Below are 233,495 nucleotides of genomic sequence, written 5' to 3'. Positions count from 1 at the left end.
GCAGGGCTCGAACTCATGGACCCTGAGATCATGACCTGAGCCGAAGTCGACTGCTCAACCGACTGAGCCACCCAGGTGCCCCTAAAAACTTTTAACTTGATAAACGAACAATGTCTTGCAATATGAGTAGTATGTGATGCCAAACATCACATGATCACAACTGAGCCAATGGTTTTTCTGTCTCTATGGGTTGTGGATGATCATCTCCCATGCTCCAAGGCTCTGTCTCAGGCCACGGTGTTTAGCAGAAATCAGTGATTTTTCAGAGTGTTGGAAGGTGCCCAGAACTGGCACTAGTGTATTTTTTGTCACTTTAAAGTGGACAGTCCTTTGCTTCTCCATACAAGAGTAAACTTAGGAATGCTTGGCTTCATTCTAGGTCATTGAATAGCTTCCTTGTTAAAGTTGCACAAAAAGAAAAAGATTCCATCGAGCCAATAGATAGCAGTGATTCTGTTAGTGATTGTGACATAACCTTCTCTTGTCTCCCTCATACCAGCCACAAAGGTTTTCAAAGGTAAGTGCAGGTTAATTTGTTTATTTTTCTCTATATTTTGTATTTTATTTATTATTTTGTATTAAATTACAGTATTATAATGATTTTTATATGGATGTTTTTGGGTTGTGGAACTAATCATCTGAGTTTCCATTATTTCTTATGGGGAAATTCGCTTTGATATACAAGTGCTTTGGATCACAAGCATGTTTCTGGAACGAATTATGCTCGCAAACCAAGGTTCTACTGTATTTGAGGAAGTAATGGAAGTGTATTTTCCATTGATTAAAAAAAAAAACAAAAACCATGAACCTTTGGATTTATGTATTATCAAGTTACCAGCAAGATTTTTTTCTTTTTTTTTAATGTTTTTTTTTATTTATTGGGTGGGGGTCGGCGGGCAGATAGAGAAGGAGAGAGAGAATCCCAAGCAGGCTTCGGATGTTAGCTCAGGTCCTGATGTGGGGCTCAATCCCACAAACTGTGAGATCATGACCTGAGCTGAAATCAAGAGTCAGACACTTAACCGACTGAGCCCCCCAGGCGCCCTAGAAATGAACCCAATTCTTAACCTCTCCCTGTATTTATACCCTTTGCAGTATGACTTTGGCTCTCTTTCCAGGAAAAGCCCTTGAATTTGGGCTGGCTTTTTGACCTGCTTCGGCCATTTGAATGTGACGGAAATGATGGTGTGCCAGATCCAAGATTAGGCTCAAGAGGCCTTGTGTGATTCCTCTCTCTCTCTCAATCTTTCTCCCAAAATCCTGCCGCTGCAACAAAGACAAGCCTAGATAGCCTCCCAGAAGGATAAGAGACTCCATGGATAGGGATAGTCCAGATAAGACCATCCCATCGTGAACCAACCAATAGCTCACCTGCCCTCTGTAGATACACTCATGATCTCAGCAAAGATCAGCAGAGCTCAGCCTAGATGAGCAGAATTGCCCAGCAGACCTGTAGATTTGTGAGAAATGAGTGGTGTTTTCTCAAGACACTAAATTTTGTGGTGTTTTGTTACATGACAATTGGTAACTGACACAGAAATTGGGACGTATGGGATGCCTGGGTGGCTCAGTCAGGTAAGCCTCCAACTCTTGACTTCAGCTCAAGTCATGGGATCAAGCCCCTCATCAAGCTCTGTGCTGGGTGTGGAGCCTGCTTAAGATTCTCTCTCTCCTTCTGCCCCTCCCTCCCACCTCTCTCTCTCTCTCTCTCTCTCTCTCTCTCTCTCTCTCTCAAAAAAAAAAAAAAAATTGTAAACGTAGGATGTTGCCACACTAAATGTGTGCTATTGGCTTTACAATTAAGAAGGAAGCAAAAGCAAAGATTGGAAAAGTGGTAAGGAAACCATAAAAAGCTAAAAACAATACGGTGTCCCATGTTGTGTATTTTCAAAACATTTGGGTAAAATTCTTGTGTTTAGTAACTTACAAGATAGAAAATATGTCTCATATACGTTAGACTCAAGAAAGATCATTTCGAGGCCGAATATTCAAAGTGTCAGTTGGTTACCCTTAACTGCATGTGACAGGGTTCAGCAAGAAAGAGATGAGCTAAGGAAAGAAGCCGCCAGTTTGCAAGCAGCATTGGAAGGAATCTAGAAGGACCAGAACTTGCAGTCTTAAAGACAGACTCAGTCCTGCTTTCCAGCTGTGATTGCTGTCTGTATAACAGGGGAAGTTTGAAAAATGCTGCCAGATCCTAGTTCGCACTTTCGTCGATGCCCCCCAAGCCCTGCCCATGACTTTTGCATCGTACTGCCTATTCCTGAGAGATGCTCTCTTCAGGCTCCTGTTTCACTTTTTTTCTTTTTTTAAGTGACTCCCTTTCTAATTGTTAAGTAACCTATGACTACATGCATTTGAGAAGCACTTTTGATGAGCACTCAGTGTAATTTTCACCTCTGACTGCTCAGCGTTCTGCTGAAAAGTTTTCATACTTGCTCAAACCAGTAGGGTGGGACCACAGTGAACCCTGCAGACCAGCTGCATTATGCAACTTCACGCCTTGCCTCCGGAGGACAAGGTGGGACTTCAGGGCGATGTGAATGAAGGTGCCGGGGGATGCAGAGATGATGCCATGCCATGAACTACAGGGTGCCCTTACCTCTGTAAACAAGAACGTCTTTGAAACCACACTGCTTGCCCAATCCCTTGAATATATCCAAGCTTTTGTCCACGGGGGCATCACCAGATGGTGTATTGCCAAATTTCCTCTTTCATTTATCGATAAAGATGATACATTTTTGTGTTCATATTTTAGCAATCATATGTCAATATAAACAATGCCTGTCTCAGGAAACATAACGTAGTGAATGAGAGCATGAGTCTGCAGTTGATTCTGGCCCGCAGTTGCCACCCTCTAACACGCTGACTCTGGACTTGGTGATTATCACACTTTAGTATTGTCCTGTGTTTGCATTTCTCCTGGACACTGAGCTCCTTCAGAATGAGATCCGTTGTCGGTCATCTTTTCAGTGTCTTAGAGGGGGCCTGGCATATAGCAGGCCCATAATGACATTTTGTTGAGTCAAATTTAATTTTAGCCTCCTTCCATCACTGTGGTCTTCCCCAGGAATCACAGGCACAATTTTCTGAGAGCTATGTGCAAGGACTGGTGAGCAGAATTTCCAAGGCTGGAGCACGGGCTCTGTGGCTCAGCACACACAGTTTTATTTCCACTTGGTAAGAACGAAATGCGGTCGTATGCGTCAAGAACTGCGAGCGGTCCGAGATGTTACCTGGCTCACACGCTAACAAGTGGGCTTGTTACGGTGTTACTGCTGCTAGAAGACACGAGCTTCCTAGTTCAGAGACAAAGGACTTTGTCTCACGGCACAGTGAGATGCAGGAGTCGAGTGTATTTGTGTCAGTTCTTCTTGTCCCCAAGTCCCACAGGGGCGATGCAAGTGAATGGCTGCACTCTCAGGAGTATACTTCTCAGGAGAAGAAGCTTGACCTTAGGGAAACAATTGTTTTTTTTTTTCTTATTATTTAAAAAATATTTTATTATTTTTTTTATTAAAAAATTGTAGGGCACCTGGGTGGCTCAGCATTAAGCATCTGACTTTAGCTCAGGTCATGATCTCACGGTTCTTGAGTTCGAGTCCCAGACGAGCCCAAGCCCTGCATCGGGTAAGCCCCGCTTCTCTCTCTCTCCCTCTCTCTCTCTCTGCCATCATTCACTTGCACCCTACTCTCTCTCTCTCAAAAAATAAAAAATAAAAAATTGTAATTGTGGTAAAATATATGTAACATAAAATGTGCCCCTGAACATTTGTGCCCTTTATTGGGAAAAGGGTCTTTGCAGATAAAATTAACTTAGGGAGCTCAAGACGAGATCATCCTGGATTACCCAGGTGGGTCCTAAATCCCGTGACAGGTCCTTTTAAGCGTGAAGCAGAGGGAGATTAGACAGAAGAGGAAGACACGGGCACCCAGGAGAGAAGGCCATGTGAAGATGGGGGCAGAGATGGGGATTATACAATCCCATGCCTAGGAATGCTATGCCATGGGAATACCAGAAGCTGGAAGAGGCTAGGAAGGATTCTCCCCCAGAGCCTTCAGAAGGAGTATGGCTCTGGTGACACCTTGAGTTTGGACTTCTGCCCTCTAGAACCAGGAGAGAATAAACTTGTGTTGTTTTAGGCCACCAGATAAGTTTGTAGTGATTTGTTATGGCATCCCCCAGGAAACAAATACATCACACTTAGCAGGTATGAGTTTCCTGGAGGAGATGGGCTTTGAGATGAATTTTGAATAAAAGGAAGAATTCTTGAATCTCGGGTAGACAGCAGGAGCCTCTGATGACATATTGAAGGGGAAAGACGGAAACCACATGCCTTGTGTGTAATTGGCAGGGAAAGGATCTGAGAAGTGATATAATTAGGATAATTTGATAAAGAGTCTTGAAATCAAATGTGAATAAATGGAATCCACCGCAGAAGCACCCACCAATTATGTTGTCAAAGATACAGGTGGGGGAAATGGATGTAACTACAATATCTTGAACTTCTTATGAGGAACAGCATCTGGAGGCGAAACTGCCAGTTACTCTGACTTGTTTCACATGAGAAACGACCCCAGTCTGTCCCAGAGACTCTGCAATAGACGAAAAAACAAAAACAAAACAAAACATAAAAACCAAGCACACACTTTTAAATAAACAACAACAAAAATCCCCCAACATTTCAATTTCAGCAATAAGCCGGTGACAGGAACGAATGCAAGATTGTTCCGAGGTGCCGTGCCTGAGGGAGAGTGACAATGGACAATCAGATGATCCAGGGGAAATGTGTTAGATGCTTAAATGTAGTTACCCAGCTTTCTTATAAATACAGTGAGGCACAATTGCATTTTAAATTAATTCCTAGCATGTCAGCCTTTGCATTTTTTAATGTTTACTTTTACTTGGCACGTCAAATTGATTTTTTCTTTTTTCACAACAAATATCCAACAACTTTCAGGAGGATAAAATCCCAGGTAAGCAGTGTTTTCTGTGGTTAACGAGTATTTATGGAGTATTTCCTCCGTGGGTGATGGGGAGGGTGAAACAAATGTGTGTTTGCTGGACGCCAGGGATAGAGGCAGAGACTTTCTTAGATATTATTTCACATTATCTCTACAACAGCTCTGTCATGTAGGGATGATTCCTATTTTCCATTTAGGAATCTGAGCCTCACAGAGGTTATGTAACTTATCCAAAATAGTGTCTTAGCAAATTCTTCTAGCACTCACAGCACTGGTGCGGTTGTCTGCTTGTGAGAGCAGATACTTGCGTCCACAATGCACCACCCTCTACCTGTCATCAGCATCCACTTGCTCCTGTGACACTGTAAATGGCAACTACTCACCCTTGCCAGAAGCGGCACTATGACTCCTTTTATCATTGAGACATCAAGATGCCCCCTGCGGGCCCAGGGGAGACCTGAACGAGTGACATATTCATGGAGCTGATTCAACTACCGTGAAGCCACTTGACAGAGGGGAAGGATGGGAAAAGCCTGGTCTTCGTGGGGTCACAGACCCTCTGAGCTCCAGGATCTCCACCTGCCAGCCTCTTGTCAGGGAAGAAAAAGAATCTCTTAGGGTTTCGGGTTCCTTGTATTGGAATATCCTGTTACTTGCAGCTGAAAGCATTCCATCCCATATGGGCAGGCCAGGCTTGTCCCTGGATGCCTGTGATGGGGTTTTGGAGGGATGGGGGTTCAGAGCTGATGGCCAAGAAAGAATTGTTGAAGACGTCTTTGGTGCAAAAAGTGTGATTTTTATTCCAGCACTGGGACAGGACCCGGGGGCAGGAAAGGGTGTACTGGGGGTGCAAGAGTGACTGGTTATATACTAATGGAGTTGGGGGAGACAGAGGCAAAAGACAGGCCTCCAGGAGGACGTTGATATGCTAAAGAGGACTCTTAAGATACCTGAGGCCTTGCTATTGTCAAGCTAAGGTTGTTCTCCCGCTAGTTAGTAAGGCATTAACATCAGGACGGTAGGGGGTTCCTGGAGAAATGTTCTCTGAACTTCCCTCAAGTATTTGTCAGTGGGCTGCTGGTTATAAGGAAATTTAATTTTACCTGCTTTTTCCTTCTTGCCTCTGTTCTCACATCACTATGGAGGGGAAGGTGATATTAGGGGCTCCAGGAAACAGAGTCTTATAGGTTTCTGGAGATTAGGCTATTGATAAGATTGCCTTTTTCTTTTCTTCTTTTTTTAAATATTTATTTATTTTGGGGAGAAGGCAAGCAGGGGAGGGGTAGAGAGAGAGGGAGACGGAGAATCCCAAGCAGGCTCCGCGCCGACCACAGTGAGTCTGATGCAGGGCTTGAGCTCACAAACTGTGAGATCATGCAGGACCTGGGCTGAGGTCAGACGCTCAACCGAATGAGCCACCCAGGGGCCCCAGACTGGCTTTATCTTGTAATTGGCTAAGATATCTGTAAACTGATGGAGACTCCTGGCCTGCACCACTGTGATCCCTATCAGTTAACCACTGGTTTTTTCTTTCCTTTGTTTTTGGGCAGCCAGGCGTGCCAGAGGACTGTCACGCCTATCCCACCAGTGAGGGGAGGTGCTAGCTTGTGCCCGGTCCTCAGCCAGGTTCATGGTCCCTCATCACCTGGATGCTCACCACCCACTGGAAGGGAGAGGGCCCTGCCCACAGCTCACTGCCTGGGAGACCAGGGCAGCTGCCTCCGGAGGGCAGGACCGTCAAGACACCTGCATGAACACATCCTTCAAAAGGGGGGTTGAAAATCAAATTAGATTCTCTTTTGGGAATTTGAACTGGAGATTTAGGAAGATTTTTTTTTTTTTCTTCATTTAGCACAGGGTGGAAAAGTAAAAAAAAAAAAAAAAAAAAAAAAAAACAAACAAACAGAAAGAAAGAAAGAAAGAAAAGAAAAAAAAACCCAGAGCCTAAGAGAAAAGCTGAGTCATGTCAAAGTGGACTCCAGTGAATACCCACCCATCCGTAAATTTCCAACCCCTCTTGGAGGGTAGGATAAGCGGAGGTGAGAGGTGGTGGGGGGCCAGTTGTCCTAGGTTACTACGTGTTCTATAGAAAAAGCTTGAGGGCGCCTGGGTGGCGCAGTCGGTTAAGCATCCGACTTCAGCCAGGTCACGATCTCGCGGTCCGTGAGTTCCAGCCCCGCGTCGGGCTCTGGGCTGATGGCTCAGAGCCTGGAGCCTGTTTCCGATTCTGTGTCTCCCTCTCTCTCTGCCCCTCCCCCGTTCATGCTCTGTCTCTCTCTGTCCCAAAAATAAATAAATGTTAAAAAAAAAAAAAAAATTAAAAAAAAAAAGAAAAAGCTTGAATCCTCAGCCCTGCCTCCACTGAAGGTATAATGATCCCCTGTTTTCAATTTCATTTATAGTTTCTGGGGAGAATTGGTGGAGGGGAGAGGAGGCTAAGCGAGCCCATGCTGAGAGTACTGTTTAAGGTAGGTTAGCGCTGCTGTTTGCTCCCTAAGCTTGAAAGGCTTAGGAAAGCAGACCTTGGATTCTTGGAAAACACCTGAGCTTTACTTGATGCTGAGGTTCGTGCAACCCCAGGCCAGGGACTCGGGGAACTCAGAGCAGCCTCAGGCTTCCCCTCCACTGACACGACCACACCCTCTTCTTGCCCCACTCTCAGGACCTCATTTCACCCAGATCGCCTCCTCCGAGTCCCCATCTCCATATACAGCCATATGGGATGTTGAGGCTTCGATATATGAATATTGGCTTCACCATAGGAATGTATGGTCGCTATGGGGGGAGACACATCTCAGTCAGTCCTGAGGGCCTAGAAAGTGGTAGCTACGTCTGACTCAACTTCTAATCCTCCCCAGGAGAACACAGTGCTGACATAACACAGTGTCAATAATTGCCAGTTCAGGGAAGTCATAAATGAGATGACAGAGCTAGGATTTTAACTCGGGCCTTCTAAGCACCAAAGCTGGGCTTTGCAGCTGGACACCATGGGGAGTTGGAGGAAGAATAAGACTTCGCTGGCCCTCTGGGAACTTCAACTTATCATGGTGGCAAGCCATCCAACTGAAATAGACTACGTCATAAAGCATCATGCCATGGTGGGTGGGCTGGCTGGGAGGTACAGAAGAGGTTCCAGAAAGGGAGGAACATGAGTTGTCCTAAGAGGCTGGTTTGCTTCAGGACTTTGGGGAGTAGAGGGCAGGGAAAGGAAAGGCTCTCCAGTCAGAAAATCTTGGTATCTGAGACCTGAGATCAAGGTCTGAGAGTCCACATGATGGTCCCGGAGGCAGTGAGGTGACCAGTTGGCCTAGAAGAGAAGTGTAGGAGGGAGAGGACAGCAGGATGAAACCTGGAGAGCTCTGGAGGATTCTGAATGAGAGGGTGACTTCTCAAAGTCTAATGTAACCTCTCAGGTCACCTGGTTGGCTCGGTCGGTAGACCATGTAACTCTTGATCTCGGGGTTGTGAGTTCAAGCCCCACATTGGACATGACGCTTACCTAAAATAAATAAATAAACAAACAAATAAATAAAATAAAATAAAATAAACTCTCCACTCAGGACATTGGGTCTGACATTTTAACCAACCATATAAAAGTTACTAGAAAGGGTGCCTGGCTGGCTCAGTTGGTGGAGCATGTAACTCTTGATCTTGGAGTTGTGAGTTCAAGCCCCATGTTAGGTAAAGAGATTACTTAAAAATAAAATCTTTTTTTTTTTTTTTAAAAGAAAGTTACTAGCAAATGTAATCCTTTCCTCAGTAAAATAAATTATTTCATGGCTATAATAATTAATGGTGAAGAGTTTAGGAAATACATTTTTTCATGGATTATTGATGTTTGCAGAAGATGCTACCATTAAAATTTTTTTTAATGTTTATTTTTGAGAGAGAGAGAGAGAGAGAGAGAGAGAGAGAGAGAGAGAGAGAATGAGTGGGGGAGGGACAGAGAGAGGGGCAGACACAGAATCCAAAGCAGGCTCCAGGCTCTGAGCTGTCAGCACAGAGACCGACACTGGGCTCAAACCCATGCACTGTGAGATCATGACCTGAGCCAAAGTCAGATGCTTAACTGACTGAGCCACCCAGGTGCCCCAAGATGCTACCATTTTAAAGTCAGAAGTGCATCCGATATTCATGATGAAATTCTAAGTGAATTCTTTATAGGACTAGGTATATCTTTTCATATATTTTTCAACCAGTGTATCAGATTGTATAACACTTGCAGTCATGCTTCATGCTTTAATTTGTACTTCATTTTTCTAAAATTATTTATTGTCTGGTACAAGGGAACTCAAGGAAATCTTTTAGAGATCAAACCCAACACCAAAACTTTTGTATATTTACTTTTCAGAGCTTTGGGGAGAAAACTCTAAAAATACTGTATTTTTCAAAACAGAATAACATGGCAGGTCGCATGTAGTTGAACATAGCAACTGAAAACCACATCAACTCTTGGGAAAATATTCAGATGGCATGATAACAAGAACTATTCTCTAAATGTTAAGAAATTCGAAGCCTGAAGGCCATTATGCTCCCACCCTCCACTATCGCCAATGGGTCATCATATCTGTCCCCAGACACCACTCCTTGGGTCAGCCTATGCAGACAGTGATGTTTGAAAATTATTGCAGAAACATTTAGAGTCTTTAATACAAATTTAAGTAAGCCAGAAGCTCTTGGGAAGTGTGGCCATTTGAGAAAGCTCCTTCTTATATGGTTATGTGTATGTCTGTGACTCCTTTTAGTGGTGAAACATGAAGAGAAGTCAGCTTTTTAATTTTACGTTGCTTTCAGATCATCCTTTTGGATGACGTCACACAACTTTCCACGCTTAGTGAATTGGTTGGTACATTTGTTGTATTTAGTCTTTCAATCTTTGTATGCATACCATCACCCCAACTGTGTCTGAGCATATTTGGGGCTTAGGAGAATAATTATTGAGACCATAAGAGTCAAGCTACATTTCCTTCAATGTGAAGTTTAACAGTGGATTTTGGATCGAATGTTCTACATCCCACTATTTTACATCAAGCCTTTTCTTGCTGTCATTCTTCAAGTCACCATATAGTTGCCCTGCCAGCCTCTGCCCTTAGCTTCTTCCTTGGATAATGTACAAAGAAATGATGACAGGTGTCACTTTTTAGAGATTTTTCAGGGACCAGATCTCCCTGGAGGGCAAATACAGTGTGAAAAGTAAGGGAAATATTTCATTTTCAGAAACACCAAATAAAAGCTGTGCTGCCTAGTTAACAAAAGGTTTACAACCTATTGGAAATATGTAGGAACCCCTCCCTCGACAAAATGGAGTCCCAAACCCTTAGACACTTTACTTCCTGGCTCTTCCCCTCTCCATTTTGCCAGCTTACTTTTCACGGGCTTTGCAATGAGCACGTGCCAAAGAACTGAAAGTCTGCATCACCTCAGGGAATGCACATTTGCTCCAATCAGGCTTACATGGCCTTACATGGGCATAGGCGACTTCCTGGTAAGGCCGAACCTCTGTAGTACGCAGCCAATGAGGAATCAGAGGAGGGACTTCACGCTAGGAGATTAATTACCTGCTGTAACCGCTCTGAATGTGTCTGTCCACCAGACACCCCCTCTTGCAAGAACATTCATTAAAGCCTCTCTTCACTGTGCTCAGAGTCTCTGCGTCCCTCCTTTGATGGGTCAAGTGGGTTTATTTCTCACATATAGCATAACAGAAAGTAAAGAAAGGTGAAACTGACTGTGGAGGGGCGCCTGGGTTACTCAGTTGGTTGAATGCCTGGCTCTTGATTTCAGCTCAGGTCATGATCCCAGGGTCATGGGATGAAGCCCTGCATCAAGCTCCTTGCTGGGTGTCGAGCCTGCTTGAGGATCTCCTTCTCCCTCTCCTCCTGCCCCTCCCCACTGCTCATGCCCACTCTCTCTATCAAAAAAAAAAAATAATAATGAATAAAATAAATTTTAAAAATTTATTTATAATTTAAAAAAAAAAAGATGTTGACCATGGTGAAGCTCAGGTTTTGTTTGGCTCTCCTGTGGGTTCTTCCACTGTGGCCTAGAGCCTTTGATTGTTCAGGCTCTTAGCAGAGGAGGAACAGGCTGGTACTTCCAGACTCCTGCTGTTGCTTTCAGCACAGACGAGCCTGACCGAAGGGATGAAGGAAAGCTGAATTTCTAGTTCCCTTTCAACTTCTGGCTAAGCCATCCTTCATTCTTGGGTAAGAGTAAGGATCCTGAGTGGATGAGTGGAGAAGAAAGTATGGGCTCCGTTTACTGCCTGCCTCCTGCCTGAGCATTCATGCTTCCTCACCAGGGCCTGCCTCTGACTTGACACCTTGATCTGGACTGTGGAGTCAGGTTCATTTAATTCCTGGCTCTGAACTCCTGGCTTCTTGGTGTATCCTCGTCTGGCATCTTGCATCTGGCTTCAATCCTGGGTTTCAGAACCTGACGCTGCTTCCTTGCTTCTGCTCTTCTAGCCTAGATGCATCCCCCCTGCTGTTTTGCATTCTCCAGCTTGCTTTCTGACAGGACAGGCCAGGGAACATCGCTGGGTCCTCAGCTGGCCGTGCAACTGGCTACTGGACATGTCCCAGCAAATACAGTTCTCTCTTAGGTGCAGGCTCCTCGGGTCTTCCCTGTGAGTCACCGCGCAAGTGACTGTACTTGGTCATGGGCTGTACGTACAAGGTCTCAAATGAGCCCTTGGTGGGGATTTATTATTTAAAAAAAATTTTTTTTGACATTTACAAAATTTCATTAAATTGTTTTTTAATGTTTATTTATTTTTGAGAGAGAGAGAGAGAGAGAGAGAGAACCTGAGCAGGGGAGGAGCAGAGAGAGAGGGAGACACAGAATCCGAGGCAGGCTCCAGGCCCTGAGCTGTCAGCACAGAGCCCGACGTGGGGCTCGTACCCACGAGCGGTGAGATCATGACCTGAGCCGAAGTCAGTTGCTTAACCAACTGAGCCACCCAGGCACCCCTGCGGCCCATCTTTGAGGGGATTTAGAGGCCCAGCATTATCGGCAGAAGCCTGGGCAGAGAGCAGGTGTCCAGGAAGTGGTAGAACGCCTGCAGCTCGCCTGGTGGCAACAGCTGTGAAGGCCGTGTTCTGTTTCCAGGTCGGCATGAAGTGTTATAAACGACGGCTCTCCTTGTTTGCGCCCCCTGGTCTATGTTGATGTGAAGAAGGGACCCCCTTGAGCCTGCCTTGGCCCCTTCCCACCCCTGGCATCCTAGATTTCCATCTTTGGATTCCATCAGAGACAGTATACCACTCACCCCAACCCCCAAATCTCAAGGGTCCCCGAAGATGTTTATTTCCGCTCAGATTTACAAAATAATGCCCTCCACCTGCCTAGGGTCCCCATGCTCCCTCTCCACCCCATGTGATGCGACAAGCAGGACAAGATCTAACCTGTCCTGATCTCTAAGTCTTTCTATGTGACTCACTGTAGCTGCGAATCTCAGGGCCTGACTTGCCTGCCCCACCCCATCATGCCCCAGGGGCAGCGTTCAAAGAGGGAGCTGGGGAATGTTTCAATACCTCTTGGAAGTCAGTTACTTTAGAATGCACCTCTCTGCTCCCACGGGTGCCCTGAGGGAATTCTGTTCCCTGCTGCTGCTGACAGGATGGGTCTACACACGGGGTTGTCTCCATCAACCCCTCCCCTGGAATGTTAGCCTGCCCCCAGAAGAAGTTCTGCCACCTCATGGACAGAAGTGCTCCTTCCTTGATTTCCCCCTCCTGACGCAAAGCGGTAGCCTACCCACTGTGGTCTTGTTTCTCTCAATCCTCACGGTCATTTTATTTCAGAGATCTTACGGACCTTTATTCCTATGTGGTGTTGTTGTTGCTGCTGTTTTCACAGCTAACAGACCCGTCTGTTGGGTCTGTTTAAATACCACAGAGAAGGGATTGGGGTGTGAGTTTTCTCATATGGCCTTAGCACCTTATGTAGATGGGACCATTCCCCAGGAAGGCAATTTTGCCAAGCCGAAGGTACCAGGTCCTACTAGACCTTTCTCTCAAGTCAGTGGATGCTGCTTGTCTTACATTGATTCAACTGAAGTGATTCTTCTAAGAACTGAGAGCATCTGACTGAGTCTCTACCTTTAATCGTTGCAAGTAAGTAGGATATCTAAGGGGCAGTTTCTGCTTCTACAAACCTTTGGCTCTAATGCCTTTCCTTCTGCTGATTACCAGGAAAGGACTGTCAGTGTCATCTTTTGTGTCCACGAGCTCTGTGTTCCTACATCTGATTTTCAGTTCCTCTTTCTTTTACAAGCTAGAGGGTGATCTTCATGTCTGCCTATGAAGATAAACCCTTGGCGCAGCGGATAGAGAGGCTGGAAGAAGGTTTACTTACGTCAGAATTTTCTGAATTACCTGTTGTACTGATAGCCTAAATCACAGCCCATTTTCTTTTGCAGTAGCTGTGACAGTGTGACCCATCACCCAGCACATTCTGCACTCCCCTACTGTGGCGTCTCTCAGACTTGTGATGCATCGGGGTGACTTCTGGGGGGCTCCCGTGAATAATTTACAGGCCTCCAATCACTTCTCCCTCATACACCAAGCGACTGAATCAAACGAAGCGTTCTTCAGCACCAGGCTTTAGAAAAAGAAAAAGCCTATTTAAGCGTATATGAACAAAAGGAAAAGATACAAATTGCAAATGAAAACATAGGCACTTTTAATTTCATAACCCTTGGTCCCACGGTAGGATGTCCTCAAAGGCTGGACATTTTCCCTCACGAGGGATTTGGTGAGAAAAGGATACAGAAATACCAATGACTGTCTTAAGCCAGGACTTGGCTGACCCTGAGCCTCCACTCAGTGGTGTTTTTGGTTCTTACAGAAGGTCAAAATTCATCGGAATAAGCCAGACATCGCTGCAGGCAGCCCTGCATGGGCTCAGCCCTCCTACAGAACTCTTCTCACGTCCTAGGTCCTCCAGCCCATCTTTTTGGTCCTTCATCCCCAAGGCTATTACAGCAGACAGGAATGGCCTGTCTTTTATTGCCCCATATCATTTTTACATAGGAGCGCAATGCCGATGGATACCAGACCTCGGTCCATTTCTCTGTTCATGTTGGGCTGACTGGTTTGCTCTACAGAATGCCTTAAAACGTCTGTCTCTGAGCTCTGTGCCTCAGCACGGCTGTAACAACGTACAACAGGGAAAGCCCCAACCCACAGGAAAACTGCTTCACCTTTCATGGTCCTAACAAGGTGAGAGGATCACCAACATAACTTCAAGTTGTGCTTTGACACTATGACTGCTGGTGTGAGGGAGCGTTGTGGACAGAAACCTGTTGTGATTATTCTGTTACCACAGGCCTTTCTTCGCTGCCCACTGAGAAATGACGCTAAAGATTGAATGATATCACGTGAACTAAAACATGATACACAATTATTAGAGGGTCTCTCCTCCGGTACTTCAGCCCCTAAGGATGTAGATATATGTGAGAGGAATCATTAGAAAATCTGGAAAGTTAAAGATGGGCTACATCGAACTCTTATTCAACAGCAAAATATTGCTTAACGGAACTCACCCGCCTTCTCCAATAAAGAAGGGGACGGAGACTAGTTAATGCAAATTCACTTTAAAAATAGCAACATATAATTTATGCATAGATATTTTCAGCCATCACTCCCCCAAATATCTTTGCTGCTGAATGCTTCCGCTAGGTTGTGCCAGGGAATCCATATGTTGGGCAAAGAGCAGGGGAAGAAATTCACCAGGTAGATCAAGTTCCTGATGTGTTATCTCTGAAGGCCCCCAAATGATTCTATCTTTAAAGGACAGCCGTTTGTAGAGGGTTGGCCGGCCATCACCGCCTGTCACAGCTGCAGACGCCTCTACCCGGACAGCGAAACCTCCCTCAGTCCAGTCTTTCATTAAGTCTGCCAATGAGGAGACTGAACCACGTGACCTCCGAGGGGCTTCTGCTCCTTGTTCTGTGATGACATTAAACCATCCGATGAGGGGCGCCTGGGTGGCGCAGTCAGTTAAGTGTCCGACTTCAGCCAGGTCACGATCTCGCGGTCCGGGAGTTCCAGCCCCGCGTCAGGCTCTGGGCTGATGGCTCAGAGCCTGGAGCCTGTTTCCGATTCTGTGTCTCCCTCCCTCTCTGCCCCTCCCCCGTTCATGCTCTGTCTCTCTCTGTCCCAAAAATAAATAAACGTTGAAAAAAAAAAATTAAAAAAAAAAAAAACCATCCGATGAGCTCTAGAAATGGCCTTCTCTCTCTGCATGTTTTTCTCCCGTTCCTGAGTTACAGCGTTCAGGTCCTCTCGAGGTCAATTTTTTAAATCCCTTAAATGGCTCAGTATTAGCAACTCCTGTTCTCCCTGATCCTTACCTCGAGAGCCAACGTACACGTCTTGCTGCTACCCCAGAAGACACAGAGTCCAGGCGGGCTACTTCTGTTCTGGGTACGAGCCCCTCTCTGCATGCAGGGCAACACCCACCTCTGGTTTCGTTTTTGTTAAATTTTTTTTTCTATGTTTACTTGTTTTTGAGAGAGAGACAGAACGTGAGTTGAGGAGGGGCAGAGGGAGAGGGAGACACAGAATCCGAAGCAGGCTCCAGGCTCTGAGCTGTCAGCACAGAGCCCGATGCAGGGCTTGAACCCACCAACTGTGAGATCATGACCTAGGCCGAAGTCAAATGCCTAACCCACTGAGCCACCCAGGCGTCCCCATTTTTTTTTTTTGTTTTTTTTTTTTAATGTTTATTTATTTTTGAGAGATAGTGTGACTGGGGGAGGGGCAGAGAGAGAGGGGTACAGAGGATCCAAAGCAGGCTCTGTGCTGACAGTAGAGAGACCGATGCGAGGCTTTAACTCACAAACCACGAGATCATGACCTGAGCCAGAGTAGAACGCTCAACCGACTAAGTCACCCAGGTGCCCCCACCCTCCTGTGTTTTGATGCCCCCACTTCCTCCTTCTACCCAGTTCTCTCCTTCTGGTACTATTAGTATTATTATTTTTCATTTTCATTTTTATTTTTAACTATAACAACACAACTACTAGCTAAGAACAGATCCTTGTGGCCAGTGCCTAGGACAACAGTTTTCAAACATTATTACTGGTTTTTAAAAGGGAAATCATTTTAGAAAAAGTAATTACACGAGTCCCATAATACACAAATCAGCAAAGATCAGAAGATCCTATCTTGACTTCCTACCTCACGGAACCCCAGAACACTTTAGAATTATCTAAAAACCAATTGCTTAGGATACTGAAGACATAGAAATTATGGGAAAAAATAAGCATCAGCAAAAAACATTCTACCTGCTTCCTTAGCTGTTACAAATGTACGACAATAGGAAATAAGACCAAATTAGGCACTTTTGAGACAGCTATTTTCGGGGTACCTGGGTGGCTCCATTGGTTGAGCATCTAACTTTTTTAAAAAAAAATTTCTTTAATGTTTATTTATTTTAGAGACAGAGCACAAGTGGGGGATGGGCAGAGAGAGCCAGAGACAGAATCTTAAGCAGGCTGTCAGCACAGAGCCTGACACGGGACTCGAACCCATGAACCATGAGATCATGACTTGAGCTCAATTCGAACACTTAACCAACTGAGCCACCTGGGTACCCTGAGCATCTAACTCTTGATTTCACCTCAGGTCATGATCCCACAGTTGTGAGCCTGAGCTCCGAATTGGACTCCAGGCTTAGCATGGAGCCTGCTTAAGATATTCTCTCTCTCTCTCTCTCTCTCTCTCTCTCTCTCTTCCCGCCCCTCCCCTCCCCTCCCTGCTCCCCTGCTTGTGCTTGTGTACACTCTCTTTTTCTCTTAATAAAATAAAATAAAATAAAATAAAATAAAATAAAATAAAATAAAATAAAAATGAAAAGAGAGCTTTGTTAGGGGGATCTTTCATTTTCCCATTCATATTAGGAGGCATTATGACCCAGGCCAACCAAATAAAGAAAAAACATACTGAGAGCAGGAAGCCAAAGACTGTGAGTCAAACAAAACTATCTCTTTACCAGAACTAGATCCAGTTAAAAGAAAGATGAACAGGAGATGGTCAACATCATAGCATGAGGTGGCAGTTACAGAAATTCTACTTAAAGTATAACAAGAATATAGTCAATGTCATGGGCTTATACCCAAAGCCCGATAGCCCTCAGATAGGGAACTGTCTTTCTTCTAGTTCCACTTCATCCATTCTTAGCCTTTGGTTAATGACCATGCTTCTGCCTAGGCTTCTGCCCCCAGGAAAATTCAGAATAATGAGTTAGGATGGGGAGGGACAGCTACTCTGTTCCCTGATGTTATGCTGCAACCATCCGTGCAAGGAGAGTCATTGTCTCTGTTTGGCAGACAGAATCATGCCTCCCTAAACCCTGCTTGTCTCTCCTGCAAGATTTTCCTCAGCTGACCTGAAGTAAGAGTTTGGCTTTTTCAACCATATCAGACTCCACATTTTGAAACCCGCCGATCTCTTAAATTTCAGGCTCTATTAAGACATTTACTAACATTTTATTTTAGCAAAATAATATTTTCTTTCTCTAAAGCCTAAGCACATCTCTTTCTTGTGGAATCTTACGGAAGGCTACAATAAGCAATCAAGACACTCCAACGTGTTGAATTTTTCTACCAAATCTCGTGTAAAGATCTTGGTAAGCACATCTTCTGAACTCTAATTTATGATTGCCATTACATAAAATGGCATTGTTCTCATTGTTTTCCACTCAACTTACTTCACTTAGTCAAGATCACATTTTAGGGTCTGTTACTTATAATTCCCCTCTTCATGGAACCAAATTTTACAGATCAGGATACAGCACAAAACACAATTCGAACAGACTTAAATAATGAAATGAACTCACTAAAGCACATTTCAAAAGTCCGATGGCATTGGAAGGCTTTGGGGTTGGTTTGATCCAGACTCCCATTCAGTTTCTCTGTGATGCTTTTGGCTTGCCCTCCGTCTTTCTGTCAGGTGCATTCCCTGCCTTTCTTCCTGATAGCAAAAGGACCCTAGCAGTTTCAGCCTTCACTGTACAGAAAGAGAATATTTATTTTTCCTCCAATGGCTGCACAAAAGCCTTTAATTTCACTTTAATTAGACCAACTTAGACCATGTGCTCATTCCTCAACCACTCACTGGGCAAGGAGGATGTGTTTATGCTCACTGTCTTGGCCAGTCAGGGCCCACTTCTGCAGTCAGTCCTACCCAAGCTGCTCAGCTGCTACATCATAGTGTCAGGGACGGATGGAGGCTGAAAGGCCACCTGGACCACGGGCACCATACCCTTTGGAGAACCTGTGGATTAATCAACGGCAGGGATAGTGTGGTGTTCTGAAAACATGTCTGCTAGTAGGCCACTTCTGCAGCCTATGGATTGGGTGGAACGAGAGGGCTGTTTCTAGAAAGGGGTTCCTGGCAGGCAAACCCAGGGCTGTCTACTACACCAAGAAAAACCCCCACAATTGTCTCACTTGTCTTAAAGAACACCTTAAATTGCCTTGTCTGCCAACTACTTAGGTACAGTAAAGCCTTGGATTGCAAGTAACTTGTTCTGTGAGTGTTCTGCAAGACGAGCAAATATTTCTAATAAATTTTAACTTGATAAACGAGTGATGTCTTGTAACACGAGGCGTACCTGATGCTGAATGTCACATGATCACAACTGAGCCAATGGTTCTTCTCTCTCTCTCACTGCGGGATTGTGGGTGATCATCTCCCAGGCTTGGATGCTCGGTCTCAGGTCTTGATGTTTGGCAGAAATCAGTGATTTTTCAGAATGTTAGAAGGTGCCCAGCATGAGCGTGGTTTTTTTTTTTTTGTCACTTCAAAGCACCTATGCACAGTCCTTTGCTTTTCCATACAAGATGAAACTTAGGAATGCTTTGCTTCATTCTAGTCAGTCTGCCTGCGGATATAGACCCTTCCCTCTGCTGCCTTATTGCCAGTTACATGAAATACAGTATATGACCAGAGTTTATTAATACTGTCAACATCTGTGCAAGTGTATACAATGGCCCCCATGCAGAAAAAGGTTGAAAAGAAAGGCGCTAAGAAGAGGGAGATGATTATGGTGGAAGTTAAGGAAATCATCGAGAAGTACAAGTGAGGGATGCGAGTGGCCGAAATTGCAAGATTTTATAAGTCTATGTCTGCCTCTCATCTGTAGAGCGGGAAGAGAAAAAGGCGAAGGAATCCCTCACTTCAAGTGAGATTAGGGAGATGTGTAAAATGTGGGAAACAGTGCAAAATTTTGTAGAAAACACCACCACCGAATGAGCTGGTAGCAATGGGAGCAATGAATCTGTTTAAGGACAATGAGATGTCACATTTCCGCGAAATCCTCGAAAGGAGACAAAAGCAAGTGTCATTGGATAGGTTCCTTGTTACGAAAAGAAAAAGATTCCATTGAACCAATAGATAGCAGTGATTCCGTTAGTGATAGTGAAAATTGTCCTACACGATAACCCTCCTCTCATCTCTCTCACACCAGCCACGAAGGTTTTCAAAGGTAAGTGCAGGTTCATTTGTTTATTTCTCTTTATACTTCGTATTTTGTTCATGATTTTGTATTATATTACTGTATTGTAATCATTTTTATATGAATACTTTTGGGCTGTGGAAGGAAGCATCTGAGTTTCTATTATTTCTTATGGAGAAATTCACTTTGATATCCGAGCACTTTGAATTACAAGCATGTTTCTGTAACAAATTACGCTCGCAAACCAAGGTTTTCCTGTACTTATTATGGCCATAGAAAAATACTTCCTGGGAAGAAAACAATCTGTTAAATAGCACAAAAAAAACCCTAAATCTTGGAATTTGAAAACTCATAAATTGGTGAAAATGTCAGTCTGTTGCCTGCTGGCTGATTATTTCTTTGGTTGCCCATCACATCTTAGTGCCAAATATTTCCTTGCTATTGTGACAGGTGTGGATCTCAGGCTACAAACTTACAGAAGGCACATCCAAATGGATTTCATTATTTTTGAGATGTGAGTCTGAGACCCCAGGCACCTGGATTAGCAGGATATTCACTCTTAGGCATTATTGGACCATCTCCCCACCATGGGTCTTAATTGGCACCAGTGCACTTGGTAGTGTCTTTCCTCGAAGCTTGTGCTGGACAATTGTGATCCAGGTCTATATGGCTCCTCTCTGTCCAGTGGCTCTACGGTCCCCGAGTCTTGCTAGGGTAGGGGTATCTTGGGTGAGACTGGCCACTTGTTGCCCAGGGCCCAGCATCCTTCCACATACACGAGCCATCTCTGTCTCACTACGCATTTTCAGTCTTCCTCGGCCCTTCTGTTTATTGTCAATCTTTTTGTCCCTAAAAATATAATTCTTCCTCCCTACAACTGCCAAGAGCACTCTTAACACAAACTCTTTAAATTAGCAGATGTTTTTACACAGGATGGGAACCCAGGTGTTCCAAAGAAATGGAATAGATTCTACTACGTGCTTGGAGGAGAATGAAGGAGAAACTATAGGAGGGAACCAGGTTTAAGTTACTAAACTTGTTGCATAATCAGACGCAACTTAAACCTGGTTTTCTCTCCCGCTGTCCTTTGTTGGGGGCAGGGGGAAGTTCCCTCTGTCCATCCGTCAAAAACTGTCAAGTTGGTGACATATCTGGTCACTCTCAAGGAGCAAGAGTCAACAGTCTTGACAAGATGCATTTCAATTCATCAGTCAGAATGCTCAGCCCTGTAAATGAGCAAAACTTCTAGTTTTAGCCTTCAGTCTTTTCTCTTCTTCTCGATGGGGCTGGCCATAATGCAGAACACGTGGCCAGAGAGAGGGGAGGGTTGTGGTCAGTGCCCCTCCTCTGTGACTCCAGCCTCTCTGCCCACAGTGGCCTTGGCCCCCTCCCCAGGGTCTGGCCCTGTGCGTGGAGTTCACAGCACTGTTTTGTCCAAAGAAATCTTCCCAAATGCTCCCGCTGTCTCTCATGACCCTTTTGTAAGTGGGCTAAGTGTTGTGGGACCAGTTCCCGGACATTTCCTTTTTAAGTTTCTGCCCACGATGCTCTGCTACCCCAGCATCAGCTTCTGGGGAAGTCCTTTCACTGATTCACCCGACGCATTCTTTACAAGACAACTCATTCTCAAGAGACCGAAGGCTGAACTTTGGGGAGTAGTAGCCCCTCTCCTCCCTGAAGCCTCGCACTCTGCCATGTGTGGCTGCAACACTGCTTAGCAAAAGGGGTCCCTGCCCTGTGCTGTGTGGTCACTTCCACAGAGAGGCAGCCGATGTGCCACTTTAAATAAGCCCACAGTCTCGTTTTCTCTAACAGTCGGAATTTGTCCTTCGAAGACGCTTGCTCTGATCACAACTTTAAGATCCCCGGCGGTTTTAAAGGAGAGGCATGTGACCGCACCTAAGAACGCATCAACTCTTCCCACAGTCTTCTGGGAAGGGCCTCAGACCCGCATGGAACCTATACTCTTTCCCTTTCGTTTTTCTGGGGGGAATCAGCCTGACAGCCATTCTCCAGGTGTCAAAGGCTGACATCCTTTCTTTCTACTTGCACCGTTAATTTCTCAAGTATGTGTATTTGTTTCCCCAGCAAAATTGTAAGTTTATCTGGAGACTCAAGGCTGAGAGCCCTCCATCCCATGGGGAAGGAACGGGCTCTTTCTGGATCACAGCGATGTTACAGATAGAGTGGTTGGAGGGCCTGCCATAGAAGCAAATGCTGTGGCTCGGGGTGGGGGGTGGGGGCTATTGTCCCTGGACTGGTCAGGAGTTCCACAACCTGCAGTAAAAAATGTGAATTTCTCGTTCATACTCCTTTTAAACAATTTAAAAACGTTCATATTGGGGCTGCTTACGCTTGGAAGGACTGAGTCACGTGGGACCACCACCCTGTCATTATCTCAGTGATCAGCACAGGAGGGTGTGAGTGGATGACAGATGTGTAATGGCTTCATCAGTAGATTCACACATGGAAACAATTGGAGTGACTTTCTCAAAGGAAACAGATAAGGGGTAATCACACTTGTGAGCAATCTCAACGACAATGCGCTGACTTAATCCACCAAGGGTTTCTGGAATCCAGGATTCCTAGGGCAGGTCAGTGTTACAGGCCTCAGAGGACGGAGGGAGAAAAAACATTGAGTCATACAAAGGCATTTCTCTAATTATTGCAAAGGTTATTCTCAAATGGAAAAAAAAAAAAAAAAAAGAACACTGTTACTATGGTATTCCTGAAAATTGAGAGCTTGTGACTCACAACTGATGTCATCATCTGACAGCTAATGTCCCGGAGGCTAGAGTTAAATAGAAACATTTTCGTGAAAGGATTCCTACCATTTACTTAATTAACACATCCACCACCTTACATATTCATCTTTTTGTGCATGTATGAGAACATTTAAGTTCTGCTCCGTTAGCCAATTGCAATTATGTAGCACAGTATTATCCACTATAGTCAACCTGCGTTCCAGAAGATCCTCAGACTTTATGCGTCCTATAGCTAAAGTTTGTACCCTTTTCCAACCCTCTCACCTTTCCCCCTTCCCCAGTCCCATCGCTTTCTTCTTTTTTTTAATGTCTACTTATTTTTGAGAGGGAGAGACAGAGTGCAAGCGGAGGAAGGGCAGAGAGAGAGAGGGAAACACAGAATCCGAAGCAGGCTCCAGGCTCTGAGCTGTCAGCGCAGAGCCCCGATGCATGGCTCAAAGTCATGAACTGTGAGATCATTAACCTGAGCTGAAGTCAGATGCTTAACTGACCCAGGCGCTCCTACTCTCTGTTTGTATTAATCTGACTTTTTAAAACCAGATTCCACATATAAGTGATGCCAGCAGCATTTGCCTTTGTCTGGGTACTTTAGTTAGCATGATGCCCTCAAGGTCCATCTATATTGCTGCAAAGGGCAGGATTGAAGTTTTTTTTTTTTTCATTCAAGTAAAATAAATAATTAAGCTATAGTTGAAAAATTCAAGATGTTATGGGGTAGTCAGTTTACCTCCACATCTAGTTGATGAGGGATTGTGGGGCAGGCTGAGGGCAAAGTACAAGCTGCACCCGCCCCGCCCCGTCCCTCCCCCCACCCCCCCACTTCAGACATGTGTGATATTCCTCGGACACTCCAGGCTACCCCAAAACAGGAAAGGACAAAAGACTCTCCACCAGTTTACCAGAAAAAGGCAAATCCCATCAATGGCCCAAGGGCCAGGAACTCCCTACTATCTTAATGCTTTGGTGGAGGCAGAACCACCTTAGCTTGACAATAGCTAGGCTTCCAGGAAGTCTTTAGCACGTGAGAGCCTCTTTGGAAACTCCCACTTGACTTTATCTCCCCCCCCCCACCCCACTCCATCAAATGGTCACCCCCCACACCTGCAGCGCAGCTCACTCATCCTGCCCATGGGTCCTGTCCCCGAGCTTTAATATAATCTTTTTGCACCAAAGACGTCTTCAAGAATTCTTTCTTGCCCGTCAGCTCTGAACCCCACGAACACCACCATCACCCTGAAACTTCATCATTGTGGGTACATCTGTTTGGAGTCTTGGTCACAGAGAATAAACACGCAGAGAAACATAATTTGGGAGCTGGATAGCTGAGTCCTGGCAAATAAGCTGACCTCATCCTAACCTTGGCCTCTCTTCTCTGGTCTGGAAAAACTCTTTCACTTGACTTTCTAAACTGAGTGCAAGCCTCACCTCCTCCTTGGACCTTCCCAGGCCAACTCTTCAGGCTCTCTGTATCATCTCAACCCTGACCTATTTTACCTTTGAATTTTGGTTGTTATTCTGGGCTTGTCTTGGCCGAAGAGGCATCTATTTCTTTAATGTTTATTCATTTTTGAGAGAGAGAGAGAGAGACAGAGTGAGAGTGGGGAAGGGACAGAGAGAGAGGGAGACACAGAATCTGAAGCAGGCTCCAGGCTCCGAGTTGTCAGCACAGAGCCTGACGAGGGGCTTGAACCCACGAACCATGAGATCAGGGCCTGAGCCGAAGTCAGACGCTTAACCGACTGAGCCACCCAGGCGGCCCAAGAGGCATTTATTTCTAAATTGACATTTGGTATAGGAGGGTCAGTCAGGTGAGTTGGGTGTAGGTTTATTTTATGTGCTCTGGGCTTACAGTATGGGTGCATGTTAAGGCAACGTGCAATCGTAAAGTCACAAATGGATTTGTCCCTGAGCCTGCCAAGGTCTTAGAAGGTTTGATGTAGGGACTAAAAGTAAGATGCTGAGTTAGTGAGGAAATAAAAAAAGGAGGTGGGGAAGATTTTTTAAATTTTTTTTTTTTTTAACGTTTTTATTTATTTTTGGGAGGGGCAGAGAGAGAGGGAGACACAGAATCGGAAACAGGCTCCAGGCTCCGAGCCATCAGCCCAGAGCCTGACGCGGGGCTCGAACTCACGGACCGCGAGATCTGTGACCTGGCTGAAGTCGACGCTTAACCGACTGCGCCACCCAGGCGCCCCGGGAAGATTTTTTAAATGAATTAAAAAGTTATGTCAATGCAAAAACATGGGATATAAAAGACAAGTAAATTCATTTAAAACTCTATTCTGTCAGACAGTTCTGATCTCAGCTCTGATGACAAACTTGGCTCCCACCCCCTCCTTAAGATCAAAGGCAGAGATTGTGTCACCAGGATGATTTTGATTACCATTCACACAATTCATGATTCTTACATACTTTCCTATCTCCAATGGGAAAATGCTATAATACAGAGGCAGGGGGAGCTAGGAATGCTCTAGTTCTCATTTAAAGAAGGAGCATCTAAAACGCAACAGAATGAGGAGTGCTTGGGTGGCTCATGATCTCACAGTCTTGGGTTTGAGTCCCACGTCGGGCTCTGTGCCGACAGCTTGGAGCCTGGAGCCTGCTTCGGATTCTGCGTCTCCCTCTCTTTCTGTCCCTCCTCCACTCATGCTCTGTCTTCCTCTCTCAAAAATAAATAAACATTAAAATGCAGCAGAATGAGAATTTGTCTTGTCATGGTGCCTCATGATTGCTATGGTGGTGACTTATGAGTGTAATAATTGGGTAGGATTGTTGGAGAAGTGAATGAAGTAGGCCAAAGATGGCGGATGGGACTAAAACAAGCTCTGGTCTCTAGCTTGGAGACCCCTTCTCCGGGTTCTTCTTCCTTTGTTTGCTGGGCACGCGAAAACCCCCACAGATATGGAAGCTGACGACTATAAGTTAGCCTCCCCACTTGCATTCAGGGCTCAGATCTTTGGAGAAAGGGTCTCCTCTGAGCCTGCCGGTGTTAAATAAATCTCCGTCCACCAAGATCTCCGAGTGCCGCTTGGTTTTTCCGATGGCGCTCCAGCCTAGTTCCGTAACAGAGCCACTCAGGTGCCCCTGGAATATTTTAAATAATGGAGGGAAGGGGTGAATAATAAAGTGAAAGGAATGAAAGTGATTCCAGGTGAGGCTTGGAAGCAACTGGAACCGCAGTCCTGAACGTAGCAGGGCTCTTCTCTCAGCCCTTCTCTCTGCGTGTCAAGTTCACGTGATCTTATTGTGGCCTGGCTACCTTTGGCAAAGTGGGGATGTCATTGGAAAGTTAGTGGGGGGCTCAAGTAGTTAAAGGAATGTGACTATTAACAGCTTCAGCGGCTCATATATGTTGTTCTACCACTGGCCTTACTTTTTGTAGCCCCAGTGAAAAAAAAAAAAAAGGGCAGAGGAGGATTCTGATTGGCTGCTACGTTGATCAATCACTGTGAATGTGGACCAATCACTATACTTCCCTAGTAGACACAGGGCGTTGGGTTCCACCCTGTATACTGGGCATCATTTGCAAAGAAGAAAGGGATTATTAACCAGAAAGAGGCAGAGAAAATACTTCTAAACACACAAGAGATGTCATTTTGGTACTACGTCTAAGAATGTAAAGGAAAAAGGATATCGAGAGAACTTAGCAAACAGCTTTTCATCTGCCAAATAATTTGTTTTATAAAGAGAGGAAACACCGAAAGTCACTACATGGTTCAGTAACATTGTTTTCATAATTTTAAAATAAATTCATCTGGTGGCTAGTGTTTCTTATCAGCTCTTATATGCACTGCCTCTCTTCTCCTTTACATACACACACGCACACACACCATTGTGCAAGTCTCTGCCTACAAAATAATTGAAAGATGACGTTTCTGTTTCTAGAAGCAATGACATTTCCTCTTTGCGTCCTGACGTTCTACTTCAGTGAGCTAAAATTCTACTTGAATAGCCCATATTATTGATGCATCATGCACGTCTCTGCAAGTATACTTGCTTTTTCCAACCATAAGATTTTCCTGAAGGTCCAAGCGTTATTCTGTTGGCCCTGTGAAGTTCAGACAGTGCGCTTTATTGTTAACACAGAACAAGGAGTGAGGACAGCTCTCTGTACATTAAAGGACCGCAGAGGCTCGCACAAAACGTTTCACTGCCGTTCATGGAGACACCCTCGGCTGTTCATTGGTCGATACTGTCTCATTCCCATGCTGACTGGAAAGGAGCTAGCATCAGTATTAGAGAACAGCAACCTTTTTCAAAAACAACCTCTGTAAGTGTCTCTGGCCAAGAATCCTCTCCGCTCTGTGGCACTCCTCTGAAGATGTCCCTCTCGGGCTTTTCTTTCACCCTCCAACCTGGACAAAAGGCAAACTTCCTCTACAATCCTCCGCTCTCACTCAAGAAAAGGAAACTCTGTCTTTCCGGCCTTGTTTAAAAAGGAAAAATGTAACTGATCTCCAGGGCAATTTGAGCTATTCTCTAATTCCAAGTGGTTGTGTTATATTTGTCATCTTTTTGCCCCCTTTTGTGTGTCTCCTGATAACAAACATGAAATTTTCGGGGCACCTGGGTGGCTCAGTGGGTTAAGCGTCCGACTTTGGCTCAGGTCACGATTTCATGGTTTGTGAGTTTGAGGCCCGCTTCGGGTGAGACCCATTTCTCTCTCTCTCTCCCTTTCTCTCTCTCTGTCTCTGTCTCTCTCTCTGCCCCTTGTGGGATTCTCTCTCTCTCTCTCTCTGCCTCTTGCTCACTTGTGCCTTCTCTAAAAAAAAACAAAAAAAAAAAAACAAAAAAAAAACAAAAAAAAAAACCTTAAAAAATAAATTTAAAAAACATGAAAATTTCCACCACTGGGTAGTTGATCTCTCTTAACCAAATTTCCTTCCTTGCCTGGCCTTTAAGGAGCGACTAACACCACAGGACTCCAAAATTTCCCACCTTCGGGAGGAGGGATTGAGTTTTCTTTCTAAGGTGCACGCAGGATCATTGAAGACCTCAGTAACCACCCCCACGCTTCTTAAAAGAATGTATATAGTTGTTTTAACTCTTTATCAAATTGCTAGCATGCTGGGAGACATAGTGTTTTGCTTTCCTAAGAAAGTAACACTTTGGGGGCACCTGGGTGGCTCAGTCAGTTAAGCATCTAACTTCGGCCCAGGTCATGACCTCTCAGTTGTGGGTTCGAGCCCCACGTCAGGTTCTGTGCCGACAGCTCAGAGCCTGGAGCCTGCTTTAGATTCTGTGTCTCCCTCCCTCTGCCCCTCACTGCTCACACTCTATCTCTCTCAAAAATAAATAAACAATAAAAAAAAATTTTTTAAAGTAAGTAACACTTTTCCATAAGCACTGCAGAATGGTTACATGAGATGATCCACACGAAGTGCTTGGAACCTGCTTCTAAGCAGAGGAAGTACTAAGTGTCACCGCTGTTTATCCCTGGAATTAAGCTCTGTGAGGCAGCTGCGTGTCATGGGGGGAATACCGCACTTCTGAGTAAATCATCTGGGTGTCTGTTCAAATCCTGGGTCTTTACCACCGTTTGGGCAACCCACTCAATTTCAGTATCTTTGGATATCAAAGTGGGTTAATATCACCTGCTTTAGTCATGACAGGGGAGTTGTGAGAATCAAAAGAGAATGCATTAGGGACGTCATCTATAAACACGAAACCCTTATTTTTACACCCTGTGTTCTGTGGTTCAGTTCCCTCCTACAATTCTAAAATTAGTATTATGTTTTCTTAATGTTTATTTTTGAGAGAGAGAGAAACAGCGTGTGAGCGGGGGAGGGGCAGAGAGAAAGAGGGAGAGACAGAACCCGAAGCAGGCTCCAGGCTCCAAGCTGTCAGTGCAGAGCCCGACGCAGGGCTCGAACTCAGGAGCGGTGAGATCATGGCCTGAGCCGAAGTTGGACGCCCGACCGACTGAGCCCCCCGGGCTCCCCAACCCTTGTACAATTCTGACCCCAATTCTGATGTGTTTGGGTTTCCAGTACCACAAAGAAATTCTCCACCACCAGCTGGGTGTCCTACAATTTGACTCAGTTCTGACACTATCTACCTGGAGACAGCCTCAGGTTCTACAGGTTCAGGGCTCAGTCCCACGTGACTGTCACCCTACCCCCCCCCACTTCAGATGCCAATCACAAGTCCCAAATTGTCCCCTGTGCTTCTGACCCACTGGCTATAGATCAGAGGTTTCCATGACCCCAACCTCACATGCCATTAATTTGCCAGAGAGGTTCAGAGACCTTGGAGAAACATTTTGCTTACTAGTTTAGTATAAAAGGATGTAACTCAGGAAGAACCAGATGTGTAGGACAAGGTATGGGGGCAGGGAAGGGAGTGGAGCTTCTATGCTCTCTGAGCGGACCGCTCTCCCCCAATCTCCACGGGTTTACCAACCCAGACACTCTCCGAATCCCATCCTTTTGGGTTTTTATGGAGGCTTCCTGACATAGACACAGTTGATTAAATCACCGACTGCTGGCAATCAATTCAACCTCCAGCCCCTCCCTCGTCCTCTGAGGCGGGAGGGGGGTTGGGGGGGAGATTGAAGCTCCTACTTTCTAGTCGCATGGTTGGGTCTCCGTGCAATCAGCCGCCATCCTTAGGAGCAGTCCAAGAGTCACTTCCTGAACAAACTCAGGCTGAAAGGACTTGTTATGAATACCAAGATACCTTAATCGCTCTTACCACTTAAGAAATAACAGGGGTTGGGGCGCCTGGGTGGCGCAGTCGGTTAAGCGTCCGACTTCGGCCAGGTCATGATCTCGCGGTCCGGGAGTTCGAGCCCCGCGTCAGGCTCTGGGCTGATGGCTCGGAGCCTGGAGCCTGTTTCCGATTCTGTGTCTCCCTCTCTCTCTGCCCCTCCCCCGTTCATGCTCTGTCTCTCTCTGTCCCAAAAATAAATAAACGTTGAAAAAAAAAAAATTAAAAAAGAAATAACAGGGGTTTTAGGAGCTCTGCCAGGAAGAAGGACAAAGTCCACGTATATACTTCTTACTTTAAATGACAATATCACACCTTGTCATCTGGCTGGCAAATCTCCCTTAGTGATGAAGTCCCTTATTTGTGCTAGTTTGAGTTCGGTTTCTGTCATTTGCAACCACAAGAACAGGTCTGGGACACACTTGGCATCTGAGAAGTCTTTATACCCGTAGTTATTTTATCCTGATAGCAAAAACAAGGTTTCTGGATCAGAGGCAGGCTATTTACTTTAAAAAATATCTTTACACGCTGCCCCATCTCACCCCTTGGGGCAATGCAGAGGGCAAGTGTCAGATTGCACATATAAAGGGGATCCATGCTATAAAAGAGGACCCCCAAATTATAAATTTTGGTGCTTCATAGGATCTACTGCATAGCTGCCTCCTCCCTTTCAGTGAAGAGAAACCTTAACTTTTTTTTTATTAAAAATATTTTTTTTAATATTTACTTTTGAGAGAGATTTATTTTGAGAGAGAGAGCATGTGCATGTGAGCAAGCAGGGTAGGGCAGAGAGAGAGAGGAAGACACAGAATCTGAAGCAGGCTCCAGGCTCCACACTGTCAGCACAGAACGCAATGTGGGGCTCAGACTCACAAACCGTAAGATCATGACCCGACGCTTAACCGACTGAGCCACCCAGGCGCCCCAGAAACCTTAACTTCTTTTATTATTATTATTATTTTTTTTAATTTTTTTTTTAACATTTATTCATTTTTGAGACAGAGAGAGACAGAGCATGAACAGGGGAGGGGCACAGAGAGAGGGAGACACAGAATCTGAAACAGGCTCCAGGCTCTGAGCGGTCAACACAGAGCCCGACGTGGGGCTCGAACTCACGGACCGTGAGATCATGACCTGAGCCGAAGTCGGACGCTCAACCGACCGAGCCACCCAGGCGCCCCGAAACCTTAACTTCTTAATGGAAACAAATCTTGGGAGAGAAGGGGAAGAAGGTCCCTATGTGTTACAACACAGGTAAATGAACATAAATGAATGGCAAAGAAGTGGCTCGAGGGGAGATACACCCGTATCTCAGAGATTTCTCTGAAGTAATTCACTATCTCTGTCTTCCGAGGAATAGTTACACTCATCCTTAAACCTAGGACACCGGTAAATTTTACTCGGAAAGCCCTGGCCAGCTGGACACGTGAAATATTCATTGTTTCCTGATAGCAGGCGGAATTGATAGGACTTGGTGCCTGGATTTGGGTGGTGAGGTTGACCCTGAGGTTTCTGGCTGGGGAAACTGTACGGTAAAACCATGACAGTGGGGTAGCAGATTTGGAGGAAACTGGGAAAACTGGGCTGTTTTGAGGGGGGTAGGCAGAGAGGCTCACGGGGTGATGCATGGTGACTCCATCTTGGGACAAGTTGAGTCGGAGATGCTTGAGGGCCATCTGGATGGAGATGCCCCGTCAGCAGCCGGGCTGATCAACAGCAGGTTTGGGCTGCAGACACAGTGGTGGTCCAGTGATGGGAGTCCTTGGCCGTGGGTGTGGTAACAAGGGGAATGTGTAGTGTGTGAGCAGGACAGAGGACAGAACCCAGGGTTGGTCGACATCTGGGGTTTCTTTAATGTTTATTTATTTCTGAGAGACAGAGAGAGAGAGAGAGACAGAGAGAGACAGAGAGACGGAGAGAGAGGAAGCAGACCCCAGGCTGTGCATTGTCAGCACAGAGCCCGACGCAGGGCTCAAACCTACGAACTGTAAGATCATGACCCGAGCCAAGGTTGGACGCTTAACAGACTGAGTCCCCCGGGCGCCCCAGCATGTGGATTGTCAACAAACGGTGTGAAGAATTCAGAGCAGGGCCCTGGTCGCCATGTATTGGGCACATGCCGCTCAGCGTGGGGACTGTTATTGAACATGTCTGCCCTCCCCCACCGCGAATCTAGGGCAGGGCGGCTGACCTACCCTAGAAATGAAGGGGAGACCCGTCATTCCCTGAAGTACAGAACAGGAGCTGCTCTCACACTGTGAAGTATCTTCAGAATTTCTAAAGCAGTGGTTGGTAAGCCTATGTTATCAGCGTCAGCCGGGGGAAGCGTTTTCAAAGAAACACCAGCACCAGGTGTTACCTGCAGAGATTCTGAGTCCCGTTCGGCTGCGGTGGGGCCTGAATATGTCAGTACTTTTTCCTGCTCTCAGCTGATCCCAATGTGCATCTGAATTGGATTTCCACTGTTCGGAAGTTCCAAGCACACGATCTTCCTACAAGAGCAACTTAATGAAGGAATGGAGAGGCTGCTGACATGCATCACAATGGAGTTCATCTTTGTGGCCAGTAGCGAATAAACTATGGTTACGGGGCACCTGTCCCAACCTTATTGCCTTGTAAGCAGTGTGCTCATACGTATTTCTAGACCGATAGGTAAGGAGGTGGTATCTTCACTGAGCCCCCTGGGTAATGTCAGACACCTGGAAAACCATCCTCCTCGCACAAAAGGGAGAGATCACCCAGCTGAAACTTTCGGAAAGTGCAAAGCATGGCAAAGAAGAGATCGGGCTGTTTTGTCTACCACTGTCCTAAAAAGAGGCTGAGAAGCAGCTGATACAATTAAAAAAATGATCATTGTTCCACGTAGCCACTGGATTAGGGGACTACAAGACTCCCAGAATAATTATTTTACTGCAATTTACAGTTTATAAGGAACTTTAATATTTGTTGGCTCATTTCAATGCAACCCACCCAGAGAGGTAAGCAGGGAAGATAACACTGTTCCCCTTCTACAGCTGTAGAAGTCAGTCACCTGTCTGATCCCAGGGCCGGGTCTGACCCCCAGGTGCTCTGAGTCCAAGTCAGGATTCTTCCCACAGCCTTAAAGTTTTTTTCTTTTTGATAATAATAATAATTTAAAAAAATGTATTCATCTTTGAGAGAGACAGAGAGAGAGACAGAGCACAAGTGGGGAGGAGCAGAGAGAAAGGGAGACAGAATCTGAAGCAGGCTCCAGGCTCTGAGCTGTCAGCACAGAGCCCGGCACGGGGCTCAAACTCACGGACCGTGAGACCATGACCCGAGCCGAAGTCGGATGCTCAAACGACTGAGCCACCCAAGTGCCCCCAGCCCTAAAGTTTTAATGATTAGCATGGCTGACAATGTCTTTTACTCTGATGATTAAATATTCATCATACACAGAAGGTGAACAGATGGCAGAGTGCAGAAGAGCTGGCCAGAAAGAGCAGGGGATCGAGAGGGGGCCTGATGAGAGGGGTGCACACAGGGACCAGGAGTCAGGAGATGGCACCCTGTCCCATGCTCTGGCCTGAATGTTTGTGTCCTCCCCCAAATGCACGTGTTGGAATCCTAACGCCCAAGGTAATGGCACCAGGAGGTAGAGCCTTGAGAGGTGGCTGGGTCATGAGAGGACAGCCCTCCCGAATGGGATTGGTGCCCTTATAACAGACCTCACAGAGCTCCCTCCAAGGGCCCTCACGTGACCCTGTTGGGGCCCTGATCTCAGACTTCCGGTTACCAACCTATGTGTTTTTGTCACAGCAACTAAGACGCCCCATGTGGTCACTCACGGTGTGGAGTGGTCATCTCATCACGGTTGGCTCCCATCTCCTCCCGCGCGAGGTCATCAAGGCTCTCTCATGTTCCACGTCCCCCCGTGCGCCCCTTCCTGTTCATCCTGCAGGAGGGTAAAAGGTCTTACAGGAATTATTAGCCGGTTCTCAGGTGCCAGAACACCAGCACCAACGGGCTCGCAATCTCTGTTAAGAATGACAAAGACATCTACCAGGGGTTTTGGTGTTTATATCCACAGCTTTGAAAATACGGTTTTCAGGGGGGAAAAGAAGAGGCTGCGATTACTTTACCTAAAGAGCTCTGCTGAATCTCTCCCACATCTGCTACGTCGACCGTTCCTTCTCCTTTTCCATGGATCCTGAAAACCATCAAGTTCCCTTGGACGGGTCTTCCAGGATGTCAAGTGTTGTCATAAAAGTCCCAAAACATCACTGCGACTTGCTTTAATTATAGTGTCAAAATAGCCAACAAGAAATCATGGAAGATGCACAAACGTCCAGTTGAAAATTAAGTCCTGGGGATGTACTACCAGCATGGTGACCGCAGTTAATATGGTACAGCATATCTCAAAGTTGCCGAGAGAGTAGATTTTAAAACTTCTCATCACAAGAAAAAGTATCCTGTAACTGTGTGTGGTGATGGATGTGAACTCGATTAATGTTGTGATCATTTCACAATATATACAGATATTGAATCATGCTGTGCAACGGGTATAATGTTCTATGTCAGTTATACCTCAAAAAAAAACTAAAACAAAAAAAACGCAATTTCAAAATAGTTGAAAACTCATCACAAGTCCTATCTATAGCTATACTCATTTTTAATCCCCATGTCCCTCCAATACAGAGGTCAGCAAGAACAAAATTTATAAAAGGATAAACAGGCGCCTGGGTGGCTCAGTCGGTTAAGTATCCGACTTCAGCTCGGGTCACGATCTCACAGTCTGTGGGCTCGAGCCCCACGTCGGGCTCTGTGCTGACAGCTCGGAGCCTGGAGCCTGTTTTGGACTCTATGTCTCCCTCTCTCTCTCTCTCTCCTCCTCCCCCACTTGTGCGTGCTCTCTCTCAAAATAAATAAAGGTTAAAAAAACTTTTTAATAAAATAAACTCCACTAATCCCGGGTGCCTGGGTGGCTCACTGGGTCAAGTGTGACTCTTGATTTCAGCTCAGGTCACGATCTCACGGTCATGAGATTAAGCCCCGTGTCAGGCTCTTCACTCTCCCTCTCTCTCTGCCCGTCCCCTGCTTGTGCTCTCTCTCTTTCTCTCAAAAACAAATAAACATTTAAAAAATAATAATAATAAAAAATTAAAAAATAAAAGCAAAAGAGGCTAACCGCAAGAAATCTTACACAGTTTATCACACTTGTTCGGCTGGTTATTTATTTATTTATTTTTTTTAAATTTTTTTTTTTTCAACATTTATTTATTTTTGGGACAGAGAGAGACAGAGCATGAACGGGGGAGGGGCAGAGAGAGAGGGAGACACAGAATCGGAAACAGGCTCCAGGCTCTGAGCCATCAGCCCAGAGCCTGACGCGGGGCTCGAACTCACGGACCACGAGATCGTGACCTGGCTGAAGTCGGACGCTTAACCGACTGCGCCACCCAGGCGCCCCTCGGCTGGTTATTTTTAGGTTTTATGGTCTATTTCCTTTTTGATTCTGGTCTATTTTCTGGGTGTTCTGCCTCACTGTTCTAGCATTTATCTGTGCTAGCTTACACGAAATAAAGTTCTGAGGCACCGGGTCTGTTACTTAAGTGGTGTTGCATATTCCCTTGCATGGGGTAGGGCATGCTCTTTCATAAATTCCTCCCAAGTCCTGCAGCCAGACCTGCCCCAGAAGGAATGTGGTCCTTTTTCCAGCAAACACTACCCATGTTGCACTAAGTTAGACCAGAGCCTGGAAAGCAATTGCACCTAGATTTTCTTTTGTCCTAAGTAGAGGTTTCCAGATGAACTTCAAAAAGCTAGGGACCAGGTGATGGCATCAGGCAGACCTTTGAGAGGTGCCTCGAAATGTCAGGACTTTTGCGAGTCAGTTGTTAGAGCCGTTCTTAAAAAGCATATTCAAGTTTACAAATAATTTAATTAAGAAAATAAACTATATACATAATTTAATTAAAAATAAAGAAAAAGGTACTAATTACTTAAAGTGCATCGTGTCCTGATTATTTACTGCAGTCCATTCCTGTTATCGGTGGTAGTCATGTTCTGTAAAGTTGCCTTGAACTCAGATTTTGTGAGTCCTGTGTCAGAACCACTGTAATCAGGGGAAATACAGGGTTACGTTCCTGAAAGCGTCTGGTCACGTTTTCATCAGCCGATCAAAACATCACCTTCATGGGTGTTTCCGTTCAAAGACATCTTCTTTAATACACGTTGTTGACACATTAACATTGAACTCCCAGCAAACAGCCCTCTGACTATTGCCTGAACAACGCTTATCTGATACATGTATTCTCATGCTTCTCATTGCTCTGCGTGTCTGTGAATGACCACAAGAGCATATGAGGATTGATTTCAGGGTTACAAATAAGTTTTAGCAAGTGGGCAGATTTGCAAATATGGAATCCCCAAATGATGAGGATCAACTGTATATGTGACGATGCTCTTGGGGTCATTTCCCTGTATTGTACCTTTTTGGTGGAAATATAACTCTGCTACTGTGTACCCCTTCCCAAGTCCTGAGAGTGGTGATGTCACTCTATTGTTTGAAATTGGCCACGTGGGAGCATTTACACCATGGGAACTGGCAAATGTTCCCAAGAGAGGGTTGACTTGCTGACTGTCTAGATTTAAAGAAAGACATGGGGAGATATTAATAATGCAGATTAAACTTAAAATGGTACCATGTCTGGAACCATTACATTGAGAATAGCACAGAAAATTGAGGGAATACCTTCCCAGTAGTCAAACACTATTATGTGCTTCAGCAAAGAAGTCACTCGGTGATCGATGAAGTGATCGAGTGAAGTCCTGACATGTGTATGACATGTGTCTTCCTCCTTCGTTTCATGTTAATCATTAATGTAAAAAAAAAAAAATCAACAGATGTTCACGTCAGAACTATACCCTTTTGTCAACTGCAACAGGCTGGCTATGACAAAAATCAACAAAAGCGTTCTGTGGCTATCAAGTGTCAAACAGAATTTACAATTACGTATTTTATTACGATGTGCAAGTTGTGTCCCATACATCCTTTATCAGGAACACTTATGACTTTAAACTCATTCTTTCCAGAGGGCTGGTTGTTTAAGAAGCATCCCACTGATTCTAGCTGAGTGGCCTCACTTACTTAACCCCCAAGCCTCAATTTATTTAGAGGTAAAACAAAGAAGGAACATCACTTCCTCCCAAGATTTTGAGAACTGAATGCACGATTGTTTCTGATATGGTTTCTAGCATAGAGACTCAACAAACGTCCGTCCCCATCTCCTCACCTTGTCTGGAGGGCAGAACCAGTGTCCGAGCCATTCCTGTGGACACACACCCACGCCACGTTCCCAGAGCTGGCCCTGGACAGCCGTCTGTCTGGTCTCCTCAACAGGCAGATGAAAGCTCACCACTAGGTGGCATAAGCAAGGTGCCTTTGCTGGCTTTAGTTCTTCAGACAATACAATTGGTTCCTAATAATGAGATGTGTTTTATTACTCTTACCAGGCTAGAAAGAACATAAATGAAATGTTTAAATCCATAGTCACTGTGCTCTGTCTAGACAGTTCCAGTCTGGTAATCAGTACAGGTGCCCCGAGCAAAAAACATTATCCTCTGAGCCTCTTTTCAGACAAGGGTAAAACGAGTTAAGAGTCACCTCTGGCAGAACCAGTTTTCTTCTGGCAAACCCACCCACTGCCTTGTCCTCCTAGGCACATAATGTGACCACTGCTGGCTGCTGCATACTTTCCATAACCAGGGCCAACCCAGGTATGTCCTGCCTAATAAAGCGGCAGAAAAGCCCCTCTCCCTCCAAACGTGTTACCTACTTTTCACAGGTAATACACATGGTAAATGAGGCTTTTCTGGAAACTGATGCTTTAAAAAGACGATTGCATTGGCAGCAAACTTCGGCAGGGCTGGAGAGGGCCGAGAGTCTCCCAGTCATCTATGTCTGCCCTGGGGTATTTCTTGGAGAGCCACTTACTTTTCCTTTGGGAGGCAATTGACAACTGGCCTTTATTAGTGAAGTCTGCATGGGCTCACCTGCCACCTACTGGTGAGAATGTTTACCGTCAACGTAACTGTCCCTCATTGTGAAACCACAGACTCCCATTTATGTATTTATTATTATTTTATTATTACTTAAGTTTATCTATTTAAGAGGCAGAGGGGTGGAGAGAGAATCTCAAGCAGGCACCGCGCTATCAGCCCAGAGCCCGATGTGCGGTGTGATCTCACAAATCCGGAGATCAGGACCTGAGCCGAAATTGACAGTCTGGCGCTTAACCAACTGAGCCACCTAGGTGCCCCAGACTCCCATCCATTTAAATGCCCCAACGCTTCAGGGAATTTCAACTTTTTTTTCCCCTTGAAAAGCAAAATGTATCAACATTTGAGAATTAAAGTGATAAAAATCAACTTGATTGGTTCTCTGTCCACATGGAATTCACAAATAAGATTTTGTAATGAAGCTGTTACTGAATACATAGCTAGCTTACTGTGTTCTCTGCTCCGCTCTGCTCTGATGTCTCCATTACTGATTGTGACTAATAGTTTCACGCAGCTGGGATGGTTCTAGTCATTTTAATGAAACTTTTTGTAGCGATTCCAAGTGGATCAATGCTGAACATCAAAGAACACATGAGTTTTTTGTAATGTGCAGACATTTCTCCCTATCTGAAACACAACAGAATGTCGCCTTGTGTTCTTGAATAAACTAAATAAACACAAGGTGGGATTTAACCTCGGTGTAAATTCCTAGGTGTCTACTCCGGAGTCTTTGAACAGAAGTCCAACAACCAGCATACCAGACTGCCGAGGAACAAAGAGCAAATTCGTAATAGCGACTCCGAAACAAATAGTGGCTCAGAGTGAATGAAAAGGACCACAAGATAGTTTGTTTTTTTTTTCTTCAGCATTTATTTTGAATTTTCATTTTTGGATAACCAAGCAGCTCTTTAAGGAGAATGCACAGAAGAGTCATTCTGGCACTTTTGGATAGTACATACGATTTCTGTAATAGTCACATTCACTTGCTCAGTCCATACTCTGTGTCTGGTGAGCAAGGTCAGCCCATAGGATTCCCGAGTTAATACATAACCGTATATACAAACAGCCAATGAAACCATAATGGTGGCTAGTGGCCAAAGGGACGGAGGAGGGCAGGGGATCTCTAAAGTGTCCTCTAGTCTACCTTAGCTCAACAGAATTCACGTCACACATGGGCACTAGAGAGAACACTGCGTTGAAATGAGAATTCGGAGCAGAAACGGGCATTTGGCAGCATGCAGCTTAAAGAAAAGGGATATCATTTAATAACTTTATAAAATCCAGGCAGTTCAATGAAAGGAGTTAAGGAAAAAAACAAAACAACAACAACAAGAAGAAAAGGTGAGGGGACTGCTGTTGTCACTGTAAAAAAGGCACTTGGAGTTAATGGGACCAGAATTGAAGGGCTCTCAGCTGATAAAAAACTTCAGTACGATTTCATTAAAAGGCTTGTTTAAGAGATGACACTCAGGAGTTCGCGAAAAGAGACACCGAAATAAACCGTCGAGAAGCAGAACAGATGAAAACCAACAAATAAAATCTTTCACAACCAAGTTGTGTGTGTGTGTGTGTGTGTGTGTGTGTGTGTGTGTGTGTGTGTGTGTTTTCTAAAGCAAACCCGAAACGAAAGCTAACCAAAGCAAAAACACCTAAGCAAACCAAGAGCACGAAGCAGCGGTGCATAGCTTTCCTTTGAGATACGCATACCTCGAGACACTAAGTGCTACGCTAATTTCCCAATAATAACGTCACAGGAGCATTATCGTGATAAAATGGATTCAAGCAATGTGAAAAGAGTCTCATCTGTTCCTAGAATCTGAGGGAGAACTGAGGTTATCAGCAGAGCTGAGCGACATCACTCGTGGTTTCTCAGTGTCCTGGGATGGGGGGTGGGGGTGGGGGGAGGGGGGGGGAGGCGCGTCCCAGACGCAGGAGCCACATTCAGACACTCCTGTTCAGCCATCTCCCTGGCGGTGAGGCGTCCACGAACATCATCCGGTAACTTTAATTCCGTTCTAACATGTACACAGTGAACCGTGATGCAGCTTAAGTCCGCTTCCACGGCTGCCGCTGCTCCACCTCCTCCACGAACAAGTAAACGCTTCCCTAAGAAAAGAATTTTTGGCAATTTTTATTATGTTCCGCAGACGGGTGGCGCTGTGACAGCTCACTTCATGTTAAACGCCATCAGGGGTCTCTCTTCCCGCTTCTGCCAGGGGCTCTTCTTGTCCTCTCCTTGGTCCTCCTCGTCTTCCTCTTCGTCGTCCTCCTGGGCCGATCTCCTCTGCTCCGGGCTGGCTAGCGGCTCCGGGGGGACGTCCGAAGTTCGTTTTGTCGTCTCCTCCTGCAGGCTGGGCAGCTGGCCGCCGCTTCTCCGGCCGGAGCCATCCAACAAGCAGCGCAGGGCACTGTCCTCGGGGGTACAGACGGTGGTGCCGCACTCGCTGCCGCTTTGGTCCATGTCGTCCAGGTACACGAGCTGCGTGTAGGAGGTGCTGTCCGCGGCCCGCGGCTCTTTCTGCGGATGCTCCTGGACGGCCGGGTGGTTCTGTGCGAGGGACAAGGGGTCTCCTCTTCCCTTCCGGGCAGATTTTGGTTCATTCATATCCACGCCAGAATCCAAACTGGCATCATTGCTTCCGTTCCTTCCGGCTCTTTGGAGATCAATGTAGGAATGTCTAACGTGCGCATTGGACCTGCCGTCCAGGGAGACGAACCACGCCCGGGGGTGTGGGAGCGGCTTCCCACCCCCAAGTTCCATCAGAGCCTTCTCAGTCAGGAGCTGGACCTCGCTGTTCATCTGAGCCAAGGCCGCATCGTTCAGGGAGGCCGGGATGGAGAGGGACTCTGACATGGACGCGCCTTGCGGGGTCCACTCCCGGGCGCCTGCATCCTGCAAGTGCTGCTGGGAGATGGCCTGGCAGGACAGAGGCTGCGCTTGGATCTGGGAGGAGGGGTGCGGGAAGATCCCCGCGTGAGGGCTGGAGAGCTCAGCCTGCAGTCTTTCGATCTCCAGCTGCTGGTCGGCTGGAACGACCAGGGGCTGGCCCACATAGGAGTGGTCCCCGGGGAGTTTCATATAGTGCGCGGGGATGACCAAGGCAGGTAATACCTTTCTGTAAACGCTGTCGTTGACCTGGTCAACGGAACTACAGCAGATCAACTGGCCGGGCCGCGGAAAGGACGTGGGTCTCTCCAGGTGGTCCACTGACCGGGACATCATACACTCAGTAGGCCTGCGGTCCAGCAGCTGTTCCTTTTCGGGAGATGAAGGCGTGGGGTACATGTGTTCCTGAATGGTGAGTTTGCTTCCCGTGGAAATATGGTTAGCGGAGGCCTGGCTGTCTCTGTCTTGCTTTTCAAACAGGGGCTGCGAGAGCATGGCATTGTAGCTCCTCCTGTACTCGCTGTTGCCAGGGGACTCACGGCCTTCTCTTTCCACAGGTTTCCTGGACTTTAAGGGGAAAATCTCCACGGACTTACGATACTCTTTTCCCAATGTCCCACTTGGTGTCAGGTTATCGAAGGAGATTTGGCTTTTGTCCTCTTCCTTGTGGGAGAGAAGTTCCTCCCGCGAGCTGAACTCTTGCGAGGTGCTGTAGGAAAGCTTTAGCATGGGGGTGTGCATGTCTGCTTCTCCGTTGGAAGACATCATTTCTAAATGGACCCCGCTCATCAGCTCCTTCGGCCCAGGGGCGTCTGGGCGGCCGTGGCCGGTGACAGAGAGCGGGCCGGGGAATTCTGACTCCCGACGTGAAAACAGCAAGTTGATGTGAGACATGGAAGTTGACTGATCTCTTTTGGAGCTCTCGAGGGCCGTCGGAAGTTGGAGTTTTCTGTGGTGCTGACGAGGTTTCAAGCATTTCCGCCTGCGATCAAAGATAAAAATCCAAACCCAACGGTTAAAGATTCTCATAGTGGTAGAAGGTTCCAAGCAAGATCCTAATTCTCAATTTCCACAGGAAGAAACAAAACAACTACTCAGCAGCCAGAAGCCTTCTCACCCCACACCCGCAGCCTTATTTTGATTCAGAGCAGCGCAATCTGCAGATTTCACCTTCAGGGTTTTAGACGTACAGCCGAGTTATTCGTTCAAAAGCGGTTACCCAAGAGTCGACAGCAAACATTCTCACAAACCGAAAAGACGAGGCATCAAAATAAAGAATTTTAGTTCTGCTTTGTCCTTGAGAATATTGTCTCTTAATCAGTGTTTAGGAATATTCTGAACGAATCATGACAACCGTCAAACTTAAAAAAAAGAAGGAAATAAGAACTCCCCTTGTGAGCAACCTCATAAACAGCATGCCCCCCACATCCTGTTCATTTGTTTGCAACTTTAAGGACAAATGTTTTAGTTCTTAGAGATTTTTTTCATGAGAAAAAAAGGACCTTGATTCAGAAAAAGAAAAAAAAAAGACCTCAATATCAATGCCTGCACAAGAAATTCCAAATTAAAAAAGATATTGCCAAAAAGGTAAAACTTTACCTGCAATAATATAAAAGGAGACACAGCAGAACCAAAAGTATGAAAGCCATCCCTCCTAAAATGGCCAAAAGAAACACCGTGTGATACGTGGTAATGTCCTGTGTGGCAACGGGACCTAGAAGGTCAGAAAAGGGCATTTTAGATTGCAGAAAACCTTGAAGGGATAAGAGGGATAATTAGCTGAGAGCGTATGTTCTTCCTCTTCCTGGCTGGGGTGCGGAGCAGGGGCCAGAGGCAAACACCCTTTGGATGAGGTGCTTACAGATCACTGTAATTTCTCTCAATGACAAGGGATTACCACGACCGTCACCGTCACCGGAGCAGCTGTGGCCGGGAGCAGCGTGAACACCCAAACACTCCATGTGGTGCTAAGGGTCCCTCCTTAGCCCAGAAGAGAGCTGCACTTGCAGCAGGTTCAGCATTCTAAATACATGATCTTTTAATACAAGAAAATGGATGCATGATAACATAATGAGAGAGACTCTTAGACGAGAGATGGCTTGAGTATCTGGGGATTTTATACTGCAGGAGAAAAAAAAAAACCCCACAAGATTTTATTCTCACTTTCCCTGGATAATTATTACTATGTGGAGAGCCCTTTGCTTAAATGAACAGTTAAAAATATGATATAAAATCGGCTATAAAAAAAAAGTCCACAGCTTATTATGGTCTTTCAAGTGTTTCTAAAACGCCTTCCATTTGTAAAAATAAAGTCTTCCTCTACAATGCCTCTTCAAAATTGCTAACCGTATGTGGCCACAGACCTCCTTCAGAATTTACAAAGTATCAGAGATAAATATATTTTCTTTTTAATTTAAAGAAATTAATATAATTTCTTTAATATTTCAATGTTAAGAATCCCAAGGCAAAGTTTATGTTCAATACTAATAAGAATCTATCTTAATGCACTGACAACAGATCGACAGCAACAACAAAAATCTCCCCTATTTATAACATTTGGGGACATACTAGTGTCCAAGCATCGAAGGAAGGGGTGTGGTTTTATGTTATGTCAGATTAGCATGGTTATAATTACTACATACCACAGGTACCCATTTACTTACTGATTCTCGATATCTTAAGGGACAGATTTCTTCAAAAATCTTTGGAAGCAGACCACTTAAGAGCTAGATAAACCCAAAGAGGTTTACTAATTTTTGAAAATTGTGACATGACTTAAGCTGAAAAAGCTAACACCATTCTCTGCCAAACATAATTCACTTCAGTGGGGGAGTGTGGAGTTAATATGCCCCAAAGTTGGAAAAACAATTGACAACTGTATACTCCATTCATCATTCAGAGAAACCATTTTTTTTTTTTTTTTTTTTTACCCAGAGACAACCCCCATGGACCTAGGCAATGCCTTGGCAGGAATCACCAAAAATCCGGGGTACACATAAAAATCATTTCCAAATAATTCAAGTTCTGTCCTTTAAGTACTTAAAATGTTATTATCTTAACTTCTGCCAATGGAACACTCTATAAAATTTACAGCTGTACTCAATTTCTTTCTTAACTGGAGAATGAAAGAAAAAACCCTAACTATTTTCTTGTTGGTTTTGGGCTCATGAAGGCACAGCATCTTTGTAATTTGTTTTAATAAAGGGGATGGCTGTAAGGTTACTAATATATGTGTCTGTACATTAAATGCCATCAGGGCTCTGTCATATATGCTCTTTATAAATTTTTGTCTCTTCCTTCACTGCTCGGAAGGGTTGGCAGACCTATACCAAGCCGTTCTTTCTCCCCTCTTTACAAAGCATCTATTAATCTGTGGCATGATGGGCAAACTGAGAATCACAGTTGTCTGAAAGATATCTAAATTTTTTGTAATGTTTATTAATTTTTGACAGAGACAGAATGCGAGAGGGGGAGGGACAGAGAGAGAGGGAGACACAGAATCCGAAGCAGGCTCCAGGCTCTGAGCTGTCAGCACAGAACCTGACGTGGGGCTTGAGCCCACGAACCGTGAGATCATGACCTGAGCCAAGTCGGTGCTCAACCGACTGAGCCACCCATGTGCCCCCGAAATATATCTAAAATGAAAGTTAACTGTAATGTATGGGCTTTATGGCCTCTACTTGGGTACTTCAGGAATTTCTTTTCTTTCCTTCTTTACTCTTACTCATATTCTAGATATTTGTGATTTGGAGCCCGGGGCATTTTTGTACCTGGTTCGTGCCTATATTACTACAAGAACGCTATCACAAAGGGAAACACAGAATTCCCTTTGTGAAATGGGAAATCAACATTTTCTCAGTCTGGGGCCAATTTCTCAGCACCTCCATCAAATCCGCTACTATGGGAATGTGAGTGTCATTCCAGTGACAATTCCACTGCTAAAATATCTTGGACTCCCATTTTGGAACTGCCTTCATGATGAGAGACAGCTTTTAATCATAGCATATTTCTGACCTGGCTCAATTACCTACTTTACTCACCAGACTAGGATGTGCATGACTTTTAGAAGCGTCTAACAAGAATCAAAGGGACCCTTGGAGCATAAAGATTTGCCACCAATGAAAACGTTTCACTAATGAAGGCAGTCCCAGTGATACAGATTCTAAAGGCATTTTGAGTGACAGAAGCCATGACTGGAAAGAATTCTCTGAAGACGACTATTTTAAGAAACAATTCTAGAATGTTCCTTGGGATAAATTAGGGCATATAGGTTAAAACTTTTTTTTAAGTCATGCTTTAAAAAGTGTGAGTTAATTCACGTATCCTAAGTAGAGATGATTATTGTTTTAGACACAAAGCAAACTGGTTTGTTTCTGAACCTTCAGGAAAGGCCAAAACAAGCTTTTTGCCCCAAGAAAGCTCCAGTGGTGACTGTGTTAGCCTGTCTACGGAGTGCCCTTCCCCACATGTTCTCTTACAACAGGCCACAGCTGTTTCAGGAATTAGGGAGGAGATCTAAACCGCCCCCATGGGCTTTAGATTAGGAATTCCCTATGGCAGCTGTCTGAGCAAAACAGATACAAGACAGGAGTATGTTCTGTGCATTATTGTTATCCTAGACGGGAGAGTCGCAACCAGAACTCCCCCACCCCCACACAATACCTTAGTTTCATCATTTGATTTTCAGACTTTTAACCATTTTTTTTTTTTAAGTAATCTCTACACCCAACGTGGGGCTCGAACTCATGGCCCTCAGATCAAGAGTCACATGCTCTACCCATTGAGCTGGCCAGGTGCCCCTTTCTACCATTTTTGAGTAAGATGAGGTCTCGCTGCTGAAGTAATTTTCCAAAGCATACTTAGCCTGAACCCTCAAAGAACTCAACGCCCATCATCGCAGGCGCTGGCTTCGTGTTACCTGGGTTGGGAGGAGACATGGCTGCCACCCAGTACCCCAGCTGAGGGGCAATGTACGTCCACGTCCGCTGGCTACCTTCCTGGTGCACGAGGCCCAGACCACTCTTCAGCCACGTTCCTGTGGGGTGCAGAAAAAACTTGAGCTGGACACACACTACACCCCTATTTAGGGCTTACACATATTGTACCTTAAATGTCATCTTTGTAACACAGTAGGTAGCCAAGACGGTCCAGATGTCATCTAGGGACTGCATACACCTTTCCATAGATTCTTTTCAACTTCTTTCAGGGGTGAGGAAAACTTTGATTTTTTTCTTGCTTTTCTGATTAATTTATTTTCAACCACTTTCTCAAACATCCCTGCTTCCAAACTCAGATAATTCTACCCAAAAGCTTTGGAGTTTAGAAGTAGAAGAAAGGTAGCAAGGTAAGCGTTGGGAGGAGTGGAAAGAAGGCGGTGGGGAGAAATCCAGAACCGTTTCTACTCTTCTTTCTCAAGCCAATAAGCAAATTTCCTATCCCAGATTATACACTTGGTTGCATCAGAATTACTTAGGAAAGTTTAAAAAAATATATAGACTTCTTGGTCTTATTTTTGCAAACTCTAGCTTAGTAAACCTGGCTTAGGTGAGTATTTTAAAAAGTTTCCAGTTGCTTCTGATGCTGGGAAACACCCGATACGTCCAGGTCTGAACTGTCTTTCAGTTATTAATTGGTAGTTAACGTTAATGAGCACCTCTTACGTACAGGCTGGTCACAGCAGATGCGTCTTATACACATTATAATTCTCACAGCACCGCCACAGAGTAGGACTCGTTTTCTTTTTGGACAAGGACTGGGGAGGTACGGAACTCTTCTAAGGGCCCTCAGGGGTAGAGAGCAGAGCAGGAGCAGACCTACGCCTGTCTCTCTGTCCTCAGGGCAGGATCTGATCTACCCTGTTGCATTCTTCTATAAACTGTCCCAACAGTTCGTGACGTTTCACTTAAGTTTTCCAGACACAGACCTGTTGCCTGGCCCACTCTCCGAGCGCCTTGCTTTGAGGCCCGTGATGGCGGCTGGCAGCAGAAGACAAATGGAGAGTGCTGGCCAGGTCCCCCAGCAGGACAGGCACCCGCCCAGCCCACCAGTGTAGACACCTCAGTCAAATTGCTTCGCAGGGCTCCTCCTGCCTCGAGGCCCACGCACTCCGCCGCTCGGCCTGCTCCCATAATCCCCACTACCTGAAATGGCCTTGTGTGTAACTGTGTCCACTCGAGGCCTAAATGCACCAACCGTGCACCAACCATTCTCCCCTCTGGTCCCCAAACCCTTGCCCTTCCCGTGCACACACGTCACTGAGGTGGCAACAGTGGATTGTTCTCCGTTGAAGAAGGAAACAATATTTGGCGGTGCTTCTACGGCCTACCAGTTGCCATAGCAACACTGAAATGCAGTGGGTGGAAAGGAGCCGGTGGCAAAGCCTCCAATCTTGCTCACCTCCTCCACTGCTCAGACGTCAAACAAAGGAGGAAGAAGGGAGAGGCTAGGCGTCAGAAGGCGCCTTGCACTGTCTGACCTTCCCAAGCGACAGGCTGCATCACGGCTGGAGATGATTTCCATTCCCATTAGACAAGAGGAATACAAATGGGAAAGTTTCTAAAGTGAGTGTGAGGATAAGGATGCCCAGTTCTGATTCATTTGCTGAAGAACACCCAGCCCAGAGATGATTTAGTTACTTAGAGCATCGCTCCGTTCTACAGAGCGTTACAAACAAAACCAAAGGCCCAAAATGGTGTCACTTAGGGGAAGGCCCCCAGTCGGTACACCGAGACTGGATACCCAAACTAACTGCAGTTTCAATTGCACAGCACGTAACCTTTAACCAGACAAAATGAATTTCCTGGTCAGTACCAGGGAATTTACTAATTGACCCCTTCTGTTCCCCTTCGGAGGGCAACCTTGCCCAAACAATGCATTCCTTGCTAGTAAAATCCATTCTTCTTTTATTTATGCCCTTCTCCCTGCTTTTAAAAAAGTTTTTTTTAATGTTTATTATTTTTGAGAGAGAGAGAGAGAGAGACAGAGCATGAGTGGGGTAGGGGCAGAGAGAAAGGGAGACACAGAAACAGAAGCAGGCTCAGCTGTCAGCACAGAGCCTGACGTGGGGCTTGAACCCACAGACTGTGAGATCATGATCTGAGCTGAAGTCGGAGGCTTCACCGACTGAGCCGCCCAGGCGCCCCCGCCCCTCTCCCTGCTTTTAAAAACCTTTCTCTTGTTTAGCTCAGCAGACCTCCCCTCTACTTGCTAGATGGGATGCTGCCTGATTCATGAATCATTTAATAAAGTCAATTAGGTATTCAAATTTACTCTGCTGAATTTTGTTTTTTAACAAGAGCTGCTGAGGAAATGGAAAACATAGGACATTTGACACATTCAGCTAAAGACTTTCCCTATTTGGTAAGAAAGCTTCTCTGAAGGTAGAGCCGGCTGTTGGTGACCAGTTCCGGTTTTCCGCTTGGGGATCCCACGCTGCTGGGCCCCTGCCCTGACTTCCACACCCCACCCCACTCCCCTGGCTGTCCCCACAACACGGCCCCGCCAGGATCTCCACCTCAGCCAGGAGGTGGCGTGCACTCTTTGGTCTGCGGTTTTCCCCAGGTGGGGTTCTTGAGTCACTGCTGCTCTTCAGATGGAGTGGATACCACGTCAGGCTGAAGGGACCCACGTGGAAGGACCTGAAGCTCACGGGTCCTGATTGCTGCTCCTTCAAACCGCCTAACTCGACTGCGAAGTTGCTTCTGCCTTCTCCAACACAAGCACATCAACTGCAGAAACGCTTCTAAAATCCCTTCGAGCTATACCCCACCCCCGGTCCAGCCCGGAGGGCCCCGGCCCGGCAGCGGTGGTGGTGACGATGGCCACAGCCAGCAAGGCCGGTGACTGGAGAACATGCTTTGGGAGCACAGGGAGGGTAGAGAAGGCTTCTGGATGAGTCAAGTTTCGAAGAATTGGCAGCTGGGGGTAGGGGTGAGGAGGGCAGCAGGAGGAGGAGGAGGAGGAAACAGTGTGCAGGAAGGCACACAGGGTAGTGGGCTTGGAAGATGCTTTGGATGGGGTGCAGGTGGGGGTTGGGTTGGCGGGGCATAAGGGATGGGCTGGAAAGGAGTTTGCTGTCTGCCCGGGAAGGGCTGGGAAGGGCTTCTAGGGCCATTAAAAATGGTACAGAGGTTTCTCAAAAAGTTAACAATAGAACTACTCTAAGATCCAGTAGTTGCACTACTGGGATATTTACTCCCCAAACAGAAAAACATTATTTCAAATGATACACACACCCCTGTTTATTGCAGCATTATTTACAACAGGCAAGGTGTGGAAGCAGCCCAACTGTCCATCAACAGATGAATGGATAAAGAGGAAGTGATACATACACAATGGAATATTACTCAGCCATAAAAAAGACTGAAATCTTGCCATTTGCAACAACGTGGATGGAGCCAGACAGTATCATGCTAAGTGAAATAAGGCAGTCCGAAAAAGACAAATATCATATGATTTTACTCACATGTGGAATTGAAGAACCAAAACAAATGAACAAAGGAAAAAAGAGAGGAAGAGACAAACCATGAAACAGATTCTTTTTTTCTTCCTCATTTTATTTTAGAGAGAGAGAGCGAGAGAGCGCATGAACAGGGGAGAGGGACAGAGGGGGAGAGAGAGAGAGACTCTTAAGAGCCTCCACACGGAGTGCAGAGCCAGACACAGGGCTCGATCTCATGACGCTGGGATCATGACCTGAGCAAAATCAAGAATCAGACGCTCAACTGAGCCACCCAGGCGCCCCAAGAAACAGACTCTTACATAGAGAATAAACTGCTGGTTACCAGAGGGGAGGTGGGTCGGGGGATGGGTTAAATAGGTAATGGGGATTAAGGAGTGCACTTGTCATGATGGGCACTGGGTGACGTATGGAAGTGCTGAATCGCCATATCGTACACCAGAAACGAATGTGACACTGTGTGTTAACTAACTGGAATTAACATAAAGAACTTAATAAAAAAGAAGAAAGAAATGGAGGCCACTGGGCCCTGTAAATGGAGGCACGGTGTGGTCAGAACTCTCCTCCCCACCCGCCCCTCCCCCATCCCCGCAGCCCCTGAGCTCCTCAAACACCAGCACGCAGTATGCACTTCACCCAAGTCCGTGGCTTTGCTGGCAACTGCGGCTCTAATCTCACAAGGTCTTTCTTCCTTTCAACACTTATTTGTATTTGAGAGGAGGGGGAGGGGCGGTGAGAGGAAGACAGAGGATCCAAGCAGACTCCTCCCTGTAAGCACGGAGCCCGAGGCGGGGCTCGAACTCATGAACCGTGAGATCATGAGCCGAAATCAAGAGTCGGACGCTTAACTGACTGAGCCACCCAGGCGCCCCTCACACGGTTTTTCTCTCTTCCAGAAATCTACCCATCTTTCAAGATTCAAGTCACGTCATGTGCTTATCCCGAGTCCCTCCGGAACTCAAGGATCTTCCTTGTCCTCGTCCTCCTGGGACACGTGTCACTGCATCTCTTTTCCAAATCACACGTTGCCTCAGTCACCAACATCTGGCCTCCTCTGTCAGACCGTAGCCTCCGTGAGTTTGGGCCTGGGTCCTATATTCCTTTTGTCTTCTCAGCACCAAGAAATCTCCTTGGCGTACCAGCTGAATAGTACTCGAGAACGAGTGAAAAACCCAGCAGGCAACCCAAAAAGTCGTGTCGGATGACCTTCTGTGAAAAGCTGGGTGTGGTCATCAGGAAAGAGATCCTTACAGAAGTGTGCTGAAATTCAAACGTAAGGGAACAAAGCCAGCAGGGAAAGAGGCATTTATTTTGGCCTACGTTGCCTGCAAAACGTACACGTCTTCAGTGACTAAAGGGTGACACTATCTCAGGACTCAACAATCATGCTGTTATTGGCAAAAGCCATTTCCAAGCTTTCTGTGTTTGGTGGGAGGAAGTCAGCGGTGGGGAATAGAATTACCGAGCTGTGCACTGGAGCATATGCTTCTCGTTAGGGTGAGATCCTGGTGCCGCGGAATGAGGGTGACCTCCCCACCTGAGAAGCCAACACACATGGGAAGAGATTCTTGTGCTCGCCGGCCGGGAGCCGGGGATACCGGACGGCAGAGCAAACAGACCTCTGTGAAGTCTCTTCTGTTCCATGAGGCCATGGGAGCTCAGCACCTGCGACCAGGGTGCCAAGGGTGGGGATCCCGCCAGTCTGGGCGGGGGGTCTCAGGCGCTGCTCAGACAGAACCGGAGGGCCTGGGTTGCTCCTGCGGTGTGGACAGAGGAAAGCTCCAGCTGCCTGATCTCCAGCCTGCCCACCTGCCTCCTGGATGGGGCAGCGTCTGTGGTCCGGACACAGAGAAGCCTCTAATGTCCCAAAAGCAGCCCAGCACGGCTGCTTCCTTAGACCCACTTCACGCCTCTGCTTCTCTTTCTCCTATTCCTTCCAGCCCCTTCCCACCACTTCCCATGGAGGCCTTGCTAGACTCAGGATCCTCTTCACAAGCGGGCAGTTGAGACAGCCGCTGGGACATGCACCGGGTCAAGGCGGGTCACCTGGTGAAGGTGTGCAGGCAGGCACCTGGGATTTCTCCCGTCCCACCCCACTGGCCCAGCCAGGCAGCCACCTGCTCCACACACAGCTGCTAATGCACCGAGCAGCTGGCCAGCTGTTAAGTGGGTCTGTTGGGAGCAGGCTGGCAGCTCTGGGCGCCTCTCTGCTGTGACTGAGGTCTGTGGCACGTCAATCACTGGGGACTCTGTGGGTGAAACTTATATAGTAACCCCTCTGGCATCACCAAGGAACGAAATTCTGCATTACTGAAACTTCTAGGTCGGTAGTTTTCAAATAGTTTTCTAAAGTATTTGAACTCTCTCCCTTTGATGAAATCTTATGCAGAAATTTATATATAAAAGATGGAAGATAAGCTTTCTGCATGAAGATGAAGAGAACACCACCCCTCCCCCTTCCCTCCCCCCCCCGACACTGCCCACCGTGGCAACCCCAGGACATCTCCTGAACAGGGCCTGGAAGTTCTTCTTCTATACAACTTGGGTTTCATTTCCCAAAATTTGAAATCAAAGTTTTACAAATAGTCTAAAAAAGTACCATTTACTCCTGCCTTATAAAATTGAATATAAGGGGCACCTGGGTGGCTCAGTTGGTTAAGTGTCCGACCTTTAATTTCAGCTCAGGTTGGGATCTCACAGTTCGTGAGATGGAGCCCTGCATTGGGCTCTCGCTGACAATGCGGAGCCTGCTTAGGATTCTCTGTCTCCCCCTTTCTCTGCCCCTCCCCCCCAAATAAATAAATACATTTTAATTGCCAGCTTATGCTATAATATGTATTTGTAGCGGAACATTAAATACATCATTCAATAGGCAATTTCAAAAAATAAAATAAAATTGAATACAATTTTGATTTTTCACAATAACTCAGGGCCATGATCACGATCAACTACAATGCTAGCTTCTCAAATATTGATGCCCCATCCGAATTTGGCTCAGGTCATGATCTCATGGTTTGTGAGTTCGAGTCCCGTGTCAGACACTGTGCTGACAGCTCAGAGCCTGGAGCCTGCTTCAGATTCTGTGTCTCCCTCTGCCCCTCCCCTGCTTGCACTCTGTCTCTCTCTCTCACAAATAAACATTAAATTAAAAAAAATATATCATGCCCTTAGGTCCCAGCTGAGGACTGTACCTGTTTGCTCCTACATTAGATACACCCTCCCATGTTGTCTCTCCCTCCCTCCTGGTTCCTCCTTCCTTTCCTTCTTCCCTCCCTTCCTAAATGCTATCAGTGTTTCTGTTATCAGATCTTCTCCCTCACCATCAAGACCCCCAACATCTATACTGGGGCGGTCTCCTATCCAGAACTACATGACCCACCTTAGTAAAATCGTATCCGAGTAACATCCACAGGCAGTTTGAGGGACTGGGGAACAGAAGCAATTATCCAACAGTGGTGTTCTAATCCAAGTTCAGTATTTCTTTCCTTCGACACTACACCCTCAGATCAGTTTTTGTCTGAATTATCATTTTCTAGAATTAAACCTTGCACAATAGAAAAGATTTAGAGATATTTTCAGGAATAAATACTTTGTTGAAAAGTCATTCTAATCTTTAAAAAATGAGTTCATTATGTATTCAGCTGGCAAGGTTCACTGCGCGTAAAGCACGGTGAGTTCTTAATTTGGAAGCTATGCTTAACCACAAAGATTATTACACACAGTTATCGACAGGCAGAAAAAGACATGCCTTCCGCTCGTCTGTAAGATCTGATGGGCTCTCTTAGCAATCACCCAGGGTGCCTTCTTGCTATGTTCCCAAGCAGTAATGAAATCAGTCTTTATTTGCAAAATATAAAGAAAAGTGAGTTAAAGGGTGCCTGCCTGGGTGGCTCAGTTGGTTGAACGTCTGACTCTCGATTTCGGCTCAGGTCATGATTTCACGAGCCCCCACGTCGTGAGGAGCCTGCTTGGGATTTTCTCTCTCCCTTTCTCTCTGCCCCTCCCCTATGCATATGTGTGCCTATGCTCTCTCTCTCTCTCTCTCTCTCTCTCTCTCTCTCTCTCAAAATAAATAATTATTAAAAAAAAGGCAAGTGAGTTAAAAAGTATAACAAATGGCTATCAAAAGGGAAAAGAACCCTGAAACACGAGAAAAGGGCTCAAACCACGTCTTGTTTGAATACAACCTGTAGGGCTCAGACTTCCCTCTCTCCCCTTGCCTGCTATGTGTACTGTCCTCTGCCCGCAAGTCCCTATTCTAGCAGCCATGCTAACTCATCTCAGCGTTTGGAAACAAGCATTAAGCCCTGATATTAGGAGCGCTACTGATTTTGCAAAGGAAACTGCAAATGAAAGCCCACAACTTCACTAGTTACGAGTTGAAGCCGGCACCTTGCGCATTAGGCAGTGCACAGGGACACAAGTCATTGCACTTACGGTGAGGTACTGTCACCGCGTCAGACCTCGGAACCCAGGGCAGAAGAAAAGCCAGGCATATAAAGGGCCAACTGATCACACGGACAGCTTCTCCAGCGTAACATAACCCTGAATGTGAATTCTAGCTCTGCCACCGCGTGAACTTGGGCATCCCGAGGACGGCACAGCAGTGGGGCCTGAAGGGCGCTGGCGAGACCTTTCAGCCCTGGGAGCGATCCTGGGGCTGTTTCACGTGGCTTTCGTCGTGGAAACGAGAAACGGCTCATCAGTCACGTATTTGTAGCTGGGTGTTCTACTTCGTGCAATTGCACGAATATGTCAATTGACATATTCTAATTGATCTGTGTCTCTTGAAAGAGACCGGAGTGAATTCTATCGGGTCTGTAAGCTGGCACTCGTGAAGAAATCCCACAGTCCCTCCGAAAACCCACCTCAGAGAAGTTCTATTGGTCAAAAGGTGAGTATTGAGTATCCACGCTGCCAAATAGCTATTTATACTCTTCCACCTACATTTTCACCATGAGATATCTGGGAACATTTATGGTGAGAGGTGAGACACACCTATGTGTGACACAAGCGTGAATTTCCTGGTAGGAACACATGGCCGTCTTGCCCCTCAGCTGCTGGCCGCGGCCAGTAATCATCTCACTTGAGCTGTGGTAGCTCTTCCACAGTCTTCAGCATGGTGGGGGCACTGGCTCTTCTCAGAAGAATCTTCTTTTTCTTTCTTCCTTTTTTTTTTTTTGAGAACAATTTCTTAAGAAGTAGGTACCTTTCAGATCCCTAGCAAGTGCCGCTGCTTATTGCTAGTTTTTTTTTTTTTTTTTTTTTAATTTTTAGAGAGAGAGAACATGCAAGGGGCGGGGGGAAGAAGGGCAAAGGAAGAGGGAGAGAGAATCTTAAGCAGGCTCCGCATTCAGTGTGGAGCCCGATGTGGGGCTCGATTCCACAACCCTGGGATCATGACCTGAGCCGGAATCAAGAGTCAGATGCTCAACTGACTGAGCCACCCAGGCGCCCCTTTATTGCCAGTTTTGATCACAGGGTCTTTCCTGATCCCCGAATATGCTGGATTTCTCTAGAATCCAAATCCCTTACTTTTCAGGGCTTTAGTTTGCATTATCTAAGGCTATCACCTCTACCATACTTTTCTACGTATAGCATAGAAGTATCAAGGTCAAACATCTACTTTGCTGCATGCTTTTACAAAACTATGACAGGATCACTCACTAAAGTCAGAATGTGTAACTCCATCGGCCCTAAGTCACATTTACCAGTGGAGTAGAAACTTTGATGATATTGTGGAGTAGCCTTCTCATTTTTTCCCAAATTCAAGCCCATGCCTTTGAGTAGCTATGTTTCCTTCTTTGGGATTATTTTTCCATGAAGTTTGTGAGGGGGATACAGTCCTCATTAAAAATTTTTTTTTTTCAACGTTTATTTATTTTTGGGACAGAGAGAGACACAGCATGAACGGGGGAGGGGCAGAGAGAGAGGGAGACACAGAATCGGAAACAGGCTCCAGGCTCTGAGCCATCAGCCCAGAGCCCGACGCGGGGCTTGAACTCACGGAGCGCGAGATCGTGACCTGGCTGAAGTCGGACGCTTAACCAACTGCGCCACCCAGGCGCCCCGATACAGTCCTCATTAATTACACAGCAAAGTATTTACCTGGTGTCAATTATCCAACTGTTCTTGTTGAAAGCAATCAAACTGAAGAGCAAAAGTTATGTACAGATGGTTGGATTCTTACGGCTTCAGGCAAGTACATTTCAGGACTGATTTAAATAAGAATAAAATTAAAGGCAACTCACTATAACCAAAGACCTTCTGTTTGAAGCATAAAGACAGAGAGATATGCTGAATTATTAGAAATTAAAACAAGAAATGAGTCTGTATTCAGCTACAGCATGTTCCCTGGGTATTTTTAGGGTAATTTTTGAGAAGTAGATTCTTAAAAATAACTCTAAGCAACTGATTCTTCTTTTTTCCTTTAAGCTTTAGCTGGGCTATCAGAAGACTTACAGAACTGAGTTTTTAGAAAAGAGCAGTAATGGGAAGCCATAAAGATTCTGGCAAAGTTATAGAAAGTTCTATGCCTTAAATAGGTAGCCAGAAGTATTAGGATACATAATAGCATTAATAAAACTTAATGAGAGAATTTTGGATTTATAACAGGTATGTATAAATTCCTAGAAAGTAGCTATTTCTATTCTGATCCTCTGTATCAGAGTATAGGCTAATTAGGCCCAGATGGAGAGAAATTTTGTTCATTATCCACTACATCCAACATCCATCTTGCAATTATATGTCAGAAGGGATTGGGTTGGGGGAGCTGACCAGGACGTAGAAGGCACAGCCACTAATCCCTAGCATTAGAAAAGTCACTCAAAACGAACGAGAGCATAACAGAGAAGTTTACAAACATCTTCACAGATGCGGCAAGGTGTTCCCAAGCAGGGCTTGCTAAAGAGCCTGTTACATCGGAAGCCTTGTTAAAATGCAGGTTCTGACTCAGTGGGTCTGCGGTTCTAACATGCTCCCCGTCTGCAGACCACGCTTGGAGTAGCAAAGCTCTAAATCATGATTCTTTCAAGGAAACCCCCGATGGCGTTTCCCATGATGTTGCCATGGTGCGTCACCTGGGCAGCCCGTGTTTAAAGCCACTTCAGAAATATTTCTACACATTTAAAAAATAATCTAGTCACTTGTCAGACTACCGGCCAGAGTGCCAGTTGGCAAATTCAAACGCCTACAAGATGCTGTCTTGTCCTTGCCTGAAGAGGCAATGCCACTCACGGAACCGGCTGCTAATGTGGCCAAATTGATTCCGACCTCAAGACCTTTGCGTTTTTTCTGCCCAGAATGTTGCCCCCCGCCCCAAGATATTTCCATTAGGCTCCTAGATGTCTACAGGATCTCAGCTCAAATGTCACTGCTCCAAAGGCTCTGACCAGCAATCATCCTCTCTGACATCACCCTACTGAACAGTCTTACGGTACTTAGGTCGTATGAAGCAAACTGGCTCACTGTCTCCATTTAGAACAAAAGCTTCATAACCATAGAGACCTTCCCTTGCTTGGTACGTCATTGCCTTATTCCAAGGGCCTGGAGCAGAGTAAGTATGGCACAAAGAAGATGTTCAATAGATATTTGCTAAAATGAATGGACTGCTCAATCTTGAAAAAAAGAGAAGCCAAGGAAACAACTCCATGGGAAATCTTTCAGTTTTAAATGTTGGCAGTAAATTAAAACACAGCAAACAAACAACTGCCCCCAAACCGACTGTACGGGCCAAATCAAACACACCTGGGAACAGGGTGTTTTGCATTCCCAGATTTAGTCCGTTATTCTAGCAAGCCACATCAAGTCTTGGCATGGAAGCAGGATTGCACAAAAAGCTGATACACTAGAAAAGGAAGGGATCTGAAGTCCGAAGGAAATCATGTTCTGCGTCTCTCCTTCTGCGCTCCCTGGGATGCTGTGCATGGGCTGAGTGTGCTGAGTTTTGGCTTCTTTCTTATTAAGAAAGCTGGTAGCTCCCCACCTCCCGGGCTGCTTTGAGAAAGCGATGCAAAACGTTGCCTCAGGGCAATACCTGCTTTGTTAATGGATACGCTCAGCTAAGAATGAGTGGGAGAAGAAAAGGCTTTCCCCAGATGATCCTATGTTTCTTCCCCGTCAATTGAGGCCCACTTCAAACTGCACACTTGAAATGACTGGGCCTGCCATGTACAACTCCATCTACACGTCGTACCACAGAGCGAGCAAGGTGCTTCTGCAGACACCTCTAATGACGCGTATCCTGTGTAGGCTGGGTTTGTTCTATGCGTGCGTTCTGTGTATGCGTGTGCACGTGTGTAAATACAAACAACTTTAAATATTAAAAAATTTTTTTGATGTTTACTTATTTTTGAGAGAGCGAGAGAGACACAGCACAAACAGGGGAGGGGCAGAGAGAGAGGGAGACACAGAATCAGAAGCAGGTTCCAGGCTCTGAGCTGTCAGCACAGAGCCCGACATGGGGCTCGAACTCACGAGCTGTGAGATCATGACCTGAGCCGCAGTCTGATGCTTACCTGACTGAGCCACTCAGGCGCCCCGATACAAACAATTTTAACAGGGTGATTCAAGATAAGGGACAAAAAGAATCAACATAGTAAGGACATCATCTATGCCTGGTGACGTGCTAGGTGCTTTATGGACATAACCGCTTTTCAGTCTTCTACAACCTTGAAAGGTGGGTATTCTAGAACTTATATCTGAGGCTGCAGACATTAGGCTCAGAGAAGCGAGTGATTTTCCCAAGGACAGGCTCACCCCTAACGTTTGCAGAACTCAAGACAGGAGTATAAATGGATGTCCATTACAACATATCTAAATATTTAAAAGTTACGGAGCAAGTGATTATGTGGTTAAATAAACGTGTCCTACCTCCCCAACTGTAACTTTATAGGACCTAAAGGCTAGGGCTGAAGGTAGAATTCTTCAGTGCTTTAAAGAGTACATGCTGGAACAAAGAGCACGAGGAGAGTTGGTCTGCGGCCTATACCCCTTCCCAACTCACACCCTGCCTCATGACCATGGATGTGGACTCCCAACTCCATGTCCAAGCTCATGCCCCAGCCAGAAGGCACTCCTTGGCCAACCCTCTGGCCTGAGGGTATGCACATGGCACGTGTAGATGGGCGGAGAGGTCTGTCCCTGGGAGAAGGGCATAGAGCAGAGTGCCTGGAAATCAGCTTAGGCTGTGTGGGCAGGAAACCCTGGGATCTAGGCTACCTGGAGGGTGTCCTAGAAAGAGGTCTCAGATTCCAGGTGGCCACATCCTTTTGGGTCAGTAGATACCCTATCCCATGGGGAGAGGGCACAGGTGGATGGGGGCCAGAATGAGGTCCTCTAAAGTGGGCAGGGGGGTGCTTACAGCAGCCATCCCTCTTGCTCAGTCCAAGGGTGGTACTTCCCAAGGGGCAGAGCCACAAGAAGTAGAATTTTATTCTAAAAGGTAAAATGACCTAGCTAAAAGGTGTTCTCAGGAATGCACATATTTCCAAGATTAAATCTGTGGCATGCTGAGGAAGCTTTGCCTACATACCAGGTCTCGATTATCTTTCCTTCTGATGACTTCCAGACCTGATCAAGGTACACAATTAATATAGAAGGAGGAAAAAAAAAATCATATGCAATGTGTTCAACTTGTTTAAAAAGTCATTATGTGTTGGGGGGCACCTGGGTGGGCTCACTTGGTTATGCATCCAACTCTTGATTTCGGCTCCGGTCATGATCTCACGGTTTGTGAGTTTGAGCCTTGCGTTGAGCTCTGTGCTGGCAGTGTGGAGCTTGCTTGGGATTCTCTCTCTCCTCTCTCTCTGGCCCTCCCCCAGCTTGTGCCTGAGCATGCTCTCTCTCTCTCTCTCTCTCTCAATCTCTCTCAAAATAAATAAATAAACTTAAAAAAATTATGTGTTAAACATATCCTAATATAACAGTAAAGCTCATATAGAAGTATGAAACCAAAACAAGCTTATAAAACAAATAGAAGCAGGCTGTAAAATTTCAAAATAAAATTAAGATAAAAACAGCAATTTAATGTAGTACCTGATGACCGAAGGGCACTTATCACTTGCAACATGAACATGACAGCGTAGGGTGAGGCTTCTTTTGAGCGTTGGTGTGCCTACGATTCGACTCTCCTGCCACCTTTTTCTAGCTGAACTTGCCAAGAAATTTTCCTCTTTCAACATACTTTGAAATTACTTTTCCTTAATATGGTGGGGTCCTTGATGTACGACAGCTGCCCCGGTTCAGTTTTCTCTCCATGATTCTATCCTACCCAACAGTCTATTCATAAGTGTGCATCCAGGCAATGAGAGTATCCGATGGCTTTAAATTCTGTACCGAATCCTGATGACACAGAGTATTTTTCATGTTACGTCGTATAAGATTATCATCAAAACCCAAGCCTCAGATTTTAAAATCCTTGTGGACAATTCCCATTCCCCAAGAGAAGCTCTCTGGGCCAACAGGTTCTAGTTTGAAAAACCTGGAATCTTACTCAGGAAAGCCTGGACATTGGGATCTTCGTCCATCCCAAGCCCTCCTCCTCGGTGTCCTCACCTGTGAAGTGGGGACAACATGAGCTGCCGTCAAGACCCAGGGCGTGGTGCTGCAAGAAGGAAGAGCAGGGCTGGGCTGAAGTTCAGGCACCAGGCAGCGGGCCGCCTTGCTCCCGGGCAAACACTTGCCCGGCACACCAGGGGACTTATTCTTGCTTTGCTCACACTAAAGGCATTACCTATCCTGGACTGTAAGAGTTATTTGGAGATAGGGAAACAGCAATGCCCTTCAAATCATGGAACAACTGGTGGAAACGGGAAACGAGGTACCAGCCAATCAGGTTGGATACCTGCGGCCTGCCAGCTACACGCTGCCTTGGCTGAGAGTGGAGATTGAAGGTGCTAGGACTTCACTGTACCTGTCCTTCTTTCTTCTATCATGCTTCGCCCAAGATGCACAAACTAAATATGGGCCCCATGACAGCAGTGATGATTATAATCATAATGGCGAAAGTGCATAGAGCTCTTTGCTGAGTACTAGTTGCTGTTTCCATTTCATGGGCTGTTAAAGGATTTGCTCAACATCACAGCTAGTAACTTAGTTGGTTACTAGGAGGAACCAGTGTCCAAGTCCAAGCTGTCTCAACTGCTGGCTTCATGCTGCCTATATCCTGTTGACTCCTGATAGATGCCAGACTACCAATGTAGTCTTCTATCAAAAATACCTTTCCCTTTGGGGTGCCTCGGTGGCTCAGTTGGTCGAGCATCCGACTCTTGGTTTTGGCTCAGGTTACGATCTCACGGTTCGTGGGACTGAGCCCCACATCAGCCTCTGTGCTGACAGTGTGGAGGCTGCTTCGGATTTGCTCTCTCTGCCCCGCCCCTGCTCATGCACACATTCTCTCAAAATAAATAAACTAAAAAAAACACACACACCTTTTCCTTTAATTATCCATTTCAGTGGAGATAACTGAAAACAGAAGACATTTTAAAATTATTTGGTTTGGGGGCGCCTGGGTGGCTCAGTCGGTTAGGCATCTGAATTCGACTCAGGTCATGATCTTGAGGTTCTCAAGTTCAAGCCCTGCATTGGGCTCTGTACTGACAGCTCAGAGCCTGGAACCTGCTTTGGATTCTGTGTCTCCCTCTCTCTGCCCCTCCCCTGCTTGTACTCTCTCTCTCTCTCAAAAATAAACATTACAATTAATTTTTATTATTATTTGGTTTTGAAGTAAATTATGGCAGCTCCACCTTCCTCTTCTTCACCTAGGCTGATCTTAGAATGAGCATGTTAGATGCCATGGCTTAAAACTCAGGCCAAGAGGCAGCAAAGCACGGGGGCTCCAAGGTTTCTAGGTGTTCGGGAAGCCGGCAGGAGGATACAAATTTGCCCCAGATAATCCACAATGTGAATATTCCCTAAGTGGTAATGAGAAGTCGACGGTAAGACACATTTCCTTTCTAGGGGAACATACTGATCTATACCACACTCTAAGACCACAAAGTGGGCAACTGTCATTTGTAAAGCTTGCCAAAAACTGTTTCAGTTAAACGCAAGCATGGAAGGTTCTAGTTCTGTATATAAAATGACACTTTAGGGAGATTAAGTTTGTAAGAATAGTATTTTAAAACAAATATGGTCCCCGAACCACAACTACAATATGGTTAATGTTAACGTGATGGCATTATTTTCTGAAAATTCTCATTTCCGGGCTAGAGGGTGGTGACAAACACAAAAGGCTTAATGATTCCTAGGAATGGACTGATATCACACGAATGTTTTTTTTTTTTTTTTTTAGTTGCTAGGCAACATTGAAAAACAAATGGCCATGTTCTGAGATCACTGTGTATCCGTTCTCCCCACGGGCAACTGTGCGCATGTTCCTCGGTCTGACAGCACTCCCTTCGGACGACAGGACCAGGGCATTGTTCCCATCCCTTCCTATTCCCCCAAAAATCGATGAAGTGGAAAAACATCCAGATCTATATTTTAAATCAAGCCCCGCCTTCAGGGTGGGCTGGCTGTGACTTACCTAAATGGACTAGTTCAAAGAGCGCAGCATTAGCAGTAACGTTCGCCATCTGAAGCGGAGACAAATCCGCTATAGGCCAGTTATGAGTGGGATCCTGAGTGCCTGATACATACACACCATACATGATCAGAGGCGGTTTGGTAACTGCCATTTCTATAGCAACCCACACACACTCTGCAGGCCGTGTTTTGGGAAGGCAGTTAAAACTGGATTCTACAACGTAGCTCTGCTTAGAAGATGCTTTTATTTCTGTCGTCTCATTAGAATGAGCGTATTCAAAGCCAGTAACCCAAGTTACCATTAAATAGCAGAAACTCATTACCTACAGGATCCGGAATGTTGATTTCTGTGCCAGTCAATGTCAGTCGGTCACTTGAAATCCAAACCACTGACCTGGTTTGCATGTTCAGAAGTGACCATTCCCCAGGGCAACAAGTCAGATCACGGTCTGACAACCCGGAACATGGGACAGCCATCTGCTGTCCCACTTATAGGCGAGAGAGTAAATGCCTGCAAAAGCGAGCTGACATAATCATCTCCCATTGCCCAGAAAGCCTCCGCTAAGATGCATTCACCATGACCAATGACACTTTGTTTGCCAGACCGGCGAAGGAAAACTGCTTTCTTCCAAGGACAAAGTGCGCCCCAGCACATATGGATGAGAACGCGTGTCTGTCCACGTTAGCCCGTCCCCCTGACACCGGCATTGTTCTACTTTCCAACAGAAAGTCAGAAGATCATAAGCGAAGGAAATCCGCTAATTCCTCCAAAGAAAGACTTAGGCTCACTACACAGTCCTCCCTTGCAACACAATCAAGTGCATTTTAACACGACATGTTCAGTTGCTGCATGTAAATGCAGTCAAGGTATAATTCTAGCATATCGCAAGTTGCACTTCTAAAAAAGACCATTTGTATGGAGAGCGCATATAACAATGGCCCAGTTCATACTGCTCTGACTGACTAAACAAAATCCAACTTTACTTATGCTCTAAGACAGTGCTGATCTATTAGGTCACCCTCTGATGAACTGTGTGGGTTGAAGCATGGAGATGCTAATGTTCATGGAAAAATTTTTGCCTGTTCCAAAAGGGAGGGGGAAAAAAAAAAGGCAATTGCAGCCATTAAAAAAATAAAAAGAAGGCCACAGTGATAAATGGTGGCACCAAACACTGACGGCACTCTAATAATGGTGTTTGAAAGGGAGCACTGATTGGTCTTTGTCCTAAGAGTAAACTAAGTTATCTGGCAGTCCTGGATTGGAGTATTTGAGTTAGTGTCAAAATGCAGATGTATTTTTCAAATAGAAGTCCCACGGGACTAAAAACAACTTCATCTTTCTTTACGGAGTTTGAAGTCTTGCCCTATAACGAGCTGTTACCACTCTGAGCATCCATACGCCCTCCTGGCAAAATGCTGGAGGGCTACCCGGACAGCAGCAAGTACTGTGGCCACACCGGTCACCCCACTTTGGCCCTGCAGAGCGTAGAATCTACTTGCATTTTTTAAAAATTTTTTAACGTTTATTTATTTTTGAGAGAGAGAGTGAGCGAGTGAGCATGAGCAGGGGAGGGGCAGAGGGAGAGAGGAGACACAGAATCTGAAGCAGGCTTCAGGCTCTCAGCTGTCAGCACAGAGCCCGACGTGGGGCTCGAACTCACGAACTGTGAGATCATGACCTGAGCTGAAGTCGGACGCTTAACTGACCTAACTGCCCAGGCGCCCTGAATCTACTTGCATTCTAACACTAAAATGGTAAGAGCTTCCCTGTTAATGCCTTTTAGATCAAGGAATCACAACAGTCTTCTGTGTAAATCAGACAAGTAAGTATTTTCAGTTTGTGGGGACATCCAGTCTCTGTCACAACTACTCAACCCCCCAGTGTAATGAGATAGCACTCGTGCAGACCATACAGAAACGGGTATGCTTATTCTCCAGTATCTTAGTCTCTTTGGGCTGCTATAAAAAAATAACAAACTGAGTGGCTTATGAGTTAGAGATATTCATGGCTCACAGCTCTGGAGGCTGGGAAGTCCAAGATCAAGGTGCTGTAAGAATCAATGTCTCCTGAAACCCTGCTTCCTGGTTCAAAGATGGCGTCTTCTTGCTGTGTCCTTACAGGTTGGAAGGGATGAGGGAACTCTCTGGGGTCTCTTTTATAAGCACATTAATCCCATTCATGAGGGTTCCACCCTCATGATCTAATCACCCCCTTTTAAAGGCTCCACTTCCAAACACACTGCAGTTTAGGATTTTGACATATGAATTTTGGGGAGGGGGAATACAAACATTCTGTCCATAGCATCCAATAAAACTTTATTGAGGGTTGTTTACATTTGAATTTCATGTAATTTTCATGTGTCATGAGATACTTTCCTTCTTTAGATTCTTTCTTCAATCATCTAAAAATGTAAAAACCATTCTTAGCTTTGCAACATGTTGTCTGCCGGCCCTGATTTGGGTGAACAATTCTTTTTTTTTTTTTTTTTAAATTTTTTTTAATGTTTGTTTATTTTTGAGAGAGAGACAGAGTGCAAGCAAGGGAGGGGCAGAGAGAGAGGGAGACAGAGAATCTGAAGCAGGCTCCAGGCTCTGAGCTGTCAGCACAGAGCCCGACGCGGGCCTCGAACTCACAAACTGTGAGATCATGACCTGAGCCGAAGTCGGACGCTTAACTGACTCAGCCACCCAGGCGCCCCAATTATTTGTAATGGATTCACAGATTGCTGTATGTGGCTGTTTGACTGTTTGGAACTACAGTTACTTTGATTTACTTCAAAAGTAGATAATTTAAAGTGCTAAAATGGTTTGGAGTGATTCTTGTGTTTGAATTAATCATAAGTAGCTGCTAATTAGTAAGTAGTGTTAGATGCTTAAGATGTGTTCCTACTTTTTTCCTGATCTGGTAATACAGTCTTGGAACTTTTTATTTAACCAAGATAACTTAATTTCTTAAAAAAATTTTTTTTAACGTTTATTCATTTCTGAGAGACAGAGACAGACCGCTAGAGGGGGAGAGGCAGAGGGAGAGGGAGATATAGAACTCAAAGCAGGCTCCAGGCTCTGAGCTGTCAGCACAGAGCCTGACGAGGGGCTCGAACTCATAAGCCGTGAGATTGTGACCTGAGCCGAAGTTGGGTGCTTAACTGACTGAGCTACCCAGGCGTCCAGAGATAACTTAGTTTCTACTTAAAGAATGATATTATTGACTAAATACAACAAAATAAAAACCTTAATAGTAAAGGAAAAAACAGTAGAAAAAACAACAACCTTATGAAATATGTAGCTTCTCCTGAGTTGAGGAAGTTGAAGAAAACATGGTTTCTTTGAAATGTCCATCCAATCTTAAGGTTTTCAGAAAATATATTTTGATTCATTTGATTATTTTTGAATGACTATCCAAATGTTGGCTTTTCTGTGTACACATACAATCTGTTATAATCAGGAATTTGGCAGTTAAGCTTTTTGCAGTAGATGCTAGGTTAAAAAGATCATTTAGACATGAACAGACACTTCTCCAAGGAAGACATCCAGATGGCCAACCGACACATGAAAAAATGCTCAACACCACTCATCATCGGGGAAATACAAATCAAAACCACAATGAGATACCACCTTACCCCGGTCAGAATGGCTAACATTAACAACTCCGTCAACAACAGAGGTTGGCGAGGATGCAGAGAAAGAGGATCTCTTTTGCACTGCTGGTGGCAATGCAAGCTGGTGCAGCCACTCTGGAAAACAATATGGAGGTTCCTCAAAAAACTAAGAATAGAACTACCCTATGGCCCAGCAATTGCACTACTAGGCATTTATCCATGGGATACAGGTGTGCTGTTTCGAAGGGACACATGCACCCCCTTGTTTATAGCAGCACTATCAACAATAGCCAAAGTATGGAAAGAGCCCAAATGCCCATTGATGGATGAATGGATAAAGAAAATATGGTATGTATATGTGTATATATATATGTGTATATATATATGTGTATATATATATATGTATATACACACACACACACACACACACACACACACACACACACACACACACACAATGGAGTATTACTCGGCAATCAAAAAGAATGAAATCTTGTTATTGGCAACTACATGGATGGAACCGGAGGGTATTATGCTAAGTGAAATTAGTCAGAGAAAGACAAAAATCATGACTTCACTCATAGGAGGACTTTAAGAGACAAAACAGATGAACATAAGGGAAGGGAAACAAAAATAATATAAAATAGGGAGGGGGACAAAACAGAAGAGACTTATAAATATGGAGAACAAACTAAGGGTTATGGGAGGGGGGATGGGCTAAATGGGTAAGGGGCATTAAGGAATCTACTCCTGAAATCATTGTTTCACTATATGCTAACTAATTTGGATGTAAATTTTAAAAAATAAAAAATAAAATGAAAAAAAAAAAAAAAAAGGAAACCGATCAATTACCCAACAAGAATTCCCAATGGCAGAAGGCTCAATGCTGTGGGGATTATTCGCAGAAACCGGATATCTTACATCTCAGAGGCTGCATAACAATGCGCATTTCTTCGTTTTCATGGACTCCTGTAATCGTATTAATTTCCTGTTGCTCCTGTAATAAATGACCACAGCCTTGGGGGCTTAAAACAACACAACTGTATTCTCTTACAGTTCTGAAAGTCAAGTCTGAAGTCAGTTTCACTGAGCTGAAGGCAAGGTGTCAGAAGGGCGGGCTCCATCTAGGGGCTCTGAGGGGAAAAACCTGTTTCCTTGGCTTATGGCCCCTTCCTCCGTATTCAAAGTACGTTGCTCTAATCTCTGCTTCCACTATCACGTTCCCATGTCCTCTAGTTCTGATTCCTCCTGGCTCCCTCAGAAGGACCAGTGATCACAGTGTCTCTCTCTCACTATGTATGTATACCATTGTTGTCTATGTATATAGCCATCTTTCTCTTTTTAAATAAGTTATTCTACCTCTCTTTTTTTAAAGTTTATTTATTTTGTGCGAGAGAGAAAGTGCAAGTGGGGGAGGGGTGGAGAGACAGAGGGACAGAGAAAGAATCCCAAGTAGGCTCTGCACTGTCAGCACAGAGCCCAAAGCAGGGCTTGAATTCATGAACTGTGAGATCATGACCTGAGCCGAAGTTGGACGCTTAACCGACTGAGTCACCCAGGCGCCCCAGTCATCTTTTTTTTTTTTTTTTAAGAAGTTATCCTACCTCTTTTTCTTAAGTTTATTTATTTTGAGAGACAGAGAGAGGAAAAAAGTGCAGGTGAGGTAGGGGCGGAGAGAGAGGGGGAGAGAGAGAATTCCAAGCAGGCTCCGCACTGTCAGCACAGAGCCCGACGTGGGGCTCGAACTCATAAGATTGTGACCCGAGCCGAAGTGGGATGCTTAATCGACTGAGGCCCCCAGGCGCCCCTGTATGTAGTCATCTCAAGTACAAATGTTGTATCAGAGTCTACTAAACTGCCCTGATAACCAAGAAACTACAAGGCCCCATCCCCATGCATTTCTAGTGTCACTGCAATATGCACACTGTAACTGAGAGGGGGCTACGTTACTGTTTAGGGGACGGACAGAGGGACTGCAAAACTGAGATCCTGCTCATGGGATGTGAGAAGTTACACCGTCACAGCAAAGCACAGCCAGGGGGAGGGTGAACAGTCTGGCGGGGGAGCAACGGTGGGCGTGTAGAAGACGGCGCTCGAAGTGAGGCCGAGTGACCGGCAGGGCTGGCTCTGATGACACCGTTGAGCCGCTGTGCCGGGAGGAGGGCGGACTGCTTCACCGTGAGTAGCTGAGAGACCATCTCACGAGGGGAAGTGATCCGTGCTTTCAAAGTTTCTTCTGATGTTTATTTTTGAGGGAACACAAGTGGGGGCGGGGCAGGGTGAGAGGGGGACAGAGGATCCAAAGCAGGCCCTGTGTTGACAGGCTGACAGCAGTGAGCCCGATGTGGGGCTCGAGTTCACGAACCGCGAGATCATGGCCGGAACCGAAGTTGGGATGCTCAACCGAATGAGCCCCCCAGGCGCCCCTAAAAGATAACCAGCGATACACAAGAGCTAGTGGAGGGAAGCAGAGGCGGAAGGCAGGCAGACTCTTGCTGGAATAGGTCAAAGAAGTGGGAAGAGTCTGAACCAAGGCGGAAGTGACACAGAGAAGGAGGGGAGAGGGGAAGGTTGAGAAACGCTGATGTGACAGCAACAGGACTTTGGAAGGGACCACACATGGCTGCAGGCAGAGAGGTGAAGCAAAAGAATAAAGTGGGGATAACTCCGAGGTTTCTACTTCGATGGTCTGGTGCGTGATACCCTTAATCAAGAGAGGAAACGCAGGAACGAAGAGGTTTAAATGCTGGAGTGAGGGCAGTGGATGTGCTCGATTTGAGGCATGTCGGACCTGAGTGTCCTAAGGCACATCCATCAGCCAATGTCTAATGGAAGGTCGGGAACAGACAGCAGAGAACAGACTTGGGTGCACAGGGGGCTGTGGAAGTGTGTGAAGTGATGAGATGCCCCAGCAAGTGATACGAGGTAAGCTGGGAGCTGGGCGTAGGGCGGAGGCCAGCGGCCAGCAGACGAGGACGACCCAGGGGGACACTGAGTCAGACAGCCAACAGAGGAGAGCCCTTCACAGAGGAACAGAAGCCACCAAACGCTGCAGAGACACTGAAGGAAGTCACCTGCCTTGTCACGCAGCTGCTGGTGACCTCAGTGACATTTGTTTCCAGAGAGTGGGCAGCAGAAGCGGGACTGCGGCGGGTTGAGGAAGCCGCATGTGGAGAACAATCCTTTGAGAGATCTGGGCTAAGGGGAAATCTGGGAAAGCGGTTTGGGAGGCATGGCCCGTGAAAGCCTACAGAACGGGAAGCCTTCTGCTGACTTTATAAACCCTTAGGGAGTCCTTGCTATGTCCCAGGCACTGTACTATACTTCTCACAGACATTAACTCATTTAGTCCTTGGAGTGGTTCATTTTTTGTGTCAGCTCAGCTAGGCCATGGTCTCAAGATACTCGGTCAAACACGTATGGAAGTTGCCGTGAAGGCATTTTTAAAATGAGATTAACATAAAAAAAATAAAATGCGATTAACATACAAATCAGGAGGCTGAGTGAAGCAGATTACTCTTCATAAGGTGGGCGGGCCTCATCTAGTAAGTTGAAGGCACTAAGAAAAAGACTGAGCTCCCTTGAGGAAGAGATTCTGCCAGCAGACTACCTTCGGGCTCAAACTGCAACATCAACTCTTCTCTGGGTCTCCAGCCTGCTGGCCCACCCTGCAGATTTTGGACTTGTCCGCCTCCACAAATCTAGTAGCCCCTGCCTTGAAATAAATCCCTCTCGTTCCTTTTTTTGGGGTACACACACATATCCTATTGGTTCTGTTTCTCTGGAGAACTCTGACTGATACACTCTTTGTAACAACATGAGGTACTATTATTACCAACCCCATGTCACAGTTGAGGCAACTATGGCCCAGAGATGTGAAGTAACTCGCCCCAGGGGCACACAGCCAGTGGGTAGCTGAGCTGGAATCCCAATCCAGGGTGTCCCCAGAGCCCTGGCTCTTAAGCACATGCCATGCTGCTGCTCCCGGGCACATTTGGGGCCAACTGGGAGGTCCAGGGAGAGAAGCAGAATATAAAAGGGAATAGGAGCCCCGACAAAAGCATGTCTTGCACAAATGAGAAAACAGGCACGGTGATTCGCTCCAGGCGGGACCTACAGCTTTACAAGGAGCAGAACCAGGCTTTCAGGAGACGGAATACAAGCTGTCTCCCTTCTGCTTGCTACTTTCTCCTGTGTTCTTCTGAGATTCTCTCAGTCACACCCCTCCCGATCTGTCTTCTCCTGGGAGGCGCAGGGCTCCTTACGACCTGACCTTCATCACAGAGCCTCAAAAAGTCACTACACTGTGGAGAACACACATCAGCGGTTAGCACGTCTGTCCCAGTGCAGGATATGTTACTGCAGTGGCACCACCCATTCCTCAACATCAAGTTTAGTACATCTGGGAAAATCAGTGAATTCCACACAAATAATTATGGCGCCTGTTAGTAGTTATTTGGAAAGCAAAGCAAAACGAAACAAAACCCCACCAAACCCTGAATACCGAACGGGCGTTTATTTTCAAATATAAATTCCCAGAACTCTAATTTGACTACTCAAGGCAAGAGGTTATCTTTGAAAACACATTTGATATCAACCACCGACCCCTGCTAAGAACCGAAGGGGTACAGGAATGCAGGTGGTGTGAAAATCTAAGCACACGAGCGCGTGTGCCCATCACGTCGTGATGATCGTCAAATGTGAAACTTCCCAGAGAAAAATGTGAAAACATGTATTAAAAGCTTTAGAATTTTGTACTTATTTACTTATTTATTGAATTTGAGAAGCGGGGGGAGAGGGACAGAGGGAAAGAGAGAGAATTCCAAGCAGGCTACACCCTCGGCACAGAGCCTGACGTGGGGCTCGATTCCATGACCCTGGGATCGTGACCTGAGCCAAAACCGAGTCAGATGCTCAACTGACCAAACCAGCCAGGGACCCCTGGCACTCCTAGAATTTTATACACGTTAAAAAAATTTTTTTAAGTATGTTCTGTGTCCAACATGGAGCTTGAACTCACCACCCTGAGATCAAGAGTTGTATGCTCCACCCGACTGAGCCACCCAGGTGCCCCGTCCCCATGTATGTTTTTAATCCAACAGCTCCACCTCCTCTAAAATATTATCCTGTGGAAATAATCATGGCCGTGCCTAAAGATTTAGCTACAAAGATATTTATCACAGCACCGGTAAGAATAGTAATGTTTTCTCCAATTACAGGGTAGGAAGCAACCAAAGTATGACACATCCATATAATGAAATGCTATGCAATCATCAATTTTGACATTGCAGAGTAACAGCTGATGCCACGGAAAGATGTTTATGATATACAAGCGATTCTTAAAAGCAAGTTATAGAGGAGTACCTAGCATATAATCTCGTTTCTGTTAAAAATCTATTTTGTGGAAGCCAGCCTTTCTGAGAGGACCCCAGTGATCCCCACCTCCCGGTGTCTACACGCCTGTGCCGTCTGCCCCACACAGTACCAGCGTCGGGCTCCATGACCAACGGTGCACGGAAAGAAGCGATGGTTTGTCATTTTCACACGAGGCCATAGAAGACTGTTGACTTCTGCTTTGCCCACTTGTGTTTCTGTATTTTTATTTTATTTTGTTTTTCCTCTGGGTCATTGGCTCCAGTGAAAGCAAGTGCCCATGTTGTGGGCCGCCCTATGGAGAGACCCACATGGCAAGGAACTGAGGGCTCTGGCCAGCAGCTAGTGAGGAGCTAAGGCCTGCAAAACACCCGTGAGTGAGACTGGACGTGCAGTCACTAGCAACGCACCCCCCCCCCCCCGCCCTCCAGACGGCTACCTTGTTGGAGAACCCGACCCAGAACCACCCAGCTAGTTGTGTCTGGATTCCTGACCTCTCGACATGTGACGCAGGAGATGTGCACGGTTGTTGAAAGCTGCTACGTTTTAGGGCAATTTGTTAAGCAGCAATAGATACCGAACACGCGTGTGCATGGCGAAATGACCAGAAGGATATAATCCCAAATGCTATTTGTGGTTTTTCTCTAGGTGGTGGCATTGTGGGTAATTTTTATTTTCTCTTCTGGTGTGTTGTTGGCAGTGTTTTTCCTTTTTCATGAAACAGAAAACCACGAGGGATCAGAGAACCTAGAGCATAAAATGATAAAGATCAGGGGAGCCAATTTTAGCTCTAATAACCTTTAAAGATTCAAGTAAACTGACTTAAATGTACACACAGAAACAAAAACAAAAAACCCTCCCAAGAGGTGCCTGCCTGGCACAGTGGAGTGTAAGCTTCACCTACCAGAAACCATGCGATACGCTGTGGGCAGCAGAATTCGGTAACTTCAAGGAAAGGAGACTTGCACAGATATCTTAAAAGGAAAAATCAAACAGGAATGAAGTCACCTGCGAGCCAATCACTGGAGTCTTGCTTACCCAGCTTCTGGTCAAATCGCCACGCCGCGACATAGGCATTGTGCCTCAGACTGCTCTGGGTGGCCAGGGGCACGGTGACATAAATGGGGCCGTCCACCAGCACTGGCGTTCCATCACTGCTGAGCAAGTGGACACTGACGGCCGTGACTGGGGTCAGGTCATACCTGGTGCCGTTTCCTGGAAGCAAGAGGGAGTATCCATCACGTGCACAGAAGGGCCCTATGTGGGGCTGCCGCAAACGTTTGCCAGAAAATAGCAACAGCTAACCATTCACTGAGTACCTGCTATGTGCCAGGGACTAGACGCAGCACTTTACATGTATAAAATCCTCACCACTTTGTATGTACAGATACCTCACCACGGCTCCATAAGGTAAGTAAAATCCACACTTTACGCACAAAGAAACCGGCCCAGAGAGGGTAGAAACGGGAACTGGCCCCAAGGGCATGGTGGGATCTGGGATCGAAGCTCTCAGGTTTGCTGCCTCTAACTACTGAGCCTTGCTTTCAGAAAGGGCCTCGAAAGGAAGAGACCCCTCTGTGGTGTCAGAGGAGGGTAAGTGTAGAAATCCCTGAAATCAACCCCTGCACAAAGTGAGACCCACACACGTTAATGACTCGGCAGATCGCCATAATGAAACCAAATGTTTTACATTAGAGGCTGCTTTCAAAAAGAAGGGGGGGGCGGTGTTTTCAAGGAGTGCCTCAAAATATTAACTTACTTGTACTCAAAGCACCCTACTGAAAGCTCGGCCTTGAAAGATTTAGGAGTTAATTTTAGGTGCCACTGTTATTTTGATCTGTTTAAAAGGAATTTAACATGCCAATTATTCTACATCAGGGGCCTTTTCTCTAAGCCAAGCCTTTAACGACTGCCTACTTTATAGATAAATTAGGGACTGCTGAGGACAGCGATATTATATTTATATACTTAAGCGATCCATCGTAGAGCAATTTTTCTGCAGTGAAATATAATCTCACACAAAATGTTTACGTCGTAATTTTAAATCTTGAGCACAATGACAAACGCACAGTGATAAAAAAATTTAAGCTCCATTAGAATATAATCTATAGGATTTCTTATTAAGCTGCTTACATAGGTTATCTACCCATCAACTACCTGAGCTACTGCAAACCACCACTTAGGACTAGATGTAAACGTTTAGAGCAACTGTAGTGACTTTTAGAGTTTTCAACACAAGTGATGGCCAAACCCTTTGTAGAGCAAATTATATATAGGTCACAACAGCACTACCTTCTACGATTTATGGCCATCTGTTTGTCATTGAAGGGACGGGCACAGTAATAGGAATTTCATCAAAAGGTCCATGTTGGAATCACAGGCTCAAGTTCTGAAATCTTTTAGTCTGGCCTTTTCTTTTTAGGGCCCAGAAAGCCAAAACCCAGAATTTACCATATTTCTGGTCAAAATATCTGCTGGGATGAGACCTAAAGCAGTGCCTAGTGTCCAAAGGGGACGTGGAGGCAAAACCGGGTCTACAGTGTAGCTCCCCAGGTTCTGTTAGACCCTCTGGATGGGACAGAACTGCAAGCAAAGAGAAATTAAGTAACTTACTAGACTCTGTATAAACAACTTATCGATAACGGTTTCAAACCCGAAGTGCTGCTTTCAGCAAACCCGAGGCAGGAGAGGGAAGCAGCAGGGAGGGCAGGAACGCCTTCCAGACTCATCATCCAGCCTTTCCTCCCACTTAACTCTGCCTCCTGATCCCCATTCATCACCTTTCAATCCTCCCTTCCTATTTTCTTGCACATTCCTGGCCCACGGAGCCGGGGTTCCAGTCCCAGAGGCACCACTAGCTGTATCTGTGGCCTCAGGCAGGCTACTTTGCTCCTCTGGGATTTGTTTTCCTTATCTGCGTTATCTGGACTAGATGCTTTACCTAGGACTTGAGGGAAAGAAACAGGCTCAGCTCTAAATATTCAGAAGTAATCACAGCATCGCACAAAAGGGCTTATCAATTTAAAGTTACATACGTTAGGTTCTGGAGATTTAATGTTCTTTGAAAAGTTCTCTGTTCAAAGACCCAGCAGGCAGCTGTACCTGCTTTCTCAGTGCTCCGCTCAATGCCCACTCCTATCCCACGCCTTCCAAAATACCCTCCCTTGTATCCTCCCACTTTCTTTATTCTGGAACGATCCATACTTTGAAGGATTCCATTGTTTCTGTTCCAGCCCTTGTTACAAGACTGCAACTCTACAGGAAACACTGAGTTCTGTATACAGTGAGGACTTTCCTTCTTGTTCCCTCTTGATGTTACCAGGCTCCTGTCACGTCTGAATAAAGACAGGTGTCAGGCAAAGGCAGCAGGGGGAGGGGGCAGCACCACTGGACCAAGCTTAGCAGGCCCCGGACTCATCCCTTCTAATATGAGGGGTTTCGCTCAAATAGCATCTCGGGTTCTGCCTGGCTTTGCATCCTGCTACCAACTTCGCTGGGTGTTAGTCCTTCTAACTTCTAACTAACTGACACCTCCCTGTCTTCCTAGAGTTACTAGCGGAAGTTGTTTCTTGAGAACCGCTTGGGAATGTCAGAACCGTTGTGTGCAAGAAATCTCTTATCAACCAGAGTGGGGACTGTGATTCTCTCAAGGTGCAGTGTCTGTGGCCTGTGCAAGGAGGCTGCCCCGTGTGACGCCAGGACACTATGGAGCAGGTGGACGTGGCTGGACAACGGGGAAGTGGCCCAAATCTCCCCGCGGCCGGGTTTCTCTATTGACGACTCTGGAAACCCCCTCTGAACCGGACAGCATCCTCTGAACGAGGACACTCTGGGGAGACCAGCCTGCAGAACGTTCTCCAATCCTGTCTGTGGGCTCCACGCACTTTTGCTGGACTCTCGTGACGACCTGCCACCTTACCCTGGCGTGCGTGGGCCAGGCCCTCACGCAAAGCCGTAATCTCTTAGATGCATTTTATCAAACAGGAGGGAGGCAGGCAAGCAATCGTGGGGAAGAAGAGAGGCTGTGCACGATGTGAAACTGGACACAGGCACCTGGCTGATGAGATGTCGGGGTGCTAAGCGGACCCCACGTGCCCACGCCCTCCTGGGCTGTGAGCCAGCACACCGCCTTTCCCGGCGGGGCTCAGGCAAGGTCTGATTCTTCCCACATCAAGTATTAGTTATTTCAGTGGGAAAGAGGGTGCACGTAACCTTCTAAGGCCTTCTTTCTTCCCCCCCTTGAAATAACAGTCATTTTAAAATAAAACAAACTCCTCTAAAATCAATAGTCCTATGTCTCTGTGTTCTTCTCCCTTGCCCATCGTCTCGGATTTCATAATTTATTCAAGAGCTCTTGGAAACGGGGCACAGAAAAATTAGTGAGCTCTGAGGAATGAGGTCGCCCCCTCCAAGTTAGGGTTTTATGCTTGTGCATCATTTACTGGAGAGAATGGGTACAGGTCTCAAATCGTACATTTTCCTGTTCCCTGAAATGCTACTTTCTCCCAGGCCTGTAAGTCAACATTCTCTCCCAGTAATACTTACTCAGAGTGGCTACCACCCATTTTTATCTGATGGCCAATTACAGATGCATTAATTGCACCTTCATACAAAAATTAAAGTATGAAGAAACATTTCTGAAGGCAGGTTCCACAGACGGACAGGTGCCACAAAGGCGAGCAACAAATCACCAGGTCATCTTGATCGGTCCCCAGAAATCTGTCAGCATTCTACAGAACGGATCAGATGCTGCAGGTGTAAAAAGCTTTTTCAGAAGGACCCAAGATCCGCTTAGGCAAAGCCCTGGACAGTTCAGTGAAATTCAATAGAAGCGTTTCTGGGAAATGCAGTCACCTCCTCACCTAGCAGGATTTAACCCAGAACAGCCTCTGGTTTTCACGTCAGAAGTGTGGGGAAAACAAAAGGGGATACAAGAAATGATTCAGGACTTCAGAGTCTGCTGCTTTCCATTCACTAGGACTAGGGGCCATGTTAGTGCCCAGTGCACTGTTGGCTGAGAACCAGTCTTTTACTGACAAGGAATTATTACATATTCTCCAGCTGGTGGTTTTTGGTGTCTCTGATTTTTTTTAGCTCTGTGTATCATGCGGGCATAGGGTGACATTGACGGAGCTCACGCAGAGGTCTGTCAGGAGAGGATTCAAGTCAACTTCAAAGCCTGGCCACTGTTTGTCAAGTCCAGGCAGAGGGAACAGCACGGAGGATGGGCAGAGGTGAGAACACGCTGGATGTGTACAGACGGAGGCGAGCAGAGGCTCCCATTCCGAAATGCTCCCGATCCTAGAAATGGCAGCCCCCTCGTCCCCACTCTCGGCACCAGACCAGTGCCACCTCCCCTCCCCACTGTGACACGTGGGTGGGCGGGCTGCATCCTGCAGGCTCCAGGGGTCAGTGGGGACGAGGGGCAGAGAGCCCCTCACTCGGACCTTACCCTTGGAAAAACACGAACACAACAATTTCAGTGGAAAGCACGTCTCTGAAGTCTACCAGAGGGGAGCTCAGAAGGTACAGGAGGCAGAATGACTGAAGGAGACAAAGTCATGAAAATACACCGCAGCGGTGTAGACCGGATTCCTTAACTAACACAGTTTCAGCACACTTGAACTTCCCGGCTTCGGTTCTTTCATTTGGTACGAATCCTCCCCGCCCCACGGAAAAATCCAAACACGGAAGCCCCAGCTGAGCAGGGGAGAGACTCAGATTACCTGTTCCGTTCCCGTCTAGTCCTCGCAAGTAGGGAAAGCTGTCCACCTCGGACGGGGAGCTGGCGGCAGTGAGGAAAGCCGTCAGGTCACTGTAGCTGGTGTTCTCCGGCAACCGCAGAGCTCTCCTCTGGAAGTGAACGCGAGGCTGTGGCCGGGCACCTGCAGAAATGGACTTCTGAGTTACCTCCCGAAGGGGCAGTAAATCTAAGGAAACCAGGAAGTGCTTCTCCACGTTTTGGCACGCCTCCTCCCCCCCTCCCCCCCCCCCCCCCCCCCCGCGGCTCCTCCCCTCCCCCATTCACGGCAGGGCGCAGAGATGTGACAACATGCTATTATGGGGACAGGAATAATAGCCCATTGTCACATTTGTTTTGACACAGGATGTTATTTGGGTTTTTAACAAAAAGCTTTCCTAAGTCCCATTTGTGAGCAAGCTTTTCACTGCCCAGCGTGTGCCTATGGATGGGGGTAACGTTTTGGGAAAGGAAGTCCACATGAGGGAAAGGAGTAGATGACAATTCATCTCTTTACATAAACAAAGCAAGAGATACCCTTTGATCCCGTTATGCACGCCTCCTTCATCTGGCAAAATCTGGCTTAACTCCACACACCACACAGCAGCAGAGCAAAGGGAATTAAGTGTGCAGCCTGTACAAGAATTACTAACAAGAGCCCAACAGTACCGAACCCCCTTCGGTGGAAGCTGCCACGTGCTATCCGGGCTCTGCCTGCAGGGTGCACAGCTTATGTCGAGAATTTTGGGATGAGACACCCCTGAGTGGAGTGGAGGTGCTGTGCCTCCGTCACACCCAGCTCCTGGGTGCAGAAGGACGGGGTGGCCCCACTCAGAAGGCTACCCTGTGACAGCATCTGCAGTTCGACTGTGCTCCACACGCTGTTTTGATCGCAAAGCCTGAACCCGTGTTCACCTAATGGCTCTGGTGACAGTCTCAAGATGTCAAGGTGCTAAGTCGTCCTTAAGGTGCAAAAACATCCTTAAGACAAAAAGTAACCGAAGTGGGAATGATAGCACCTTACCAATGAAAGTGCACACTCGTGCGGATTGAAAGAGTGATTCCTCAAAAGCAGTGATCCGCCTTGGTGCTCGGGTCACTGCATAGCCTGCCCAGGGCTTGAGGTTTCCCCCATGGTCGGCTGGGGGCTCCCCCCGCCACAGTCCACGGCTGTCAGGCACCACAGCCCTGCCCTGAGTGGACAGTCTTTATGCCGACTCCAGGGTTCCTTTTAACCCTGGGTCAGAAACTTTCCAGTGGGGAATAAGCTTATCCGAAAGGGTTCTAGCATAAGGGGGTTTTAGAGCTCAAAGGATCAACTAGTCCACATCTCTCTTCTACAAGTGAGGCCACAGAAGCCCAACGGATGTGAAGTCCCGGGGAGGCGGGCTGGCGCGTGCACAACCAAGGTGGCCGAGAGCCAGATGCTCTCCATACCTCCTGAACATCACTGGTTACAGGTCTCGGATGACTGGTGTGCACTCCATGAAACACAAGCCCCGCTCTAGGGCCCACGGGAGCCAGAGGCCCAAAGCCATGACTCCTCTGTCTTCAGTCACCTCCGCTGAAGGTAACTGGACCCACATGCAGTGCTGTTTCAACCACCATTGCCTCTCTGTACCCCTACAACCTGTGGCGAGGCACCAGCATCCAAGTATCTGTCTCTGTTCACTCCCAGCTCTGCTCAGTCTGGTCTCTTCCTTTGATTTCACAGAAGACTGATGTCTTCCGCCTGTCACCTCCTTGGTATGCACAGAGTGCCGACACCTCGCGTCCCCCAGGAGCACCCCACGCCCAGCAAGGAGCACTCTGCTTCCCTGATCTCCTCCACCCCCCCCCCCCCCGCACCCCGCTGCGCTCAGAGATGGAGAGTCAAAGGCAACGCTTCTTTTCTCGTCTCTTCACCCCCAACTACAGAACATCATTCGCTGCTCCTATCGTGTGGTTTTCAATGGGAGTGAACCTTCTGAGACCTTTACTTCCCTTTCTCCACTGTCCTTCAGCTAAACAATGCTGCCGGCTGCCTGCCTGGGTTTCACGCGGTGGGGGAAACAAAGAACTTGCAAATACGCAGAGAAGGGTGTCTCAAGTGTGACAGGGCAAAGAGAGACTTGTCTTCATGAGGGCTGAGGAAGAGCAGGGTGAGATCCACATGCAGCTTTCCAGGCCTCGGGAATAGCCGCTGTAAGATGGGAAGGCTGAGATTTTTGCAAAGGCTCCTCCGGCTGGAAGGAAGAGAAATCTCCTCAAGCTAGACCAAGGGAAGAGGGTGGCTGCTGAAAGGTGAAGGGGGAATCAGACTGATGCCCTCATGGGGACTGGCTGGAACTTGGGAGACTCCAGACCCCAGTGCACCCCAGCTCTCAGGGGCCACTGGCTGTCTCTCCTGCCCGCCCTTCCCGTCTCCCTTCCTCTCTCCCTCACCCCTCCCTCTAACAGGCACGCAGCCTTCTCATGTTCTCTGGCATATCTTGCCTTTCAGTGGGAGATGCGTCTCAGTCCCCTCCCCACCTCTCCTCCCCACCCTCCCCACCTCTCCTCCCCACCCTCCCCTTCCTTTTTTGTGCCAAAGAACTTGGTCACTGGCCAGACATCTGGGGTCTATCTGCTGTGGCTGCCAGGTGGGGGGCACAGACGGGTGATGCCTGGGGAAGGTTTACTAGAAGGGGGTGTGGCCTGTCCAGCCGATTGGACACACGCTGTGACCAGCATGACACGGACACCTGTCTGCTGAGGGACCGAACACACTTCCCGACACAGAGCAAAGGCCAGACCTCTGCCTGCTGACATGACCAAAGAAATACGGGAGGAGAGAGTTATGTTAAGGGTCGAAGTTACTCTAAGCCTCGGTGTAAATGAAATACAAAGTGTCTGCGTGGGGTTGGGGGAGCGGTCATGACCTCAGGCCCATCTTCCTGTATTAGCGCTGCTAGATTTCTGTAATTCCAGGACGCGGTGTGATGGGCTGGAGACAGGGGAGGGACAGAAGGGGATGGGACTGGCTAGGTCTTCTCCGGATGCCTCTCCCACATTCTCTGCAATAGTGGTTTTTCAAACTTTCTCTGTTCTTCTCAAACTCTGTGTGATATTCTGTGGACGCTCCCGGCTACCCAAGAACAAAGGAAAGGGGCTTAAGTGCCTGCCACTGTAATATGGGAAACTAAGGCAAATGGAAAATTAAATTCCCTTACTGCCTACAGCCCACTGACAAGTCCTTGAGACCGGCACAGTGACCTCCCTCTAGGAGCTCAGCTGCCTCGAGGATGACACTTTGCTGGGGGCAAAAGAGAACCTTAGTTTAACACCATCCCAACCTCCAGGATGCTATAAGTCAACTTCCTTTATCTCAACTGCCCCAAGCTGCATGCTGGCAATCATGCCCCAAGCTTATGGGCCCCTGATAAACATCTGTAGGGTCTCAAGACTGAGGTTTTATAAATGGTAATAAATGATATTTCCCTAGCAACAGCTGGCCCCTCAAGGTCCTGGAAACCTTGCTTCCAAAATTCCTCGGAGACTTACTCTATCCCTGACCCCCTCGCAACCTGAGGGTATATAATCAGTTACCTGTCACAACCCCAGTGCAGCTCTTCCTGCCCATGGGTCCTGTTCTGTGCTTTAATAAAATCACCTTTTTCGCACCAAAGACGTCTTCAAGAATTCTTTCTTGGTGGCCGGCTCCGGACCACCCCACTGTCACCCTAAAACTTGATCATGTGTTACCAAAACTGCTGGGGCCACCCCTCCTGTCTTCCCTCTTCTCTTGTCCCTTCTGTCCCCCGTCTCCTCCACAGTCAGCCCAAGCCTCTAGCCTACCTTCTGCGTGTCATACAGCAAGACTTGCACAGCCAACTAATCTTGCCTCCGTCCATCATTTTCTCTACAGGCTTTTCCTCCACAACCAACAAATACACCCGTCTCTTCCTCATCTAGAAAAATAACACCGAAACATGACCTTAATGCCGTTACCCCCAAAAGCGAAGGCCTCCTCTCCCTCCACCCAACGCCCAGCGATCTGGCTTTTACTTACAACACACGCTGCGCTCGTTAATGTCAATGGACAACTGTATAATCTGTGAACCCGTGACCACTTCTCAGCCTTCCTCCTCGCTGACCTCTTCACAATGGTCAACACTGTTCGTCGCCCCCGCCCAGGAACCCCTCCTGCTTGGCATTCGTGCTCCTGGGCTCTGGTCTCTCCAGAGTCAGCCGGCTTTTTCCTCTGCAAGTGCTTTTTTTTTTTTTTTTTTTTTTAAATCTCCTCCCACCTCCGGATGAAACAGTTCCTAAGGGGCTGCCTTCAGCTGCCTCCGTAGTAGTTTCTGGGCTCTCTCCTCACTGACTCCCCTCCACGGTGGCCTTCCTGTCCGCCCCATTTCTGCATTTCCTCTGCCTTCCAGACACCTCCACCTGGATGCCCCACAGGCGCATCAACACCATCACTTACTTCCTCTTCCATCTAACACCCCCTACCCCATTCTGCCCAACACCTAGCTTTGCTTCCAGGACGCCATCATTTTCCCTTTCTATTATTCTGTGCATTCATTCCCTGCCAGGACTGGCCAGTCTCCTTCCCAACATTTCCAGCATCGTCGTCTCCTCCTTCTCTGCCCCCACCTTGCATTACCCTGCCTTACCCCTTGCCTTAACTGTGCTCCAGCCTGGCCACCTTTTTCCCACTTCGTTTACAGATACAACCCTTCTCAGCCCAGAGACCTTCAACGGATCTCCACCACTTGGTAAATTAATGATGGCAGCGACAATTACAGAGCAATACAGACCCCAATTACTATGCTTCTCGTCCTGTGACAGGTAGAGTTCAGTGCTTTAGAATGTACATAGTTCTTCCATACACATTATTTCACTTACTGTTTACAACAGTCCTGTGAAGGAAGAACCCTCTCTGCTTTCCGAGTGAGGCTAAGTGACTTGTCCACAGGCATCTCGTTAGTAAGAGACAGAAAGGAATTCTTGCAGTCCTGGCTTCTGTTCCCCTCCTAGTTCACCACGCCTACCTCGGAAGAGATGCTGGACTTCCTGACAATTGGCTCTCACCTTCTGGCCACGTGGGACTGCCTGGCTGTGTGCTTCCACACGTGCTCATGTCTCTTCTCCACAGTCTCTACCTGCATGTCCCACGCGTCATCCAAGATGTGCCCTACAGGCCACCTCTTCTGTGGAGACGTTCTTGATCACACCCCAACCTCTAAACGCTACGTGTATCTTTCTCCAGCACTGATCTCACTGTGCCCTGGATTAGGTTTTTTTTTTAATGTTTTATTTTTATTTTTGAAGGAGAGAGAGAGACAGAGCGTGAGCACGGGAGGGGCAGAGAGAGAGGGAAACAGAATCCAAAGCAGGCTCCAGGCTCTGCCGTCAGCACAGAGCCCGACGCGGGGCTCGCACCCACAAACTGTGAGATCATGACGTGGGCCGAAGTCGGACGCTTAACCGACTGAGCCACCCAGGCGCCCCTAATTAGGTTTATCCGTGAAGGTGTACATCTCCCTAAGTAGAGCCACCATGACAACAGAACATGGAGCAGTGGAGTCACTCAATCGACACTTCAGTCTTTCTTCTACCACCTTCTAGTTGAGTGACCTTGGGCTTCAGGTTGTTTAACTTTCAAATGGGTATGAATGACGCCCATCTCATAATGTGGTTGCTGTGATGCCTAGATCACAACACACACATATATGATGCCCAGTGGTGCCTCCGGGTGCGTAACAGGTGCAGGATGAACATTAATTTCCCGCCTCCCCTCCCCTGCAGACCTGTCCTGTTCGGAGGAGGATGCAGACGCGGGTAGAAGCTGAAGGAGGAAGGTGGGTTATTAAGGGCTTCTCTAAAGTCTGGGGTTTTGGGAGCTGAGGGAGAGTGGGAGGAGAACTACAGAGGGAGGGAGGCGTGAAGAGGAGATAAGAGGTGGGGACCCTGTGCTCGAGGAGGGGCTCCTGGTGGGGGAGGGACCACAGCAGGCACATCAGGAGGGTCAGAGAAAAGTCACCACGCCATCCTCCCCTGGTGGCCTCTCTTCTGGGTGCAAGGTCATTGCCAGGAGGAGGGGTAGGGAGGTGGGCGGGGCATGGGCGAGGTGGGCGGGGCATGGGCGAGGTGGGCGGGGCTTCCAGCAGTGCCCTAGGAACCAGGAGGGAGCCGGTGCTGAGAGTGTGGCCATGAGCAGTGGCGCATCTTCATGACACCTTCTTATAGACGTCCTCACATACAGAGTCGACGAGATGCCCCACTTGTGAGACAGCATGAAGGTCTGCTGGACGCTGTGGGAGCCAGAGCCGCAGGCCAACTGCCGGTCTTGTCCCCAGATTCCAACACCACCATCATTACCGTCCACGCCTGATCATTAATCATCTTGAGATTTAAACGTTAGAAACATCACCGATCCTATCCCCACAGGCTTCTGTGTGAATGTGCTCCTCGGAAAAGTACACGACACACTCAAAGGAAATAATTCTTTAAAAAAAAATTTTTTTTAATGTTTATTTTTGAGAGAGACACGGCACAAGTGGGGGAGGGGCAGAGAGAGAGGGAGACACAGAATCCGAAGCAGGCTCCAGGCTCTGAGCTGTCAGCACAGAGCCCGATGCGGGGCTGGAACCCACGAACCATGAGATCATGACCTGAGCGGAAGTCAAATGCTTAATGGACTGAGCCCCTCAAAGAAAATAATTCCTATAAAATAATCTGTAAGTGTTCTCTCTTGTCATTCACTTCCCATCTCATTGCAAAGTCTGAATGCAATTTGCAAGCATTTCTGTGACAAGGAGCACATTTTCAGACAGTCTATGGTGCAGAAAACTCTAGAGTTAACCAATTACTAAGTTGGCCCTTCCCCTTCACCACATTGTTATCGTGAGACTGCTCCAGGCTCTCTTTATAAAACAATGTCACCAATAAAACACAATCACTTGCCTTACTTTTTAAATGAAAGTCACTGCTAAGGACTGTTCCATTGAAAATGTGCATGTATTATGCACTTCCTGTGTCTGAAGCTAGTCTGATGACAGAATAGTGTTTGGGTGTGTATGGTCAGAATTTAAAGACCATACCTACAGAGAAGAAAACAAGTGGGCGGTCTTTTTATTTTTCTAGGAAACCTTTCATTTCCCATGAGTTTATTCTACTTTACTTGGGTGCAAACAAAACAACAAAACAAAACAAAACGTCAACTGAAGCATGAAGCGTCCAACTAATGAGAACAGCGGGGCTCCTTCCCTCCTCTCCTGTTTTCATCTCCACCTAGTGACCTTCATTCTTCCAAAGCTTTTACTTTAGTGTCACATAAAGCCAAACAATGGGCATCATCACCCAGGGCTATGCACGTAACATGTTTGAACTGTCATCGTGCTACCTGCCTTTTCTCAGGAGCGTTTGCCACATTATAACATCCGAGCGATACACTAAAATCCAAAGGCTTCTAGTACTTACATTTCTGATCAAGTAAGAACTGATTTTTTTTCTTCTCTGAATCCACCAAAGAATAAATAAATCAACACACCTACACTAGACCAGTCTGAGAAAAATTGAATGTAGCTTTTGTAAATTCAGTTTTATATTAATTTTATAGAACAGAACTGCAAAGACCAAAAATTATCTACATATGGCTTTCCTTCCAACTGGTAAGAAAACATGAAACAACATCATGCAGTATTATTGTCCTGTCTCAACTCTGCCATGGCAAGGAAAAATACAAGGAACAATGATTAAACTCATGAACCAGGAAAAGTTAAAAAAAAAATTAACAAAATTGCTGTCCTTTTAAAAAGCTGGAATGCAAAAAAGATTTTAGAAAGGGAGAGATGGTTCCCAGTTTTTGGTTATACACAGGAGGGAATGCGAGTGAATACATTAAATGTAACAAAAACTTCCTGAATGATTAATACCCTTATGGTAGGACCATGCTTCTTACTCCTTAGAGAAAGAGCTCTTCAAGTTCTCTTACTGCGTGTGTGCATATGTGTGTGTGTGTGTGTGTGTGTGTGTGTGTGTGTGTGTGTGTGTGCGCCTGTGTGAGCTGCAATTTTCTTAGAAGCCACAACAAAGGAAATAATTGATCAGGGTGCAGACAACCTACGTAGGAAGTGCAAAAAGCACTGGTTATTTAGACTTGAAAAAATTTTATTTATTCAATCGTTCAGTGACTTGTTCATTGAATACCTATCATATGGCAAGTGTAGGGCCAGTGCCTGGCGGGTTTTAAGGTGAAGATGACAAACTTCTTGCCTTCATGTTTCAAATTTTTAGTTGGGGAGATAAGGTATACTACCAAATACGGTAGAAAGGGAGGTATCATAATAAGATACACACACCCCAGCTGGAGGGTTTTAATCCACCCTCTGGTTACTGATAAGGACCTGAGGGGCCATAAGGGATACAGGGATGTGTCAGAATACAAGGATGGGAGCCAGAGGGCATGGAAGCTGCCTGGGCTCAGGGCACCTGTGGGCAAAATGGCAAGAGTCTGTAGATTTCACGTGAATGCAGTGCCACTGACCATGACTCCACTAATCCCCAGTCAGCTTCTCTCTGACCTGCCACCACCTGGCTCCCTTCTCTTACTCACACTTTCTCTTTTCTTCTTCTTCTTCTTTTTTAAGCTTATTTAGTTTTGAGAGAGAGCAAGTGAGCATGAGCAGGGGAGAGGCAGAGAGAGAGGGAGAGAGAAAATCCCAAGTAGGCTCCCTGCTGTCAGCACAGAGCCTGATGCAGGGCTCAAACTCACAATCCATGAGATCATGACCTGAGCTGAAATCAAGAGATGGACGCTTAACTGACTGAGCCATCCAGGAACCCGACCTTCTCTTCTCTTCTCTTCTGCCCTGAGCCCGTAGGTGGCCTGGAATGGTCACAGACCCACTGCGCCTCATAACTACTCAGCTGAGATTCTCACCTCTTCTGGTTCTTAGCTGGATCTCAGTAAAAGGAAGAGAACGAAGAACTGATGGCTCCAGATTTTCTCTTCTGGCTGGATCCCAGCCCCTGGCCACACTGTGGACTGGTTACCCCTGAGTCAGGGGTCACATGATATAAGCTCCTTGGCAGCCAAGGTTGGAGGGCAAGGCACCTGCATGAACCACATCTCCAGGGAAGATGCAGAAAAGACCCGAAGGAGGTGGCCCTGAAGCTGCTCTTGATGGCCAAGAAGGGCTCGAAGACAGATTCGGAGACAGAGTGGGACACCCCAGATGGAAAACACAAAAGGAAATTCAGGCTAGAAAACGATCCCTGAAGGAGAAGTACGTGTGGAAGGGAGGTTGAGGCCAGGTCACAAGGTCGGTATGTGTTGTGTTAAGGAGACTGGGTTTTATTCTAGGGCAAAAGTGGGGGTGGGGTGGAAATTGAGGGGTGTGAAATAACTGGAGCTCTGCCCCCAGAAGAGTCCCCTGGCAGTTCAGGGCAAGGTGTACTAGGAGGGAGACACAAGATGGAGGAAGTCTGGTTAATCGCAGGTCCAGCTCCAATCTCAACTCCAAGACTAGAGACAAGAACACCAGCTGGGGGATACTGCCTGGTCCAAGAGAGACTGACCAGGGCCTGGATCAGTGCAGCGGCTGTGGCAACACGTGTGGGCAGCAGAGATGATGCAAGTGTGTGTAAGCACAGAACACTCTGAAATCACTCAGGGTACGAGGCCCCGGCGTGTTGTAACCGTTTGACCCACGGAGCGTAAGAAGGGGAGATGAAGGTCATACACAAGAGGAGAAGGTGACTCCTTACAGACAGCATGTGACACAGATGCTGAGACCCTTCAAGAGCCCCCTCACAGTCACCAGAAGAGACAATCAGGTCTCGGGGCTGGCGGGGCATAGTGAGGAGTGGAGCAGGCAGTGACAGGTGGTCTGAGAGCCACGGTGGGGTAAAGTGTGGCCACAGCAACAGACCCTGTGGGCTTCAGAGTGAGCCCTTATCACAAACACCTTGCTGAGGGTAGAGTGGCTCCCAGGGAGAGAGGGGCCGAGAAGGGGTCACACGTGTGGTGCAATGGGTGTCAAAGGTGCCTGGGCAGGACAAGAGAGGTCCACAATGAGAACTGTAGGGTCTAAGAAGTATGCATGGGGGGGGGGTTGGGGTGCAGAGAGCCTGTTCACGGGAACATGTATCCAGATACTACAATCTTGACCCCTTCTTACCAATACTCCCCTTCCAGGTAACTACATAGCCACCGAGGCTCAGGGCCAGGGGACTGTCCAGCCCTGAGGCTAAGCATTTGGGAGTTTATTCCAAGTACACAGGGAAAACCACTGAAGAGTGGAAGCAAGGTGACCTGGTCGCTTTAGCAGTGCGAAGACCGGATTATGGGTCGGTAAGGGCGGAAGCAGACAGCCAATTAAAAACCTACCGCAGCTCTCCAGGGGGAAACGGAGTCTTGGATTCATGTGGTGGTGACCCAGATGGAGAGAAACACCTGTGCCAGAGAACCAGGCTGTGGGGACAGAGGAGTCAGGGATAGTTCCTAGGGTCTGGCTTGACCACTTAAGTACCATGTTTGTACCATGTACGGAGACAGAAAGTTGGACACACCCATTAAATCTGAGATGCCTAGTGGACATCCAAGCGGAGATGTCAAATAAGCAGCCAGCTCTGGGTCTCCCTCTCGGCGAGTCTGGGCGGGAGGTGAGAGACTGGGCGTTATCTGTGTCTACACAGCATTAAAGCATGGGCCCATGAGACCTTGTGGGGAGGGTAGTGGGAAGGAGAAATGTAGGCCCAGACAGTCACTGGAGTGTCCACAAGTGACCAAGAGGAGAAAGAAAATCAAGGCATGGTGTTATGGAAGATAGGAGAGTCTCCAGAAAGAGCGACCAGAGTCATCCCTGTTGGGTGCCGTGGAGAGTCCAGGGGAAGGCACAGAGAAATGTCCTCAGGCCCGGCCACGCAGGGCTTGTAAGAGACTCTGACAAAGCAGTCTGAATGGAGCAACGAGGCAGGAGAGCCACTTGCAGGGTGCTGAACAGGGAAAGAAAGGCGAGGAAGCAGGAAGGAAGGGCGTGCAGACGTCCTTCTGGAAGACAGCAGAGACCCAGGGCGGTGGCCAGAGACAGACACGGTTGTGGAAGCATTAGAGATGCATTATTTTAACATCTGCCCGCTACCGATGAGGAGAAAATGGTGAGGAAAAACTTCTGGAATCCCTAAGGAAGAGAGGAGATGAGATGCTGAGCACAAACAGAAGGACTCACACGTAAGGGAAGAGGGACACTCCTTCCAGTGCAACGAGGGACAATGAGCAGGTCTGTGGGTTTGCTGGGGGCCGGGGGGGGGTGGCGGTGAGGGTTCTCAGCTTCTCAGTGAAGTAGGCAGAGATGTGAGGAGAGGAGATAGAGGATGGGAGTGTGAGTGAACACACAGGAAGCCAGCAGGTGGGGAAGAGGGTGTGAAAATCATCTTGGAGACTCACGAAACAAACGACTAAGTGGCCCCAGGACCGATGCCCATTTGAGGTCTGTGGTCGTGAAACGAACGTGCAACCAGTCGGGGCAACCACCGGTGAGGCTTCCTCCAGCCACGTGCAGCTGTGGGGTGGCCACAAGCGGCTCAGGTCAACCGGAGTCAGGAGTTATTCGGTCAAAGATGGCAGAAGGGGAGGGGAGCAGCTCTGCAGGGAGTGTCTGCAAGGAGACGATTCCAACGAAGGGCCATGGTTCGTAGGCTGGGCAGGGAGGCAATCCGTGGGTAAGGACACGGTGAGTCAGGGCTCTGGAGCTCTCAGTGGTGTGCGAACCACTGCCACAGGGTGAGAGGAGGGAGTGCAGGGGCTGAGTTCGGAGGTGGTGCATTTGATTTGCTGGAATGATGAGGCCTAAGGCAGGACTGCAGAAGTGGGTGACCGATGTGGGACAGAAAAGACCCTGGGAGTGCAAGAGCAGCTGGGGCACCAGGGGGCATCCTCTAGAGGGAGGCAGGGTAGAGGGGGGCACCCCTGGGGTGGACGAGCAGCTGGGACCAGGGGGCATCCTCCATATGGAGGCTCACATTCCCAAGAAACAATTCTAGGAGCATCGTGAACCTGGGAACTAGGAGCTCGTATCATCAGTCCAGGAGGAAAAGCTGACCCAGACACTGGTGGAGTGGTCCAGCTGGCCTCCAAGGATCCTCAAGGAAGGAAGGAAGGAGAAAGGAGACAAGTAATGTGAGCACAGCCCCCACCTGAGAAGGCTGCAGGGAAGGCTGTGTCTCAGGGACATTTCAGACCAGGAAGGGGGGCAGTGCTCGGAGAAGAGGTAGAAGGCTGTTCTCTGCAGCCATACTGGTGCCCAGAGGACACAGGGTGAGGGCTGGGGAAGGCAGTAGGGAGTTGGGCTCTATTGGACAAGGTCCCTTTCTGGTCTGTACCCCGCAGCCTGGCTCTTCTCCATTTATTTATTTACCGTTTACTTTTATTTTATTTACTTATTTTGAGAGTGAGGAAGCGCAAGCAGGGAGGGGCAGAGAGAGAGAGAGAGGAGAGAGAGAGAGAGAGAGAGAGAGAGAGAGAGAGAGAGAGAATCACAAGCAGGCTCAGTGCTGTCAGCACAGAGCCCGATGCAGGGCTCAAACTCACAAACTGTGAGATCATGACCTGAGCTGAAATCAAAAGTCGGACGCTTAACCGACTGAGCCACCTAGGTGCCTCTCCTCTCCATCTCTCAAAGCCCACTGGCAGGTCCACACCGCAGAAGTCCAGCAGCCTGGCTACTTGAGAACTTTCTAGCAAAGGGTGTGTTGTGGACCAACATCTCAGGAAAAGGATGAGCAATTCACCGGAAGCAGAAGAAAAGTGGAACAAAGAATGAGTACAGCTAGTAAGAGAGGAAATGAAGACTAACTCTGAGGAAAAGGTAGGGGAGGGGCCAATTAAGAGAAAGAGCAGGTGATGAAAATTATGGTGGCTGTGGCCTTTAGAACAACGTGTAAAATATGACATGGGTCAGTTGTGTTTTTTTTTTTAGAGTGCAGAGTGTCCAAATATATTTTCTTGAGGAACACCATAATCCATTAGCTACTACCAAAGATCCCTATAAGTTAAACTTTTTTTTTTTTAAGTGTATTTATTTTGAGAGAGAGCATGAGAGCAGGGGAGGGGCAGAGAGAGGGAGAGAGAATCTAAGGCAGGCTCTGCACTGTTAGAGCAGAGCCTGACACGGGCCTTAAATTCACCAACAGTGAGATCATGACCTGAGCCGAAATCAAGGGTCTGACACTTAACCAACTGAGCCACCCAGGTGCCCCGGTGGTCAGTTTTTTAAATTAAAAAATCAAAACACGCAAGGCTGCGAAAGATAAAAATGGGTCTTTTTCAGATTTATTTAAATCCAAGTGAGTTCTATAGCATAATACTGGTTTTGGGAGTACAATTTAGTGATTCACCACATCACTTACCCAATGCTCATCCCAACAAGTGTCCTCAATGTCCATCACCCATTTAGCCATCCCCCCACCAACCTCCCCTCCAGCAACCCTCAGTTTGTTCTCTATATTCAAGAGTCTCTTGGGGTGCCTGGGGGCTCAGCTGGTTAAGCATCCGACTTCGGCTCAGGTCATGATCTCACAGTTCGTGAGTTTGAGCCCCGCGTTGGGCTCTGTGCTGACAGCTCAGAGCCTGGAGCCTGCTTTGGATTCCATCTCTCTCTCTCTCTGCCCCTCCCTGGCTCATGCTCTGTCTCTCTCTCTCTTTCTCAAAAATCAATAAAAATGAAAAAGACTCTCTTATGGTTTGTCTCCCTCTCTGTGAAAAGATGGGTCTTAAGGCATATCTAAAAAGAAAACAATATACAGCTGCCGTGACAGCATTTAATTGCTCTGTGCCAGTCCCCTGCCACAGGGGCACATGGCACAGCAAAAACAGCCCCGATTAGAAGAAGCGGGGTCCCAACCGGGCTGGGTCTGAGGAAACGCAAAGTGTGTGCCCGTCCTCTGGAAATGCAGAGTGGGTACCAAACTCCAAGGCTTCAGGAAGCCTGGTTCAGGTGCTTCGTAGTTTCCATTTGATATTTGAAGAGCTGAAGTCAGCTCTAAATTATACTCAGAACATCCTAATCAACAGACGTAATCTTGACGTAAATGGGTGATCACAGCCTGTCTGTACCCAGGACATTAATTACAAGCTTTCACCTCTTGCTATCATCTTCCACTGGGCTGCATTCTGATGAAGACCAAAATTGTGATAAAGATCATTTCAGTCTTTATCAGAATGTAGTCCAGTCGAAATGAGAGCAGGACACTAACGATTCCTTTCTTAGTGAAGAACATGAGAAGGAAGCATAATCATTCCCTCATTTCGAGAAAACCCTAGTCACCACCCACCCCCCCCATGTTCACTGCAGCATCATTTACAAGAGCCAAGGTGTGGAAGCAACCTAAGTGTCCATCAGTGGATAAATGGATGCAGAAAAGTGATCTACAGTGGAATATTATTCAGTCAGAAAAAAGAAGGAAATTCTGCCATTTGTGACAACATGGTTGAACCTGGAGGGCATTATGCAAAGTGACACAAGCCAGACAGAGAAGCACAGACACTGCATGGTCTCCCTTCTACGTGGAATCTAAAAAAGCCGAACTCATAGAAACAGAACAGATCGGTGGCTGCCGGAGGTGGGATGTTAGGGGAAAATGGGTGAAGGGTCTCAAGAGGTACAAATTTCCAGTTATAAGATAAATAAGTCCTGGGGATGTCATGTACCGCATGGTCACTATAGTTAATAACACTGTAGTGTATATTTGAAAGTTACTGAGAGGGTAGATCTTAAAAGTTCTCGTCACAAGAAAAAAAGATTTGTAGCTACACGTGGTGACGGGTGTTAACTAGGCTTACAGTGTCGATCATTTTGCAATATACACATAATTCGAATTATTACGCTGTATGCCTAAAAGGAATACAGTGTTATATGTTGATTATAACGGCTGCATGATCACTTCTGCAGGGTCTCCACAGCCACTCAAAAAAGGAATAAATGGGGTCACCTCATTTGCAAATGGCACCGGAATGTGGTGAGGTAGAGAATGATTTGTGTCAAATGGTATTAAAATGAAGTAAACAAAAAAATTAATCCGATGGAACGTTGAGAGCCAGGAAATAGCGCTCTCTAGCCCATGCTTTAGAGAAAGAAACTGACTTTGGCACAAATACGTTGGACATCAGCGTTCTTTCCAATTCTAACCCCACCACCAACTCAGGGAAATCCCTCTCAAGTCTTCCATACTAGTTTCTCTGCAAGAGAAGTTAGAAGGTATAAGGGCACACTCTGATGCACAACCACATACCAGAGGGGTTAAGACAAGGAGGGACAAGACAGAGAAAAATGCCACTCTTGAAGGCTATGAACACTTCTTCCTTTGTTTTTTGAGGGGGGGGGGGATTTTGTTTTATTGTGTTAAAAAGCACATACTATTTAATTTACCATCTTATCCATTTTTAAGTTTGAGAGTGTGAAGTACATTATTGTGCAACAGATCTCCAGATCCTTTTCACTGCGCAAGACTGAAACTCTACCTCCTTGAATATTTATGAACCTTTGCTCAGTGACGCTCAGACGGGGTCCCGCGCTCTGAACTCATGAGGTGAATATTCTCAGCTTTGGAGAAGAAAGAGAGATGTGGTATGGACAGAGTGGTGAAGCCCTCTCTTTTCTCTCACCCAGTTAAAGGCTGGCCTTAAAACAAACAGGATCACAGCCAGGGGAGAGTTTAACCGAAATTCAAGTGTGTGTTTGTGCACTCATAGGACAACATGCATAGTATCCAGCTCTGGGTAAATTTACTGCCATCACCATCTGAAAAGAAGCTGTCTTATAACAGGATTTTAGTGGCTGGCCCAAAAGTTAGTCACTTTTCTTTTTCAATATTCAACATACCTTGGAATCCTGAGACTATTTGGACAACATCTTCATACACCATTAGAGTCGCAGATCGTTCTGGAAGCAGGCCCAGGCTCAGTGAAGAAAATACTGCAGGAATAAAAATGGACATAAGGGAATTCTGACATTTAAATCAAAATGCCCACTCCAATTTTTGGGGACTCTGCATTCTTGCTATTCTGATTTCAAATCAGTCAACAATACGGATTTTTAGTATTGTGACATAATAAGAAATACATACTTGATTTCTGCTCCTGGTTCCTGACACAGAGCTCCTAAATCCCTTATAATTTCCTGGGTGGTAGGAGCATCTTTTGTTCTAATGACGCGAGTCTGGGTGGGCTCCTGGATGGGGGTTGGTCACCAGAAAGACCAAGCTGTAATTAGAAACTTGGAACTTTCAGCCCCACCTCTCCATCCTCTAGGGAGAGGAGAGGGGCTAGATATTAAGTTCATAATCAATCATGCCTACATGGTGAAGCCTCCGTGAAAATTCCAAAAGTACAGGGTTTGGGGAGTTTCCATATGCGTATAGTGTACGCATCTACGTGCCAGGAGGGTGGCACGGCTCAACTCCACGGGGACAGAAGCTGTCAGCCATGCTCAGGACCCTTCCAGACCTCATCTGTACACCTCTTCATCTGGCAGTTCCTCTGTATCCTTTATGATATCCCTTAGGATAAACTGGCCAATGTAAATAAATGTTTCCCTGAGTTCTGTGAGCCATTATAGCAAATTACTGAACCCGAGAAGGGATTGTAGACACCCCTGATCCATAGCCAGTTGCCAGAAGCACAGGCGACACCATGGGAGTTGTGTCTGAAGCTGGGGGACTGGTGGGGGACAGTCTTTTGGGTCTGAGACCTTAACCTGTAGGGTCTGCACTAGCTCTGGGTAGTTAAGGTTAGAACTGAACTGAATTGTAGGACACCCAGGTGGCATCCAGAGTCGGAGAACTGCTTGGTTTGAGAAAAAGCCCCATTCATTTGGTGTCAGAGTGTCGTGAGTAGAGAGAAAGGAAACTTTTTTTTTTTTCATTTAAGTCTGATTAGCAAGAGGCTTTCCAATTGCCATGGGAATACTGCAATCTCCAATATAAAAACTGCTTATGCTACGATGGTCAACTAGTTTTTATTCACCAGAATTTTTTAGTAAAGATTCTGAATCTCCTCACATATCCATTAAAGTTTATTTATTTATTTTGAGAGGTGGGGAGGGGCAGAGAGAGAGAGAAGGAGAGAGAGAATCCCGAGCAGGTTTGGTGCTGTTAGTGCAGAGCCCGACACGGGGCTTGAACCCACGAACCGCGAGATCATGACCTGAGCTGAAGTCGGACGCTTAACCGACCGAGCCACCCAGGCGCCCCTTCACATTAGGAGTATATTAAATTACACATTATATGAATGGAAAATATATAAAGTTAGGTATTAACTTTAAAAAAATACTTTAAAAATATGTGCTTAGGTTAACATATGCCATGTGGTAGGAGAACATTACTCCCTATTCTGGTAAGTAATAAGATGAGAGAACTTGTGCCATTTTAAAAATTCTTGCTTAAGGACCTGGACTTCTAACTACAAAATTCACAAAGCCTGTAAGTTTCTGGATAGAATATGAATCCAAGAGAAAAAAATAAATGTATTATGGAATAATAATACTCATTAAGGTCACTGAACCCTTAGTAACATGTCAGACATTATTCTAAGGGCTTTAATTTTGGTAATTTATTTAAATCTCAACCCTGTAAAATAGATATTATTTTTCTTAAAAAATTTTTTTATTTATGGGGGGTGGGAGGGAGGGGAGGGTGGGTGATGGGTATTGAGGAGGGCACCTTTTGGGATGAGCACTGGGTGTTGTATGGAAACCAATTTGACAATAAATTTCATATATTGAAAATAAAAAATAAAAAAAAAATTTATTTAGTGTTTGTTTATTTTTGAGAGAGACACAGCACAAGCGGGGGAGGGGCAGAGAAAGAGGGAGACACAGAATCCGAAGCAGGCTCCAGATTGTGAGCTGTCAGCACAGAGACTGATGTGGGGCTCAAACTCACGAACTGCCAGATCATGACTTGAGCTGAAGTCAGATGCTTAACCAACTGAGCCACCCAGGCACCCCTATGAAATAGATATTAACTCGTCCATTTGACAGGTAAGGAAACAGGTTTATAGAGAAGGAATTAACTTGTGCAAGATCCCACAGCTGGTAAATACTGAGCGCAGGACTGGAACTCTGGAGTCTGTCCTCCACTGCTATGCGACACAGACTCAAATTCAGAGACCCCTGCCCTGGACTTTATCCAGTCCAAGTTTAAAGATGAGGAAAGTAAGGTCTAGAGAGGTAAAGTGAGTTTCTGGGAAATTATCAGGGACCAGAAACATCAAGTGCTAAGAATATCCATTATTTAGCACCTCTGGCTCTTAATAGTGCCAGGGGGGACCAGTGAGCTGACCCTGGACATGATCTCTCTTTTTATATACCCTCTACAGTCAACTTATCTAGCTGTCGTTTTATATGAGGTCCAGTGCTGGACACGGACAACAGATCAATGCTGGAGGTAGTCCCTACCTGCAAGGTTCTACATTTGAAGAGAACTGGGACACAGAAGCAGCTGCACAATGAGTGGAAGCTGGCCGGTGCCATGAGCAACAATAAGGATGCACCTGGGAGGGGGGTGCCTGGGGGGGCGCCTGGGTGGCTCAGTCGGTTGGGCAACTGACTTCAGCTCAGGTCATGATCTCGAGCATGGTGAGTTCAAGTCCCATTTGTGGCTCTGTGCTGACAGTTTCAGATCCTCTGTCCCCCTCTCTCTCTGCCCCTCCCCCACTGATGCTCTCTCTCAAGAATAAATAAAACATTAAAAAAAATAGAATGCATCTTGGTGCTGTGGAGACAATCTGGTGGTTTCTCAAAATATCACACAAAGAGTTACCATATGACCCAGCAATTCCACTCGTAGGTATAGACCCAAGAGAACTGAGAATATATGTTCGCATAAGAACTTACACATGAACGTTCATGGCAGCATGAGTGATAACAGCCAACAAGCGGAAACACCCCCAAATCCGCCAACCGATAAACAGGATAAATAAATGTGGTCCATCCATATAATGGAACATTATTCATCCATGAAAAGGAAAAATGTACTGATTCATGCTACAACACAGATGGACCATAAAAACATTATGTGAAGTGAAAGATCCCAGACGCGTGGCGCCTAGGTAGCTCAGCTGGTTGAGCGTCCCGACTGTTGATTGTGGCTCAGGTCATGTGCTCATGGTTCAGGGCACCAAGCTCTATATGGCACTTTGTGCTGATAGTGCGGAGCTTGATTGGGATTCTCTCTCTCCCTCTCTCCACCCCTCCCTTACTCATGCATGCGCTCTCTCTCTCAAAATAAATAAATAAACGTTTAAAAGAAATAAAGATGCCAGACACAAAAGGCTACATATTGTAGAGATACATTTATCTTCCATGTTCAGAATAGGCCAACCATAGAGACAGAGAGATCAGTGGTTGCCAGGGCCTGGGCGGAGTGGGTAACAGTGAGTCACCTGTAATGGGTCTGGGCTTTTTTTTCAGGGGTACAGAAAATATTCTGGGATTAGTCAGTGGTGTTGGTTGTATCATCTTGTGAACTGCACACTTCAAAATGGTGAATTTCATGGTATATGAATTATGACTTAAAATTCAAAAACAAAAAAAAAGTAAGAAATTAAAGAATTCATCTTAGGGGTTCAAAGTTGGGAGAAAAATCCACACCAGGTTGGGGGATGGGAGACCAGGGAATGCGTATGAGCCAGGACTAAAGTGGGGAGTCCTAATTCGGGTAAATCCTCTGCAACCACTTCAAAGGTACACTTGACCTTCTTTAACAATGACCCCTTTGGCCAATGGCACTGGGTACCTAATGGCCCAGAAGAAAGGGTCATTGCCGTGATGCTGCCTGCATGGGCCGCCCTGTCCCATTGGAGAGTTCACGCACATCCTGAGGGGTATGTCCTGGGCCCTGCGGTCTCTCAAGATGTGCGTGACCATTGTGGGGTGTTCTGTAAACACTTCTAACCTGAAACATTTGGTACTTCCATACATAAGGCATCTGCTCCAGCAACCTTTCTCAAACCTTATTTTCTGGAGGACAGAAAAACGGTCTCTTATAGCTGAGTGTGCTGCGTGGCAAGAGGGACACCACAGGGGCCTCCTGGAGCAGGAAGGAAGGGACGGCCCACCTCAAATCAACCGAGTGCCCCGGAGGGTAGGAGGTGGCAGAACGACTCTTGGACCCCCATTATAGAAGAGATGCTGACTGATGTCTGGGGGTTCTTATCACACCAGGTAGATGTTTGGTTTTTGGTAAGTAGAGAGAGAGGAACATCTAACTCTACCTGGAAGAGTCAGGAAGACTTCATGGAGCAGAAAACAGCCAGGAAGACATTAAGACGTGGTTGCCAGGAAAACATCAGTAAAGGAATAACAGTGTGGACAAACACAGAGTGGGCAAAATGTCAGATTCAAAAGGAGTCACAAGGAGAGTTGACAAACTGCCTAGGTGTCTAGACCATGAGATGTGTAAGGGAGACGCAGCTAGGGGAGGAGGGTCTAAACTTTATCCCGAGGACAGCAAATTGACACAATTCTACATATGCATGTATGTAAATATATATATGTAATGTATACATATATATGTATATATACACACACATATACATATCTGCATGTACAAATTTTTAAGACACGAATGCTCGGTAACATAGAGGGTCATTTGAGGGGGCAAATGAACTGGGTCTGAGGTCTGGTGAAGCAACGGCTATGGAGATGGAAATAATTCAGATGTGGGCTTACAGTCTTTAGTTGATGGACTCATTTTATACAGGTGAATTTGTTTCACCTGCTTGCCAAGGTAAAGGGTGCTCTCCTTATGCTGGGCTCCCCCCCTCCAATCTACACCTCCTTCCTTGAAAGCGCAAAACCAACACATTCTCCAGGAACCATTGTCAAGGATGAAAAAAGAAATCCATTCCAAAATCTCTCAAGGGTGCACATGCAAACAAAACCAGGAGGCTTCCTACTTTTCTCTATTCCTTGTCCAGTTATCTGCAATATCGACAGTGTTCTCTTTTTACATTAAAAAAACATTTATTTATTTACTATTTTAGAGAGAGAGAGAGCACACACACACAGGGGAGAAGGGCAGAGGGGGAGAGAGAGAGAACCTCAAGCAGGCTCCATGCTCAGTGCAGAGTCTGATGCGGGCCTTGATCCCACAGCCCTGGGATCATGACCTAAGCCGAAATCAAGAGTCGGATACTCAATGGACTGAGCCACCCAGGTACCCTCAACAGTGCTCTCTTGACCTCCAAAAGCATGCATGACAACAAAAGTTTACTCTGCTCTCACAATGGACAAGTCCAAGGTTTGGTCAGCTTTTCTGTCAGATTCTAGTTAAGAGTATCTTTATTATGTTAATGAGGCAAACAGAGAAAATAATCAAAGACATGGTGGGTCCTTGAAAATTATTTAGTCTAATCAATATAGTTTTAGAAATAAGGAACGTGGACTCAGAAAGCCATTGACGGGCCCCCAAAGCCATGATGGGCTCCCATATGTGAGGCAGCTGGGGGTGGGTGGGGCAGGAACCCAGGTGTCATGCCTAGTTCCCATCTCTTCCAATTAAACCTCATAATTCCCATTATTTCACTCATGTAAGAATATGGAGATTATAGGGGCGCCTGGGTGGCGCAGTCGGTTAAGCGTCCGACTTCAGCCAGGTCACGATCTCGCGGTCCGGGAGTTCGAGCCCCGCGTCAGGCTCTGGGCTGATGGCTCAGAGCCTGGAGCCCGTTTCCGATTCTGTGTCTCCCTCTCTCTCTGCCCCTCCCCCGTTCATGCTCTGTCTCTCTCTGTCCCAAAAATAAAATAAATAAGCGTTGAAAAAAAAATTTAAAAAAAAAAAAAAAATATGGAGATTATAGAAATCGTTGCTTTTTCTCCAAGAATCATATTAACAAAGTCAAAACAAATGCAATTAAAGTCTGATCATGTTAACAAAGTCAAAACAAATGTAATTAACGTACATTGAATGTTCATTATTTGTGGATTTGGGGTTTGCGAATGTGCCTACTTGATAAAATTCATTTGTGACCCCCCAAATCAATCCTCATGATGCTTTCTTTTTAATTTTTTTAAACTTTTTTATGTTTGTTTATTTTTGAGAGAGAAAGAGAGAGAACTTGAGCAGGGGAGAGGCAGAGAGAGAGGGAGACAGAGGATTCCAAGCGGGCTCTGTGCTGACAGCAGACAGCCCGACGTGGGGCTCGAACTCACAAACCACGAGATCACGACCTGAGCCAAAGTCGGAGGCTTAACTGACTGAGCCACCCAGGCGCCCTCATGATGCTTTCTCCGTGCAAGTACAGAGGGGTCAAAAATTTGAGTCTTGGATGCACACATTCTCAGCTGAGGTCGGACAAGGCAACACTCCGCTTTTTCCTTTCAGCTCTCATACTGTAAGCGTCCTCTGCTGATCTATTTAGTGCCAAGTTTTTCACATTCCTGTGCTTCTTTTCAGGATTTTGCTGTTTAAAACGGCCCCCAGGCACAGCGCTGACGTGCTGTCTAGTGTTCCTGACTGTAGGAAGGCTGGGAGGTGCTCATGGGAAAAATATATGTTAGATAAGCTTTGTTCAAGCATGAGTTATGGAGCTGTTGGCCAGGAGTTCCATGTTTATGAACCAACAGTACATATTAAATAACGTGTCTTTAAACACCCCCGAACGCACATAAACCAAGGTGATATATTGCTCAGCTGATGAAAATGTTATGACAGGAGGCTCACAGGACCCTAACCCTGAATTTTCCCTAGAGGCAATGGCTCAGTATCGACTAACCCAGTGCCCGTGTGACTTTACAGAACAAACTGCTGTTACTCTGTGCAGCCCCTCTCCCAGCAAAGGTTGAGCTGTGGTGTCTGGATACCATTTAACCTTCCCTTGTTTCCAGTGATTTCTCAGTGTGAAAAATGGAGGTGGTCAAACACTTTCTTCATATATTATCCAGTAAAGACCATCTTCCTATTTTGGGGGCTTTCTCTGGGTTCTGTCCCAGGCCTGCTCCCCATACTTCGGGGAGGTCACGGTTCCGACCTCCATGATGCTGGTGACCCCCAAACCACACCTCTACCTCCAAACCCCTTGAGCGCCCTCAAATCATTTCAAACTAAAGGCTGAATGCCCTTGTGTCCAAGAGGCAGCCCAAATCCAATCTCCCCTGCACTGAACTCATCAACTATGACCCCAACATTCATTCCTTCCCTCCCATCTCCCCCTCCCCCACCATCACCTGCACCTACCTCTGCCTGAGCCCCAAGCCAGGGGAGTGTCACTACATCAATTGAGTCAACTTTAAGGAAGCACAGAGTGGTGGGTTTCTCAACCCCATTGACCATCTGTTCTATCTGTTCCGTCACCAGCTAGAAACGCGAGATCCAACTTACAATTCTGTTTTGTCCTTTCCCTTAACTCTCTCCCATCTGTTCTCAGAGGCTTTCTGCATTTTGCCTGCTAAATATTTCTTTAAAGGTTTATCCCCCTTTCTCTAAGATTTTTCCAAATGATCTATCTCCTCAGTTGTATCTATATCAAATAGCTGTGAGCTGCTTTCCGTAGCTCACAAAGAAGTGGTCCCCGACTTTAGTGAACGCTTTTATCTCTAAGTATCTGGGGGTGGGGAGTTACTTGTTAAAATGCAGACTTTTGGATCAATGTCCCCAGACTGAATGGGTGAGTCCTGGAACCTGTGTGTTTTTGACAGCACCTTCTGATACTAATATCACCCTCCGGACTCAGCTTCCCTCCTGCCCCCTCCAGGAAGTCTTCATTCCCTCACCTAGGATGACCAGTCCTCCCCCAGGATGCCCTACACACATATACACACAAACATCTCCTTAGATGGGAATGGCTTCTGTGGCTGACTACATAACTCTCAAACTAAGTCATAAACTCCGTAGGGGCAAGTTCTGTGTCTTTAGATCTATATCCTCAGTGGCCAGGGGAGTTCCATGGCACATAGTAGGTACTTAATAAATGTAAACTCAACTACAGAGAACTTTGTGTATGAGGGCAGATGCCAGGGCTGTATGAGATGTGTCCCCAGAGGCAATGGGGACCCTGATGGAGTGTGCGTCCAGTGGTGTGGTGGCACAGAGATGAGCACTGACATTGGTATTTTGCCAGTCACTGTGCTATTTATTGAGCCTCTACTGTGTTTTAGGCACTGTAAGGTAGTTTACATATGTTAGCTGCTTTTTAAAAAAATGTTTATTTTTGAGATAGAGAGTGCCGGTGGGGGTGGGGCAGAGAGAGAGGGAGACAGAGGATCTGAAGCATCCGCGATGGCAGCAGCGAGCCCGAAGCAGGGCTCGAACTCATGAACCGTGAGATCATGACCTGAGCCGAAGCTGGACGCTCAGCTGACTGAGCCACACAGGTGCCCCCTGTTTTGTGCAACTCCTTGAAGCTCCCCTCTACTTGCTGGATGAATGCTGCCTGACTGATGAATCACTTAATAAAGCCAAACAGACCTTCAAGTTTACTTGGCTGACTTCTGTTTTTTAACAACTGTTTTCCCTGAGTTCTGTGAGCCGCTCCAGCCAATCAGTCAAACCCGAGGAGGGGCTGGGGAACCTCTGAGCTACAGGTCAGAAGCACAGGTGACATCTTGGGACTTATGACTGGCATCTGAAGTGGGACAGTCACGTGGGACTGAGCCCTTCACCTGTGGGATCTGATGCTGTCTCCAGGTAGACAGAGTCAGAACTGAGCTCAACCGTAGGACGCCCAGTGGGCATCTGAGAATCTGAGAACTGCTTGATGTATGGAAAATCCGCCACACAGCTGGTGATCAGAAGTGCTGGACGTGAGCGAGAGCATTGAGGAAACACAGAGGAGTGTGTTTTCCCTTAGCAGGTGAGAAGGAGGAAAAGAGAACAATCACCCCCTGCCTCTTTGGCCAGCGTGGCTCTTGGGCCCCTTGAAGCTCCCTTCCAGAACACTGCCCCAATGTCATCCTGTCAGTTATCATCAACAAGGTATACAACAGGACGCTGGGGAAATGCGGAGAAACTCTACGGTTTTCGATTCCATTGTGTGTGTAAATTGAGTGAGAGCTCCCACCTCCTTCATACAGGACCCTACTTTTCCTTCCCATCAGAGGACCAAAAAGTAAAGCAGAGACTAAACCCCTATTTTCTTTCTTTCTTTTTTTTATTTTTGGCAGTAGAGGGCAATCATTTTCTTTCTTTCTTTCTTTCTTTTCTTTCTTTCTTTCTTTCTTTCTTTTTCTTTCTTTCCTTCCCTCCTTCCTTCCTCCTTTTTCTTTCTTTCTTTCTTTCTTTCTTTCTTTCTTTCTTTCTTTCTAATATAATTTATTGTCAAGTTGGCTAATATACAGTGCGTAAAGTGTGCTCTTGGTTTTTGGGGTAGATTCCCGTGGTTTATCGCTTACGTACAACACCCAGTGCTCATCCCAACAAGTGCCCCCTCAGTGCCCATCACCCATTTTCCCCTCTCCCCCACTCCCCCATCAACCCTCAGTTTGTCCTCTGTATTTAAGAGTCTCTGACGTCAACCCCTATTTTCAAAATGGCTTTTGTGCCTGACTCCTGCATGAGCCCGGACCACAAGTTCTGCTTCGCAGAAAGGCCGGGACAACCTTACCAGGTAATCGGATTGGCTTCCACGGGGCAGAGTTTGGCACATAGGCATGCTTCGTGGCGGTGACGATCAGCTGACTGCCCAGCTTATACTGGAACTTGATGAAAGCGACGCCATCCGTGCCCGAGGTGCCAGAGGCAATGGAGACCTGGTTGGTGAAAATCTCGATAAGCGCATCTGGGACGGGCTGGTGGGTGCTGGCATCACTGACGTGGACTTTCAGTGTAACCTCTGGAATAAGGAAAAGGCAACAAAGAACAACTGCTATTTACCTGGGCCACCTCGACAACGATCCTGCCCTCGCTGGGGAGTGTGGAAGGTGGGCTGCACTCGGAAAATCTAGATCGACATCCACAATATGAGTCCTTGTAACCAGGGAACACTTTCTTGGTAGAGATCCTTTGTTACTTTCCATGATTTCCTCCCTCCCCGCCCCGCCAATGCAAGTCACAGACTGCCTTCCTCTTTGCTCCTCCCTGCTCACACCAACAAATCACTGAGAGAAAAATCCTATCCCTTTAAGACATTGCGTGACAAACACAATACTCTTTCCATCCTTCCCAGTGTTGCTGGCAAACAGGGCTCAAACAGGGCTGGGGCTGCTACAGAAGGACCCTGCGGTCTGAAAGAGCTGCACCCAGAGTCTTCAACAATCCTGCTGAACGTGGACGGGAGCCACCCAGGATCGCTGTGCTGGCGGGCAAGAAGACTAGACGGAAAAGCACTCCAAAGTGTCTTAAACAGGAGGGCCTGAAGAATGGGAAAGGAGAAACTTACAAGCAGAAAAAAATAAGAAGTAAACATTTGAAAAGATAGAGGAACTTGAGTTAGCAATACTGGCAAACCCAGATCATGAACGAGGTGGGGGGGTATCCAGATCCAGACTCCCTTTAAAAACCTAAAATGGAATGATTTTCATTCATTCATGCAAGAGAGGTTTGTTGAGCCGCGACTCTGTGCCTAGCACTGTAATTGTGCAAGTCACAGTGGTGAATAAAAGTGAGTAGACAAGCAAGTGCTATGACGTGTGGTACAGGCACAAAGGGGGGCACTGCTGGAACAGCATGTGCAAAGGCTCAGAGGCAAGATAAAAACCATGCTTTCTGGAGAAACATGAATAGGTTCTGCAAGATGACAGATAGCGTGAGGGGCATGAGGCCCAGTAAGAGATAAGTTTGGAGAGGCGAGTAGGGGCCAGACCACTCAGGGCTTCAGAAGGGACGTAAAAGGCTCACTCTTGACCCCAAGGGCAATGAGAAGTCACAAAGGTTTTTAAACAGGGGAGTGGGAATTAAATTTGGTTTAGAAACATCAGACTCTAGGTAAACGACGCATCGGGGAAGAGGCAGGACTGGAGACGGAGTGTGCAGTTAAGGGGCCTCCGTAATAACCCAGGAGGAGACGAGGTGGGCTGCATCGATTACAAGACACCAGCACAGTACTCCAGAAGAATCAGAGGTGAATCCTGCTCCAGGGAACCCTTTATGCCTGGGTGTGTAATGAGTGGCTGGTGCTCGGTGACATAAGTCCACTGACACACACACAGCCCCTCCCTGCCACACATTTTGAGCTGCCTCAGACCTGAAAGCCCTATCGAAGCCTTGGGATAAAGAGGTGGGGGCAAGGACGAGGAAGGACTCTCCGGGTGTGCAGGGAGGCTCATGTGTGCAGGACCACGGCAGTCGGGCTCAGTGGCCTGCCGGACGCCGAGGGGGAGGGAGTCGCTTCTGAGCTGGCCCTGTGTGGGAACTGCCCCCGGGGCATACACTCCAGAGCTCCACTGCAGTTTCCCGTGCCAGGTTAGAATCTCAGCTCCACCCGGTTCTGGCCATGAGACCCCGGGCAAGGTACTTATCCTCACCAGGTCTGTTTCTTCCCCTGTAAAGCGGAGGTGAGAGCAACACATATGTCAACACAGAGGTGGAAGCATTCAGCGTGACACCGGGCGGAGCAAGTGTAAACACAGCAGTTACCATTACGTTATTCCCATCACTGTGCTTGAAAGCACTCGGTCACAGTGTCCAGTGGGGGCCGGGCCGGGGCACAGAGAAGGGAGCTGGAGGGGAGAAAGGGATAAAACAAAGTGCAGGGCTGAGGCATCCTTCTCAGGGGGTGGTAACTTTACACCCAAAGCCCTACCTCCGCTGTGGCAACCAAACTGAGAAGAACGTCTTTTGGTTCAAGGACCTCTGCCTTGGTAGTTTGCCAAACAATCTTATGATACCAAAGGGACCTTCTGAATTCAGTTAACCACCATTTTTTTTCACGGAATAACTTAACATATTTCTTGACTAGATGACCACAAAGAACAGCTAGAGAATACCGGGCCTACGTATTAGAGATCTCTCAAGGGGTGCCTGGGTGGCTCAGTCAGCTAAGCGTCCACCTTCAGCTCAGGTCACGATCTCACGGTTCCTGAGATCAAGCCCCGAATCGGGCTCTCCGCTGACAGCTCAGAGCCTGGGGCCTGCTTCGGATTCTGTCTCTTTCTCTTCCTCTCTGCTCCTCCTCCGTTTGTGTTCTGTCTCTCCCTCAAACATAAACATTAAAAAAAGTAATCTCTCGAAACCTAGTAGACAGGAAAAGATAAATGCTACAGAAACTGAACTTGGCTACTTGATCTAGGGAGAGAACTAATGTCCAAAGAGGGATAAAATCAACATCATGGAAAACCAGGATAGGACATCGCAAAATATGCTGAGTTAATCCCCTCCAATCTTACCAGTTATCTGAATGCAGGATGTTCGGGATGTATGACACACACGTGTTTTCTTATTTAACTCAACTCCTTAGGTCCCCAGGTGGCATGCGAAGTTATAATGTAAATTAACTCTGCTTTCATTAATACTCACAGAGCAGAAATCCCCCGGAACAGGGCGAGTGGAAGGGTGGCTTTGTAGGGCGGCAGTGACGATTTCTGGAACTTTATGGTCATGAAACATTTACTAACAATTGGGATTACAAGGTTTCTGCTCTCTCTTCACTGTTGGCTGCTTCACAAGAGCAGATAAGAGTTGGACAAAGCTAACCAACTCATGAATCAACAGAGGAGGGAGTTTTACTATAATCGACGTCTTCGATTCTACGATTGGAATTTCTTCCAATTTAGAGAAGCCTACTTTATGTTCTGCAATTATCTACTTTGAAAGAGATCATTTAGTTGCTACTTTTGGTGTGACAGGATGAGGGGAAATGTTAGTATGGTTGGGTGATTATTACAGACTACTGGGGTATCATTTTTCTAGAGTAACATCTGGCATTAGGTTATCCATTCAACAGCAAACAAAATTGTTCCCACCAACGGAGTGATCTTAGGGACTAGGTGAGGCACTATTTACTGAAACTATTCTCATTTTGCAAGTTAAAAGAAGAAACTATAAAGGGCCCAAACCTAACTATGTATTAAGATGAACTCTGTTATCTCCGTTGGCCAGTGGGAGCTTATGGATCCTGCCGAGCTACCCGATTACTAAACTGGAAGGCCTTTTAGGAGGGGTTGTATAAGATCAGGTGGGAAGGACACACAGGAAGCACCCAGGGAAAGGTGCAGGCAGGGGAGCAAATGCCCTGAGGTGAGAACGGCCTGGCTGCTGGAACCGAATAAAAACCAGCGTGGAGGGAAATGCTGGTGTGCAGCCAGCCACCTCCTAACACTGCACCGTCCGAGGCGGGGCCACCAGCCACATGTGGGCATCTAAATTCAAGTTTCAACGAACCCAAATAAAACTCAATCCGAAATTGAGCTGCTGGGTCACACCAGGCACATTTCAAGTACTCTCTGGCCCCAGGTGGGCAGGGGGAATGCCACACTGGCTGGCACAGACAGAGCATTTCCAGCATCACAGATGGTTCTACTGGACGGTACTGATCATGCAGTATAGTCTCAATCTGAGCAAAGACCTGAAGGCACCTGAATGGTTCGACGAAGAAAATATATCTGAGCGTGACTCTGGAGCAGCCCCTTGAATGCTCTTGGGTTTGACCTGCACTTGAAGTCCTTACAGTGACTTAAAAGGCTCTGTGTTCTCTATCCTGCCCCCCAAGATCTCCCAGCCCTCATTTCCTACGTGGCCCCCCATTCAAGGAACAACAAGGAGGCTAGGGTTCTGGGAGCATGCTTTGTGCTGAATGTTTCTATGCTTGGTATACTCTTCCCCAACACCCTTCTGTGCATCTGGCTCCCTCACGTCCTCGTCAGCTTAGTCTGCTTACATGTCACCTCTTGAACGAGGCCTTTACCGACCACCACTTATTTTTTCTAACTTTTAATATGGAAATTTTAGAACAGTATAGAGAACAATATAGAAAAATATAACAGTATTGAGGAAACCCTCTGCACTGATTAAGTTTCGAACACCAACTTTCTACCATTCTTGTTTTATCTATTCTCCCAACTCAATTTTTTCCTTTCTTTTCTTTTTCTGCTCAAACATTCTGAAGCAGGGGTGTCTGGGTGGCTCAGTTGGTTAAGCGTCCGACTTCGGCTCAGGTCATGATCTCGCGGTCCGTGAGTTCGAGCCCCGTGTTGGGCTCTGCACTGACAGCTCAGAGCCTGGAGCCTGCCTGGGATTCTGTGCCTTCCTCTCTCTCTGCCCCTCCCCTGCTCAGCCTCTCAAAAATAATAATAAAAACAAACATTAAAAGCAAAAAACCAACATTCTGAAGCAAATCCCAGTTGCATTAGGTCACATTATTTCCCCGTAAATATTTCAGTTTACCACAGATAAGGGCTTTAAAAGTAACCAAAATGCCATTATCATACCCAATTCATATAACAACCTCTTTGTATCACCTTATACTCAGCAAATATTCAGGTTTCTCTGCTTGCCTCAAGCAATTTTTTTTTTAACAATTCCTACCTTTGTATCTAAATTTTTTTTCTTAACATTTATTTATTGCTGAGAGACAGAGACAGAGCATGAGCAGGGGAGGGGCAGAGAAGGAGGGAGACACAGAATCTGAAGCAGGCTCCAGGCTCTGAGCTGTCAACACAGAGCTCGACTCAGGGCTCATTCCCATGAGCCATGAGATCATGATCTGAGCCGAAGTTGGACGCTGAACCAACTGAGCCACCCAAGCGCCCCATGACTGTATTTTTTAAAAAATATATCATCCATCCTCTGTACTTTTTTTTTTTTACGTTTGTTTATTTTTGAGAGACAGAGAGAGACAGAGCATGAGCAGGAGAGGGGCAGACAAGGAGGGAGACATAGAATCTGAAGCAGGCTCCAGGCTCTGAGCTGTCAGCACAGAGCCCGACGCTGGGCTCAAACCCACGAACCTGGAGATCATGACCTGAGCCAAAGTTGGACGCTTTACCAACTGAGCCACCCAGGTGCCCCTCCTACCGTTCTATCTAAAACCCCGATCCCAACCCCACCCTGTGCTTCTGATACTGTCCTGCTTTGCTTTTTCTTTTATGCATGACACTCGGCAATTCTATCACGTTTCTATAACTTATGTGCTTATTAACTGCCTGACTCTTCCAGAATGCCAGCTTTGAGAGAGCTATGTTGTCTGTTTCTTCTCTTCTTGTTCAATCATGTGTTCCATGTCTGGCACACAGTAGGCAACCAGTATGTATGCTGAATGAGTCAGTAACACTGACAGACATTTCCAGATATCATCTGGTACACGGATTAAATATCCCTGGTTTTTTGTTGTTGTTGTTGGCTGTTATTCCATTTATTTCCTAGTCATTACTGCTTTAAACAGACACTACCGACATTCATTTGAAAAACATTAATTCAGACAGCTAATGCGCTGCAATAATCAGAAAATATTTACTGATCAGCAACTGTATGTGTAGCAGGTATTAGGCACTGTCAGAGATTAAAAATAGAAGAAAAAAGAGACGGCTTCTGTTTTTAAGAAGTTTAGAGTTTTGGGGGCTGTGGGGGAGGTCAGGCCAACCCATGTGCCAGAGAGCAAAAAGGACGAAGCTGGGTAAGGCAGAGGAAAAAATATAGCAAAGAAGAGACCAATAAGGTCTGGAGTTGACAAACAAAAACAGCGAGGACAGACCCAAAAGCTCTGTGGAGGCAGAGGTGACGTAGGGGTGACAGGAGAGGACTTACGAGGGGGTGCCTGTGAGCGTTCTGTTAACTGGATCAGAGAACGCTGGCTGTGTAAAGTCCTGCACGAATACTGGCCCTGATGATTACGGTTTATCGAGTTCAATGAGGGATGCTTCTGGAAGAGACGAGAACTGAAGGGAGGCTGGTGGGATGCGTAGTGTGGGGAAGACAAAGGCATCTCCTGAACAGCCTTCTCTACTTGACTATGTTCCCACATCACACATTCAGCCAAAGGCAGATGCCAGAAACTTGGTTTCCCAGCCTCCCTGGTGCTAAGGAGAGACACTTGGGCTCTGCTAATCTGATGTCCTCATGCTGGGTTCTGATTTAGAAGACAGCAATGTAAAAACGCAGGTGCTTTTTCTGGCCAGAGGAGGGTGCCTGTGGGTTGGGGCCAGCAGTGGAAGCCGCCCTGTCTCAGTGCAGGAGGGGGACAGGGCATCCTGGGCTCAGTCTTGCCATCTGGCTTAGGCACTGTTCTGGCTGCCCAGCCTGGTCCTCCCAGAACTTCTGTGAGTTACCTACATGCTTTAATGATGTCTTGTCTAGTTAAACCAGCTAGAGTGGTTCGTGGTGTTTGCACTCCTCAAGTTCTGCACTATCCTAGCAGGACGCTGTACAGCTGAGGGCTATCTCCTTGGGAGGCACCCGCTAGGGTCTCCTCCCGCCCTCTGGCCCAACTTCTCAGTATCTGTGATGGTTAATTTTATGTGTCTACCTCACTGGGCCATGGGGTGCCCAGGTATTTGGTCAGCAATATTCTGAGTGTTTCTGGGTGAGATTAACATTTAAATCAGACTGTGTAAAACAGATTTGCTTTCCTTAACGTGAGTGGGCCTCACCCAATCAGTCAAAGGCCTGAATAGAACAAAAAGGCTGACCCTCCCCCAACTTCCTCTTACCTTTGGACTGGGACACTAGCTTTTCCTGCTTTCTGACTTGAACTGAAATACAGGTTTTTTTTTTTTTTTTTTTTTTTTCTGCGCCTAAAGTCTGCCAGGCTTTGGACTGAAACCACCCCTTGGCTCTTCTGGGTCTCCAGCTTGCTGAATCATGCTGCAGATCCCGGGACTTGTCAGCCTCCATACTATAGTTCCGTCAGCCTCCATGAGTCAGTTCTGTTATAATAAATCTCGTTCTACATAAACATACATCCTATTGGTGCTGTCTCTCTGGAGCACGCTGACCAACATAACACCCATCCTGTGTTCCAATTCCGTCCGCTCGTGGTGGGCGGGCCCCCGGAATGTGTGCCCAGGACTCTCCTCGCTACATATTCTTACTCAGCAATTCATTTCAGGATCAGGAATTCAGTCACCGCCTCTGGAGCATTCTTCTCAAAATTTCATCAGCCAGTGAAAGAATCAAGAAGGAAGCAACAAGCACTCGGGCATTCTCCCTCCGCCATGATTCAGAGCTCCTTTGCTCTTGGCAAACGTGCAGTTTGGCTCTGCGGGCACAAGCCAGTCCATGTGAAGTAGAACAGAGAGCATCTGCTTTGTGGGTAGAAAATGAAACATTATCTTTTAGTCATTTCCTTTCTTCTGCCACAGATTTAGAACTAAATGCAACAAGCCTGTTTCAAATTGTTGGCCTCAGAGAAGCCACCAGTTAAGTGGCGAGTTCAGAGCAAACGTATCTGAACGGAGGCAGAGGAAGGGAACGTATCTGGAGGCAGAGGAAGGGAAGACGGTCACACTTTGCAGAGGGACAGAGGGAACCCCCATCATTTTATTACCATGCTGCCCACAAACACCGAGGGGCCTTGTTTTTCTCTCTCCTCCTTCTTCAAATACTTTATACCCCGAGTTATTTCCCTACAAACTACAGAACACATTATTTTATAATCTCTCACCCAAACTCCAAAGCCAACATCTCAACATCTCTCTTACGGTCATGTGCTAACGCGGACTGCTCCAGATTGCAAAGCCCTTTGCGGTTTTCACTGGGGACGGGGCTGGGAGGCTGCTTTCACCTGCTCTTTGAACGGCCTCTGCGATGTAACCCAACAAACTCTGGCTTCATCTCGGACGGGAAAGTGGAGTGCGGGGACACCGTCTTTTGTTTTGTTTTTGTTTCTGTGAAGTTTTTGGCTCCCTCTGGCTGTTCTTCATTCCCTTTCATATCCCCTCAAATTGGTCTTTATTCTGGGATTTTAATTTTTTCTTTCCTTTTGGGTTTTAGAGCTGTTGGTTTCCACGGCAACCCCCAGCCGGCTGGGAACACAGCGTTTGCCAGGCTGGCCTTGGGGCCCTGCAGACAGGAGTCCTTTTCCGCTGGCAGACCAAGCAAGGGTTTCCCTCCCAAGTTGCCTGGAGCTCCAGTGGCTGCTTCACGCCGGGCCAAGCGGTGGGAGAATCCTCTCATTCGCCTCCGGCACTATGATTAGATTTAACCCAAATTCAGGGGGAGTTCATGGTTTTTCATGTCTCACGTGAAACAGTAAGACATGACTCGATCATTTGAAAACAATTTCCAAATGGGATGCTAGTTTTAAAATGTTACTGGACCTCTGCTCTAAGAGATTCTGCCCCATGTTACTTGTACTGACATTTTTACGGTATTGGTAGAGTCGCAGAGTTTCCCTGCCTTTATGCAGCTATTTACAGGCATGTCCTAAGACGCTGGGCCTGCTGAGAGGCAATTATCTACTTTATTTCTTTTATAATTACGAAAGGTGTATTTTACTTTGTAATCAGGCAAAATTAGAATGCGCTTTGTGCGAGCGTTACACTAGAGTTTTCTTGTGTTTTCTCCAGGTTCACATAGTGCATATGCATCTTATCATTCAGTTTTATTTGCTCTCAAAATTTAATTAATCATGTCCTTCAAGCAAATTATATATGTGTGTTTTAGAGATCTATATGTTATACTATATATTGTATAACATATCCTATATAACCTATATATTAACATATGCTATATTAGTTATACATAATGATATGTTAACATATGCTTTGCGTTACATGTAAATAACATGTTATACATTACTTATAATATATAGGTCAATAAACATCTGCTACAACTGTTCAATTTTAGCTGCACTTCAAACATTTGGTAAATCTCGTGTGTGCTTAGTTACAAAAGTCATGTTCAGTTTGGTGTTCTTCTGCAAAGACCAACATTTCTGTCTTCAGGAGGAGAAAGGACAATGTAGGTATACTCGAGAGGGACAAATACGCTGGGCCCTAGTCCCTCCTGGTCCACCTGTCAGCAGCCATTCTGTACTTAAGACACCTGTGGCTCTGGTCGATGCTATCGGGAGTGCCCTGAAACCTCTCTATTAATCTGTGGTCACAATATCTGACAGCCACCCCCACTTTGGGAGGTTTTCCTTGTAAATGTGTCCCTTGATTTTCAGTGGAGGATTACAATCTCTGTATTTCCATTTGAATCTCTATTCACTTGAAAAAGCATATGAGAGGTAAGTTTGCTGCTGCAGACCCTGGGAAGTCAGCATCCCATTTTGGGCCTTTTTCTGTCTTATGATCTCTGGATCGTAACTGGCTCGTCTCTGAACTTCGTGAAAGGACAGCTACATGGTAGACTGAACAGTTACAGCTTCCCTTTGGAATAGAGAGAGATCTCCCCAGGCATCCAATGGGTACTGTTTCCATGAGCGGCTGCCTACCTCTGCAGGCATGTGCTTTGAGTTTATTTCTCATCACAGTCTTGACAGGCTCTGCATACAGCACGTTCTCTCACCTCCCCCCATCACTTGTCTGTCCCTCTCACTTATGTTACTTCTGTCTTGGCAAAGCTGTCAAGGGCCATAAATCAGTGGATTCCTCCCCCCCCCCCCATAAGAAATATGCATGAGGGCCAAACCTACGATCATCCCATTAACAACACCTTCTACCCAACATCACCAAGTTGCTGAGAATGTTGACATACACAATAAACATTCACAAAGAAGCTATGATATAGAGAATACTGATGTATACATGCATGACATTGACTTTTCGCCCCACCTGAAACACTCTGTAATGGAAGTAGAAAATGTAATCCTCAAATACCAACAACCTACTGCAACATACTGGATAAGGATCCTGTTAAGTCTATCCATTTAGTGATAAGTTAAATGGCAGAACTAATTCTCTGTTATTGCACCTGGGACAAAACGAAGCTTTCTGGGGCTGGTTCCATATGTGGATTATGCTATGAAAGCAACCATAAAGTGATTACGTTCTTGCAACTAATCAAAAGGTTATTTGGGTAAACATCCCAGGATAATCCGGAAACTATTGCTGGATTGACCTGATTCAACTGAACAACTTACATCACAACCAAGTACTCTCAAGCAAAATCATTTCAGAATTTTCCTATGATCCCGCCTAAACAAGTTACCTGACAATAGCCTAAGCTGACACAGTCCCAGTCCTCATACGTGGTAACAGGAGTCACTGAGACGTAGCTTTAAAGTACTATGGGAAGGCAGGATTAGTTATCTTGGGGGAGAATTCTCCAAAAAAATTCACACCAGTTTAAAATGAAAGATGCGGGGTGCCTGGGTGGCGCAGTCGGTTAAGCGTCCGACTTCAGCCAGGTCACGATCTCGCGGTCCGTGAGTTCGAGCCCCGCGTCGGGCTCTGGGCTGATGGCTCGGAGCCTGGAGCCTGTTTCCGATTCTGTGTCTCCCTCTCTCTCTGCCCCTCCCCCGTTCATGCTCTGTCTCTCTCTGTCCCAAAAATAAATAAAAAACGTTGAAAAAAAATTTAAAAAAAATAAAAAAAAATAAAATGAAAGATGCTTCGACTGTTCAGAAGAAATATGGATTGAAGCAGTTACTGAACATCAAAATGGCGTTAAATATAGCTTTAAAAAACGCTGTGGGTCCAACTCTAGAGATCTTTTCCATAGACATCAGTGCACATGTAAAAACCTAACAATAGCCTCATTTTAGTTAGATACGGAAAGCATGTGATGACTCTCACATGGAAATGTAAATATGGTAAATGCACGTATAAGGGCACAAAGCATCCTTCCGAACTGAATGAGAGAATTACGACGATGTGACACGGTGGTTAACAGGAGGGCCCACCAAGTGTTTGTAAAGAAATCACTGTAAGAAACCACTGTAAGAGGCTTCCGTTCTGTTAGTGTTTTAAAAATTCACAAAGGCACAAAGTCCCCTCGGGAGAGTTTGGAAGAATCTGCGAACTGTGAAGTTAATGAGCAATATTAAGCATGTCTATAAAATTAACATACACACCTTAGCCAAGCTTTAAAGATCTGCTGGAAGATGCTAGTGGATGGTTGCCAAGGGAACCTGGTGGAGGAAAAACTGTGTGTGTGTGTGTGTGTGTGTGTGTGTGTGTGCGCGCGCGCGCGCGCGTGTGTTTCCAGATCTCCTTTTATCTATGGGTACTCATTTTTCATACTTTTTGTCTAGGGCTAGGTCATGGGCAACAGGACATGACATTTATTTTGAATAAAGAAGCCTACAGATGTTTATTGTTAAAAAAAATTTTCTTTTAGTAAGTCATTTCTTTCTCTAGGCAAAGAACAGCCAGAAAGTGCTAAGTGGGAGCTAGTAGTGAGGAAGCAGAGTCATTAATTACTTAAAAAAAATTTTTTTTAATGTTTATTTATTTATTTATTTATTAAAAAAAATTTTTTTTTCAACGTTTATTTATTTTTGGGACAGAGAGAGACAGAGCATGAACGGGGGAGGGGCAGAGAGAGAGGGAGACACAGAATCGGAAACAGGCTCCAGGCTCTGAGCCATCAGCCCAGAGCCCGACGCGGGGCTTGAACTCCCGGACCGGGAGATCGTGACCTGGCTGAAGTCGGACGCTTAACCGACTGCGCCACCCAGGCGCCCCTAATGTTTATTTATTTTTGAGAGAGAGACACAGCATGAGCGAGGGAGGGGCAGAGAGAGACACACACACAGAATGTGAAGCAGGTTCCAGGCTCTGAGCTGTCAGCGCAGAGCCTGATGCAGGGCTCACGCCCACAAACCGTGAGATCATGACCTGAGCTGAAGTCGGATGCTTAACCGACTGAGCCACCCAGGCGCCCCTAATTACTTTTAGAACTGAAAAAAATAAAGGGCAAAATATGGAAGCTGAAGTGGCTTCTGGAAGGCTGTGAATAGCCCAAGTGTGTGAGGCTCTGGCACTTGAACTTTTATGAAAGAAAGATAAAGGTCCTTGAAGCAGCTGAGTTTAGTCAACACAGTGATTAAATTACACATGTGTGCTTATCTTTCCGAGGAAATGGAGATAGTTAACAAGCTACAGTGAACCTATTATTAAAATGTTCTTTTCTGTTTCAGAACTAAGCTTAAATATCTTAGGGCACTTGAAGGTCCTTGATACGAAAGTCCCCAGAACTAGTACGGAATGTGTACACAATGCAGGTCTCATGGCCCCAGTGACCAAGGCTGCCTTCAGCCTCCTTGACCTCCATCTCTTCATTCATAAAGCAGGGATGCCAAATGCCTTGAAGACTTGTGGGATTCCCTGAAGGACCAGCGGTGATGTCCGTAAGGCGGCTGCAAGCACGAGGTTATTCCTTGCTTTCCTGTCCAATTCCTCTAAGTTTATCTGGTGGAACAAAATCTCAATGCCTCCCCAGCCTCCACCTCTAAAAGTCTCTCAAGGAAAGAGAAATAAAAAAGGGAAGATAGCATGCTCTTCAGAGCACAGGGCTGAGGACTCTGATGACCTGGAAGATTCTCATCTCCCTACTTATTCCTTAATGCTCTTAATTAGTTTTCTCATCTGTAATAAAGGAGGTTACACTGCCCCCCCTACCATGATCAGCTCATGGAGCCATAGTGAGGAAGTAAAGGGCTTAGTATTTAACACAGCACGCAGTGTGGGGTTTAATAACTGTTTGCTACTTTGGTGATTGTTTCCCAACATCTAACTCTTTTTTTTTTTAAGTTTTATTTATTTATTTTGAGAGAGACAGAGATAGCACACAAGCAGGGGAAGGGCAGAGAGAGAGGGAGAGAGGGAATTCCAAGCAGGCTCTGCACTGTCAGTGTGGATCCCGATGCAAGGCTGGAATTCATGAACCATGAGATCATGACCTGAGCTGAAAACAAGAGTTGGGTGCTTCACCAACTGAGCCACTCCGGGGCCCCCAACACCTAACTCTTAAATGAGGATCATCAACATCTTTAGACAGTTGACAAAAGACTTCCTGAGAAGGTTCATGGAAGATTCTTCCTCCTCTTTCACACCCATCCCTGACAAGTCCCAAGGACACAAGGAACTGTCACTGAGAGGAGAGAGCTCTACATGGGTCTCTTGTATTTGTGAACATCTTATAAGACACAAAATATTCTACTCTTTGTCCTGAACTATCTCCTCAAGGATGCTTAGTGAACAGCCATGCAAGATAGACATGTCTCCCTCTAAGCAAATGCAAACAGGCTCTTTAGGTTCCCTAAACTTCTGTAATGCAACCCACTGCATGTGGTATCATCTGGTCCTCTCTGCACTGCCCTATGGGAGACAGGGCTCGGGAAACGGGCAAGAACACTGATCCTCTGGCTGTTGCGGCCGCTGTGAGTAATAAATAGTCCTTCATCTCTGACCCACAAGTATTGCGTCTTCTACCTGGATCTATCAAGCCACGGGAGGCTGCCTTATTAGCTTACAAGTAGGGCAGAATACAGACCCTTTGCCGTTCTGGACAGCCTCTCAGGAGCCCAAGGAAGTCCGGGATTTGGGAAGGCACTGAGGCAGGAAAGAAATGTGTGAGGGCCCCAGGAGAATCAGAGGAAAAAACAAGAGACAAGACACTCCCAAGTTTTGGGTAATGCCTTTTGGCTTATGAAGGTTCTTTAACATGTGAAAATGTACATTTGCTTAGTGAAATACTATTTCTGCTTATCACGTGTTTGAATAAATTCTGTACTAATGAGACAGCACCATGCGCTGTGTTCACTCCTACATATTACAGAAACTTACCATGTTCATGTTCTGATGAACACCAATATTAACGAAATCCAATTTACAGGGGTTGTCTAAGAAATTTTAAACTTTTCACAGCCAACTTAAATTTCCTGCTTCATCTGACAGTGGGAGGGGGGTTGGGGGTTGGGGTGGCACGGGACTGTTCAGAACAACAAAGTACTGGTCCTTGTGATTTTTTCCCACAGTAAGAACCAACATTTTCCACCCAGTTTAAGTTTATAGAATCATTCTTAGTTTGTGCCAAGTGGATTAACATTTCACTTTCTAGCCTTCATAGCTCATATACTGGCATCAATGTCAATAAAGGGATTTTATTTTCCACTCTTGCCTCGAAAAAGTAGGAGTTCCACACTCTTCTTCATTGCCAGCTCAACTACGAATTCTGCAATATAAAATGGAGATTTATTTTTTCCAAGCGTCAGTACAGAAGGTCTGCCATATTTTGTCTTATACTTGGAAGTCGATGCCATTATTAGTTCTCCTTCACAAAGGCAATATTAAATGTCACCTGTCAAATGGGTCACACACGTATATTCACTGAATAATCACTTGGCTCAGATCAAGAATTCAGAAGTTACTGGAGTGGCAGGGCCAATGATTATATCTCCCCAAGAGAGCCCATTGGCCAAAGGAGTCAGGAATACAGGCAGGAAAGGCCACGTATGAAGCAGGTTGGAGCTTCAGGGGGGCCCACTGCCGGCCGGCCTTCCCTGCCCGTTAGCCAGGGATGGAGTTCTGGCTAGTGCACCTCCCCACCGGGAATCTGGACTGAAAGATCTTGGGGATGGGGAAGAAGCAGCAGGAAGTGTCAGAGGCTTCATTCCCACAAAGAAGAAAGGGAGGGCTCTTGGCTGTGCTGTAATCTTTAATGCTCCACTTTCCAGAGGAGAATTGAGGTTCTCATGCAAGGTTCCATGGCTAGCGTGTAACTGAGATGGGGCTGTACGGATGAGTAGGGATATTAACCTTTGACATTTTTTTAAAGTTTATCTATTTTGAGAGAGATGGAGACAGCGTGAGTGGGGGGCGGGGGCGCAGAGAGAGAGGGAGAGAGAGAGAATCCCAAGCAGGCTCCCGGCTGCCAGCGCAGAGCCCGACGGCGGGACTTGAACTCATGAAACCATGAGATCATGACCTGAGCCGATACCAAGAGTCAGATGCTTCATGGACTGAGCCACCCAGGTGCCCCAGGCTTTGACATTTTAATTAAGGTTTTGCTGGTCCGGCAGGGCCTACCTGTCCCAGGGCTAGCTAATTCCTAGAGAGAGAAAACTACTGTCTGTGAGCACTGGCTCATGAGCACGCCTTCATATGTAAATGAACCCATCCAGAGCTCACATCCCCAGCCACCTCCTTTATGGGGCTCTCACATTTCAGGTCACTGTCCACCTGCCTTAGTGACCTCGTGGCCAGATACCAAACGACTAGAGAGAGCCAACCTCCCCTGAGCCCACTGATGTTACTCAAACTAGCCTATCCTGGCCCTGCCCTTTCTGCTTCCTCTGCCTTATCCATTCTTTTCCAAGAAAACCACAGAAAGGCTCTTGTCCACATTTCCCCTCACTCTCTCTGAGTGTTGACCCCCTGTGAACCCCAACAATGCCAAGCCATGCCCCTTCCTCCTGGGGATGTGAAGATAACACAAATTCTCTTTTCTTTTAGAGAGAGAGAGTGAGTGCACAAGCAGGGGAGAGCGGCAGAGAGAGAGAGAGAGAGAGAGAGAGAGAGAGAATCTAAAGCAGGCTCCAGGCTGTCAGCACAGAACCTGACGGGCTCGAACTTGCGAGTCGTGAGATCATGACCTGAGCCGAAGTCGGACACTCAACTGACTGAGCCACCAAGATGCCCCTGTTTTTCTGGCTACAGACAAGCCATGAACAGAGTGGTAGTATAGAACTAGTTATGCTAGAACAAGTTACACTTGCCAGGAGGAAGAACTTTGTAGAAGTCTCGGCTGCATGAAGAAACAGTACGTTCCTGATCACAGTACAAATTTAAGTGGTGAGAGGAGACACTGACTTGTCAGGAAGGCGGGACACAGGACTCCGTATTGGCCCGGATGAAGCTCTACATTACCTCCCAGACCCTGACAGGTGTCACCTGAATCAGGGCCATGAGTGAGAAATTACAGACTTTCAACAGCAGAAGATCGCTGGGGACTTCAGTAGAAGAGTGACTCTTACAATGATACACAAGATGGACTGCCACAAAGGGAGACCAGGGGCGCAAGGGATAATGAGGAGTTTCCAGTTGAAGGCCAGTCCCCAAGACCACAGAGAGAGGCTTGCTGGTGTGTACATGCATGTGTGCAGAGACGGGAAGATGGGTAAACTTGAATAAGAATCGACTTCCTCTCAACACCGGGGAGGAGACCCCTGGGCAGAGGTTCTTAGTGGAAAGGGCACCAAAGTACCCCGCGGGAAGGGTCTGACAGCATGGCTATTAACCTGCAGAAAAATCTCTAGGAAGGTCACAGTCCCACAGAAAGGAGACAGCTGCATCATGGGGCATCACTTTCGTGTGCAATGTGACGTATCTTGCTGGGGCTGGTCCCTATCTCCACACACCGATGCAAATCATTTGATTCAAAATGATTTTAAGTTATGGATTTCAGTTTAGGTATTCCACAAGCCTCCAACAGGTAAGGTATTTTTGGTTCTCCTTTGAAAAAGGTCACCCTAAAATAATGAAATCATGCAGAGGACAAATGTTTAAATCATCCTGTCAGCAAGATGAGTAAATTCAGAGTATTTAAGTTAGCTGTTTTAGAACAAGATGTTCTTTTGAAGTTGACTTTGAAGACCGTCCGATTTGGGGTAAAGACTCCCAAGGGGTACCCCCACATGGAAATGAGGGCAGTGGGAGAAACTGCATCCCAAACACAACAATCTGCACACAAACAGAACCAGCAATTACTTTGGATTCCATTCCTTTGCTCAATTAGGTCATAGCCACTTTCTCACTGGATCTAAATTCAGCAAACATCCATCATGGCCAACACTTCTGCCAAAACAAGCTTCCCAGAACAAGGCTTTTCATCATGCCACAGTAGTTTTGGAGTGAATTTTGGGATCCTTTCAGGGCTTTGGGTTGTGACAGTTTGAGGGTGCAGACTTGAACTTGGATGCAGGGCACTGTGGACACAGTCTCTGTTGAGTGACCTCATTTCCTGCTTCCAAGTGCTGACCTCGCAGCATAAGGATGACACCACCCACATATCCTCAACAGGGCAAATACTTTGGCCTATTTTTCAGGAAGCTGCGAAGTAACACAAATCCAACAACTTTCCACTCACTTGCGCTGTGCGATTAGATGCCATATACATGGGCCACGAGGGCTGAACCCACCCCCTGGGTAAAGCACACACCGGATCCTAAAAAGCTTGAGCCAAGAGGCCATACCCAGGATTATAGGGTTAGGATTTCATTGTAAAGTAGACAGTGAGTTGAGAAAGACCCCCAAACAATAACATTCATCACCACAATAACAGGAATATATTCTTCCAATTCTGTGACTCTTCTTTTCCAAAACCACCCAGTGAGTATTTAGAGCTTATTTAGGAGCATGGAGGCAATGTGGGGAAATGAAAAGTTTTAATTAGAAAAGATTAAACATTTGTGTCTCTCTCATGCTGTCCATATTCAGGCATTAATCTTTCAAAATCACTGGTTGTTCTACAGACAACCCAAACACCATACACTGTCCTCCGTGTCCAAGTATACAATCTGGGTACGCAGGATTTACTCGGGAAGGGTATGTACTATAATCAGCCAGAAAGGAAAACTGTCACCTCACTGTGAAAGTTCATTAAGGCTCCGGGAAGGTTCTAAAGAGACAGTCTTATAAATAAACATCTGCTAACATTTAGTTTTTAAAAGTGGAAAGTTAGTTTCTAAAGATAGGGAACAGCTTACACATGTTATCTTGACACAGTCCATCTTGATCACTATTTCCATAAAGAACTCCTCCAGGTTTTCAACTTAAAAACAAACGTAATCTTAACATGAGCAACTCCTCCTTGTTGCAAAGCTGGTCCTATTTCAAACTTTCGATATCCCATCTTCTGGCTCATCTCTTGTTATGATGTAATTTGTAAATGAGAAATTAATGAACGTAGATAACTTAACCACGAATGCAATACAAATTAGGGGTGAGCAGAAACCCAGTGTATCTCATTTTCTAACGCACCTGTTTGCTGAAATAACCGATATGCAAGTAAACCGGACGTGTGCTCACAGCTCACAATTTAAAAGCCATCTGAAGCAAACTACTGTATCCACAGTCTTGTCTGCCAACTGCCCATGTTTACAATGAGATACTCAAGAGCATGTAATTTAAATCCACAAAGGAAACAAAATATTTGGAGGTGACGAATCTCGCTTCTAAAGACTTGCTCTAGGACTTGAAAGAAATCTGCAAATTTTCTAAGCCTTTATTAATTAAAACCACAGCAAAATGCTAGTATTTTACGGTAACAAACTTTTGATCATCAGTAAATTATTTCTGCTTTAATGACACAGTAGACCTTCAATGAGGAAGAAAGAATGTTAAAGGTGTGTTTCATTTCTAAACTCTAATCTCTCACTTTGGCAGGTCTCTGGGACTTGTTAGTAAGCAACAGACAGTTATTTTGGGTCTAGGAACCCCCCAGCCTGACAATAAGACAGTGGAGCTTCACTAGCCAATTGTACTTGATGTTGAATTTTCTTTCTGACCTAGAACCCCCGAATGTATAAAAGAACGATCAGTTTCCAACTTCTGACACCTTGCCTGCATGGGGGGCAGGTGCAGATTGAGGCAAAGAGTTTGGTGAGGGAAGAATTTAGTGGGAAAGAGTAATACTAAGTTGATTAAAACAAACAAACAAACAAACAAACAAACAAACAAACAAACATTGTATAGGAGCACCTGGGTGGTTCAGTTGGTTAAGTGTCCGACTTTGGCTCAGGTCATAATCTCATGGCTTGTGAGTTTGAGCTCTCTTCTGTGAGCACAGAGCCTGCATTGGATTCTCTGTCCCCCTCTTTCTCATGCTTTCCCTTGCTCACTCTCTCTCTCTCTCAAAAATAAATAAACACTGCAAAAAAAACCCTTCTATATGTACAGGATATTAGTTTCCAAAAAACTATCAAATAGGTTCTATTATTTGATCTTAGAAGTAATCCCATGATATAGAACAGGCAATGTCTACGATTTATAGTAAAGGGAAGCGTGACCTAAAATGTTTAAAAATGCCCTAAAAATGGCAGTTGAGAGGCAAAAGGGTCTGGTCTTTGGACAGCAGTGCGGTGTGCTGTGACCCGCTCCAGCTCTGCAGAGAAGCAGACTCTGTCAGCCACAGCCCTATACTGAAAACTGTCCCCAACTGGCCTGTTTCCAAAACAAAACTTTCTTCTTGTAGAAGATCTGTAGGATCTAAGCATTGATCCTCCGGAGATTTACTCCCTCCCTCTCCACCTCCCTGTGCCTGGAAAGCAGGATGCCTTTACCATCAGGACAAGGGTGGGTAGACAAGTCCCTAAGGAGCAGTAGAGCCCAGAAGCACTGGGCACAGGAGGCCCGAGGGTTGCAGGAAGGGAGGGCTGGAGGGAGGACCCCCTGACATACTTCTGTTGGAAGCCTTGTCTCTGCTTTTCATGGAGTTACAGCTCACTTGGTTCTCCCCATTCCTCCCAATAATACGTGTTTCCAACTGTTGCCTTCCTTTCCAAAAATGGGCCACTCTGTGGAAGCATTTCTGTAGAAGTCTGAGCATGCTTTTGCATTTTTATAAGCACCATATGGGATATGTGCAGGCTTTCTGCAGCACAGGTATAACCTCAATGCATCGTTTCAAAATTTTCCATTTGCATTTAACATGTCAACACATTGGAATGGAGGGAGAAGGGAGAAAGAAAATTGAACCCATATTCCCTTTTAATTATTTTGGACCCATGGCTGCACAAGCAGGTAACGGCATATAAAGTCTCCAGTCTGCATGAAGTAGCCTTTGCCTTCTCTGTGCAAAGGCTTTTGTTGCCTCCTTTAAATAGATGTGATCTCCCTCTAACCATTAAAAATGAGTAGTAAATATGGCTTAATCTCCACTCATTCTGGGACTTCCCTTAACTAAGTTCTAAAACTGTTGTGGCAGGGCACAGACTGAAATCTAGGCTCACATCTGCTAAGTCTGGTGCACTTTCTGTCACACCAAACAAACGCCTGCCATTCAAGCCCCAGACACTGCCTTTCAGATCTGACCAGATCAGAAGGTCACCAATAAAAGGAGAGCCCCCTGCTTATAAAAGCGTACTTGAAAGAAAACCGGGAAAGAAAGCTTGCTCCAAGTTTCAAAGCAGCAGGCAAAAAATGCAGGTGATGCTCTTACGGACGCGTCACCCTCACCCCAAAGCTCTCACTGCCACCTTGCTTGCTGAGCTACAAAACTAGTCCGCTCTTATGTAGGGGAGGTATTGAATCTTTTTTGGTCTGAGAACCCCTTCCTTAAAACACTCTGCTGAAGCAATGAACACATGGGTTCCGCTCTGGTTGGAGCCAGCGGGGCGAGGCTGGGGAGAGCGACTGACCCGGAGCTCTACCTTCCCAGAGGCGCCCCCTGGCCCTCCACGCCTGGATGCTGAGCCACCCAGGCAGAGGTCCGCACAAGTGCCCGCTGCAAGTTGAAATGGTACTTTAAAAAAAAAAAAAATGGCACCAGAATGTATATCAACTACTGTTCTGAGTTCAGCACTTTTCCATTTTCGAGGGAGAGGTTCTTGACGAAGGAGCAGAGCACTGATTTCACTCTGGCGTGGGCTCTGGAGCTTCCCACATGCCAGGGACAGAGCGCGGGTCCAGGGAATTGGCCCCAGGGAGTCCTGGAGTCTAACGGCACTTGATTAGAATGTGTCTCTTCCTCTGTGGACACGCGTTTGGTGTTCCTGCCAGGAACAGCAGGAAGATCTCCCCCTCACTGCTTTGCAGCACCACTTTCTCTTCTTCCCAGGTCTCGGCAGCTAGAGAACGGGGGGCCAGGAGATGCCAGCAGCATCAGGAGCGAGAGCTCCAGCACCCGTGGCTGAAATGCGCCTAGCATGTCCCTGCCTGGGCAGCAGCCCATTCCATGACTGCATAGCCCCGGAGAGGAGAAAATTCTCCCTTGTCCTGACCTAAGATTTTCCTCTCTGTAACTTCTCTCTCCTCACCACCCTACTGAGGGCCTTGAGAGTCAAAGATTAACACTCAGCCTCTCTCCTGAGGACCCAGCCTAGCAAGAATCTGGAGATAACAACATCCACACCGTAGACTGCCCCTAAACCAATCAGGTACACTTTCACAAATGTCTATTATAATAAAGGAACTGACCATTTTAATTTTTTAAATGTGTATTTGTTTTTGAGGGGGAGAGTGAGCGAGCAGGGGAGGGGCAGAGAGAGGGAGACAGAATCCTAAGCAGGCCCCGTGCTGTCAGCACAGAGCCTGACTTGAGGCTTGATCCCCACAAACAGTGAGATCATGACCTGAGCCGAAATCAGGAGCCCGACGCTTAACTGCCTGAGCCCCCCAGGTGCCCCAGAAACTGACCATCTTTAAAACACCGGAGACCTGGGCACTCGTAGATTTAACTTTTGTGCTTTTGCCTATTTCCAAAGTCCTTTAAAAATAAAGCACATACACACCAAAAGAAAAATTAAGGTGCATAAATAAACACTTCAAGGGTATAGAAACATATAGCCCTTCTGGGCGGAGAACTCCATTCACTATTCACATTGTTATCCTGAATTTGGAAAAAAATAAAATTGTTATGTATTATGGAAGCCACCTCAGATCTGCAGGTGTATGTGATCTGAGAAAAGCAAGCCCCCACGTTCCTCAAAGAGGGCGACTCATGTCCTGCCAGAACAGAGCAGAACTTCATTGAGTCCACACTCCGAGCAAACAGGAACCGCTCCTGTCCCATATCCTTGGTCCACGGGCTGAACGCAACCAACGCGGCGGTGGGGAGGGGCAGGGGGATCGGACTCCTCCTCCATTAGCTTTCCCGACATCTTCCCTGTCATGCTGGCAGATATTTCCTGTTGACAATGTGCTTCCCTGATCAGACCCAGAGAAGCCAGCTTCCAGTGCCAAAACCGATGATGTGGAGGGGTGGGATGCCAAGAGTCTGATCATACGGTATATGGTAGGGCAAACCGCCACCCTATGATTGGAAAGGATTTCAAAACAGGAGGCCACATACAATGGTATAAAAACATAGGCCTGAATGCCTGCCATCATCTTTACTCATATCTTGACATTATCAGTGAAAAAAACCAAAGAGAAGAGAAATTCACTTGGCCTGGTTTACAATTCTTTAATTTAGGGGCGCCTGTGTGGCTCAGTTGGCTGGGCGTCCGACTTCAGCTCAGGTCATAATCTCCCAGCTCATGGGTTTGCGCCCTATGTCGGGCTCTGTGCTGACAGCTCAGAGCCTGGAGCCTGCTTCCGATTCTGTGTCTCCCCCTCTCTCTGTCCCTCTGGTACTCATGCTCTCTCTCTCTCAAAAATAAATATTAAAAAAATAATAAAAAAAAGAATTCTTTAATTTAGCTGATTACCTGAATGTTCAGTTTTTAAAACACACAGACCTGGGCACTTGCAGATTTTAACATTTGTAGGTTTGCCTATTTGCAAATCCTTTTAAGGCCGGCAATGTGGGGAAAACCGTAATTCATCTGGGGTGTCGGCCCATCTGGCTGACTACCCAACACCACAGGCTTAACGTAGCAGGGAGTTCTCTGTGTGTTGAGTGAGTTCTTCTGGGGGAAGAGTTCAAGGAACTCTGGCATTCCTCCTGGTCCCTGGGGCAGATCGAGGCCGTTTCATCCCAACCCCACAGAGAGGGAGCAAGGCCCCCAATGGCCCACCTTCCCACGAGCTTGGGGGAAGGGAAGGAAGCACCTGGTCCCATGCTCTCTCCTCCCTAAGGATCCCAGGTGACACGGGACAGAAGCAACCTGCCACGACCGCCCCGCCCCCAGGCCCACATGGCCGCAGCAGCGGGAAAGAGGCTGAAGCAGCTCCATCTGGGCCCGTGGATTGGCCTCACCTTTCCTCATATCATAATGGTACGTTCTTAGACTTTAGTTCGGAATGAGAGAAAGAGGTCACGCTTAAGCCTTTTTCTTTTAGAAACTGACTTGATGGGGGCACCTGGGTGGCTCCATTGGTTAAGCCTTTGACTTCAGCTCAGCTCATGATCTCACACTCTGTGAGTTCGAGCCCCATGTTGGGCTCTGTGCTGACAGCTCAGAGCCTGGAGACTGCTTCGGATTCTGTGTCTCTCTCTGCCCTTCCTCCACTTATGCTCTGTCTCTCAAAAGTAAATAAAACGTTAAAAAAATGAATAAAAATTGACTTGACAGAGGTATAATTTAGATGCAAAAAGGCCATTCGTCTTAAGTGTGCAGCTGGTTGAATTCTCACAAATGTACCCATGGAGCCACCACCACTGTGCCTGTAGATATAGAACGTTTCCATTACCTGCCCAAGTTCCCTCATCTTCCAGCCCGTTCTGATCACTGGATCCATCTAACAAAGAGGGGCAGAAAGGGCTTCTACTCTGCAGCTACTAGCTGTGTGTCTGGGCGAGTTATCTAATCTCTCTCTGTCTCACTTTCTCCATCTGCAAAATGGGGACAACAGCAGTACCTAAGACAGTGTACTTGGTGTGTGAAGCATACAGTGGGGTAAGTGCAGAGCACGGAGATTCGGGTCTGGCACCCGGCTAGCCTTCCACACGTCAGCTGGTAGTCTGTCATCATCATCATCATCATTATAAGAAATGGCTGAGCTGCCTTCCCGGTGACTGAATTTCTCTACCACCCAGAGGGTGCATGCGACGGAGCCATGGGGAAATCTCCCGTGAAGACCACATTATCCCATGATTCTAATAGACCTGGTACATCTGTAAACACAGATTTATTCACAAAGGTCTCAGGAAACACTCCTCTCCACTGAAAGGTTCTAACTAATCAGGATTGCTGAGCCCTTGAGCCCACTGGCAACCCATCCCTATCTCCCTGGGACAAATCTGTGTCTTCCTTATTCCCAAGGCCTTAAGGAGGGCTGATGTCCTTTTTTGTGGCGACAAGTAGGGGCTGGAGAGGGCTGAGGTTTAGTGTAAGGTAGGAAATTAATATAGAAAAAAAATAAAGAAGCACACACACACAAAAACCAAAAAACAACCAAACTCCCTCTCCCAGAGGCAACAAGGTCTGACATTCTGACATACCTCCTCTCAGGTTCCTGTGTTGGTTTGGATTTTCTGCCACTTTTTCCTTACATAGCAAGATGGTTATATTACATGAGCATTTTTTACATTTTTTACTTACATTTAGCATACAGACATCTTCTCCCTTGTCCCTAAAAACGTATGTTAAAGATTACATATCACTCCCCTGTAGGGATATGTCGTATAATTATCCCCTATTTTGGACCTGTCTGTTGCTTCCGGTTTTTGACTGTAACTAATGCTACGAGGACTCTGGTGCATCATCTACTAGCATTCCTTGGTTTATTGAGAAGCTGTACTTTCTGTTTAGGCCGTCTGGGCTGTGTCTGGACCACAGGCATCCTCCTGGAGGGTGGCTTTCTTTCTCGTTCTCCGTGTGCTGGAAGGACACACTTTGGTGTCCTTCCGACCGTGAATTTACTTCACGTTAAGCAAAGGGTTTCTAGTGGCCCTACTCTTACAAGAGAGCATCTCTGTCGTGGTGCACTGCGTTTGGCTCCCCTAATTCCGAGAAGCCATCCCAGCTTTTAGGACCAGCCTTCCAGAAGCTGACTTAGTGACTGATACAGGAGGGAAACTCCACCCACATGGGCCCTTTTTACTCTTAAGACACAGTAACTTGCTTTTCCAATCCTCAACAAGGGCGAAGGTTTAAGCAGAATCACGGAAAGAGCTACATCTGTCCGGTACCGCTTTTTTTTACCAATCTGACTGGCAAAAATGGCAAAGTTTGATGACACGCTGTGTTGGCGTAACTGTGTCAAAATGGCCACTGAACACTCATTCCTGGTGGAAACGTGGATTAGCACAACCCCTCCGAGGGCAGTCTGGCAACATCCATCCAAGTCACAAGTGCATGTACTTTTCGACAGGCAATTCTACTTTTTATTTCATAGACACACTCGTGTATTCTCTGACACGATGTAAAAGAAATGAGGGTCTGCCCATATGGGTCCTGAAGCAGGTTTGGGTGACACAAACATCCAACCAACATCTGAAATCCTTGGGGTCTAGCGGGAATGTTGTCTAAACAGATACCTGCTGGGGGAGCTGGCGAAGAATCAGAAGGTGTTGACAGTTGTGTAGGGCAGAAAAACAGGCCCTTAAGGTTCAAGGATGCGGACAGAGGACAAAATGCAGCGTGTGGACAAAGAAAGGTGTGGAGATGGGGCCTGACAGGCAGGGCCGGGAAGGCCTGAGCGGGGGCCGCAAGGACTATCTGGAGACAGACGGCAAAGTGAAACCGTGTGGCCAGGGAGGTGGCCGCAGTCAGCAACAGAGGATCCTAATGCCATCGACAAGGTCTGGTTCTCCTGTAAGCCAATGGTCACTAAAGGGAAACATGAAAACCACTTCCATACATTTCAATCTAAAAAAAAGAAACCCGGTCGTAGTAACGGTTTATACAGAGACATACGACATCATTTATAAGTAAATACACACAGGTCAAGGGCACATGCTCCATTTTACTGCCAGGGGTATATAATCAAGGAGGTGCGCAAGCCAATGATATCAGTGGTGGGGCACTGGAACTTTCCAGGAAGTGACATGATTATACTGGTTGTTAGGGAGGATGCTGGGAGCTGGGGACTCCTCCCCGGGAATGCCCAGAGCAAATGAGTCTGGAAGAGGAAAAGGATCAGGAGGAGCTGGGGCTCAGCTTGGCCCTCCTGGGATGAGAGCAGCTACTCATATCGGTGACCAAGTCCCACAGCCACATGGAGAAGGGTCAAGAAACTGAGTGCCTATCTCTGGGTAGCAGGATGAAACAGAGAGAAGGCAGTTAACTCCAGCCTCTTGCAGAGAAATCCACTCACCTTCTTCCATGCAGCCCGTGTCACCCAAGATGCTCCCCCTTGGGCCCTAGGGGATGGGAATTTCTGGTCAAGTGCCCTTTCAAGCGCTGAAACTGGTTTCTCCCAGGGGCTGCAGAATGTCAACTTGGTCAGTTATGCTTAGTAGTTTTGAGGCATATGCAGTCTTACTGTTCCTGTGGAAGAGTGTGCTGAGTTTTATTTCCTTCAGATCCTTTGATGTGCTTAACATCTTAATCCTTTTCCCATCTCTTTGAGACTCTCCGGGGATCTGCATGTGGCTGATGTGTGAGCACAGCACCCTGGACCATACCAGGGGTGCAGAAACCCCAACTATTTGGGGATCATGCCTGTACTGTCTCTATTGCTCAAGCTGAAGCAGTCCCAAACCATACCTGGGAATGGCGTGACATCTGATTTTGTCAGCCACAAGAGGGAAATTCAGAAGCCTCTCAGTGGTTCATGAAGGGTAAAGGCTTCAGAGGAAACAAAGGGAGAGAAACACAAATCACGTGGTCTTCGGCGAGACATCTGCTCCTCCCTGCGCTTTGCTGTCACAAAGACCATCAAGGTGTTCAGAGAACAACCAGGAGGGGTGACATGTGGCATCATGTCTGGGCTCAGGAGGACAGTGAAGAGACATCTGGAAGTACAGCACAAGTGCTCATTTCCACATCCAAGCCTGTGGATGGCATATACATAGAGCGGAGTCACAGAATCTCTGTCTCTCTTTCCTCTCACCTGTTCATTCCAACAGGAAGCCCGTGGTCACTGCCAGAGTAAAGAGACACGTCCCTCCTCCCTCATGAAAAATTAAGACACGGCCAGGGATTTTGGCCACACATGGGGAAGAAATCTTTTTTTAAAAAGTAGAGTGGGAGTGGAGAAAACCAACCAAAGCAAAAACAATCCCTTAATCCACACGCTCAAGGCAGGCACAGGACAGGTACAACAATTTTTAATAACACTCTTCACCATCTGTAGCCTTTTAATTAAAGAAATGAAAACAGCAGGTGAAAATACTTCACTTTTTATATTAGGCCATTTTAGACCATACAGCAATTACGCCCGTAAGAAATCGTCATCTGCTAGTCCCAGCTAAGTAGTTAGAATACAATGATACACGTGGGATGTACTGAAAATGATCACTGAAAGTTATGAAGTGTGCAGGCAATTCAGCCAATGTCTAATGAACTTGTCTAAATCAAACAGTTTCTAGATAATGTATGTGAAAAGTGAGTTTAACGGTGGTGGTGTGTGAGCAGAGTTTTTTGTTTTTTTTTTTAAATGGTTGTTTATTTTTGAGACAGAGAGAGACAGAGCATGAATGAGGGAGGGTCAGAGAGAGAGGGAGACACAGAATCTGAAGCAGGCTCCGGGCTCTGAGCTGTCAGCACAGAGCCCGACGCGGGGCTCAAACTCACGGACTGTGAGATCGTGACCTGAGCCGAAGTCGGCCGCTCAACCGACTGAGCCACCCAGGAGCCCCTGTGAGCAGAGTTTTTTGTTGATGTTGGCATTCAAAGCCACATCGCTGTCGGCATCGCGATGATTTATTTTACATTTAATAATTTTGTGGCCACCATACAAAAGAATTTCCTTACATGTTCAAGTTTGCTATTTTGCAAAGGTAATCCAGATAATATATACCCTTTTTAAATACTCAAAATATAATACTAAATGCTTTCAATAAATGATAAGGTAACTCATACAATTTTCCTGTATGACAGTTTCTGCTTGGGAAAAGGAGGGTGATCTGGAACTCCGGAGGAATCCCAGCTGTGATTTTTTTTTTTTTAATTTTTTTTTTTCAACGTTTATTTATTTTTGGGACAGAGAGAGACAGAGCATGAAGGGGGGAGGGGCAGAGAGAGAGGGAGTCACAGAATCGGAAGCAGGCTCCAGGCTCCGAGCCATCAGCCCAGAGCCCGACGCGGGGCTCGAACTCACGGACCGCGAGATCGTGACCTGGCTGAAGTCGGACGCTTAACCGACTGCGCCACCCAGGCGCCCCCCGGCTGTGATTTTTAATGAAAATAAACCCTCACTTGTGTCCAGGCATCTTAAGACACAAACTCTTCACTCAGTTCCTAAAAGGGCACTTCTCCGTGTCACCTTAACTAATGCTGCACACTGAGAAAGCCACGGTTTCAGCCTCGAGCCTTTAGAAGCTAGGTTTGTTTTAAAATTTTTCCCCACTAAAACTATAACCCAGTTTCACAGTCAAATAGTTGTATAATTTTATACAACTTTCACTTAAAATACTTTTTTGGGGCAACCATGAAACCACAAAGGGAAAGCCAAACACAAACATTTTGCATTTCTCTAAGTCTAAAATCTCAATATAGTCAAATACCAGCATTCCCAGCCAGAAACCTACTTTAACGAAAACCGAGAGAGAGAGAGAAAAAAGTTGATGCTTCAAAATCTGAATGGTTTGTACTTCAAGTCAAAAAGAAAGATCATGTTGACTGTGTTTTGTATCATTATGAGCTCATAAAACTACACAGACTCAGTCTCACTGTAAGATGAAATGTTTAGAACAGAAGTTGACCAGATAGTTGTTTCCAGCTCCATAGTTATGCAAGGAATACATAGAACTCTGATTTTTATCTTACATTATTTATCATATAGTGGAGAAACAAATAGTAGATATTGTTGTTGACCCCGAGCCAACACAGCTATATATGTTTATGTGCCATGGTGCAAAATTTTGCAGGAACTAAAAACTCTAGTGGTTATAATTCCTTTCCCATGAACACTAACTGCTTCTCTTTATGCTCCAGTGGTAACCTCAGGCCTGATACAAGCATGGGTTGTTAGATCTTTTAAAACCTTCGCAGAGATTAGAAGGCTGCAGAAAAATACCACTGGGGGTTAAAGAGAGCTTTCTGAAATTGTTCTAAATGGACAAATAATGCTTTGCTTTCTTTGACAGCTGTTCAATAACTGAATACATCTGGAGAGAGAGAGAGTCAGCTGCCAAGAGATTTCTATTTGGTTCGCTACCAGGTTTTCTTTTCCAGAATGCTTTCCAACACTCAGACTAGTCTTATTTAAGAGCATTAGAGAAAAAAGATGATTCTTCTTTTAATTTTTTTTTTGCATCACGTTCCACCCCTGTTAGATAACATAAACTGTGGATTTAAAGGAGATAGCTTTGAGGTGAAAGCTATTCCACACACCTGACTTTTCCCTGGTGGAGATATGGCTGATTCCCTTTAAGTTACCGCCAATAGGAGGCAGCACTCATTCAAATGCGCTGATCCTTAGTTGACACTGTTAATCCCTGTTACCCAAACTGTTTAATAGAAACTATTAATGTTTCAAATGAGAAGCATGAGGATGACAGAGCTCTTCCAGGAGTAGCAAATAAGCTGCCCAGTAAGCAGTCTCATGGACTGGGGTCATCCTGGGAAATACGTGTCAGTGTCCAGGTCTGGTCTACAGCCCTGGCGGAGACCCCGAGCCCAGAGGGACTCACCTTTACCAGGCTGACAGACTGAAGTATGGAAACAGAATGCCAAAGTCTTCCTTTGCAGTAGGAAGTACTACTACCTCTCTATAAGATGGCAATACTCTCATTGGGTGAGTGGTACCTTCTCTCCCCTGAAAGCTAGGCCAGCCCAAGAAACCAACTTAGTTTGTTTTAAGTTTATGTATTCATTTTGAGGGGCGCCTGGGTGGCGCAGTCGGTTAAGCGTCCGACTTCAGCCAGGTCACGATCTCGCGGTCCGGGAGTTCAGCCCCGCGTCAGGCTCTGGGCTGATGGCTCAGAGCCTGGAGCCTGTTTCGGATTCTGTGTCTCCCTCTCTCTCTGCCCCTCCCCCGTTCATGCTCTGTCTCTCTCTGTCCCAAAAATAAATAAACGTTGGAAAAAAAAAAATTTTTAAAAGTTTATGTATTCATTTTGAGAGACACAGAGACAGCACAAGTGGCGGAGGGGCAGAGAGAGAGAGGGGGAGAGACAAGAGAATACCAGGAAGGTCCTCACTCCCAGTGAAGAGCCTGATTGTGGGGCTTGAACCCACGGAGCCGTGAGATCGTGACCTGAGCTGAACCCAAGAGTTGGACGCTCAACCAACTGAGCCACCCAGGTGCCCAAGAAGCCAACTTATAATCATAAATTCATTTGGTGGGCCATAGAGAATTAGAAAAAAGAGAGCAAACCATAGGATTCAGATGCATAACAGTATCAGGCTAAAATAACCCAAAGCATATACCTCCACAATCAATATAATCTTGTGAAAGGAACCACAGTATCTTCTACCCTACATGTTGTGATTTTACTTAAAGTAAGTGGGGGATAATATTGTTGGGAGAAAAGAACACGGTATTAGGATTCCAGTGTGATTCAGCATCTTGTCTAGTTTCAACAATTATAAAAATCTTTAAACACAGTGCAAACTTTCTTCCTTCCTTCCTTCCTTCCTTCCTCCCTCCCTTCCTCCCTCCCTTCCTCCCTTCCTCCCTCCCTCCCTTCCTTCCTCTTTCTTTCCTCCCCCCCTCTTTCCTTCCTCTCTACTTCTCTTCCTCCCTTCCTTCCTTTCTTCCTTTCTGTAGGCTCACGCCCAATGTGGGGCCTGAACTCATGACCCTGGGACCAAGAGTCCTATGCTTGGGGCACCTGAGTGGCTCGTTGGTTAAGCCTTCTACTCTTGGTTTTGGCTTAGGTCATGTTCTGACAGTTCATGAGTTCGAGCCCTGCATCAGGCTCTGTGCTGACATTGCGGGGCCTGCTTGGGATTCTCTCTCTCCTCTCTCTCTGTCCTTACTCCACTTGCGCTGTCTCTCTCCCAAAATAAATACTTAAAAAAAGAAAAAAAAAAGAGTCCTATGCTCTACTGACTGAGCCAGCCAGGCACCCCCAGTGCAAACACTTTAAAACCAGTATCTATCTACTTGCCAGGAAAAGTTTCTACGTTCAGTGCCACTAAAAATACACCATGGTGAAAAAATCCACAGAGAGCGGAACCCAATTCAAAGTGGGGCATCCAAAACGACAGGGCCGGTGGTTAATCAGTTTTCCAAGAGTGCCACCACATAACTTTTAGTCAGAATTCTTGAAATCATAAGTAGGTGGCCAGTGAAATGAGTGACTGCAAGATAAACCTGAGCCCTAATCTCCACCCCAAAATGTGCAATATTCGAAATGGAAACTGGCATACATCACGTCTGATTGGATTAACAGGGAGTTTAACGCCCAGGCAGCGACTTGGCTCATGCCCAACTGACACCCCACTCCTTCTCTTCTCCATCCCTTCTTCAGGGAAGATGAAGTTATTTAAGTAGAGAGGCAGTCCACGTAAGCAGGCACGGGAGACCATCCCCGTGCAGCCCAGATCCTCCCCCAGTCCTCCAAGGGTACATTAAAAAACTTTTTTCTAATGTTTTTTTTTTAAATTTTTTTTAATGTTTATTTATTTTTGAGAGAGACAGAGACAGAATGCGAGTAGGTTAGGGGCAGTGAGAGAGGGAGACACAGAATGGGAAACAGGCTCCAGGCTCCGAGCTGTCAGCACAGAGCCCGACGCGGGGCTCGAACCCACCAGCCCTGAGATCAGGACTTGAGCCAAAGTCGGATGCTCAACCGACTGAGCCACCCAGGCGCCCCAAATGTTTATTTATTTTTGAGAGAGAGACAGAGACAGAGACAGAGAATGAGTGGGGAAGGGAAGAGAGGGGAAGACACAGAAGTCGAAGCAGGCTCCAGGCTCTGAGGTCTCAGCACAGAGCCTGATGCGGGGCTTGAACTCACGAACCGCGAGATTGTGACCTGAGCTGAAGCTGGACACTTAACCGACTGAACCACCCAGGCGCCAATCTGAGGATACATTTTTTAAGAGGTTCACCTTCTTATCCTCCTTGGGGGAAACATTCTTTATATATCGTCATCAAATGTATTTTATTCCCAGGGCATAACATAATGCTAATATTCCACATTTAATCGTATCTCTGGCAATCACCATCTCTGCCGGGCGCTGAAACATTTCGGGCGGCCTCATGCACTATCCGTCTATCACACACGCCCGGCTCGGACTCACTGCTTGTTTCCAGTGGTGGTTTGACTCACACACATCTACCCGCGGAATGGCAAAGAGGTCTCCTAGCAACGATCTGAACATCTACTTAACCGCCAGTGTCTCTTCAAGCCTCAGATGCAAGGCTGAGGGAAAAGAGCCCACGAAAACACACACACACACACACACACACACACACACACACACACACACACACACACACAAAACCGAACCAGCCCATCCGCATCCGTGCTGTCATGATAGGAAGCACGATTTCGTCACGGGTTTAATAACAAATCGCAGGCAGAGCAACCTGGGCCAAATAGAGGCCCTCCCACTTTTAGTCACTCTCTGAGCAGAAGCATCTGTACTGATGCCTCCCCCCCCCCCCCCCGCCCCCAGCACCTGTTCCCTGTATCCGAGGACCCAGAACAAAATGGAAGAGCCACGAAAGCGCTAAGACCGGAGACACGGCAGCGGCACAGCACACACAGGGGCTGATGACCCGTAAGTGGCAGGAGCAAGCCGGGTACATCTGAGTAACAGGTGCTCTCCTCCCCTGTCCTCCTTCTCCGATGCAGTCCCGCGTCACCTTTCTTGCAAAGTCTATACACAGAGGGCACGGTCGGCGATTTCCGGTTTCATTTTAACCGCAGAGAGAACCTGAAGAGTTCACACCTGAAAAGCAACCCGCCGCCGAATCCTTCCGGCCCCTGACGACCTTCCACTCTTATAGCTGTTATTCCATCCACACCTTTCTTCAGTGGCTGGCCTTAGCCGAATCTTTCCAGAGCTTCAGTCTCACAGAGAGGGAACTTTCCTTCTGCGCTTCTGTGGCTAATGGAATCTTTAATTAAAATCAGCTACCGGCCAGCAAGAACTGGCGATGCCAATGGGAGAGAGGACGTCTCTAAACAAGCCCTCGGCATCCAGGGCAGGGCTGTGTGGCAGGCTCGGGGGGTCCGCCGGCCGTGCATCTGCTAACCGTGCACCCGCTGGCCCTGCACCCACCAGCCGTGCACGGCACCAAGCCCGCGTTCCACGTGTGGGCGCAGGTGACCCGGCCAGCCTGGAGTGCTCAGGCACCCAGCTCCGCCTCCAGGTAAGCGGAGGACAACCACCTGCTTCCTAAGGTAAATGCCTCTTTCTTTCAAGAGGTCTTACCAGCTTGCCTTTCTGCTCCAGACTTGTCCGTGGGGGCAGCAGTTAACTGGGCTTGTGCATCTCAGCTGCATTTTGTGGCTCACAGACCCAGCCAGCCTCATCCCGGCTCCTCTCTTGTACCCCATCCTTCCAACTCCACTTCACACCCCTGACTGTCCCCGGCATGTGGCTGTGCCTTCGCCCCAGCCCTTCTCCCGGCCTCTCCTCTCAGCTCTGTCCACCCAAACCCCACCACCCGTCCAGGCCTGGCTCAGTTCCATCTTCTCTGCCCCCTGCCTCCAGGCCCTTCTGCCCCTGACACTGTGCACCTCAGGCACTTCTGATCTATGCGCGGGTTCTACCCACTTGACTCCTGGTAGTTACGGATCATTAGACAGATGTGTAACGTGCTATGCCTCTAACTCTCCTCCAGTCTGCTTCTGTTCTGCTGGGACTCTGGGTTTCTTAAAACTTGCTGTGTTCTCTGGCAGAATTAATTTCTAGTTTTATTTTTTTTAAGGTTTATTTTGAGAGAGAGAGAGAGAGAGAGAGAGAGAGAGAGAGAGAGGGAGAGAGAGGGAGGGGCAGAGAGAGAGGGAGACACAGAATCCAAAGCAGGCTCCAGGCTCCGAGCCATCAGCACAGAGCCCGATGTGGGGCTCGAACTCACAAACCGTGAGATCATGACCTGAGCCGAAGTCAGACGCTTAACCGACTGAGCCACCCAGGTGCCCAAGCTTTTTTTTTTTTTTTATGTTTATTTATCTTTGAGGGAGAGAGAGAGAGGCAGAGTATGAGCAGGGGAGGGGCAGAGAGAGAGGGAGACACAGAATCTGAAGCAGGTTCCAGGCTCCAAGCTATTTAGCACAGAGCCCGATTGGGGCTCCAACCCATGAACTGCAAGATCATGACCTGAGCTGAAATCAAGTCAGATGCTTAACTGACTGAGCCACCCAGGCAGCCCCAGAATTAGGCTTTAAGACTTGCGAAACCTCAGAACTCAGAACCTATTTCTTTGTCTCCAAACCACATGCTCACCTTCCCTCCTGACTAGGCCAAAATGCCACCTCTGGGGGAACAGCAGGGGCGGATGCGGCATGTGACGACCGAGGGTAAGTGCTGTTTTACTCTGACCCACTTGAAGATGAGTCCTAAAAGGTAAAGAGAAATTGCTTGGACAATCCCATCATTCTCTCTTCTCATATTCAGTTTTAAACCATTATTACCTCAGACTCCTACTTATAAACTATGTTTCTGTCTTCAACCTCATGCAGATGAAGCACATCCAGGTCACATCGTTCCTGTAAGCAATCTGAGGACACCCAGGATGAGGAAATCTACGATGAACTGTTCAGTAAAAGAAAGAATCGCCTTCCACTCTAAGTGTCCTCTGATTTATCAGTTGCAAAAGTTTAGATTCTTCTATTTCATGTTCTGTGAATAACCTTGTATATATCGACTGGAGTCCTGTGTCTTCCCCCCTGCCTCTCCTGTAACCCACTACTGTGTTCACAGTTGGTTTGTTGAAATAGTCTCAGTGAGTAATTAAAAATAAGTCTCACATGGCTACCTCTGGTGGGAGTGACAGCTTCTAGCTCTTCTTGGTTTTTGGGGGCAGGAGGACACAGCCACACCTGGTGGTTTTTCACCACGAAAATGTGGCAACAATGTATTCGAAATGATTAACTATCTCCCTCTTCCCTCCAGTACCCATCAAAAATCCATACGAGCTCTAAATTTCAGATGAAGCGTTCCCCTGAAACACAAAATTAACGGAGATCAAATCACTAGGAAGTGGTGTAGAGTGCTGGTCAAAAACTCTGGAACCAGAAGAGATGGGTTTAGTTCCCAGCTTTGCTCCTTGCTAGCTAAGTAGTTGGAGGCCGCTACCAATCTGTCCCAGACCACTTACCTCACAGGTGTTAGGGGAATATCAAGTCCAAGCACACACAACGCTTAGAACAGAGCCTGCCATGTGCTGAGTGCTTCCCAGCTCTTAGCTACTATTATTATTTCTACGAGGATAGCAAAGATTACTTAATTGGACATTGTATCTTTCTCAGTAGGGAAACTTGTCTCGTTGCTTAAATCTATCAGTACTTTCATAACCTCTAAGAAAAAATCTTTTTAAAAATAAATTTTACAGGGGCGCCTGGGTGGCGCAGTCGGTTAAGCGTCCGACTTCAGCCAGGTCACGATCTCGCGGTCCGTGAGTTCGAGCCCCGCGTCGGGCTCTGGGCTGATGGCTCAGAGCCTGGAGCCTGCTTTGGATTCTGTGTCTCCCTCTCTCTCTGCCCCTCGCCCGTTCATGCTCTGTCTCTCTCTGTCCCAAAAATAAATAAACGTTGAAAAAAAAATTAAAAAAAAAAAAATAAATAAATTTTACATTACAGTAAAACCTTTGATGGGGATTAACTTGTTCTGCGAGTGTTCCACAAGACAAGCAGACATTTCTAGTAAACTTTAACTTGATAAACGAGCGATGTCTTGCAATACAAGTAGTTGGTGATGACAAATGTCACATGATCGCAATGAGCCAATGGTTCTCTCTCTCTCTCTCTCACTGCAGGATTGTGGGTGATTGTCTCCCATGCTTGGATGCTCCGTCTCAGGCCGCAGTGTCTGGCAGAAATCAGTGATTTTTCAGAACACTGGAAGGTGCCCACAACTGGCAGTAGTGTGTTTTTTTGTCACTCCAAAGCACCGATGGACAGTCCTTTGCTTTTCTATACAAGAGGAGGCTTAGGAATGCTTTGCTTCATTCTAGGTCAGGCTGCGTGCAGATACACACCCTTTCCTGTGCTGCCTTATTGCCAGTTACATTAAATATGGTATATGACAAGTTTATTAGTACTGTAGTCAACAACCGTGAGAGCATATACAATGGCCCCCATGCAGAAAAAGGTTGAAAAGAAAGGCACTAAGAAGAAGGAGATGATTATGGTGGAAGTTAAGAAGGAAATCATCGAGAAGCACGATTGAGGGATGCGAGTGGCCGAAATTTCAAGGTTTTATAAGAAGTCTACATCTGTATCTCGTCTGCAGAGGAGGAGGACAAAAGATGGAGGAATCCCTCGGGGCGCCTGGGTGGCGCAGTCGGTTAAGCGTCCGACTTCAGCCAGGTCACGATCTCGCGGACCGTGAGTTCGAGCCCTGCGTCAGGCTCTGGGCTGATGGCTCGGAGCCTGGAGCCTGTTTCCAATTCTGTGTCTCCCTCTCTCTCTGCCCCTCCCCCGTTCATGCTCTGTCTCTCTCTGTCCCAAAAATAAATAAAAACGTTGCAAAAAAAAAATTAAAAAAAAAAAAAAAGATGGAGGAATCCCTCGCTTCAAATGAGATTAGGGAAAGGTGTAAAATGTGGGAAACGGTGCAAATTTTGTAGAAAAGCACCACCCGAATGAGGTTCTAGCAGCACAAACGATGAATCTGTTTAATGACAACGCAATGTCACGTTTCCACGAAATCCTCAAAAGGAGGCAAAAGCAAGTGTCATTGGACAGGTTCCTTGTTAAAGTTGCGCGAAAAGAAAAAGATTCCATTGAGCTAGTAGATAGCAGTGATTCCGTTAGTGATAGTGAAAGTTGTCCTACACGATAACCCTCTGCTCTCTTGTCTCCCTCACAATAGCCATGAAGGTTTTCAAAGGTAAGTGCAGGTGGTTGATTTTTCTTTATATTTTGTATTTTCTTTATGATTTTGTATTATAGTACAGTACTGTAATCACTTTTATATGAATGTTTTTGGGTTGTGGAATGAATCATCTGAGTTTCTATTACTTTTTACGGGGAAAATCGCTTTGATATATGAGTGCTTTGGATTACAAACCTGTTTCCGGAACGAATTATGCTCGCAAACCAAGGTTTTACCGTATTGGTTTTCATCAGAAACTGGGATATTCTGAACAGGAGTAGGCAGGTGCCCTGAAGTGTAATGCTCTAAGCATGGGAACGGCGATACCCCGTGAGAACGGCTGGAGCTGCCCCTCTTCACACCCCACCCGCTCCCGGATCAGAATTAGCCTGAGCTCCGGTCTTCTTGGGCTGTGGCAGGATAGGAGTCTGGCTGCCTCTGCTGGGTCAAGGTGATCACTCTTCCTTCATCGGCTGCCTTGATTTCCTCACCGATTTTTGTCTCCAATCCCTACCCAGCCCCGGGGATTTGGCAACCTGTTGTTCAAACAGCTCAGGCCTTGGCAAGAGTCTCCATATGCGGTTCTAGCATCTAGCGAAGCTGACATCCCCAGGGCAGAAGTGCACTTGGCCTCTGACTTATCAGGGTGGAGATCAGAAACCACATGTCCTTGCAGCTCAGGAAATATTCAAAACAACCTTGTAAAGAGGACAAAATTCACAAAGAACCTGTGGCTCAGAGGTTAAGTAATCCGCTCTCGGTCACACACTAAATAGGGAGCCCTGGCAAAGCCACGGCAGCAGCAAGTCCCCGTGGTTGTGGCCGTGGCCCAGATTCTGCTACAACCGCAGGTGAAAGGAAACCCTTAAGCATGACGTGGGCAGAAAGGCTGAGAATCTGGTTGGAGGGCACAGAGCAATGTAAAAAACCAAGTGCAGTGTGTGTGTGTGTGTGTGTGTGTGTGTGTGTGTGTGTGTGTGTGTGTGGCGCGCACGCGCACACACGTGTATTTTTTACAGACACTCATTTCTGAGTTTAAAATACATATACTAACTTGAGCTAATAATGAAGAGTTTATCAACAGGAATCCTGACCAACTATCCGTAATGAATAGGTAAGGAATGCAGGGACACCTCTGTTGACTGGGAGTCCCCAACATCCTGTGGAGATTCTATTTGGCTCCAGGGCTGAGACCCATGATCCGGATTATGGCAACTGGCAGAGCCCATTTCCCTTCTCCTCCCCCACGATTCCTGTCCTGGGCACATGACCTGAGCAGAAGCAGTAAGCACGAATGACAGAGCTTCTTCTGGAGATGCTGGGGACAGTGGTGCAGAGGGTGCTATGACCCACCAGAAGCCATATGCAGGATCCCAAGGGGAGATCCTTAGACTCAGGTTGACACCAAGAACAGCAAAGCAGGTGGAGAAAAGAAACCAGGACGTTCAGCGGCATTGCTAAGCCAGATCAGTATCTGCCGGCCCCAGCACTGAGCCTTTTGGTTTTCTAGTTTCAGAAACTGATCCTCCGTTTATTGCTGAAGCCAGCCTTAAGTTGTGCTTCTTTCTTTTTAATGTTTATTTATTTTTGAGAGAGGGAGGAATGGAGGGAGGGAGGGAGGGAGAGAGAGAGAGAGAACAAGCAGAGGAGGGGCAGAGAGAGAGGGGGACAGAGGATCCAAAGCGGGCTCCATGCTGACAGCACAACGCCCCGTGCGGGGCTTGAACTCGCGAACCTGGAGATCATGACCTAAGCCAAAGCTGAACGCTCAATCGACTGAGCCACCCAGGCACCCTTGAGTTGTGTTTCTTTTTACTTGTAACCTGAAGAAGTCCTGTTGCAGGAGGCATTTAAGAAAAGCATTTTCTTTACTGCATAGGACAGCACCGCAAGTGGCTGAACACTGACGAGTGGTTTAATTTGCTTGGTGAATATTTTCCTCCTCCGAGACAGCTGATACCAACAATAAGCTTCGGTCTATTCCGGACTGAATTATTTCACTATAATCGTCAAGATCACGATTCCCTAATACTTTTACAGTTATGCAAAACCATCTTCAAGAGCGACGGAAGGGCAAAAGGGAATGAAAGAGGACAAAGGAGAAAGGCATCTATGTATATAGTGAAGGGGAGAGACACGACAGATATTCAGATTCCAGAGATTAGCACGAAGGCTTCTTTCAGCCATTATTAATCAGATCACCCTAAACAGTAAACAAAAGCAGGCTACCAATCAAAAGGTTTTTAGTAAATTCCTTCTGGCACGCATGTGAATGCCACCCACAGGCAGTCTTTTATGAACCTTCTCCACCACTGTCCCAGAAGCACTCATTAAGAAGAACCGCGTTGGCATGCGAAGCCTCTATAGCATGCTCGCACACGCATGATCTCAATGGAACGTGGCACCATCCCTGGCGCCCGGGAGGTGTGGTCAGCCCTGTGCTGCAAGTGAGGGAACGGAGGTCTGCAAAAGTTGAGCACGTTCCTCAAGTTCACAGGAATAAAAAGCCAGGAGATGGAAGATTCTGGTCTTCTAACTCAAATCCAAAGGACTTTCCACCATGGCTATCACCCTGTTCTTCCAAGTTCTACAAGGATCTTCTGCCTATCACAATGGGCAGGCAGACACCAGAGAAATCTTTGTACACCGTATAAGAGAAAAGGACAATCTAAGAATGGAATGAGCAACATCTTAATATATTTTTTTAATTAAAAATTTTTTTCTTAATGTTTATTTTGTTTATTTCGAGCATGCTCGAGTGGGGGACAGGCAGAGAGGGTGACAGAGGATCTGAAGTGGGCTCAGAGCTGACAGCATAGAGCCGTATGTAGGGCTTGAACTCATGAGCTGCAAAATCATGACCTGAGCCAAAGTCCGAGTCTTAACCAACTGAGCCACCCAGGTGCCCCTAAATATTTCAAGTTAGCTCTAGAGACACACTCCACCACACTCCCAGCTTCTACAACCATTTCTTACCCACTTCGGGCACAAAGCTTTGGTTGGAAATTACTGGGAATATCCCATGCGCAAAAACCAAATATATGCTCCTATGTGCTGAAAACAGCACTGATTTTATATTTTTAAAAAACACAATTAAGACTTAAGAACTCAAGTGTAATTATCCAGAAAACTTAAAAACTAGTACTAGCATTTAGAGACATTTGTAACGTTTATTTATTTTTGAGACAGAGAGAGAGAGACAGAGCATGAACGGGGGAGGGGCAAAGAGAGAGGGAGACACAGAATTGGAAGCAGGCTCCAGGCTCTGAGCCATCAGCCCAGAGCCCGACGCGGGGCTCGAACTCACGGACCGCGAGATCGTGACCTGGCTGAAGTCGGACGCTTAACCGACTGCGCCACCCAGGTGCCCCTGAAGCATTTTTTTTTTTTAATTTTTTTTTCAACATTTATTTATTTTTGGGACAGAGAGAGACAGAGCATGAACGGGGGGGGGGGGCAGAGAGAGAGGGAGACACAGAATCAGAAACAGGCTCCAGGCTCTGAGCCATCAGCCCAGAGCCCGACTCAGGGCTCGAACTCACGGACCGCGAGATCGTGACCTGAGTTGAAGTCGGACGCCCGACTGACTGAGCCACCCAGGCGCCCTGAGGCATTTGTATTTTAAACTCGCCTTCTTAGAGACATAACCAAGCATCGATCTGGTATTTTCCTTTCTAGGGCATGAGAAATAATATTTAGTTTACCTGGAATTTCCTCAAAGTCAGTGATGCCCAGCAGTTCCTCTTTTACTCCTCCTCTCTTTTAAGCCAGAGTTTTTATACTTCCCAATGCCAGTTTGCCTCCAGCAGAGGTAGGGCCACATTCTTCCACAGAAAGGCAGATTCTGATATGAGGGCTGCTTGTGCCAGGCTCTCTTTTGCATGATATATACGTAAATGGTTTTCCAATCTTACCGTGTGGAAGTGGTGATTCAAGTATAACACCTTCATGAGCTAGACGGGACTTACCAACCTGAAATAACTAGTGTCATTAACAAACTCATCAATGTAGGCTTTCGAACACAAATCAAGTCCCAGGGACTCAGGGCCCAGGCTTGCAGAAGGTCCAGAGCATTCCAGCTGCTCTATTCACTTATCCTCTACGATCTGACACCGTCTGTTCCCTCCTCCTGATCTCCTTTACAAGTCTCCTCAAAGTTCATCTGAGGAACAGATCAGCTTAGAGCAATGAATTTCAGCTAATTTGCCTGGGTCTGGGTCTAGGTAGGAAGGAACAGTTTGGAATCACTTTGCGATCTTGGGGCACTTACAGTAAGAAAAAGTGAACAGGATCTATTAAGGGGTATCCTAACAAGCTGATCAACAACTCCCCCCCCACCTTGCTCAACACCCCCAGCACAGAGCTGAGCACAGAGCTCATGCACATATAGCAGCTTTCACTTTATCGTCACTGACGCCACGAGATAGGCTGTGTGTCACCATCTAACGTTGCTCCCAGCAGCCCCCAGCTGCTCTTCTTACCGCCCCTAACCCCACACTAGGGTCCTGGGGACATCTGTCCATTCACAGTGTCACTCTGGGGCTCTCTGCTCCTGGGGTCTGGGATCAGGGGCCACTCATGCTTTTAAAACTCTCTCCCCTATAGCTTCTCAACCTCCTGGTCACTGTTTCCCTGCTCCCTGGGGATCCATTTCAACGTTCAAGGTGTCAACATCAGCCTTCCCACCGGAATCACTAGCCCAGTTTTCAGATGTGCCTCTGGAGCATCCAAAGACCTTGTCCCACAGAATTCCTCCTCCCAGACCTACAGCTCCTGATTTTCCTTTGTGTTCCCAATCCTAAACGTGACAGTACAGACGAACTCACCCAGATGTTACAACTCTGTTTTTCTGGCTTCAGCGAAACTAAGGTTTCTCTTTACAGAGCCTTTTTGAGGAGTGGTTTAACAGCAATAAGGTTCTTTGGCAGCCCCTCGTCTTTTTAATGAGAAATAGAGCTCTAGAAAAATGGAAAATGTCCTCTGACCTTGGATTTTAGAAGTTGGTCCCGTGATCAAAGAGGAGACACGATCACCTCCTGGCTCGCCACTTACTGGCTAATAAATACTCCTGGCATCAAGGCTGCTCTAGGAATCAGAAGATTGGGGCAGGCATCTCTTAAACCTTAAATAACTGATTTACAAAAAGTTCAATCTATGAAACATTTGGTGGTTGACTACCACAGCAAATAACCTTACTTTCATTTATTCTCTGTTGGAACAGCTCACTAAATTTAACAAAATGCCACAGCGCATTTATAGAACATTCAAGACACGCACACGTGCGCACACATACACACAGGAGAATATTACTCAGCCATGAAAAAGAATGAAATCTTGCCATCTGCAACATGGATGGACCTTGAGAGTATAATGCTAAATGAAATAAGTCAGAGAAAGACAAATACCACATGATCTCTTTTATACATGGAATCTAAAATATAAACAAACAGGGGCACCTGGGTGGCTCAGTCAGCTGAGTGTCCCATTTTGGCTCAGGTCATGATCTTGCGGTTCGTGGGTTCGAGCCCTGCATTGGGCTCTGTGCTGACAGCTCAGAGCCTGGAGCCTGCTTCGGATTCTGTGTCTCCCTCTCTCTCTGCCCCTCCCCTGTTCACCCTCTGTTTCTGTCTCTCTCAAGAAAACTAAACATTAAAAATTAAAAAATAAAAATAAAAACAAAAAGCCCAAACAAAACAAGCTCATACATACTGAGAAGAGATTGGTAACTTCAGGAGGCAGCAGGGGTGGGATGGGAGAAATGGGTGAAGGGGCTCAAAAGGGAAAAAGAAAAAAATTTTGAGAGAATAAACTTACATTAAAAAATGCTGCGGTAAGAAATCTATTTGCTTAATGGAAAGGGTTTTTTGTTTTTGGTTGCCAAAAAACCAAAAATCATGATCTTAAAGTACCTCATCAGGGTTTTCAAACAGAAGGAAAACAAAACTTGGGCCAAAGGAGATAATTAAATTTTAAAAGCCATTTAACATTTACAAGATGTATATATACCTATAGAGCACTAATGTTGAGATTTGAAACATAAAATGCTAAACTTGTTTGAATCACAACTTGAAAGTACAATACTTTTATCTTTGTTTCCATCAAGGTGGCGTAAAAGCATGTACATGGAGATGCATTGCTTTGTTTTCCTCTGATACAGACTAAAAAGTGAACGAGAAAGTGGGAATAAATTCCCAAGATTGGTAATAAAGGTTAGGTTCATTTTTATCTTCTACTAGACTCAAGTTTCTGACTCATTTAACCTTCTACTATTTAGAAGTGTCCTTAGATTCTTACTCAACAACTGGGGACTTAATACAGCGTCTGGTGTCAGAGGTCCTTCTGAGTGACCACTGTGAAATCTGTCATTTATACCTGAGTCCACAATGCAGTATCCTCAGGGAGGAGGGAGCAGTAATGAAAAGGATGTTATTCAGAGCACAGTACCCTCATAAAACGGAGCTGAGAGAGAGGGAAGCCTACAGGGTTCAAGGCCACCATCTGTCACCCAGGTTGACTGGGGTCACTGGTTTTTCTCTATATCCCTCCTGAGGCAAGGCTGGGCTGAGCAATACCCAGAAGGACAGACACACACACACACACACACAAATAAGAAAGGGAAAGGAGCACCAAATAGGGCAGTTTTATCCATGAAATAGATCTGCCTTCCACACGCAAGAGGGAAAAGCTTTTGACCTGATACTTGAAAATCAGCAGTGGCCAGTGTCGGGGTTGTGGGGCAGGTAATACGTGGAGTTCTCAAGAGTGCACAGCTATGTGCAGAGACATTCTCTGTGGACCGAAAAAACTTGAGCCCAATGTATTCTTTGATTTTAAGGTGTAGCTTTACTGCTCCACTTAATATTTCGTAAACGGGGATGTGTTTTATAATCAGTGTGGGCCTATGATATGGTAGTGTGTGGGCAGAATGAAGGAAATCCTGTATGTTCCCTGCTGTTATTTTCAGCCCTATGGAAAAAGGGTTTCAGGTACTAAAATGGGATTAAATGTGAATGGTTAGGACACTCACATGACCAACATATTTTCTCTACCAAATGATACTGTGTAATGCTTGGGTGTGTGTGTGTGTGGGGGGGCTATAAACCATTTTGATAGGAAACAGGCTCTCAGATTCAAGGATTTAGGGGTCACTGTCCGGTACTAAATTTTCTAAACATGGTGGAGACTGACCGGACCGCATCTACTTTCCCACTCTTGACAATGCACTTGAGCTCTGGTCGTGGTTCTGTCTGAATGGACCATGTTGTCTTCCCCAGGGACAAGCTGAGACCGACTGCTCTAAAGGTCTATGCCCAACACCCATGGGCCAGGTGGGAAACTAATGCTGGAAATAAAAGCCCCCCAATTCTGACATTTCTTTAAGAAGATAACGCTTTCAAACCCTCAGCTAGCTACCCTGAGCTCTGAAATCCTGGGGTTCTCAAATCAGTGCTGAACAATCTGAGGAGGGGTGCTCCACAGGTCTAGGTCTGGGTGCCAGGACCACAGCTGGGTTTCAAAGTGTTAGATTCAGAGACAACCTGCCAGCAGTGGGCTTGGCGAGACTTCTCGAAGCTTTGGTTTCTCCAAAGAGAGAAACCGTATGGCTGTGTGCTATAGACTGATCTGTGTCATCCTCACCTTCTTATGTTGAAGCCCTAACCTCCAACGTGACTGTATTTTTGAGTTAGGGACTTTAAAAGGTGACTAAGGTTCAATGGGGTCCTAAGGGTGGGGTCCTATTCCAATAGGATTGGTGGTTTTATAAGAAAAGGAAGGCAGTAGGGGAGCCTGAGTGGCTCAGTTGCTTAAGCCTCCGACTTCGGCTCAGGTCATGATCTCACGGTTCCTGGGTTCGAACCCTGCGGGCTCTGTGCTGACAGCTCGAGCCTGCAGCCCGCTTCAGATTCTGTCTCCCTCAATCTCTGCCTCTCCCCCACTCTCACTGTGCGTGTGTGTCTCTCTCTCTCTCAAAAATAAACAAACATTTAAAAAATTAGAAAAGAAAAGGGAGGCAGACACAAACACTTTGGAAACAGCTTCATTTATGATCAGGTTTGCTCCAGGTAGACCTATCTCTGAGAAAGTTTCAAAGCCCTGTCTTGGAGGAAAGGCACCCATTCATGGTTAAGTCTAAGGGTTTGGGGGCCGGATCTGTGTTCGAGACCCAGTTCTGCCACTTGGAGTCATGCAATCCCAAGAAAGGGCTTCCCACCTGGGGAAGTCTTCCCTTTTTCACATGTAGAGCTGGGATAAGACAGCAGCATCAGTTAAGGAGGCTTTTGGCTGCGAACACTGGAACACTAGGCTAGCAGTGGCTTCAACAAGCAGGGGTTTACATTTCCCAAAGAACAGGAAGTCTGGAGGCAGCAGGGGCCCGCCAGGCTTAGCTGCTCGGCAGTGTTGTCCAAAACTGGGGTTCCTTCCAGAGGTACAACCCTCAGCGGGTTGGCTTTTTGTCACTTCCTAGTCAAAAGTGTCATCACTGGAGCACGGGCTGTCACAACAGTGTCCAAGTAGAAAAGAAGGAAACGGGCCACAGGGTTCCCTCTAACCCCCGTGCCTTCCACTTATCAGGAAGCAAAAGCAGACAGGGACATGCTGTCACACCCCAGAATGGGGTCCTGCACTAGGGTGACCCCAGCCCTGAGGATGAGCCCACGTACTCTGACACCTGAGCAAAACCAGGGTTCTGCCAGCAAAAAGAGGGGTAGTGTAGACTTTTATTAGTGTTTAGAGAGAAAAGTTACATGAAGTATACTTAACACAGTGAAGTGTGGGCCATTAACAAATTATCAATTAACACTGATTTATTAATAAACTAATACATTGTCACCTTTCACTAGAACCCAGAGTTACCTGATAAACTCTATTTCCCTCAGGGAGACTACTTGATGAAATCTCTATACAGAAACATTCAGGTCTGTGTGTCAAGGAGCCACAGCAGAAATTCTTGGAAGATGAATTCTTAAGGGAAAAAATGTAAGCAAATGATATTTTACCTGTAGCCTCATACTAAACCTGAAACTTGTCTGATGTTCTTTTTCTTTTTTTTTTTTTTTAGTGTTTATTTTTGAAGGAGAGAGAGACAGAGAGAGAGAGTGGGAGAGTGTCAGAGAGAGAGAGGGAGACACAGAATTCAAAACAGGCTCCAGGCTGTGAGCTGTCAGCACAGAACCCGACTTGGGGCTCGAACTCACAAACCGTGAGATCATGGCCTGAGCTGAAATCAGATGCTCAGCCAAGCCACCCAGGCGCCCCAAAATATGGAACACTTCACAAATTTGTGTATCATCCTGGTGCAGGGGCCATGCTAATCTTCTCTGTATCGTTCCAATTTTAGTATATGTGCTCCTGAAGCGAGTACAAAGTGTTCTTAAACTATAGTTCATACCACTGAATCCTCTGGGATCTGAACAAGGTATTCACGGAGTATCTTTAGTGTAAATACACTGAAGGCCTTTGGAAAAGAGGGGAAGAAAAACCCTCTTTCAAGATTGTTATGGCTCACTTACCATGGTTTCAAATAAACTTCTACTTAAAAGACAACATGCTTTTTTTTTTTAGCAGGCAGACTATATAAAAAGTCCAATTAAACGTCTTCATGGAAACACTCATTTTGCAATTAACTCTGAGGTCTGATTCAGATGCCTGTGACCTGATCGTGAAAGCTTAGGGGCTATAGAGGGGCCCCTGGCTGGCTCAGTCGGTTGAGCGTCTGACTTCGGCTCAGGTCATGATCTCATGGCTCGTGAGTTTGAGCCCTGCATAGCTCAGAGCCTGAAGTCTGCTTTGGATTCTGTGTCCCTCTCTCTCTCTGCCCCTCCTCCCAAGAATAAGTAAAACATTAAAAAAAAATAAAAAAATAAAGAGCTATAGGAACTAAGTGTTCATGCCTGGATCTCCCATATGCAAAAAATAGATTTTGTACAGGGGGAAATGCTAATAGTTCTGTAATCCTAAAACTGGTAGGTACCCTTCCCACCACCAGCCAAATGTCATCTTGTTCCCATTCAGACCTGGAACTGCTGGGGAGAACAGTCACTATTTTGCATGCTCTTTCCCAATACGTATAAAAATAAACAATACTTCTGATACGATGTCAGACTGAAAAATGAATGCCAACTAATAAAGGAAATAGCAATTAGCAAAGTCATTCATTATGGTTCTGCTTTTGCCTCTGTTGCTTGTTTATGCCCATAAAACAATAAATTCACAATAGTAACCTAATATTTTATATACATTTTCCCTGAAATCAAAGTAAAAGAGATCGAGGACATCTGTGACGAATATATTCTGCTAGTATTAAGAGTCCCTAAATTCGATTATGGTATATGGCATATATTTTCTCCCATAAAACTTGTATTTTCAGCTAATAGGCATCACCTTCTAAAACCACCTTACTTCTATCTTCAGCACCAACAGTTACCTTCCTCCTTGGGGATTATTTTATTTTTTTAAGACATATGTGATTTTAGATCAGTTTTAGATTTACGGAAAAATTGCAAAGACAGTAGAGATAGTTCCCATATAGCTTTTACCCAGCATCTTGTAGCAAAATCTGGTACATTTGTTATAATTAATTAACCAATGCTGACACATTGTCATTAACCGAAGCTCCTCCTTTATTCAGATTCCTTAGTTGCCCCCTAATGTCCCTTTCCTGATCCAGGCCCCCATCCAGGGAGTCGCATCACATCTAGTTGTCAAATTTCCTTAGGCTCCTCTTGGCTGTGACAGTGTCTCAGACATTCCTAGTTCTTGATGACCTGGGCACAGTTTTGAGGGTACTGCTGGGTATTTTGTAGAATGTCCCCCAGTTTGGGTTTGTGAAGTGTTTTCTCACGGTTAGACTGAGATTAAGGGTGTAAGGAGGAAGACCCCAGAAGGAAAGTGTCATTCTTGTCACATCAAGGGTACTATCAACACGGCTACTGATGTTGACCTTTGTCACCTGCCTGTTTGTTCAGTTCCTCCTAACGAAACAAATAATCGTAGAATTACTTTCTCCTTTCCACAACCCATACGTGAGGGGCTGGAGGTTTTGTGACCTTGACAGCAGAAGACTGACCTCACTTATTTAGGTTCTTCTGTATAAGGGATGTGTCTCCTCCACTCCCTTGCTCGCTCGCTCACTCATTCAATCGTTCATTCATTTGTTCCTAGCTGTATGGACTCCTGGATACTCAAGAGTTAATTTTTAGGAAGAGGCAGGAGGGCATCTGGGTGGCTCAGTCAGTTGAACCTCAGACTTTGGCTCATGTCAGGATCTCACAGTTCATGAGTTTAAGCCCCACATCGGGCTCTGTGCTGACAGCTCGGAGCCTGAAGCCTGCTTCAGATTCTGTGTCTCCCTCTATCTCTGTTCTTCCCCCACTCACACACTCTCTCTCTCTTTCTCTCAAAAATAAATAAACATTAAAAAAAAATAAAAGGAAGAGGCAGGAAGGGATTTTGTTGTATTTGAGCACGTGCAAAGGCCGGGGAGGACGGGCCGCTGTGCGCACAGAGCTGCTGGCCTCCCTCATGCTGACCAGACTCCCGTCACACACCAGACTGATGGCCCACAACAGTGAACTTTCTGCCACAGTAACATTACAGAGTCCTACATGTTGCAGAACTCTGGACTCTGTCTGAGCAACCAAACTGCAAACGCTGAACCCACCATATGCCAGAAGCCCTGCTGCCCATGTCAGTGCCCATCCTGGCCCTCGTCCTCAGCTCCCACAGTCAAGCAACTGGCAAAGTCCAGGCACGATGCTCGTAAACACCCTGAGTCGGCATCCTATCAGGAGAATGGCTGGGACCTACAGCCCACCCTACAGCCTCTTGCACAGACTTGTGTGCACGGTGGGGTACACGGTACATGGGCTTTCACTCAAGACCGTGAATTTAGGAGAAACAATCCTGCAGGTCTTGATAGTGAGTATATATAGATAGTGGGAACTGAGCGGCGAGGGGCACATTATGTATGAAACACAGCAGGTGATGTCATGGAGGTTGCACAAAGTGCTAAGGGACCCTACAGAGAAGTCATACAAGGAGATGACAGCTGATATGGGGCCAGAAAAACAAGCAAGAGTCTGAGATGGGGAAGGGGGAAGGGTGGATCTAATTTGTAATCATTTATCAGTATTTTCTTTTTTTTTTTTTTTATAAATTTTTTAATGTTTGTTTATTTTTGAGGGGCGGGGGGAGAGGGAGAGAGGGAGCAGGGGAGAGGCAGAGAGAGAGGGAGACACAGAATCTGAAACAGGCTCCAGGCTCCATGCTTTCAGCACAGAGCCCAACATGGGGCTCGAACTCACGAATCGTGAGATCATGGCCTGAGCCGAAGTGGGATGCTCAACTGACTGAGCCTCCCAGGTGCCCTGAGTCTAATGCTTTTAAGTTTGCTTATGCCAGTGGGTGACGAACTCTGCAGGTGGCAGAACATCTAGGTGTGGGAGTGGAATCTGCACAGAGTCGTAGGTACATCAAACCTGAAGTAAGTTTATAATTCGGGGTAAGGGAGGACTCATCTTATCAAAGGTTCTCTCACTGAGATAAACAGCATGGACTAGAAACATTTTCAACTATAATATTTTCTAGTGCAACCTGGAAAAAGCCCCAAATGTTCCATTTTGGGTATTAAAACACCTCTGCTTGGCTCACAGAAAGTCCTACTTGAGAACCACTGGTCCAGGTGACTGATGAGTGTAACACGTTCTGTTTTCAGCAGACCGAAGGCTACACTTAGAAGCCATTCTCCAAATCAGTACAAAACCCACATTAGCAAAAAGAGGCTTCACAAGGCACATTTTGAAAACTTTATTTAATAGTTTCCTTCGTTTTTCCCCAATTGCTGGTAACACCCACTATCCTATTTTTAGCTCCACTGTACATTAATGAAGATCTATGATAAGATACATGTAATTACTTGTGAGTTAAATGGGAAGACTCTGCTCATAGTAAAAAAAAAAAAAAAAAAAAAAAAAAAATCGACCTGCCTTCAAAGCAACAGGAAGAAAGAATCAAGGGGGGAAAGTGATACCATGGCAACACGGCTTTCAGAAAGACAAGCTCTGCACACCTTGTCAGCTACTCCACAGAGCTGGAGACAACCCGGGACATACCTGTGCTTCTGAGGATGCCCATGAGATCCTCAGGCACATCACAGAGGCAAAGGGACCCTTATGCACAAAGAGTCAGACGCCGCTGCCCCGCCCCAAACAGGGGGAGGTCCACATAAACAATAACAGTAACGACAACAACAATAATAACATAACGGACGGCTTCTATCTCCGTCTGACTTCTGAGTCTGCCACGCTCAAAATACTGCTCGGATTAACCCCGTGATGTCAGCATCGGGACCACAGGGACTATGTCTGGGATTTGTAGGCCCGTCCCCAGAGGTCCTGATCTGTGAGGCAGGGCCCAGGATTTGCATATTTAACTAGCATCCCGAGATTCAGATGCAGGAGGTCCTCAAGGACACTCAGAGGCACAGTGATGCGGGGTGCAAGCCACAGGCGGTCTGCTGACCAAACCAGCCCACTTTACCCCGGGAGTCACCCCTCAAGACTTTTATCATCAATCCTTCGTTCTGTGCAGTGTGTCGATGTAACTGTAGTGGCGTTAACCTGGGACGGTTAAAGTGATGAATGGAAAGTCGAGTATAATTAAATGCCAGCACTGACTGTTACGAGCTTGTCGCACGCAGAATGGCAGAGCCAGGCTGCCGATTTAGACTCTTTGCCAGTCAGGGTGCCTCCTAATTAGTTCTGCAACCGTATCCCGTTGCTAAAAGTCTTGAGGGGTGATGACAAATGGCAATAAACATGACTACAGCTCCCAGAAAATTTTAACCCCAATTTGAGGGACTCCAGGATGCCAAGTCTGACCCTCTCCAGTCCTATTTATATATGATTTTTAAAATGCATTCGGGGGGCACCTGGGTGGCTTGGTCGGTTAAGCGTCTGACTTCAGCTCAGGTCATGATCTCATAGTTTGTGAGTTCGAGCCCCACGTCGGGCTCTGTGCTGACCGCTCAGAGCCTGGAGCCTGTTTCAGATTCTGTGTCTCCCTCTCTCTCTGCCCCTCCCCTGTTCGTGCTCTGTCTCTCTCTGTCTCAAAAATAAATGTTAAAAAAAAAAAATTAAAATGCATTCGGCACACACATGACTTTCTGACCACTTGGGCCATTACATGAACAGCTTAGAAACCCAACCTTAGAGTCATGGCCCAGCATTAAATCTGCCTTGTGTTTACTCCGTAAGCAGAGGTTCTGTCCCTTAACTGCACGTTGACACTTGGGGAATACTTCAAGACAAGCACAAAGATGAAAGTCAGCATGTCTCAACTCTGGCTGACACAGAATCAGAGGGGGGGGGGCCTTGGGAAAACTACCCATATTCAGGCCCCCCTAGACTTCGAACTTAGAGTCTCTGGGGTGAATCCTGCTGATGCTCCTGGGTAATTATAACGTCCAGCCAAGGTTGAGCCCCACTGGGAATGCTTGTTCCTCTCAAGACCGTGAGCATCCTGGAGGGGGACACGGTTTCTCCCTCTCTGCCTTTCAAACCAATACGTAATAAATTATCGCTGAGCTAAACTGAATATATTTGCATATCGGACTGTTTCCACGTCTGTAGCGGGCAAGCAGCCTCAAGGACCGAAGACTGGGTTCACATCTGTGACCTCACCTTCCCAACCAAGCAACATTGGCACAGCTGGTCCCACACCTCCAGGCTGAAAGACGTGCCTGTCACTGTTCCTCCCGCTTAATGAGGGCTGAGAAGGGCTTCAGAGGTGGGGCTGCGATTACAGTCGGCAAAGGCAGGAGCCTTCACCAAATATGAGGACGTCCCTCGGAAAGTCACCATGACTGAACGGAGAGCTAAAAGACGGTTAATCCCAACAAGTGCCTTCTGCTGGCAGTAAGGGTTGCCAGATTTAGTGACCTCAAATGTAGGATGTCCCGTTACGCTTGAGTTTCAGATGACCAACAAATAATTTTTAGTGTAATTATGTTCCATGCACGATTTGGGCACACTTACACTAAAAATCTATTCACTGTGTGTCTGAAATGCCACTCAACTGGGTGTCCTTAGTTTATCTGCAGCTCCAGTGCTAATGGTCCCAAAGTCAATTTGTGTGAGTTTGTTTTGGGAAGAAGGAATGGTGGCATTACAAGATAAAAACATCTGAAAACGCTGTGTTTTGTTTCCCAACAAATGCTTTGGTAGTCCCAGGCATAGGGGCTGTCTAGAATAAGATATAAGCAGAACATCCCTCTCAGTGACTTTTCAAAGAACGGGGTTCTTCAGCTCCGAACAAAGGACACAGCAGAAGAGAAACTTTCGTTGTGGGCCGCAGCTGAGCAAATTTATCAAACAAAGGAAGCATTCAACTCACACTCTGTACCACGCTCACACACGAAAATTCAACAAACTGGATGCAGAAACCAGAAACAGTGATGCAATTTTATCTGGCTCATCTTGTGATTATGAAGTTCTCTTTCCTGTTTTCGCTCCTGAGAGAGGTGGAGGAAAGGCACAGTGGAAAGAGGAGAAAACTGGCCTTGCCGGATTTGCTCTTTCAGCAAAGCCACTGAGGACCAGATGGGAGGCAGTTCCGGCCTCAAGGAGAGATGGACGGACTGCCCATGTGTACCACACAACTGCTCAGTACCAGGCGGGGAGGGTTTTCTGCTGTGCCCTCAGCACCTAGAACAGTGCCAGGAATACGGAGCCATTCAATAAATATTTGTTGAATGAATAGCAAAGGTATGCACACAGACTCGGGAAGGGAAAGGGGGAGCCAGAGATGGCCCCCGAAGGGGAGGATGCCTGAGGCTTTAGGAAGAGCAAAGATGAGTCAGTACAAAGCACTCGGGCAAGGGGTGGGTGGGGGCGGGTGGGTCCGAAGGCGCAGCACAGCGAGCGTGTTGGACAACCACGAATGAAGACCCCTGGCCAGTAAAGCCCAGGTGGTGCTGGGGGGGGGGGGGGAAGGGGGGAGGACTGCCCTGGGGGCGGCCGGGGGAGATCTGGGGGTCCATCAGCTGACAGCTGGAAACGGGCCCCAGTGTAGAGCAGATGCTCTGAGGGGTTCAGGGCTGGAGCCCAAGGTCACAGCTTTCTCTGAAGAGGAAGAGGAGGAAAGGGGAGACCCGATGGGGACTGAGGAAGGGCAGCCCAGGCAGGAGACCAGCCAGGAGACGCCTCTGCCATGGAAGCTGGGGCCGCATGTCATGGAGACAAAGTACTGGTGTCAGAGGAGAGCGGGCCGGGGAATGAGCGCTGGCTGTGGCAAAAGGGGTCCCTGAGGAGTGGGGGGGATGGGGGATGGGCAGCAGAGGGTTACAGGGTGAATGTGGGGGTGAGCAAGTGGGGACACTGAGCGTAGACCGCAGCATTCCTGGCAGCGGAATGGAAGAAATCGTACACGGGGGCTCTGGAGTCCGGGGGGGGGGGGGGGGCTGTTTCACAGGTATGTCCCTCCTCATTGGGGGAAAGGCCTCCAGATCTGCTGAAGATGAGAGACAGAGCCACAGGCTGGGACGTGCTGACTGCACAGCTCCGGGCTCAAAGCCGGAATGCGATGGGCCAGGCCCCGGGGGTTTTCTCAACCTCCTCCCCCTCCAACTCCCTCCAGGAACCTGGTTTGCTGCCGACAAGCCTGGCCCAGTCGAGCCTAGAGCTCACTCCTGAGCACCCAGGCTCTCATCTGGACACGTGGTGCTTCTTCTGGAGGCAAGGAGGTGAACGTTTCAAGAGGAAAAGGACAGGGGCACCCAACTCTACCTCCTACTTTTAAAAGCACAGAACAGAAATACATACAACCCTCGTGAGGTGGAATGTCAACACGGATCATCATTTTACCGGCCCCCTGAAGGTCTTCTGGGACTTCTGGGACTCTGCAGCCAAGAATCTCCAGGGAGATAAATTACAAAAAAGCCACTTAGGAATTTCGTTGTCTCAGCAGGGCCTCACCCACCTTCCACACAGGGACGGAGAAGAAAACACGGCTGGGGCGGCAGGCACAGCCTGCTGCTGGTATCTGAGTGTGGTGCAAAAGCCATGTCTTTCGAATAAAGTGACTCAGAAGTCTAGTCATTAGTTAGCCCTTAAAAAAAACAAAAAAAAAACCAAAAAAAAACAACTACGGGTGAGGGGTGCCTGGGTGGCTCAGTCGGTTGAGCATCCGACTTCGGCTCAAGTCACGATCTCACTGTCTGTGAGTTCGAGCCCCACGTCGGGCTCTGTGCTGACAGCTCAAAGTCTGGAACCTGCTTCGGATTCTGTCTCTCCCTCTCTCAAAAATAAGCATTAAAAAAAAAAATTATGGGGAAAAAAGGGACTCTATATCTGAGTAACAGTGGTCAGCTATTCTTTATTTAAACAAGCCCAAACAGCAGGCAATAAGTGACTTATTCCAGATGCAATCCACACAAAACTAAAGATCATATACTAACATAAAACCGATAAAAATGTGCAAGCTTTACTGTTTATAACAGCCGTACTCCATTTAAAAAGAAGGTACAGCTACAGAAGCCTGGGTGGCTCAGTTGGCTAAGCATCCAACTTTTTTGGTTTCGGCTCAGGTCATGATCTCTCATGGTTCGTGGGTTTGAGCCTTGAATCAGGCTCTGTGCTGACAGGGCAGAGCCTGCTTGGGATCCGGTCTCCCTCTCTCTGTCTGCCCCTTCCTCACTTGTGCTCTCTAGCTCAGAGTAAGTAAATAAATTTTAAAAATTATTAAAAAGAAGGTATAAAAAGATAGTTCAGTGTCAAGTATAAACAAAACCGGAATGGTATCAGTGTTTCTATTGCCCTGAAATAGTTTTTACTGGCTTAAAACTATATGCAGCATGGCTGGAGACGGGCTGCAAGCAAATTAAAGATAATCAAACCAAAAGTCACTCAGAGCTATGCAGGGTTTTCATTACACAGTTAGTACATGATGAATGAATACTTTAATTGTATGAATGAAGTAACCGAGTGGGAATTCTTACCTAAAAAAAGGCCCGCAATTCCTTCTAAGTCACGAGTGATGTGGGTTCCGCCCCAACACCTGAACATATTGAACCAGCTACCTCTCTTGAACGTAGGCTTTGAATAAGGTGAGAATACATTTTCTAGGTAGCTTTCTTAAACTGCAAGGCTAAAAATCTGAGGAAGAAGTAGCCAGATTCAATCGATGGCTTCCTGGGTCTGCTTTTGCCTGTATCTAAATATTAGGACAGGACGGGCAGTGAACAACCTCACCAATTCAAGTGCGGTCCAGCGACCAGCAGCATGGTAAGAGTTACAACATCTTAGGGGCCACACTAGACCCACTGACCCGGAATCTGACAAGACCAGCAAGTGATTCGTATCTGCTTTCAAATTTGGGAAGCAGTGGTGAGAACTGGCTTTCTGTTTTGGCTCCCCATCCCAAAGGTTCCACGGAGCCCGGGCAAGTAGCCTCAGAAAGTTATCAAGTACTACTTTCATTATATTGCGTTTCACTTTATAACTTCTTTCAATTTTATTTCACCTTTGCTCTGAGTCATAAAGCTGTCTGCCTTTTCTTTATCCATTAGCCTTAATTCTTCAAAGTAATTTGGCTTCATGCTAGCACCTAAAACAGTGTCAATTTTAAATTATGTACAGTAATAGGCTAGGAGGAAATGGAAAATATTTCCCAAGTTCAATTTTAGATAGGATTATATAATTTTTTTGTTTTCTCTTTCCTCTTTCCCTCTCTTTGTGTGTGTGTGTGTGTGTGTGTGTGACAATTGCAATGGGCTTATTAGCAAACCTGTTGGGTTTCACAGCAAGCTAGGAAGTCACTTAGAGCACTACCTAGAAAAATGACATGTAATTAGAAACAGAAGGAGCTGGGGCCGGTGCGGTACACAGCACAGAACAAGGCCATATGCACACAGCTCACACTAAAGACAGTGTTCTACAACAGGCCTAGGTATGCGTTTCCATCTGAAACAGCAGTCCCACTCACTGAAGAGTTAACTGCATCCACGAAATTGTAAACTGGAGCAGTGGGGATTGTGAGTCTATTTTATACTGTCTGACAAGTAACAGGACAGGATTAATAAATATCCATGAATGAGAGAGCGAATAGCACTTAAACTGTACGTTCTCCCTACCACACTCTGCCCCTTCCCTTTCAATTCCTGCGAAAGTAAAGAGAATCCAATGAACCTTCCAGCCATTCCTGAAGCCATTCAAGAAGCCACTCCCCACATGGAGACGCCTCTACCATGGCTTCCATGAGGACTGCTGGAGGAGCCTTCTCTGGGCACTAGGTCCCTCGCACCCCATCCCAACAAGAATCAGCATCAGCTTCCTTATCTCAAACATTTTTAGTACCTGAAAAGAGACGCAGTGCAATGTTCAATAACCCCATGTAAACTAACTAAAATCTGGGTGTAAGCGGTGATGTTCAACAATTTTCAAAGTCTCTTCCGCTGCTAAAGTTGCCATTAAAGAGTTTGAACTTTCCATATCCTTTTGGCTGCTGTGGTGGGGCACTTTCCCTTAACTCCACTGGAAGAGCAGAACAAGAGTGAAGAAAAGAAAGTAGGGGCACCTGGGTGGCTTAGTCAGGTAAGTGTCCAACTCTTGATTTCAGCTCAACTTATGATCTCACAGTTCGTGAGATCAAGATCCACGGTGACAGCACAGAGCCTGCTTGGAATTCTCTCTCTCTGCGCCCGCTCCCCTCTGAAAAATAAATGAATAAACTTAAAGAAAAAAAAAAGAAAGTAGGAGCACTTGGGTGGCTCGGTCTGTTGAGCATCTGACTTTGGCTCAGGTCATGATCTCATGGTTTTTTGGGTTTGAGCCCCATGTCAGGCTCCATGCTGACAGCATGGAGCCTGCTTGGGACCCTCTCTCTCCCTCTTTCTCTGCCCCTCCCCTGCTTGTGCTCTCTCTCTCTCTCTCTCTCAAAAATAAACAAACTTTGGGGCGCCTGGGTGGCACAGTCGGTTAGGCGTCCGACTTCAGCCAGGTCACGATCTCGCGGTCCGTGAGTTCGAGCCCCGCGTCGGGCTCTGGGCTGATGGCTCAGAGCCTGGAGCCTGTTTCCGATTCTGTGTCTCCCTCTCTCTCTGCCCCTCCCCCGTTCATGCTCTGTCTCTCTCTGTCCCAAAAATAAATAAACGTTGAAAAAAAAAATTAAAAAAAAAAAAAATAAACAAACTTAAAAAAAGACAGTAAAGGAGCTCAGTAACAAAGGCGACTAACTGTGTCCTCAATAAATTCCATGAGATTAGCAGGGCCTAGAGTTGAGACGAGTGATACTGAGAAAACCAGTCCCTTTGATGTTGGGATATCTGGCTGAAGACTGACCAACCGTGCAGAATCAACGAGAAAAGGGGATGTGCAATAATTCAGGTGAGGAAGATAGATGAGACAAGCCGCCCGGCTCACAGACCTAGAAGAATACCCACTACTCATTATGCCCCTGCAGGAAGCAGGAGACAGGAGTTTACCAGCAGCTCAGCAACGCCACTGTCATTTTGCCAAAAAAAAAAAAAAAAAAAAAAAAAAGAAAAGTCTTTTTCAAACGCTTTATAAACTACAAAAAAGCTACAATTCATATGGATGGTGGCATGGCCCTGGGAGTGCCTTCCTCCCCTTCTCTGTGTGGTTTCTAGCCTTCAAACCCCACCTCACAAGCCACTTTCCTGGGAAGCCTCCCTGACTACCCAGTTAGTTATTTCCTCCTCCGCATCCCTCTATGCTCTGCTCCTCCCTATAGTGGTTTGTTTATCTGTGCTTCTCCCATAGGAGCTCGAGTTCCTGAAAAGTGGGGGCTTAATTATCTTTGGGTCCCCAGAGCATGGAACCATAAGAAGTGACTGATAATGCCCACTTTCATTATTAAATGTGTGAGCTCTACTTGGTAGGGAGCATGACGGCTGCCCAGAAACTGGGTGGCTCAGACTGGAGAATCCCTGAGCAGAAATCATGACTGAAACAGTGAGTGTGAGTGTCTAAAGCAACCGAGAGAGACACTCTAAGAGAACAGAGGAGGAGCATGTATGTGGGATTATCATCTCCATGCTGTACCAGTGCATGACTTCAAGCCACGCTCCCCCACCCACATGCACAGAAAGGAATAATCTCTTTCCTGATACCTCTCAGGATTATGAGGAGTAAAAAGATAACGGACCTGAAAGCACTTGAAAATCTGCCATTTAAGAAATTAGTATTATCAACCTTCCGGCAGTGAAAGGTAAGGACAGCAGAGACTCTTTGCTGGGTACATGGATGGGTGGATGGGTGGATGGGTGGATGGATAAAGAGTGGTTCATCTGCCATGAAGCAGCTAAGAGGAAAAGAAGTTTAAGAAGTATCTAACTTGCCAGGCCTTTCTCTCATGTAAACGTCTCCTTAAGGATTCTGAATTTAGAAATGGGTAGATATGGGGGCGCCTAGGTGGCTCAGTTGGTTAAGCATCTGACTTCGGCTCAGGTCATGATCTCACAGTTCATGGGTTCGAGCCCCCCGTCAGGCTCTGTGCTGACAGCTCAGAGCCTGGAGCCTGCTTCGGATTCTGTGTCTCCCTCTCTCTGCCCCTCCCCTGCTCATGCTCTTTGTCTCAAAAACAAATAAACATTAAAAACAAAACAAACAGGGGCGCCTGGGTGGCGCAGTCGGTTAAGCGTCCGACTTCAGCCAGGTCACGATCTCGCGGTCCGTGAGTTCGAGCCCCGCGTCGGGCTCTGGGCTGATGGCTCGGAGCCTGTTTCCGATTCTGTGTCTCCCTCTCTCTCTGCCCCTCCCCCGTTCATGCTCTGTCTCTCTCTGTCCCAAAAATAAATAAACGTTGAAAAAAAAATTAAAAAAAAAAAAAACAAAACAAACAAATGGGAAGATATAAGCAGGGAATAGTTCCACCTTAATTAACATGTTATCTAATTAGTGCACATAAAAAAATATCCTAGTCTGAAAGCCATTAACTCCTTTCTCTTGTTTACTTAGCATTTATGTATTACTTTTACGTGTACTGATTTAGAATGTCTCAGTTTAATATTTAATGCAACATCTAATAGGTTTCCATTAAGACACTGAAATCTTTATAGGCAATGATTTTATTTTTAAATTTGAAAAGGCAAATGAGGTTCAAGATGGTAAAAAAAACAAAACAAACCTGTTTCAAACAGTAGTGGGGAAAGAACACAATGGGAGACTTCTATCAATGTTACCTCTAACTCAAAATCTACGTTGCGGCACAAGAATCAAAACACAAAGTGGCGTTAAAAGTCATTTTAACGGTTTGTGCTGCCAAGAGGTGAGCGAGCTGAATTAAAGGATCACTTTCTAAGGTTAATTTCACTAGGCAGTCTTTAAGTTTACAGTAAAGGAAAAAACGCACCCACGAAACTGTGCACTGAGTATATGCCCCATGTGCCAAGTGAAATAGTTTTGGAAGGAGAGACCTAATTTTGCCACAGCCGTACTGGTGACATTTGGACAAGCGGTGGACCGAGGGGGCTCTGCACAGACAGCCTGGAGAGCCAAGCTACGTTTTAAAAGGGCTCCCTGTGCTCGCAGATGGGCTGTAAACTTGACCAGACTGCAGATACTGTCCTCCACCCTCACCAGTTGAATGCATTAACTTTTCTATTCCTTTCCCATATGCTTTATCGCACATTCAAAAACATGGACAGCAGATGGTAGGTAACAAAGAAAGAGATCAATCACCCAAGCAAAAATTGAAAAACCTTGTTCTAAAAGAGACATCTAAAAGCCACTTACCTCCAACCTCCCATTAGATGGGAATATTTTAATCGAGTGACATCAAACGCAAGTAACTTCTTTTAGGTCATCCTTGAGCAGATACCGCCTTTTCGTACTGCGATATTTGCAATAATGGACTTGCATTTATCTAATGCTATTGTGCTTTCCTAACTTGGAATAACCACAGACTTCCTTAATATCAAAAACATAATAGAAGGGGCCAGCAGCTCCCAGAGAACAACTTTCTATCACAGTAAACACTGAATAAACGCAGGGCTCTGAGATTCCATACTCAGGAATCAGGGGAAACAAATGTATCTCATGAGTACGGAAACAAGAAAACGTTCTAAGTTTGGAAAAAACTTCTCTTTTTATGAAATCTCTATTTTAATTTAAACAGAGGGGCTATTTATGCCACTAATTCTATCTGTCTGTACAGAAGTTCACAGAAACCAGACAAAGGGCTTGAGGAGAGAAGCTTTACTAACAAGGCAACAGTATATACAGCGGGGAAACCGGACACAGGTCTCACTGTTCTTTGCACGGATATAGTTTCTAAAAGGCAGGCGGCTCAGAAACAGACTAAAAGTTAGAAGAGGCCACATGAGGGAAGAAACAGAAATGAAAAATAGAGGACCTGACTCAAACACCCACTTTTTCCCTAATCCCAGACGTGGATCTCTGGAATAGCCCAGCCCCACAAAATCTGCAGGTAGACATGCACATTCCCTTGAAGTGTCAAATGTATATTTGTATAGGTTAATGGCATAAGCAAAGGATAGAAGGAAACGATGCTATCTTGTCTAAATTTCCAAAGGATATACCCAGTCATTAGGGGAGCTTCTTCAATCTCAAGGAATTTCATTTTCTCCCATAGCTCTCTTGGTATGTTCAACTCTGATTCAAAGTTTTTCTGGCTTTTGTGAATGAATACATTTGGAACTATACTATCTTAACTGATTAAAAGAGGCTATTAGAATATTCAAAGTATTCTAATGTTGAGGAGCTGACTCAATACACTACTGACTTAAAAGGGTTATTAACAAAGTATCCCAAGAAACCTCCTAGAAGCTGCCTGGCCATGAAGAGATCCTGGCACTTCTTTGAGTGTACGGATTCTTACACATAAATGGCATATACATTTGGTTTCCTTTAAAGAGAATAAGTATCGAAACAGTCCTGTATAATCTCTAGTCCTATATTAACCTATCTAACCTGAGCAGTATGTAAATGTTAGACTCTGGAAGGGTTACTTTTCTTTTTCTCTCTCATTCCTTCTCTATCCTGACACACACACACATACACATCCTCACGTACACAGATGCACAGGCATGTACCACGGCTTACTTGGTAGGTATGTGATAACGTGGTTCTACCCGATCAGATGGGATATTCAGTGAGGAGGTAATGTGGTCATGTGATAGACTTTAATTATCAAAGAAAAATTAAAGCCTGCATAAATAAAACATGGTTGAGAATAAAAATAAACATAATGGCGAAACAGTTCTGATTTCTAAAAGTGCTCTAACACTCCTCAAAAACTAAAGCCTGGAAAACTGTAGCTGGAAAATGAAATGTATGCACTGCATTGTTAATGTATCGATCTAGCCACCTAATGTATATTTTAGCCCACCAAAATGGCTAAAACTAAAGAAACCAACACCACCAAATGATGGTGAGAATGTGGTGCAACAGTAATTCTCACACATTTTTGGTGGGAGTATAGAAAAATATGATGGAAAAACATCTCGCAGTTTCTTGAGAAACTAAACATTCACCTACCTATAACCCAGAAATGTTGGTTTCTTCCCAAGAACAATGAAACCATGCCCAAAGAACGAACAAATGTATAAAAATGTTCACAGCAACGATATAACAACCAAAAGCCAGAAAGGACTTGTGTGTCTATCCAGAGGAGAATGGATAAACTGTAAGATATTCACCCAATGGAATACTATTCATGACAAATAATGAAGCCAGAGTATGGAATGTATGATTCCATTCATGTGAAAGTTCTACAACAGGCAAAAAAGTAACCTATGGTGGAAAAAATCTGAAAGGTGCTTGCCCCCAAGCAGCAGAGGCAGGGATTTACTGGAGGGGGTACTGGGGGAACTTTCTGGAATGATGGTAATATTCTGTATCAAGATGGGACTTGGGTTCGCACAGATATACACATGTCATCACTTAAGACTGGTGTATTTCCTTGTATGTAAATTTTCCTCTGGGAAAAAATGGAATACTGAATCCTAATTAATGATATGCCTGCCGTTGTACTCGGAGGAAAGTGCGTATGTTTGACACGTACTTTAAAATACATCAGTAAAGGGGCTCCCGGGTGGCTCCGTTGGTTAAATGTCTGACTTCGGCTCAGGTCATGAGCTCACCATTCCTGAGTTCAAGCCCAGCCCTGGGCTCTATGCAGATAGCTTGGAGCCTGGAGCCTGCTTTGGATTCTGTGTCTCCCTCTCTCTCTGCCCCTTCCCGCTCAAACTGTGTCTCTCTCAAAAATAAAGAAACATTAAAAAAAATTTTTTTTAAAAAGAAAGAAAATGCATCAAAAAATAAGACAGATTAATGGATAGGAAGATGAACTGATAGGTAATAAAGCAAGAATAGTAAAATGGTAACTGTAGAATCTAAGTGGTGAGTATGGGTATTCACTGTAAAATTCTTTCCATTTTTTTTTTTTTTTTGTATGGCCAAATATGCTCATGAAATAAGTTGGAAAAAAAATCGATTACAGTGCCATAATTAGCATCATTTAAAACTTTATTTTCAGGATCATTGTATAAGCCAAGACGAATGAATAAAGTCTTTTCAAAGAGTGAAAAGGATTAAAATTCTGCAAGTAAATTCAAATGCCAAATAAACACCGGTATTTCACACTTACTTCAGAGTGAGTAAAGCCCTCACGTGGTGCCATAAGGAGAGCTAGGGCATCCCATCATACGTTACGGATCCAAACAAACCTGCAGGACTATTTTACAAACAACCACATCCTTCCCTACCTCCAACTCTCCAATTGTTGGGTCCTAACAAGTTTCTCTTGTTATATAAACAGTCTTGCCAAAAACTAATGGGCTCTGAACACAAGCCAGGAGATTCCCCCAAGCCCAGCTGGGTGTTACCCCAAATCCCACCCTGCTCGACTGGACCTCCCTCAAGAGCTCAGGAGAGGTACTCGTGGGAGCTTCCTATCGCTTCTACACATCTGGACCCCACACAACACGAAGCACAGAGCTCGGCTCTTAGGAGCCGCTCAGAAAATGACCATTCGAGGTTGCTTTCCATGGTTCAAAGGCTAACAGGGACCACACAAGGGAGGTGATTTGTCTTTTCCGCATAAAAACGACCAGACCTATTAAGAGTCCCTTATTTATGCTGGTAAAATGCCACAGGATCAAAATTATGAGAAATTATAATTTAATCCTCCAAATCTTGTGATAGCACAGTCTGAGGGCAGGGGGCAGGCTGCCTACGGTCACACAGTGGCCTCTGCCAGTTACTGTATATTTACGTCTCACGGGAACGATATGAAGATTAAAGAAGATAATCCATCCAGGTACTTAGCATCATGTCTGGCAGGTGGTAAGCACCCAGTGCACGTTAGCTAATTGCCATTATTATTCTTCACGTTTCTGTGAAGGAAGCAGAGAGTGTCTGCCACTATTTCACAGATTTAACATTAAATATAAGAGATCCCATAAATATTTACCATTCAGTGAACTCAGTAAATCACAGTTATTGAAACAAACTTCACTTTCAAGTTCTCAGAGACAAAACAGGAAAACTCAGGACGACTTTAAACATGGCATTTGGGATCCCACAAGCTGTCTTAGGACTTCCTTGTGTACCAGTCCATGTCAGAGTTGTAAGGTCCTGGCGCAGGAAAGGACAGAAGAGACACTCGTCCAGAGCTATCCTCGGGACTCGCCAAGGGAAGGCGCTCCACTGTCCTCCCTCCCACGCTCACTGACCTCGACGGCAGGGAAATCTGCCTCCCCATCCCCTCTGCCCGGTGACCCCTCGTCTACATTCTGGCTACACCAGGCAGGAGCCCCCAAAAGGCATCTGTACCCTCACCCCTGGAACCTGCGGATACGTTAGGTCAAGTGGCAAAAGAGACTACAGGGGCGATTAAGGTTATGGACTTTCCCGGATTATCCGGTGGGCTCAACTAATCGCATGGGCCCCTTTCAAAGGCAGAGAGGTCAATCTGGCTGTGGTCCAAGAGATGCAGCAGCAGGAGAAATCGGAGAGAGATCTGAGGTGTGAAAAGCTGCCCAGGTGCTGTCGCTGCGGCTGAGCAACGGAAGGGGCAAGGGGACAAGGACTGCAGGCAGCCTCAAGGGGCAAGGAAAGAGGAGCCTCGCCTGGTATCCACCCGCAAGGGGCTGCATTCTGACTACCACCTGAATTCGTGTGCAAGCAAATTCCTCCCCGGAGCCTGCACAGTGGACCGTGGTGCAAAGGACGCAGAGCACAACCCCACTCGGGCACTACAGGGGCGAAGAGGGGGAGCGGGCACCTCATCCACTGAGGCAGAGCTCCCGGTGACGGCTTGGATAGAGTGGCTCACCTTAGGGACTGAGTTCAGCTCTGTCAAAATTACACTAAAAATCACATTAGAGGGGCGCCCAGGTGGCTCTGTCGGTTGAGTGTCCGACTTCGGCTCAGGTCACGATCTCGCGGTCCGTGAGTTCGAGCCCCGCGTTGGGCTCTGTGCTGATGGCTCAGAGCCTGGAGCCTGCTTCCGATTCTGTGTCTCCCTCTCTCTCTGCCCCTCCCCTGCTCACTCTCTGCCTCTCTCTCTCTCTCAAAAATAAACATTAAAAAATGTTTTAAAAATTACATTAGAAACCTTTCCTTCAGTACAAATTCAGGAAGTTTTCCATTCAAATCCTGTGCTCAAAAAAGTCAGTCTAAGCAAATGAAATGCTCGTCTGATTTGGAAATAATTAACTTTCCTCCTCAAGCTCACATTTCTCTGTCCCTGTGCAGTATAGCTTAAGACAAAACAAAACAAAACAAAAGGAAAAACCCACCTTTTATAAACTCAGTGCTTACTTCAAAGGTGTCTTCTTCTAAAAGCCAGCTTTTCCTGTTCTGCCTGCTACTCCCCCCAAATCCAAAAGATCTTGTCAGTTTTCATATCTGAGTATGTGTTTAAATGTTACATAAAATTAAGGATTCGAAATAGTGGATGAACATATCAGATCTATATTTGACCACCTTATCTCTCCACTTACGTAAATATGAGTTTTAACCTAATTGTCCTGTAACTATTATTTCAGAGCTTCATCTGACAAGAGTACCAACATTTCCAATCAATGCTGTCACTGCGTAAATATTTGATTCCCAGTAGGACATCTCTTAACCTAATTTATAACCATTAAGAGCACGGAGAGATGTCCACACGCTTATACTGTCTAAAATAAAACCTCCTGTGTCCCATTGTGGATAAATCCTTGAAACACCTAGAAATATACATCACAGCTTATAGCTGGACGTTTAGTCAGACAACTGTTACTAGCTTTCACCTTTACTCAAGAGACTCTTGCCTAATTACATAAAAAAAAAAAGTCCCTTGGTGATGTCCTTCTTAATTTATTTTTCCATTTGTCTTCCAGCTGGACTGTAAAATATCAGAGGCCGAGGATTTCTAAATAATCAAGCTTACCCAAAAATATGCTGTCCCCCCCCCCACCCTCTTCTGTCTAGTAGGTATTTTGCATACTTACATAAGTCTTCACAGGGCGCATGCTCCGTATGGAGGATTGTAAGAGCATGAAGAGTGGAGCAGGAGGTGAAGGGAAGTGAGGACGCACAGCGGTCATCCAGGGGTGATGAGCAGAATGTTCCAGTCGGAGAAGGGGATTTAAGCTGGTGAAGCAGGGGGCGCAAAGGTTGGAGCAGGTGCATGAGGAAAGGCAGCAGAGTCGTCAAGGCCAGACTTAGTAATTTAGACTTTACATGCTGGGCAACAGGAAAGGATTAAATGTTTTTCTGCAGGAGAGAAACACGAATACGATGGTGTTTGAAGAGGGACACGCGGAGAGAGCCTGGGTTGAAAGAAGAGACTACAACACGGAGAGAGAGAGAGAAGACAGGATGCTTTCAACAGGTGCCTTATGAGGGTGAGGATACACGACCGTGAAAGTGAGGAGCGAGTGAGGGAGCGTTTATGAGACACAACGGGAAGGGAAGTGTGACGCCTTCACGTGAGGCGAGGTCTTAAAATGACTGAGTGGTTCTCTCCCTTTCTCCGTTCCTTATTTACCTTTAGACCAAGGCCCTGAACTCGACAAGAGCCAAGCTCCTCTCTGTTCTTGAGTTCAGTTCCCTGGGAGAAGCCTCCAATGGGGACCCTTCAGCCTCTGTACCAGAGGCCCCATCAGCTGCTCCCCTGGGACCTGTCCAGCTGTCATATAGCTCCCCTCTCTAGGCTACACTGGACTGAACGTTGCTCCCAGTGAGCTAGAAACTGCAGAGCAAGCAGTTTTGCTCCTCCTGTGCTGCCCAACAGGTGCAATGCCCAGGTGTTCCACACCGTCGGGCCCATTCGCCGACGAGAGGCACAGGTATCAGAGGCGGGACGCCCAGCCCGAGACAACACGCAACACGCGGGAGGCCATTCCAGGGGGAGTGGTCCCCTATCCTTTCATTATACAAAGGCACTGGTGGCGCCCTTCGATCACAGCGGCCTTTTACCCCATTTAGTAACCAAGAGACAGGTTTCAACAAAAATTAGAGCCAAGTTTAGAAGCAAGCAAGACTTCTAAAACTAGCTTTTGGCAGGGGGCTTGGGGGGGCGGTTCTGTATTCTCCCTGCAGATATGAATAAAACCCACTCTAGAAGGAACGCAGAGGATTTCATGCACTTTGCTTACAAATAAAAGTCACAGCCTACGGAGTGCATCTGGGAAAAAAAGTTGTTTGGTGATAGTGGGGCAGGGGAGGTCCGTGAGGTACTCCCCAAGGATCCTCACCATGGCTCCAGTTTGGCAGACTTTTGTTAAGAAAATGAAAAAACTCCACGCGCTCCTCCAAATGTTACGTTCACTAGCTGCGGTCCCCCCAAATGGCCCATTACCACGGTGCCCTTATGCTGGCTGTATGGGTGCCAGGCTCTCTTCACAGTTCTTGGGGGTCGGTATCTGTATCAGTTTCCTATTGTTGCCATTAACAAAGTACCACCACTCAGGGGCTCAAAACAACATAATTTTACTGCTTACAGTTCTGCAGGACAGAAGCCCCAAGTCAGTATCAACTGGGCTACGGTGAAGATGTCAGTGAGACAGCATTCCTTCTGGAGGCTCTGGGGGAGAATCCATTTCCTTGTCTTTTCCAGCTTCCAAAGGCTGCCTGCATTCCTTGGCACACGGCCCTTCCTTCATCCTCACAGCCAGCAGTGAAGCATCTCCACTGTCTCTCTGTTCCCCTGGTCACATCTCCTCTCCCTCTGATCTCCCCACCTCGCTCCGGTTAAGAATCCTTGGATTACATTGGCCTATCTGGATAATCCAGGTTAATCTTCCCATCTGAAGACCCTTGACTTAATTAGCTCTGCAAACTCCCTCTTTCAGCGGTTACAGGTTATACATTCAAAGGTCCAGGGATCCGGACATCGACATCTCTAGGGCCATTATTCTACCTTCCACAGGATGTGAGTGGGGAGAAAGCACCGTGACCGCAGATCACCTTAGTTTTCTCGGCCTGAGTTTCCTCATCTCCAGAACCAGGAGGATAAACTTGACCTCAAGGTTCCTTCTGTACTACACAATTGCGTCTATCTTGATCTAAAGACATCTCTATAAACGTGCCACATAAAAGCACCCGTAAGACTACTGACTGTATAGACTACAAGGTAGACAAACGGTCTAAGGAGACGCCCAGATTTTAAGCCTACTTAACAGAGAACTTAGGCTGTGCTGGGCTGGGGGAGGCTGAAAGATGAGGAGTTGGAGGCAGACTCAGTGTCCTGAAGGGGGGACGTCCAGTAGCTTGTCGGATAAGAAGAAAAAGAGCCAAGACATTATGTCAAAGCCAGAGGGAGAAAAATGGAGTCATCCACATAAAAGGATTTAATTACTAGAATCCATGTGGATTAAATTCTGTAAGGGGTAAGTGAAAGAAAAAAAGAGAGCAAATGTTTGCAGACGGACTGGAAAATGGCGAAGTCATTCCAAAGAGCTCGATCAGCGGAAGGTGGAACCACCTGAAACATGCTGCCTGAACTGTTTTGTGTTTAGGGAGCTTATTATGAAGCCTTTCTAGAGTGGTTAATTGCCTCACGTTTTGCCTATTTACAAGCTGCATTTTACAAAAACAATGGTTTACTTAAAGTAGGACACACGTCGGGGTCACACTGTACAATTGTTTAAAAAATTATTTCAGGAGCACCTGGGTGGCTCAGTCGGTTAAGCATCTGACTCTTGGTGTTGGCTCAGGTCATGATCTCACAGTTTGTGAGTTTGAGCCCCACACTGGGCTCTGTGCTAACAGTGCAGAGCCTGCTTGGAATTCTCTCTCTCTCTCTCTCTCTCTCTCTCTCTCTCTCTCTCTCTCTCTCCCTCTCTGTCCCTGCCCTCCTCTCTGTCACTCTCTCTCAAAATAAATAAACTCAAAAAATTGTTTTAAAAAGAAGAAAAAAACACTATTATTTCATACAATTAACTGGTCTATTTAGAGTGCTGAAGCTTAATTAAAAAAAATACATTTAGGGGCACCTGGCTGGCTCAGTTGGAGGATCATATGACTCTTGATCTTGGGGTTGCAGATTCAAGCCCACACTGGGTGTAGAGATTACTAAGAAAACTAAACTTAAAAAAATACACTCAAAATACATTTCAGTTCCATGTTTGGTGGAACTGAGCATTTAGCCAGTACTGAGGTCTTTAAAAATCCTTAAGTTATATTCAGTAAAATCAAATGAAAATGACTTGTTTCCAATTACTTCTTTGTAACTTGATCAAACTATAAGAGTATCATTGAAATATGTGATGATTTCCATTAGGCATGTTTCACACAAAGTACGGGAGGTGGGTGCCATCACAGGACAAATTTTTCCATCTAGATTTCTGAAAATTTTGTATACAATGTTTCCTTCAGTAATATACACGTCTGTGGTCTGACTTATTTGCGTGTGCCTTTTTCGTGTGGAGTATTTACTAAAATAACTAAATTAGTATTCCCCAACAAGAATACAAATGTACGGTCTGACTTACAGAGATATTAGAAATGCCTTTAGAACAAAGAACTGACTGAAGCTTAGAAAGTACTTTCATTTGCAACCTACTACTTGAGAAATCTACCTAATTTCCCCCCTTTTTTGGTCGGAATGTTAAGCATGAAAGCCGTATGTTACAAAGTGTTACAGGGAAAGTACAAATAGGACACAAATATAAACCCATAAAGTCATCTCAAAGCCTCTGCCAGAAATTACCTAGATGCTGCTGTTGTTTTTCCAACAGAGTTCCCACACCTGGTGTACAACAAAGTCCAGTGGCCTCTGCAAATCCAAGCTCTACACTTTCCCAGGACGTGAGCCCAGGAGTTTTATTTAGATGTTATGTTCTCATTATACCATCAGCATAAGTCATGCCTGTTGGACGATCCTCCTGATATTTTCCATCGCTCCGTGGGTTTTCAACTGATCACGGTGTTCTAATAACCGAAATTTGAATTTGGCAAAGAACAGGCCTCTCGGAGAGAAGAAAGACAGCCAACCATTCACCTCCAATGTTATGACAGATTGTAGCTTTTCTGAGATGAACATAAAGTTAGCACATCATTGCAAAATACATCACTATTAGATAATGAGCAGCAAAATAAAGATCATACAATATAAGTCCGAGCATGAAGTCCTTAACCTAGCTCTGACCTTTCTTTTGGCACGTAAAAACAGTGCTGGGCTTCAAAAATATCTCTATGGAGTACATCTGCACAGCTTGCTGCGCTCCAAGGAGAGCCCCCTCTATTAAGCCAGCCTCAATACACAGCTGTCTAAGAGGTTAAGAAAGTAGAAATTAGTCAGTACTATTGAATAACAGTTTCTGTAAAATTCCCAGAAAAAAAAAATAGACACTATAAACACTTTAGAGAAACTTCGATGAGAACAATGAAAACACGCAATCATATTCTAGAGCTAGTTCAAATTCATGATTCGCAAAGCAAAACTTCACGCTGACAACCGCTGTCTATGAAAGCCCTTTGCTGGGTCAAAGTAGCTGCAGTAGAAAGAATCTGGAGCCAAATCTTAAATTTTATCTTGAGTACGATTTATTCAATTATCTTGAATACAATTTATTTGAATATCTTGAGCAAAGCAATGCCAAGGAATTTTGTAGATGTTAATTGCCTTAGATGAAGCAACACTCATTTAATACAGAAGGTGTCACTTAGTCCCAGGAATGTAACTGTAACACCACTGTAAACCATACACATTTGTGTGTTCCAGTTCTCTGAGGAGTTTTTCCTAAGTCATTTCTCAACCCTGTTGGTGCAGAAGGTATGTGTGCAATGCACGTTCAAAGTATGATTCAAGTAACCATTTGTATAATAAAAGCAAAACTCTTACAAATTAGGTTTCCGAGAAGGTAAACACTGAAGATTTCCTCTAAAACTTCACCACAGTGTGCTATAGTGTATGCTATTAACTGTCTTCAATCCTTTGCTCATTCAGCGCTACCTGAGCACCAACTAAATTCAAAACAATCTACAACCTGTGGTGGGACTGCACAATGAAATCAGATGTAGCATTTTTCTTCACTGTGCATGAGATCCAGGAGATAGAGAAGAGCTGAATTTGAAAACTATGTTACAGGGGCGCCTGAGTGGCTCAGTCCGTTGGCAGTCCAACTTCGGCTCAGGTTGTGATCTTGGGGTTCGTGAATTTGATCTCACTGTTCGTCAGTTTGAGCCCTGCGTCAGGCTCTGTGCTGACAGCTCAGAGCCTGGAGCCTGCTTCAGATTCTGTGTGTCCCTCTTTCTCTGCCTACCCCCTCATTCGTCCTCTCTCTTCCTCAACAATAAACGTTAAAAAAAATAATAACTATGTTACAAGCCGAGTGACAAGACTGGGTTCAAAGAAATCAGTGGGGGTAAGGTTACTTTCCAATGTCAAAGGAGCAACCATCCACTCTCGTAAAAAACGGTCCTAGCTCAAAACCTAGGTGATAATGAGGCCCTGACTTCTGGTAGAGCTCCTGGGCTCAACACTTTAAAAAGCCATTCTACTTAATGGCACTAATTGTGGTGCAGGGGGGCAGGGGGATGGGGGGCATTCCAAGGCACTTAATCCTCCATTCAAACCATCCCATAGACTAAGACACTTCAAACCATGGTATCAATATCCTCATTGGTTGATCATTCTTCACCCACTTCATAGAATATTCCATTTCTGGGAGTTTGGTTACCCAATCTCTGTCTAGTGTGGTCCTCACCCAATTGCAGCAGTAGGTTTTGTTCATGACTTTTTTTTTTTTTTCAACCGAGGCCCTGTCTTCCCCTGTTTTATAAGCACATGAACTTAATATTTCCATATATTCCTATTTCAAATGCAAAAACACTCAACCCATTCTTTGGAATTAATGGCCTCGTTGAAACACAAATATCATATTCATTAAAATAGCTGATTCAAAGAAGCAGTAGAATATTAATGAAAGAGACTACAATTCTACACCGATGATCTAATGTTCTAAACATTCATTTCCTACTGAAGAGACATATGGGTCTTTTTGTACCTTGTCAATGTCCCCCTTTCCACAATATACATTACTAAATTTACACACAGTTCATAACGGTTCTATTATATCATAGCTACAGAAAAAAGCAAAGCAGGAAAGAGATGCCAGCAAATGATAACAGCAAGAGCCCAATGCGAAAACCTTTGGTACAACATGAAGGTAACTAAACCCAGACCACTACGGTAGAACCTTCCTTGCCTGTCATAACATCACGGGCGGAAGCCCACCCACGGCTCTCTGCTCCCAGGCAATCCAAGCTCTGAGTATTTGTTACAAGGAAGGAGGTTATTAGCATGAGGAAGAGGGAGGAAGGCACGGTCTGTGCTAGAGGACGGTGTGCGCGGGGATGAGGCGCTCCTCGTTCACTGCATCCACTGGGCAGACCTTACAGGACACGCACCTTTCTGCCAGGAGAGGACAGGGGCATGGAGTCGGTGGGCGGAGGGTGGGGGTGGGGTGGGGGTCTACACCGCTGCAGGGAAACCCTCTCTGCAGCCCAGAGAGGCCCGGGGGCGGGGGGAGGCCGGGCACTGGATCCGGTGTGGGTGCTGATGCTCATTTGCGGCGGCCTCACTCACCCTTGTGAAAAGGCAGGCAGCAGAGAAGCACTCAATTTTGTCCCCTCACACGCGTGCAAAGGAAGCTTCGGGATCCCCTCCAAATAAAGTCTTATTTTAAAAACAAAAGACAGGCTTGTGGCCATTCTCAGAGGCGGCCACATTACTCCCAGGTCTGGAAAGCAGATTTGCAGAGGCCAAAGATGAGACAAAAGGCACGAGCTGGCGACATACAGACCTAGAAATGATTTTTTTTTTTTTTCTTTAATGATTAAGGCCTCCCAGTTCTGTCTCCCCTTTTGGGGATGATTCTTGGGCCGCTGAGCAAATCCCTTAAGGCCTGGAAAAGACGTCGGACGGGGAGGGGAAGGAGACCCCCAAACTTTCCCAAACTGTGGCAGGCTGGTGGCGGCCAGCGGCCGCGGACCTCGGGTCCCAGGGCGCCGGGGGCACCCGAGAGGCAGCGGCCAACCCCCCCCACCCCCAACACGCCACAACAAAAGGGCCGAGGTCAGCCTTCGGGTTCCGGCTTCCAGGACCCGAGCCCCGAGAGGGCAGAGGGGGGCCGGGAGCGGGGGAGAGCGGGCGGCGGCGACCCCGGGGCGGCCGCTCTGGCCGGGGCGAAGGGGAGGATGGAGCCTCGTGTCCGCGCCACGGCATAAAGGGAAGGACCCTCGGAGGCATGCAGACGAGCCCCCCGAAGCAGCAACAGCTGGTGCCGCCCGCACCGCCTCCGGCCTCGGCCGCGGACCCCGCAAGGAGCCTCTGCCGGGGGCGCCTCGGCGGCCCCGGGCGGCGCCGCCCCCTCGGGAGCGGGGGGGGGGGGGGGGGTGGTGCGCCGCAGGCCCGGCGGCCGAAGCTGCGGCCGGGGCTCCGGCGGCCGCCGACACAATGCGGCCCGAGAGCCTCCCCGCCCGCCGCCGCCGCTGCGGCAGGCCCGCGGCCGACACAAAAGCCCACCGGCCGCCGGCCCTCGCGCCTCCCGGGGCCCCGCCGCCGCGCACCGACCTTGGGCTCCGGCGCCGGGCTCCCGCAGCGTCTTGGTCCCCGCCTTCCAGACGTTGCAGCCCAGCAGGCAGAAGAGGAGCGCCGCGGACCTGCTCATCTCCGCGCCGCGGGGCCCCGGGCGGCTCCGGCTCGCCGACCACCGGGACGGAGCGGCGCGTCAGGGGCGGCCGGGCGCCGCGCCTCCCTCCATGTCGCCTGGCTCCGCGCGCGCCGGGCCCGCCGCCCGATTGGCCGCGCCCCCGCCCGGCGCGGCGCCGGGCTCCGCAGCCCACGGCCGCTCCCTCCTCCGCGCGCCCCGGTGGGTTTACCCGAAGAGCCGCGGCGGCGGCTCCGCCAACTCTTTAACCCCTTCGTGCCCTGCCCCGCGCCCCGCCCGCGGGGCGGCGCCCGGGCCCCGCCGTGGTGCCACCTGGCGGCCGCGGCGCCGCGCGGGGAGGGGGCCGCGCGCCCACGAGCCCCGCTCCCGCCTGCGCAGCGACGCCCCCCTGCCTCCGCCCGCGCGCCCTCGAGCCTCCCCGAGGGCCGCGAGCGAAACCTTTGGCCCCGGGACAGCCCCAGCACCCCACGTTCCCCGCTGCTTTGAAGAAGAAGAAGAAGAAAAAAAAAAACACCTGTTTTTCGAAGCTGAGGCCTTCGCACCTGTTAACCGACGGTCCGAGGGTGGCATCTGGGTCTCGGGGCGTGGCCTCCCTCAGTTTCCTCGGTATAACGCCACCTGCAGCTACTCAGGTCCCGGTCCACGTATGTTCCCCAAGGTGGACTTGACGCCCAGTGTTAAAAGTCAGCGGAGACAGAATCTCGACGCCTGTATGAACTGAAGCAGGCCCTCTGTGCCGCAGTGTTGACGGACGAAGGGCTCCAGGTAGAATGGTGCTGGGCTAGTTTTAGAAGGTTAGGGTCGGGAGGGAATTTACATTTCCGTGTATTGAGGGCGTGGGTGGTTTTGTTACTTTTGTTTTGTCTTCGGGATACATGATCTAAGGGGTAGCGTTATCCCCATTTACAGATGAGAAAATAGAGGCTAAGGAGGGTTAAGGAATTTGTCCAAAGTGCACAGCTGGTCAGTGGCAGAGCCCAGGCTGAGAGTCTGGCCCGAAAAATAGTCTGGCCCGAAGGCTAAAAGCTCTTCACAAAATCCTCAGGCTTCCTTTAATCCTAGTTACACCCCTCCACCCCCACCGCAATTTCCCTTCTTCCGTCTATATGCCTTCCTCCACACACCCCACATGTGCCCCCTGACTGCCCCATCTCCCAACCAGCACTGCAGTGACCCTGGGACCTCTGTGTGGCACCCAGGCTCTAAGGAAATCCACAGCAGTCTCACTGTCTGCCCAGTGCTGCCTCCAGAACACCAGGCCAGAGGAGGGTTATTTCTGTGATTTTATTAATTGGGCATTAAAGCATGGCAGGCAGTGTACCAAAAAGAGAATGAAGGATGGCATTTGCCCAGTTGGCTTATGATAGGCAAATCACTGTGAGACACAATAAAAATCAGGAGGTGGAGGAGCCCATATGGGTTTTATTGTCACCCTCAGGACCAATGCTACAATTAGTGCAAATTGTGCACCTGCACAGGGTGGCAGGTAGTCAGGGAGGCAGAAGGAAAACCTACAATTAAGGACTGCCTGATCCCTCCGCCTTCTGACTTCCAGCGTCAAAGCCTTAGGGTTGTTCCAGGGTCCTAACCCTCAGAGCCAGAGGAGAGAAGCGAATGCAATGACAGTTCAGCTCAGCCCTCCATTCCAGCTTAGTCACCAGCCTACGGGAGCACAGGGTCCAGACTAGCTAGGCGGCTGCATGGAGGATGGCTTCATGAAGCATGGCAGTCTTGAAGTTTGTAAGTCGCTTTCTTGGGTAGGGGGCTGCTTCTAAGCAGTAAGCCCCATCTTAGAGTTGAAACTTCCCAGTTCAGATATCCTAAGGATATACCTTGGTCAGGGATGTTGGGGATGTTGGCTCTAAGAGACAGGATGAGCCTGAGCAAAAAAGAAACAAAGCACATTAACCAGGTTGATTGTTAGACCACCTGGGACTCCAAAAAAATTCTCGGAAGCTGAAGTCTCATGAAAGAATAAAGGAAGCTATTATTTTGGGGGGTTCCTAATATATCCCACTGTCACTCGTAACAACTTACTTGGATAGCATTAGGATTCCCAAATTATAGATGAACAAACTGAAACTCAGTGACAAGTAATTTGCCCAAAGTATCCAGCTCTAAATGACAGCAAACTCAAATTCCCTATAAGAATGTTACCTCCAAGAGTAAGTTTCATGCAAACGATTCAAGTTGCCTCTTCTCTTGCTGTGTCCAAAACCTAGGTCCAAAAACCTAGTCTAATCCCAGTTATTTCTGCACCTAGTTAATAACACCCAGTGAATAATATAATGCCACTGTCAGTCTCCTGGTTGGGTAATGTACTTTAGTTACATGTTACAATAGGGTTGCTGGGGGGAGTTGGGTGCAGGTTGTAACTGGACCTCTCTGTAGTATTTTTATATTTTCTTGTGAGTTATAATTATCCCCAAATAAAAAGTTAAAAAAAAAACCCTGTTCTGTACCATTTAATTTTTAAGCTTTATTGTTCCCTTAAAACACTGGTGATCCTAGTATAGAGTAGAACCTTTAAGAGTGGGAGAAGTCTTAGTGAACACTAAATGGTTAGTCAAATCAAATTTCGGTCACGTTCACCACTGTAGATGCCCGGGGAATAATGGTTGTTATTATTGTGTAACAAAATTTCTGTGGATGACATAGCACTTTAGAGGAAGTTTATGTACCTTTATAGCAATGCTGAGGCTTGCATAAATAGTTTTAGAAATACCACCCCCGATCCATTTTGTGAAACACAAAGAAGTCAAATATTTTTGCACGGTGCACCCTGCAAGCCTGTCTCAAACCCAAGAAGAGACCTGGGCCCCCCAAGAACATTCCCCTATTAGGTGGATGTTTTCGGTTACTGGGGTAGGAGGCTAAGAAGCACAAATTCTGCTAAGTCACCTAAATACGCATGCTTACATAGCCTCTGCCCAGAATTATGTAAGAGTTAAATAATCATGCTTTTTCTCTACTGGAATAGAAGAATATGGTTCACCTTTTCTCATTTTCCAATAATCAGATTCCCATTTCATAACTGTGGGGGGGAAATCACTGCTTGAGAGGGAGTGTTTATAGGACAATGGAAATTAGAAGTGCTCTGTCCTTCTAGAACTTTTCCTGTTGCTCTTATTAAAATCGCACATTGTTTGACTGAAGATGAATTATGACTGTACTTATTTGAAATTGCTTCGAAGTTGCCTGACTGCAGCATTTGATTTCAATTTTCCAGTCCTCTGCCAAAAGCAGTGATGCTATATACAGAACTTTTCCTGTCTGAATTTTCCAGAGACCTTGATTTCAGAGGCTCTGTGTCAAGGTTTCTCAGCCCAGGATGATTTGTTCTATTGAAATTTTTCCTGATGTTGGTGCCCATGCGGTGGAATTTGAATTGTCTGAGTTTGCTTCACCCTACCTTCTCTTTCTCCCCTGGGCCCCATACATCCGCCCGGAGGAAGAAGCCGCATACTAACCACACGCTGATCATGCGGTGTGTGCAGACCAGGAAAGGGTGCCCTGGACATTCCTACTACTGTTTGCTGATGCTTGTATTAAAGTTAGATACAATGTAGCCATTGGTGGAAGCTGCAAGCACTTGGCATTTTTTTCAGAGCCCCTTGGCCATTCATTTGAAAAAGAAAAAGGCGAAAAAGTTACTGAGAAGGAATTGATAGGTTCCACTTAACCCCAGCACTCCTACTTCGCCCTCTTATTTATTTATTTATTTATTTATTTATTTATTTATTTATTTATTTATTTATTTATTTAATCTATCTATCTATCTATCTATCTATTTATTTATTTATTTAATTTTATTTCTTTATTTGTTTATTTTGAGATCGAGAGACTGTGCAAACAGGGAAGGGGCAGAGAGAGAGAGGGGGAGACAGAGAATCTTAGGCAGGCTCCAAAACATCAGCACAGAGCCCGATGGGGGGGGGGGCTCAAACCCACAAACTGTGAGATCATGATGTGAACCAAAACGAGTCTGACAGACGCTTAACTGACTGAGCCACTCAGATGCCCCCAAAATCTAGTTCTTTTTTGTTAAGTTTATTATTTTGAGTGGGGGGGTGGGGAGAGAGAGAGAGGGAGAGCTCCAGTGAGGGAGGAGCAGAGAGAGGGAGGGAGAGAGAAAGAATCCCAAGAAGGCTCTGCACTTTCAGTGAGAAGCTTGAACTCAGGAAACTTGAAGTCATGAGCTGAGCCACAGTTGGATGCTTAACTGACTGAGCCACCCAGGTGCCCCCTACTTTGCCCTTTTTGGGGGGCTTAGCACCCATATATTAATCATGTGACTTTCCAACAAGATTTTTCTTTCAATCTTACAATCTCCTTCTTTCTTTCCCCTTACAATCTCCTTCCTCTCAGCCAGGCTCTCAGCCAGCAGAGGTATCTTATTAAAGGACTAATCCAGTGAGTGCATGTCTGGTGAGAAGTTTGCAAAAGTACGTTAGCCTACGCGAGCGAATCCCTGGGAGTGTTCATTCCAGAGCCCCCGTAGCACTGTTCCACTTTGCATGCCCCATTGTGATAAAAGGAGTCCAGGTCATATCAATCGGTCTCGGCTGTTGGAAGGAATATTCAGAGGCTTTTGCTAGAGGAATATTTATTTCCAAGAGTAAAGGAGTAGACAGAGAGAAGTTCTCAACGCAGGCAGATGTAGTTCTCCGCGTGATGATTAATTTTCCATGTCAGCTTGACTGGGCTGAGGGATGCGCAGATAGTATGAGCTAGACTGATGCCATCTGGGACAAATCTGCCATGAGGACCGTCCTGTGACCCGAAACTTTCTTGAGCCACAATTCTTAATTTTGAGCACATAGTAATGTCCTTGCTCTGCCCTGGAGATATGACAATGAGACATACCTATTCTTTAAAAAAAAATTGTGTTTGTTTTTCATTTTAGAGAGAGAGAGAGAGCACAAGCAGAGGGCAGAGGAAGAAAGAGAGAGAATCTCAAGCAGGCTCCAGGCTCAGCACGGAGCCTGATGCGGGGCTTGATCCCATGAACCGCAAGATCGTGACCTGAGCTGAGATCAGGAGCCAGATGCTCAACTGACTGAGGCACCCAGGCGCCCCAAGACATGTCTGTTCCGAAAAATTCTCTTAGGCGGTTTCCCAGGAGCCCCCCCCCCCCGACTTTAGGGCTATGAAAGCAGATCTTACGAGGCAGGTGGTGTTGCCAAGATCTACTCACTTGTAGCTGCCGGAGACACGCGTGTCTGTAAGTCCCCCTGATAAGCCATCTCTTGTTAAGCTGGACTTTTTGGCCTTTTTCTTTGGTCCTGTGGCTCCTTCAGGGTTTGGAGGTCCTTCTCCATCTAGTTCCTTTTCAGGGAACACTGAGAAACATCTGTGGGTGCGTCTGTGAAGGCGTCTCCTAAGAGATTAGCACCATTGAACTGGTGAACAGAATAAAGCAGATGACCTTTCCCAACGTGGGCAGGCATCACCAGATCCTCTGATGACTGGAATAGAACAAAATAGTAGAGGAAGGGTGAATTTGCTCTCTCTGAGCTGGAACATCCATCTTCTTCTGACGTCAGACATCAGTGCTCCCAATTCCTGGGCCTTTAGGTTTGGGCCTCACCAGCTTTCCTGGGTAATCAGTTCGTAGACGGCAGATCATGGAAACTTCCCATCCATAACTGTGTGAGCCAGTCCCTCATAAGAAATCTCTCTATATCCACACTTACCCTGTTGGTTCTATTTCTTGGAGAACACTAATACGCTTGGGAACTATGGGTCTTCTACTGATTTGGAAATAAGAAATAAATTTAAAATTTTCATAACCATTCTCCTTTTGTTTTTTCTGAACATAGGTTAGAGGCTCCATTAGTAAGGGCTCAAGTGTAGAAAAAGAAATCTCTGTTTTACAAATAAGAGTAGAAATTTATAGCAGGATGAGGGGCTAGGCTGGGTAAGACTGGCTATCTTTGCAGCGGTGAGGAAGGTCCAAGGGAAGTTGCCTCCAGTCCTAGCATTGAGGGTTTGATTGGACAGAACCTCACAGACGACGAGTGGCACCCAGTGGACTCTTATGTGCAGAAAAAATTCTATGTTTGATGTTCCTTCAGAGCACCATCTTGGTCATGTTACCTCCTCAAAGATCCGTCTGACCACATTATCCAAAGTATCCCTCTTCTCTCAAGTTACTGCCTACCATTTTATTGTCTCCCTAATGCCTATCACTATTTAACATGATTTTTTTTTTAATGTTTATTTATTTTTGAGAGAGACAGAGACAGAATACGAGTGGGTTAGGGGCAGAGAAAGAGGGAGACACAGAATCCGAAGCAGGCTCCAGGCTCTGAGCTGTCAGCACAGAGCCTGATGCGGGGCTTGAACTCATGAGCTGTGACATCATGACCTAAGCCGAAGTCGGACGCTCAACCAACTAAGCCACCCAGGCACCACCCCCCCCCCTTTTTTTTTAACGTGATCTTTATATTAATGTAGTTATTCAGCTATCCGACTGTTACCGTCCTCTTACTAAAATATAAGCTCCATGAGAACAGGGCTATTATCTAGCTTCCTGCCATATTCCCGGCATCTAGGAAAAATGTTTGGCACAAAGTAGATTCATTGGATTGATTAATGAATTAGCAAGTATTTGTTGAATCTTTGCCATGAGACAAAGTTTAAGAAGGCAACTCAAGGCCCTCTCCAGTCTTACCCCCTCTCACTTTCCTGAACGTCCCTCTCATGACTATTCTTTAGAGATCCCACTTCATAGTTCAGACCCTAAGCTGAACTTGAGCCTTCCTGTTGCGGGACATTTGCCCATCCTGTTCACACCTCTTGAGTGCTCTCTGGCAACTAAGTTTCACTCCAATCATTAGCTACTTTGTGGAGTTATTGTAATTACATGTTACCAGATGTGGGAAACAACGGCCTTATACATACAAGTTACAGCATGTATAATAAAGCGAGCTGGGTCTGCGTTGCCCAAAATGCATGCAGTCTGTCTACAACAGCCAAAACTGTACCATCTGGCAGGGCTATCTGGGAATATTTGTGGAAACTTTTGACCTCTGAGAGTACGTTATTCTTGAGTTGTGACACCAGCATTTAGGATAAAGTTTTATGCGTGCAATAATTCTCCAGAATCTCCTCCTCAAAAGAGGGCATCCTCAGTCACTTAGACTCAAAACAGAACACCTCAAAATCTGTGATATATTTTCCACAGCAATATCTTTTCTTCCCAAGGTACCAGTTCTTTGAAGGAACTTCCTTGTCTACATCTTACTGGCTCCCTCAAGATCCCAACATTGCCTTGCTGTTGACTTTCAACAATGCCATTGACCCACCTACTGGAAGGTATACATAGATTCGATTGAGGGGAAATAATTCAGAGGATGTAAGTTGTTACATGGAATACTAGATTTGGGTGCACATATGATTCAAAAGTTATTCTCTCACCTACTTCTAAAGAAAGGTGTTATATAACAGTGACATTTTTGTCTAAATAAAAGTATTTTCTTTTCAAATATATATTTTTTGAGTCATCGCCTTCAAGACTTAGGCATTGTCCCCCCACCCCCTCCATCTGCTCAGCCCCTCCTCCCCCAAATCTGCCCTTACCTGGGGTGAAGGGTGTTAGCAGATCTATGAGTTGTGACCCTGGGTGTATTCCCCGGAGAAGAATGGTGCATCCTGGAAAGGGATGATGGAAAGCGGGAGCCTAGAGAGATTTAATCAGGAGGCAGGAGTCCCTGAAAGCAGAAAGGGGTGGGGAACAAGTCACACAGGAGAGGCCCAGACCCTCACTCTGGACACACTGACATTTGACTCCTGGGAACCCTGGGGGGAAAGCATCCGACAGTAGCATAAAGATTCCCAAGCTTACAAAAGCATCAAACAGAGAAAAAAAAAAAAATCCACAACCTAGAGTCTTTCCCTTCGATGGCTCTGAAATCCATGCCTCACTAAACATTTGCTTCATCGGCCGCAAGCCCTGTCGGGGAGCACTTTGGTATCTTCCCCTGCATAATAACACCTCTACAAGTCCAAATTGTGGAAAGAGCCTAAATGTCCATCAGCTGATGAATGGATAAAGAAGTTGTGGTTTATATATACAATGGAATACTATTTGGCAATGAGAAATAATGAAATCTGGCCTTTTGTAGCCAGGTGGATGGAACTGGAGAGTGTTATGCTAAGTGAAATAAGTCATACGGAGAAAGACAGATACCATATGTTTTCACTCTTATGTGGATCCTGAGAAACTTAACAGAAGACCAGGGGGGAGGGGAAGGGGAAAAAAAGTTGGAGAGGGAGGGAGGCAAACCATGAGAGACTCTTAAAAACTGAGAAGAGGGGCGCCTGGGTGGCGCAGTCAGTTAAGCGTCCGACTTCAGCCAGGTCACGATCTGGCGGTCCGTGAGTTTGAGCCCCGCGTCAGGCTCTGGGCTGATGGCTCAGAGCCTGGAGCCTGTTTCCGATTCTGTGTCTCCCTCTCTCTCTGCCCCTCCCCCGTTCATGCTCTGTCTCTCTCTGTCCCCAAAATAAATAAAAATGTTAAAAAAAATTAAAAAAAAAAACTGAGAAGAAACTGAAGGTTGATGGGGGGGTGGGAGGGAGGGGAAAGGGGGTGATGGGCAATGAGGAGGGCACCTGTTGGGATGAGCACTGGGTGTTATATGGAAACCAATTTGACAATGAATTTCATATTTAAAAAAAAAAAAGCCTCTACAAGTGCCCCACTGCAGCGGGGAAGTGTCTGAGCGCTGACTCCAGGCTCATGGGGCTTGGGCCCCCAGCTGCGTGGCCCTTGGTGAGTGAGCTCGTCATCCCTTGCCTTAGTTTGCTTGTCTGTAAAATGGGGGTGAAAATAGCCCCACCTCTCCTAGGCTGTGGATCCAAGGAGATATGGGACAGAGACAGAGCCTGGCTCGCATTAGCAGCTGTCTGGACGTGTGGTGGCCTTTACTCCGCTGCAGAAGCAGGCTGATTCTGAAGATCACAAGGTTCTTGGCCAGAGCTGGCTGGCTTCCCCTCACACCCACCCTGTGAGGTACTGTTGGGTCTCTCTCGGCTGCTACGGGCTCTGACTCTTCAGATGAAATGGAGACAGTTTTAACTGCTGTGCCTCCCATGACAGTCACGCAGGTGCCCCAGCATCTTGGTTGCAATCCCTTCTGCTGGACTGAGGACGCTGGAAGACTCATGGGTGCCAGGAACAAAGGGAGCTGAGGCCTCGTCCACCGAGACCAAGGTCTCCTTGAGGAAGGTGGAAATCGGAAATCCCTGGGCCTGTCTTATATCGGGAGAGTCCCAGGTAAGAATAAGGGACAGTAGCAAGGGGGCTGAACACCTGCCGAGAAAGTCAGGACGGAGACAGACACCCGCCCCACAATCTGGAGTCTTTAATGTTAAGTTACGTACCAGTTCACAGTTTTAAAAATAACTAAGTTGTCAAAATATGATGATTAGCTCCTTCTTAACAAGGCCACAAAGCGTGGAACATAATCTGGAACTGGTTCTTTTATAAATATCATTGCACAATGTGTTTTGCAAATTAACACTAGGATCCAAGGGAGAGAATAGAGCATTTGTTGCATTTTCTCAGTGTCCTGGAAACTAGATGAAGTCCAGGCAAGTACTCAGAGCTGACAGAATCTTGAATGTGATGCCTACAGTGTATCTAACTGGGAACTTCAAAGTCATTTCTATCAATTTTTGTCCCCAAACACTCACACCCACACACCACATAAAATGACAGTCCAGCTTTTTAAAAGCCTTCAAAAGATTTGAAAGCCTGGGAGAGGTGGTGATCCTGGACCCACGAAGGGTTAAACAGGTTTTTGACTGAAGCCACTCAGCAGAGATATAAGTTGTCAGGAGAATTCAGGATTTGGGTGCACAAGGACCAGAAATAATACTGGCAGGTGAGAAGTTATGTATGAGTTACAAACGAAAACCTGGGTGTGCCCACCCAGCGGAGTGGGTGGGAGATACCTTAACTGGGTGAGTTGAATTTCAAATCTGTCTCAGAAGTTCTAGAACACAGCTGCATGTGGTGGAGCAAACTATTCGACTCCTGTCTCACAGAGGCGGCTGCACATGTGACTTGGGCATAGCGCATGTTCACGGTTTTGCCTGTGTGAGGCATCTGGTCTCCCTTCATTTGGTAACGGATGGAGCCAATACTTTCCTAAAGGCCCTGCCCTTCCTCTCCTTTCAGTCCAGGTGAGTCAGGGCTGGCCTCAAGGGTGGGCATGTGATCCAGGCCTGGCCAGTCAGCATGGAAGCTTCCCTTGCCAGCCACACTTCAGAGCTGGGAGCGTGACCCCGTCAGTCTAAGACCCAATTCCAGAATTTTTAAAATATTTGAAACGAGAGAGAGAGAGAGAGGCTTTTCCAACTGGAATTAATGAGCAGAAGGGATAAAAGCAAGCAACCTCTAGCAGCCATCTTGCCACCATGAGGTAAGAACCCAAGAATGGATCCAAAACAGCAAAGCAGAACTAAGACATGGAGACAGCGATATGCACTCCTGAATCCAGCCAGGATGTGAAGCTAGCCTCCCTGGGACCTTCATTTGTTAAGTGAATAAACTTTTCTTTTTCCTTTAGCCATCTTGAATTGGGCTTTCTGTACTTATAATCAAAAGAATTTGGCCGATGCAGATAGAGATCAGAGATAGTGGGTGCCCACAGTTTGCTGGTTCCAAATGCTGCCTGCAGGATAAAGTGGCATTTACCTAACCTCCCAACGCCCACAACTGTGGTTGTTTTCACAGTGAAGAAAAGCTTCCTGGAAGACTAGATTCTTTCAGGAAGATACTTCGGGGGTATTTCCTAGGTGGATAAACATAGGGGAGACAGAAAGCAGCGAGACCAGAAACTCTGGACAATGCCGGCCAATCGCTTCCTTCAATCTTACTTCATACCAAGCAAAGCCGGTCCCCAAAAGCACGATAGTCCTTCATGCATTATTAGATCCTAAATTCTTTAAAAAAAAATTAGAAAAAAAATTTTTTTTTACATTTATTTACTTTTGAGAGACAGAGAGAGACAGCGTGAGCAGGGGAACGACAGAGAGAGAGGGAGACACAGAATCAGAAGCAGGCTCCAGGCTCTGAGCTGTCAGCACAGAGCCCGATGAGGGGCTCGAATCCATGAACCGAGAGATCATGACCTGAGTCAAAGTCGGACGCTTAACCAACTGAGCCACCCGGGCGCCCCTAGATCCTAAATTCTTACTGTTTTGAAACTTAACCTGCCTGCTATCATTTGCTCTTTTTGCCACACCTGCATATGCATCACAGACACGGACAGTGACAGATCTGTCTTTTCACTTCCATAGGGGGAACTGAAATGTCTTTCACGCCCAAGTGTTCATAATCCACCACACCTGTGAGTGCCTTCTGGGTAACTGAAAGGTAGTAGTAGTCTTTTTTTGTGAGTGAGTCATGAGAGCCAGATCTTATTTGGTAAATAGAGTTCAGCCATTGTCAAAAACAAAGTTTTCAAATATGAATGGTCTCCTGGCCAATAAAAACAGAAATCACCATAGAGGAGTTAATTAAACGTAATAAACAGTTCAGGCGGAACAGGAAGCTGCTGTTTTTCCTGTCTCCAAAGCTTCTATTGCAGGGGAAGGAAGAGCTAATCAGGAACATGAGAAAAATGGGAGACTCATAGCGAGGACTGCGTGTTTGGCATCGGAGAAAAGCAAAGTCACGAATGTAATCCCCGGTGGGGCTCCAGCCCATGCATGGGGGGAGGGGCAGGGGATTCGAAACTGTGCTCATCAGTTACGCACCGAGTTGATCACGTACATTGGTGAAGTTTATGGTTAGCTGGGATTTGTAGGTAGGGGCACCAAAACACTTTTTGGCGACAATACATGCCAGAAAGTTTTGAAGACTAAAAAAAAGTGGAGAAGGAGGTCATGAGGAGGGAGTAAGGGCTGAGCAGAGGAGAGAAGGAGAAGGTGGAGGGAGAACTAGGAAGAAAGGTCTTCCTTCTCCTGAATGGGAATTGAAGATAACTCATTAAGAAACCAAAAAGAAAATGGATGCCACTCCAAAGACTTTAACAGTACTTTTTAATTTTTTTAAAATGTTTATTTATTTTTGAGAGAGAGAGAGAGAGAGAGAGAGAGCGCAAGCGGGGGAGGGGTAGAGAGAGGGAGACAGAATCCGAAGTTGAGCTGTCAGCACAGAGCCTGATATGGGGCTTGAACTCAAGAACTGTGAGATCATGACCTGATCCAAAGTCGGACACAAAAGACTGAGCCACCCAGGCACCCCAACACTACTTTTAAGTACCTTAAAAAAACTTGGTATGAAGTGGAGGGTTTCTGCATGATTTTACAAAGACCCAAGGTCCTTCTCCCCAATAGAGACTCTCCCAAAGTTAATGATGGATGAGACAAGCATGAAGGAGGGAACCGCCCTTGCCACGGCTCTCTAGAATTCCACGCATCACAGAATGTTTGAAATGTGGCTCGATACTCCATGCGAGGAGGCTGAGATTTGAAAACGGATGGTTTTCTGCTTTCCTGGAGCACAGGCCTGGGCCTCTCCCCCACAACCTGAAGATAGCTGCTCACATCTGCTCGGTTCCTCCCCCACTGAGCGCACCATCTGTCCCTGGGAAAGACAAGGGAGTCCTCGTGGCTGAGTTTCTGTCGCAGACAGAGCCCCACAACACACTCCAGGGTCCAGCTTAGGACGAGTCAACCCTAGAAAAACTCATGCTCCATTGGTCAATGTTAAAAGTAGGATTAAGTTCAGGATGAGGGCCAAAAACAAAATTTTTCCTATAATTTTGTCGTCTCTAAAGTAACCTTTTGTGCTGAGGTCCTGCAAGCTGAAGGCGTGTGGTGGGGGGTGGGGGGGCAATTATAAAGAGAAAGGGGCTGGAGGAAAATCTGCAGAGGAAAAAAGGACAGAATGAAATTTTAATTTCATTTCATACACTTTAATCCATGATACATTTTTTTTTTTTTTTAATCCTGTGCCAGATATGCAGAAAGATGCAGGTCAGCTGGAGAGGATCTATAGGAACTGGGACCATTTAAGAGGAAAAAAGAACATCCAGTTTTCTATGGCTGGATAACAAGGAGCTAAATTTAGGCACAGGAATAAAGATGATACATACTGAGTTATGTTAACATAATGAAAACAATGTAGGAAGGAGAATGTTTAGGCACGTTTTCAAGATTGCAGTAATTCAAATAATCAAGTAAATAAAATCGAGACAAGAAATGTAAGTTTACACTTCCCCTAACCAGGACACCCGGGTGGCTCAGTCGGTTAAGCATCTGAATTTGGCTCAGGTCAAGATCTCACGGTTTGCGGGTTCGAGCCCCCTGTCAGGCTCTGTGCTGACAGCTCAGAAGCTGGAGCCCGTTTTGGATTCTGTGTCTCCCTCTCTCTCCGTTCCTCCCCCACTCGTGCTCTGTCTCTGTCTCTCAAACATAAATAAACATTAAAAAAAAAATTAAACCTCCCCTAACCAAAGCAAAATAGTAACCAAAGCTCAACCAGTTAGCACATTGGGAATTATTTTCCAAAAAAGTAATCACAACAGTTAGGATTTTCTACAACTGCAAGAATTTCTCCCTTCTTGGGAGAACTGGAGACAGAGACTGCATGACTTTTACATGACTTTTGCCAAGTTACTTTCTCTTTCAGACTCCATTTTCTCGTTTCTGAAAAATGGGATGCTAATAACTACTTAACAGGATTGTTGAATGCTGATGTGTGATTGTATGAAAACAAAGTGCTTTGCAACCCGAAAGCTCTAAACACACGCTATTATTGACAGTAAACTCCTCAATGTTTCGAATTTCCTTTGACTTCCATGGAGCCTGTGACTTTTAGAGTGGATTCATGTGCTCTTTTAGATGACTCTAAACTCGGGCCACTGAGGATTAGAAACACCAGTCCCCTGAAGTAGATATCCAGAAAACTCTAGAACTAGGTAAATCAGCACCTTCTGTCTTTAGGTGACCATCACAGGGAGACCACCATGTCTGATCCCGACTAAGAATATCCGTATCTAAGAATCTCTTATGGTTTGCCTCCCTGTTTTAATCTTTTTCCTTCCCTTCCCCTATGTTCATCTGTTGTGTTCCTCAAATCCCACATACGAGTGAAATCCTATGATAGCTTTCTCTGACTTACTTATTTCACTTAGCGTAATACCCTCTAATGCCATCCGCGTTGTTGCAAATGGCAAGATTTCATTCTTTTTCATTGCTGAGTAGTGTTCCACTGTATATAGATACCACTCTTTATCCTTTCATCAGTTGTTGGACATTTGGGCTCTTTCCAAAATTTGGCTACACTGTACGTTAATGAATTTCAATTTAAATAATAATAAAAAAAGAGAATGAATACCTGAGGGGCGCCTAGGTGGCTCAGTCAGTTAAGTGTCCTATTTTTGATTTCAGCTCACGTCATGATTTCACATTCGTGTGATGGAGCCCTGCATTGGGCTTAAAAAAAAAGAGATTTCGAGAAGATGAGAGACGACTTTAGGCTGGTGACTCGGAAAAGCAGAGATGTTTCCGAGTACTGGATTGTTTTCCTCCCCCACGTGATTCCTCCAACATAGCTTCTGTGACGGATCCTCTATACCAAGACCACCCACTCCTACCTCTGGGCCAGGGCTCACAGCCTCAGGTTAGCTCTGCGTGAGAAGCAGGAAATAGAGGGAAAGGAGGTTTAGAAATCTACAAAAAAAAAAAAAAAAAAAAAATCTAGCTAAAAAACAAACAACCTAGCATTAGTTTCCACAACAGAAACAGGTGACTAGCCGCAGTTTTCCATGCCTTTCTGGATAACGGGAAGACCTCTATGATTTTATAAAGACTCTGGAGGCTCATTTGTTAGGTATCCTGCCCCTGATGACTTCACTGTTAAACAGAAGCAGAAATAAGCAAGTGAGTACTCTGGGCGCAGGATTGAGGACCGCGGCCAGAAATAATTTCCCAAATCCTGTGTCAGTAGGCAATGTATAATGCAAGAGTGTCATCCTGGCAGGTCCAAAGCTAAAAACGAAAACAAAATAAACCAAAGTTAACAGCAGACCAGGAAGCCCGTGTGAAAATTTCCCCATAGTTTATCTGCCAAAAGCTCTTTTTAGAGACAAGCTCTTCTAAAACTGTAGGGAGGGACCTCAGGCACTGACAGGGGAAGAAATCTGTGCCTTTCCTTATGATCTGCAGGAAAGCAGTACACGAAGGATGTGGGGTCCTTCAGGTACATCCAGAAGGTGATCCTGTGAGACCTACAGTCACAAGACCTGAGGCCAGAAATGCTGTGATTCACAACTGGTTAATTACCTTCAAAGGGACGATAAAATTGGAACAGCATTTCAAAGACATTAAAAAGTTGTGTGTTTTTTTTTTTTTAATTGTTTACTCTTGGTCCAATAATTCCTCTCAGGGATTCTGCCTGCGAAAATAATTAGGGAAGTCCAGGATGTTTTTACAGCATCGCGAAGAAACCGCCTGTCTCTTAAATATCGTATTGATTTAAAAAATGAAGATATTCCTATGGAATGGAATACTATGAAGGCGTCAGTATGATGGTGGAAATGTACTTATTGATGTAAACATAAAGCTTGGCAACATACCTCATTGCTTCAGAGAAAGTGTATAGACTATTCCTCTCTCAGGAATTGATCTTCAAACCATAATAAAACAAGTCCAGGATGTTCAGCACAGCAATGTTTAGTGTCCAGGCTCTGTGCTGACGGCTCGGAGCCCAGAGTCTGCTTCGGATTCTGTGTCTCCCTCTCTCTCTGTCCCTCCCCTGCTCATGCTCTGTCTCTCTAACTCTCTCAAGAATAAATAACAAACATTAGAAAAAATAAAAAATAAAAAAATTATGCTCTCCATTTATCTTTGCCGCATAGAAAGCCAACTGCAATATTATGAGGAAAAAACATGCACAAAATAGTACGTTTTGTGCAATTTCATCTTAGTAGAAGTAAAAATATCTATAGGAAAGAAGTGTGTGTGCCTGTCCACACGTGCACACGTCCACTCACACACAGCCCTAAACGTGCAATAGTAGTTATTTCCGGGTGGTAGGATGTGTAGCAAGTTTTCATCTTTTTTTATGTTCATTTTTACAGCGGGAATGTATTATTTTTGTAGTAGGGAAATGCAACAATGCTATTTCCATGATTTTTAAAAAACCCACACACAAGGGCAGTATTTAAGAAGTCCTGCTAAGGCAGTGTTTCTCCACCCTTTTTGCATTACCACTCCCTAAAGAGCCTTTTCAGACACTTTTTTCCTCATCACCCCTGAAACCCAATACCACGTGAAATTTTAATGCCACGATATATCATGTATGTGTTCGTGTACTTTACATGCATCTGCCTTATGCATAAAAGGAATAAGGTTTTCTGATGCTCAAGAACCAATCCCATTCCTGTTGAAAATTATGCTCTAAGGGAGAACAGGAGTCAGTGTGCGGAAACTTGCTGCATCATCCTAAACTTACCTAACTCTTCTATGGCACTTCTTCCTTTGGCATGGTTTGTTTTAATGTTTCGCAAACACTCACCAGCCAGCACCTACTACTACTACTATCCTCTCCTACTGTCCACACTCTCTTCACTGATCGACTTTGCGGAGAGGCGGAGCCCTACCGCCCGGCCTGGTGGACTCACGCGTTCCACTCACTGTTGCTCCCTGTCCTTCTTAACAGGCGTTATGTCCATCAGCACCCCTCACAATTTCTGCAGTCCTGTTTTTTTGTTTCTGTTTTTTGAGAGAGAGAGAGAGATAGAGAGAGCGCACATGAGCTTGAGTAGGGAAGGGCAGAGAGGGAGAGAGAGGGAGAGAATCTCAATGAGGTTCTGCCCTTCGTGCCCGGGGAGGGGCTCCTTGTGGGGCTCTGTCCCAGGACCGTGAGATCCTGACCTGAACCAAAATCAAGAGTCAGAGGCTTAACCGACGGAGCCACCCAGGCGCCCCTTTGCATTCTTATCTCCACTGGAGTCTGCTTTCCAGGGAGATCTGAAATCCATAGGGCAGGCCGGCAGGAAGAGCAGGCTGGAACTCTCAGCGCGACCTGAACCTCTATCCCTGGGCAGACTTTGTTCTTCCTCAGAGAAGCCTCAACTCTGTTCTTAGCACTTTTCAGCTGAGCCAATCAGACACATCTAAATGATCAAGCCTAATCCTCCTTCCTTAAAGTCACTCATCATGGACTTTAATTACATCCACAAAATACCTTCACAGAAATATCTAGATTAATGTTCAAATAACTGGGATGGTAGCCTAGTCAAGCCAACACACAAAATTGACCCTTACAGTCTGTCCTTTGTCAGCCTGGCATTCGTGCACATCTCCTTAATCTCTCCTTAATCTCCAAATAAAGACAACAACAGGGTCACACATGTTTCCTCCTCTGCTGTGATCCTCTCTAACTTAAATACTGTGGTATATAAAGTTAACTATTATTATTGTATCTTATGTTAGCTGATAAAGGGAAAAGAGAAGAAGAAAGAAAAATATTTGGTAATACATACACAAACACACGCGTATCAAAATAAGGAAGACGTTCGACAATGACCGGCATCGTTTCTATGACTGGTCATGTGATCACAGCTGGTATTTCTAACTCCCTTCTACTGTCCGTTCCATATTTTGTTGACCGTCAGCAAGCACCTTAGCCGGTCACGGTCTGGTGGGGTGACCTGACGTTCACTCCTAAAGCTCTGGACCATTAGCAGTCCTCCCCAAATTGGGTTGCTGTAATTTTCTCTTTTGCATTTAAAAACAATTTTTTAAAGTTTTAAATTGAAGTGTAGTTGACATAACATTAAATTAGTTTCGGACATGTAACAGAGTGATTCAACAATTACACGCATTATGTTTTAAAATCTTTAAGTGTTTATTCATAGGGAGAGAAACAGAGGGTGAGCGGAGGAGGGGCAGAGGGAGAGGGAGACACAGCATCCGAAGCAGGCTCCAGACTCTGAGTTGTCAGCACGGAGCCTGATGCGGGGCTCGAACCCACGAATCTCGAAATCACTACCTGACCGAAGTCCGATGCCTAACCGACTCAGCCACCCAGGAGTCCTTATAATTATACACATTATTAAATCCTCACCATGGTAACTGTATTACAACATTACTGATTATACTGTCTAGACTGTACTTTTTACCCCCATGACCTATTTTATAGCTGCAAGTTTATACCTTTTAATCCACGTCACCCATTTTGCCCATCCCTCTGTCCCTTCCCCTTAGGCAAACACCAGTTTGTTCCCTATACTTACGTGTTTCCCTCTTGTTGTTTGTTCATTTGTTATGTTTTTCAGATTCCACATGTAGGTGGAACCATATGTTATTGGCCTCTCTCTGACTTACTTCCCTTAGCGTAATACTCTCTAGGTCCTTCCCTGTTTTTTTGTTTTGTTTTTTTTAGGGCTGAGCAATATTTCAATGTGTGTGTGTGTACCATACATGTATGTCTGTGTATGTATATATGGATATATAAAACCACATCTTCTTTATCCATTCATCTATTGATAGACAGTTTGGTTGCTTCCATATCTTGGCTATTGTAAGTAATGCTGCAGTAATCATAAGGGTGCATATCTTTCTGAATTAGCATTTCCATTTTCTTCATGTAAGTACTCAGAAGTGGAATTACTGGATTGTATGGCACTTCTATTTGTAATTTTTTAAAAATCGAATTAGAGTATTTTACATGTATTTTTTTAACTAAGTTTTTATTTTTAATTCCAGTACAGTTAACATAGTGTTATATTAGTTTCAGGTGTGTAATATAGTGGTTCAACACCTCCATACGGCATCCACTGGTTGATGACATGGTGATAAGTGCCCTCCTTAATCCCCATCCCCCATTTCACCCACTCATATCCCCTCTGGTAACCATCAGTTTGTTCTTAATAGTTAAGGGTCTGTTTCTTGGTTTCTCTCTTTCTCTTTTTTCTTACTTTGCTCATTTGTTTTGTTTCTTAAATTCCACATGTGAGTGAAATCATATGGTATTTTCTTTCTCTGACTTATTTTGCTTAGCATTATACTCCCTAATTCCATTCATGCTGTTGCAAATGGAAGATTTCATTCTTTTTATGGCTGAATAATATTTCATTGTATATACATCACATCTCCTTTATCCATTCACCTATTGATAGACACTTGGACGGCTCCCATGATTCGGCTATTGCAAATAACGCTGCTCTAAACATAGGGGTGCATGTATCCCTTCGAATTAATGTTTTTGTATTAGTAGTGCAATTACTGGAAAGTAGGGTAGTTTCATTTTTACCTTTTTGAGGAAACCCCATACTGTTTCCAACAGAGGCTGTACCAATTTGCATTCAATTTGCATTCCCACCAACAGTGCACAAGGGTTCCTTTTTCTCCACATCCTTGCCAACACCTGTTGTTTCTTGTGTTGTTGATGTTAGCCATTCTGACAGGTGGGAGGTGATAACTTGTTTTGATTTGCATTTCCCTGATGATGAGTGATGTTGAGCATTTTTCATGTTTATCTTGGCCACTGGATGTCTTCTTTGGAAAAAGGTCTGTTCTTGTCTTCTGCCTATTTTTTAATTGGATTATTTGGTTTTTGGGTGTTAAGTTTTATCCGTTCCCTACATACGCTTTATTGGATATGTCATTTGCAAATATCTTCTCTCATTTAGTAGGTTGCCCTTTAGTTTTGTTGATTGTTTCCTTTTCTGTGCAGAAGGTTTTATTTTATGTACTCCCAATAGTTTATTTTTGCTTTTATTTCCCTTGCCTTAAGAGACATATCTAGAAAAATGTTGCTATGGCCAATGTCACAGAACTTACTACTTGTGCTCTCTTCTAGAATTTTTATGGTTTCAGGTCTCACATTTAGATCTTTAATCCATTTTGAATTTTTTGTGTGTGTGGTGTAAGAAAGGGGTCCAGTTTTGGCATGTAGCTGTCTAGTTTTCCCAGCACCATTTGTTGAAGAGACTTTTTGCATGTTTTTGCCTCCTTTGTCACAGATTATTTAATCATATAATCATGGGTTTATTTCTGGGCTCTCTATTCTGTTCCATTGATCTATGTGTTTGTTTTTGTGCCAGTCCCATACTGTTTTGATTACAACAACTTTGTAATAACTTAAAATCTGGAATTGCTATACCTCCAGTTTTGTTTTTCTTTCTCAAGATTTCTTTGGCTATTTGGGGTCTTTTGTGGCTCCATACAAATTTTAGCATTGTTTGGTTCAGTTCTGTGAAAAATGCTGTTGGTATTTTGATAGGAATTCCATTAAATTTGTAGATTGCTTTACGTACTAGGGACATTTTAACAATATTTGTTCTTCCAATCCACGAGCATGGAATGTCTTCTCATTTCTTCGCGTCATCTTCAATTTCTTTTATCAGTATTTTATAGTTTTCAGAGTATAGATATTTCACCTCTTTAAGTATATTTCTAGGTACTTTATTACTTTTGGCACAGTTGTAAGTGGGATTGTTATCTTAATTTCTCTTTCTGCTGCTTCATTATTAGTGTGCAGAAATACAACCGATACCTGTATGTTGATTTTGTATCTTGCAACCTTACTGAACTCATTTCTCAGTTCTGGTAGTTCTTTGGTGGAGTCTTTAGAGTTTTCTATATAGATTATCATGTTATGTGAAAATAGTGGAAGTTTGACTACTTTATTGTTTGGATGCCTTTTATTTCTTTTTGTTGTCTGATTGCTATGACTCGGACTTCTAGTACTATGCTGAGTAAAGGTGGTAGAGTAGACATCATGTCTCGTTCCTGACCTTAGGGAAAAAGCTCTCAGCATTCTCCATTGAGGATGATGTCAGCTGTGTTTTTTTTTTTTTTTATGGCCTTTATTAATTAAGGTATGTTTCCTGTAAACCTACTTCGTTGAGCGTTTTTATCATAAATGGATGTTGTATTTTGTCAAATGCTTTTTCTGCCTCTATGGAAATCATACGGTTTTTCTTTCTCTTTTTGATGTGATGTATCACATTGATTGATTCGTGAATATTGAACCACCCTTTAATCCCAGGAATAAATCCCACTTGTTTGTGGTAAATTATTTTTTCTAATGTATTGTTGGATTCAGTTTACTAGTATTTTGTTGAGGATTTTGGCATCTATGCTCACGAGAGATACTAACTTGTAGTTCTTTTTTGTACTATCTTTATCTGGTTTTGGTATCAGGATAATGCTGGTCTCATAGGATGAATTTGGAAGGTTTCCATCCTCTTCTATTTTTTGCAATGGTTTGAGAAGAATAGGTATTAACTAACTCTCCTTTAAGTGTTTGGAAGAACTTGCCTGTGAAGCCATCTGGTCCTGGACTTCTGTTTGTTGACAGTTTTTTTTTTTTTATTACAGATTCAATTTCTTTGCTGGTTATTAGTCTGTTCAAATTTTCTATTGCTTCCTGCTTTAGTTTTGGTAATTTATATGTTTCTAGGAGTTTATCCATTTCTTCTAGGTTGCTGAACTTGGCTTATAATTTTTCATAATATTCTTTTATAACTGTTTGCATTTCTGTGGTGTTGGTTGTTACTTCTCCTCTCTCATTTGTGATTTTATTTGAGTCCTTTCTCTTATTTTCTTCATGAATCTGGCTAGAGGTTTATCAAATTTGTTAAATTTTTAAAAGAACCAGCTCCTGATTTCATCCATCTCTTCTGTTGTTGTTTTGTTTTTTTAGTTTCTATAATAATTTATTTCTGCTCTAATTTTTATCATTTCCTTTCTTCTGCTAGTTTTTGGTTTTGTTTGTTGTTCTTCTTCTAGATCCTTTAGGTGTCAGGTTTTTCTTGCTTCTTGAGATAGTCTTGTATTGCTATAAACTTCCCTCTTAGAACTGCTTTTGCTGCATCCCATAGATTTTGGACCATTGTGCTTTCATTTTCATTTGTTTCCATGTAATTTTAAATTTCTTCTTTGATTTCTCGGTTGACCCACTCATTCTTTAGCAGCATGTTATTTAACTATCCTGTATTTGTGCTCTTTCCAGATTTTTCTTGCGGTTTCTTTCTAGTTTTACAGCTTTATGGTCAGAAAACATGCACGCTATGACTTTGATCTTTTTGAATTTAAGACTTGAATTGTAGCCAGTATGTCATCTCTTCTAGAGAACGTTCCATGTACACTTGAAAAGAATGTGTATTCTGCTGTTTTAGGATGGCATGTTCGTAATATACCCTTTAAATCCATCTGGTCCAGTGTGTCATTTAATGTCACTGTTTCCTTGTTGGTTTTCTGTTTGGATGATCTGTCCATTGATGTAAGGGTGACTGGCTGCCTCATTTGGTGGAGCATGTGACTCTTGATCTTGGGGTTGTGAGTTCAAGCCCCACATTGGGTATTGAGCCTACTTAATTAAAAAAAATAAAGTTTTTCTTTATCACTTTTTTTTTTTTTTACCATTTTAATTACTACATGTCTTGGTGTGGACCTCCTTTGGTTGATTTTTTTTGGGGGGGGGGAATCTCTGTGCCTTCCGTTTCTGGATATGTATCCTTCTCTAGATTAGGTAAGTTTTGAGCTATTATTTCTTCAAATTAATTTTATCCCCCTTTTCTCTCTCTTCTCCTGGGATTCTTGTGATGCAAATGTTATCACACTTGATGGAGTCACTGAGTTCCCTAAGACTCAATTTGTGTAATTTTTTTCCTTTCATTTGCTCAGTTTGGTTACTTTCCATTACTCTGTATTACAGGTTATTAATTCATTCTTCTGTTTCATCTACCTTGTTATTTTTCCACCAAGTGTATTTTTTTTGTTTTTGTTTTTTTAAATGTTTATTTTTGAGAGACAGAGACACAGAGTGTGTGTAGCGGAGGGGCAGAGAGACAGGGAGACACAGAATCCAAAGAAGTCTCCAGTTTTCGAGCTGTTGGCACAGAGCCCGATGCTGGGCTCAAACTCACAAATTGTGAGATCATGACCTGAGCTGATGTCGGATGCTTAACTGATTGAGCCATCCAGGTACCCACCAAGTGTATTTTTAAAAAAATGTTTATTTTGAGAGAGAGAGAGAGAGAGAGAGAGAGCACGTGCAAGCAGGGGTGGGGCAGAAAGAGAGGGAGAAAGAGAGGGAGAGCTCAACTTGGGGCTTGATCCCAAGAACAATGAGATCAAGACCTCAGCCAAAATCAAGAGTCAGAGGCTTAACTAACTGAACCACCATCAAGTGTACTTTTAACTTTATTTATTGTGTTCTTCATCTCTGTTTGGTTCTTTTTTTATCTGTTTGTTAAGGGTCTCACTGGTGTCCTCCATTCTTTGCTCAAGTCCAGTGGGTATCTTTATGATCTTTAAATTCTCTCTCAGGCATATTTCTTATATGTTTCACTTAGGTCTCTTGCTGTAGTTTGGTCTTGTTTCATTTGGGACAGATTTCTCTTCCTCCTCATTTTGTCTAACTCTCTGAGTCTGTTTCTGTTGTGTTAAGGAAGTCAGCTATGTCTCCTGCTTTTGAAGGTAATAGCTTTATGATGAGGTCCTGAGGGGCATCTGGGTGGTTCAGTCAGTTAAGCATCAGTTAAACTCTTGATTTCAGCTCAGGTCTTGATCTCCGGGTCATGAGTTCAAGCCCTGCATTAGGCTCCATGCTGGGCATGAAGCCTACTTAAAAACAAAAAAAAAAAGGTCCTGAAATGTCCTGTAGTGCAGTGTCCCCTGTTCTCCAGGACCTGGTGCTTCAGGGAGTGACTCGTGTGTGTGTTGTGTGTGTCCTGTTGTGCTCTTGCTGGTCTCCCCTTCAGTCTAGTTGTCTACAGTGGCTTTCTGTCTGTTTTGGGCCATGTTTGGTCCTTGGTGGGGGTGGGGTGCCTTTTAACAAGATACGTGTTGGTCTGCTTGCTAAATGAGACCTGGAGCCACTGCTGCCAGGATTGAGCCAGCCTAAGTGGATCTGCAATGTGTATGGGGCAAGGTGTGCATTTTTTAAAGGTGCACCTTAGCCTTCTGCAGTGCTCATCCACTGCCTTAGCCACTAGGATGGAGGGCCTGAAAAAGGCACAAGTAGGAAAATGTCGTGCTGGCAACGTTTGGGCTGATCTTCTTGAGAAGGGGCCCCACAGTGCTGGGACTAAAGCAAGCAGGACTGGGAGGGCAGATCCCCCCAAATGCCAGGAAAGTGGGGCTTGGTGCAAGCAAGCTAAGCTGTGCTGCTTCCCACAGGTAGTCGTGTGTTCCTGGTAGAGGGAGAAAAATGACACCCACCACTCCTTTGTTCCTGGAGGGGTGTCTCTGAGATCCCTATCTCTCTGGGACATGCTCCATGATGGGCAAATCACTCTCCCTCCTATGTGTCCCAGCATTCTCCAAACTGCCGATTCCATGCTGTATCTGCTGAGGCTGTTAGGCATCTTTAAGGGTGACAACTCAGCTTCCTGATGCCCTCAGGACTCTCCTGGAGCAGAGCCCCCTGAAATCTAGATTCCAGGCCATATTTTCCACTGGTAGTAAGAACTCACGAAATTCAGCCTTTTGCTTGCAAAGCCAAATGTTATGGGGTTTTGTCTTCCCCACGCGGGGGCCCTGGTGCAATCATCTGTCTCTCGCCCTTCTCCAGGCTCCTGGCTCCCTCTGGTCCGCAGACCACCACGGTCTGTTTAGGTTTCAAATGGTGTCTCAGCTTTTCTTATCTTCTTCAATGTGGCCTCTTTTCTACTTTTGGTTGTGGAGTTCATTCTGCCAGTCATTGGGTTGTTTTCTGGGTTATCTGCACTGATGCGAGTGTCATGCTGTGGAAGGAAGTGAGCTTAGGGTCCTCCTACTCTGCCGTCTTCCCCTCCTTCTGTAACTTTCTTTTTCTTTTTTCATTATCATTATACTTCTTTCCCCCAGCTTTATTAAGATATAATTGACATGTAACATAGTATAAGTTTTAAGGTGCACAACACGTTGACTGAAAACACTTGTAATACTGCAATATGATTACCACCTTAGCTCACACCTTTATTTTTTTACTTTTTTTTCCACATAAAAGTCAGATATAGATAGACAAATACTGTTGTAATTTTCTTTTTTTAAAGTTTATTTATTTTGAGAGTGGGGGAAGGGGAAAGAGAGAGGGAGAGAGAGAGGATCCCAAGCAGGATCTTCATTGACAGCATAGAGCCCACCACGCAGCTCGAACTCACGAACCAGGAGATTATGACCTGAGCTGAAACCAAGAGTTGGATGCTCAACTGACTGAGCCACCCAGGAACCCCATACTGTTGTAATTTTCAACTGGCTTTTATCACTCAACATGGTGGTACTAAAAGACACCTTAAGGGACCTCCTCTTTCTAGACACACTCTTCCTTATCTCCATTGCATAGGAGCAATCAGTTCCCCTTGGGAATCAGGATCAATCACCTCAGCTGGACAATACCACTTCTTCACCTGTTGATTCAGAGGCATAAGGAACCCAAAGTCACCTGGTGGCAGTCTCAACTTCTACTTTAGTGGAATCATTGCTGTGTCACCCGGCGGAAGAATGGGACAGGACCCTGACATATAGAATGGGAACGTCTGTGTTGATGCTCCTGCAAACGTTGAATTCTCATCTTTCTCTGAATGCTCTGATTTTGGAGAAGTGACCCACTCCTCCCTATTCTGGTCTCCATGGAAACTCCACCAGAGAAACCAGTTGTACAGGAGATTCTGAAGGGCATCCCATTCAACAAAGTGGAAAGGAATTGACTGTCCAGAGCAGCCCCAGCATCTCTGTGAAGCTCAGTGGTTGGCCATCTTCTTTAGGCACAGGCCAAAGGGAGAAGATGCTCCTAGAGAACTGAGCTCTCTGACATGATGAGGATGATGAGAGGCTGATGTTAGAGAGGCCAGGTGGACACACGCAGCCATCAGAAGCCAGGTGAAAATGATGATTAGAGCAGCAAAGATCAGAGTAAGATCAGTTAAGTTTCAGCCAGGATGGCCTGCTCCATGCTTGGTCTGCAATGGAAAACCAAGACCCAGAGTCTGGTGTGTGTCTTCCACTGTGGTCCAAGCCTGTGACCAGTCTCAAGCTCTGAGTATGTCACCCATGATATCAGAATTAGAGGCCTGCTTGCCATCAGTTTGTCTTCAATATTAGAAACAAAGTCATACTTAATTTTTTTTAAGTTTCTTAATTTTGAGAGAGACAGAGACAGAGACAGAGCATGAACAGGGGAGGGGCAGAGAGAGGAGACACAGAACTCGAAGTGGGTTCCAGGCTCCAAGCTGTCAGCACAGAGCCCGATGCGGTGCTCAAACTTACAAACTGGGAGATCATGACCTAAGCCAAAGTCAGACACTCAACCAACTGAGCCACCCAGGCACCCCAGTCATATTTAAACTTTTGCCTTCTTGTTTATCGTCTTCCTTTAATCATAATATTGATAATAATAAACATAACAACTGCTTTATCTTGATTAGGAGATAAAATATAATGATTTTGAGAACTAAAACACCTTTGCAGCACGTCAGCAATGACCAGAAAAGTTGGGTTGAATTTCATTTCTTTAAGTTGTAATATATAAACACATTTTAAAAACTGACATTGTTCTCCTTTCCACATCTCCCAGGGAGAAATGATCACAAGCAGAACTTTGAGAAATTCTCTATGCATCTGGGGGAGGAGGAAAAAAGCGAGGGAAGATGGGGGAAGGGACTGAATTATCACGAAGCAGTTTCTTTTGGCCCAGCCTGGGAAAGCCACAAGAATTCGTCCGAAGACAGTCTTCCTGAGGGACTAACACACTGCTCTCCTCCCTCATGCTCTGCCTCTTCCTCCATTCATGGTACAAACATTCTGTTCACATTCCGTTCAGATGCTCTCTGCCATTTGCAGTTGCTAGCTATTTCCGTGAGTAGGGTTGAAGAACCCAGTTAATGATGTCACTCCTCTGGGCTCTGAAATTAAGAATATACACATGAGAAGGGTGGGGATCAATGCATGAGCTTTATTGCTGTGCTTGGACCCCTGGCCACGCGGGCTTTCTGCTGTTCCTTCCCTAAACTCATGGGATCCTGGGAAGAGGGTGGGATGATGCAGGCTTCCCACAGGGGTGGGTACACGCAGCGGTGCATTTTGACTGGACAAGGCAGGACCAATAGGCAGGTAAATGCAGCTTGCAGAGGAAGCTACCCATGAAGAAGCTAAAGAGATGTATGTGCCTTTCCTGAGTGTCCCCTTTCACAGAGTTCACTGGTCCTGGACAGAATGTGGAACAAGACCTCAGCCTTCCACCGCCTCACCAGCCATAGTGAAGAGCCAGCCAGAGTGAACAGCAAGCGGCAACTTTCTCTCCGCTTCCCTGGAAAGTTGAGGTGGGGTGGGAGCTTCAAAGAACTGCCTATTTTATGGACCAGCAGGGATTTTGGAAAAGGAAGAAAATGATTTCTCTTGTGGCATACAATTTTATCCACTCATTCGTTCAACATTTATTGAAGTTTTACTATGTGCCAACCGTTGTGCTAAGTGCAAATGGTCCAAACATAGATAAGATAAAACGGCACATCTCTTCACCATTACGTAGGGTACTATCTCACTTCACCCCACCACTAACACCCAATTGTCCGCAACCCCGAAGGCTAAGCCTAGGGGTCTTTGAAAAGGTTGGAGGAAACAGCTGTCTGAAAGTGTGCACATTCCCCTGTTATAAAGAAATTAAAAACTCATTTGTAAGAAACAAAGTGATAGATTTTGCACACAGAGCGCCCTGGGAATGTTCACTTCCAGAGAGAATCCATCCATGCTGAAGGAACGTGAAGGAGACCTGCTAACAATGGCGGCGGGAGGGGGGGGGGGCGGTGTTTGAAGTTGATGGGATAGTGGGAGAAAGAGAAGTAAAGTAAAAGTAAAATCAGTAAAAACCTCCTACTAACTAGCAGCAGCAGTCTGGACTCTGGCTGGAGGTGACTTCCACTGTCTCCAAGCTTTCTATATGAACCCCTTTTTCAGCATAGTAAAACCACCTATCTATATGTTTATTTATATGTATGTACATTACGTGTGTGTGTGTGTGTGTGTATAATGCACATATAGTGATGATCCTTAGGACCAAGAAAGGCTAATTTATTTAGAGTGTTTCTGTTTATTAAGGGACCATATGATGTTTTAAGAAGTTTTCTAGGAAAACTACTTGAAAAATAGAAATGACTTTCAGTTTTGTGTAATATATGCTCACCTAAAGAATTTACTTCCCGACTGGGCTGAAAAATTAACTGTTACTGAACACTGTACACCAAGGAGTTGATTTTCTGAAGTTCTCACTGTCTTATAGGAAATAGGGGAGGCTAAATAAAAAATAAACCAGAGAAACACTAGGGGAAAAATAGTTGAATTTTTATAATTTGGGGAGGGTAAGGGTGATAGGCTGAAGGAAATGGGTTTTCCTCAGACACAGCACTCTGAAATCATTTTAAAAAGCTTAAGTTTTATTATATAAATATTACTTCTATGTGGCTAAAATTCCAGACAGAACTGGTTCCTATGCCCTTACCAGCACCAAGTCCTGAACATTTCAACTCTGCAAAAATACTCAGGAAAGAATAAAAGGAAATATAAAAATAAGATCACGTGGGGGCACCTGCATGGCTCAGTCAGTTAAGTGTGCAACTCTCGATCTCAGCTGAGGTCATGATCTTACAGTTTGTGAGTTTGAACCCTACATTGGGCTCTGCACTGAAGTGTGGAGCCTGCTTGGGATTCTCTCTCTCTCTCTCTCTCTCTCTCTCTCTCTCTCTCTCCCTCTCCCTCTCTCTCTGCTCCTCTCTACCTTGTACTTGTTTCAGTTTGAAGCTAAAGGCAGTCTGCTGGAGAATTCCCTCTTGCTAGAGGGAAGGTCAGGCTTTTTGTTCTTTTCAGACTCTCAGGTGATTGGATATGGCCCACCCACATAAGGGAGGGCAATCTGCTTTACTCTAACTCCACCACTGTAAATATTAATTTCACCCAAAAACACTCTCATAGAAACACCCCAGAATAATGTCTGACCAAGTATCTGGGCACTCTGTGTCCCAGACAAATTGACACATAAAATTAATCATCACAATGTGTGTATGTATATGTATATGTATATGTATATGTATATATATATGTAATGTATAACACACATATACATATATTACTACATTATTAAAAATAATAAATATAAGCAGGCTGTGCTAGACCAATGATGAGCATCTATATCAGGAACCCAGTCTGTGCACCTTAGGCCATAAACATTTTCCTTCATATTTTCTCTGAATTTTCCAAATGTTCTACAGTGAGCATGAATCTCTTTGATAGCCAGACAAAACCCTAAGATGCTGCTTTAAAAAAAATCCTGTGAGGGGCGCCTGGGTGGCGCAGTCGGTTGAGCGTCCGACTTCAGCCAGGTCACGATCTCGCGGTCCGTGAGTTCGAGCCCCACGTCAGGCTCTGGGCTGATGGCTCGGAGCCTGGAGCCTGTTTCCGATTCTGTGTCTCCCTCTCTCTCTGCCCCTCCCCCGTTCATGCTCTGTCTCTGTCTGTCCCAAAAATAAATAAAAAAACGTTGAAAAAAAAATTAAAAAAAAAAATCCTGTGATACACAGGAATGTTTATTGGCTACATATCTAAAATTTTGTATTTGAAATTCTGCCTTTTGTTCTACAGTTCATATAAATTTCATCAAACTCTGGAGCTTTGGGACCCCCACTTGTAATGTGTTCATGGAACAGGACACTGGACTAGGTCCTTCCTGCTCTTTCATTGCATTTTACTGATTTAACGTCCTTCTCCCCACCCCCAGCATCCACAAGGGTGTATCTGAGCTTATCATTGCCACCGACTCACATGGGACCCCAGAGCCTCTCACAGGCTTGCCTGACAGGGCCTTTGGAAAAACAGATTCTACTGAATCCCGAATCACTACCCTTGATCTGCTTATAATACTGTATGGAGGATACGTCTACTCCTTAGGAGTGAAAGGGAAAAATAAAAAATAAAAACTCACTAGCATAACATGACAAAATGATAACCATGTAGCGAAAACTACAATTTCTCTCCCAATCCAGATATCCAGGAAAAACAGAAAGGAAATAGGAAAAAGCCATGCTCCCTGATTTCCTTGGCTCCCTTCTCTTTAGCAGAGGTTAATCAATCTCTCTTTCAGAGGGGTACGCATTTAAAACAAAAGACATATTAATGATATAACTTGATTTTTATAATGCTGATTGTAAATGGATCTGTGTGTTAGATGTAAGAGAATCACGGAGCCCTCAGGAGACTGCAACTTACGTGCAAAATTCCTAGAAATCATGGAAATAAGAAATCTATTCCAGCTTGGGGTTCAGTTGCTTCTGTGTTTTTCTAGGACATCTAGGGTGGTCAGCCATGATTCAGGCCATATTGGAAGACATAATCTATTCGAGCGAGTTAAACTGCTTTTAAAATAAAATCTCAGATTGTGACCTCTTGGGTGTCAGAATGGGTTGAAGATCCAGCTCCCCAGAGAGGAATTACACTTGCTTCTGCTGGTGCCTTTTAAGAAGGAAATTCCTGGCTTGTGGTTTCCCAGACTGCGAGTAGAGTGAATTTATGTTCCAGACCTTTGTGCAGGGCTTCCCGTGGATACAATGGTCGGGAGAGCCACCTCCCTCCTTATACTCGGTCATGTTTCCTCTCTATTGCCCCAGCCAGGACAATGCCTTTTCCACTGATGCTTTCTCTGAGGCTACGACACTGCATAATCTTTGAACAGAGACAGGGGAGGTTGTGCTCTGACTTCCTGCCCTGCCTGAGCTCCTAACTTGTTACTCGTCTGCTGTGCTCTGACTCACTTGTTATCAGTAGGTGCTCTACTGTGACAGATGGCTTCAGTGTCCACTTACCCTAAATAGACTTGTGTTTCTGCTTTGTTCTTGGTCTTAGAATTTACCTCACTATCTTTTAAGTTCAGTTATGCATGTAAAAGAGTGATTCTTACATATTTGACCTATATTTAGCGTGAAGGCTTTAGGCTACCTTGTCCACACCGTATTTGCAGAAACTTAAGTTCTCCTCCTTGGATATATTCTTTTTAAAATCCTGATGGTTGCATGATTATAGGCACCATGGATTTTCTAACATGCTAACCTAGGAAGTGAGGAAATACCCAAGGAGGGCAGTTGGATCAAAAATGGCCAAGTACAGGGCAATGCCCTTTTTAAGATTCTAAAAATAAATGTTAATAGCATTTTTGTCCCCAAAGTGCATTAACTCAAGTCTGAATAGACTAATCCATTATTATTCATTTAACAGATATTTACAGAGGCTTGATTACATGCCTTGCTCCATTCTAGATGCTGGGGATACACAGCAAACAAGACTTCATGGACCCTGCTTTCCAGCAAAAGAACACAGTATTTGCAGGCTATATTGAATTGCTTAGCAATTATTAAATGAGGTCCTGCCTCTCTGTCCTCCTTAGCTAGAATAAAAGATTTTTAAAATTTGGGGTCATGGTTTATACTCCTGACTCCCAAGTTGCCTGTACTATGGTGATAAGTCAGTATCCATAAAAATCAGGATGAAAAAATTACATAAATTCTTTTTTTTTTTTGAAAGAGAGAGAGAGAGAGAGAGCAGGGGAAGGGCAGAGAGAAAGGGAGACACAGAATCTGAAGCAGGCTCCAGGCTCTGAGCTGTCAGCACAGAGCCCAACATTGGGCTTGAACTCACAAACCATGAGATCCTACCTAACCTGAGCTGAAGTTGGACCCTTAACTGACTGAGTCACCCAGGTGCCCCCTATATTATTTAATTTTTAGTGCATAACATTTTGATGAAGGGTAATTGTCAGTATCCTCTTTCTTTAGCTTTAGTAACGAGGCAAAGACAAGCAAGAATTCAGTATCAGAAGACAGACCAATCTCTTGTCTCTTAGGGCACTATTATTTTTTGTAAGATTAACCACACTGAGCTTGGGATGTCAACAAGCAACCTAGGCTACAGGGCAATTTAGGATGGTGATTAAGACCATGGGCTTTAACTATGGAAAATAGTACAGAGGTTTCTTAAAAAACTAAAAATACAACTACCATCTGATCCAGCAATCCCCTTCTCAGTATGTATCCAAAGGAAAACAGAGTATCAAAGAGATATCTATACCCCGTTCGTTGAAGTATTACTCATAATAGGCAAGATCCAAAAACAACCTAAAAGTCTGCCAAGGGATGAGTGGATAAAAAAATGTGATATATACGCATATATATTGGCATATTACTCAGCCATGAGAAAGAAGGAGACTGCCATTTTCAACAACATGGATAGATCTTGGAGGCATAATACTAAATAAAATAAGTCAGACAGAAAAAGACAAATAGTGTATGCTATCACTTATATGAGGAATATTTAAAAAGCTGCACTCAAAAACAGAATAGAATGGTACCATTCTACAGAGTCCCAGGAGTTTGGGAGTGGAGGAATTGGGGACACGTTGTTGAGGGTACTTACTTGCAACAAGTAGCTACTAAGTCCCGGAGAACTAATGCACAGCATAGTGATTATAGTCAATAGTACTGTATCATAAACTTCAAAGTTTCTAGGAGACTGGAACTTAATGCTCCCACTACATAAAAGAGATGGTAATTATGTGCAGTGATAGAGGTGTTAGCAAACACTACAGTGGTAATCATACTGCAATATATACATATGAATAAATGAACAGACTCTACACCTTAAACTCACACAATGTTATATGTAATTATATCTCAGTTAAAAAAAAAAAAAGAGCATAGGCTTTGGAGTCAGACAGACCTGGGTTCAAGTTACTTAATTCCTGAACATCAATGTGTTCATCCGTAGAACTGAAATAATGATATCACCCTCTTAGGGTACTGGGAGGATTCACACTGGTTGCCAAATTGCTAATAACTTTTACAGAGGATTTACTATTATCTTTCCCAAGTTGATGGAAATTTAGGAGTCAATGGTGAAAATGAGAGGTACTGAGGGTAGGGTGGTGGCTATTATCACCACTTTGATTAGAAGTCCCTTTTATTATTGCTTATCTTGACACTTGCTTTGCACTGAGAATTTAAACAGCTTTTTCTGAACAGATTTATGCCTTCTCCTAAGACTACAATGGATGGAGTTTGGACCCTATGTTGATGCACATACTGTGTTGACTATTGATACTATTATGTTGGTCCTTTGCAATTTTGTTGATCCCAGAATATCTGTTTTAGATTTTAAATTTGTCCTGGATGGAGATAAAATATGTATGCTTACTTTATTTTGTATATTTATTGTTATCCCATCCTGTGTTGGGTTGTATTTTTCAGTGTTCCTCTGGCACAATTTCTTTAACCAGATTTTTTGTAGGAGTACAGAATTGTAACTTCTAATAAGATAGATTTTTAAAAAATTTTTATTTAATTTTTAAAAAATTTACATCCAAGTTAGTTAGCATACAGTGCAACAATGATTTCAGGAGTAGATTCCTTAATGTCCCTTACCCATTTACCCCAAGCCCCCTCCCACAACCCCTCCAGTTCCCTCTGTTTGTTCTCCATATTTAAGAGTCTCTTATGTTTTTTCCCCCTCCCTGTTTTTATATTATTTTTGCTTCTCTTCCCTTGTGTTCATCTATTCTGTGTCTCAAAGTCCTCATATGAGTGAAGTCATATGATTTTTGTCTTTCTCTCACTAATTTTGCTTAGCATAATACCCTCTAGTTCCATCCACATAGTTGTGAATGGCAAGATTTCATTCTTTTTGATTGCCAAGTAATACTCCATTGTATATATATATAAATACCACATCTTCTTTATCCACTCATCCATCAATGGACATTTGGGCTCTTTCCATACTTTGGCTATTGTTGATAGTGCTGCTATAAACGTTAGGGTGCATATGCCCCTTTGAAACAGCATCCTTGTATCCCTTGGATAAATACCTAGTAGTGCAATTGCTGGGTTGTAGGGTAGTTCTATTTTTAATTTTTTGAGGAACCTCCATACTGTTTTCCAGAGTGGTTGCACCAGAAAGATCCTCTTTCTCTACATCCTCTCCAACATCTGTTATTGCCTGGGTTGTTAATGTTAGCCATTCTGACAGGTGTGAGGTGATATCTCACTGTGGTTTTGATTTGTATTTCCCTGACGATGAGTGATGTGGAGCATTTTTTTATGTGTCGGTTGGCCATCTGGATGTTTTCTTTGGAGAAGTGTCTATGCATGTCTTTTGCCCATTTCTTCACTGGTTTACTTGTTTTTTGGGTGTTGAGTTTGGTAAGTTCTTTATACATTTTGGATACTAACCCTTTATCTGATATGTCATTTGCAAATATCTTCTCCCATTTCATCCATCGCCTTTTAGTTTTGCTGATTGTTTCCTTTGCTGTGCATAAGCTTTTTATTTTGATGAGGTCCCCATAGCTCATTTTTGCTTTTGTTTCCCTTGCCTCCCGAGATGTGTTGAGTAAGAAATTGCTGTGGCCAACATCAAAGAGGTTTTTGTCTGCTTTCTCCTTGAGGAATTTGATGGCTTCCTGTCTTACGTTGAGGTCTTTCATCCATTTTGAATTTATTTTTGTGTATGGTGTAAGAAAGTGGTCCAATTTTCACAGCACCACTTGCTGAAGACACTGTCTTTATTTCATTGGATATTCTTTCCTACTTTGTCAAAGCTTAGTTGGCCATACGTTTGTGGGTCCACTTCTGGGTTCTTTATTTTGTCCCATTGCTCTGAATGTCTCTTTTTATGCCAGTACCATACTGTCTTGATGATTACAGCTTTGTAATACAGCTTGAAGTCTGTCTAACGAGATAGAATTTAAAGAATCATTCATTTATTCGTTCATTCATTTAGAAAGTAGTCATCTGTGGTACCTGGGGGGCTCAGTTGGTTGAGCATCCGATTTCATCTTAGGTCATGATCTCACGGTTCTTGAGTACAAGCCCCGCATCGGGCTCTATGCTGACAGCTCAGAGCCTGGAGACTGCTTTGGATTTTGTATCTCCCTTTCTCTGTGCTGCTCCCCTGCTCACACTCTTGTCTCTCAAAAATAAATAAAGAATTTAAAAAATAAAATAAAATAAAAAGTAGTCATTGGACTCTTACTATGCTAGACTAACAGTAAGAACACAGATAAGACAGCTTCCTTTTCCTTAAGGTGCTTGGTGTCAAGCAGAGAGAAGGAATAAAGGGATAAGCCAAAGAAGGTTCTCCATTTGGTCAAATAAAAACTATAGGAAAATTGTCATTATTAATTTCTGTCCTTTTCTAAATAATATCTTAACTTTGATAAGTAACCATTTGGTTTAATGTATTTTATTTTATTTATTTAATTTGAGAGAGAGAGAGAGAGAGAGAGAGAGAACACACAAGCAGGGGAGAGGGGCAGAGGGAGAGAGAGAATCTTTATTTTTTATTATTTATTAAAAAAATTTTTTTTTAACATTTATTTATTATTGAGAGACAGAGAGAGACAGAGCATGAGCATGGGAGGGGCAGAGAGAGGAGGAGACACAGAATCTGAAGCAGGTTCCAGGCTCTGGGCTGTCAGCACAGAGCCTGACGCGGGGCTCGAACCCACAAACTGTGAGATCATGACCTGAGTCGAAGTTGGATGCTTAACCGACTGAGCCACCCAGGCACCCCAAGAGAGAGAGAAAGAATCTTAAGCAGGCTTCAAACTCAGCGTGAAGCCTGATGCGGGGCTGGACATCACGACACTGGCATCATGACCTGAGTCTAAATCAAGAGTTGGAAGTTCAAGGGACTGAGCTACCAGGCGTCCCGGTTTAATATACTTTAATTGAAATACATCTTGAAGGCCTAGTACTGTGAGTCCTTGGGGATGAATAAGACAAGGTCCCGGTCCTCAATGAGTCTGCTAGGCTGGCAACGTGGATTCAGATTTCCCTGGATACCCACTCAGATCCCTGCCCCATTGTTAACTGACAGGGTTCTTAAGCAAACAAAATTTAAGGAATTTAGGATGGCACACACAGGATCGTTCAACTCTCCAGGTTTTATTTAGTGTTTTCCAGGTGCATAAACTTCCTTTTTCTATTATCCCCCAAATTATTCCTGGGATGGTTTAAAACATTTAATTGAACTGCCAGGGCTAGTGATTATTTGTCTCTTGTCTAGGTTTGTAAGTGGAAATTCCCTTGTGCTATCCTCTCTAAAACAGAATATTGAACAGTTGCTGGCTTCATGTCTTGATGAACAATCACTGAGAGAAGATGTATTTTCCTGAAGTAGAAAGTACTGTTAACACTTCCTGCTGGAATTGGCTCAGAGTTTCGGTAGCTGCTCAGAAATTCTTGCTGATTTCTCTTGAGTGGATGCTTTTGTTTTGATGGCTTCCCTTATGTAAACCATCTTTATTTCCTTTGGAGAATCCATTATAAGCAAAATTACTTGTTAATATTAGAATAATTTCTTATTCCAGTTGGAAGGGAACTAAATGCTGATCCCCCTCTCTGGCATTGATGTGTTACGAAAGATTACTGGGCCTGCCACAGAATTGTAGACTTCCATCTTTGCAAACCCATAAAACATTAGATGTTTCCATTGACTCATGGGAGTTCAGTATACTCCTCAAAACACTGTTTTTATTTCAGGGAATTTCCTGTTATTTCCTACATTAAAGCATGGGTTTGTCTCTTAAAACAATAACTTATTCAAGTTTTTTCATTGAATAATTTAACTACAAAATGTAGCATTGCCTTAGTTTTGTTGGATGATTCAATATTTACATTAAGTTCTGTCTACATACAGTCAAAATAACCTATTTTGATTTACTCACGAAACTGGTAATTTGTGAACAAAAGAAAGCAAATTAGGAAACACAAAACAAAAAAACACAAGATGGTTGTTTTGGCAGTTTATGCTGCCATCCCCGAAACCTTGCTTATTGAAATTTTCCCTTCTTTTTTCTTTTTTTAATGTTTTATTTATCTTTGAGAGACAGAGCGTGAGTGGGGGAGGGGTTGAGAGAGAGGTGGACAGAGGATCCAGCGGGCTCTGTGCTGAGAGCAGTGAGCCCGATGTGGGGCTTGAACTCACGAACCATCAGGTTATGAACTGGGCTGAAATCAGATGCTCAACCGACTGAGCCACCCAGGTGCCCTGAAATTTTCACTTTCTAAACAATATTGAATTTTCCTAAATGGTACGTGAAGGAAATTCTGTACCCAATTCTGATGTAGGGGTTTCTCCCCTCCACAACCACCAAACAGTTCTCAGACACCAACTGGATGTCCTGCAATTCAACTGAATTACAATACTGTCTACCTGGAGATAGCGTCAGATCCCGTGGGTTAATGGCTCCATCCCACAAGACTGCCCCCTCCGCCCCCTTCAGACACCGGTCACAAGTCCAGGGTGTCACCTGTGCTTCTGACCATCCGTTATAGATTGCAAATCCCAATGACGCCCTCCTTGGGTGCGATTCATTTGCTAGAGTGGCTCACAGATTTCAGAGAAACATTTTACTTTCTAGATCACTGGTTTATAAAAGGATAGAACTCAGGAACAGCCAAGTAGAAGAGGTGCATAGGGCGAAGTGTGCGGGAAGGGGTGCAGAACTTCCATGCCCTCTCCAGGTGTGCCACTCTTCTGGAATCTCTAAGGGTTCACCAAGCTGGAGGCTCTCCAGACACCTCTTTTGGGGTTTTTACGGAGGCTGCGTTACACAGGCATGGCTGATTAAATCATTGGCTGTTGGTGATTGAATCAACCTCCAGCCCCTCTGCCCGCCTGGAAATCAGAGGGTGGGACTGAGAAATTCCAAACCTGTATTCATGGTTGGTTCCCCTGGCAACCAGCCCCCATCGTAGGGGCTTTGCAAAAATCATTACATTAACATAAACTCCAGTGTGGTTTGTTTTTTTTATAAATAGTGAAAGAGACGTTAAAGATACTAATTTCTACCTGCTAGAAATTCTCCATCCTTTTCTGGTGTTTAAGGAGAAAATATTTAAGGATTGCTAGCATTCACTAATGGGCTTTTATTATGCTCATGGAAGGACAGGTGTAGAGGATTGGAAGAAGTCTACACAAGTTTAAATTTTGATACATAAGAAAATGCATAGTGTTTCAGGGAGGGTAAAATATCTTAGAAGAAGGGGTGCTTGGCTGGCTCAGTTGGTGGAACACGGGGCCCTTGATCTTGGGGCTGTGAGTTCAAGTCCCACGTTGGGTGTAGAAATTGCTTAAATAAACTTAAAAAAAATTTTTTTTAATCTTACAAGATTTTTTTTTTTTTTTGAGACAGGGAGAGAAAGAAGAGATGTAAGCACAAGATGTGGGACTTCAGGAAGAGAAATGAATTAATAGAAATTTTAAGAAAGTTTTTGTGTGTGTTGTACAATGTAATCCTCTTCTGCTGTCTCCTTATGAGTCATTCAGGAAAGACTTATCTTACTTTCCTAAGTTTTCTGGAGTTGGATATGTTCCTTTTCACTGTGTTATCCTACTAAGACTGGTATCAAGGTGGTCTGGTTTAATAAAGTTTTAAAAAATATATTTATTTATTTTTGAGAGAGAGAGAGAGAGAGAGAGAGAGAGAGGGAGGCAGAGAGAGGGAGACACAGAATCCGAAGCAGGTTCCAGGCTCTGAGTCTGACATGGGGTTCGAACTCATGAACCGTGAGATCACCACCAGAGCCGAAGTTGGACGCTTAACTGACTGAGCCACCCAGGCGCCCCTAATGAAGTTTTAGTAAGGGTCCTCCTCTGAGTCAGTCTGGTCAGGCTGCCATAACAAAACATTACAGACTGGGTGGTTTAGACAATAGAAATTCATTTTCTCACCATTCTAGAGGCTAGAAATCTGAGATCACGGTAATAGTACAGTTGGATTCCCTTTTTGCTTTGCAAATGGCCACCCTCATGCTGCACATGCTCCTGGTGTCTTGCTATAAATTTTAATCTCCTTTTCTTATGAAGACACCAATCAGATTGGATTAGGGGCCATCCTAACAGCCTATTAATTTTAATTTAAGTACCTCTTTTAATGCCCCATATCCAAATACAGTCACATTCAGAGTTACTGGTAGTTAGGGCTTTCAACATACCAATTTTGGGAAATATAATTCAGCCCATAACATCACCCATGGAAGGAGTATGTAGTTCATAGAAATCTAGGGTGTACTATGATCTATTAATCAATTCAGGAACATGGCCTGTTAGAGCTAGAAATCTTAGAGACTATTTAACCTATTCTCACTGTACTGATAGTAAGTATAAAGCAATAAAAAAAAATATGAATTGCCCAAATTCACCTTGTTACCCCACTGTTTCCACCACTGGGGGTTTGAATGTTTATTTTATTCTTCACAATTCAGCTCATTCTGACTTTCCATGATACCTTTTTCTGACTCAACTTGCATAGTCTGTCACTTTGTGCTATCTCCCCAACCATGAGTTTTTTTTTAATTGAAACTTGAAAATATTTATACTACATTTGAGTGTTTCACAGGCTGAAGGATTTTGAATCAGGTCTCTAGGAATTTCCAGACAATCAAAGGCATACACTAAAAAATTCACTAAACTTTTGGATTGGGAACCAGACCAAAAAAAAAAAAAAAAAAAAAAAAAAAAAAAAGAAAAAAAAAACCCCATCCCTTAGTGTCATATCATTTACTTTAAGGAAAATGTTTATCTCAGGCTGTTTGTTCCCATGGAATGGGGGAGTTTTAACTTGATCCCTTAGGAGTGAAAATATGGAACTCGTACCTGCCCCTTCACCTAAGGGGTACATGACTTAGCTAACTGATGAGACTGGAAAGAGAAATTTTAGCTTATTTGCCCAGAGAGAATTTATTAGTTTCCAGCTCAGTTTTCCATGGAGTAAGTACACAAGACTTCCCTTCTAGTTTAAGGATCATTTCCCTCTTCCCTCACTATTATGTTCCTGTAAGTGGTGGGCAGTAATTCAGAGGGAAGGGGCCTTGTCTCCAAATGAAGTCTCCCTTGGGAAAGTTGCTCTGAAATCTAGACTTCAGGAGGAATATTAGAAATCTGCTTGTAATCTGAGAATAGTTCTTTTTCTTCAATGGCAGATTTACTAGGGATAAAGTTAATATTTTAATCTCTATGTCTCTAATTACTGTGTACATTCTGGATTTTTTCATAAACTTACAGATGGAAAAATGTTCAATTAATTATCACCCTTAAAGCCAGAATTATTTAAAAGAAAGCAAAACAAATTTCTATGTTTCTATTGAAAAAAGACATCAGGCTTAAGAGGCATTATGATTCCCAATCAGGGTAAATATAAAGGAAACCACATGTAGGCACAGCATAGTAAACTGTTGAAGAAATAAAGCCAAAGGGAAATTCGAAAACACAGCTGGAGGATAAAACATAATGCCCTCAAACAAGCAATAAGAGTGACAGCTGACCTCAAAGCAGAAACAATGAAGCTGTAATTCAATGGAATGACATCTTAGTGATGAAAGAAAATAACTGGAAACCCAGAACACTACCTTCAGTAAAAATATCCTACTCAAATTGTTATGAAAAAAGAAACTTTCTTAGAAAATTACCAGCAGATCTTAACTAAAAAAAAAAAAGACTAATAAAATGTATTAATCTGTGGCAAGACAAATCAAGAAAAATCAAAATGGGAGAGACAGAAGGATAAGGCACAATCAATATCAGATATAAAAAGAGAACATGACTATGCATCTTATCAATAATAAAAAGATGCTAAGAGAACATTACGAACAACTTTATACAATTTATACATTTCAACAAGTAAAATAAGACAAATAACTTAAAAAAAAAAACACTGCTTACCTAAAGTGGTAGAATAAGCAATAGAAAAACTCAATAGTATTATATATGTTAAGTAGTTGGCATCTATCATTTAAAACCTCCCAACGAGGGGCGCCTGGGTGGCTCAGTCGGTTAAGCGGCCGACTTCGGCTCAAGTCATGATCTCGCAGTCCGTGAGTTCGAGCCCGCATCAGGCTCTGTGCTGACAGCTCAGAGCCTGGAGCCTGTTTCAGATTCTGTGTGTCCCTCTCTCTGACCCTCCCCCGTTCATGCTCTGTCTCTCTCTGTCTCAAAAATAAATAAACGTTAAAAAAATTTTTTTTAAATAAAAAAAAAAATAAAACCTCCCAAAGAAGAAAAATCCAAGCCATATGGTTTTACTAGTGACTTATTCTCAACATTCAAAGAAGAGATAATGCCAATGTTACACAAACTCTACTGGAGAATAGAAAAAGAGGGAATGATTTTTGCCTTTTTTTATGAGGTTAGTACAACTTTGATACAAAATATGACAAGGCTATTAGAAGACAATTACATGCTAATTCCCTTCATGAACATAGAAGCAAAAAATCTCAATTGAATCCAATTATATAAAGAAGAATAATAAATCCTGACAAAGTGAGATTTATTCCTGGATACAAAATTAGCAGAAAATTAAAAAAATCAAAGTATGTAATTCACCAAAATAACAGAATTAAATAGAAAAACTACATGATTATCTTAATATGTACAAAAAAAGCATTTAATACCATTTATGATTTAAAAACTCTCAGTAAAATAAGAGTAGAAAGAGACTTTCTTAATCTGGTAAAAGGTATCTATCTACCAAACCCTACAGGTTAACCTTGTACTTCACAGTGAAATACTGAGTGCCTTTCCCCTGTGGTGACCTACCCACTAACACCATTTGTATGTGACATTGTACTGGAAGTCATGGCCAACATAACAAGGTGTATATAAAGTATAATGAAGGAATACAGGTAAAAAGATTATAAAGTAAGAAGTAAATTGCTATTATTCACATATTATGTAATAATGTACATAAAAAAATCTAAAACTATCTATAAACAAAACATTGGTCTTATGTGACTTTAACAAGGTTGTTGGATACAAATTCAAAATATAAACATCAATTGCATTTTTATATGCTAGCAATTAACAATTAGAAAATGAAATTAAAAAACAGAATCTATCATAGCACAAAGACTGTAAAATATATAGGAATAACTGAAAAAGATGTTGAAGATGTCTGCACTAAAAACTACAAAGTATTGTTGAGGGAAATTAAAGAGGACCTAAATAAACACAGGAATATACCACGTTCGTGGTTTGAACATTCAATATTGTTGTCAGTTCATCCCAAATTGATCCATTGATGGATGCACTGCAACCCAATCAAAATCTGAGCAGAGTTTGTTTGGTTTGGGAGAAAACGAACAAGCTAATTTTAACATTTATATGGAAACGTGAAGAACCTAGAATCACCAAGCCAGTTTTTAAAAAGAAGTACCTGTAGAGGCCCCTGGGTGGCTCCGTTGGTTAAGCATCCGACTCTTGATTTCAGCTCAGGTCTTGATCTCAGGGTCGTGAGTTCAATCCCCATGTTGAGCTCCACACTGAGTATGGAGCCTACGTAAAAAAATAAATAAAATGAAGTACCTATACGAAAACTCATACCATCAGAAATGGAACTATTACCAGGTTACAGTACTGAGACAGGAGGCCCTATTGACATTGGAAAAGTCCAGCAGATTAGGGCAGAATAGAGTCCAGAAACAGACCTCAACATATAGTCATCTGATTTACAACAGAATCTCCCACTGAAACTCAGTAGGCAAAGGACTTTTTTTTTGTAAAAATGATACTCTATCACGTAGGTATCAGTATGGAAAAAAATAAAGCATTATCCCTATTTCTTACTATAACCCACAATCAATTGCAGTAGGATTATATACCTAAATACGACAGGTGAACAAAAAAATTTTAAGACAATAACATAGTATAATATCTTCATGACCTTCAAAATAAAGAAAGATTACTTAAATAGGAAATTGGACTATATTAAAATTAAGAACTTAGATCTGCCAAAAGAAACCATTTGGAGGCCAAAAAGGCAATTTAAGAGTAGCATAGATGTCGGCAACACACGTAACTAATTAGTGGCTTATCAAATATATTAAGAACTACTACAAATCAATATGAAAAATGAACACACACACACACAGAACCCAAAAGACAAATGGGCTTGAGCAGGCACCTCAAAAAAAAAGGTATGTTCAAATAGTCAATAAACATGTGTTCCATCTCATTATCAACCAGGTAAAATAAAAGTAAACCCAAATGTAGCTCCACTGTATATATACCAGAATGGTCAAAATTTAAAAGACAAATGGTCTGAAATGTTGGTGGGGAAGTGGATAATTACATCTCTCATCTTTTGTATGCGGTTGGTAGGGATGTAAATTCCAATAATCCCTTTGGGAAATTGCTGGTATCTTATAAAATAGAACATGGTCATTCTCTATGACTAGGTGACCATGTCCTGACTCTTTCTGAACAGTTTTGGCTTATGCATATTTTCTCAGAATGCTTTTAGTTTAGCATTTGTCTTAAACGTTTTCACTTTTAAACAAAAATTTGTCACTAACAGTTACACTAAAATAAGGCAGGAAACATTTTGTGGACGTCTTTTTTATTCATCCAGCATTTTTCAGGGGTGTGTCCAGTAGTGTGCGACATATATGCAGTAAACAGAGTGAGTTCATATTGTAACATACTATTACATCTTAAAGGCAACCAGAGATAATGCACGTTATTTTCCCCAATGATCTCCTGATGCCACCTATCTAACATTTCCTTACGATGGAGAGCATGCAGAGTGTTCACTGATTTAAAAATAAATACTCAGGGGCGCCTGGGTGGCTCAGTCGGTTAAGTGTCCGACTTCAGCTCAGGTTATGATCTTGCCCTCCATGAGTTTAAGCCCCGCGTCGGGCTCTGTGCTGACAGCTCAGAGTCTGGAGCCTGTTTCAGATTCTGTGTCTCCCTCTCTCTCTGACCCTCCCCCGTTCATGCTCTGTCTCTCTCTGTCTCAAAAATAAATAAACGTTAAAAAAATTTAAAAATAAATATTCAGGAACACAAAAGTCTATGGACAGCCATCCAGATAGCTATCCAGATGTGGAACTGTGGTGAAAATAAGTTCCTGACACTGCTGCCCCTGCTGGCCATTTGGTGTAATACCAACTAATTTTGCCTCAGCCACTCTGTGGTGCCTGCATGAAGCACAAAGCCAGTAAACGGCCGGCTGGTGTGGTTAACGGTAAAGTTGAAGAATTACAGGGTTAGATGTATTTGAAATATGTGCAGAAAACAAAGCCGAGCTGTCCTGATAAAGAGTGGACTGAGATTAGTCCAAATGCTCTTATTAAGATAGTTTTGTTATGTATTACATGGTGTAAATCTACAATAGTTCATTTATTTATGTCATTATTTGGCAATTTTTTTTTATTTCACAATAAATTCTCTTGGACATAATGAGCTGAAATGAGTGGATGTACTTATATAATAGAAAAATTAAGTACTGCTTGATTTTCTTAAGAAAGGTGATGACAAATGTATTATTTTTATTATTGTTTATTATTTTATGTTATTTATTTATTTTTTAAGTAGGCCCCACGTCCAGCATGGATTCCAACATGGGGCTTAAACTCTCAACACTGAGATCAAGACCTGAGCTGAGATCAACAGCTGGGCACTTAACCAACTGGGCCAGCCAGGCGCCCCTAAATATATTTTTTTTACAAAATACTTCTTGGCATTAACTATTATTCATCATGGAGCAAAGTGTTACCACTAACCACCTGAAAACCAGAAGACACAAATGAAGAAACATCCACAAATACATTAAGCTAATAGCAAATTTAGGAAGGGTGTAAGCGACCACAAAAGATAGACTTATATATCATTCCATGAAGCATGCTTTTTATTTTTTTTTAAATTTTTTTAACGTTTTATTTATTTTTGAGACAGAGAGAGACGGAGCATGAACAGGGGAGGGGCAGAGAGAGAGGGAGACACAGAATCGGAAGCGGGTCCAGACTCCGAGCCATCAGCCCAGAGCCCGACGGGGGGCTCGAACTCACGGACCATGAGATCGTGACCTGAGCTGAAGTCGGACACTTAACCGACTGAGCCACCCAGGCGCCCCGAAGCATGCCTTTTAATTAAGATCAAGTGACCGGTGCAAATTAATTTTGCTCTTTTTAAATTTCAAATTTTCTTGTGCAAACACAAAAAATGAAATGATAGTTGTCAGTGTGTTCACTCCATTAGCAGAACAAGAACTTTTCAAACAGCTAAATTATTATGGTTTTTATGGCAGTGTCACTGATGCCTCAAATAGAAAATCACTTCAATAATGGTTGAATTTTTACCTGTAATCCATGGAGTGAAAGTAAAGCTTTTAAAATTCATCCTGTCAAAGGGAAGATTAATGATATGATGGTGAACGCTACTATAGATCCATCACTAGGGGCGCCTGGTAGTTCAGTTGGTTGGGCACAGGACTCTTGATTTCTCTCAGGTCATGATCCTAGGGACACGGGATTGAGCCCTGTGTCTGACTCCGTGCTGAACATGGGCCTGCTTAGAATATGGGGTCTGCTTAGGACTCTCCCTCTCTTTCTCTCCCCTCCCTTTGCCCGGCCCCTGCTCACGTGCATGCACTCTCTCTCTAAAATAAAAACCAAACAAACAACAACATTCAACGCTAAAGATAATATTTTTTTATTTTATTAAAAATTTTTTTTAATGTTTATTTTTGATTGAGAGGGAGACACTGTGAGCAGGGGAGGGGCAGACACACACACACACACACACACACACACACACACACACACAATCCGAAGCAGACTCCAAGCTCTGAGCTGTCAGCATGGAGCCTGACATGGGGCTCAAACCCATGAACCGTGAGATCATGACCTGAGCTGAAGCTGGACGTTTAACTGACTGAGCCACCCAGACGCCCCTAAGATAATATTTTTATGGTTATGATACAAACACAAATTTTGGTAGAGTATTACATTGAAGTAAGAACAATATTCTTTTAAAATTAAGAAACCTATGGAGGTGAGGCGCCTCAGTGGCTCAGGCAATTAAGCACCCTAGTCTTGATTTTGGCTCAGGTTGTGAGATCAAGTCCTGTGACAGGCTCTGTGCTGACAGCATGGAGCCTGCTTGGGATCCCTCTCTCTTCTCTCTCCCTCTGTTCCCCCCCGCCATCTCTCTCTTCCTCAAAATAAGTAAACATTAAAAAAGAAACCTGGGGAGGAGAAATGTAGTTAGGATTGATTGTGGTAGACACACAATTTGCTGGTATGTCAAAAAATGTGCTACTCTTTCGTGCATCAAAGGACGCAATCAAAAGAATGAAAACAACCCATAGAATGGAAGAAAACATTTGCTAATCATATACCTGATAAGAGATTAATATCTGGAATATACAAAGAACTCTTAAATGTAACAAACAGAGAAACAAATAACCCAATTCAGAAATGGGTAAAATGGGACTTACAGAGATAGTTCTCCAAAGAAGGTATATATAAATAAATGGCCAATAAGAATATAACAAGATACTCAACACTACTGGTCATAAGAAAAATGCAAATCAAAACCACAATGAGATCCACTTCAAATCCACTAGGACGGCTATTACCGGAGGAGGGGGGGAGGAGGAGGAGGAGGGGGAGGAGGGAGAGGAGGAGGAGAAGAAGAAGAAGAAGAAAATAATAAGTTTTGGCCAGGACATGGAGAAATTGGAGTCCTTGTACAGTGTAAAATGGCACAGTCCCTGTGGAAAACCATAGGTAGTTCCTCAAAGAATTAAGTACAGAATTACCATATGATCCAACAGTTTCACTCCTAGGTGTATACCCCAAAGAACTGAAAGCAAAGACTCAGGATACTTATACACTTGTTCACAGCAGCAGTACTCATAATAGCCAAATGGCGGAAACAACCCGAATGTTCATCAGTGGATGAATGGATGAACAAAGTGTGAAATCTCTATGTCTGTAGCTATCGGTATCTCACTCTCTATAGATCTATCTATAAATCTAATGGAGTATTACTCAGCTTTAAAATGTTTTTGAGTTGGGGCGCCTGGGTGGCGCAGTCGGTTAAGCGTCCGACTTCAGCCAGGTCACGATCTCGCGGTCCGTGAGTTCGAGCCCCGCGTCAGGCTCTGGGCTGATGGCTCGGAGCCTGGAGCCTGTTTCCGATTCTGTGTCTCCCTCTCTCTCTGCCCCTCCCCCGTTCATGCTCTGTCTCTCTCTGTCCCAAAAATAAATAAACGTTGAAAAAAAAAAATAATTTAAAAAAAAAAAAATGTTTTTGAGTGAAGTTCTGATACATGCTACAACACAGATAAACTCTGAAAACATTAGTTTACCATTAAGTAAGTAAACCAAGCACAAAAGAGCAAATTTTGCATGAGTCCATTTATATGAGGTATCTCTAGTAGGCAAAGTTACACAGACAGAAAGGAGAATGGTGGTTACCAGGCACAGTGGGGAGAGAAGTTATTGTTTAATGGGTACAGAATTTCTGTTTGAGATGATGAAAAAGTTCTGAAAATAGTGGTGATGTTTGCACAACATTATGGAAGTACTTAATGCCATTGAACTTTAGTTAAAATAGTAAATTTCATTTTATGTGTATTTTGCCACAGTAAAAAATGTGCTATTTTATCAACCTAAGTAGAAGTTATTCTTGTCTAAATTATATATACGTGTGTATATGTATTTTTTTTTTTTTTTGAGAGAGAGAGAGAGAGAGAAAGCATGAGTGGGGGAGAGGAGCAGAGAGAGAGGGAGAGAGAGAGAATCCCAAGCAGGCTCTATGTTCAGTGTGGAGCCCCACGTGGGGCTTGATCTCACGTGAGATCATGACCTGAGCCAAAAACAAGAGTCAGACGCTCAGCCGAGTGAGCCACCCAGGCATCCCTATATATATCTTTTTTATTTGCTATCCATTAATAATCAGGTTTTAGAAGTACTTAAGCATTTAAATATTATTTTGTTAATATGCCTAATGCCCTGCAATGGTATTGGAAAATAATCCTCTATATTTTGGTCGACTTTTTCCAGAATCTATTGAAAATCTTAATCAAAATGTTAAAAAATTGGGCACAAAAAACGCAGCTTTTCAAACTTTCACCAATTTGAATTATTGAACACCAAGCTTGTGATCAGTAAGGTACTGAAAGATAACCCTATGAAAGCAACTGGGGATGGGGGACTGTTGAACAAATTAAATGATAAGAACTCAAATATTGTACAAGATTTAATTTTAAACTTTTACTTTGAAACATGTTGCCATGTTTGATAGCGTTCTTTTAATTAGATGTATTTACATTCTAACCAGAAATGAATGGAATTGAGAAGGCCTATAGTTTTGCTGCAAATATATGTGGCAAAATGCTTGGAAGTGTTTTAGACAATTTACTTTATAAGTTTTGCTTATAAAAATATTTGCTGAAGATGATTCTGAATAAAGACAAAAAGACAGCATCTGTGGGAAATATTGGGCACAAATATTTACACAGTTCAATATGACAAAAACTAGATTTGAGATTATCATTCATTTAGCAGACTTTGCTCTGACCTTACAAGGTACTTCAGAAGGTTCAGAGAGATCATTTGCATCACGAATACATTCTGTGGAGAAGAGTCTGTTGATGGTCTCACCCTTCTTAGTTATTTTAACATTAAATGCAACTTTGAAGACATTTTGCAGGCAGTTTTACAAAACGTATTAAGACCATATTAAAATACATGTTCTGGGGTGCCTGGCTGGCTCAATTGGAAGAGCATGTGACTCTTGATCTCAGGGCTGCAAGTGTGAGCCCCACGTTGGGTGTAGACAAAAAATTAAAAAAATAAATGTTCTTCAAAAAAAAAAATACTAGATGTGGCTAAGACCAATTCATATATGTATGTGTCAAGCATAGTTATTCTATTTAAAAATGCATATGCAGATTATCAATATGAACATTTTAAAGAATTTTTTTAAGTTTTTTAATTTATTTTGAGAGAGTGCGACAGAGCGTACGACTGGGGGAGAGGCAGAGAGAGAGAGAGAGAGAGAGAGAGAGAGACAGAGAGAATTCCAAGCAGGCTCTGTGCTGTCAGCACGGAGCCCAACATGGGGCTTGATCCCACCAACTGCGAGATCGTGAACTGAGCCAAAATCATGACTTGGACGCTTAACCGGCTAAGCCACCCAGGAAACCCCCGCCCCCTTTCTTTTTTTAGAATTTTAATGTGCCTAGTTATACTTACTTTAATATTTCGGAGGGGGGGTTGTTTTGAAAATCAGTTTTGAATCAAAATCTTTTATAGGTCTACCCATTTATTAAACCAATTTGATGATCAAGAAGTAAATTTTAATTATTTTAAATATCACCTGTCCTGGGGCGCCTGGGTGGCGCAGTCGGTTAAGCGTCCGACTTCAGCCAGGTCACGATCTCGCGGTCCGTGAGTTCGAGCCCCGCGTCAGGCTCTGGGCTGATGGCTCGGAGCCTGGAGCCTGTTTCCGATTCTGTGTCTCCTTCTCTCTCTGCCCCTCCCCCGTTCATGCTCTGTCTCTCTCTGTCCCAAAAATAAATAAACGTTGAAAAAAAAAAAAATTAAAAAAAAAAAAATAAATAAATAAATATCACCTGTCCTTTCAAAAGTGTCCCAGTTTGGATGACCAAAATATGTGGTCCTTCTATCTGTGACCCAGAAATTCTACTCCTAGGCATAGGCCCACGCAAAGTGTGTACATATGAGCAACATAAGACATACGCAAGGATGTTCATAGAAGATTATTTGTAATGACCCCAAACTGGAAACAACCAAATAATCAAAAACTGAACGGCTAAGTAAATTATGGTCTCACCAATGGCTGCACACAGTAGGATCACCACATTTCTGAGCAGTCTTTTTTAAGTCTTTAAGACCCACTATTGACAGCTGCCATTGGATGGTTTGAGAACCCTGAGGTCCAGGCTTTCTTCTAGACTCTTCCTCCTACTCAAGACTGTTACGCGGCACCAGCCATGAAGCTGAGGGTGAACACAGTTCTCTGAGCTGTGGTTTCCCTTCTCCTCGCAGGTCCTTTTCTGATTCTGCTATTGGAGAGATTCAGGTCAGGCCACCATCCACCTCAGTCCTTTGAGAGCTGGGGCTTGTGCTCTTGGCATTTTGATGTCCCTATTGATTAGCTCAATAAAGAAAAAGATCAGGACAGTCTTCCAAGGGACAACTTAAACTTGCCTCCCCATATGAGTCCTATTCCCTTTCCCAACCGGGGCCAGGACTCTCCCTCCCACTTGCTAGGAACAACACCAGCAGCCGCCTCTGTTCCTGTCCTGCGCAGAGACAAGGCAGAGCTGTGGGGCAAGTGCCGCGACTTCTTCCGGGACAGCTTCGCCACATGCTGCCGCTGCTCCCCCAGGCTTCACATACTGAGCACAAGTGTTCCTTTCTTAGAATTCTCGCCTGCAAGCCAGAAAAGTCCTCGTGAGGACTCGCCATCCTTTTCAGAGGTGGAGGATTTACTGTTTAGAGAGGTGACCTGACTTGGGCTTTGGGGACCCACTCCGGCACCATCAGGACCGAAACCGACCTCGAGGTTCTTGACAATATGGGTAGAAACAGACATGAGGCCGAGGGTGGTGCGGATGGCGTTTATGGTCAGCTCGCCCCCAGGCAGCAGGGAGATGGCCCCGGCGAGAGGGACACCGAGCTGCTTCTCAACAACCAACAACGCGCGGGAAAGGTTTTCAAGGCGCGGAGGTGGGAGCGCCGTGACGTCTAGGCACGTAGGGGCGGGGAAAGGCGGAGGGTGCGCAGGCGCAGTGGACGGAACATGCTGCTTCCTATGTCCCACGTTACCCTCGCTCGGTAGCTCTCCACCCGTAGGCGTGAGTCCTCGCGTTACAATGGAGGGAAAAGTCAGTGGCAGATCAGGGACGGGGTCTGAAGGGGGTTGGGGGGGTGCTTACTGGTCTAGTCTGTTCTTTGCGGGAGCAAACCGGTTGAAAGGTACACCCGGCGCTTGCCTCCAGCTCGTGGAGTCTCTGCCTGCAGCCCCTGCGAGCTGGTTTAGAGAGATGGGTGATTGCGGTTGGGATGGGAGGGGGCCAAGGTGCCCTGCAGGTTCCTAAAAATTAAAAAGAAATGCTCTGCAAAAGAAATGCCTCAGGCAAGGGGACTACGCCTGGGCTGATATTGAAGCGCTTTCATTTTGAAGTGGGCCGAAGTTATAAGGAGATTAGGGCCTGGGGCAGCTGTACCCCAACATATGCTTTTCTAGGCAGGGGCCTCAGAATCCCTATCTGTCTCGGACGGAGTGGTGTGCTGGAGCCTGAGCTCCCGCAGCAGCTTCCAGAACCATCGAGCAACACCCTGGGCAGTGCCGTGCTCACATGGGCGGTGGCTACCTGAGCCACGGAGACGGGCCAGCCCTGCAAGCCAGGGCTCTTCTGCTTCGACAAGGTGGGTCCCTGAGACTTTTCCAGCACCCCCCCCTCCGCCTGACACCCCAAATCCCACTCTATAGCACACAGTTCTGAAGTAAAGGGTATTTTAAGGCTGCGCTTTCATGAGTAATAGTGTAGTTGAGTCGTGGTGTGTAAAATAAAACGAAACCTCATGTTTTGAAATGCAGCCTGCACAGCAGTGCTATGTTACATGTACTTTAATACTGAAATCAGTGTTAAGGAGTTAAATAAATATGTTGATTTAAAAAGTTCTTCTGAGGCGGGGGCCTGTGTGGCTCAGTCGGTTAAGCATGGGATTCCTGGTTTCGGATCAGGTCATGATCTCACGGTCTGTGAGTTTGAGCCCTGCGGTTGGGCCCTGTGCTGACAATGTGGAGCCTGCTTGGGATTTTTTTCTATCTCCCTCTCTCTCTGGCCCTCCCCTGCTCTCTCTCGCTCTCAAAATAAATAAAAACTTTAAAAAAAGTTTTGAGGCGTTGCACTTATATTTCATGTTTGGCTTAAAAGCCCACGTTTTCTTAGGACATTTCCCAAGTTTTTGTGTGAAATTCTCTAGGGTTCAGTAGATGGCGCTGCGATACTGTCTTTTTGGTCGGATTTCAGAATTGTTGCTTTCTGGGACACTAATCAGAAACTTGTAATATGCATAGAACAGGTTTGAACGGAACCCTGACCTGTTCAGCGAGTTCTAGATAGGTACCAACTAAGATTTAAAGTCTCATTTTTTCAAACCTTTTAAAATTCTGTGCTTTGAGTAAGTAAGGTAAATTGTGAGTAAATTGTAGAAACATCCATTCGTTGGGCATTTGTCTTTAATGCCCTTCATCTGAGATTCTCAAGGTAGTCTGCTGGGGTTTTCTCTCCAGGTCTTATAATTCAGATGGGTGGATGAACATAGACAAAGCCTTTACTATTCTTTTCACACGTAGAACAACAGAGTCCTGAAAATCATGTTACTCTGCAAATTAGATTTTTACCTGCAGAAAACTGCTTTTCGATTTTTAAAAAGTCCCCAACACTGTAAGAAATAAGATGAACTCTCTGTAATGAGTTAAGAATGTGTGACCGGCTGGCTGCTGCCCCTTTCCTGTCGCCCCAGTCCTATCCCTGGAGCTGGCTAATAGGCGTCATCTTGTTCAATGTATTCTTCATTAAATATTTCAGGGATGCAAAATAGGATAGATAAGAATATAACAAACATACATGAACCTACACTCAACGTAAGAACCAGAATGTCACGAGTATGCTCGCACGCTCTGTATTATTCCCAGTTGCATTGACGGCCCTGCTCCCTCGTATTTAGAGTTCGCTTTTTCCATTCGTGTCTTTGTCATCTATCATGCTGACTTTGTCTGCTTGCAACTTGCTTTTTTTTCCATTCAACATTATGTTTTGGAAAACTATCGAGGTTGATATGTAGTTTATTCATTTTTACATTTGCATGTGGAGTGAATTCTCCACACTTTGTTTAAACCATTTATCTATTGATGCATATTCATATTGCTTCCATTTTCCAGTATTACAGACAGCACACATTCTTGTTTATGTGTGAGATAGTCCTTTAAACCTGTACGTTTTACGCACCTTAACTATGTCATAACAACAAGACATAAAAAATACCTATAGATATTGCAGCCAGTTGAACTTTACATGCCCTCATCCAATGTAGTTTGTGTGATTTAAAAAAAATTTTTTTTCAAATGTTTATTTATTTTGGACAGAGGGAGAAAGACAAAACATGAGCGGGGGAGGGGCAGAGAGGGAGGGAGACACAGAATCCGAAGCAGGCTCCAGGCTCTGAGCTTTCAGCACAGAGCCCCATGTGGGACTCGAACCCACAGACCATGAGATCATGACCTGAGCTGAAGTCCGACGCTCAACTGACTGAGCCACCCAGGTGCCCCTAGTTTGTGTGATTTTTTAAAAATTTATTTATTTTGACAGAGAGAGAGTAGGGGAGGGGCAGAGAGAGGGAGAGAGAGAAACCTAAGAGGTTCCACGCTGCCACCGCAGAGCCTGACATGGGGCTTGATTTCATGAACTGTGAGATCATGACCTGGGATGAAATAGTCAAATGCTTTACCAACTGAGGCACTCAGGTGCCCCTGTGTGATTTCAGATAGGAGTCCATGATTTAAAAATATTAGAAAGCAATGGATGAGGGGTTAAAAAGCCACTTAGAGGGCAATTCAGCCTGAGTTCGTTTTCTAAATACCTAGGAGTGAGATGGTAGGTCATAGAGGTACACACAGCACTTTACTTCAGAATGCCAAATAGCTCTGCAAGGTCATAGCAACAGTTCTCATTCCTGTGTTTGGGAACAGCAGCTGCTTTTCATCCTCCCCAATACTGTCAAACTCATTGTTGGTTTTCTTTTTCTTTTTCTTTTTCCTTTTTCTTATGGAAAATTTCAAAAATCTACACAGAATAATGGACTTTCAAGTTCCTGTCATTCAATTTCAACAATTACTAAGTCATGGTTTTTCTTGAATTCTGTAGTCTCATCCCCCCACACCCTCCTCCCCGATTATTGGAAGCAAATCTTTATCATTCCAGGATATTACTGTAAAACACAAGGACTCGAGCATAGCATTGATACCATGATCACACTTAAAAAAAAAATTAACAGCCATTCCTTAAGCACATCAATAACCCGTCAGGGTTCAAGTTTTCACGATTGGATTGTCACCGTTTGACTCGAGATCCAAAATCAGAGGCATAAAGTGTGATTGTTGATAATGTCTTACAAATGTCTTTTTTTTTTTATTTTTTATTTTTTTATTTATTTATTTTTTTTAAATGACTTTGGCCTCTTTTCATTTTTTTTTTTTTTCAATGTTTTTTTATTTATTTTTGGGACAGAGAGAGACAGAGCATGAACGGGGGAGGGGCAGAGAGAGAGGGAGACACAGAATCGGAAACAGGCTCCAGGCTCCGAGCCATCAGCCCAGAGCCCGACGCGGGGCTCGAACTCACGGGCCGCGAGATCGTGACCTGGCTGAAGTCGGACGCTCAACCGACTGTGCCACCCAGGCGCCCCACAAATGTCTTTTTTTTTTTAAATTGTTTTTCATGTTTATTTTTTTAGAGAAAGACAGAGACAGGGCACAAGCGGGGGAGGGGCAGAGAGAGAGAGGAAGACAAAATCCGAAGCAAGCTCCAGGCTTCGAGCTGTGAGCACAGAGCCTGATGTGGGGCTCAGACTCACGAGAGATCATGACCTGAGCCAAAGTCGGACTCTTAACTGACTGAGCCACCCAGGTGCCCCCAAATGTCTTTTAACCTATGAATTCTTTCCTCCATGCCTTTATTTCTCCTTTTGATATTTTTTTCTTAAAAACCTGGATTGCTCATCCTAGAGAGTTTCCCGTAGTCTGGATTTTGCTGATTGTGTCCCACCTGGCTTTACTTGCTCCTTCGTCTCCATATTTTCTGAAAACCGATGTCAGATCACACTCAGGGTTTTGTTAGAATGTTTTGGACCATAGGTTGCAAAGTGCTCCCGTACATCCTTTGGAGATCTCTTCCTATTCAAGGAATTGAGCTGCCCCGCATGGCTTAGGGTCATAGTTCACGTGATGAGAGGCAACAGTGTTCGGGCTTAGTTTACGTGATTTTTCACCTCTCCCTTTAGGTAAATTCGATGACAGTCTTGGAGGGGAGTCATTCACCTGAAATATTCAGTGCATCAAAACAGTAACTTCTAAGCCCCAAACAACTTCCCATGTACTTTGGATCCTGGAGGTCTCTGCTCCTTTTCTAATTGGTAAACTACTTTTAGTTTTTATCCAGCCAGTACCTGCAGGATTAGAGTTCAGAAAACTTAAAAAGTCTTCTTTCTTGTTCTTTTTAATTACTAAAAAGTAAACTAGATATTTTTACATATTTCTAGGCTAGTTGGCTGAATCGGGAGCAGGCAAAATAAGTAGCCTGGAAGCCCACAGAACAAAGTAAATGATATGACATTTTTTCATACCACCCTTGGTCTTTAAAATTCACAGTCATGGGCTGCCTGGATGGCTCAGTCGGTTAAGCAGCTGACTTCGGCTCAGGTCATGATCTCACAGTTCCTGGCATTGGGCTCTGCGCTCATGGCTCAGAGCCTGGAGCCTGCTTTAGATTCTTTGTATCCCTCTCTCTCCGTCTCTCTCTTCCCCTCCACCACTCACGCTCTGTCTCTGTCTCTCTCACAAAAATAAACATTAAAAAAAATAAATAAAATGCACGGTCTTGGTGAACAATGTGTTACGTAAAAAAAAAAGAGGATTGAAATTTAATTTCTGACCTATCTTCCTTTCCCTTTAAATTCTGGATGGAGGAACTGAACCTGAGAAACTGAATGAAACAAAAAAGAGAAAAGAGGAGGCTTGGGGTTTAATCGGATACGAAGTCATAAACCTTGAGGGGAATCTGGCATTTTTATGCTTAGTCTAAGTATCTAAGGGATTTCAAATGATCACTACAAACATAAATAGAATAGCAAAAGCTCTCTATTCTGTTTGTCAGCCTTGGGTTGGTGTTGGGGGAGTGAAAACTCACGTGTAGCACAAATGCCCTTCATAAAGCCAGGTGTGGTTGAGCAGGGCCGGTGCGTGTTAGTCCCAGCAACCTTTTTGCCTTTTACCCCGTGATGGCAAGTTTTCCTATACGTAAATACAACTTTAAGGTCTGGGGAGAATTATTTGAGGCATTGTTTGCTTTAGTCTTTAAAAAAATAATAATTTTGATTATCTTTATTATTCTTGTTTAAATTCAGTTGAGTGAATATCTTTTTTATGAGTGACATATTCTTTAAAAACAAAATTTGAATATTGATCAGTAAATTATTAGATGGTTGATTGATTAAGATAAATTTTTTTACTTTGAAACCGGTAAGAGTATGTGTGGTCACACAAAGAATATTTTGCGCGATGGAGATGATTAACCTTTTTATGACTAAATGATGGACTTTGTAAAGCCATAATTGCTAAGCTGGTGAAGGGTTTCACAGATAGTAGATATGAACCATATTTGAACACAACGGGCTCACTAGCAGGTAGGCAATCTGTATTACACACAACTGATAGATGTGGAGAAATCAGGAGATAAAGGGCACATTTACTGAATGGGCCCATTTCCATCAGGTGAAGGAGAAGAAAGACAAATTGGATGTGCAAGCTGACACATGACAAGTTAGAGCTCAGGGGGGCCCTAGAATCATTTCCTCGTTGGGAAAACCAGGGTGTAAGGGGATAACTGGTTTAATATCCCGTACCTCATTAGAGGCAGAGCCAAGAAATCCTGATTGAGCCCCCCCCCCTTTTTTTTTTAACATTTATTTATTTTTGAGAGAGAGAGAGAGAGACAGGAAGGTGGAGTGTGAGTGGGGGAGGGTCAGAGAGGGAGACACAGAGTCCAAAGCAGGCTCAGGCTCCGGGCTCTGAGCCACCAGCACAGAGCCCCACGCAAGCCTCGAGCTCATGAACCGCGAGATCACGTCCTAGCTGAAGTTGGTTGCTTTAACCAACTGAGCCACCCACGTGCCCCATTGAAACCCTTTTCAATACATTCTGATAACTTGTTAACTATGAAAAGGACAGCAGATAAAACAGCTTGTCACAACTAGATGATGGTTGTTCTAAATGAATGCTACAGTGTGTTTATGGCCACGGATCAGAACACAGACTTCAGATGTAAGGCTGCATTAAAATAACATTTTTTTTCATGCTTTTTCAATTACACGCGTGAACATTAATGGTACCTTAAGCAGAATCATCGTTTAGAATAGTTAACAACAAACTGACACACACGGTCCAGTATGAATTCTTCCATTTTGAGGGTTGGCCACCAGAGGGTGACAATCACTCTCTTTTTCTCCATACAGGATGGACATTATCTGATAAGTTATTGAGATAACTCCGTTGGAGGACTGGCCTCTTGCTGCCTGTTCCCACTGCCCTCGTCTGCTGTGGTGTGACTGTGTCAGGTCATTCCCTCTGGTCTCCTGGTTTCTGGTCTTCCGTGATCCTGCCAGACAGGTATTTATAACTACATAGCTCTTCCGTTTAAAATCCCTCAAGGACATAGTCTCTTCAGGGATTCTGTGGCATTTTGTATCCCTCTATTTTAGCCATTTATCACACGGAGCAGCAATGATTTATTGATGTGCCTACCTTCCACACGAGCATATGAACTTCTCTAGGGTGGGACGTTGCCTCAAAAAATATTTTTTTTTCTGTAGCCTTGACTCCTAGCCTGATGCATAGCATATTGTCGGCTGGTTAAATGAATAACAGCTCATAGTTGAGGAGCCCCATCTGTCATCCTTATTCTGTTTTGATACACACACATGTGGTCACCAGCTCTCTTGGCCTTGCCGCTGATTCACACATCATGAGGCCGAGGAGTGGCCTGATTTGCTGCCTCAACTGAGGCACCCCTCTGGAATGAACTGTTGCTTGAAATTACACGTTTTAAAAATTGAACACCTTTGTAGGGATTAGTTGACAGCTGAGAACAAGAAGGAGATCTGGGTTGGAGATGAAGGAGTTTGGGGAGGTGAGATGCCTGGGAGGACAGGAGGGTATGAACAAGGTGTCACAAGGGGGGTTTCCAGTGTCATAATTAGACCTCACAACCTAGGCCATGCTGGCCTTTGTTCCACTTATAGCATCCTCTCGTGGACCATTTTTGACATGGGCTCTGTTTTGCTAACCCGTGAACACAATAATTAAGATACATTTTGGACGGAAAATGTTCTCATTCTTTTTCACCTGGAAACACACCCACGTGATAAGAAGAAACTCAAATAGCACAGAAGGATTAAAAAAACTTATTTCACGCACACCAAGCAACAATCTCTTCTCTTGTCTATTTTAGCTTCCTTAGTTTTTCTTTTTCCTCATTTAAAATACCCCCTTCCCCTGAAAGTCAAAATGATTACATTTCTAAAAGAATTGGTCTACAATCACCATAGCCTTAAAAACTTTACTGATCAGAGTTTTAAAGAGGTCATATCTAAAACGTGGTTAAGCAGTCATTCGTGTGTCTCTGTATCCTTTTCATCCCTGGGGATACAGAGCCCATCAGCACTCTCGCCAAAAGCGGCACTGAGCAGCTGGTGTAGGACGTGTGCCAGAAATGAGTGCGGGAGGTGAATCAGACGTCTGATATTTGCACCAGTTAGTTGCAAAATGAGAGATAGATGGAAACTGTCAGAATGGCTTGTCTGAGTTTGCAACCTACTCCTTTTCACCTCTCGCTGGCAAATGATTTCAGGGGGAAACGAATCTAAGATTGGACGACATGATGATTCTGTTGCGTCTAGACATGGAAGGGAGGTGTAGGCTGCCATGAGTTTAGAAGAAAAGGGGAAAGTTATTGCTATATCTAAATAAGTCCCAGTTGTACAAGGTCCCTAGACACAAATATTTTCATGAAATGTTGACATTTCAGAGATGTAATATGAGGGAACTTTCATTTTTTATATTCATGTATTTTGGATTTGAATGAGTGTGATTGCTTGATATTCACCCCACTTGGAAGATACATGTTTTGAAAGGGCGTTGACAATTTCAGTATTTCTTAATATGGTCCCTCTTGTGTTATTTAGAAAAGCTTCGGAAATGGAGAAAGGGTTCCAATCCAGAGACACGTTGAAGCTTTGGGGAAAATCCAGTGTTTCAAAGGCATGTGATGTAAAATAAATCAAAATAAAGCATTCTGAGACACAAACCAAGAGAACCCAATGCATAAGGGGACTTACTTGGCAACTAGAGGCTTCGTGGTACATTGGCCTAAACAGTTGTCATCTGAGATGATAGCGTTTAGCAGGCTGCTCTGCACAGAGAGGTACTCAGTAGATGTTGTTGGTGACAAAAGTTTATTATGGAGAAAAAAAGAGTTTTGTGAATGAAGAAAAATTGTGAGGCAACATACCCAAATGTCTTTAATGACTTCAGAACATTTTTTGACATATCAGTGATAGAATAAAATATTTTCCTGAAGTATGCAATAAGAATCTGAAGTGATGCTCAGAGAAAATAATTTGGTTAATTCTGGCCTAAAACATTTGAGACAGAAATAAAGCTTTATCTTAATTAACACTATATTTACATAAAATGTGCCGTGATTCAGATCAACCTGGTAAAAGCATATGTTAGAGATGTGGTACTGAATATTTCAGATT

At 45.3% G+C, this 233,495-nt stretch overlaps 1 protein-coding gene and 1 non-coding gene across 3 annotated transcripts; both read right to left on the bottom strand.

Moving 5' to 3' along the window:
• Nucleotides 1-37,772: 37,772 nt before the first annotated feature.
• On the bottom strand, nucleotides 37,773-174,304 carry FAM171A1 (family with sequence similarity 171 member A1). 2 transcript variants are annotated; one of them, XM_086714859.1, is made up of 8 exons: nucleotides 173,991-174,303; nucleotides 101,076-101,303; nucleotides 91,357-91,449; nucleotides 75,495-75,653; nucleotides 70,807-70,983; nucleotides 44,732-44,848; nucleotides 41,413-41,527; nucleotides 37,773-40,795 (listed from the first exon to the last, which is right to left on the bottom strand). In XM_086714859.1, the coding sequence occupies exons 1-8, from the start codon at nucleotides 174,085-174,087 to the stop codon at nucleotides 39,094-39,096; spliced, it is 2,688 nt and encodes an 895-aa protein (XP_086570985.1). In that variant the 5' UTR covers nucleotides 174,088-174,303; the 3' UTR covers nucleotides 37,773-39,093. The 2 variants fall into 2 exon arrangements, with proteins under 2 accessions (XP_086570985.1, XP_086570986.1); XM_086714860.1 differs by lacking the exon at nucleotides 70,807-70,983 and having other exon boundaries at nucleotides 173,991-174,304.
• Nucleotides 147,200-147,306, bottom strand: LOC112868074 (U6 spliceosomal RNA). The gene has a single exon (XR_003224252.1). It is a non-coding gene; the product is annotated as a U6 spliceosomal RNA (small nuclear RNA).
• Nucleotides 174,305-233,495: the final 59,191 nt, after the last annotated feature.

Source organism: Puma concolor, chromosome B4, assembly GCF_028749965.1.
Source record: "Puma concolor isolate L17-30 chromosome B4, mPumCon1.1.hap2, whole genome shotgun sequence".
NCBI lineage: Eukaryota > Metazoa > Chordata > Mammalia > Carnivora > Felidae > Puma > Puma concolor.
The sequence above is the reverse complement of the archived record's forward strand: the minus strand, read 5'-3'. Positions and strand labels throughout refer to the sequence as shown.

Excerpts from the sequence above, each read along its gene's own strand:
- FAM171A1 (XM_086714859.1), bottom strand. The coding sequence starts at position 174,087 with ATGAGCAGGTCCGCGGCGCTCCTCTTCTGCCTGCTGGGCTGCAACGTC. Across the intron at positions 91,450-101,075 it reads GAAGCCAATCCGATTACCTG|TATTTTCTTCACTGAGCCTG; the intron begins GTAAGGTTGTCC and ends TTATTCCTGCAG. Across the intron at positions 70,984-75,494 it reads ACTAGACGGGAACGGAACAG|GAAACGGCACCAGGTATGAC; the intron begins GTAATCTGAGTC and ends TCTTGCTTCCAG.